The sequence below is a fragment of the Aquarana catesbeiana genome, linkage group LG04 (assembly GCF_042186555.1).
Source record: "Aquarana catesbeiana isolate 2022-GZ linkage group LG04, ASM4218655v1, whole genome shotgun sequence".
In the NCBI taxonomy this organism is placed as follows: Eukaryota; Metazoa; Chordata; class Amphibia; order Anura; family Ranidae; genus Aquarana; species Aquarana catesbeiana.
This window is the reverse complement of record NC_133327.1, coordinates 329,753,945-330,042,302: the sequence shown is the minus strand read 5'-3', so window position 1 is coordinate 330,042,302 and position 288,358 is coordinate 329,753,945. Positions and strand designations below refer to the sequence as shown.

Genomic DNA, 288,358 nt, shown 5'->3' with positions numbered 1-288,358 from the left:
AACATATGTATAATATGATAAAAGATTCTTTATAATATGACACAAAATGAAATATGAACTACATACCAACGAAATAATAAACATGGCAAAACAACCCCGATATAACTGTTTACTTATCAGAAATAAAACAGTTGAGGTCGAATTCAACATTTAACCCTCTTGGAACAGCTACTCGAGTCTCATGTATCCATAGGGATTCTCTCTGGCTGAGCTGCCTAATAAAATTGCCACCCCTCCAGTGTTTTGTCACTTTCTCTATCCCCCAAAATTGTAGTTTTTTTGGATCTCTATTGTGACATATCCTGAAATGTTTAGACACATGATGTGTCTTAAGGCCTCTTTTAATATTATTTACATGCTCACCTATGCGGACTCCCATAGGTCTGGAGGTTCTACCGACATACTGGAGTCCGCATTCACACTGTAGCATGTACACTACCCCCACAGTGTCACAGGTGATTAAATTCCTAATTTGATATGTTTTATCAGTGGCAGTAGCTAAAAATTCTTTCCTCCTTTTGACATTAAATTTGCATTGCTTGCAAGCTGGACACTTTCCACAAGCATAAAAACCAGACATGAAATTAAAAATTCTATTTTCCCTAATCACAGGAGGATCCACCACCCCAGGGGCTATGATATCCTTTAAGGTGGGGGGTCTCCTGTAAACAAATCTAGGGCGAGCTGGGAGAGTTGGACCTAGTATATTATCCTTTTTTAAAATGTCCCAGTGTTTAAGAATGATTTTTTCTACCTTTTTGTATTGGATATTGTAATCCAAGATGATCCTATATTGAGGAACATTCTGGTCAGTACTTTTATTTTTATTAGAATCTGCTACCAGAATCGATCGGTCCATTATACCCACTTTCGCCAGTTCATCTGATATATGTGCTTCATTGTAGCCTTTTTGTACAAACTTCTCCGCAATAGCATTGGCTTGTGAGAAAAAATCATTATCAAGAAAACAGTTGCGCCGGAGGCGAATAAATTGCCCTCTGGGTATGTTGAGCAACCATGAATTATGGTGACAACTGTCTAAGGGAATGTAACCATTCCGGTCTGTTGGCTTACAATAATTCCTGGTTCTATAAGCACCATCATATTAAAAAATTTCTAAATCGAGGAAGGCTATGCAGGAAGCATCAGCATTCCAAGAAAGACGAATATTTTTGGTATTGCCATTGAGCCTAGACATGAATAATTGGAGGCTAATAAGATCTCCCTCCCATATCATGAATAGGTTATCAATATATCTTTGGTAGCAGACCAGCTGTGCCGGTCTACTCCCAAAGACAAATTTCTCCTCCCAGTGTGCCATGAAAATGTTTGCGACACTAGGTGTGAACCGAGCACCCATGGCAACACCGAGTGTTTGTAAAAAGAATTTTCCTCCATACCAGAAATAATTTCTGGCAAGGCAGAACTCTAGTGATTTCAATATAAAAGATTTCAACTGGGAAGGGAGATCAGATTTTCCTAAAGCCCATTGTACAGATTGAACGGCATCATGATGTCCAATAATCGTATACAATGAGCCGACATCGGCTGTCTGCAAAAGGCTATTAAGAGGCAAATTCTCAACTATTTGGATAATGTGTTTTGTATCTTTTAAAAAAGCCGTGGTGGTGGATACTAAAGGTTTAAAAAAATAATCAATGTATTGCCCCAAACCCGCAGAGACCGAGTCAGTGCCGTAAGGATTGGTCTTCCTGGAAGACGATTGGTCTTCCTGGACGGCTGTCGTGTTGCACTAGTGTGAACCCAGCCTAAGGCTGGGTTCACACTGGTGTGACACGACAGCTGTCCTACTTTGGATCCGACTTTGCCCTGCGACATGAAGCCGGCATGCGTCCGACTTTCAATGAACGGGGATCCGACTTGGATCTCCACCAATGCCCAGTACTGTGTTTGGTATGAATCTTGAGGGGGAACTCCGCGCCAAATTTTAAATGAAAAACCGGCATGGGTTCCCCCCTCCAAGAGCATACCAGGCCCTTGGGTCTGGTATGGACCTTAAGGGGAACCCCCTATGCCAAAAAAATGGCGTGGGGGTCCTCTCAAATCCATACCAGACCCTTATCCGAGCACGCAGCCCGGCCGGTCAGGCATGCGGGTGGGGACGAGCGAGCGCCCCCCCCTGAACTGTACCAGGCGGCATGCCCTCAACATGGGGGATGGGTGCTTTTGGGCAGGCGGCGCCCCAAAGCACCTTGTCCCCATGTTGATGAGGACAAGGGCCTCTTCCCGACAACCCTGGCTGTTGGTTGTCGGGGTCTGCGGGCGGGGGGCTTATCGGAATCCGGGAGCCCCCAGATCCCGGCCCCCACCCTTTGTGAATGAGTATGGGGTACATCTTACCCCTACCCATTCACCTAGGGAAAAAAAGTGTCAATGAAAAAACACAGTACACAGGTTTTTAAAGTAATTTATTAGGCAGCTTCGGGGTCTTCTTCCGACTTCGGGGGTCTTCTTCCGACTCCGAGGGTCTTCTTCCGACTTCGGCGTCTCCTCCCGGTGTCCTGATCTTCTGCTGCCTCCTCCGCTATCTTCTGCAGCTCTTTTGCTAGCGGTGGCCCGGACTTCTGCCTTCTTGTCATCTTCTCTTCTTCCGATGTTGACACGACGCTCTCTCCAGCTGGAATGCTCTCTGAGCGCTCCGCAATGGACTTATATAGGCGGTGACCCCGCCCCCTTATGAGGTCACAGTCCCTGGGCATGCTAGGAACATGCCGTCATAAGGGGGCGTGGTCAACATCACCCGGTGTGTTTTTTCATTGACACTTTTTTCCCTAGGTGAATGGGTAGGGGTACGATGTACCCCACACTCATTCACAAAGGGTGGGGGGCCAGGATCTGGGGGCCCCCTTATTAAAGGGGGCTCCCGGATTCGGATAAGCCCCCCGCCCGCAGACCCCGACAACCAACGGCCAGGGTTGTCGGGAAGAGGCCCTTGTCCTCATCAACATGGGGACAAGGTGCTTTGGGGTGGGGGGGCCGCAGGGCACCCCCCTGCCCCAAAGCACCCACCCCCCCATGTTGAGGGCATGCGGCCTGGTACGGTACAGGAGGGGGGGGGGCGCTCGCCCGTCCCCACCCCCATTCCTGACCGACCGGGCTGCGTGCTCGGATAAGGGTCTGGTATGGATTTTGGGGGGACCTCCACGACGTTTTTACGGCGTAGGGGGTTCCCCTTAAGATCCATACCGGACCCAAGGGCCTGGTATGCTCTTGGAAGGGGAACCCATGCCGTTTTTTATTTAAAATTTGGCGCAGAGTTCCCCCTCAAGATCATCTGAGCACAAGTCGCATGCCGAAGTCGGATCATGCGAGCCGGCGAACTTAGGCTGGGTTCACACTGGTCCGACAAACGCTCCGACACTGGGAGCTCATGTCGCATGATGTGTGAAATTCAATGTTTCCTTATGGAAGCTGTCCTAACTGATCCGACACAAGTCGTTCCGACTTTAGAAATGCTCCCTGTACTACTTTGGTCCGACTTTGATCCTACTTCAGCCCGTTGACTATCATTGAAGTAGGATCAAAGTCGGATCCTTGTCCTAACCATCCGAAATTTGGCATGCGACATTGTGTTATTTCCTGCCCTCTGCTGTATACATTGTGTGTTAGTTTTGATTGGTCAAAGGACAAGTGTACTATCTGAAAAGTCGGATCAAGGTAGTATCCTGTTCATGAAAGTCGGATGGATGTAGGACCAATGTAGGATCAATGTAGAACCAATGTAGGACTGATGTCGCAGAGCAAAGTAGGATGAAAGTCGTACTACTGTCATGTAGTATAGTGTGAACCCAGCCTGAGATGTTTCTACACCTTCATTTGAGTCCAGCTGTGTTTGATTATACTGATTGGACTTGATTAGGAAAGCCACACACCTGTCTATATAAGACCTTACAGCTCACAGTGCATGTCAGAGCAAATGAGAATCATGAGGTCAAAGGAACTGCCTGAAGAGCTCAGAGACAGAATTGTGGCAAGGCACAGATCTGGCCAAGGTTACAAAAAAATTTCTGCTGCACTTAAGGTTCCTAAGAGCACAGTGGAATGACCAGAACCCTTCCTAGAGCTGGCCGTCTGGCCAAACTGAGCTATCGGGGGAGAAGAGCCTTGGTGAGAGAGGTAAAGAAGAACCCAAAGATCACTGTGGCTGAGCTCCAGAAATGCAGTCGGGAGATGGGAGAAAGTTGTAGAAAGTCAACCATCACTGCAGCCCTCCATCAGTCGGGGCCTTATGGCAGAGTGGCCCGACGGAAGCCTCTCCTCAGTGCAAGACACATGAAAGCCCGCATAGAGTTTGCTAAAAAAACACCTGAAGGACTCCAAGATGGTGAGAAATAAGATTCTCTGGTCTGATGAGACCAAGATAGAACTTTTTGGCCTTAATTCTAAGCAGTATGCATGGAGAAAACCAGGCACTGCTCATCACCTGTCCAATGCAGTCCCAACAGTGAAGCATGGTGGTGGCAGCATCATGCTGTGGGGGTGTTTTTCAGCTGCAGGGACAGGACGACTGGTTGCAATCGAGGGAAAGATGAATGCGGCCAAGTACAGGGATATCCTGGATGAAAACCTTCTCTAGAGTGCTCAGGACCTCAGACTGGGCTGAAGGTTTGCCTTCCAACAAGACAATGACCCTAAGCACACAGCTAAAATAATGAAGGAGTGGGTTCACAACAACTCCGTGGCTGTTCTTGAATGGCCCAGCCAGAGCCCTGACTTAAACCCAATTGAGCATCTCTGGAGAGACCTAAAAATGGCTGTCCACCAACGTTTACCATCCAACCTGACAGAACTAGAGAGGATCTGCAAGGAGGAATGGCAGAGGATCCCCAAATCCAGGTGTGAGAAACTTGTTGCATCTTTCCCAAAAAGACTCATGGCTGTATTAGATCAAAAGGGTGCTTCTACTAAATACTGAGCAAAGGGTCTGAATACTTAGGACCATGTGATATTTCAGTTTTCTTTTTTAATATGCAAAAATGTCAACAATTCTGTGTTTTTCTGTCAATATGAGGTGCTGTGTGTACATTAATGAGGAAAAAAAATGAACTTAAATGATTTTAGCAAAAGGCTGCAATATAACAAAGAGTGAAAAATTTAAGGGGGTCTGAATACTTTCCGTCCCCACTGTATATGCTTCCACGTGGAGGCTCTGATAGGACTGAACTATACAGAGGGGCCGTTACGAGATTTGCAAATGTTGTTAAAAAAAATACACACTGGGAGCCTGCCTAAAAACTAGTTAATGGCCCCACCATGGTATCTCCACTGTCATCTGAATTAAACTTTTGCTGAATACTGTAATGAGGATTGTGGTGCTCACCCCATAAGAGTTAGATACCCTCCCGAGTCCCATGTAAAAGTGTAAAACTATAGGCCCACAAAGACATTGGGGTTTATTTACTAAAGGAAATCCACTGTGCACTATAAGTGCACTGCAAGTGCACTAGGAAGCTCACTCACTGTAGATCTGAGGGGGACATGCAAGGAAAATAAAAAACAGCATTTTTGATTGCACATGATTGGATGATAAAATCATCAGAGCTTCCCCTCATTTCAGATCTTCCCCTCAGATCTAGCACTTGTAGTGCAGAGTGGATTTGCCTTTAATCAATCAACCCCATAGTTTGATAAGTTTGGTGTGAAGAAACTAAGTGGCCTGCATAGAGCCATTACCTCAAATCTACTCAATAGCTTTTGGCATTAATTGGAATGCTAATTGCGAGCCAGGACTTTTTGTCTAACATCGGTAATTCTTGCCTAACATCAGTACCTCACAAATTTTCTATTGGCTACATGCGTTTAAAGTTGCCCATTTTACAGAGACACTACATGCAGACAATGTTGCCTGTGGTTACCTGCATTAAAGAACACTGTGCTGCATTCATCAGGTGCCAGGCAGTAAAAGTGTTCTTTCTGCTCCAGGAGTTGCACAGTAGACTTCGCATCACTCCTACCAAACAGGATTTCTAAGTGCACCAAATAAAGTGGCTAGCCGAGGATTCAAGGCTTTCTTCTTCCAAGGAAATGAAGTTATTGGTGCCATACCCGGGGATCAGTATATGTAGTGCATGAGCGGGGTAGTCTGGCTTGGGAGTTACGCTATTGATCACTTACAGTAACTAAGTACAGTGTTTATGGTTTTGTGGGCCTGTGGTGTCAGGAGACAAAAGCGAGAGGTCTGACGTAACAGAGGATCATTCCTCTGTTCTCCTTCTGCCTGGACTCATAGAGCCCAATTCAAATAGAGGAGTGGTCAAATCCATTACAGTGTCTGCTTTTTTGTGATCTGTCGATTGTTAAGAGTGTTTGCCTCTGCTCTCGGGGTTACTCGTCTTGAGGAGTCCTCTGAAAGCAGCCAGATAGTACCATAAGGTTCTATTGCTTTTGATCCCCAGTCATTATTATAACGTTGACCTATTTGAGATATATTTATCTACTGTTATACAGCTATATTGCTATTGTTTGTTACCATCTCAAAAAAATCTAACAGTAAATATATATTTATTTATTGAAGCAACATGTTAAAATCAATATGAAGGCTCATCCACAAGTACCACACAAGTGCCCCCTGCCTATTTGTGTCCCCCTCTCCCTGTACATTTGTGTCCTCATCAGAGCACCACCCCCCCTGCACATTATGGCCCTCTCAAAGTCCCCCCTTCATTTCTGCCCCCATCAGAATCCTCCCTGAACATTTGTGTTCCGCCCACGCTAATTTATGTCCCATTCAGAGCCCCCCCCCCACCGTATCCCCCCCTACACCACCTCCCCCGCACATTTGTATCAACATCAGCCTCCCCCACATTTGTGTCCACTTCATATTTCCCCTTTACATCAGAGTCTTTTACCACTGTACAGTGTGCCTTTAATGTTGGCCATGTTTTTATGCCATGTTGATCATTGGTCCTCAATAAACATACATATGTTTGCACCTCTGTGAGTGTGATTGGGCTGCATCATGCGCACCTCAGCTAAAGTCCCAACCTCCCCCCCTCTTTTTCATGATATTAAGGATGGGGGCGCAAACTTTCCCTTGCGTCCCATTTAAAGTCCTAAGTTCGCTTTTCCCCCCATTGCTTGCATTGATTAGGGATGGAGGTGTTCATGATTATAGCCCATCGCTCTCTTATGGCGGATTCCTACCGGGTCTGGCCGTAATTCAGCATGCTTTATATGGAACGTTCATTGCACTGACAGTTCACATACTTTTATCTTTCACCACTTCATACATCTTTCACTCCCTGTGGCCAGACTGGGTCTGTGTGACTCATTGTCGGTGGGTGAGCAGCAGTAGTGTATTTAGGTTTTGTGCTGCCCTAGTCCTGACTAAATTCGTGCAACCCTCAATTTAAATATGAGCCACCCCTTCCTGTCAAGGCCACACCCCTTGCTGTTTAAGACACGCCCTGAAATTTTCGAGTGGGGACACTAGTTCGGGAGCAATGGATTCCCTTAATTTGCATAGATTCCTCTCACTTCCTGTTTGGCTTTGGGGCAGGAAGTGAAGGGAAATCTCTGCAATGGGACAGGGATGGTAAAAAATAAACTGACAGGGGCTATAACCCTCCCTTACTCTATCTAAAATGAAAAAATAAAAGTGTTGCCTATAGTTCTAATTTAAGCACAAATTTCTGATAATTTGATAGAGAGGACTAAGAAGACATAACCATGCCAATGGTGCAGCAGAAAACATATAGCACAGTAGGGAAGGTTTGTGGTCCAGGATGATAGGACAGTCAAAATTAGAAGCGACCCCCCCCCCCCCCCCGAGTTACGGAATGCTGGCCGCCCGCATACCGGATGCAATACAGGCCCTTTATTTAGCGCTAGACTAATTTGCCTCTCAGCCCAGTCCGCCCCATAAGACTGGCGGGGACTCTTTCCGTGCTGCCCCCCTGCAAAGTGCTGCCCTAGGCCTGGGCCTTGTCGGCCTAGACCAGGATACAGCGTTGGTGGGCAGATGTCCTGTTTCCCGGGAGCTGCGATGCATGCTGGTGTCCGCCCTCCTACCTCCCCTCCACAGGGTTGGGGGTGGGTGGCTGGGCGGATCTTTCCACCTTGCATCGGCGCCATGCCCCCGGCACTGTGCATGTGACTTCCTTGGTTGGGCGTCGCACACACAGACATCCGGTATATCAGCTGGGCTGACATGCGGTGAGCTTCTCTGGCGTTTGCCGAGGTTTTGCTTCACTGTGTCATGCCTGCGTGACGCTGAGGGGGAGCTGGGTTCCATACTGGGGCTGCATCTCACTCCCTGCTTCATGATATTCAGAGACGGTGCTGATACAACCTATGCACACCCTGGTAATGCACACTCCAAGGTAATCTTCCGGGTGCTTTTTTCAATCACCTTGGTGATATCTGCAGCTTATATGATTTCATTTTTTGTATCATCATAGATACATTTTATATATCTCCTACATTATAGAAGTCCCCTCCACTGCGGGGTGTTGGTGTGTGCGGTCCGGTGTTCCTCGTTGAGGTCCCCCTCTCAGCTCCCGGGCCAGGCTCCATGGCTTACCCCTGGCTTTGTTTTGCCGCTCTGTCCCAGTTTTGGCTATCATGTGATTAACCTTTTTTGGCATGGCCCATTATGCCTAAATTTCCCCCTTTTTCTGCTGATTTTGTTAGATCCATGAAACTATATTGCTTTTTATACATCTTTTATAGAATGTAGATGCATCTGGCTTCTGAAGAGTGGATTGAAGTCCATGAAACGCAGCGTTGGCCTACCTTTGATGCATCAAACACACATTGACCAATTTTCAGATGTTTCTTACTTCACATGACTTTTATCTTGTTTGGGGGATTAAGATGCATAATTGTACTTACCTATGTCCCATGGTTGTATATACATAGATTTATTGTCTATATGCGATTTTATGTCTAATGCATGCAATGCCTTTTTATGCCATGTTGATCATTGGTACTCAATAAACATACATATGTTTGCACCTCTGTGAGTGTGATTGGGCTGCATCATGTGCACCTCATTTAAAGTCCCAACCCCCCCCCCCCCCCCTTTTTCATGATATTAAGGATGGGGGGCGCAAACTTTCCCTTGCAATTAAAGTCCTAAGTTCGCTTTTCCCCCCATTGCTTGCTAGTAACCAACAACAGAATGCGGCACTGGGAGGTGTGGGCTTTGTCGGGTTGCAGGACCTGCGCTGTATACTGCTGGGGGGTGAGAATGCAGCACAGGGACCGCAAACCGGCAGAGCTTGAGCAGAGAATGTCCCTAGTGAGTCTGAAGACCTAAGCTGCAGGCTTGTAAAAATGTTTTAGACCCCTTTCACATTGGGGCGCTTTGCAGGTACTACAGCGCTCAAAATAGCGCCTGCAAAGCAGCTTGAAACAGCTGCTGCAGTCTCTCCAAGGTGAAAGCCCCAGGGCTTTCACACTGGAGCGGTGCGCTGGCAGGACGCTGAAAAAAGTCCTGCTAGCAGCATCTTTGGAGCGGTGAAGGAGTGGTGTATACACCGCTCCTTCACCACTCCTGCCCATTGAAATCAGTGGGGCAACGTGGCTATACTGCCGGCATAGCGCTGCTGCAGCGGCATTTTGCAGGTGGTTTTAACCCTTTTTCGGCTGTTGGGGGGTTAAAACCGCCCCGCTAGTGGGCAAATAGCGCTGCTAAAATGACGGTAAAGCGGCGCTAATTATAACACCGCTTTACCGCCGACGCCCCCACTGCCCCATTGTGAAAGGGGCCTTAGTAGGCCAGATGTGGTTCGCAGGCTGTACTTTGAAGACCCCTGTTCTCTACCAAGAAAACATCATAAAAAACAGTAATGTTGCTCTGTACAGCCTGTTTATATGAACAACTGACAAAAAGATCTGATTAAACTTTTTCAAAAAGCTGCAAATGTAGAGACACCTAGAAAACCTGATAATTATTGTGTAATAGTGTTAGAATGTTTCTTTTCCTGCATATGATTCACATTATTATTAAATGTTTTACCATATGTTGCCTGCCTGAGGTGTTTCCATTTTAGGTTGACAGCACCTTTTTGTTAATTAAAGAATCTTTACAGTATCAAGTCATGCATGGCTTCATAAATATTTTATAAGGTTAATTATGTTAGTTGGCTCCTTAGGTACTTTCTGTTCTCATTCATGATGTGCTAAACTGACAAGGAAACCTCAATAGTATATTGAAAACAATACTTGCATAGTAAAGGGTGATTGTGAAATACATACATGAAGTATCGTTTGTTCAACAGCAGGAAGCGGTTAAGTAATATTTTTCTGGCAGATTTAGGATGATCAAAACCTCACCCATTTTGGGTGTGCATGGTTGATAAAGTATTCAACAGAGTTAAAACTCATCTTGAATATCTTGGGTATACCAGTTATACCATGTATATCCATAACTGTAAAGTGATTGTAAACAATCACCGTGTAAAAACACAACCCACACAGTTTAAAATAGAAATGAAAGGTGTATATATATACATATATATGTATAGCGCATAAAATGTAACTGCGCTGATCCTAAAGTGCTTATGCAATTTTACCACTAAAACGGTGTCTATAAAATGTGCATAAATAGATGCAGTCATCAAAACTATGTGACTATATAGTGCAAAGTATCAATATATCAATATATAGTGCAATTTATCAAGTGCAAAATATCAAACACCAAGGCATAAGTTTTTGACAATAATCCCCAAAGTCCTTTTCACAATGTTATCATTTAAATCTCATATGCATAATGTGCGCCAGTTTACATCCGTGCTTTTAAGAACCTTTTCACCACTTTGTGAATCACCACCACCTTCTGAAATGGGCACTCACCAGAACCTAGAAAAAACTTCGCCTTTGGTTCAAATTGGGATAACCACTCCCGCATTCCTGGGTTTATCTGGCGTTTCTCCAATTAGGTTGCTACTAGTTACTCCTCATATCTCCATATTAGTCTTGGTATCTCATGGGAAGTAAACATCCATCCTTGCGCAACATGTTTTTATAACATTTATTTTAAACCAATAAGGTAAACGTACAAAATGTTTAAAATGTGCATTCACAATTCAGGTGCCTTTAGACTGGCACTGAGCCTTTCCAGCAGTATTTTTTGGATTAGCTCCGCCGCTTCGTCTCCTGGGATTGGAGTGCATTCCAAGCCTCGATCTGGTGCGGGTTAGGACAGGAAGTGACGTCGGCGATTACCCAGAAGCCACACCAGGGCAAGCGCAAACAGGTACTTGCGTTTGGCAGACAGGCAACGTGGTTCTATGACAGTCCAGGTAAAAGACAGGCTAAGTTCAAGGAATAGTTAAAAATTTGGTCCAAGGTCATACACAGGGAAATCCAATCTAGCAGAGTAGGGCAGACAGACAGGGGGCTTGATCAGGAATTACACACGTATTACACATGCATGCAAGTGAGTGTTTCGCTGGCTTATAACAGGTTTGGTTTCCACCCAGAGACTGACCACATTAATCACCTTGCAGGTGGACAGACAGACCAGGAGAGTGCAATAGCCAAAACCCGGATGGTGGATTCAGGAGCAGGAGCACTAGATGCTCCTGACATCTTGCCATTCTTGTGACATCATCTCTGACTCTTCTCCTTCTTGTGGCAGTGGCAGGGGGCAAGCGTTCTTCCAGAACTGAACAGCAGTCAGGTAATGAATTGGATGTGTGTGATTCCGCGCAAAAGAAAAGAGTACCAGCAGGAAAAGAAATATATAGTATAAATGGAAATGCAGGAGAAAAAAGAAAGAATCAGGAGAACTGCTGCCTCTACTAATTACTTCTACCTAGGTGGGGTAAATGATTTAGAGAAAGTGAAGTAGATGTGGTGCTGCTCATATGATGCATAAAGTGCTACCTGACTGAAAATTGTATTAAATACTAGTGATGTGTTGCGGTGACTCAATTAGGTGAGATGATATAATCTACTCTAATAGGTGTATTCTCATACGACTATAATTAAATGTAAACTGATACAAATGTAAAAATAATCCAAGCAGACTTAATATATGATCATGTGCAAAAAAATATATATAACACACAAAAATAGTGAACATAAATCCCAAATAAAGATAAAAATAGAGTAAAAATAAAAATGAAGATAAAAAATAAAATAATAATACAAATAAAAAATAAAAATAAAAAATATAAAATGCAAAGGCCAATAAAAAAGTTAGTCCCATAAAATGGAATAATTGGTGTTCAATATAGTGCTTAGTGCTGGTGAAAAAATATATGTAATATTGCTGATCTAATTTCTGGTCTTTGCCTTTGTGGTATTCCACTCATGTACCATGTAAAGGAGAGAAGGACCTCAATAGTGTAATACTATTAAAACGTTTTATTCCCATAAAAAAAAAGTGTGGAAATGTACTCACATTTAAGCATAAACAATAAAGCATATCTCTTTATATCTCTTCATATTCATAAACCTTCAAATGATCATATTCCAATTTTTAATTACTATTTTTATACATACTTTTAAGTCACACCACTCCATATTAACCTGCTTCATTTATTATTACCACATAGGGCATCTACAAATCCAGGCCTTTATGGCCACATGGAGTGGGTTCATTTCATTTTATTATTACTATTAAAATTATGAAATTGTATTTTTATTTTATTTTTACTTTTATTTTTATTTTAATTTCATTTTTAATTTTATTTGTATTTTATTGCATATGAAATTAATTTTTGGGTCTGGTATCGTTTTTGTCATTTAATCAAGGGTCAGAATGAATATGACACACAGAATACAATGAACTTTGGTCTGAATAATCTTACCGAAAATGACCGCCGTAGCTGTATATAGAAAAGCCATTTTGGACTTTGGTCTGCAATATCTTATCAAAATGGCCACCATAATTACGTAGGTCATGGTGCACTATAAAATGGAGGTGATGTACGCTCCAGATGACATCAGAGTGACGAAACGCGTAGGGCAGCGTCAACATACATTCTTGCATCACTTTCGGTCGTTGGCATTAGTGTCAGAAATAAATGCTTTATTGTTTATGCTTAAATGTGAGTACATTTCCACATCTTTTTTTACGGGAATAAAAAGTTTTATTAGTATTACACTATTGGGGTCCTTCTCACATTTACATGGTACATGAGTGGAATACCACAAAGACATCTCGGGCTGGCCAGCCTTTAAGGTACTACACAGTGGCAAATACTGTGAATGCCTCATACCCCAGGTGGGGAAGGAATTTCTGGTGAGTGCAGCCACAATAGGAGCACGGATAAGTCATGCATGCTGTGGTCACCTTCCGAAGAGGAAATTAGATCAGCATTATTACATATATTTTTTCACCAGCACTAAGCACTTTATTGAACACCAATTATTCCATTTTATCGGACTAACTTTTTTATTGGACTTTGCATTTTATATTTTTTATTCTCATTTTTATTATTTTTTATTTTTTTATTTTTTTATTTCTTATCTTCATTTTTATTTTTACGCTATTTTTATCTTTATTTGGGATTTATGTTTACTATTTTTGTGTGTTATATTTTTTTTTTTTTTGCACATGATCATATATTAAGTCTGCTTGGATTATTTTTACATTTGTATCAGTTTACATTTAATTATAGTCGTATGAGAATACACCTATTAGAGTAGATTATATCCTCTCACCTAATTGAGTCACCACAACACTAGTATTTAATACAATTTTCAGTCAGGTAGCACTTTATGCATCATATGAGCAGCGCCACATCTACAACACTCAGGTAATGATATATGATCACCGCTTAGTTTTGGTGTACTCTAAGTCCAGTCTGCAATGGTGACACTCCTCCCTAGGAGGCATACAAACAATAGGCTGGACTCATAGGAAATGACCAGAATGACAGTGTCTTTCTGCTCTGAAATGGACTGCCAGCGCTGGACCGAGTAGGATGTTTGGGAAAGCGTTGGAATATGGCGAGTGTAAGAGAAGATTCGCCCTATTTGGGGTACTATTGCCACAATTAGGAAGACTTAATGAAAACAAAAAAACATTTCCTGGAGTTCTACTTCAAAGTTAAAGCTTACGGTTAATTCATTTTGATTTAATTGCCCCCCTAATTAACTTTTTACTAAAACAGCAGGGATAAGCATATTTGACTAGTTTGTAAAAAATTAAGACTTTAAAGAAATTTGCCCATTTTGGCAAAATTCTTTGGCGTCAATGAGGAAGGTGAACGTACAGTGGATTCTAGTAGTTTTAAAGCCTAAGTGCAGCCAACAGCAAAAACAGAAATCAGCGCAGACTATGCCCCACTTTCCACCCCCCTCCCTCCTACATCTATAGAAGCTGTGCTATAGCTTCAAGCAATGTAAAGCACTCCATGAATGGAGGAGGGGCAGCTGGCTAAAAAGGTCCAACTCCCAATAAGGGTGCTTTTCATTGTAGGAAGCTATAGCACATCTTTTATGAATGGAGGAAGGGGTGAAAAGACCTGCATAGATGTCACTCTTGACAAGTGCCTATGACAGGTCCAGCAGGTCATTTTACCCCTGCAAGACTGGAAGATTACAACTGCAGGGGTATGTGGGATGGAAGGGGGCAGAGGACTGAAGATTTAAATGAAGTGAGCAGCCACCAGCACAAGGGACAATTCTAATTCTTTTCCAATTCTATTTATTGAAAATTTGAAAAGGATTACATATTTTCAACATTGTCAAACATAGAGAAGGAAATATGCCAACATATAATAACAATACATCCAAGCTCAAAAAAATAGTATAGATGTAGCCTATGAATATATTTCGATGACAACACCTCTTATACAACTTTGCTCAATGAGCTATCACGAATATTCAATAGGGTAAAAAGGCAAAGAAGTATACCTGTACCCACATTCCCTATTGCTCCTGTAAATGAAAATTGGAGAGTGAGAGGGAAAATGGGATGAGAAGACCAGCAATTCTTCACATAGGTCCCCATGAGTACTGAACCCAATGGGGGTGAGTGGGCGTAACCAAAGACCATAACGACCATCACAACTGGATCACATCCGCTCCCACACATCACTTATTATAGCATAGGTTCTTTTATTGTGTAGCTCACTGGCAGATGAAAAGGAACATATAAGGGGAAGAATATGCAGTAAGAAAAACCAAGAAAGGAGGAAAAAGGGGGAGACCCAGAAAGAAGAAACATGAGAAGAGAAAGGGAAGAATAAAATGAGAAAGTATGGCTAACTGAGAATACTTCATAAGACATCCGATAATCAATCCAGGGCTTCCATACTTTATCAAAATAAACCTGTTTGTCAAGTAATATGGCCGAAAAGCGTTCATTGACCATTATCCAGGATAACTAGTTTTTTACCAGGTCAAGGGAGATCGTAGGTTACTTCCATCAGTATAATTGATTTAAGTTTCCTAAAATGTCCCGGTGCCTCCCAGCAATGCATGCTGGGGAGATTTAGCAAGATTCACTTGGGTCAGGGAATATATAAAGTTATAAATGCAAATCCAAAAATGTTTGACTTTCGGGCATGTCCACCATGTGTGAAACGCTATGCTGTCCAAACCATGTCCAGGGAAACACAGGCGAGAAGCCAGGGCAATTCTAATTCAATGTAAGTACCATCCCTTGTGCTGATCCCTCACTCATCTCCCACCCCAGGGATCTGCGTAGAGGAGGCTTTGGTAATTTCCTGCTAACTCTCCCTCTTCTCTCCTCCATCCCTGGCAGTCGGATTGAATCCTATCAGAGGACAGGAGAAAGAGGGCCATTGAGAGTATCAGAGAAGACTCATTGTGTAGGCACTATGGACTATGGGAATTGTAGTTCTTAAAGGTACACTGCACTATACTTGTTAATGGAGGCTAACAGGTTGTGAACTTCAATTCCTACAAATCTTTGCACCTGGAGGAGTAACTTCACTGTTTTCCCAGGCAATCTGAGCTTGATCGCTGCAGTCCAGGAAAGACAATGTTGGGTACAGACTTGCGGGACTGGAGCCATTGCACCTGAGCCAGCCAACATTGAATATCAGGCTCCAGGTGCTTTCAACCATGTTCAGGGATTCCCCATTCACTAGAGACGCAAACATTCACACGCCATAGGGGTAACAGGCATAGTGTGTGCACAAGTACCCCTTTACCTTTTGTTAGTTGATGCCATTACAGAGTCTCTAGTTGCAACTGTCATAGTTAAACTTTAGCCTTTAAGTGCATATCTCATGTATCTAGAACATCTCTGTGAAAATCATTTGTTTTGCTGGCAACAAAGTACTCACCTGACAAACTAGTAAAACACTACTATTGACTTGTGACTGCAAACTGTTGTTTGTGTGTCACCAGGGATATATCAATGTTCACACTTTAACTTAGTACAGCCAAAGAACTATTTATAAAGCTGCTATAAAATAATATAATTATGATCAAAGGTGGCAAAAAAAACCTCTAGAAGTTCAGCAATGGTAGTTTTTATTATCAAATGGACCCTTAGGAAATTGGATATAACTACAAAATTAATTTAGCTACAAAATGCTTGTGCACAAAACAAGTAGATTAAAAAATAGTAGCTCATTGGAGTAGTAAAGTAATTTTTGTATAAATTCTTCACTAAAAACAACCCAACATTTTCTTGAAATAGAAAGACATTTCTAAAAACCTGGGGAATTTCCTTCATTTCACTAACTGTAAAACAATAAAGGGAATGAACAGTGGCTATACATTAACATTCTTTTCTCATAAATTCCATGCATTTCAGAATACAGTGTAATACTGTCTATTGTCTGACCTGGACAGATTTCAGAAAACAGTGAGTGTCCATACCTTTAAAATAAAAAGTTAAAGTGGTAATAAAGCCTCCAGAGCAAAATAAAATAAACAGTCCCCACTGCATGCTAAAACATTAAAACAGACTTACCTACTAACAGAGCCTTTCAGCGCTTCCATCTTCACTCTGTCTTCCTTCCAGGTTTTGTGTTTTTTCGGTTGCTCGATTGGCCAGACCGAGGTGACGTCACTCCCATAAATGTGGTCTGAGCTGCATGTGCAGCTTAGATCACATTACCCGCTGACAGGCAGGGGGGACATTTATGACAGAAGAGACCTCTAGGGTCTCTTTTATTATAGAAAGTCTGCCTGTCAGCGGATTTTTAACCACTTTAAAATTTAAATAAGCTCATATGAAAGCTAGTACGCATAAGCTAGGGGAGCAGCTGTTCCCATTCAAATCTCAGGGTGTCAGATATACATTCAGATGTAAGTCCCCTGCTCTGCCCAGCCTGCACTTCTATGAACAGCAACTTGAAACAGCATAACGGTTGGAGGCAGAGGGTAGCCACCCCCTAACTAAACAGGTGGAATCCCTTTAAGAGGAAGACACTGCTGTTCTACAGCTCAGAATATTTATGTGCTTCTCAGCCACCTTCTGGGCACACCTCACCAGGGATTGGCCACAGCACCATAAATGTTCATGCTGCTCATTTGTCTTGCTCTACTTCTATGTTCCAGAACTTTCTAGAAAGCAGGGGAGAGCAATTAAACCTGCAGACTGTGCTATCCAGCAACAGCCTAAAGAAATCAACAACTGCTCCAATGATTACAGAGGAGCCAAAAAGGACTAAATTTACCTAACATCCTAGCAACCTAACTAGGAGTGTGTTACATATAAAAGCTAAGGTAAATTGAGTTCATGATAGGTTTGTTTTAAGCTCTTTACAAAATGTAGCACCCTCAGTGTTACTAAGCGTAGGTACATTTAGTTTGGCTACTCTATATGCAGAGGAGCAGGGGTTAATTTGTGGTTTTGACTGTGCAAGGCTTCAAGGGCTGTTGTCCTGTTACCTCCCCTGTTTTCTATAACTCTTTGGAAAGTTCTAGAATCTAGTGGGTGAAGGAGCAGAGACCGCAGCCTGAACATTTGTGGAGTTCCCACCAATCCCTGAAGAGGCAAGCCTCAGTAGGTGGGGGGAACAACCCATAAATACTGAGAAGCCTGGCAGTCAGGAAAGCAGAGTCCAGGGTCCAGTTGTCTGGAGGGGGCCCCTGTGCTGGGGGGCTCTGTCCTTGGACAGAAGGAATGCCAGGGGAGAGAGAGGGAGCAGGAGGAAGAGAAAAAAAGCAACTGGAAGCCTCACACCTTTTACCAGCTTAGGCTTAGCTGGAGTCAACCTGAAATCAAGACCCCACCTATATAGCAGTGTGCTGCAATGCACTCCCTAATAGCATACCACAAGGCACATATACTGCATATCTGCTCTGGGTATTGTGCTGCACTTAAATAATGGTCGACCTACTTTTGTCTTGTGTTGAGGTGCATTTTGAATGGGTTGCTGTACACAGCGTGTCCCAGCAATCACACTGTGTTGCGTCCTAAGCATTTCTGAGTTTAAAGCACAACTAAAGTCAAAACTTTTTTTAGGTTTGAAGAGAGTGGTGAGGGGTTAGAACCACTGTAAGGATTTTGTTGTTGTATGTGTCCCGGTCAGGGAGATTAGCTCTTTCTAATTGTTCTGATCACCAATGTCACCAGGACTGAAAGTGTGGGTAAGTCCACATTTTTTTAGTTGCCACCAGAACAGGAATAAAGGGTAATCTTTCAATAGGGATGCATTGGTCGAATTCCGAACAAATTTTCTTTCGAAAATGGGACGCACTGGAACTGCAAGCACTGGTGTGAACTATTCCATTAAAAAAAACATATAACCTACTTTCCATGCATTTTTGATGCAGAAAAGAAAAACGCACTGGACTGCATGTGGTGTGAACTGGCCCTAAGAGATAAACATTGTGCAGGGGACATTGCAAGACAAAACTTGGTCCTTCACATGCAACCTTGGACGCTCCAGGCAAAAAAAATCACACTATAGACCAGTGATGGCGAACCTTGGCACCCCAGATGTTTTGGAACTACATTTCCCGTGATTCTCAACTACACTGCAGAGTGCATGAGCATCATGGGAAATATAGTTCCAAAACATCTGGGGTGCCAAGGTTCGCCATCACTGCTATAGACTATTCAGGAAAGTGCAAAGTTAGAATACTATACATTTTCCTATATTACCTTCAAACATGAACATTGTTCCTTTATAAAATGACCTTCAGTGAACAAACTTACATGTTACCGGTATAAAACTCTGGAAAGCTATGAGGAACTAAAACACTTTTAAAGAAAATATTGTTTATGGTATGGCGCTACAGTGCACCTTTCCCAAATGCTCTTACAAAATCTTAAAGCAAAATCTATATATGTACTATATTGTACCACCCTCTTACACTAACATATCATTAACTTCAATATACCTTATTTCAATTGTGAAATGAAAATATAAAAAACAAGGTTTTATATATATTTTCATGAACCAGTGTGATGTGCTATAATACACCTCCCCCTCACCATAAATATCGTTACTGATTTAACCCAGATGTCAACTTCAAGTTGTTTCTAATAATGAAAAAATGTGACCAAACATCACAATACACCTTCCTCGTTTTTCAATTAGGACAAAAACAAAAAAAGTCCAATATTTATGTAGCACTACCCCTGCAAGGGCCACTGGAAGTTGCTTGTCCTCCATTGATTGCACTGACTTTGCAAGCCCCCCGACACCTCTGACACTCTAGGTTCTGACATTCTTCAAGCAAATATAAAATGCAAAAGACACCAATAATTAGTAAAAATTGCAAGTCAACACTTTACTGGGAGGTTAGGTCAACAGGACTATATAAGTTACAGGCATAACCCAATTTGAGTGATATTTCAGTAAAATGAGATCACCAGAACTCACAATGAAATAGCAATAAGTCAAATGGCTATAATAAACAGGCTGTAACAGATTTATGACCCCAGAAACAAGAGGGGGAAGAGACAACCCTTTGGGTCCTGATGTAACAGGAAATATGAAGTATACAATATTTAAGGTTTGTGTAGGAGTTCCCCTTTAATAAATGGTCATATATCTATAAGGTGGTTGTAATCTGCCAAAGCATCATGAGCAGAGGCTCTTTGATGAAATGAGGTTCTTGAAGTATGGGTATCCTTGATCTTCAGCTAGCTATGGTGGGGCCCAGAGATGTTACTGTGTAGTAGCAAGCCAATGAGGCTGAAGGTAATAGATGTTGTAATTTCCCCAGGAAAGACCCTCCAACTGGTCCGGTGTAAAGGTGTCTGCCTGCAGTGTCTTTAGGTAAAGTGTCAGAGATTAGATGGGCTTCTGCCTGTTCACCAATCTGGCCAAAACATGGGTCCTGTGAGGCAGGATGTCCTTACACAGGTTCCCTTGAATTTCTGCTGTGAGCTGTATGGTGCCTGACGGCAACTTGTTGTCCCAGGAATCCATCAATGATTGCGTGGGTGTGCAGACAATATAAACCCGATCAGCAATGCATCGGACACGTTGACTTCTCCTCTTCACTGTCACATATGCACGAAAATTGGGAAGGCGCCAGAAGGTAGTGTAATACCATTTATTGAGTTCTTTAACAAGCTTAAAAGTTCCACTATATACAATATATAGGCTTGTAAAATAAAAGCAGTCAGGCATATACACTCCCTGGAACGCTTCTGCATTCCACTGACCTGATATTACTAAACTGGAAGCTCGGCCCAACACGCTTCGTTGATATGATGTCATCAGGATCTCCAGGTAAAAAAATTTGCAGCAGATTAAAAATATATTTTCTTAAAAAACTGTATACAGTGAGGCCTGGATTTTGGGTTTACATACACTTTATTAGGGTTGTATTGAGAATTACATTTTGGAGTTCAACAAGGTGTTGGAAACATTTCTCAGAGATTTTGGTCCATATTGACATGATAGCATCACACAATTACTGCAGATTTGTCGGCTGCACATCCATGCTGCTAACCACCCATTCCACCACATCCCAAAGGTGCTCTATTCGATTGAGATCTGGTGACTGTGGAGGCCATTGGAGTACAGTGAACCCATTGCCATGTTCAAGAAACTAGTGGTGAGATGATTTGAGCTTCTGTTGGCTGGAAGTAGCCATCAGAAGATGGATACACTGTAGTCATAAAGGGATGGACATGGTCAGCAACAATACTCAGGTAGGCCGCGGCGTATAAACAATGCTCAATTGGTACTAAGAGGCCCAAAGTGTGCCATGAAAATATCCCCCACACCATTACACCACCACCACCAACCTGAACTGTTGATACAAGGCGGGCTGGATCTAATCTTTCATGTTGTTTACGCCAAATTCTGACCCTACCATCTGAATGTTGCAGCTGAAATGGAGACTCGTCAGACCAGGCAACGTTTTTTCAATCTTCTCTTGTCCAGCTTTGGTGAGCCTGTGTGAAGTGTAGCCTCAGTTTCCTGTTCTTAGCTGACAGGAGTGGCACCTGGTGTGATTTTCTGCTGCTGTAGCCCATCTGCTTCGAGGTTTGATGTGTTGTGTATTCAGAGATGGTATTCTGCATACCTTGGTTGTAACAAGTGGTTATTTGAGTTACTGTTGCCTTTCTATCATCTCGAACTGACACTTACTGGATATTTTCTCTTTTTCAGATCATTCTCTGTACACCCTAGCCCAGTGATGCCGAACCTTGGCTCCCCAGATGTTTTGTAACTACATTTCCCATTATGCTCAACTACACTGCAGAGTGCACGAGCATCATGGGAAATGTAGTTCCAAAACATCTGGGGTGCCAAGGTTCACCATCACTGCCCCAGCCACTTCAATACTGGGCACTTTTACCCCCTTCCTGTCCAGGCCATTTTTTAGCTTTCAGTGCTGTCGCACTTTGAATGACAACTGCGCGGTCATGCAACACTGTACCCAATTGAAATTTTTTATCTTTTACTTCACACAAATTGAGCTTTATTTTGGTGGTATTTTATCACTGCTGGGATTTTTATTTTTTACACACAAAAAAAGAAAAAAGACCAAAGATTTAGAAAAAAAAGTTTTTCTTATTTTCTGTCAGTAAATTTTGTAAATAAGTAATTTTTCTCCTTCACTGATGTGCGCTGATGAGGCTGCACTGATGGGCACTGATAGGCTGCACTGGTGGGCACTGATTAGGTGGCACTGATATGCGGCACTGGTGGGCACTGATAGGCGGCAGTGGTGGGCACTGATGGGCAGCACTGGTGGGCACGGATAGGCAGCACTGATGGGCATTGATGGGCAGGCACTGATGGGAGGCACTGACTGGCATCACTTATGGGCACTGATTGGTTGCACTGATGGGCACTGCTGGGGCTTTCCTGTAATCAGGGCACTGATGATCAGTGCCCTGACTACCTGCCTAGGTCTCCTCTACGAGGAGATGCTGCTGATTGGCACTCCTCACCACACTCTGTCAGTGTGAGGCGAGGAGAGCCGATTCACGACATTTCCGTATTTACATGTGACTGGCTGTGATAGCTGATCAAATGGTTAAAGAGCCGTGGCTCTTTACAGAGATCGGGGTCACGCTGTGTCCTAGCAACACGGCATAGCCACGATCACCACGCTGCGTGCCCCCCACGGTCGCGCAATATCGGCTGTTCTGGGGTGCCTTCATATGACGTCCTCCCAGAACGAGAGCCGCACCGTCCCTCCGTCAATTGATGGTGGGCGGACAGCAAGTGGCTAGAGATGGATGTGCATGAAACTCCCAGTAGATCAGCAGTTTTTGAAATACTAAGACCAGCCCGTTTGGCACCAACAACCATGCCATGTTCAAAGTCACTTAAATCCCCTTTCTTCCTCATTCTGATGCTCGGTTTGAACGTCAGCAAGTCGTCTTCACCACGTTTAGATGCCTAAATGCACTGAGTTGCTGCCATGTGATTGGCTGATTAGCAATTTGTGTTACCAAGAAATTGAACAGGTGTACCTAATAAAGTGGCCGGTGAGTGGATGTGTGTATTGCTGTACACATGAACTAAGTTTATATTATGCAGAGCTCTTATTTATACAATACACATGCAAGCTAGGATATTGTTGATGATGATCCAGCCTCCTTTCTTCTATGCTTTCATACTAAACAGAGGTGTTTCTCTCTCTGACTAATACACAAAACAAATGATCAGGTTACACTTGTTCGACTCGCCTTAGATACTGGTTGCTCTGTTACACACAAGGAAACTGCGCAGAGGAACAGGCATCAGAATGAATATTTAATGCAGCATCTAGATGCTCTAGGCTTTACGTCTTATTTTATTATTATTTATTTAAGGTACTTATATAGTGCTGTCAGTTTAGGCAGCACTTTACATCCGTCTTCAGTCGCACTACAGGTAGGTGCAATTACTGAGCCTTAGTTGGCTTTTTGTAGACATTTTTTATGTAGCTGAATATGATAGGATACAGAATGTACATAAATATGTAGGTCTCCATGCAGTGAGCTGTACCCACTGGCATGTTCATTTCTTCTGTAAGTGATACCGTTGTATATTAGTTGCATTACTCAGCTTTTACTGTATAGGGAATGAGAAATAAGGTGCAATTTTTTTTTTTTTTTTAACGGATGAGTCATTATAAAGCGGCATCATCAGGCTTATTCACTTAGATGAATGAGTAGCGCTGCATTTTTTTTATCTATACCCTATAGATAGATACTTATATATCAAAGTTGAAAACTGGATAACAATTTCCAGATCATCAGATCAGTTTTTGTATTGTGAGTATTTTTATTTGCAATATGTCCTTAAATGGCACTATGTTTTTTTCAGTCGTTTTTGCATCAAGTACACATTTTTACTGCCTCTGGGTTCCTCAGTATACATCCAAATGAAGCCCGACAGTGTTGAAGTATTACTGGGGTTATACAGAAGTAGTGGAAGGAGCAAAGATGATGGGTGAACTGCCGCAAGTCATGGATACTAAATTTTAGATTACTATAGTCAGATCAGTAAAACATGAAATCTGATCCGGTTACTTATTTGCTCATTTTACATTGTCCCCTGCCTTATGTCCCCTGCCCACATGATCCGAAAATCCAACGGGAGATCGTCCATTTTTTTTTTGCATGCTCGTCGCATATCCAAAATGGAGAGGTTACTAAAGTGACAAAAATTCTCGTACGACAGAATAAAAAAATCGGAAGTGATGTCATGTGTTGTATTGTATTTTTATTGTATTTTCGGACGACGACTGTACTGATTAAAAGAAAATTGTACCAGCTGGTATCGTACGAGAACATTTTTCATGTTTGTTTGATCTAATAATATTGGGTGAACTGTTGTGATCGGCTCTCGAAAGCTGTGTACTAAGGATCAGATTATTGTACGATCGATTCGAAAGCGGTATTTTTTGGCCGATTTTTGGATCGTGTGTACAGACCATTATTAGGTATATCCTTGTTTATGTATGCACTGGTTACTTATGGGGTTATTTCAAAAGGCAAATGCAGAGACTGATAGTAGTTAAAATATACAATATACAACATGTATACAAGTGTGTGTATCTATCTATCTATCTATCTATCTATCTATCTATCTATCTATCTATCTATCTATCTATCTATCTATCTATCTATCTATCTATCTATCTATCTATCTCTATATATAGATATATATATATATATATATAAAAGAATAAAGCTTCAGAGGTTGCTGCACTTAAAAATTGTTGCTTTATTCCATCAAATCTTTGGAAAAAGATTACAAAGTAAGTAGAATCATTCCAGACAAAATTGTTACAATCATCTGTTCAGACAAAGATTACGTTTCAGGCTGATTTGTTCGCACCCTTTCTTAGATCAGTCAGAACAAATATGTATACACATATATATACATACACACACACACATATATATATATATACATATATTTTGTTATTCTGTAATATGAAATCTGACTGACTGTTCTTGGTTCTCGTACCATGCAATCATTGCTCTTTATATTGCTATTTTGAATAAACTCTACACTCAAATAAACCACAAGCCAAAGAAAAGCACATTTACGGGAATAGCAGAAAGCAAAACAGCTGTGTTTTTTTTGTAAAGTAACATTTTTTAAATTCTTTCTTTCTATAGTGTCCATTTCAAGGAAGTGTACAAGAATATTCAGACATATTACACTATAAGGTTGCATACAATATAGCTTCTAAATAAATGTATGTAGTATGGTATTATGCTACAGTCCAAAAACTCGTACTACACTTTGTATAATATACACACAGAAAACCAAGAAACAGCTTTCTTCTAAGAATATATACAGTATGTGAGAAATGTATCAATACAAATACTGATAGGCTAGGTTTACATTTTCGAGGGTCAGGAACACACATGCTTTCCTGATCCGCAGGCAAATGTGCTACTCTTGCATCAACAAGTGCAGCACATTTTCGCTCGCATCAAATCGCATGGTGTCGCAAGCACCATGCGGATTGCTGTGGCACTTTTTAAAAAAAAGTCAGGTATTTCTTTTCTTGCCTTTCTACAGGTAGGGAAACACATTCAAATTAATAGGCTGCCTACATGCACAACACAAGTTGCAATAATGTGAACCTAACCTTTACATACATGACAGTGTAAAAAAATATAGTTATTCTACACTCCACGCAGATTGGGTAGGGGCAACCATGGAACAGTAAAGATGTCAGCCATGTGAATCCCAAATGTAAAATACCAGCAGTAGGTCAGTAAACGCTATAATAACCTGCAGATCAATTTCCTGTTATATTTACTGTATATGCTAAGGAATGCATTAATGCCAAAGAAATATTGCAAAAGAAAATTCTGAGTCATTTAATTAATTCTTTCCAGCTATTTTCAGTTTCTCTTTAACAGCTCATATTTTTAAATGCAATTTCTGAAATAGTACAAAATAGCTGATTTTCCTGACCTGATAACAGAAAGAGAAATATTTAAAAATTGCAGAAGAGGAAGAACTACAAAATATTTGAGCCTTATTCTTTTGTATTTTACTGTTATCAGCTGTTAGCAGAGTGATATGGGAGAAATTGATTTTGGCAACATTTTAAAGAAGCTCTGAGATTTGCTTGAAAAAAAAATCTACTTTTTAAAAATTTTATTTATATTTATTCAGCAGGCGTGGAAAGTTTTTTTTTTAATATGCGTTTTTTTATTTAATTTTAAAACCCACTGCAATTTCACCTTCCTTATTGACTCCACAGCATTTCTCCAAACTGGCAAAATTAAAAATCAAAATTTTTATGCTGTTTTAGCAAAATGTTAATGACGGAAACAAAGTTCTGAAATAGATAATATAGAGTATATACCCTATACTTGTGATCTTCAGCACCGCAGCGTCTAATAATATGTTCTTTTACCTGGGAATGTCCAGATCCCCATCCCTTTAACAGCAGCTTTAATCTGAAGATATCACCCATTCTTAGCTCAGCAGTAGTTTCCCTAGTAAACCTATTCCAACTCAGTTGTGCCCCTACATTCACCACTGCACTCCCATACATAACTTAACAGCAGAAGGTGCCTTAAAGTGATTGTAAACAATCACCTTGTAAAAAAACCCATTCAGTTAAAAATAGAAATGAAAGGCAAAACATCTTTGTATAGATATAAAAAAAAGATTATAAATACCTTTTTTTCCCTTTTTTATAAGTGATCATCTTCCCTCTGTTCTCAGCTGCATAAGAGCTGGGAGAGGAGAAGCAGCAGCACACTGAGCTTGCCAGTTAATGTCTGTGCAGCGGAGGCGTGTCGGGATAAGTCTGGTCATTGGAGGAGAGCAGGCTGAGTTCCCAGCATACCTAGATAATTGACCACGCTGTGCTATCCTGCTTGGTGTGGTCAGTATTTATTAGGAAAGCAAGAGGACTGACAGGAACACCAGGGATTTCACATAAAGGAAGCAATACAAAAAGAACAGGATCCTTTCTCATACAAGTACATGGTAGAGCAGGCACATATCAGAAATATGAAGTGTTGGGGTAACAAACGCTTTAAATAAGAAAATATCAGGCTCACAATCCCAGTTAGCTCTCTTTGAGCTGCTTTGTGATATAAGCCTTCCAGACTTCTGCCTCCAGTAAAGATAAGAACCAACTGGGTGTTTTTTAATACAGCAGAGCAAAGCAGTGATGTACATAGTGTAGTAACTCATAGAAACCCGAAATCAAAGACATTTTAGCTGATCATACTCCAGCAAACTGACATTTAATTGGCTGCTATAGGTTACCTACACTTGGTAAAATAAGTATTGAAAACTTTGCCATTTTTCTAGGTAAATATATTTCTGAAGGTGCTATTGACATGAAATTTTCACCACGTCAGTAACAACCATACAATCCATACATACAAAGAAAACAAATACATTCAGAAATTAAGTTGTGTGCAATAAAATGGAATGACACAGAAAAAAAAAGTATTGAATACGCTAACTTTTGTGGGTAATGACAGCTTCAAGATGCCACCTGTATGGAGAAACTAATCACATGCATTGCTTAGGTGCGACTTTGGCCCATTCTTCCACACAAATCTTGAAGGTTCCATGGGCCTCTTCTATGAACTCTGATCTTCAGTTCTTTCCATAGATTTTCTATTGGCTTAAAGTCAGGTGTTTGCTGCCATCTAGCAGCTTTATTTTCTTTGAAACCAATTGACAGTTTCCTTGGCTTTGGGTTTGGGATCATTGTCTTGCTGAAATTTCCACCCTCATTTCATCTTTATCATCCTGGTAGACGGCAGCAGATTTTTATCAAGAATGTCTTGGTAAATTTTTCCGCTCAGCCTTCCTTCAATGGCATGAAGTTTGCCAGTGCCGTATGCTGAAAACAGCCCCACACCATTGTTCCCACCTCCAAACTTCACCATTGGTATGGTGTTTTTAGGGTAATGTACAGTGTCATTTGACCTCCAAACATGGTGTGTTTTATGGCATTCAAAGAGTTCAATTTTGGTCTCATCTGACCAGAATATATTCTCCCACTATTTCACAGGCTTGTCTAAATGTTCAGGAAACTTTAAACGAGCTTCAACGCACTTTTTCTTCAGCAATGGAGTCTTGCGTGGTGAGCGTGCATGCAGGCCATGGCGATTGAGGGCATTACTTATTGTTTTCTTTGAAACAATTGTACCTGCTAATTCCAGGTCTTTCTGAAGCTCTCCACAAGTGGTCCTTGAATCTTGGACAACTCTTCTGATGATTCTTTTCACTCCTCTGCCAGAAATCTTTTGAGGAGCACCTGGTCGTGGCCGGTTTATGGTGAAATTATGTTCTTTCCACTTCCAGATTATGACCCCAACAGTGCTCAGTACTGCTGGAACATTCAGAAGTTTAGAAATCCTTCTGTAACCTATGCCATCAGTATGTTTTTCAACAATAAGGTTGCAACGGTTTTGAGAAATCTCTTTGCTTTTACCCATCATGAGATGTTTCTTGTGTGACAACTTGATAATAAGACACCGTTTTATAGGCCATCAGTTGGGACTGAACCAGCTGATATTAATTTGCACTGACAAGGGGCAGGATTGCTTTCTAATTACTGATAGATTTCAGCTGGTGTTTTGGCTTTCCATGCCTTATTGCACCTCCCTTTCTTCATGTGTTCAATACTTTTTCCCTGTGTCATTCCATTTTATTACACATAACTTAATTTCTGAACTTATTTGTTTCTTTGTATGTATGGATTGTATGTGTTGTTACCAACATGTGGTGAAAATTGTATGTCAATGGCACCTTTAGAAATATATTTACCTAGAAAAAGGGTGATGTGTTCAATACTTATTTTACACGCTGTAGCCACACTACTCCAAAATCTTCACAGTGAGGCTCATTGGGATCCTACTGCATAAATCTGTTTTTTTTTTTGTGCATATGCAGGAGAATCTCTATTCATTCACATGGAGAGGATATCTTTCATTCATTCCAATGGTGGATGGCCTGTTTATAGGTATAAATGGAGATTCTTCTCCAAGTTGAGGACTTCTTGGAGTGGAAGACTGTAGAGAAACAAGTGCAGTGGTGACTGGACTGCACCCACTGGACCACCAATGATCTTGAAGGTAAGTACAGGCAGTCCCCTAGTTACAAACATCCGACTTACAAACGACTCCTACTTACAAACGGAGGAAGACAACAGGAAGTGAGAGGAAATCTACCCCTAGGAAGGGAAATTCACTCCTGTATTAACTACCCTCTATTATGTGAAAAAGGTACCCCCGCTGATGCTCTATCACCAAGGCTTGTTTCCACAACAACCCAAAATTTTCAAAATCCAGTTGTCATTGGGACAGAAAGTGAGGTGAAATCTTCTGAACAGGGGCACAGACAGCAAAACAAATGTTACAGGGGTGTTAACCCTCCCCCATGCTATCTAAAAAGCTTAAAAATAGCTTTTTTGGCTGGAGCTACACTTAAAAAAATGTACCTGTTCCGACTTACAAACAGATTCCACTTCAGAACAAACCTACAGACCCTACCTTGTTTGTAACCTGGGGACCACCTGTATTACATTCTGAGGGTTGATGGGAAGAAAGGTAATTTAAATGATAACTATGCTAAAAATACAACTATACTTAAAAAAAAAAAAAAAAAACTCAGAATAAAGAAAGCTCAATGTTGAGGATTTCTGTTAAACATATTTCTCTTTAATTTCACAGACATCGTCCGTGCAAAGACATGAGCTGGTCTTTTTTAAGAGACATTTTAAGCGGTGTCAACAAATACTCAACTAGTATTGGAAGGGTCTGGCTGTCAGTTGTCTTCATATTTCGACTTCTGGTGTATGTGGTTGCTGCAGAAAATGTTTGGAAAGATGAGCAAAAGGAGTTTGAATGCAACATCCGACAGCCAGGGTGTGAAAATGTCTGCTTCGATTACTTCTACCCTATCTCACAAGTCAGACTGTGGGCTCTTCAGCTAATAATGGTGTCTACACCCTCACTTCTTGTTGTTCTCCATGTGGCATATCGGGAAAGCAGAGAGAAGAGACACAACAAAAAGCTCTACGATAACCCAGGAAGCATGGATGGTGGCTTATGGTGTACATATGTCATCAGTCTTCTATTTAAAACAGTGTTTGAGTTTGGTTTCCTGATACTTTTCTACAAGTTATATGGTGGATTTAGTGTTCCACGGATGGTGAAGTGTGATATGGAACCTTGCCCCAATCTCGTTGACTGTTATATCTCCAAACCTACAGAGAAAAAGATTTTCCTCTATTTTGTAGTACTTACTTCAGGACTCTGTATTATACTCAATATCAGCGAGCTGATGTACCTCATCTTTAAATATTTTTCAAAATGCTGTTTGAAAAAATATGCGCAAAGACTGACTACATCACAGTGTGACTGTAAGATCCATCACCATATCAATGATCAGGAAAGTACATCTCACTTACAGCCAACATCTAATGATTCTGAGCAATAGCCTACAATCACATGAAATGTATGTAAGCCGATATAGACTATAACAAGGTCACTCAGAATTTCTACAAGCTTTTTCAAACCGAACTAATTTTTTTAGGAACAAGCTTAAAACTGAAGTGTAGGCAAAAACCTTAAGTTCTGGCACTGAAACTGACAGTCAGCGCTTGAGCACAGCGATCAAACGATTTGCTCACTGTGCAGCTCCTCCATTCAGATAAGATCTTGTATTCTTTGCAAAGGATCCAAGGCTTTCTATGATCGGACAAGGGGAGCAGGAACAATCTCACATTGACCTATCACAGAATGCTTTGTATTCTTTTAAAAGATTACAAGGCAGGTGACCTGCTTTGATCAATGTGCTCCAGCTGTCAATTTCACCACCAGAACTTCAGCGGTTACATCACCACCAAAAGTAAACATTTTCAGGAAATAAGCAGCAGCCACCACTGGAGCACACATCATTACAGATACCTACTACATAGCTGTAGATAATGCCCTAATTCATTTTTTGCCACACTTCAGTTTTATTAAAATGTATGCATTTTTTTTTTTTGCAGCACGTATACATTAAGAGCAGAGTTGAAAATATTTCCAGTATACTGTATGTACATTTCAATAGAATGGAAAATAGATTGGCAGATCTTGGGGGGGAGTTGCAATAAAGCTCAAAGGGCTGGAAGAAGACTCCGCAATGAAGGCATTTAATGTAGATCACCTAACTTTATGTGCACCTGCACTTACAGTTTTCTCTAAAGCTGGGTACACACTTTCGGTCAGTGTGTATAGCAGTCTATCTGACCAGTCTAAGGACCAGCTTTTGTCAAACGGACATCCTGGAAAACTAGCATCCGATCAGTGCTTGTAGCTAATGGCTGCGAGAGCTGATTAGTGTATTCTGGTGGGGGATACATTAGTACACAGAGGGGAGAGTGCTGCACCAACATTGCTTGTGTTGGTACAGTGATCTGTCAGGTTTTATTTTAGTCTAACCCACTGGGTTGAACGAAAAAAATCTTGCAGTGTGTACCCAGCTTTAGGCTGGGTTCACACATATCCGAATTGGATGCAGCTTACACCCCATCTTATTCACAGAACATTTGCAAATATGTTCTTTTCAATGGGTCTGGTTCACATATGTGCGTTGCATTCGCACTCCGCATTGCACAAAAAACGTGTGCGAATTGCAGGCACATAATCTTTCATGGGCACGCATCTGATTCGCAGATGTGTTGCATTGTGAACAGGAATTCTCTCCCCCTCCTCCTACACCTCCCCCCTGATCAGCTGAGCCACAGCTACAACAGAGAGGAACTGCTGAATACATCATTTTTATCTTCGCAGGGAAACCGGAGCTGCAATTCGCACCGGACTAGTGTGAACCCAGCCTGAGTCATTCTCACAAATACCTGTTGAGCCTTCCAGTGAAGTCCACCTATTGCAGCTTCCTGTGATGACGTGAAAACAATGCTGCACTGCTCCTGCGTTCAGGGCAGAGCTGCCACTCTCATGTAGGCAGTTGTGGCTTGCACTACAGTGGGATGGATACATGTTGCAGGGGGTGTGGCTATCAGGCATTGTCACTGCTTATTGACAAGCTAGCAGTTTGTTAACCTGACCAGTCCTAGTCCTGCCTGCTGTTTTCTGGATTGACAGCACTGCCTCTGTTGCTAACATTCTCACACTGTGAGCAGCAGTGTCTGTGAAGGGGTGTGTCTAAGACATTAAAGTGGTAGTAAACATTTTTTTAATCCTGTAAGACAATGGCATAATGTGCTAGTATGCATTGCAGTGGTGCTCTATCACTGCTGAAGGTGCTTCCATCTTCACCCAGTCTTCTCTCCGGGTTTGCTTCCTCCAGCCATCTGGTTGGCCTTGCCGCAAAGATGTCACTCCCATGCATGCACACGGGAGTCACGGACCTTGGCACGGAGCTCTAAAGGAATGGCGTGGGTATGCTGTCCCTTCAGAGCACATGTGCCAGTGATGTCACCGGCTGCATGCAGTGTGAATATCTCCTAAACTATGCAGGTTTAGGAGATAGTCACTGTACCTACAGGTAAGCCTTATTATAGACTTACCTGTAGGTACAAGATCAAAAAAAGGGTTTACTTCCACTTTAACGAAGGAGGATTTGGCTCACTAAGGGATGTTAAAGGAAGGTTTTTGTATTTCATAGTAATTAGATTTAGTACTTGTCTATGGATGCAGATGCTGGACTCGGGAGCGCACTCGCAAGGTAACCCCCCGGGAGAGCGCTTCTCCTAGGGCAGTGATGGCGAACCTTGCAACTACACTGCAGTGCACAAGCATCATGGGAAATGTAGTTCCAAAACATCTGGGGTGCCAAGGTTCGCCATCACTGTCCTAGGGAGTTATACGATGCAGGGAGGAGCTGATAGCGCCGCCGGGGGACCCCAGAAGAAGACGATCGGGGCCACTCTGTGCAAAACAAACTGCAGAGTGGAGGTAAGTATAACATGTTTGTTATTTAAAAAAAAAAAGAGCTTTTACAATCACTTTAAGAAGTATACAGAGAGTTGTAGTAGGTATCACAAGGGCACTTTGCCCATACAGCTACTATTTGCAGACATTATTTTGTCCTTCACATCAAGTGACTCATACAGGACATGATCACATCACTGTGGGAGAGGGCCATTAAAAACTGCCCTAGGACTCACATGGGATTTATTTTACTTGTAAATATATAAATATACTATTAAAATTAGATATTTATTTAGTAAATGTTGTTATCATATTAAACTGGAACTCCAGCCAAGACTTTTTTTTTATGTTTTGGCTAGAGTAGGGAATGATTAGAACCTCTCTATGGTTTTGAATGGTGTCTGTTCCCCACGAATCAGCAAGCGAGGAGAAATCTCTCCATCATTGACACAGTGACGGAAATAAAAAAACATGTCAGAAACCATGGCGCATTTGGGAAATTGTATTCACTTCCTGCCACAGTGACTGCAGGAGGAAGTGAAATAAAATTTTTCTGTGGCAACACAGCCAACAACAAAAACATGACAGAAATTCTAACCCTGCCATAGTCTGTTTAAAAGGTTTTGGCTGGAGTTTCACCTTAAAGAAGATCCAATCAGAACTGACTGTGTTATTTTAAAGACATAGAGAATATGCAAGTAAATAGCAAATATATATTTTTCTGACTGTTGTATTTATACATACATGTTCCGTTTGATGTTGTCTAATATCCAAAGCCTATTATTTATACTTGGTTAAAAAAAAGTTAGCCCTTTTCACATCTGCGTTTCATCTACCAGATGGTTATGTTGCTTTCATCCCTCCTTCTATTCTGGCCAAAACTCCTTCAATAGCTGGGAGAAAGTACAAGGAAAGCCATGAAGCCATGAAGAATGGAAAGCAATGAAAGCCTACCTGTACTTCTATTTGCTACATTTAATGCATCACTATAGAATAAGATACTGCTTGCCAATTGGAACGTATTAATGCCACTGTTCCTAATTTGCAGAAGCAGTCCCAAGATTTGGAGATTTGCCCTTGGAAAAATTCATGTGTTTAAATGTAATGATAAAATCTGTTTTTTGAATGTTCTTTTTTTGTGTTGTTTTTGTACTATTTTGTCAATTCAAGTTTACATTGTTTCAAAGGTGTATCTTTAAATGTTAACTGCATTTTTTAAATGCTTTAGCTCTTTTATTAAAGCAGAATTCCACCAATTTATGGACTTTATGGAATCCCCCTTGCACATCCTTTTACCAATGCAAATGCTTGTTTTTTTTAGAATATTTTCTCTCTTTCACTTCCTGCATTCCTCGTCTAGGCGATTACGTCAATAGGCAATTCGCAAGGGATCTTGGGACAGCGGCATCATGTATCCGAGGAGCTCTTGCAAATTTCCTACTGCCGAAGTCTTGCGTTGGCAACCTGTCAGGAAGGAGGAGAGCCGCGCAGAGGCATTACTGCGCATGCGCAAGATCAGGAGGTGCATGCTGGGTAGCCAACTGCTAAAATGGAACCTGCCTGCTCCTGAGATCTGTAAGTAAAAAACTATTTTTAAAGAAAGTAAAAGTGCAACAAGGTGTGCAGGCCAAATCCGGCACTGCAGCCCATTTCATGTGGCCCTTACACCTCTCCTACAGCTGCGGGACCCCTCTTGTCTCTGCCCCCACCTTGTCTCAGCAGTTGGCAGCAGACAGGAGGACAGAACTCCTCTTACAGATCCTGCACCTCTCTGTGCAGCCGCATCCCCTCGTCTCCACCTCCTGCATTCAACAGACTCCAGCCCTCCACTGGTCCTCCTTCAGACTCTGCACTTTCTACTTCCCAGCTCTGCCCTCAGCTTCTTCCTGGCAGCAACACAAGGTAAAGGGGTGCATTGTGATGTAAGGCAGAGTGGGGGACTCTTGACAACTGATGTAAGGGGAGGGTGGGGTGCTCTGGCTCTGGCTGTAATTCCAGTTTGTGCCTCGTGATTCAGGCGCCCGGCACCGAAAAGGGGCCGCGCGCATGAATAGGGGGTGGCAGCGGCAGCCATGAATAGATTCATGCAATGCATGAATCTATCCAATGGTCATATGGGGGTGGCTGGGGAGAGGGGGCAGCACCCGTGCGCCCTTATGGGCGCACCGCCACTGCTCTTGTGCACCGTTGCTTTTTGAACAAATCACTGGAGCACTGCTGTACAGCTGCAATGCTTGCTTGCAAGTATCTAAGTTTTCTCACATGGGCGTTATATCTGTTCAAATGTGCTTTGGCTTCATGTCTAGCATGCTAAATGAACCTTTGCTTTAACCACTTGCCCGCTCCAACACTGTACCCATATGACATTTTTGTCATTTTATTCACACAAAATAGCTTTCTTTTGGTGGTATTTAATCACCACTGGGTTTTTAATTTTTTGCATTCTGCTACTCCTCCTGAGTAAGGCGATAAGACATGTGTGAGACTTTTGCACAGCCTGGCCACATACAGAGGCCCAACATGCAGGGAGCACCGTCAGGTGTTCTAGGGACATAAATTACATATATAATTTCTTGACTACCTATTATACTTTTGAAGGCCCTGGAGCACCAGGACAATGGAAACACTGACAAAATGACCCCATTTTAGAAAGCAAACACCGTATATTCTATGAGGCATAATGAGTCCTTGGAACATGTCATTCTTTTTCCACAAGTTTTTGGAAAATGTGGAAAGAAAATGACAACGCATTTTTTTTTCTACACAAAGTGGCCAATTTATAAGGTATTTCTAACACATAGCATGTACATAGCAAAACTTACTCCCCAAAACACATTCTGCTACTCCTCCTGGGTATGGTGAAACCACATGTGTGAGACTTTTACACAGCCTGGCCACATACAGAGGCCAAACATGCAGGGAGCACCATCAGGATGAGCACTGATGTGGAACGGATGAGGCATGGATGATGCACAGATGGGAGTGTATGAGGCACGGATGAGGCATGGATGGGCATGTATGAGGCACGGATGAGGCATGTATTGGCACGGATGAAGCATGTATGGGCACGGATGAGCATGTGTGAGTCTGGGAGGACGTGCCTCTACGCCTTCCCACAACTAGCCTAACAGACTGGCATGTATGAAGCAGGGATGAAGCACAGATGGGCATGTATGAGGCACGGATGATGCACAGATGGGCGTGTATGAGGCACGGATGATGCACAGATGGGCGTGTATGAGGCAGGGATGGGCATGTATGAGGCACGGATGAGGCATGTATTGGCACAGATGAAGCATGTATGGGCACGGATGAGCATGTGTGAGTCTGGGAGGACGTGCCTCTACGCCTTCCCACAACTAGCCTAACATGCTGTAACCGTCATTCGGCTATGGCCCGGTCGGCAAGTGGTTAAATTTAGCTGGCCATAGATGGTGCAATTTTCTTTCCTGCAACCACAATCAGTGTTGATGGCAGAATCCCTCCCATGGAGCTAATGTGTTCTCCCGGTGGGCAAGAGGGGGGAAGCCGTCCCGGCCAGGAGAACACACAGTGATTATTGCTAGCGGCTATGGCCGGCTATAGATTCCACAGGTTGTTTCCAGTACCCCATAGGGGAAGGTCTTACATTTAAAATGTATTGTGAAGGTCGCTCTAGAAACAGCTATAAAAGACCTATGCCTGGAACAGCCTGATCCTCCAATTGCAGTGTAGCACAAACAACATAAGGTGTGGAAGACCCTGAATCTGAATCAAAGATAGTAAATAGGAACCTCAGGCATATTTAGAGGTGGAGGCCACTTAGGATCAGAATTGGACTGGATTCTATTGTGGATGGAGCTGACGCATGTTTAGAATAGCTGCAGGCAGAATGCACAATCCAATAATAAATTCAAAGTGGATATTAAAGGTGTTTTGGGTGTATGGGAGGTCTCACTGAGGAGCTGCATAACACTTGGATGAGTAAGATCTTATAGCAGTAGGTGTCCCACAGTCTAAGTTGTAGGTAAAAATAAGGAATAAAATCAGCGCTACCCTTAAGAACTAAACATATTGGAATAATGCAAGCTGTACACCAAAGGTAAATTTAAAAAATCCACAAAAATAAAATCTTAAGTAAAACAGTACAGCGCAAAAAAGCATGTAAACAGTCTGTATATAAATTCCAAAACAGGAGACAGATCCAGTGAAGAGAGAATCCTGATAGAGATCCAACCGTGCAGGAATCAATATATCAATATGTGAGTAATATCTACCACCAAAGCGTGGGTTGCTTTGCTCACTTCAAAGGAATGACCCCTGCGCCACAGAAGGTCATACTTCGCCTTTTTCCCCACTAGACTGGGGAATTGGGTATGTATACAGTAGATGGCAACTCGTCTTTGCTGGTGGGTGATTTACCGACATCCAAATGGCATTAATAAAACAAAGAAAGGATCTAAGTGCTCACTGTATAGTAAAATAGTTCACGCTTCATTTAAATAAGACTTACAAGATTAATAGATTCCTTGTCCTGTTGGCAGCAAATAAAAACACAGCTGGGACAGCTAAAGGAACACATGGGAGGAGGAACCACGCCTTTGATGTCACTCGCTGCTATCCGAGTGGAACATGTGTTCCTTTAGCTGGCCAGGCTGTGTTTTTAATTGCTGCAAATAAGACGAGGAATCTTGTAAGTCTTATTTAAATAAAGCGTGAACTATCTTACTATACAGTGAGCACTTAGATCCTTTCTTTATGTTTCATTAATGCCATTTGGATGTCGGTAAATCACCCACCAGCAGAGACGAGTTGCCATCTATACATACTCAATTTCTCGGTCTAGTGGGAAAAAGGCGCAGTATGACCTTCTGTGGCACAGGGGTTATTCCTTTGTGGTGAGCGAAGCAACCCTCATTTTGGTGGTGGCTATTACTCACATATTGATATATTGATTCCTGCATGGTTGGATTTCTATCAGGATTCTCTCTTCTGTGGATCTGTCTCCTGTTTTGGACTTAATATACAGACTGTTTACACGCTTTTTTGCGCTGCACTGTTTTATTTAAGACTATGTTGTAGGTGTTGGTTCTTTTTGGGAAATACTGAGAAGTCATCCAAAAATGGCAGAGTATATGCCGAGGTTACCTCACGCAGTAGGGGTCTTTGAAAAGGCATGTTGCACCTTGTAGTGGAAAACAACTAAACTCAAAGTGAGTTGAGCCATGGGTACTCACAAACCCAGGTAGCTGGTGCTGACAAGAGTTTCAGGATACCAGAAATAACAAGGTTACAGTAGGCAGGGAGGGCAGAGATGGGGAAGAGGCATCCAACCTCCTAGCAAAAACTGGGGCATAATGTTTGGGGCTGGTGTAACATTCCCTTGTCCCACAATACTCAATAAAGAATAGTTAGCGTTTTTCTCAGCAGAGCTGAGGAAGAGACATCCAACCTCCTTGGACATTATCAAAAAGACTGAGACATGACAATAGGTCAGGGGATTATACAGAGGCTGTCTTAACATTTCTTTTAGCATATTGTATAATTCAATTCCTAAGAATTTTTATATTTCTGTGTCTCACAATGGACGATAAAGAAAAATAAACTTGTTTACATCTTGTACAAGGACCTGAATCTGAAGTAAAAGCTTCCTCTATAACAGCACTCACGCTGGAAAAATGAAGGGTAGCAGTAGGGTTCATGTTGATAGATGTTTTTGTGCATTTGGAATGCATACTAAACACTGGTTGGCAAAATCTCCTCGTCTTTAAAGCTGAATTCCAAGTATGATTATTTTAGCATAGGTACATCGATCCAGCCTGGACCAGTGTAACTATGCATATGTCATAACTGGGTGATCCCAGTAGAAGGTGGAATTTAGCATAGTAAAAAGGTCCTATAGAGAACAGTGTGGGAATGATTATGTCCTCCCACTAAATCTGAAGAACAAACTAGGCAGGATAGCACATGGTTAATATGAAATGTGGATAATGCAAAAGTTAACTCATTTTGGAAGTATGCATCCATAATGTACAGTTTGTAAAATTAAAAAAAGCGCAGTGCAAGAATGTCTTGTCATCAGATTTTGGGTATTCAACATGCATCTGAATCCTGTTTGAAGTATTAGTATGTTACCTTTTAAAGCTGCTATTAATTATAGGGATCGGGCCTGAACTATTAAAGGGCAGGCTCAAACTTTTGCAGTGCATTAACATGTGTCGCATTAGGACAGCACATTTTTTTTCCAAGGGCTGCACACCACCATGGCCAAAACTGTACAATTTTTAAGAATGCAACACATAGAAGTGCATTGCAATACTATACAGTTGTGTTGCCTTCGTTTGTTGGGATGCCATTTAAAGGGAATGGCATCCTGCATGCGTAGTTTGGTACTGCAGTGCAATAATGTGCGTAAGCAAACGTTGCTTTTTTTTTTTTTTTATACTGCATGTTTGCTTTAAAGACTGCATCCAGAGTTGAGAGTAATGATGCACTGTTGTTAAAGGTGTATAACATAAAGACTAACATTTTTAAATATTTAACTATATATAGTTATATATATAATCTATATATCCAAAAATCTGCAGCTGCTTTTTTCTGTAACATATTCACATTAGTAAACATTACTGGTCTGCGAGTGTACGGTGTTTGATTGTATTATACTGCCACCATGTGTTCACCAAGAATAACACTAAGAATATTAAAATGGTGGACATAAAGCCTTGTTATTAAACAAATCACAAAATGGTGGATATCCAAATTAGTATCCACACAGTAAACATAAGCCATTAAAGGGCCAGTATTAGGTACAATAACATACATATTAGAATAGTACTGCAATTGTGGTTAAAAATGGCTGCGGATTTACATATTTATAAAAAAAAAAAAAATAGGAACAAATATGACAGTGGGCTATCACTTTATAGGTCGTTACTTTTGTTAGACATCCTTTAGTCCAGTACAATTAAATAAACTCAAGTTGTGAGAAAATAATCATTTAAAAGGACAATTATATGCATTACAAAGATTTAAAATAGTTAAAGTATAACTGAAGACAAAAGTTTTTTTGTGTTGTGTAGAGTGGAGAAGGCTTTGAACACCAGTCAGGCTTTTTTTGTGCAGTCTGTGTCCCCCTTAACCATATCAGCCCCAGAAGATTTGGCTGCTCAATAACCAGGCCATTTTTTGCAATACGGCCCTGCGTCGCTTTAAGTGCTAGTTCACACCAGATGCAGTTCCGTTCAGTTCCGTGTGCTTTTTTCTGCATAAAATGCATGCACAGTGTTTTCAATGTATTCCAATGGCTCTAGTTCACACCTTGCAGTCAGTTTCCGGTCTGTTTCTGCATTGGAAACTGACCGGAAACTGACTGCATGGTGTAAACTAGAGCAATTGGAATACATTGAAAACACTGTGCATGCATTTTTAGTGCAGAAAAAAAGTGCACGGAACTGAACGGAAGTGCACCTGGTGTGAACTGGCCCTAACTAACATTTGCGCAGTCGTGCGGCTCTGTACCCAAACAAAATTGACGTAATTTCTTTCCCACAAACAGAGCTTTCTTTTGGTGGTACTTGATCGCTTTTGCGGTTTTTATTTTTTGCGCTATAAACAAAAGAAGAGCAACAATTTTGAAAAAAGCACAATATCTTTTATTTTTTGCTATAATAAATATATCCCAAATTTAAAAAAAACACAATTTTTTTCGTCAGTTTAGGCCGATATATATTCTTCTACATATTTTTGGTAAAAAAATTGCAATAAGCGTATATTGATTGGTTTGTGCAAAAGTTATAGTGTCCACAAAATAGGGACTAGATTTATGGCATTTTTATTATTAATTTTTTTAATGGTAATGGTGGTGGGCTACAATTTTTATCGGGACTGCGATATTGCAGCGGACAAATTGGACACTTTTGACACATTTTTGTCACCATTGACAGTTATACAGCGATCAGCGCTATAAAAATGCACTGATTACTGTATAAATGTCACTGGTAGGGAAGGGGTTAACACGAGGGGGCGATCAAGGGGTTAACTGTGTTCCCTAGTGTGTGTTCTAACTGTAGGGGGATGGGACTGACTAGGGGAAGAGAGGGATGGGTGTTTATACTTGGTATGAACACAAGATATGTCTCCTCTTCCCTGAGAGCCTGCCAGGCTTTTGCATCGGCTCTGGCGTGCTCCGGCGCGTGCCCCCTAGTGGTCAAAAGGCGAACCTATGTACATTTCGCCCAGGGGAGCTAATCTGCCGCAGTACAACTGTGGCAGCTGATCAGGAAGGGGTTAAGGAGATTAACTCTATCTGTTCTGGTGACCATTATCACTGAAAGTGAAAGAAGACCCCAAATTTTGAGAGGTCACAAAACAGGATAAGAGGGGGAATTTTCCAAGGGAGACAATAGATCTGAAAACTCTGCTGACTAACAGGAATTTCCATCACCTTGGAGGGATTTCCTCTCACTTCCTGTTGGGGCTGTATGGGGCAGTGGATTGTGTCAGTAGAGCAGTAGATGCTATCAATAGTTTATTTATATGTATTTATTTTTTACAATCCAATTTTTTTTTTCACCATGCTTTTTTTTTGGGGAGGGGGGAGGGTTCGGGTAGTGGACAGTGCTGGTAGGGTGGGAGGGTGTCAGTAGTTTTTTACAATTCATTTTTTTTCATCATTTTTTTACAATTTAATTTTGTAATATTTATTGATTTTTTTTTTGTTTTTTTTATCAGCCCTGTTGGTGGTTTTGGTGAGATATCAGGGGCCTAAACAGACCCCTGACATCTCCCCTTTGAGACAGAGAAAGGGACTAAGGACACAGATTCCCCAGTCCCTTTCTCTGCAGCTTCAGCATTGAAGATGAATGAACAGGAGACAGCGGCTCCCGTCCATTTATAAACTGAAACCCATTAAACACATGTTGCTCTACTCAGTTATCAGAGGGCAAAGGAGCGATCACTCACTGTGTCCAATTCAGAAAAGGAAGGGGCTGGTAAATGACTGATTTACCGGCCCCTTCCTTCTCCCCCCAGCATCCAGCAGGAGAGGAGGGAAGCTGGCTGCGGGGCGGTGAGGGGGCAGAGGCAGACATGGGGGACAGTCAGGGAAGATAAATGCGGGGGGCGACAGCTGCAAGCACTGATCTTCCTGTATCAGAGGCGTAACTCGTACCTTCAGGGCCTCGCTGCAAGAAACCATGGAGGGCCCCCCTGACCCCTCCACCAATCGGTCCCAGGGCCCTTTTCATCGGTCTCAGGGCCCTTCCCTCCGTGCCTGGGGCCCTTCCCACTGATACCTAGACCCTTTATTATGGTCCCGCAGTGGGACTCTTTCACATGTTCTGCAGAGGGCCCCCTTCCTGCCATCTTGGCCCCCCATAGTGGTGGAAAGCAAGAGATATATCACCAGCACACCAGGGAACTGCATATAAGGGTCCAATGTAATGGCTCCAATTGTAAAGTGCAAAGGTTGTACTTGTGACCAGGCCCTGGTGTTTCACCACTGTGGGAGTTCCCATCTTCCTCCTGCTGTCCTGCCCCTGCTATTGACAGTGCTGGTCCAGTGTCTCTGTCTTCATGGGAGTGCATTAGGATCCATCCCCGGATACATTATGGGGCTAATGGGCGCATGTGGGAGGGCTGGCACTACTGTTTGTAGACAGCTGACCTCTCTGCCAGTCGCCTAGCAGCAGTGACGCTGCATAGCCTTCTCTGTTGACATGCCAATTGTGATGCTATCTGGGCGATGCGCCCAATCGGATCTAATATGTGGACATAAACAAAGTATTTATTAGAATTAAAAGTACAATTATATATATATATATATATATATATATATATATATATATATATATACTTTATTAGAATTAAAAGTACAATTTATATATATATATGTGTGTAGCGCTGGTAGATTTTTCAATCTACCGCTTATAGGTAAATTTAGTGGGTCATCTGTTCTGTACATAGTTCAGATTCAATCTAGTGTTAGATTAGCCTCTGTTCCAGCTTGGCTGTGTTGCGTGCAGTTCCACATTAGGCCTGTGGGTGTCGTTGTTATCATGGGCCGGTGTTGGAAAAGCAACAAGCTGAAGTGTATGAGTGTTCTTCCGTCCCAGAGATAACTTGGCGGAGGTGGTCCTCCGAGTTGCATTCTGGGAGAGGGTATTTATGGAGCAGATGCCATATTTCGAGGTCTTCTTGCCTCGTGGCCTTCCTGGCCTAGAGGTATGTGTCAGTAGTTATACCTCGTAGCCCTCCGGCTTGGAGGGTTGCGTTGCTGCAGCCGTGCATGTAGGCCCAGAAGTCTGTCTGGGGCCTGCTATAGCTGGGATGGTCCTGTGCTGTATGTCCTGCGGGAAGAAGCCGGACAATCGGGAAGATCCAGGGGAGGACCCATCTTGGAAGAGACCATGCAAGGCTGGTCTTAAGTAGGGCCTGGTGACTTGGTTGGAGGACATATCCTAAGCTACACTACTGCACAAGTACTGCCGGGTCGGCTTAAAGGTTCTGGTACTGTGTTTGCTGTTCATCAAAACAAACTACTACATCCTGTGGCAGAGGATCGTACAGTTTTGTTTCACCCAAGTCTGTGGCAGAGACTTTTGTTCGTGCTGCGTACCGGCTGCTAGGTTAGTGAGAGAGATCTACCCGGGCGGGCAAAGATTTAATCCTAAACTGAGGATACCTTCATCCTAAAGATTTAAATTCCTTGATGCTACACCAAGAAAAGGTATTTGAACTTCCCTGCAACTCTTCTTCTACCTCTTTACTGCTACTTCTTTCCGTTACTCCCCATTAAAGCATTGGAAAAGTACTCAAGTGACTGTTGCCTCCATTGTCTGACAGTAAGCTCAACGGGACCCCCTGACCCGGTACTGGTGGAATTACAGGGAAAAAGTAGACGGTAACAGCCCGCTAAAAATCAGCAGCTCCACCGTGAGTTAGTGCTATATATATATATATATATATATATATATATATATATATATATATATATATATATATATATATATATATAAACAATATGTTCAGCAGCCATGTGGGCTCCATGCCAGTAAGGCAGGGGCTCTGATCAATAAAACCGCTATCATATTTAATATTCAATCTTATTGCCCAGATCGCATCTCAATCACCATGTCAACAGAGAAGGCTTTGCAGTGTCAATGCTGCCAGGCGACTGGTGGAAAGCTCAGCAGTTTACAACCAGTAGTGACGCCAGCCCCCCCCCCCCCCCCTGTATGCACCCATCAGCCCTATAATGTACTACTACTGGGTCCTAATGTGTTGTAGTAGCTGAGAATTGGTGTCAATAGCAGAGACAGAGAATTGGTGTTAATAGCAGGGGCAGGACAGCAAGAGGAGGCTCGAACCCCCTGTTGTGGCAGAAAGCCAGGACCTGGTCGCGGGTGCGACCCTGGTAGTTCCGTCACTGTGTCAGGATTCCCCCATCCACCTTGAATGTGTAGATGGGGATATTGGATGTTTTTTTCGTCAACACAATGGTTGAGGCCCGGTTCACACTGATGTGGTGCAGGGACCTCAGTGAGGACAATCCTCCATGTGTGGAGGGTGGGTCACCAGAAAGGCAACACTCTTTCCTCATTTGCTCTCTGGCTGTGACTGACAGCAGTGGGAGCCAATGGGCCCCTAGATGCAGCCAGCCCATTTTTGCAACAGTTCACTCTTTTTACTTTTCATTTACAGCTTACAGATTTTGTAAAAGACTTCCCAAACCATATATTTTCTGAAAGGACAGGACCGGTAGACTAAAAGGATGGTGCTACTAATTTTGTAGCCTCCATGAGAGTTGTGCATATGTTTAACAAACTAATATATAAAATATAAATACACTAAAATAGTTGCCAATGCACACAAAGCAGGGAAACATAACTAAAATGAAAAAAATATAACTATTAATAATAATGTAAATTTTTAACAGTGGCTTTTTGCAAAATGTTGAAAATGGAAAGTATACAAAACTGTAAATAAGCAACTTCTGCTAAAATCTGGAGGTCATCATTTTACACGTTACAGTGAAAAATTATTACATTTTCATTTTACAGCTTTTAGAGCTTGCAAAAGAACACCCATACATTTTCTGAAAGCATAAGACAAGTAGAATAAAAATATAGTACTACTGATTTTGTAGGTCTCCTGCTGATAGTTGAACAATTGTTTATAAAAATTACCGTATTTATCGGCGTATAACACGCACTTTTTTCCCCTTAAAATCAGGGGAAAGTCGTGGGTGCGTGTTATACGCTGATCCCTGCTATCGCTATGTGAATGTCGGCGATCGCCGCCGACATTTACATAGCGAGTAGTTTCAAATATGGCGCCGCGGACTTCGAAATCACAGAGCCGAGATACACATAGTCGGGTGTATTCGGCTCTTTCCGGCGCCGCTCACTGTCACGCCCAGTCCCGCCATTGGACCTGTGTTATGTCCATCATAGGGCGGGACTGGGCGGGACTGTGAGCGGCGCCGGAAAGAGCCGAGAACCCTCGGCTATGTGTATCTCGGCGGCGTTCGTTCACTTCCGCCGGCGCCGAGTCTCTCCGAACTCCGCAGCGCCATATTTAAAACTACTTCTATGTGTATGGCGGCGGCGGCAGCGGCAGGAGGCATGGACACTAGGCTGCACTGGGGACAAGGCTGCAGGGACAAGGCTGCACTGGGGACAAGGCTGCATTGATAAGGCTGCACTGGGGACAAGGCTGCATTGATAAGGCTGCACTGGGGACAAGGCTGCATTGATAAGGTTGCACTGGGGACAAGGCTGCATTAATAAGGCTGCACTGGGGACAAGGCTGCATTGACAAGGCTGCACTGACAAGGCTGCACTGGGGACAAGGCTGCACTGACAAGGCTGCACTGGGGACAAGGCTGCACTGACAAGGCTGCACTGACAAGGCTGCACTGGGGACAAGGCTGCACTGGGGACAAGGCTGCACTGGGGCAAAGCTGCACTGACAAGGCTGCACTGGGGCAAAGCTGCACTGACAAGGCTGCACTGACACTGATGAGGCTGCATTGATGGGCATTTTAATGTAAGTTTCTTTTCCTTAAACTTCCCTCCTAAAAGTTTTTTTCCTTAAAATTCTCTCCTAAACTTGGGGTGCGTGTTATACGCCGGCGCGTGTTATACGCCGATAAATACGGTATATTTGATATTGAGTTAATAAATAACAAATATTTGTACATTTCAAACGGTGCTGTTTTGCATAGCATTAATGTAATTCGAAAGAGTAAAAAAAAAAGCAAAGAAAAAAAAAAGCACTGCAATGTGTTGTAACAATGCACAGCAGCACATGTGCACAATGCACACCGGCGCATTTAATATGCATGAACATGTATTGCATTAGGGAAGCCCACTTGAATGGGCTGCCCAATGCACATAAATTTCACCTAAAAGGTTCATAGACTTTTAAAATGCAGTGCACCACAACACATAGTAAAAGTTACCATGTGGCGTGGTGCACTGCACCGTGTGTTAGCAAGGTGCGTTGAGGATGTGCAATGGCGCAAGTTCCCTCATCACACCAATGTGAAAAGGGAATTGCTTTTTTTATTTTTACTGGGGAAAGGGGGATGGGGGTTGGCACTTTAGTGAAATATCAGTGGTCTGTACAGATCCTTGACATTTCACCTTTGAAATAAATCTTTTTCTATAAGACCAAAGTCCTAAATCTCTTTCTCTATTGCTTCTGCATTCACACATTCAACAGGAAGTGTTCTGTACAGAAATTCATGTGTAGCACCCTCTTAGGTAGGTGCTAGAGAGCATAGTTTTGGAACTCCCTGCATACCAGGGAGGCTATTAGGTAAATTTAGGTGTTCTCTGCCTTCCAGTGAGTAGTGATCTATTGATAGGGTCTGCTCATTGTGCTCAGGTGCTGCTCAAGTTGTCTGCCTGTTTTGCACTGGTCCAATAGGACGAGGCATATAGGACAGTGGGAGGAAACCTTACATTTAGGAGCATAGGTGTAGTTACAGCCCTGGCTATTGGCAGGAGCAGGTGCCTCAGGGCATGCTGGGTGACTGTATATATGCATGGGGCACATGTGCTCGGAGTCTTCGGCTGTAGAGCGGGGTCCCAGAGGGAGGGGGCTGCTGCCCCTTCCCTGTACAGGCTGCCTCACGGCCTCAGGTGGTCGACCTGACGGCCAGAATTGAGAAAGCTACAACCCAGATATCCTGCAAAGCTGACTAGACGCATCTAGAAGGATCTGTTCCTGGTTACTGTGAGCACAGATCTGCATCTAGGGGCCTATTCCGTGAGGGCCATCTCTTCAGGCTAGAGGAATCAGTGGATGGGTGTCAGCTAAAGGGGATACTAGTGAGGGTTCTGAAGAAGAGTGGTGCAAGGATTCTGCTGCCAGAGCAAGCAAAGGACTTATCTTCCCACTTGACCATAGTGTGGTCTAGCAGCGAATCTGCTATCCAAATCCATTTAATGGGGTCAAGTGAGAGTTGTCCTCATCTGTGTATAGTTCAAGTTGAAGTATCCCACTAATCCAGGGGTCTCAAAGTACCGGCCCGCGGGCCATTTGCGGTCCGCTGACTGGTTACAAATGGCCCGCAGGCTGGGGGGGGGGGCGCAGCGGAAGGGGGGGTGCCATGCTGAAGAGCTTTATCTCCCCGTCTCCTGTGTCCCTGTGGCAGCATGCTGCTGCAGCCCAGCTGGATACAGACACCGCACAGGAGAGGAGAGAGGTAACAGAGCGGAGGGAGGATCCGCCCATTGTCATGCCCACCTAGGCACTGATGATAGACCAGAACCAACCCCAGATCCAGGGTCCTGATGTCACCTCAGGGCGGGAGATCGCGGCGTTCTCGGGGTGCTCTGTGTTGAGCCAGGACCTGACAGGAGGAGAGGACTCGGGAGGCAGAAGATTAGGCCACCAGCTGACTGCCAGGAGCAGAGATAAGTGAACCATCACACTGAGGCTGAGTGAGATTTGTGGACTGTAGGGGGGGTATTTGTAGGGTGTAATGCTGGGGATTAATAGTGCATCCGCTGACACCAGTGCTGGGGGTTAATAGTGCATCCGCTGACACCAGTGCTGGGGGTTAATAGTGGGTCCGCTGACACCAGTGCTGGGGGTTAATAATGCGTCTGCTGACACTGGTGCTGGGGGTTAATTGTGCATCTGCTGCCACCAGTGCTGGGGGTTAATAGTGCATCCGCTGACACCAGTGCTGGGGGTTAATAAGGCGTCTACTGACACCAGTGCCGGGGGGGGGGGTAAATAATGCGTCCGCTGACACCAGTGCTTGGGTTAATAGTGCGTCCACTGACAGCAGTACTGTTGTTTTTGAAGTTTGAAAGTTTGCATGCGGCCCCCATGGGATATGAAAACTTGTCTTGTGGCCCTCAGGTAATTTGAGTTTGAGACCCCTGCACTAATCCCTTCTCCTATCCAAGTTTTACCAATTAATAAAAAAAAAAAAACAACTACCCTAGACCTATTGTTCGATAACAAGCAGAAGAGTGTGCAGGTGTAATGTGAAAATCCTGAAGTGTCTGGCTGCAGGTAAATCAAAGGGAGGCCGAGGGAAAACTATACTCAGCGACCTTCTACAGGGGCAGTGCTACATTTGGGGAGCGTCAGTCTGGGATTATCCCCTGACTTAACGCAGGGGTTGCTATCAGCAACGGCCGGATAAAGTACCAGGAAATGCCGTGTCTTGCAGTGCAGATGGCAGGAGTGTGGTTGAAGAAAGGTTGTGCTATACTATGGAGTAAAATGTCTGCTTTACAGTGACCAGTGCAAGCATACTTTCATGTTATGGTCGAGGAAGAGTTAACTCGGGGCGTGGGAATCGTCACGTCAGGGGTTGTGATAGTATACATGCTATAGAAGAAAATATGTGGTATACAGCTGGTAGTAGCAGAATGTTTCTCAGCAATAGCAGTGAAGGTGTTTGGTTAGCACACGGGCAAAGGATGGTGCCCGAGACTCAAGTGGAGACAGATGAAGCGGATGTTTGTGTATCTGTGGCAGGGGACACCATCTGCTTTACAGTGCAGTTAGTTTATGCTGAGCAGCGTTTGTGCAGCAGTAGCGAAATAGTCACTGTACTGCGTGGGAAAGAGCATGCCAGAGAGATCTACCCAGCAGGAGGAGCCACCGCCAGAGAGTCAGCTAGCCTGGGGACACAGGCAGAGTCACCGCTTGCGGGACGCCAATCTGGTGAGTGGGAGGGAGCTGTGACGTCACTTCCACCGCCGGCTGTAGCTGAGAAGACAGGTGAGAGGAGCAGCAAGATGGCAGATGCCGCAGTGAGCCGGAACGCAGGGGCTACTCCACGTGCTGGCGGAGAGCCTGCAGAGTGGACTAATATGCAGAACCCAACGTTGACGGACACTGGAGTCCAGTTGATTCCCCGGGGAAGTTTAGCACTAAGTAGCAAAGATACGGAGCACCTCGGACTGGTAATTGGCAGATGCCAGTATGTGACAGTAAGGCTGCGTGCTTGGGGTCAGTGTGGGCACTGTGGAGAGCTGTTAAGACTGGAGCCGAGTGACTGTCAGCCCAGAAGATTATACGTGAACTGGGAGACAGAGACTACCTCTTAGGTGCCAACACCTATGATGGCTATTATGTTTGGAAGAGGCAAAGGAGTACCGAGGGCACCACCGGGGCCGGTGATGCACACTCGTACCACTATGCATCAGAACGGGGAAACTTGTGTTTCAGAGGTATAGTGCACCCAAATAGTGGAGGCCGGGCTGCAGCCACAGGGTGCATCTGTTGTGATCGCAGCAGCTGAAGGTCCGGCCCTAAAAAGGGCGGAGGGGGCTCAATGGATCCAGAGACTGGGGTCCTCCGGCTCTTCAGGAGAGGAGGAGGAGCCAGGGATAATCAATGTGGGGTCACCCAGATTTGAATGCTGGTTTTGATCCCTGGAAGAGGGAATCATGAGTAGGGATCAGAAAAGGAGACAGAGCGAAGCTGGGGAACTGAAGAGAGGAAGAGTCCTCCATGTCCAAGTTCATATAGCAAAGAAACGGAGACAGCGGTTGTTCGTATGAGGTGTGCCAGATACCTCGGGTTCTGTGAGGCCTATGCCACTGGAGTCCCAGATTTGTCCCCACCTCGCACTTATGCTTGGGCTCGAGCTCAGAACGAAGCTTACTCCAATCTCATCACTAAGGTGGAGACCCTGTATGCCCCGCCTGGGAGAGGCAGCAGGAAAAAGCTCCTCAGGTTTTCTTGCTTTCAGAGGTATGTGCAGCAAAAGGTAGCCATGGAATAAGGGTATGATTACCCATATACCCCCAGAGAAACAATGGAGGAAAAGAGAGCAAGAGACAGGCTTGGTGTGAAAAAGTTGTCTGGGACTTCCTATATGTTCCTAAGCCAGACTGAAATTCATCCAAGCCACAGCTCTGGGAGACATTTCTGTCCATTGATAACTGGAGTCTGGGGAGATCCATCCACATTGATCGTGTGGTACTCAATCGCCCAGACAATAATTCCCTGAAGAGTTTCAACAATTGCCCACAAGTAGGCGAGCCATTGCTATAGGCTCCAGCAATAATGACTGGCCGTCAAGGTGTCAGTACTATTGGGGTTAAAATAATTAATTCCTAAGGCCTTTATATTGTATATTTTTCATATATGTTTTATGAACAACTCAGAAGCCATATTGCTTCTATTTTATTTTTTTAAAGAGGTTAACTTAAGTTCATTGTCTTTGAAACTAAGAAACCCTCACAAGAGGGTTTGTAAGAGATTCTAAGGCTCTTGCATTATCCCAGGTTGTAAATTAAGAGCCTTTGACACCTAAAGATGTTTAAGAATAAGCCATTATACTTCTTGTTAGAAACATGTGGTTAAATTCCACATTACCAAGTTTAAGGAATTTAAAGATAAGGTAATTAGTGTGGGTATATTTTCTTAAAGTAATAGATCTTAGGAATTGCAGTTTAAGCTTGAAGGTCTATTTGTTTTGAGAAGAATCACAAGAGTTAAAGTCAACACCTAGCTTGTTTACATAAGTCTGTAGAGCCATGGAAAGGTAATTACTAAGTGTTACCAAGTCTAAACTGTATCAAGTCATCACTGAAGTATTGAAATATGGTATTTGGTAATAAGAGCTTGTGGTAAGATGTATTATCATCCGTATTCCAATATATATTTGATATTTGAAGTTATATAATTTTTTGTATTATCACTAAATATATCTGATATTATTTGACACTGAATTTTTAGCTAATAAATATATATTTTTGGCACATTGTTGTACTCACTTGTCTTCAAAATAGCACGGATAAAACGAACATGAATTAATTGGTTGTATTTGTGGAAAAATCTCCCTAAACCACAGAATACTCTAACAAAGGAAGATGTGTTGCCTCAATGCTACAGGAGGGGGTCGCTGCAGGCATCAGTCAGATGGACTCCACACTTCTTCATCCTAACTTGTGGGTTCTGCTAATAGGAAAGAGTCAGTAGCCTGGTATTAAAAAGGGACTTTACCTATTATTAGCCATACGGTTCCTGCTTGGAACACTTTAGAATGCGTTTTGCCAGGTAGAATTGTAGGTTGTTCTGTTTGTCTATTGCAGGAACATGACGGGACAACATGTCAAGAGTTGGCCTTAGGGGGCTGGATGCACAAGCTATCTCTACGTTAAAGTTAGTGATAGGAGCCTGTTTGGGTGAGAAGGTCACCTCTGAGGAGACGACAGTCTCACTGTAAGTATGTTAGGTCATACAAATTGCCTCGGCTAAGGTAGTCCATGGAAATTTATTGAATAAATGTAATACTATTTGTAGTATAGTTAGGGCGTTTAGCCATTTTTACCCTACCAGTTATGTTTTTCGGTGGGTGCACTAATATAGTGCACTTGGTAGATGTTTCTTTACAATTGTAAATACCTAATGTACAGCAGATGTCTTTTATTTTTTCACTCTAATTTATTGTATATACTGGCCACATATGGGGTATGCCCCTATGGCGTTGTTCATTGTTATTTCCCTTTCTCCCCTTTTCCAAGTTTGTGGGATACTCCGTGTACATTTTTGTAGGGGCAGCTGCTCAAAGCCAATGAGGATATGGCTTATTTATGGCAGGGGGGTGGATGTAGCACCCTTTTAGGTAGGTGCTAGAGAGTATAGTTTTGGGTCTCCCTGCATACCAGGGAGACCATTAGGTAAATTTAGGTGTTATCTGCCTATCACGGAGCAATGATCTATTGTGCTCATGTTGTCTGCCTGTTTTGCACTGGTCCAATAGGACAAGGCATATTGAACAGTGGTAGGAAACCTGACAAATGGGAGCATAGGCATAGTTACAGCCCTGGCTATTGGCAGAAGCAGGTGTCTCAGGGCATGCTGGGTGACTGTATATATGCATGGGGCACATGTGCTTGGAGTCTTCGGCTGGAGAGCGGGGTCCTGGAGAGAAGGTGCTGCTGCCCCTCCCCTGTACAGGCTGCCATGCGGCTTCAGGTGGTCGACCTGAGGGCCAGAATTGAGGAAGGCACAACCCAGACATCCTGCAGTGCTGACTAGGAGGGAGACGCATCTAGAAGGCTCTGTACCTGGTTACTGTGAGTACAGTTCTGCATCTAGGGACCTATTCCAAGAGGGCCATCCCTTCAGACTAGAGGAGTCAGTGGATGGGTGTCAGCTAAAGGGGATACTAGTGAGTGTCCTGAAGAAGAGTGTTTGAATTTAATGGGAGAATCAATTTATTGGGGTCAAGTGTTGTCCTCATCTGTGTATAGTTCAAGTTGGAGTATCCCACTACTCCCTTCTCCTATCCAAGTTCTACCAATAAATAAAATAAAAAAAACTACCTTAGACTGATTGTTCGATAACGAGCAGAAGAGTGTGCAGGTGTAATGTGAAAATCCCCAAGTGTCTGGCTGCAGGAAAATCTGAGGGAGGCCCAGGGAAAACTATACTCAGCGACCCCTACGAGGGCAGTGCTACACATGTTTAGTATTTATGAATGTTAACAACATTGAATACCTTGGTGTTCATTCGGACAGGCAAAGGATCGGTAAATATAACAGTCCTATTTACTAGTTCTCTGCCCTGCAATACTGAAGATCGATTCTCCCCTCTGGGTGCCAGCACTATACTCCCCTGTACAGCCCAAACAATGGTGCTTATTATGGAGTAAAATGGCAGAATCTACTACTAAGAAGCCCTTTTTTTATTAAATTTCTTTTCAATATGATACATTTCAGCAAAAAGATTGTGAGGAGCAACTATCCTTTCTAGATTAGGCCAGTTCTCATATAGGGCACATTCAATTGATTTTTTATTTTGCCAGACTCCTATTGCCCATAGGGGCCTGTTTTGGCTGTGGAGAATAAGGTGCTGCTAGCCAAAGACTAGTTTGCATCATGTGTGTCAAAGGACTGCATTTGGTGAAAAGTCATAACTTGTGACTCAGAGTATGCAAGATCCTCTGCAACTTCCGCTACAATATCGCTTTCTTCATTTCGTCCTCAGATTTGGAGGTTCCATCTCTGAACAGATTCATGAACAGAGTCATGGTGATGAGAAGTATAGCATTTTTTTGGCTCTTGGAAATCAAAGGTTCTAGGAGTTACAGAAGGCTTTCAAAGAATTCAGAAACTGTTGCAGAAAAATCTGCTTTTGTCAGATAGGCTGCATGGTATGTACCTGGAAGGGAGCTAGAGTCAAAGGAGGGGAGCTATGTCATAAGACATTGCTTTGGAACATGGCAACAGCTATCACCCTGAGTATTGTTCTGAGTTACCTGTAGGCCAGCAGTAGAATATATGCTAGTCTGTCCTTTTGTCCCAGTTAACTTGCTAAAATGCCAAAGGGGTGGACTTCCGGCTCTTTTCAATCCCCACATAGAACCTACAACCAAGGGAGAGGTGGACCACCACTAAATCAACATCTGGGACCCCCTCAGCGGCCGTCCAAATCTAATCAGGGGAACCGGGGTGGGCGGAATACCAATACCCCCTATTATGGCAACAATCATAATCAGGGACGTTTTCCCTGCCCGCAGGATAACTTCTATTATGGCTCAGGGCATAATCAAGGTGGTGGTCCCGCAACTCGAGGACAGAATTACCACAAAAGTGTAGGTCCTAGGGGTCCACCTCCTGCTCGAGATGGTCCATGTTATTCCGAGCAATATTACCCCCAGTTTCCAGTAGATGAATATCAAAATTCATCTGATCCTATTAGTGACCAAAATCGATTTGGTTATGGTGGCCTGACTCAGAATAGGTTTTTCCCCCTTTGTGACCTTGATGGCCCAACACCAGGCTATCACGATCGAAATGGTACCCCATATCCTCTCACTAGTAGGGACTTTCCTGGTCCATCTCACCAACAGGGTAATAATAGAGGGATGAGTTATGCTAACCCTGGACCTTCTTGTCAAGATTCCAAACAGTGGGGATTTCACAGGCCCACACAGGGAATCAAGAGGGCCGTAGACCAAGGAGAGGAACCGGGGGGGGAGACAATTACGAGTAAAAAAGAATAAAACTATAGCTGGAGCAGGAATTTTTAATTTAAGTTCCGTTACCCTTAGTGATAATGAGAAACAGATATTGGATAAGGGCCTTAAGTTTGCCCCTCCCCGCAAGCTTAATAAATTTGAGACATATATGGATGTCCATAAATTTATTAGAAAGGTTAATATTAAAAGGTATCTGCTTTCTAACCCTACCACAGATCGCAGACAGGTGTTCAATGATTACCAACATACTGAGCTTGCTAACGCCTCCCTATTCAATCCTCCGGGGGCATTGGCTCCATCCATTAGAGTTTTTCGCGATGTATTGTTAAGAGATCTTGAGGAAATGCCTATTAAGAAGGCAAGACAGAGTCGTGAACTCCAGTTGGGACTAGACTCACTTTGTAGCAAAAAGGAAATAGTTATTAGACCTGCTGACAAGGGAGGGGGGATCGTCATTCTTAATTGAGGCGATTATTTAGCAGAAATGTATAGAATCCTTGGTGACAGGGATACCTATACCCCGTTAAAACGAGACCCTAAAATCCCCTATTTGGGTGAATTAACCAAAATTGTTGATAATGGTTATACACGAGGTATTATCAATAAAAAAGAGAAGCTGTACCTTATCCCTAAAGCACCTCGCACGCCAGTGATATACTATCTGTCGAAAGTTCATAAGCACTCTACTTGCCCCCCGGGACGTCCTATTGTGAGTGGGATTGATTCCCTCACGTCCTGGGTGGGCAAGTACATTGACTTCTTCCTGCAACCTTTGGTTGCCAAAATGCCCTCTCTAATCAAAGACTCCAGGCATGTAATAAATATTTTGTCTAATCACACCCCTACTGCATCTACATGGTTGGTTACCGCAGACGTAACATCCTTGTATACAATAATTCCTCATGATTTAGGCCTTTTTGCGGTTGAGTATTACCTCAGAAGAGATTCTGATTTGTTTGATGAGCAAATCAATTTTATTATGGACCTTCTGAGGTATGCTGCTTCACATAACTATTTTTGGTTCGACAAGCAGTTCTACCGCCAAGATCGCGGAGTGGCTATGGGGGCTAAATATGCCCCCAGCCTTGCGAACCTTTTCATGGCCTTGTGGGAGGAGGACGTCAAATATGTTTGCCAAAGGCCCCAACTCAAGTTGTGGGCCAGGTACATCGATGACGTCCTCCTCCTTTGGGAAGGTTCTCGGAGTGACCTTGATCAGTTTATGGAAGATCTTAATAAGAACGATAGAGGCATTGTTTTAAATTTTGAAGCTAGTCAGTCTGCAGTTAGTTTTTTGGATCTTAATATAGGCATCCGCCATAATCAGTTTAGTACCTCTACATTTTTTAAAAGCACGGATTGAAACTCCTATATTTCTATGGATAGCTGTCACCATCAGGCTTGGCTTCGTTCTGTTCCTAAGAACCAGTATATACGGTTGAGGCGTAATTGTTCTGACGTTGCTGAATTTTTGGAACAGGCGGATGTTCTCACTAAAAGATTTTTAGAGAAGGGTTATCCGCAAGATACTCTTAATTCCACTCTTCACTCAGTGGTGAATCTGGATAGGAGTGATTTGTTAAGGGACAGATCACCTCGTGAGCGGAATTCTGCTTTGGTCCCTTTCATCACTACCTATTCAGTACAGCATAACCAAATTAGGAATTTAGTGCAGAGACACTGGCACATTCTGAATAATGATCCTATACTTAGGTCTATTCTACCTGCTAGACCTCAAATGGTGTTTAGGGGAGCATCGTGCCTCAAAGACCGTTTGGCCCCTAATGTTATTGACCCACCCATTACCAAATTAAGTTTTTTTGGGAACTTTACAGGATATTATAAGTGTGGCAGATGTAGGGTGTGCTCCATTAAAAGGGGCATACAGAGACGTACCCATAAGTTTATTTCCCACACCACACAGAGGGAACATGTGATTGAGCCGTTCATAACATGTTCGACGGAGGGGGTCGTCTACCTGCTACAGTGCCCTTGTGGGTTGCAGTATGTGGGCAGGACTAGGCGACCCCTCTCCGTCAGATTGAACGAACATATCACTAATATCAAGAATGGATTCCCTAAACACTCGGTCTAAGACAAAAAAAAAAAAAAAAAGGTTAGATCTGTCGTGTATTGACTAGAGTCATCCCTTTTAAACAAAATATCTGATCTGGGAACGATCCTGGGTGAGGAGTTTGGCGATCTCCTATTGACCTCCTAGACGGGTTCTCCCCCAGATTTTTGCATCCTGGCCCTGGAGAAAGGCCCTGGTCGGGTTTAGACCGCAAGCTCATATTGCTTGCCATCTGGTAAGCGAGCATTCTTCTTATCACTGAAGGTGTGGTGGAGGTTGGATTCACTGACCATGGACTAATATTACTACTTTTTTGCTAATTCTGCATGCACAGGTACATTGCTTTTAGCATCAGTTGATGCTTGGCACGCTCTTTTTCACTGTGGATTTGAGAAGATGGACTTTAGTTTTGTAATTGATTTAATCAACGCTTAATTTAATTTGTTTTTTATTTGATCTTCACTGTATTAATTTTGTAAATTTTTGGGGGGTAGCGCTGCTCTGTATTGAAATTTAGTATTGGTGTGTGTATCTCACTTTAGCAGCTGCTTTGTGTTTTGGGTATTATCCTTCTTGATTGGTTTAGTTACTTTATTATAGCGCAGTATTTTTCTTGTTTATTTATGGATTGCTCAGGCGCCTGACCAAACTCCTGCAGTGGACACCGAGGCAATTACCAGGCTGATCTTGGAGGCAATCAGTGCTAGCAAAGCAGAGCTCATGGGACGCATAGACCACCTCTTATCTGAGAGCAACCTAATAAGGCACGACTTGGATAAGATCCGGGGCCGCCTGACTACGATGGAGACGCGGGTCTCTGACATAGAAGACACGTCTCATGATCATGGTGCCCAGCTAGCTGACCTGAGAGATCAAGTTAGGGCTCTGCAACACAAAGCCATAGATGCAGAAGACCGTCAGAGGAGGAACAACATTCGGGTGGTAGGGCTCCCAGAGGGGGCTGAAGGAGACAAGCCTGCTTAATTTGCTGAGAACTTCTTCAAACAGTTGCTATCCATACAAGATATGCCTCCTACCTACGTTGTGGAACAAGCTCACAGGGTCCCTACTGGCAGCAGACCTCCAGGTGCCTTTCCTGGTTCGATTCCTGAATTTCCGCGATCGTGACATGATCCTGACCCAAGCCAGAAAACAGCAGGAGCTACGACACGAAAACACGCGGGTAATGTTATTCCAGACTTCTCGGCAGCTACGCAACAGAAACAATGATCGTTTAATGAAGTCCGAAGACAACTAAGGGAGAAGGAAGTCAAATATAGCATGCTATACCCTAGCAAGCTTCGGGTTCAGCATAAAGAGGTGGTAAAATTTTTTTGAGCACCCAGAAGAAGCCTGTGACTGGATGGATAAAGAATTCTGGGGCCCTGCACCCTACATACAGACCTGCACTTGAAGTTGGTATGGTATACCTAGGGATATATGCACTAAATTTGTTTTCTCAGTAGATATAATATGCATTGTATCTGGGGTTAACTCCCCATTACAGATGGTACTCTGGTTTATGTTTGACAGTACAAATTGCAATGGCGGATGATATTAGGATTGTGTCTTGGAATGTTCGAGGCCTTAACCACAAACTTAAGAGGGCCTCGATATTTCAATATCTTAATCAAACCCGCCCACATATCATACGCCTGCAAGAGACACACTTATGCCTCGTTTCCACTGAGCGGATCGGTTCGGGTCGGTACAGTTTGAATGGCCTAGAATGGTCCGGTCTATTCTGGTGAGCGTTTCCACTGCAAGTGGGACCACAAGGGGCCATACAGGATTTAGAAAAAATGCCTCAGCATAGCACAGCAGAGGGTCAGCCAATCAGTGGAATGTATCGTAGCTCCACCCTAACCGAACCGTTCCATTTTCTATGGCCCCACATCTGAAGCAGGACCCTGAATGGAGTGGTACGGTTCGGTTGTATGGGCCACTTTCATAATGGAAACACCCAAAATAGCGTACCGTACCGAACCGAACTGAACCGATCCGCTCAGTGGAAACGAGGCATTAGATGGCAGTAGAATACTTTCTCTGCGTAAACCGTGGATCCAAAAGGCCATTCATTCAACTTATTCCACCTTTGCTAGAGGTGTCTCTATCCTAATTAGTAGAACTATATCCTGTACAATTCAGCAGGTGTTCTCTGATCCAGGAGGCAGATATGTGGCAGTTGTTATGGATATACTGTATGTCATAAAACCATTATGGTGGTAAATATTTATGTGCCCCCTCCCTTTCAGGCCAAGATATTATATGATCTCTTAGCTAAAATAGCACCATATGCTCACCTTCCTGTGATTCTGTTTGGGGATTTCAATGCTGTTCTTGATGCAGTGTTGGACACCTCCAACCCAGCTAGGGGAAGCTCCAATGATCTGAATGGCTGGAAGTCGGTGGTGGATCTTACGGAGCTGTGGCACTGGAAGCATCCAACTGATAGTGGCTTCTCGCATGTGTCGACGGCCCACAGGTCCTCGGCCAGGATTGATTTAGCTTTTGGAAATAATCTATTGTTCCCCTTTGTAAAAGATGTAACATATTTGGCTGGAGGCCTGACTGACCACAACCCCCTTGCGGTTACTCTGACTTTTGTGTTGGGAGCAGGGGGGGGGAAGTTGGTGACTCTTACCCGGATAGTTGCAAAATGAGCAGGTTTCTGTCCACTGGCAGAGGCCATGCAGGTATATTGGGTCTTCCAATGCAGATTCAGCGGACCCTCCAATGATATGGGATACCTTTAAGGCAGTGACCCGGGGGGAATGCATCTCAGCAATCAAAATGGCATGGAAACAGGACAGGGAAGAGACTGAGCTTCTACAGCACATGGAACGGGAGAGTGCGAGGGCTCATGCGGAGACCTTGTATGACGCCTTGTTGGAGGCGCGACGTTCTTTATCCATACGTTTTACAGGTCAAGCTCGCGCAGACATGGTAAAAAACGCTCAGAAAGTTTTTGCAGAGGGAGACAAGAACAGGAAACTCCTGGCTATGCTAGTTGCTGATTATCATCCGCTTACTAGCATTCCAATTATTAGAGATCAGAGGGGAAAATTGCTTAGTGAACCCAGGCGTATTATGCAAGAGTTTGTCAGGTTTTATTCATCTCTCTACTCCCCAATCCCGTCTTATGACCCTGCAGATTTAGACTCCCTTTTAGTTGACATACCCATACCAAGACTTTCAGAGGACGACATGAATAATCTAGAAGCTAAAATTACGACCAAAGAAATTGAAAAGGCGACATGTTCATTCCCCCAGAATAAAACCCCTGGACCGGACGGCTTCCCTGCCGATTTCTTTAAGGCTAATGTTGAAGTATTGGCCTCTAGAATTAATTTACTCTTGGAATATTGCCATGAACATGACACCTTACCCGACTCTATGCTGGAGGCCTATATGGTTCTTCTGTTAAAACCAGGGAAGGACCCGAAGGAATGTGCGTCTTACCGACCTATAGCTTTGCTAAACACGGACTTAAAAATTTTGACCAAGATTTTGGCCCTCAGACTGGCTACGGTACTCCCCTCTATTGTCAACATAGACCAAACAGGTTTTATGCCGGGGAAGTCGACTGACACAAATTTAAGAAGACTATTCACCCACCTGCAAATTCAGTCAAGGGATGTTAGCACTAGAGTAGTGGTTTCTATAGATTTTGAAAAGGCCTTTGATTCTGTAGACTGGCTGTTTATGTTTAAGGTCTTGGAGATTATGGGGTTTGGCCCAAGATTCAGAAAATGGGTAGCCATGTTATACAGATGTCCGAAAGTGGCTGTCCGACTGGGATCATCCATTTCGGACTTCTTCGAAGTGGGAAGGGGAACTCGACAGGGTTGTCCGCTATCCCCCTTTTGGTTTGCCCTTGCCCTGGAGCCTCTGGCGGTCGCAATTAGGTCCTCAAAAAATATATAATATCTATACGGGTGGGAACAATAGATGAGTCTCTGGCGTTATACGCAGACGATATGTTATTGTTCCTTGAGGACCCTGAGGATTCCCTGAGAGCGGCATTAGGAATCATTGATCATTTTACCACCTTCTCAGAGTTAAAGTAAATTAGGGCAAATCCTCCATTTTACCAATAGATACAGAGGCCAGGACAAGGGCGGATCCTAGTCTGCCGTTGCAGTGGGTCACGTCTATCAAGTACCTTGGCGTACAAATCACAGCAAATGTTCAGGATTACATGCCCTTTAATTTGCTGCCATTAATAACGTTAAAACAAAAGGTCCAAACATGGATAAAACTCCCGCTGTCCCTCATAGGTCGCATTAGTTTGTTAAAAATGAAATTTCTCCCTGTCATTTTATACTTTGAGACATGCACCTGTCTGGATTCCGAGATCATACTTTCGGAAGCTTCACAGCATCATCTCATCTTCTATCTGGGCTCCCAAACCTCCAAGAATAGGCCTTAAGGTACTACAGGAACCTGGAGATCAAGGGGGCTTGGCACTGCCTGATTGGCAAAAATATTATACAGCGGGGCAAATGGTATTCGCTCATAGGTGGTTGATGGCTGAGGATGGAGATGCGGCCACAGTGTTGGAGGCGGCCCACCTCGGATCATATGAAAGTCTTCGATTTGCCTTGTTTAGGGGTTTCAGGTCTGATCTGCCATTGACGTTGACAATGAAAGCCACCATCAAGGCATGGGAGACAGCGGTGAAATAAGCATGCCCTAGCTATGGAGGGGTATCACCTTCAACCCCTATTTGGATGAACCCGACGTTGCCACAGTTCTACAACCTACCAGATCCTATGATTTGGGCGGCTAAAGGAATCAAGACGTTAAGAGATATAACATCTTTTGGGGAGCTACTGACCTTTTCTCAATTACAATCGAGACATGATCTTCCAAATTCGTATCTGTTTAGATTTCTACAGGTTAGACATGCCTTCCAGGTGCAGTTTAGATAGTTGAGGGTGGAGTCCCTGCCCTCGTCTCTTGAAACGTTATTGGCAGATGGAGACCTGGCCAAGCCTCTCTCGGTACAAAGAATTTTTTAAGATAACCCCACTGGCAATCGCCAGATGAAGGGAGAGATGGGAGGTGGAGGTCCCGGATGTGCAAGGGGAGGACTGGGACGAATTATGGTCCCAACCATTTAAGCACTTGGTGTCCGCAAGGGATAGGTTGATCCTGTTCAAATTTTTACATAGAAGCTATTATACTCCAGCTAGGCTGAGTAGGATCTTCCCTACGGCTTCGGCAGAATGTTGGAGATGTTCTCATTCACCTGCGGATGCTGACCACATTTTTTGGCACTGCCCCCATATCCAAAGATTTTGGGATGACATTACGTCTTGTATTGCAGAATTAATATCAGTACTGATTCCGATGACTGTCAGGGTTTGTCTGTTGGGTCTAGTGGATGATGTAGTACCAACGCGTGCCATGCGAACACTGCTAAATGTACTCCTCTTTTATGGAAGAAAGGTTATCTTGTTGGCCTGGAAAAAAACAGAGGCAGAGTATTTCATCCTCGAAGGGCCTAGTGAACTCCATGCTACCTTACTACAAGGCTACGTATGAGGCTAGAGGCTAGAGGCTGTATGAAAAAATTTGATAGAGTGTGGCAAATGTGGTTTAAGTCTAGCACCACGGTGGGATAGTGGAGGAAGTTTTCTGACTGAAGGTGCTATATTTGGATGAATATGTCTTCTGGAGGTCTCATGTATTTCAATGCTTGCCTTTAGAGACGTCTAAGACCGTAATATATGAATACTTACATAAGCTTCTCTTTTAGTTTATTGATGGGAAACTAAAGATCCTGATATCTAGTCGAGCTGTGGTTCGTGGGTGGTGGGAGGGGGGAGAGTGCAGTGTTTTAGATAGTAGGTCTTTGTTAGACAGGTATGAGGTTATGTTGACCTAGTATGGACGTTGTTCCTAGGTGGCATGTCCAAATGTTGTATAATATGCTTATAAAACCAATAAAAATAATTTTTCAAAAAAAATGCTAAAGTGGTGGAAGGGATGTGGAAAGAATGTGGAAGGAATGAGGTTTTGTGTGTCCAGAATGCAGAAGCTGTAATAACCCAGATGCTGGCTATGTTTCTGTGTCTCTGTAGAAGAAGAGAGCAGGAAGTACAGAAAACTTGTGTGCATTTTTGGTGGATATGGTGGGTGGAAGTGCGTCAGCCAGTCCCAACATGAGACTAAGGTTTACCTTTCAAATATTAATGTTATTGTTCTGTGCTGATGGCCAACTTGTTATATGAAGAGCTGCTGCCTCCACAGTGACAACTACTGAAGTAGAGTCTGGATAATTGGAAGTGAGAGGTTAAAAGGTGGGTGTGGCGCTGCTCTGGAATCCTATTTTAGTATTAAACTGTGCATAAACCAATGTAACCAATAAAGTGCAAAATGTGTCAACAATTCAGTAAATTGCAAGTGTGTAAACAGTGATCAATGTGTAAACAATAATCAATAAAGTGCAAATATATATCCAGTAGTTGATACTTTAGGAAAGGCATGTGTAACGTATAAACTATTGCTACTTGAAAATAGTGCAACAAAAACAATAGTGAGTGATAGATGCAGCTTGATAATCAATGCTGATAGTCAATAGTAAATAAATCCTGTGAAATAAAGATAATTCAAGTCCAAAAACAGTGCTATTTGATCCACAATCCAGTCTATCAAAAAATATTTGTGACCAAAAAAACCAGCAAAACAGATGGATAAATGACTTGTGCTTTTTTGTGCTCTCCTATATATATTGCACTCACCACAGGGTTGTCCGCTCTAGGGGCTGTCACGCTTTTATAGCTTTACTGCTGTATGGATGTGTGGATCTCCGCTGTGTTAATCCTCGTCAGCCCCGTTACCACGTTCACATGCAGTATATGCAAGAGAAATGGATACTCCATAGTGCAGTACCGTTTAAAACACTAATTTTATTTTAATGCTAAAGACATGCATTTACATTCTGTACAAAGAAGATATGCAAAGAAAAAAATACAGGAAGTCTGTAGTTCTCCTGTAATCCACAGACCAGAATGGAAGTGACGCAATGACGCGTTGGCTCCGACCTACGTGTTTGGTCATCAAGGCGTCATCTGGAGCTGCGCCATTTTGCTACTCTTTTGAGAATATATACCATGTGGTAACCCAGCAACCCAATGTGTTGTGATTAGCAGCCATTTTGCCAAAGACCATCTATGTGATATAATATGCAGCAGCAGCCATGTTTCGTAAGGCCGTTCTTACTTAAGCATTTAGCTGATCAGTATATGCATCATAAAGGTCCAATTTAACACAAAGAGAACTCGTGTGTGCACATACTACTGTGATGTAACTAAAAAGTGATACCAGATGGCATGACTTTTGGGGGAATGCTAACAAAAGTATATGTAAATATAGCTGATATCTGTAGCCGTGTCATGGCACACAGGATTTTAGAGAGAACGCCACATCAGGGACACCACATCTTATATATGCTCAACAATGTACAATCACAAAGAAAATCCATAAACTCACAATAAATTTACAGCAAAATGAATTTAAAATAACCAGAGTGTCTCAGGGGAATATGTTACTAGTATTTTGATGGAAATGGAAATGAAAAATTAGATTTAAATTTAAAACATACACACAATGGAAAATATATATGTTATGAGGACTATTATGATGGTAAATAAAAACGTAGGTGTCTGATTAGTATAAAAACTAAAGATTGTTGTTAAAAATTGGTGATAAAACAACTGAGATTGATATCTATATTCATACCTGCTGGTTGGAGGGTATCTAACAAGAACATCCATTTAGTTTCATTTTGTGAATTTTTTTTCCTCTTTTTTGTCACCTCTCCAATGTCCTGTAATTTTGTCTATGCCATAAAAGGTCATGACTGAGGGGTCCCTTTGATGGTATTCCCTGAAGTGTCTAGACACACTGGGATTTAAAAATCTGTTTTTAATGTTGCAAAAATGTTCCCGTATTCTAACATGTAGTGGCCTTGTTGTTCTCCCAACATACTGTAGCCGACACAAGCATTCCAACACATATATCACGTGTGTGCTACTGCATGTGATAAGTTCTCTGATTTTATATTCTTTTCCTGAAGACATAGACTTAAAAGATAGTCTTATTTGTCCGTTGGCTAACCCTACATGGTAAACATCTGTTGCATTTAAAATAAACCTTCAGGTTAGGGAGTACCTTAATTGTACTGGGTGGATCTATTGCATTATGAACCAGTTTGTTTCTTAAAGTGGGCGCTTTCCTGTGAATAAAAGTAGGTTGGGATGGCAGAACGTGTCTTATCTTAAAGTGTTTTATCTGATTTTAGGATTGGCCAGAGCTTACTTACAACTTAATCTCTACTGTTCTGGTTCCAATTGCATGAGAAAGTGATCCCATATACAGTGCCTTGCAAAAGTATTCACCCCCCTTGGCTTTTTACCTATTTTGTTACATTACAGCCTTTAGTTCAATGTTTTTTTAAATCTGAATTATATGTGATGGATCAGAACACAATAGTCTAAGTTGGTGAAGTAAAATTAGAAAAATATATACATAAAACTATTTTTCAGAAATAAAAAAATGATAATTGGCATGTGCGTATGTATTCACCCCCTTTGTTATGAAGCCCATAAAAGCTCTCTTGCAACCAATGACCTTCAGAAGTCACATAATTAGTGAAATGATGTCCACCTGTGTGCAATCTAAGTGTCACATGATCTGTCATTACATATACACACCTTTTTGAAAGGCCCCAGAGGCTGCAACACCTAAGCAAGAGGCACCACTAACCAAACACTGTCATGAAGACCAAGGAACTCTCCAAACAAGTAAGGGACAATGTTGTTGAGAAGTACAAGTCGGGGTTAGATTATAAAAAAATATCGAAATCTTTGATGATCCCTAGGAGCACCATCAAATCTATCATAACCAAATGGAAAGAATATGGCACAACAGCAAATCTGCCACCAAGCTGCACACCAAAACTCACTGACCGGGCAAGGAGGGCATTAATCAGAGAGGCAGCACAGAGACCTAAGGTAACCCTGGAGGAGCTGCAGAGTTCCACAGCAGAGACTGAAGTATCTGTACAAAGGACGACAATAAGCCGTACGCTCCATAGAGTTGGGCTTTATGGCAGAGCGGTACGAAGAAAGCCATTACTTTCAGCAAAAAACAAAATGGCATGTTTTGAGTTTGCGAAAAGGCATGTGGGAGACTCCCAAAATGTATGGAAGAAGGTGCTCTGGTCTGATGAGACTAAAATTGAACTTTTTGGCCATCAAAGAAAATGCTATGTCTGGCTGAAACCCAACATATCACATCACCCAAACAACAGTCGGGATTGGGAAACTGGTCAGAGTTGAAGGAAAGTTGGATGGTGCTAAAAACAGGGATATTCTTGAGCAAAACCTGAACACCTCAGTGTGTGATTTGAGGCTAGGACAGAGGTTCACCTTCCAGCAGGACAATGACCCCAAACACACTGCTAAAGCAACATTTGAGTGGTTTAAGGGGAAACATATAAATGTGTTGGAATAGCCTAGTCAAAGCCCAGACCTCAATCCAATTAAAAATCTGTGATCAGACTTAAAGATTGCTGTTCACAAGTGCACACCATCCAACTTGAAGGAGCTGGAGAAGCTTTGCAAGGAGGAATGGGCAAAAATCCCAGTGGTAAGATGTGGCAAGCTCATAGAGACTTATCCAAAGTGACTTGGAGCTATGATAGCCGCAAAAGGTGGTTCTACAAAGTATTGACTTTAGGGGGGTGAATAGTTATGCACATTGAATTTTTCTGTTATTTTGTCCTATTTGTTGTTTGCTTCGCAATTAAAAAAACAAAATCTTCAAAGTTGTCCTGTAAATTAAATGATACAAATTCTCAAACAATCCATGTTAATTCCAGGTTGTGAGGCAACAAAACACAAAAAATGCCAAGGGGGTGAATACTTTTGCAAGGCACTGTATATTCCGATTAATCTCATCAAAAAATGATTGTAGGGATTCTACTGTACCTTTCCATATTATTATATCTACAATATAGTTTAAGATTTGATCTTTCCACACTGTAGACTTGTTCCTCTTTCCACCTATTCATAAACATATTTGCCACACTTGGTGCGTATTTGGCTCCCATGGCCACTTCTTTCGTTTGTACATAGTGACTGCCTTTATACCAAAAATAATTACTGTTCATTGCTATCTCGAGACCTTCCAAGATGTAATTTATTTGTTCCTGCTTCATGTCCATGTACTTTTGCAGTTCCCATTCTGCTCTGCTTAGAGTTAGATCATCCTTCTGTACCATTTGTTTACAGTGAATTGACATCAGTGGTTACTAACATTTCTCCTTCCATTTTAAGGTGTTATATCTCAGTAATCAACTGTCTAATATCGTTTAGGTATGATCTCCCCTTTGATACCAGTGGTTGTAAAAACTGGTCCAAACATTCTATTAACCATGCAAACAGGGAGTCTATTCCACCAATGATGGGTCTCCCCAGGGGTTTTTCTTCATCCTTATGTATTTTTTGAACATAATAAACTACGGGTGTTTTAGCTGCCTCAGGTGCCAGATATCTTGCTTCTTTTTTGTTTAAAATACCTCTGTCTTTTCCCTTTCTTAGGTAAGTTTTTAGTTCTTTCTCATACCCCTCTTTCGGGGTTTTCTTCAATTTTTTGTATGTGCCTTCCACCCTTAAGACCCCTTTCACACTGGGGCGGTTTGCAGGCGTTATTGCACTAAAAATAGCGCCTGCAAACCACCCCTAAACAGCCTCCGCTGTTTGTTCAGTGTGGCCCGAGGGCTTTCACACTGAAGCGGTGCGCTGGCAGGAGAAGAAAAAATCTCCTGTCAGCCGCTTCTTTGGAGCGGTGTATTCACCGCTCCTAAACCGCTCCTGCCCATTGAAATCAATGGGACAGCGCGGCTATACCGCGGCTATAACTGCGCTATACGAGGGGTTTTAACCCTTTTTCAGCCGCCAGCGGGGGGTTAAAACCGCACCGCTAGCGGCCGAATACCGCGGTAAAACAGCGCTAAATATAGCGCTGTTTCACCGCCGACGCCCCCTACCGCCCCAGTGTGAAAGGGGCCTAATAGATTTTCCATCTCCATTTCATAATCTTTCTTATTGAGAATTACGAGTCCTCCTCCTTTGTCTGCTGGACATGTGATTATTCCTTTTTTTCTTCTCTATCTTCCCAATCGTCGTCCAGAAACCTTCTTTGGATTTTCCTACCTTGAGCTTCTTAATGTCCTCCTCCACCATCTTCCTAAAAACTACTAAGCTGTCATTATGTGGAGTTTTTGGATTAAATAATATTGATTTATTCCTTAGCGTAGGTGTTCATTGTCTCAACAGTTGCTGGTTTTAAAGTGGGAGTAAACTCCCATGCATGATCTTTATCTATAGGTATGCCTAGAATAAGGCTTACCTAGAGGTACTGTAAATATCTCCTAAATGAGCACTGTTTAGGAGATAGTTACTATAAATGCAGCCGTTAACATCATGGCGCAAGCGCTCTGAAAAAACGGCATACCTGGGCCATTCCTTCAGAGTCCTGTGCAATAAACGGCAGCTCCCGTGCGCATGTGCGGGAGTGACATTATCGCAGCTCCAGCCATTAACACAGCCAAACTCCACAAATCCGGAAGGAAGACTGGGTGAAGATGGAAGCGCCCACTGGAGGGCTTAGTTTTCAAGTAAGTTTCACATAATGTGCTAGCATGCGATGCATACTAGCACATTATGACATTGCATTGCAGGTTAAAAAAAAAATAAAATAAAAACCACCAGTAGTTCACCATCACTTAGATGAAGTTCTTCTTCAAGGCAGGTTCAGTCAGACAAAATTATATCCTGTGTGTGCACAAAAGTAAATGTAATGGAAATGTTATTTTTTTTTTAAAAAAATGACCTTTTGTCCTGAGGTTTATGTGTGTCTGTAAAGCTGTCAGTTGTGGTACAGTAATTAGGAGGCTATATTTATTGTGTGTGCACTGTAGTAACTAGACACAGATTCTGTTTGATGATCCCTTCTAAAGCCCCTCTACTGTTCGGCAAAATATGCCCATGCAGATTATTCACAGCAAAACTTATTTTTTCCGTTTTGTCCAAGGGTTTAACAAAGGGGCAGGATCTGGTTCCACCACCTTTGGCTCAGACCCTTTGGTGCCTGCTCACCACAATCACTTGTAAACACAGAAGTCTGGTTTCTGTGTTTACAAGTGACAGCTCTGCACTCTGTGTGTAACCCCCCTGAACTCTGCACTCTGTATGTAATGCAATCTTGGTATTTAATGCCCCTTTAAAACCCTTCTAATGTTCGTGAAATTTGAAGGACCATACCCACTATTTGATGTGATTTGGAGGGTGTGTGTGGGTGGAGGGGTTTTGGGGGGTTGTGGTTGAGTTCCAGCACCTATTGTTTGAGGGAAAAAAAGCCCTGAGTATACAAATAGAAAAAAAAAGTAGCAGCAAGAGCTGTGTCAGTGGGATTGCTAATTCAAGGCATATAGGCACAAAAAAAACAGTCTCAAAAGGACTTAATGCTATAGATGCTGTCACCGAGAGAGGGGTTTCTCTCACATTCCAAGGCGGGGGGATGGCCAAAAGGATATACTGGTTAAACCTGCTGGATGTCAGGATGTGCGGCTGGCGTGTAACAATTCTGTGTCTAAGCTGCTGTTACTTTTGCCAATCTCTTGTGGCTCTTCAGCCCTGACTGTGTGCATTGACCATACTCAGGGCCTTCCATCTTGGGCCCCAGTATATCCTTTTGGCCACCCCCCTGCCTTGGAATGCAAGAGAAACCCCTCTCAGGGACAGCATCTATAGCACCAAGTCCTTTTGAGACTGTTTTTTCTTGATGCCTATATGCCTTAAATTAGCAATCTCACCGACACAGCTCTTGCTGCTACTTTTTTCCTGTTTTTTTAAACGTAAAATAATGGAATGTTGAAATCTGCCTTGTTATCAAACACTATATACTTGTGTTGCCCCAACAGGGCATAGAATTTATATATATATTGTTTTCCTAACCATTTTCTATGGACTTTTATGTTTAGTTTACATGCTGCCATCTAGTGACCCTTTGTGGTAATGCACTTGTCTCTCAAATTTATTTTTCCCTTATGTTATGACACACTTCCTTTGAATGTAATGCTCCACCCTTCTTCCTGTGTTTTATACTTTGTGTCATGAATGCAGCAGCAAGCCACATGTAGCAGGGCACATGTATTCTGCATTGTAAGCTACAGACAGTATCATCTTTTGACCGCATAAATACTACAACCTGTTCATCTGTTTGTATCCTGTCATCTGCTGTAACCTGATGCTCAGAATAAAAGCACCTTGTGGATGGAATCGGTATTTGGGGAGTTCAATCTATCTGATGAGGTTTTACTGCCCCCCCCCCCCCTAAAAAAAAAAAAAATAATATGCAGCCAGTCAGTGTCTCTATTCACCACCACACCCAGTTTAGCCAGCAACAGTTTTCCTGATCACACCAGTGTTACCAGACCAGTGTAAGTCAGCAAGTGTTCCTGCTCACCACTACACAAGTCCCAGTGACACCAGACAAGTATAGCCAGCAACAGTGATCCTGATCACTGCCACACCAGTGCAGTGTTGACTCTACCTGCACTGACCCTGGCTTGTTTATGGACCACGTTTTTGCCTGCTGCCTGGTCCAAACTAGGGCTGCAACTAACGATTATTTTCATAAATCGATTAATCGACCGATTATTTTTTTGATTAATCGGATAAAATCATAAAAAAAATCGTAATGTGCCATTTTTTCTATTCCTCCCGGGGACACCAATGACGGGGCGCTATTCCTCCCGGGGACACCAATGACGGGGCGCTATTCCTCCCGGGGACACCAATGACGGGGCGCTATTCCTCCCGGGGACACCAATGACGGGGCACTATCCCCCGCCCCTCCCAGGAACACCAATTTGGCACTATTCCCCCCTCCCAGGAACACCAATGGGGCACTATTCCCCCTCTCCCAGGAACACCAATGGAGCACTATTCCCCTCTCCCAGGAACACCAATGGAGCACTATTCCCCCCTCCCAGGAACACCAATGGAGCACTATGTCTATTCCCCTCCCTCCCAGGAAAACCAATGATGGGGCACTACTATTCCAGGCAGCCACCCCCCGGAACACCAATGATGGGGCACTCCCCCCCTCCCCAGGAATACTGTTAGGATGGGGCACTGGTCATAAAAATATACTGTTTTTAATGTGTTATTATTAGCCGCTACCTTTCACAATGGATGTGCAGCTTGGCTCTCCTCGCGGCTTCTCGTCCTCGCCTCTCTGTTCCCTCGAGGCAGCGGGCAGGGCTGAGAAGATCAGTGGGGATGACATCAGCGAGGAGGAGAGGCGCACCGCGGACGTGCGGCGGTGCAGACGTGCCTGGTCACAAACGGCGGCGCCGAGGATACAGGAGGGAGGATTTAAACGGACGAACAGAAGGAAGGTGCGGACCAACTAATCGATAATGAAAATCATTGACAACGATTTTCATTATTATTATCGATAATATCGATTAATCGTTTCAGCCCTAGTCCAAACCTATGACTATTTGCTGACCAGGTCTCTGCCTGCCACCTGAACTTCTGACTGACTACATTCCTAGGAGATACCAGTCACAGCCATCCCCTACAGATAACTGCACTCTTGGAACCACTGGAACTCTTGTTCTTCCTTTCTTCAGCCTACTGTACTTCCTGGCCAGTAAACATGGCATTCCTGGGGGGAGCCATGTAGCAGTAGGCTAGCTTAGCCTAAATGACTGCTGTAGGTCAATGTTTCTCAACTCCAATCCTCAATTACCCCCAACAGGTTAGGTTTTCAGGATTTCCCTAAGATGAAACGGCTGTGATAATTACTAAGGCAGTGAAACTGATCAAATCATCTGTGCAAAATAATGGACAGCCTGAAAACATGACCTGTTGGGGTACTTGAGGACTGGGGTTGAGAAACATTGCTGTAGGTGGCGCTACACAAAGCTATATGCCCTGACCACTCGCATAGAGGCAAACATTACAGTACATTTGTTTTGCTACAATTGCTTGATTTGTGACATACAATGTCCAGACCCATACATGATAAAGTCTCACATATGGTATCCTTATACGCCGGCGTACCAGAATGCGTTTTGGGTTGTCATTCTAAGTGCCCATTCAGTGTGTGAAATATATCTTAAATTGACAAAAATTGTTTAAGAAAACTAATTGAATGCCCCTAGAAAGCCTGAATGTGCTCCCTGTATTTTGGGCCTGTGGCCAGGCTGTGAAAAAGTCTCACATGTGGTATCGTCACACTCAGCAGTAGCAGAATGTGTTTTGGGGTGCAATTCTAAATATGCCTATGCTGTGTTAGAAATATCCTATTAAACAGTGTAAAAACAATACATTATTCATTTTCTTTCCTGCATTTTCCAAAAACTTGTGGAAAAAAAAAAATTACATTTTCAGAAGACTCACCATGTCTTTCAAAAAATAGCTTGGGGTATTTTGGGCACCTCTATTCATCTAGGCTGAGAAAAAAATTCTCATACTCCTGAGGCATAGCAGAATGCATTTGGAGTGTAATTATAAGCATGCCTATACTGTGTGTGGGAAATACCTGTTGGAAGACAAATTTTACATTTCATTTTCCAAACAATTACAACTTCAAAAAAACTCACCATGCCTTGTAGACTTCATTTAGACGTGTGGTTGTGGAACAGTAAATATACACTGTTGAGCCACATTTTTGCTACCAACTGGGCCCCTACCCCCCTTAAGCCGCAATAGGCAGTGGAAGGGGGTGTTTCAGATTAAAGCGAGTTAAGACGTACATCTAAATCTACCCTTCCTAAATACCTTGGAGTGTACTTTCCAAAAAGGGGTCATTTGGAGGGTATTTGTACGGCTCTGGCATTTTTGGGCCTAAAAAAATGAGACAGATAGTACCTCAGGACTGATCAGTTGCCATTGATTAAGGTTGAACAGGTTGAACAAAAAGTAAAGTGCAAATTCCCACATCCAAGGTAAATGGGGGAAATCATTCCCTCTGTGCTATTGTGTTCCGATTATGGGCCTTCCCCACCATCAGAACACAATGATCAGTGTTCTAGGCTATAACTAGAACCACTGACAGGGTAGTTGTACAGAAGTCTATCCACAGATTGCATGTATGAATGACTTAACATTCACATACACTAACCACTTGACCTCGAAGATTTACCACCCTTCATGACCAGGCCATTTTCTGCAATGTGGCATTGTGTTAATTTTACTGACGATTGCACGGCCGTGCGACGATGTACCCAAATAATATTGATGTTCTTTTTTCCCCACAAAAATAGATTTTCTTTTGGTGGAATTTGATCACCTCTGAGGCTTTTATATATATTTTGTGCTATAAACATGAAAACCCGACAATTTTTTTTTCTTACGTTCTTATATAAAATACATCCAATTGAAAACAAAAAATAACAAAACAAAAAAAAGGTAAAGAAAAATCTAATTTCTCCATCGCCTAAGTGGTAATGAAGTGGTGGTCCTTTGACAAAAAAAAGTGTGTGTGTGTGGGGGGGTGCTCTTTACCATTCCAAACCCCTCCAAAAATAACCAATGACGCCAAGTCAGGGATAGGAGGAAGATTATCCCTTTTTTGTTATCCCCTGCAGTTGTTAGGAGGAGATAACAGAGCCCCTTTGTCTTCCAGATTGTAGAATTGATTATAGTTCAAAAGACATCCACCCAGAAGATTCTTTGAAACCAATCTGCAGATAAACCAAAGGAAGAGGCTCCCAAGGGTAGAACTGATTACTCACTGGATTGCAGATTGTTGCTTAACTCCCTACAAGTCAAAGATTTCAGAGTTTTTAACAAACAACAAAACTGCTAGATATTTCAATTTCAAATAGATTCACATGGAGAGCATATACTCCATAAGAAATCTGATCTTTCAGGATGCCTTAAGGCCCATTTCACACTACCGTGACTCCAAAGTCGTTGCGATTTTGCCACTATTTCGCAGATGCGATTTTTGACGCGATTTCAGGGAATGCCTGTGTAACTTGCATCAAAGTCAGACCAAAGTAGTGCAGGGACTACTTTGAAGTCGTACTAATGTGAATGGTTGTCATCAGTCCTGCAGTCCCAAGTTGCAGGACAAGTCGTACAGGTGTGAAAGGGGCCATAAGGCGACAATTGAGCTGCAAAACACTTATCTGCATGTACCAACCAGGCAGGAGCACTAAAAATTCGTCAGCCTCAGTTCAGACAGAGCATTGCCTTCAACACTGGCAATTCAGAGCATGTCACTTTGGTCTCTTGACAGCATCCAGGATATTTACAAAGAATCTGGCTGAAGCTATGGCATATTTTTATCTCCAGGAAATCTTGATTCCCTACATAGACAACTTGATTTTGCCGAGACAAAGGGAAACTGTTGGAAAGTCAATCGAGAAAAATGAAGTTTGGTGCTATTCCAGTCTATTGGTTTATTTTTTATGGGATACACAATGGAATTTTTTTTTCTGGATCGTGCCAGAGGAAAAGATTGAGATTGAGCGATTTGGGCTCAGATGTACTCCAGAGATCTTCATAAATGTCTTACATTGTGGGATTCCAGACACCAGGCCTTCAATGGGTTAATGTCTATCCCGATTTACTTCTCTAGGTCCTCCTTGGTGGGAGTAGCCTGCATATCTGAACTTAGGGAGGGCCTTGTCTCAGGTTTCTGCCATTAAGATTACCACAGATGCCAGCCTCTGGGGGTGGGGAGCTTATTCAAAGTATTTGCAAGGGCAAGACTTTGGTTACCAGAAGCAGAGCAGTCAAGAAAGTTCTTTGGGCCCTCAAGGACCAGATTCAGGCAAGAGACATACTGATCTTTTCAGACAATGCCACAGTAGTAGCTTATCTCTCTGCGGTTCACAAATGAACCTTGAATATTCTAGCAGACTATCTGAGCAGGGTACAGACCAGCAGCAATTGGGAGTTCAACTCAGAAGTTTCCAGAGATCATGATGAGATGGGGGGTGCCAGAAGTGGATCTCTCTGCTTACAGGCAGAACAGGAAAGTGCAAACTTACTTCTCCCTGGGAAGAAAATCTTCAGTCCTGGGCATGGATTGATACAGCACTTGAACTTCAAGTTGGGTTACGCCTTTCCACCAATAGTCCTGTTACCCTTAGTGGCCAGGAAGATTGTTCAAGATCAAGTAGAGTGGACTTTAGTAGCTCCTTGGGGGCCTCGGTGAAGCTGGTTCTCAGCTCTGTTAGTTTTCCCTCCTTGGATTCTACTGAATCAATGGATTTGTAATCCCAGGGATCGGTTGTTCATCCAAACTTGTCAGATCATCTGATTGACGGCCTGGGGGTGGATCCTTAAAAACAATTTCAGATAAGAGACCCTTTTAATAGAGACCCGCAAGATGACTCCAAGAGGTATCAATGCCAAAATCTGGAACACTTAGATCCTGGCAAGGATCCAATTTGAATAATTCTGGATTCTCACTAAGAATTGAAAGAGGTCCGTCATCCAGCACTCTCAAAGTGAAAGCGGCAACCCTGTTACATAGTTAGTCAGGTTGAAAAAAGACACAAGTCCATCCAGTTCAACCTGTTGGTGCATTTGGAAATTAGGTGGCAAATAATGTTCATCAAAAAGATCCTAGAGGCCAGATTGACATGTAGACCCAGGAAAGTCAAGACCCTACCACCATTGGATCTGTCCTTCGTAATAAAAACACTCACTAGGGAACCTTTTGAACCTCTGAGATTCAGGTCTGAAAGATGCCACTCTCAAAATTGTATTTTTGTTAGCAATTACTTCAGCTAGGATTGCATAATATGCAGTCTGTCGTGCAAAGATCTGTTTTTGATCATTCTGAAAGACAGTAATTCTTAGGCTGCATCCCTCGGTACATTTACCTTCCATAGGGCACAGGTGAGGGTTTTGCAGCCCCTCAAGTAACAGGAAGAATGCTTTAGTGTTTTAGACAAGATCTCTTAAATAACTTTAAGGTCACTGGGTTTTAGGATGTCTTTCCAGCTTCTTGTTCTTTACAGTGGTCCTAATAAAGTGCTTGGAGCATCAAAAGGTACCATTGTTAGATGGATTTAAGATGCAATTATTTTGTATTACAGCATTCAAGTAAAATTTGCCACCTGCTAGAATTAGGGTGCATTCTAATCCATCTTTAGCATATTCACGGGCAGAGAGCGAGAGAGAGAGGGGTTCTTCATGAGAGGAGATCTCTAAAGTAGCAGTATGGTCTTCATCCCATGCTTTTGTCAAGCACTACAAAATGCAGATGTTATGCAGCCAGAATCTATTCTTCGGAGGCAAGGTGTTAGAGGCTGCTGTCCACCCCCAAGGTATTTCTTGGCTATAGTCTCAAATAAGGATGGCCTGAAAGATTTTTTTTGTTTGGTGGGGGGGGGATGGGTTAGTCTTACCAGTAACCGTGTTTCCTGAGAATCTTCCAGGGCAGCATTTGTATTTCCCATCCAGTGTTTTCTTTATTTGGGTTTATCCTCATTTCCCCCCTTCATGCATGTTGGTGGAGGCTTTATACCTCTACCAAGGGGGTTTTTACTGTCCAGGTTTGTGTTTCCTGTTGAAGGCGGAGCCAATTATCTCAAGTAAAGGTGTTAAGGAAGATTCTCAGAAACTTCCTCGGGACAAGTATAAATTTGTTTCAACCTCACTCGCTGCATACTTGTACCTTGATGCCAGACAGCCCAACAACTAGAATGTTTCAGGAAACTGACCTACATATTTCTCTGCCATTCTTGTCAATGCTGAAGATGTTAGCCAACTGGCTGTTGGGTACATTTGTCAAATATTCTCGATTTATCCCTCAAATTCAATATTCTTCCTAATAAGTTCCACAGCCAAACCTATTAAACAGCTGTACCAGAATAAATCCCTCCCCTTCGACCCAAGTAGGAATTCACCACAATTAGCGAGGAGGGTGTAACAGGTTTGACACATGCTTGTCTTAAAATGAACAATGTAATCAGTGCATCAAGCAATATTAATGTGTTGAAAAATAGAATGACCAAATACCAATATAAAAAAGAAATGTGATTTTATTTAAGGCAATACTGGGCTACTTCACAAATTACCACCTTAAATATATACATTGCTTCACATAACTGTACATGTTTCATGAAATTTACAGAAATGTTAACATAGCATACAAGGTTGTACTGTGTTTGAGTTAAAATTGGGCATGGGTAAACAAGGATATATTGGCAACAAAGTGATTCAACCTGGATAAATAGGCAAAGAAAGTGCCTTAAGTCATTACCTTTAAACTGACCCACTGCACCACAAGGATTCTGAATGCCCACTGCATGGTGCTTATGTTAACCAATTGGATGCAAATAAAGTCAGTTGATTAGCCACTAATCCTTTAATCCCTACATGTTCTAGTCATATGAGAGTCACAGACAGGCCACAGCCTGTAGCAATTTTCCATTCTGTATACTTTTGCATCTGCTAGTTGCAACTTGTCCTACCATTGTACCATGGGCCTTGTGCATCAAATGAACAAATCACATCAACAAGCTTGTGTGACAGGACAGCAAAGATGAGCGTACTCCCACAAATTCTCACAAGACTAAAGACATCATATTTCCAGAAACCCAACCTTTACAAGTGCAACTTCAGACTAAACAGACTGATGAAAAAGTACGTGAGCTGTTTTACCTTTGTTAAAATATTTTTTCTGCTCGGCCATTTTTGGGATTGATCCCTGTCGCTGCAACCATAAGGATCACTGCTACTTCATGGTTTAGCTTTTCTGCTTCACCCCTCCGCTTACTGGACAGGGTTGATGATGCTGATTAAATTATCCAATGAGCATGCTGTGGGCGGTGACAAGGGTGCAAACTTAATTAGGAAATTGATGTTACCAGCTGCAGTGTGGTAGATGTGTGTAAATCACAAGACTGGCTGAACAGAATTACAGTATAAACAGCAAACATTTCAGCAGTATTTAGCAGTTTTACCAAAGTTAAGCTTAATTGGAACTTACTCCATAACATTAACCCTAAACCCCAGTTATAACTAAATATAGTGTCATAGCAATGCTAGTGGCCATACTTACATGTCATCGGGTAATTGAATTTGACACATTTAAATTAATTACTGGTGCCCAATCTAAAAGTTGACATGTTTAAGTTAAATTCAAAATAAATTTGAAGTGCTGCAAAAAAGCCATCCACCCTAAGATTTGTGGAGTCAGCTTATAAATGTATTAAAGGAAATTCAGGTACCATGTGGCACAGCAAGGCTTGTAACATTTAATGCATCAAAATCACTAGCCTTTGTTGGGATATCACTAGCCTTTCTTTGGTCTTTGTCTAAAGATTGAAATGAAACTCATTAACCACTGTTTGAATTTACTAAATGAAATGCATAACTTACCACTATATTGAAGAAGCAGGGTTAGAAAAAAAATGTAAAGAATCCCTGTGACCTGTTATATCCATCTAATGTATGGTCCTTTTAGGGCTGGGTGACATTTACTAATATTCATTAAATATTCTGCTTTTAGCCCGAATACTTCTTTCCATTGCTGTTCTGCTATACAAATATACAAAGAGCCAACTGAGATACAATTGCTATTATAAGTCCTGAAAGCTGGATATGATAAAATGTTATCTAACAAACTTTATTTATAATATATCCTCTTTTGGGAAGTTCCGCAAATAGTTACATGATTAACATATAGACGGTATATTTTTATTTGGCAATGCTCTTTGTAGGATTTTTCTGTAGAACGTAAAAAGCCAATCTCTATCACTGCATGGCTGTTTCAGTTGTGTAAACTCCTCAGCATAAACAAAATCTTAAAATGGTTTTAAAACATGTGAATATTGTAGCAAATTGAAGGAGCACATTTTATCACTTTTAATGGCAATCATGTAACATTTATTTAAACCCAAAGATAAATACTTCCCACACTAAACATTAGTGCTTCCTGGGGATTGCCGACAACTCTAGTTTTATTCATTAAGAGACTCAGGCAGAGACCATTCTGGCTTACGCAAAACAAGAGACTCCTAATTACTTCTTAGCGGCAATAGCTATACACAGGCTGAAAGACTAAATGGAAAATAATCAATAGATGGCTCTATTCATGCTAAAACAGTGTTGAAAGAATCTCTGCTGCCAATTAATGTATACAGTCAGCTGCAGCAACAGCCTGCATACCTAAACAGTGTCTGCAACTTCTAGGATGCAGACACTGTTTGGCTGAGCTTTTCCACCTGCCTGAGTCAATTTTAAAATTACCTCTTCAAGGCATGTGGTGTCGACGGGGCAGTCCAGGGCTCAAATTTTAGCCAATTCAGCAGGATGTGTGTATGTATATGTATATATATATATATATATATATATATATATATATATATATATATATATATACATACACACACATACACACACACATATATATCTCTCTATCTCACACATACATACACACAAAAAAAAAAATATTATATAGCAAGACATAGATATATATATATATATATCTACATACATACACACACACACACGTATATTATATATACATACACACATACATAAAAATACACACATATATACACACACCCTACCATACAAATGAATTCACTCACTGTGTGTGGGGTTGGTAGAGTATAATTTAGTACATACAATGTGTGAGGTAAGTTGCTGAAGAATTACTATTCAATCCAGAACTAGCAAGAAAATACATTTTATTAGGGCATAAAGAAAAGGAGAAAAAAATAAAAAAAAAAAAAAAAAAAAAAAAAAAAAAAAAGGTCATACAGCTTGCTTTCATCTTTCATCTAACTATTGACAATTGACACCTTACTGAAATGGAAGGTGGATGTAAAAAGAAAAAAAATAATTGCACTACATGTCTCAAAAGGATCTAAGGTAATGGTGGAAAGAAGGGGGGGGAGATCAACGAAAATCTCATGAATATATATTTTAGTTGTAGTGTTGCTGTATGGGAAAATCCACAATGGCTGCCAAGGAGAATCATCATTTTAGACTGGACAAACAACTTGCAAAAAAAAAAAATAATCTAAATAGGAGTGTCCACTTATTTTTGAAGTGGTACAAAATAGGTTTAAAGTAAGTCTGAAACAGAGATCCACCTCCAGCTTCAAGCCGAGAACCCCCTTTTATCCCACACAAACTGATTTCTGGTCATAAGCATTAAATACGTAAGCTGTAAAAGTAACAAGGTTTCAAGCATTTACACAATAAAAACTTTCAATATATGTTCTGTATAAGTATTTACATAAAATGTGCAACCCAAGGTAATTCCAATACAAATTTACTTTTAAAAAAGTGATCACTTGATTACAAATTAAAATCATCCAGAATATAAATGTGAATTTAATAGTTTACACTTAGGCAGCAAATGTGTTAATGTGATATTTACAAAGGAAAACACACAGAGGGCAAACAAAGAAACCCCAAAAAAATATATACAAGTACATTGTTATACAGGAGCTGTGAGCTTGGTAAATATACCAAATATCACACACAGTACACAAATTGTTAATTTGTGGAAAGGACAATTTATCAGTAGAAATATTGAACTTTTCTTATATATACACAGAACTGAATAAACAATTTAAGTCATCTAGTCCCATAGGGATAATGGAATAAAAACTATGCATGACTTGTGTCATGACTTTTCTTTTTTTTTTTTTTTTTTTGGCCATGTTAGGTCACTCGTAAATAAAAAAAAAAACAAAAAAAACAAAAAAAACCAAACTCATAAAAATACATTTGCATGCTTGATGGTTTCTAGTTCACAATAAAAATTAATTCTGAATATCCTAGGATCTCCCTACAATGTAGTTTTGCTATCAAGGTCTGCATTTTGTTCCTTCACAATGCTAACAGGTTCGTCTTTCAGAATGGGGTGCTTTTTAAGAATCACAGCAGGTTTTAGTTCATTGAGCTGCTTCACAACAAGTTCTATGTAGTCATTGAATGCCTCAACTAAAACAATCTTTACATTTTCTAGGTTAGGTAGCTGCAAAGGGTTAGCAAAAAGTAAATATATATCCGAGTCAGAGTCTTCATCCTCAGAGACATGTGCCCTTTCCTCAATTTCCTGCTGTTCTGTCTGTGTGTCCAAGCTTGAATTACTTTTCTCTACTGTTTTCTTTTCCTTGACAACAGATTCTTCAATAAACTTAAGGAATGAAACTTCAAATCCCATAGGTTTGAAAGAGCTCAAGTCAAATGCTGGTGGGTCCTCAGGAGCAATATCAGTAACTAAATTCTCGTCGCAGCTAACTGGGCTGCTAGATTCAGCAGACAATATATCTGGTGTTGCAACTTTTCTCTTCTTATTTGGTGTGGCTTGCTTTTGTTTATTGGTTCTTTTTACAGCAACAACACTTGTTTGTGGCTCCGACTGACATGAACTTGTTTCCTGGATATCACTACTGACACAGGACACCCTTGCTTGGCTTTCTGAGCTGGTGCTGTCCTCATTGCTTAGTTTTGAAATGAACAGTTCAGTGAGTTCATCCATCTCATCTTTGTCATTTTCACTCTGTTGAGAGGTTGAAAGGGTGGATTCATCTCCACTTTCGAGTACAGTTTGGTGGGATTGTTTTTGCTGAGTATCAGTGGATAAAACTATGGTTTCCTGGATATCTGGTTTTGTAGGGCTAGCTGGTTCTATGCTGGGAGATGGAGTAATTTTAGCTATGGTTCGACCACGTCTTCTGCAGACAACTAATGATTTTTTGTATCTTGCAATGAATGCCCTAGATAATTTGTGACATTTATAATGCCTAATAACATTGTGTTCATTAGCAACAACAGATGTACAACCCTGTATCATACATGGGTATTGTTTCATATTACTCTCAGGGCACTCTGCTATGGCAGCATCTTTATCCTTCAATGTATAGGTTTGTTTTCCGTATTTTAGAGTCAATGGTCCAGTTTTAATTTGCTCAGATTTCCCTTTGACATCTCGAAAAATTTTGCTGACTTTACATCGCTTAGTTTTAGGAACTTCGTTGCCTAAAATGCCACATTTTTGTTTTGGCACTCTGGGTCTTTCCTTCTGAACTTTCTCTTCTGTGTTTTCTTGATCACCAACACTCATTTTTCTTGGTCTGATTAGATGCTCTTTATGCTTGTCTTTGTGCTTGTGAAAAATATGCCTAAGCAGATTTGACCGTGTTGCATAAACACGGTCACAGGCTTCAATATCACACTTGTACATTTCGTCACCATCAAATTTTGGCTGCTTCATTTTTAAGCCATGGACTTCCTCAAGATGTTCAATGTAACTAGTACAGGTTGTAAAAGCAGCTGTACACAGACTCTGATCACAGTCAAAGTGTCCTACACTTGAAGAAACTACATGTTCAATTTCATCCGCAATCATCTCATGAAGTTTCACATAATGCTGAATTAAATTAGCAAAGCTAGCAAATATTCGAGAGCAATCTGTCTCGGTACAACGGAACTCTTTGATGCCACTCTCTCCCTCCTCAGACTCCTTTTTCAAATCTTCTCCTGAGAATTTAGGAGTCTCTAGCTTGTGAATAGCTTGATAATGAAGCATTAGGCTTTGCTGTATACTAAAAGCCGCCGTGCAGCCTTGGTGAACACACTTATAAGGTTTATAAGAAGTGGGCCCCTGATTTGACTTTGCTTCTTTCTGCATTGCTCTTTTGCGTTTAAGTTCTTTCTCCTTTCGTTTTCTTTTGATTTTTGGGCCTCTCTTGTTTTTCTGGTCTAGTAGTGCAAGTTGTGACTCCATAACTGGCAATTCAGGAGGTGGCCTCATGTCTTCAAGTTTAGGGGATTCCTCAGCTTTTACAGGTGGCAATTCTTGAAATACGTCAGGTTCTATTTTCGTGATCCCTTGAGTATCATCATATGACTCTGCACACCTTTTCACTTCCGGGCTTCCGTTTGGCATTTCAGGGGAAGAGAAGTCGTTACTTTCACTAGCAGATTTTTTACCATGGTGTCTTTTAATTTTTAATTTGATCATATCCTCAGAGGTAAAATTATGCATTGCTTGACAGTGTGCCCGAAGATTTGAATTTCTGGTAAATGTTTTTGTACATGAAGCAACAACACACTTGAAAGGGGCAAACTTTAGTTGATGCTTTTTAATCTCTTCAAGTTTTTCAGTTGTGTAATAATGAACTTTCGTATAATGCTTAAATAAAGCATCCTTAGTCATTGCACAGTAGTTACAAGTCTCCTCTCGGCAAATAAAGGGTTTTGCAATGTTTGTGTCAGATAATGAGGATACTTCAGAGGTTTGTTCAGCAACAAGACTGTGACTTGGATTTGGGACAATTACACTGGACATTATGGGCAAAGCTTCACTAGAGGTGCAATTCTCTTCTGATGGAACGTTTTCAAACACCACACCATCCACAAGCTGAAGATTCTGTACCAGGCTCATGATCTCTAGAACTTGGTCATCATAAATGGTGGTGGTTTCTTGGGTTGGGGAAACTGAGCAGACAGGTATGTTCATTTTGTTAAGTGGGCTAGCAGCAGTGCTATCTGACATTACGTTGTGCGCAACCTCTGGTAATTCATCATCTACACTACCATTCGCTGCAATTTGACTTTGGGTCAAAGAAGAGCAAGGTTCTTGAGAGTTACTATTAATAGTATATACTTCGGTGGCAGCCGGACTCAAATTATCGAATGTCTTCTCTCTGAAGTCTTGGTGGATATCAAGCTTGTCAGTGTCTTTGCACTCGGATATGTTGGGTGGGAGGATTGGTAAATTGCTTTTTTCTTCTTTTACAGCAAGGTGACATAATGCCGGTGTTTCTGAGCTAGCCTTGATGCTTTCATTTAGACAAGACATAAGCAGTTCTTTGTCTGCATTACTCAAATTCTTTGCTATATTTTCTAGCAACTCTGAACCATAGGTCATAAGATTTGGCTGCATCTCCATTGACATTTGCAGATTTCCTCCCACAGCTGCCAAAATATTTCTTGCTAGTTCATGTGTAGCCTCAGCTGCAACGGGTGTGTCAGTTTTCTTCTTTTTCTTAGAAGTGCTGCTCCTTTTCTTGACAGCAGTTATGCAAGAACTACGTGGACCACTAATTACTGACACTCTAGTGCTGCTCACTTGTTTGGGTACATCATGGTTTTCCACAGCTGAATTAAGCGAAGGATTTGGGCATAAATCACCACCAGTATTTAAAGGCTCTCCGCCAGGAACATGTATTTTAACAGAACTGTTGGAATGAAGGGTCCCTAAGCTCGGAATAGCCTGTGAACTGGAAGTGGTTGTTTGGGCATGCCTTTCGACAATATTTGTTGGGTCGGTTGAATTCATTTGTGGGGTGCAGGGTACACAGCCATTCAAAATACTATTAGAAGACAGCTGTCTGTTAGGATCATTTTCTGGGTCTACAAAACTTTGTTTGATAGTATTTGCTTTATTCTCTTTGGGGCTAAAACTGGATATACTGGGATGTGAAAACTCTGTAGTAATATATGGAGCACTTTCACTTCCAGGCTGGCCAGATGAAAGAAAATGTTCAGGTTTAACCGTCACTTCGGGACTAAAAGTCTGCTGTGGTGGTATTTGTGCTTTTTGGTTTGGACTAGATGAAAGAATCATGCTTGCCAAAACAGAAGGCTGTCCATCTCCCTGTGAAAGTAGTGGGGAAATGCCATAATCATTATGTGGCTTACAAACCGCTCGTTTTGACAAATGACCACCTAATGACCGTGGGTTAGTAAAGGCTCTAAAGCATCTGCTACAAATAAATTTGCCATCTTTGATAATTGCAGGAAATTTTGCACGAGGGCTATGCTTGACTCTTTTCTCTTTATTTCTTGCTGGCCCGCTAGTTGCGGCATTTTTGTCTGGAGAGTTTGAAAGCATGCTAGATGATTTCTCTAAGTTGAAGCTTGCATCCATGTCTGTGCTGTCAACTTGTTTGGAAAAGGATGCGTCTGTGTCAACATCTTCTTTCATGAACACTGAATTTGGAGCTTCACTTCCAGCGAGAACATGGTCTGCATTTCCGCCCAGTTGAGAAAACATTGTGCTTCCACTAAGGGAGGACATAACTGGCAAAGGATCATTCTCTGTTGGCATTGGCAAAAATGGATCAGATCCATTTTCAAATTTCATGGGTAAGACTTTTGCCAAATCTTCTATTTGCGAAGTCATGCCAGTATTATTCAGATTTCCAACCTCAGTGCTCAACAGTGTTTCTGCAACATTTTTGGATATATCTTGGGTCATAACAGTTTCTACAGGATTGAGTAATGGATTCACCAAGTTTTCAAGATGTGTTGGGAAGACTGAATTAGGAAGGTGTTGCAACTGATTACAGAAGTTGTGGTTTGCAGTACCTTGTAAGTGAGGCTGGATGGAGTTATTTGGGAGATCTGGTCCCAGGAGTAAGGAATAAGTAGCATGATCAGGAGGTGGTAATGGTGTTCCAGGTTTGTGTTTCTTTCTATTCTTGCGCTCTGTCTTAAATGAATCGTAATGTTCTGGGTGAGTACTCTTCATGTGTTTACCAATGCTCTGAACAGAATTATATATTCTTGTACATCCCTCAACATTGCATTTAAACCTTTCAGTTGGTGCAGGTGCAACAGGGGTGACTGAGGCATCACAGACAGGTGGCAAAACATTTGAGAGTGCATTGCTTGTTTCAAGGGACAATGATAAAATATTTTCAGATTTAGAATTTTCTTCATAACCAGACAGAATGAGATTATTTTCACACAGTTGGCTAGCTTGGTTGTGTACATTAAATGGCATTATACTATTTATTTGTTCCTGACTTTCCAGTTTACTTTTAGCTGTACTCAAAACACCACTTTGAGCTTTCTTTGAGTTTTCCTGACAGCTGTTTTTCCCATCCTGAAACAAAGTCAAATTTTGGACTTTAAATCCAGGGAGTGCCATCTTTTGTGTTTCACTGGCATTGTCTATATTTCCACTTGGAAGCAGTTTGTTTTGATTTGATAGATCATGGAAGCCTACGGGCACAGGTAGCAGTTTAAAACTTCCTGAATCCCCTGGAAAAGCAGTGGAAGCCAACAAGTCAGCCTTAGGTAGTATATTGCGAGCATGGGATGGTGACGCTAAAACCTGAGTTAGCAAATTCTTAGCGGGTAGAACATGAGTTGGTGGCGTGATAAGTTGGTCTATTAAATGTTTGGAATTTTTTACTTTACAGCTTCCGACAGCTGTCCTTTTCTGTGACTGCAGTGGCTTTTCAGGTACACCAGCATCTTTACATATGACAGAACCTGAAATTATTGCAGAGTGTACTGGCTCTACTTTAATGTTAATGTTCACATTACCACATGGCAGCAGTTTTTCTTCAAACTTAACACCTACAATGTTTACACCAGTCTTTGTCACCTGAGTCAACGCTCCACTTTTACTGGACTCAGGCAGTGTGGTTTCAGTAGCATGCTCACTCAGGTGCTGTTCTAACTGAAGCTGAGAACGAAAGATCTTCCCACAGCCAGCATGCTTGCATGTGAAGGTATTATAGTGTTGTGCTTCATGGTCAAAAAGCATGTAGGCGGCAGAAAATATTCTCCCACAGTTGGGAAACATGCATTTTGCTTTAAAATGTCGATGCTCCTTTCGATGTGCCAATAAGTCCGTGTAAGTCTCAAAGCTTGCCTTGCATTTCATTTGTATGCAAATGTATGGTTGGCTTCCACAATGCATTTGTAAATGATCATTTAAGTGAGTCAGGCTAACAAACTGCCGTCTGCAATATTGGCAAACTACTTTCTTACTTTGTATCTCAAGGAAACGTGTAGCCTCCTCACTGTCCTTGTGCCCCCTCACATGTGCAATTAAATTTTTGAAATACTTAAATCCCTTGTTGCAAAACTGTACAGGACAGGGGAACTCATTGACTGTTTTTTCAGGGTGAAAATTCCCAGACTTATCTTTGTCATCATTTTCATCAGAATTGTCATTATCGTTGAAAACTATAAAGTCATCCGAGTAAAAAGTGTTCTTTTTCACTTGCCGCTCTTGTTTTGTAACGGTTTCTGGTTTCTTACAAGCAGGCTCCTTTTTAGGTAACTTTGGCAATCGCTTGAGAGGTTTCATGGTTTCCAGTCTCTCTTTGCAGGATTGCTTAACATGCAATGTTACATGAGGAATAAAGGTTTCTTTAGTGGTATATTGTTTTGCACATATTGGGCAGCTGAAGATGCCATCTATACAATGTTTTTGTGCATGACGGATGATCCGGTGACCAAGAAACTCCTTGTCGCATAACACACAGTACTGCATATAAGCTTGCCAATTTCTAAATCGTGCCGAAACATATCCATGTTCTCTCATTTTTTTAATTGGTCTCTTTTTTTTCTTTTCTTTGTAAACCTCCTGAATAGGTGGAGCATCAAAACTTTCAAGTCCATTTTCTGTAGCATCCTTTGTAAATTCCTGGTAACTATCCATTTGATCATATGCTTCATTATCGTTCAACTCATCAATAGAAGACACGATAGATGCCTGTTCTCCCATTAAAGCAAGGCATTGACGCTTTAAAGTTTTCCAATCCCAAAACTCTGGATCAAAAGGCCATCTAGTTTTCAAGACCAACAGCAGTTCGCACCGCAGTGAGTTTGGTACAGGAAGACTTTCCTCATCATATTTTTGGTCTGGCTGATTGTATAGCATTTCAACAGCATAGTATGCATCCACAGTGGGCTCCAAAAGAAACTCAGTGAGTTGACAGGCTCTCTTAACCTCCAGATCATCGGGTAATAAACAGGAGATTGTCTTGCAGATAGAGATTTTAACCTTGGCATTTTCACTTGACTCTAAACGCAGGGCTCGGACACACAATTCAATACAGGTTGGAAGTCCTGCAGCTTCAGTCTGGAACATGACAAAAAAAAAAATATTACTAAATTAGCACACATTTTTAAAGGAAACAAAAATGGCATTTGTGTGGAGGAGAATATCTGAAACACAAAGTGCTCCCCATTCATATAGCAAAAAAAAAAAAAAAAAAAGACTTCTGGACAAACAGCAGCAGAAGGAAGATATTCCATAAATCATAAATTGATCGCTACATAATCAGCTTCTTAAAATTGTGATAAATTTCAGATTACCTCCCTGAACATTCATCCATGATTCTATAGGAGGTTTATTTGTACCTAAAACCCATTAAGCAAATTTTAGGTTTTAAGTGTCTGTAAAGGCTTTTTTTTTTTTTTTTTTTTTTTTTTTTTACACTTTAATGCATTTTATGCATTAGGGTAAAAAGGCTTCCAGTTGCTGCCCCCCTTTTACTACAAATTTCCTGTATCTATTCAGAGCTGTGCAATGCTACCGGTCTTCTCTCCCCTCTCTCACAAGCTTGACTGAGAGCAGCAGGAACCATTGGTTTCTGCTGCTGTCAATCAAATAATGTGAAGTGAGAGTGCAGGGCGAGGTCAAGTCAAGTTGCGTCCATCTATGGGGGCAGCACATAGCCCGGCATGTGCCACCATAGGATGCAGCTTCCTATGTTGTCACATGAAGAGGGGAAGCTGAGAGTGGTGGCAGAGGACCCCAGAATAGGTTCAGGACTACTTACAAAAAAAAAGAAACCCTTTAAGGTTACTTTAAATCAACAGTGGAGCATTAAACTTGTGCTTAAATTTTTTTTAATAGTTTTCTAGTATCACTTTACACACAGTATGTTAATACTCTCCAGCATGCTTGCCTGACAAAGCACAATAAAATCTGTCAGTGTACTGTTTGTTCTTGCCCTTTTAGTGAGATTACCCCGCATTTCCTGTCCTTAAGACACAACAGAAAGCAAGAGGAAACCCCCTCTTGGATAACTATTACCTAAGGGAACAAGTGTCCTCAGAGGATTTACCTCAAACTCTTGCTGCGATGTAGGGTTGCAACTAAAGATTTTTATAAAATCGATTAGTTGGCTGATTATTGTTTTGATTAATCAAAAACCTCAAAAAAGTGTGGTGTATAATTTAATTACTTTTTAAAAAGACAATTTATTCTTGAATATCTACTCTATACACAGTGGAAAATATAAATACCCAGCTATATGGTTGGAAAACAAAATATCTAATCCACTCAGAATAACAGGAGAGAATATATATATATATATATATATATATATATATATATATATATATATATATATATATATATATATATATATATATATATATATATATATATATATATATATATACGCACACACACACACACATATATATATTATTATAGGTTGAATCTGGTACATACCATCACTTTTTTATGATAATTAGTCAGAAAACTAAATCCTGCTAGATCACTTCAGGCCGGCCCCTTTTGCAGGTATAGCTATGTAAAACATTAAAAATAAGTGCCTATACTGTTTAAAATCCAGTGATGCACTGTCTCTCCCTGCTCTGCATATGTTCAGTTGCTCTCTATTTTTAGAGCACTGCTGAAATTGTAGAGGTCAATCTACTGACAGCCTTAGGCTACTTTCACACTGAGGCGCTTTTCAGGTGTCTTAACACCTGTAAAGCGCCTCTGAAGCCACTGCAGTGTGTGTGAGTACCCGGGGGGTTAAAAGCGCACTGCTAGAGGCTGAAAAGTGCCGCTAAAACTGGCAGCACTTTACCACTAACGCCCAGTGTGAAAGCAGCCTTAAAGCGTAATTAAACCCTCCTAAACTTCACAGCCAAGTAAACTGCTTCTGTTTGATCTGCAACTGCCATGGTGGTGCACCTGACTGGTTATGACACCAGTCATTTGATGGTTTGATAGTTTGGTTGAGGACAAAAGCAAATGTGACAGTTCGCAATCCCCACATTCCAGGAATGGAACATTTTTTTTAAACTGTTAAATTGATGGGTTTAGTTTCACTTTATTATTTACTGCTGTTCAGGGGCTCTGGGCTTCAGCAAAATGGTAGCCTACAGCAAGAGGAAACAGGAGCAATGCTGGAGGCAATTTACAACACACTCATTTTGTTGGCATAATTATTAATGTATATATTTCTTGCTAAAGAACATTGTTTTTCATCACAAGTTATGGGTAAAGTTAAAAAAAAAAAAAAGACCCAACACCGTTTTGCAGATTTTCAGACAGGACTATATTAGAATAATATGCATGACAGACTTGCCTGCCTTGTCATAGGCAGGTAAGCTTGATACAAGCTACCTGTGCCTGCTGTCACAAATGTGCGTGATTGTAAACAGATTTTTTTTATTTTAAAAACAAACATGTCATACTTACCTGCTCTGTGCAATGGTTTTGCAGAGAGCAGCCATGATCCTCCTCTTCTGGTGTCCCCCACCAGCACCTCTGGCTTCTCCAACCTTCAGAGCGCCCCTATAGCAAGCCCCTTGCTACGGGGGTACTTGAGTGGGCTCGATCCCTAGCTGCACTGTGTGCATCTGTTAACACACACAGTGTGCCTCGGCTCTGTCCCCTGCTCCCTCTTCACAGGCTGTGATTGACAGCAGCAGGAGCCAATGGCTTCCATTGCTGCATGAGTTCTGTATGGTGGGAAAGAGCAGTGCTGCTCTTTCCCACGGGGTGGGGGGGGGGGGGGGGGGGGTGCGGGGTAACAAAAGGCTTTTTACCTTGATGCATAAAATGCATTCAGGTTAAAAAAAAAAAAACTTCTGCCTTTAGAATCACTTTAACTCACTCTTCTCCTGCCCAGGACTACATGTCCCATGAGGCGTTGCTCCTTACACATTAAGCTCTCAGGCACTTACTGACATGTATGGACGGTGTATTGAGCTGTATGTGTGCTGCACTGTATTTCCTGATATGTAAATAATGCATTCTGTATGCAGGCCAACTAACTGGCTGACCAACTAATTGATTATAAAAATAGTGATTATGTTGATTAGTTGTTTCAGTCCTACTGTGATGACAACTGTAAAATGCTATATTTTCTCTTATACTCAATGGAGATATGAAATGCTACTGTTTTTTTAAACTGCATACACTAAAAGCAGAACCAACAGCCTGCTTCTGCATTTAACACATGGTCATGGAGGCTCTGCTTATGTTATACAATATAATTTCTCACTAGTAACTACTGCGCAAATGTACACGTGTATGCTGTTCAGACTGTCAAATGTACTATAGGATTCATCAATAAAATTGATAAAAGTAATGTATGAGCTATAGATTTCATTTTTAAAAACTGTACATTTTCCTTTTAATACATGCACAACCAACAAAAGGATGTACAGGCAACATGGTTCACAACTAAAACCAGCTTTGGGTCCCTTTTCTAGGTATTCTATTCTGAACCTTTTTGAAGCTAGGTTTCATGCTTCAATTAAAAATGTAAAAGCCATTTGACCAATGCTATACAATAAACATATCTAGAATTCTGCATGCCACTGCAGGTGCACATGGACCTATTAAACTGCTTACTTTGTATATTTAAGTAATAATTGTGAAATTTTGGACAATTTGTCTAGAATTTCTCCTGAACAAAATCAGTGCACTTCCTGACATTTGACTGCGACCGTGTCTGCTGTAGCACTTCTGTTCTGTACCTTCAATATGAGCTCTAAGACACTTCCTGCCCCTGACTGCCAGTATCAAGAATTATAGATTTGGTTAGGTCACTATTGTGCCACGCCGAGTTCCTTTGCCAAGATGGCTGGTTCTATAGACCGTACAGAACAAGTCATTGTAAATTTGTAATAGGGGAAAAGAGCAGCTGCAGGCGACCTACTCGCAAAACTGATGACTAGCCTTCGTGGACACATCTCAGTACAGGTCCTCTCTGAATCTACTCTGAAGACCTGTTTATACAAATCACAACCATGTAAAAACCTCTGGGTTTGGGATCTATTTTCCTTGTAGCCCAGGAAAGATTTGCATCTGCCTGCAACAAATATCTACAAATAAAACACAATCTAAAAACACATTTTTAAGTTAGATTTGGTTTTGTGTGTATTAAAATCCATCAATAATTTAAAGTGTTATTTCACCTTTAGAAGAAAAAAATGAAACCATAAACACCATTCCCCTTAGTTCCCCCACTATGCTTACCTCCGGGGATGCTGAATTGTCAGGGACCATGAAGCCCATCCAGTGGTCTGGGGATTCGAAATCCCTGCTCTTCTTTGTGCGCGATCCTTGGATGGACCAGAGTGATTCACTGTGGGGGCACTGATAAATCAGAATCACTCTGGTCTCTTGGGAAGCGCTGCACAGAAAAGAGGGAGAAGAGCAGGGATTTCAAATCCTCGGACTACTGGGCAAACTACGTTGGCAACCAGAGCCAAGCATCGCAGGAAGTACAGCCAGGACAGGGGTGAAATACATGAAATTCTATTCTAGCTATGTGTAATATAATACTTACCTCTGACTGAATAACTTTGATTAGAAAGAAGATATGATACACGGTTTTTGTCAGCTGAGAAAGTTGGCGACATATTTCCAGATACACTTGGATAGATGGCTCAACCCTTCTTTGTAGTTTGCTCCAGAACAGTGTTAATTCCCTGTAAAAAAAACAAAAAAGAATTGTGGAGATTAAAAAAAAAAAAAAAAAAAAACCCTTAAGGTTAGATACTAGCATTGCCAGAGCTTCAATCAATGGAAGCAGGCTGGGGAAGGGATTTAAAAAAAAAAACTGGAGCAGACAAAATTTGGAGCAGCTGTCATGCACAACCAATCAGCCTCGATCGTCAGTTTCTTTTAGTTATGCTTTGAAAACAAAACAGAAGCCGATTGATTGCCATGCACAGCTGCTCCAGATTCTGATAAACCCCCCCCCCCCATTTTTTTTACTACAATTAACTATTACTTTAATAAAAACACACTCTAGATTTACATGAGCTTTTTAAAATTGCGTTTAAATAATGGAGTTGAACAAATTGCAATTTTTTTGCTTAGGTTCACAGACTTACCATCTGTTTAGGTTTTCAGGCACTTGTTTACCCAATGGCTAAGGCAGTGATAGTAGTAGTAACCCTTAGGAAAACTGACAAAGACCTATAAAACAAAATAGCCTCATCACGTTTGGGCCTCTAGGCCCTGTTAACACCATTGTGTGCTGAGGTAACGCATGTATTATTATTATTATGTGCAGACGTTTATGGCTTAAGAACTGATCAGCCGAGCTTCCTTGTAAAAAAATTTTTGTCAGGTTTCCCATTTCAGGGGGAACATTTATTCGGTGATCACTTGGACAAATATATCCAAAAGATTTCTGGAGGGAAGAGTTCTGTACTTCCTGTGAAGAAAAGCACCAAACGTCCCTCATTTAAAAACCCAGGGACTGCTTCCTCAAATGTCTCAGTGTCAGGGCGGTTCCGCCACCAACAGGGCGCCAAGGGCAAGACGCAAAGGCCAGGACCAGAAAAACCCCTGGGTCAAAAATTCTTCTAAACCCATCACCAAGCCCTCCTTTTGAGGGGACGCCCCCACTCCATTGAGTGGAGGGGAGGCTGCTGCACTTTGCGGACATTTGGAAAACAACAATTCAGGACCAGTGGGCCACCTCAATTATATCTCGTGGTTACAAGCTGGAGTTACGGGGGGGTGCCCCCTCAGAGGTTTCTAAGATCCAGCGTTCCCTCGGATCCTCCAAAAATAAACGTATTGCTTCAGGCACTAAATCATCTAGCGCATCAAGAAGTGATTGTAGAGGTTCCGGTGCCTGAAAAGGGCACAGGGTTCTACTCAAACCTGTTTACGGTTCAGAAACCAAACTGGGACACAAGGCCCATTCTGGACTTAAGATCACTGAACAAGTATCTATTGATACAATCCTTTCGGATGGAGTCTGTCCGCTCCCTTTTAGCCTCCATCGATATAAAGGACGCGTACTTACACATAACCATCGTTCAGCCTCATCAGATGTTCCTACGTTTTGCAGTAGAGGAACTTCATTTTCAGTTTGTGGCTCTACCCTTCGGGCTTATTACAGCTCCATGGGTGTTCACAAAGGTCCTAGCACCAGTACTGGTCTTTTAAGGGCCCAAGGGATTATGGTGCTCGGGTACCTGGATGACCTCCTGCTCAGAGATTACTCAGAACCGGTTCTAGAACAGAGCATAATATACACAGTGAGGTATTTGAAAAGCTTAGGCTGGATCATAAATACCAAAAGGTCAGCCTTGAGACCAGCTCAAAGTCTAAAACATTTAGGTCTAAATTCTAAACACTGTCCAAGCAAGCATATTATTGCCACCCGTAAGGATCTGTGCCCTGAAAGATCAGGTGTGTCCGATAAAGGGCACCAGACAACCCTCTATTCGGCTCTGTATGAGTCTTCTAGGGAAGATGGTATCCTCCTTCGCAGCAGTACCCTATGCCCAGTTCCATTCCAGGCCTTTACAACAAGACATCTTGTTGGCTTGGAACAGAGGAAGAAAAGCCCTGCATTATCCAATGTGCTTATCTCCTCAGGCATGCTTAAGCCTAAACTGGTGGCTGCAAGATCAGAACCTGCAAAAGGGAAAATCCTTTCCCCCGGTAACTTGAAGAGTACTGACTACAGATGCCAGTCTCTCAGGCTGGGGAGCAACCCTAGACGGGCTCATAGCCCAGGGGAAATGATCAGGGACAGAGCAGAGCAGACCCTGCCCATCCATGTCCTAGAATTACGGGCAGTAGGTCTGGCCCTTCGATCCTGGAAGGTGGAGCTTCAGTACTGTCCCATCAGGGTTCAGTCCGACAATGCCACGGCAATGGCCTATATAAACCACCAAGGTGGTACTAGGAGTTGATCAGCTCTGAAAGAGGTGAACTACATACTAGCCTGGGCAGAGGGACATGTGCCAATAATATCAGCAGTCCATATCCCGAGAGTAGAGAACTGGAAGGCAAATTATCTCAGCCGCCAGCAAATCTGCCCGGGGGAATGGTCCCTACACCTAGAGGTGTTCCAGGAAATTTGCCAACGTTGGGGATGGCCAGAGGTCGACCTACTGGCATCAAGGTTCAACAACAAGCTACAGCAGTTTGTGTCTCGAATTTGCGATTCTCTGGCAATTGGAGCAGATGCTCTGATAGTTCCATGGAGCCAGTACTCCCTGGTTTATGCTTTCCCTCTGAAACCTCTCCCTCCACATTTGTTGTGCAGGATTCAGAGAGAGGGGATTCTAGTCATTCTGGTGGCACCCGCCTGGCCCAGAAGGCCCTAGTTCCTGGAGATTGTGAGACTGACAATAGATGGGCCATGGATGCTTCCACGTTGCCCCGATCTACTGTCTCAAGGTCCTATATTCCACTCCAATTTATAGTCTCTAAATTTGACGGCATGGCTATTGAAGCCAGGGTGTTACAGGACCGTGGCATCTCGGGACCAGTGGTGTCTACTCTAGTGAATGCTAGAAAAGCCATCACTAGGAAGGTTTATCATAAGGTCTGGAAGACTTATATTGCTTGGTGTGAAGCCAGAAAATGGCATCCTCTGAAATATGTGATTGGGAGAATTCTCTCTATTCTACAATCAGCTGTGAAAATCAAATTGGCTTTGAGTACAATCAGAGGTCAAGTTTGGGCCCCATTAGGTCACCTGCGTGTCCTTGGGACTTGAACTTGGTGCTGTCTGTGCTACAGTAACAACCATTTGAACCTATTAAGGAAATTCCATTAGACTTGCTGTCACACAAGCTAGCCTTTCTGAAGGCCATCACCTCGGCTAGAAGGGTGTCGGAGTTGGCGGCCCTTTCATGCAGGGAGCCGTACTCGATCCTTCACCATGACAGAGTTGTGTTACGACCTGTTCCATCCTTTTTGCCAAAAGTGGTGTTGGCCTTTCATTTAAATCAGGACATTATTTTGCTTTCTTTTTTCTCAGCCTCGTCCGCCGGAAGAGAGAAGACTGCATTCTTTGGACGTTGTCCGAGCAGTCAAGGTTTATTTCTCTAGATCTGCGGAGATCAGAGAATCAGACTTTTTTGCTTTACCAAAAAGGACCCAAGAAGGGGTAGGCAGCTTCCAAAGCTTTCATTGCCAATCGGGTCCGTCAATTGATCACTCAGGCCTATGGTCTAAGGAAACATAAAGCTCCTCCCTTTGGGGTGAGAGCTCATTCTACCAGGGGTGCAAGAACCTCCTGGGCTTTTCGCCACCAGGTATCTGTGGCTCAGATTTGTAAGGCCGCTACCTGGTCTTCAGTGCATACGTTCACAGAATGTTATCACGTGGATGTTTGAGCAGCCGAGGATTTGGCTTTCGGCCGCAGTGTACTGCGGGCTGCCGTATAAGTTCTGATGGCTAACCCCTTTCAACCCTCATGGGGATCAGATTTCTCTCAATCCCAATGACAGTAATGGCGTTACATCCCACCTCCCCAAGCTAATAGAGTACAAGGCTCACTTCCCAAACAGCACGGGCGCCCCAGTGTGCACCACAGTTCAGTTCACATGAAATGATTGTGCATCACGCAATGTTACATTAACCCATAGAAGGGGAATCCTTACTCCAATATGGTCTATAGACAGTGGCTCAGTTTATATGCACCCTGCATAAGAGTTAATTGGGCTATGTTGCCCACAGAAACGGCAGGGCTCTCTGGTACATGAAGGGGAGGGGGGAGAACATATCCCGCTGATGAGGTTTTTTGGTTTTTTCTATGGATAAGAGACGAAGCTCACCCCTATAGATCAGATTGCTGACCACAGCAACAGTCACTAGCCTCCACCCTCGGGAGTACAAAAATCCCTGGATAATCCTGCACACAAACACTAGCAGGCACAAGGATATGGGGCACGGTACACCCTAATACTAACTGGAGAGGCCCCCCCACACGCCTAAACATTTGGTGGATAGTGAACTTATTCTACTTTGCAACACCTAAGGCACCTTTTAGGGGCAGCGGCAGGGGATGTGAATACCACGCCCACCTTAGGGGTAGCATCGCAACACACCTTAGGAGGGCATAATACCACCCAAGCCCCCTTAACTTACTGCAGGTTATGGGACCAAAAAAAAAAGCCCTACGACAGCATCCCATGCGAGTCTTAGAGGTACTTACGTATATTTAGTTTGTTATACCTACTATGTTTTTCTTTTTTTCTTGTTGTTTACTTTTTTGTTTATGTTTACTGGTTCATATATACACCATTCTGTGGAGATAGTTGCCAATGGAATGACCCCCAGATTATACTAATACACTATAAGTTGTCCAGTTGATTTCTTGTATGCAAAAGATTTTCTAATTGCTGACACTGACTTAGGTAAGACCCCCCTCTCGGCTAATACTGCTAAACACGATAAGCCTTAACACCAGTCTGATCTAAATATGATAGAGAATGCCTTCCCACTTACCACCACCACTTTCTCGCTACACCACCCGATGGCAGCGGGCGGATCCGGGTGAATCTACCTCGCTAGGACTTTACCAACCCCCACACAGTGGTATAGCAAAGTGTTTGCCACCCTCGGACCAGCACTCACTGGCTATACATTGTATCTAACCGTTATTTTTCTCTTGAAGAGTGAGCAGGCCCCCACTTTCTTCGGTGTATTACTAGGGAGAGCTTCTCTCCTAAAATTGCCTTCCTCAGCCTTACCCATCCCACTTCCAAGCCTTTGAGAACCCTCCCCTCTCACAAGCCCTTCCGCACTCTGCTACCCCCTGCGCGATCATGACTGCGGTAACGCAAGCCCCCACCCCCAGGTCAAGCTATACTCACTAAAATGTACGAGGACTAAACATCCCCGAAATCAAGTCTCAACTATTTCTAACCCTACAAAAAACTAACAGACGTGGTGTTTCTACAAGAGACACTTCCGCTCTGATAACATCCCCAAACTTAGCAATCACTTATACCCCGCAGCCTACCATGCATCCAACGCTACGCCCCCAATAAGCAACAAGTTACCTTCAAGCCCTCACCCTATTTAAAACAGGGATGCTTATTGTACGGGGAGATTTCAACCTGGCCCTTACCCGCTCCCAAGATACCTCAAGGGGCTCTTCAACATCATACAGAGCTCTCAAGATACAACTGAGGACCCTGACCTTACACGATGCCTGGCGCACACTGCACCCCAATGCCAAAGATTTCACTTATTTCTCCCCACCACACAATAAGTATTCTAGAATAGACTATTTCTTCATCACGCAAGCGGATTTAACATACCTCTTAAGCGCAAATATAGAACCTATGCTTCTCTCAGACCACAATCCCGTCACAATGACTTTAGCCTTCCTGACAGGGCCCAAATGTTCAGCAATCTGGAGACTCGACAATTCCCTGAGTGACCCTGACACTGTACAACGGCTAAACTCGCGCTGCCTATCACAATATTTTTCGAGAATGAATTTGAGGAGATAGCCCCAATGTCGCTCTGGGCAGCACACTAATGTGTCATCAGAGGGGACCTTATCTAAACGGAAAAAACTCAGACAAGCGCACACAGCGGAATAATTTGGGAAAATCCAGACCTCTTAACATATCCTTACCTATGGCTGCGGCGACACAATGCTAAGCCAATTTCCCTTTTGGCCGAGATACCCACGCCATCACATATCTAGGAATCCAGCTTCCGGCAAAATTAACAGACCTACACTGGGGATGGAAAGTATTCAGACCCCCCTTAAATTTTTCACTGTTATATTGCAGCCATTTGCTAAAACCATTTAAGTAAATTTTTTTCCTCATTAACCGGTTCCCGTAGATAAACGTCGGCAGAATGGCATGGCTGCTCAAAGTAACGTACCTGTACGTTACTTTGAATTTGCCGCCGTGTGCGCGCATGTGCGCCGCCTGCCACGATCTCCGTGAGTCGGGTCGTGGGTCCCGTGGACTCGATCGCCGCGGGCATACTTGCGATCGCCTCACGGAGAGGACGAATGGGGAGATGCTGTTGTAAACAGCAACTCCCCGTTCTGCCTAGTGACAGTGTCACTGGATCTCTGCTCCCTGTCATTGTAGCAGAGATCAGTGACGTCACATACACAGCCCATCCCCCCTACAGTTAGAATCACTCCCCTAGGACATACTTAACCCCTCCCCGACCCCTAGTGGTTAACCCCTTCACTACAGGAATCAGTGCATTTTTATAGCCATGATTGCTGTATAAATGACAATGGTCCCAAAAATGTCTGACATGTCCGCCATAACGTCGCAGTCACAATAAAAACCGCTGATCGCCGCCATTACTAGTAAAAAAAAAAAAAAAAATAATAAAAATGCCATAAAACTATCCCCTATTTTGTAAACGCTATAACTTTTGCGCAAACCAATCAACGCTTATTGCGATTTTTTTTTTTTTTTACCAAAAATATGTAGAATACGTATCGGCCTAAAGTGAGGAAAAAAAATGTTTTTTTTATATATTTTTTGGGGATATTTATTATAGCAAAAAGTAAAAAATAATGCGTTTTTTTCAAAATTGCCGCTCTTATTTTGTTTATAGCGCAAAATATAAAAATCGCAGAGGTGATCAAATACCACCAAAAGAAAGCTCTATTTGTGGGGAAAAAAAAGGACGTCAATTTTGTTTCGGAGCCACGTCGCACGACCGCGCAATTGTCAGTTAAAGCGACAGTGCCGAATCGCAAAAAGTGCTCTGGTCAGGAAGGGGGTAAATTCTGCCGGGGCTGAAGTGGTTAATGTATACACAGCACCCCATATTGACAGAAAAACACAGAACTGACATTTTTGCAGATTTATTAAAAAAGAAAAACTGAAATATCACATGGTCCTAAGTATTCAGACCCTTTGCTGTGACACTCATATTTAACTCAGGTGCTGTCCATTTCTTCTGATCATCCTTGAGATGGTTCTACACCTTCGAGTCCAGCTGTGTTTAATTATACTGATTGGACTTGATAAGGAAAGCCACACACCTGTCTATACAAGACCTTACAGCTCACAGTGCATGTCAGAGCAAATGAGAATCATGAGGTCAAAGGAACTGCCTGAAAAGCTCAGAGACAGAATTGTGGCAAGGCACAGATCTGGCCAAGGTTACAAAAAAAATTCTGCTGCACTTAAGGTTCCTAAGAGCACAGCGGCCTCCATAATCCTTAAATGGAAGACGTTTGGGATGACCAGAACCCTTCCTAGAGCTGGCCGCCCGGCCAAACTGAGCTATCGGGGGAGAAGAGCCTTGGTGAGAGAGGTAAAGAAGAACCCAAAGATCACTGTGGCTGAGCTCCAGAGATGCAGTCGGGAGATAGGAGAAATATGTAGAAAGTCAACCATCACTGCAGCCCTCCACCAGTCGGGGCTTTATGGCAGAGTGGCCCGAATGAAGCCTCTCCTCAGTGCAACACGCATGAAAGCCTGCATGGAGTTTGCTTGCTAAAAAAAAACAAAAAAAAAAAAAAAACACCTGAAGGACTCCAAGATGGTGAGAAATAAGATTTTCTGGTCTGATGAGACCAAGATAGAACTTTTTGGCCTTAATTCTAAGTGGTATGTGTGGAGAAAACCAGGCACTGCTCAACACCTGTCCAATACAGTCCCAACAGTGAAGCATGGTGGTGGCAGCATCATGCTGTGGGGCGTTTTTAAGCTGCAGGGACAGGATGACTGGTTGCAATCAAGGGAAAGATGAATGCGGCCAAGTACAGGATTATCCTGGATGAAAACCTTCTCCAGAGTGCTCAGGACCTCAGACTGGGTTTACCCTCCAACAAGACAATGACCCTAAGTACACAGCTAAAATAACGAAGGAGTGGCTTCACAACAACTCCGTGACTGTTCTTGAATGGCCCAGCCAGAGCCCTGACTTAAACCAAATTGAGCATCTTTGGAGAGACCTAAAAATGGCTGTCCACCAACGTTTACCATCCAACCTGACAGAACTGGAGAGGATCTGCAAGGAGGAATGGCAGAGGATTCCCAAATCCAGGTGTGAAAAACTTGTTGTATCTTTCCCAAAAAGACTCATGCCTGTATTAGATCAAAAGGGTGCTTCTACTAAATACTGAGCAAAGGGTCTGAATACTTAGGACCATGTGATATTTCAGTATTTCTTTAATAAATCTGCAAAAATGTCAACAATTCTGTGTTTTTCTGTCAATTGGGGTGCTGTGTGTACATTAACCACTTCAGCCCCGGAAGGATTTACCCCCTTCCTGACCAGAGCACTTTTTACAAATTGGCACTGCGTCGCTTTAACTGCTAATTGCGCGGTCATGCAATGCTGTAACCAAACGAAATTTGCGTCCTTTTCTTCCCACAAACAGAGCTTTCTTTTGATGGTATTTGATCACCTCTGCCGTTTTTATTTTTTGCGCTATACACGGAAAAAGACCGAAAATTTTGAAAAAAAATGATATTTTCTACTTTTTGTTCTAAAAAAAATCCAATAAACTCAATTTTAGTCATACATTTAGGCCAAAATGTATTTGGCCACATGTCTTTGGTAAAAAAAATGTCAATAAGTGTATATTTATTGGTTTGCGCAAAAGTTATAGCGCCTACAATCTAGGGTACATTTTCTGGAATTTACACAGCCTTTAATTTATGACTGCCTATGTCGTTTCTTGAGGTGCTAAAATGGCAGGGCAGTACAAAACCCCCACAAATGACCCCATTTTGGAAAGTAGACACCCCAAGGAAATTGCTGAGAGGCATGTTGAGCCCATTGAATATTCATTTTTTTTGTCCCAAGTGATTGAATAATGACAAAAAAAAAAAAAAAAAAAATTACAAAAAGTTGTCACTAAATGATATATTGCTCACACAGGCCATGGGCATATGTGGAATTGCACCCCAAAATACATTTAGCTGCTTCTCCTGAGTATGGGGATACCACATGTGTGGGACTTTTTGGGAGCCTAGCCGCATACGGGGCCCCGAAAACCAATCACTGCCTTCAGGATTTCTAAGGGCGTACATTTTTGATTTTACTCCTCACTACCTATCACAGTTTTGAAGGCCATAAAATGCCCAGATGGCACAAACCCCCCCCAAATGACCCCATTTTGGAAAGTAGACACCCCAAGCTATTTGCTGAGAGGCATGGTGAGTATTTTGCAGCTCTCATTTGTTTTTGAAAATGAAGAAAGACAAAAAAAAAATTTTTTTTTTCTTTTTTTAATTTTCAAAACTTTGTGACAAAAAGTGAGGTCTGCAAAATACTCACTATACCGCTCAGCAAATAGCTTTGGGTGTCTACTTTCCAAAATGGGGTCATTTGGGGGGGGTTTGTGCCACCTGGGCATTCCATGGCCTCCGAGACTGTGATAGGCAGTGAAGAGTGAAATCAAAAATTTACGCCCTTAGAAAGCCTGAAGGCGGTGCTTGGTTTTCGGGGTCCCATACGCGGCTAGGCTCCCAAAAAGTCTCACACATGTGGTATCCCCGTACTCAGGAGAAGCAACAGAATGTATTTTGGGGTGTAATGTCACATATTCCCATGGCATGTTTGAGCAATATATCATTTAGTGACAACTTTGTGCAAAAAAAAAAAAAAAAAAAAAAAAAAAAAATTTGTCTTTTTCCCGCAACTTGTGTCACAATATAAAATATTCCATGGACTCGACATGCCTCTCAGCAAATAGCTTGGGGTGTCTACTTTCCAAAATGGGGTCATTTGGGGGGGTTTTGAACTGTCCTGGCATTTTATGCACAACATTTAGAAGCTTATGTCACACATCACCCACTCTTCTAACCACTTGAAGACAAAGCCCTTTCTGACACTTTTTGATTACATGAAAAAATTATTTTTTTTTGCAAGAAAATTACTTTGAACCCCCACACATTATATATTTTTTTAAAGCAAATGCCCTACAGATTAAAATGGTGGGTGTTTAATTTTTTTTTTCACACAGTATTTGCGCAGCGATTTTTCAAACGCATTTTTTGGGGAAAAAACACACTTTTTTACATTTTAATGCACTAAAACACACTATATTGCCCAAATGTTTGATGAAATAAAAAAGATGATCTTAGGCCGAGTACATGGATACCAAACATGACATGCTTTACAATTGCGCACAAACGTGCAGTGGCAACAAAATAAATACATTTTTAAAAGCCTTTAAAAGCCTTTACAGGTTACCACTTTAGATTTACAGAGGAGGTCTACTGCTAAAATTACTGCCCTCGATCTGACCGTCGCGGTGATACCTCACATGCATGGTGCAATTGCTGTTTACATTTGACGCCAGACCGACGCTTGCGTTCGCCTTAGCGCGAGAGCAGGGGGGACAGGGGTGCTTTTTTTTTTTTTTTTTTTTTTTTCTTTATTATTTTTTTGCTTTTTTATCTTATTTTAAAACTGTTCCTTTCATTTTTTTTTTTTTTTTTAATCATTTTTACTGTTATCTCAGGGAATGTAAATATCCCCTATGATAGCAATAGGTAGTGACAGGTACTCTTTTTTGAAAAAATTGGGGTCTATTAGACCCTAGATTTCTCCTCTGCCCTCAAAGCATCTGACCACACCAAGATCGGTGTGATAAAATGCTTCCCCAATTTCCCAATGGCGCTATTTACATCCGGCGAAATCTAAGTCATAAAATGCTCGTAGCTTCCGGTTTCTTAGGCCATAGAGATGTTTGGAGCCACTCTCGTCTCTGATCAGCTCTATGGTCAGCTGGCTGAATCACCGGCTGCATTCTCAGGTTCCCTGTTGAGACAGGAGAGCCAGAGAAAAACACGGAAGACGATGGGGGGGGGGGCATTCTCTCTGCTTGTAAAAGCAGTCTAGAGGCTAATTAGCCGCTAGGATTGCTTTTACATGAAAGCCGACCGCTGGCTGAAAAGAATGATACCAAGATGATACCTAAACCTGCAAGCATCATTCTGGTATAACCACTCAAAGTCGTGAATGCTGTACCTGAAGACAAAAATATGGCTAACAATAAAGCACAGTAAACGGTAAAGTATAAAAAACTGCATACCTGAAAAGCAAACATGATAAAACATAACAATAAAACATTGCAGAATAGAATACAGTAAAAAAGAGCAGAACAATAGAGAGAATAGAGAGAGAGAGAATAGAGAGAGAACAATAAAACGACAACTATTATTTTTTATTTTATATTTTTGTTTGTGTTTTTTTTTTTTTTTTACACTTTTTTTGTAACTGTACCTTTTGTAACTGTAACCGGTTCCAGGTTCGGGTCTCTCAAAATGCGATGGCATCTTGGGAGACCCTGTGAAAGTGTGTCCTAGTCTGTGCAATGCTGTACCCTACGCTAATACTCAGCTAGTGAATGGTAGCGTTCAAAACATTCACCAATGCAAAGACCAGGATTGTCAGGACAGGAGGGACAATAATAGCGGGTGTCACGCCTATATCCGCGCTTGCTGCAGACACAACATCTTTTTTGGGGGGGTTCGTTGGGTAGGGGTACTCGGGAGGACATAAAAATGCCTCTCATGCAGCCGACTGCATTTGGTTGGGGATGTGAATGGGGGAAGTACGGGCGCTGCAGAAGTGGTGGGTTCCCAATTAGGATTGGCGAATGCAGCAGGAAGGGCACTATGGGCACGACGGGCTTGTGTTTGTCTTCTTGGTGGCAGCGGGACACTATTTGTGCTTGCCACCTCACCAGCTTGAACTGCACTTATGGGACTCGCCACGTCACCAAGTGTTACTGCAGTGCTGGTTTGACTACGACCGGGGTGTACTAGGCCGCTGGCGCTTGCCAGTTCACCAAAACGCTACCAAAAAAACTGTTAACGATCGCAGGGATCAGGCCTGACTCTGCGAACGCTGCAGTTATGCGTTTAGTGTTTTGTAAGTGACAGTGATCGATCGATACTGCACTTGGGTGGGCTGGGCTGGGCCGGGCGGAGGGGCAAAACGCAGGTGCTAGCAGGTATCTGGGCTGATCCCGCTAACACTGCGTTTTTGGGAATCCTAAACTGCTGGGGACGCTAGTATAGATCTGATCGGATCAGATATTGATGCGTTCAGATACTATACCACTAAGGGAGGTGTACGGTGCGTGGGTGTTAGCGCTACTGGCACTAACCTGACGCTGCATGGGGCTGGTGCTTGCCATTTCACCAAAACGCTACCAAAAAAACTGTTAGCGATCGCAGGGATCAGGCCTGACTCTGCGAACGCTGCAGTTATGCGTTTAGTGTTTTGTAAGTGACCGTGATCGATCGATACTGCACTTGGGTGGGCCGAGCCGGGCGGAGGGGCAAAACGCAGGTGCTAGCAGGTATCTGGGCTGATCCCGCTAACACTGTGTTTTTGGGAACCCTAAACTGCCGGGGATGCTAGTATAGATCTGATCGGATCAGATATTGATCCGTACAGATACTATACCACTAAGGGAGGCGTATGCTGCGTGCGTGGGTGTTAGCAGTACTGGCGCTAATCTGACGCTGCCTGGGGCGACGCATATCACCGCCGGGCGATCAGGGGGCTAAATCTTTATTCGGTAATAAACGGCGGGTGCCCTGACACTATAAAAAATAAACAAACTAACCAGTGTCACCCGTAACGGTTATACAGTGATCAGTGGTGAAAGGGTTAACTAGGGGGCAATCAAGGAGTTAAAACATTTATTAGGTAGTATATGGGGGTCCCTGTCGCTATAAAACGCTGATGGCGAACCTAAATATTTACCTCACTAACTAGCATCACCAGCGACACTAATACAGCGATCAGAAAAATGATCGCTTAGCGACACTGGTGACGGGGGGTGATCAAGGGGTTAAAACTTTATTAGGGGGGGTTAGGGGGGTACCCTAGACCTACAGGGGGCCTAACACTCACTGCCCTGACACTGTAACTGTCACAAACTGACACCAATACAGTAATCAGAAAAAAAAAAAAAAAAAAAAAAAAAAAACCTGCTGGTGTCAGTTTGTGACAGGGGGGGGGGGTGATTGGGGGGGGATCGGGGGGCGATCGGGGGGGGGGATCGGGGTGTAATATGTGCCTGGCATGTTCTACTGTGTGTGTGTGTGTTGTGCACTCACATTGCAGTCTTCTCTCCTCGGCCCGGAACGGAAAATACCGAGCCGAGGAGAGATGACATCATTTCCTCTGCCTCTGTGTACAATACAGAGGCAGGGAAATGATCCCATTGGCTGGGAGCGATCGCGAGGGGGGGGGCCACGAATGGATGGCCTCCCCCTCACCACCGATCGCCGGGGGACATTTGCCGACCGCCGCAGGCACCGGGGGGGGGGTCCGATCGGACCCCCCACCCGCGGGCAGGCAAGGACGTACATGTAAGTCCTTTTGCCTGCCCGTGCCATTCTGCCGACGTATATAGTCGTGCGGCGGTCGGCAAGTGGTTAATGAGGAAAAAAATGAACTTAAATGATTTTAGCAAATGGCTGCAATATAACAAAGAGTGAAAAATATAAGGGGGTCTGAATACTTTCCGTCCCCACTGTATACTCCAGAAATTTTCTCCCTATCCTTAAAACCATCAAGCAAGATCTTCACAAATGGGAGCAGGGCACTTTCTCCTAGTTCGTAAGAACAGCGATTGTGAAAATGAACATCCTACCCAGATTACTGTACCTTTTACAGATGGTACCGATCAAACTTCCGACCATCCTTTTTCTCAACTTACAAACACATATGCTTAAATTTCATATGGGCTTCCAAAACGCCCTTGAATAGGCTGGGATAGATTATTACTCCCCAAACTGTAGGGAGGAATTGGACTGCCGGATATATCGGATAGTATTGCTGGTCTTGTCAGTTGACCAGAGTAGTCGACTGGCACCTCCATACTATGATCAAAGATTGGATTAAACTCGAGGAATCGTTTTCACAATTGCCAATCCACCACCTTCCATGGATCAGACCAATCTCATTCCCTAAAGAGAATAGCAAACCACCCTCTAATTGGCCCTACGCTGCAGAATTTTCTGACAGTATGCAGAAAACTAAACATTGCATCTACACACGGACCGATAAACAGAAATCCTGATTTCCCACCGGGGCTCACAGAGCCCACTACGCATGACCAACAGCTCAATCATTAAGGGCCGATACATTTTTTGATGGGAAGCTCCTGAATCTCCAAGCCTTCACAGCCCGCCATCCTGAACAAAATTATCCCTTTTACAAGTACCTACAGATCAGACGTTTCCGAAGTAGCTCCACACCACTCTCACATTGGTATAGAGAATGCACCCCATTTGAAGTTACCTGCACCCAATCAGAACCCCAAAGGCGCTTAATCTCAGCTATGTACTCATCACTATGCATGGGTAACAACCCCAAAGACAACATAGCCAGTAGACAATGGGAAAGGGGAATTAGCTATAGATCTCAAAAGAAGAATGGGAGCAGGCGCTCTCCCATATACACAAAGGGTCCACAAATGTCTCAACACAGGAGAACGGGGTTCAAAATCTATTCAAAATGGTATAGGACCCCAGATAAACTCCATAGATTCCATCCTACTCTTTCCCCATTATGTTGGAGATGCAACGCGACCCGCGGAACACTGCTTCACATATGGTGGGAGTGCCCATTGATACACCCTTACTGGACAGATGTACACTGTTTGATCTTGCTGATAACGACTTACACCCCTGACTTCACACCAACCCAATACCTACTTCATCATACATCCTTAACCCAATTGGCCTACAAAAGATCCCTCACCCTACACCTCATCAACGCAGCCAAACTGTATTCCTTACACTGGAAAAACAGCTCCCCTCCTACTATCACAGAGGCCAATCCAGAGCGACCAGAATGACTGGAGACCCTGCATCATCTATTCTGCGCAGCAGACAAGGAGCGAGCTTGCGAGCAGCAAAACGCATGAATGACCCCACGGCGCCCCCAATATGACCATGCATCCGCCACGGGGTCCCCTTCTCTAACTGCAAACCTTGGCACCTCGCTGTTGAGATGGGATGCCAGAAGATCCACGTCTGGGGTGCAAAGTTTCTGGGGCTTGTCCTTCAGGATGATGGTTTTGCCCATCAGAGCAAGGGCGCCAGGCTACTGCATAACTGCCTTCAGATGAGGGAGCAAGCACTGGCAGAAGTGACAGTGAAGAAAGGGCAAATGCCCACAGTCAAAATGAAGGAAGCAACCGCCTGAAAAACCCCAACCTCAATTACTGGCAGCCTGGCCATGTAGTGCAGGAACCTGAGGGGAGTAAAGCATAAGCACTGGTTGGGTAGAGGAGTGTCCGGAGCACTCCCCCACATGCAGTGGCAGCTACAACTGGGGGAAGGGAGGCCCCCATTAACAGAGCCACCAAGGCACTCACGGACCTCTGCTGGCTGAGACCAGATGACCACCCACCAGTCTGGGAATGTTGGTAGTGCTATCTGACACATGGAGCACTGTGTCCCCAGAGGAGTAAGGTACCCAAATCTGATCCTAACCACCCCTACCAATATTCCATCACTTTCAGACGCTAGCACAATCTGTGGACTCGCAGAGTGGTAGGGTTATAGGGGAGGCACCCAGAAGGCATGTCCTCTAAAGCTTTTCCAGTGTCCAATCACCTGAACGTACACGCTTAAAAAAAACATGAAGTATACATATACTGCCTTTGTCCTATACTATACAATTAAGATAAAGTCTTGCCTTTAGTTTAACTTTAAAGCCACTCGAATCTAAGAAGCAAAGAAATAAAACTGAGGTAATGTAGACAAAGTTATTCAGATGATTTTCAATGCCAATAACCTGGCACTGAAAATCAACTTACTGACTTTATGGTAATTGCCAACAGTAGCTGTGTTTCTTTGCTTAGTAGGCCCTGATTACAGGGCCACTCAAGTATAGCCGTGGCCAATAGTTTTGAGAATGACACAAATATTAGTTTTCACAAAGTCTGCTGCCTCAGATTTTATGATGGCAATTTGCAAATACTCCAGAATGTTATGAAGAGTGATCAGATGAATTGGAATTAATTGCAAAGTCCCTCTTTGCCATAAAAATGAACTTAACCCCCCCCCCCAAAAAATAAACTCATCCCGTCCCCTCAGAGCAGGGATATGCAATTAGCCGACCTCCAGCTGTTGCAAAACTACAAGTCTCATCATGCCTCTGGGTGTCATGCTTGTGGCTGTCAGAGTCTTGCTATGCCTCATGGAACTTGTAGTTCTGCAACAGCTGGAGGTCCGCTAATTGCATATTCCTGCCTTAGAGCATTCTATCACCTAAAAAAAACCTGGCTGATCCTACCTGCCTATACCCTCCCCCTTGTAAACTGACCACGGTTTATCATGGCTGCTAAGACCTGACACCGTAGTCAGTTTACGTGCCTCTGTCATCCGCAGCCCTGCTCTGTCCTTCTCCCCCACCCTCCCTGTCTGTCTGCTCTGTGTCAGTGCCCACCCCTCCCCTCCTGCTATTATAACTAAAAATAAAAACCTCCCAACCCCTCTGTAACATAACGTTGTGTGTCCCTGTGCTATATAAAAAAGATGCCGATCCGTACATTTTTCAGAGCATCTCCCAGCGCTCTTGTGACTCCTCGGTTCTCTCCCCCACAGACGACATCAGCGGGAGTGCTCAGACCCACCTGCCATAGACGTCAGCCGGGCAGAGGAGTCACACGAGTGCCAGGAGACGCTCTGATATAGGTACAGATTGGCATCCTTTTTATTTAACATATGTACAGGGGCACATAACATTATGTTACAGAGGAAATGGGAGGTTTTTTATTGTTGGCTTAACAACCACATGAAAGGTTGGTAGAGGAGGGAGGAGCCTGGTAATGGTGTTGGTCAGACGTGCGCCTTAGGAGCTCTCTGTCTCCACCCTCCCCTAATGGAGCGTCATTAAGCCTCTCCTCTCCCTGATCCCCTAACCTCGACCGCAAGAGAGTGGCACCACAGAAACATATCCCGGTCCGGCGCTCTGTGGTGGACCCACGCAACGGTGGACGAGGGAGGTAGCGGTCCTCACCTACTGTGCCTGGACGTCCATTCCTGTAGCGGGATCGTCATTTCGATTCTCTGTCTTCCCCCTCTCTGCTGAGACAGGCAGGAAGGTGCTGTGGGTGAGACTGAGCGCCGCGTGAACAAGGAGTGCGGGTTTGGCTCATCTCCCCCCTCCTGGCTGACCTGGAGCCTGTGGATCCCGTGAGGGATCCGAAGATAAAAGGTAAGGAGGAGGAGATACCTCGGCAGAAGTCGGAAGTGCTCGACGCAGTGAGTGACAGCCCGAGGGTAGCCAAGCGGAGGGAAGCAGAGTCGCGAGGAGTTTCGGCTGGAGAGCCTGCCTAGAGATAGGGTCTCCCCCCCTCATATAAGTAAAAATTCAAAACTTGTGTCTATAGTTGTGCCTATAATGTAAAACAAGGAAGGAGGAAGTTAGCTGTCACTGGCTAACGAAACATGTCAGCACATTCGTGACAGACGGAGGGGTCGTAGCACTAATACAGTGTATTGAGGCAGTGGCGATGGAACAGCTGAGAGCTTGCTGCAGGCGGGGATGACACTGGATCCAACACCTATATCAACTTCCCAAGGGGATAATCCAGTGACTTCAGGAGTGGAGCTCGGCTCAGAAAGGATGGGTGGAGTTATGAGGGGACACAGATGTGGGTGAGAGTATTTTACATTGCTATCATTCAGTGAACTTGCTGATTAGCTGTGGACTGACAACACCAACTCCCCCTGCTGTGTTCCTCCCTCCCCAGACCTACTTGTGATGGATCAGTGAACTTTGAAATAAGTATTACACTTAAGTCTTACCCCCGCAGCCTTGCTCACTGGACACTGTGCCTCTAACAGATAAATGAGAGCCCCTAATCCTAGGTGTCAGTTGAATTTGTGTACTAATGATTCAGGACGGCCCGTGATATACCTACCTATTTGTTTATGCGCATCCACATTTCAATCGGTTTACAGTTACATATGCTGTTTGGGATGACCACAATCTACTGCTCAATTAGGAAGGAGGATGATAGTATATGCAATATATTGATTAACAATGCTTCAATCAACTCCCATCCTTTGAGCTGTGTGTATGTCTGATTGTGTGGATGTAGGTGCAGCTGCGATCCCTCTTTTTAAATGAGAACGTTGTATTTTTAATGTTTTGGATGGTTATACTCAGACTGCTATTTTTGGTGTTTTGTCGTATTATGGTGTGTTTTTTCTAAATAAAATTTTAATCAAATTCAACATTAGCGTTCAGTTACTGCGACCCCTTTGGAAGGCCTTGCCCTTTCTTTTTTTTTTCTTATATGCAGTTTTTGTGGTCGCATGGACTGCGCCATGTTATTGATAACATATGGTGAAAGGTTGAAGCAATTACATTAATAATCGAAAGAGTTGTATACTAATAGTGCGGTAGATCCGGGCGCCACAATATTTTTTCAATTACCAACTAAAACAGACATGGAAACAATGTTTGCTGCCTCGAAAATTCCCTAAAAACTGAAATGGCAATAATTCACAAAGACCTGGGCCACATGCTCTCAAGACTAGAGGAAGTAGAAAAAAAAAAAAGGACTCCCACACATAACAAATCCCACGCATAATAAAAGAGCTTAAAGGAGAAATACAAATCTTAAAAAAAAGATCAACAGGAACAGGCATATAGACTAGAAGACCAAGAATATAGGGACAGAACCGAGAATTTAACAGAAAAAATAAGGAAGGTCTTTAACCCAATACTTGGAAGAAGGCAACCCAATAAAAACCCAATAAAAATTGAAAGCACACAGACTGAGAAGATCACAAGGTCTCCCGATGGAAAACCCAAGAGACATAATAGGTTTGAAAAATGGGAGGAAACCAGAGATGAAAGCCACCAATTGAATATGAGGGAATGACATTACAAGTTTTCCAGGACCTCTCACAAGAAAACCCTGAGAAGGACATCAAAACCTTTAGAGACCTTTCACAGCTGGGGCGGTTTGCAGGCGCTATTGCGCTAATAATAGCGCCTGCAAACCGACCTGAAAGTGCCGCTGCCTTAATTCCAGTGTGAAAGCCCCGAGGGCTTTCACACCGGAGCGGTGCGCTAGCAGGACGGGGAAAAAAGTCCTGCTAACAGCATCTTCAGAGCGGTGAAGGAGCGGAGTGTATACAGCTCCTTCACTGCTCCTACCCATTGAAATCAATGGGACGGCGCGGCAATACCGCCGGAAAAGTGCCTCTGCAGAGGCGCGTTGCGGTGGTATTTAACCCTTTCTCGGCCGCTAGCGGGGGGTAAAACCGCCCCGCTAGCGCCCGAATACCGACGGTAAAACGCCGCTAATAATATCGGCCCCCGCCTCAGTGTGAAAGGGCCCTTATTGAAAATCCTACAGGAACAAGAAATTCAATATAATTGGGGTTTCTCTGCATGCCTGATTGCTAGGAGGAATGGACGCATGGCTAAACTTAGGTTTCTAGAGGAAACTACCGAATTTTGCAAAAAATTGGAAATTCCAATACCAGAAACTAGTAAGGAGTTAACCCCAAGACAGGAAGGAATGATACAAGAAGAAGAATGGCATTTGATCCCTAGGAAATAGATAATTAGAGCAACTATAACAAAAGGATTTAGCAACTAAAAAACTTTCTTATTTGGGGGAATGGGGGGGGGGGGGGGGGGGGGGGGACAGAAGAAAAAGGGAAGGATAAAACGAGGAGGAGATGGAGAACCAGATACGTGGTGTGCCTCGAGGTCACCCCTTCAATCGCAGGAGAGGTTGACCTCTGGTGCCTTACAGAACTCTGTCTTGGGCCATAAAGAAACCTGCTCAAAGACCATGAGGTCAAAACCCCAAGGGAGTAGGGGTTGGGGAGGATGGGGTGGGGGGGGTCGAGGGGAGGCTGTAGGAGTGAGGGAGGGAAACTGTTATTTTGGGAAGTACAGCTGCAGAATTAATCGTTAAAAAATCGTGATCTCGATTCAACCCCCCTGAGATCTCTATTGCAGAGTTTGCCGATTCTTTCAAATAACAAGTGGAGAGACTTATCTGCTCACTCAGCTGAAAAAAGAAAACACCTGGGCAGTCTGCCAAGTTTTTAAAATGAAACATTGTAACTAACTCTTCCTTCTTAGATCACAGGGATAAACTTCTGTGTGAAAAAAAAAATCCAGGCAGTCTGCCAAGTTTTTAAACAATGTGTAAATGCAGGAAGTTTAACCACTTAAAGTCTAAATCTTTTTCTGACACTTAAGTTAAAATCAATATTTTTTGCTAGAAAATTACTTGGAACCCCCAAACATTATATATATTTTAGCAGAGACCCTAAGGAATAAAATGTCAATTGCTGCAAAATTTTATGTCACACTGTACTTACTCAGCGGTCTTTCAAATGCAATTTTTTGGGAAAAAACACAGTAAAGTTAGCCCAATTTTTTTTTGTTTTAATGCGAAAGATGATGTTACGTTGCGAGAATCGTGATCTATCTTCTAAGCAAAAAAATTGTGATTCTCATTTTAGCCAGAATCGTGCAGCTCTATCGGGAAGGCCTGCGGCCCTCTGGGCCCTAATAGACATGAAATGCTCCCCGTGTCTCCCTGCACTTGGGGGTCCCCTCACCCCTCTTTTGGGAGCTGGTGGGTGGGGGGACACCGCGGGAGAGTTGGAGAGAAATAGAGAAACATGAATAGCACATTTTTGACAATGTCCGAGGGCTAAATTCCAAAGAAAAGATGCATGGTACTACGAGAACTAGAAAGATATGCTGCAAGAATTATATTTCTACAAGACTCAAATGTTAAGTTATACTCAAGGAATATCCCAATATGGTATTACGGAGACTCTCCAATTAGAAGGGCAAAAGGAGTAGCAATTGGCTTTGGGAAAAATGTTCATTTTGCAGTAGAAAAGAGAAAAAAGTTGACCCAGAGGGTCGTTTCCTCTTCTTGTTAGGGACCTTACAGGGTATGAAGTATACGCTTGCAAATGTATACTGCCCCAATGAAAATCCCCCCCAAAAAAATGAATACTGGATGGAGACTTCAATTTCTCCATGGACCATAAATTAGATAGTAGGTCAGTTGTACTGGATAGAGAAACAAAACAACTTAAAAAAAAAAAAAAAATACATGAACATCAATTAGTGGAGAATCCAGCACCTAAGCACAAAAGATTACACATTTCACGTGGCTGTCCACTAGGGCTGGGAGATTTTCTTAAAAAAAAAAATTAAAAAATCTGCGATTTTCCTAAAAAAACAAACAAAAAAAACCCCTCGATTCCTGCCCGCAGCTCCTCGGGACCGGCGCCGTGGAAAAAAAAAAAAATCGGTTTGCTTAAATTTTGAATCGATTTGACCTCTCAACTCGATTCAAGATTTAAATCGATTTTTTCCCCAGCCCTACTGTCCACGGAACGTACTCTAGGTTAGACTATATCCTGATGGAGCATAGAGTTTTGGAGGTAGTAATGGAAACAATAGGCATAACAATAGTGTCAGATCATGCTCCAGTGATGAAGATGAAACTCTATGGGGAATCCCCCGAGAAAGGCCCATGGAGACTAAACGAAGATCTAATAGAAGATAGGGATACAGAAAAAACTATAATAGAAGAGATTGACCAATATTTCCTGAAGAACGAGAGGCCAGAAATTAACAAAAGCAACTATATGGTAAACACATAAGACAGTAATAAGGGGAAAATTGATATCCATTGGGGCAGGAAAAAAGAAGAAGGAGAGGGGAAAAATCATGGTAAAATTGTAAAAGAAATATATGAACTGGAATGGAACAAAGGCATAAAAAGCAAGTGGAAGCCGAAACCCATCGAACACTAATTATAAAAAGATCAATTAAAAGACCTGATAGAACAGGAAACCAGGAGTTAGTTCAATAGCGTATCACAGGAGAGATACAACCAGGGCAAAGCTTGCTCAAGAATAGCAGCAGGCAGGTGCGAGTGCATCTGCACGCACAGTGAGAAGACTTTTGGAGGATGGCCTGATGTCAAGGGCAGCAAAGAAGCTGCTTCTCTCCAGTAAAACCATCAGGGACAGACTGATATTCTGCAAAAGGTACAGGGATTGGACTGTTGAGGACTGGGGTAAAGTCATTTTCTCTGATAAATACCCTTTGTTTGGGGCATCTGAAAAAAAATGTGTCCGGAAAAGAAAAGGTGAACGCTACGATCAGTCCTGTGTCATGGCAACAGAAAAGCATTCTGAGACCATTCATGTGTGGGGTTGCTTCTCAGCCAAAAGAGTAGGCTCACTCACAATTTTGCCTTATGCCCTATATACACACGATCGGAATTTCCGTCAGAAAAACCTTGGATGGTTTTTCCGACGGAATTCCACTTAAGATTGCCTTGCATACACACGGTCACACAAAAGTTCTCTGAACTTTCAACCGTCAAGAACGCGGTGACGTACAACACTACAACAAGCCGAGAAAATGAAGTTCAATGCTTCCGAGCATGCGTCAAATTGTTTCCAAGCATGTGTAGGAATTTTGCGCGTCGGAATTGCTACAGACGATCAGAATTTCCGATAGGAACTTTTTCCGTCAGAAAAATAGAGATCCTCCTCTCAATCTTTTGCTGGCGGAAATTCCGCCAGCAAAAGTCCGATGGAGAATACACATGGTCAGAATTTCCGACCACAGCAAGAGATTTGTCCATCCGTGCGGTATACCGCGGATGGAGGTAATCGGTTACATTTCTTTTCTTTCAGCCCACTTTAGTTTTGCACTTCCCCACTCATTTTAGATATTCAAAAACTTTACTTTAGCATGTCACATTAAAAGTCCTGTAAATGCCCTCTGCTCATTTAGTTCACAACTTACCATGCACAGTACATTTCCCCAAACTGTAGCTGTCGGGACAGAAATGCTGCACACAGTATAAGTGAGGTTTTCTCATCCCCCTCTGACTCCAGATTACAGATCATTTCCAATGCATCCTTACAATCTACTTTGGCAATCTAAAGAAAAAAAATACAAACGAAAATATGAGTAACTTTAAAAAGTGTATCTACATCCACATCAGCCATATGACAGGGCACAGAAAGCATGTAAAATATAGGGCCAATTTCCAATAGCAGCACATGTTGTGTTGCCAAGTCTATGAATAGGCTCAGAAGTTGTGTACGTAGGTAACAAATCATTTGAATTCATAATAAATTACAATGTTTATTTTCTTGTATTCATAATTTAAAGTGGATGTAAACCTGAACATTTTTTTTTTTTATGTCATAATGTACAGTATAAGATTTCCTATCATTTGAGCCCAGTCTTTCCACAAAGAGTTAACCCAGCTCTGAGCAATCCCCTTTTATTATTCAGTGAGATAAATCTTGACAAACTGAGAAAAACTTTGTCAAATACTCCCCCTTGCTGTGAGTGACAGGCGATTTACATATCTCGTGCACTAGCCTAAGAGCCATGCATTATTTTTTTTAATTCCCTCCCACTCCTTTCTTCTTCATAAACTGAAGCAGAGTAACAAACAGTTTACTCTGCTCAGTTATCACAGGATACAGGAGCGATCGTTAATGAACGCTCTCTGTGTGTCCCATTCAAAAAAGAAAGTGGCTGGTAAATGACATACCGGCCCCTTTCTCCGCTCTCCATTCTGACAGATTCCCCCCCTTATAGCCCATGGGAGAGAAGGAAGCTGGCTGCGGGGGACGAGGGGGGGGCAAAGGAGGAAGACACAGCAGGGCGGATGTGGAATCGATAAGAAGGGGGTGGAGAACACGGGCGCTGGATGAGGAAGACACGGGGGACAGTCAGGGATTATCGGTGCAACGGAGACAGCTGTGAGCAGCGATCTCCCTGCATGGCTTTTCAGGTGAAAGCCGCAGGAGGGAGAAGAGAAGCAGATGATGAAAAGCCATGCAGGGAGATCGGTGCTCACAGCTGTCTCCATCGCACCGATCATCCCCGACTGTCACTGGACATTCATGTGTGCAGATTGCAGGACTGACAGGGCCCGTGAGCGCGCTCTGCTTTTACCCAGAACGCACTCTACCTCTACTGTGCACGCTCTGGCCAAGGGAGTGTAGAGGTGGGTGGGAGTCTGCTGACATGACTCCGCCCACTGATAAAAGACACGCCCACTGAATCTGGTGTTTTCGGGGGCTCCAAACAGCTAAAGGGGAGACATTTGACAGGTAAGGATACATGCAGGAGGCATGTATATCCTTATAGTTCAGCACTATGGCAGTATTATTGATAAGAGTGGGTTTACATGATTATAATTGATAAGAGTGGGTTTACATCCACTTTAAGTAGTTCAATTAACTTCAATTTTAATTCAGAATTCTTTCACAAAAAAATATGAAAAACAAATTGTTCCTATTCAACCACTTTAGAGTAAGAATTACTGCAGATATCCTTTATTTGGGCAAGTCCAAAGCTTTGATTATGCTACGATTTTGTTCAGGATAGAGCCAAATAGAAACTTAAAAGGATTGGCAGGTGAAAGAGCTGGGATTTTTTCAAAGCATATTGTAGACAAAAAAAAAAAAAAAAAAAAAACACAACAAACACACACAAACCTCTTCTATAAGCTTTATGTTTGGTGAGGCCGCACAAAGACATTTTAGGTAGAGCTGTTTGAAGTGCCCTTTCCTGCTCATCTCTGGGTGATCAGAGCATAATTTTGCCAGGGATGTTGCCTCAGCCACTTTGCCGAGTTTAAGAAGTCGCTTAATTCGCATCTCCAGTAGCAATGGGCCTTCCAAACACAGAAAACCATCGGCTGTGGAAAAACATAGGCCAGTTTTAGATATAGAAATATAACTGTTTAAAATAATAAATTAACCTCTGAAGTATACTACACAGCAGCCACAAATCAAAAACATGACACATGCATATATGTAAAAACAATACTGTGATAAGGGTATTGCTAATCACTAATAAACCAAATTATTGCAAATAATATGACATGTTTCTACTGTAACCTAAGGCCCCTTTCACACTGCTGCGACTTGAAAGTTGCGCGATTTTACCACGATTTTGCGGCCGGGATATTGACGTGATTTCAGGGAATGCCTGGTAAACTTGGTCTATGGACCTCAACTCGCATCAAAGTCAGACCAAAGTAGTACAGGGACTACTCTGAAGTCGGGGGGACTTAAAGTCGCACAGATATGAATGGTACTCATTGGAAATCATGGGGTACGACTTGTCATGCGACTTTGCTGTCCCAAGTCGCAAGACAAGTTGCACAAGTGTGAAAGGGGCTTAAAACAAACCTTTCCATCCAAAGCTGCAGGCAAATGAAACAAAAAGAGCAATGAGGCTATTGATTTTATCACTTGCTGTCTGGATCAAATTGTGACATTTCTCTCATACATGTAAAATTCTGCACGTTCTTTCTAGAAAATTGCTTAACACCCCCAAATAATAATAATATATTGTGAAAGCAAAAGTCCTGGAGAATAAAATGGTGGGCATTGCATTTTTTTATGTCGTACAATATTTGCACCGTTATTCAAGCGCAAATTTTCAGAAAAAAAAAAAAAAAATTGAGTTTTAGTGCACATAAACAAAATACACAATTTTGGCACAATATAAAGACCATTACGCTGAGTAAATAGATACCTAAAATGTCACGCTTCAAAAATTATGCATACCAGTGGCATAGCAAAAAACTACAGAACCTAAAAAAAATCTAAAAGGAGACATTTTAAAAGCCTTAACAGGCTGCCAGTTTAGAGTTCAAAATGGGAGGTCTAGCGTTAGAATTATTACTCTCTCTGATGTTTGTGGAGATACCTCATGTGTGGTGTGCGATCACAGTTCACACATGCATGCAGGACCTACATGCACGTTCATATTTGCACATAAGCACGAGGAGGCGGAGGGCTTTACATTTTATGTAATTTTTTTACACTTTATTGCTTCATAAAGCAGTGACAGGTACTCTTTACTGCGAGATCTGGGGTTTATTTGACACCAGATCCCTCCTCTGCCCTCAAACCATCTGATCAAACTCAGATTGGTTTGATCAGATTGCTACAAGCTGGTTAACAGGTGAGGAAATTTTCATCTTCCGGTTTAATTAGTCACAGAGGGGCAGGTACGGATTTGCCTCTATCCTCTCTGATCCCTCCCTGATCGCACAGCAGAGCCCAGGGAAAGGGTATGGCGAGGGGGCCCCCTTCCATGCCCTGTAGAAGTGATCAGGCAGTTCTCTTTGATAATGGAAGTCTATGTAGATCACAGACTTAGCAACAGCAATGCCGATCTACAGCTAACAAAGTCAGCGCACTACTGTTACATTTAAAAAAAAAAAAAAAAAAGGATACATTTCAGTACTAAAATTCATAATCCAGTACCTAACTGCTAACTGGTTTGGCTACATTGTTAATATGCAGTTCAGTTTTGGTCACTAATCCACAGAATGGATAGAAAAAAATTCAAAGGAAAAGCAACAAAATTAGTATGTGTATTAGGAAGGTTGGAAGACCTCTGTTGCAATGAGTGATTATAAAGATTACATTTACCCTAGAGAAAAGGTAATTAAGAACAGGGGGAGGGGGGGTTAAATATAGGAGAAGTGACATATAAACTGTATTTGCCCATTTACTTTAAGAACCCCAATGATATGTGGGTGCAATTTAGATCTGGATGAAAAAGGGTAGTTTACTGTTATGGCAGTGAAAATGTGGAACCCTTTTGAAGTGGAACTAGCTGAGAATGTTGATAAACTCCAAGAACTTAAAGATCTTCCTTTGTCAGAAAAATATTCAGGGCCATGGGAGTTCTCAAATTCAATAGGAGGCTGACCCATAGATTAATCCAATGGTATAGGGTCAACTTTTTAAATTTTTTTTAGCCTTACAGCGTTTTAGCTACTTTAGACATTACACTGCAACGCACACAGGAAAAAAAATTGTTAGAGCAAATTGTTACAGCATTAAGGTGCATGTAAACCCTAACAATTTCTCTTTTATGCTCCCTGATGTGATAACCATACAATTAGAAGCATTTTGTTATATCTGTTCAGCAAGCGCAAAAATAAATATCCGCTCATTCAACAGTAAATCTTGTGAGCCGATAACAGTTTGTAGAGGAAAGGGCACAGGAAGTTATCAGATAGCAATGCCTCTAGTTATCTCCGTTGACTTCAAAGCACATTCCATTATGTTAGAGAGGGAGAGGTGGTATGTAGTCCAAATCTACCCCCATTTCTAGGGCAAGAAACACTGCTCCTCTGAGATACAGTAGGGTTGTCACCTGAGCACAGGAAGCGAGTCCCTGGCAGGATCACTTGACATTTTGTAAGCTTCGCGGTAGCTGAAATCTTGAATGACATTGTGTTTGTTAACGTGAGCATCTGACGCTCAGGCAGTAAAAGCACACTGACAGAAAGTGTTGTGATACCACTTCCTATGTAAACAATGTAGAAACATTGTGTTTATAGTCACTGGAACAGAAAGCTACTACAGAGGAGCTTCGTGCTGGACCTGGTTTGCTAGCTGGGACAAACAGGAGAAGCTGAGTCCTGGTGCTGTTTCTACATGACACTTTGGACTTAGGTGGTTAAGCACATTTCTTAAAAATGTTGTAAAAAAAAAAAAAAAAAGCTCCATTTGCTTGTCATTAGTACATTTCAGGTTATGCTCAAACTAAAGCATCCCTAGTTACTGTCCAAAGGAAAGTGGTGTAAAACAGAATAAAAAAAAAAAATAAAACACACACGCCTAAAAAGTGTTGCGCTGCTTGTTAACGCAATTCAGAGGTCACTTTTCTAGACACAAGCAATATCAAACTACATTGCTTATCTTTTATCATGAATACATAACAGAACAATTTATCACTTCCAGTAACCTTACAGGTTCTGTGAATATGCAATGCTGTATTTCAGCCTTAAGCCTGCACATGAAACACAATACCACACGATTACAGGAAAGGAAACCTTGGCATTCTGTCCGTCAGTGCAATTATCTTAATTAAAATTAAGCTTGGTTGTATGACCTTGGTATCACACAATGTCAGATTTAGATCTATGATCTGGCTCACACAAGCTAAGAAAATGGGAATTAGTTGTCCATTCTAGGGAAAAAAAAAAAGTGATAACTGAAGAGTTATAGATGCTGTAATTTAGGTTAACAGTGCATATTGTTACACATTGACACCTAGAGCACAGAAATAATCACAAAATGAAAGGTGTTACCCTGGAGGGGGTCCTGTATTTGACTGTTAAGTATGTTGCCCAGAACTGGATCCTTCCACACACCAGCTTCTTGAGACATGTTGTACAAGAGTAAAAGCTCATGGCTGTCATTTTCAGCTAACCGTTCATGAGCAGCCTAGAAAAATTATGTAAAATTAGGCTTTATTACACTGATGACTAGTTTTACCTTTTTATTATTTATATGCACACATTAAAACACAACTAAATAGCATACAAACTTAAAAGTGACATTCCAGTTCTAATTAAACAAATTTCCACTATACATACTGCAAGGATTATCTTCTCTACTACAGGCATTTGGTAACAAGATACAACAATTTAGTGCTCATGAATTTGATTTGTTTCTACAAATTTGTAGATGAGTGCATGGCTAGCAAATCTAGAAGTTGGCAGTGAACACCCATTTGATTCCACCTATTCACACTTCAAATATCAGTTATATAAATATTACAGAAGTCTTAAATATACGGTGTAAATCAAAATTAAGTTAGGTCGTCATAAAAAGGTATGAGCAAATCATAAAGATAGATCGTGTACTGATATATGTATAGCTTCACTATGGCTTGAATTATTACCTCAAAAATAGATCCACGTCGCATCTATGGTTGAGACCCGTATGGGATCCTAATGCATAAAAGTAAAAATCCACCAGACTTGTTTAAGTAGCTTCCAATACATGTCACCACCTCTGGGGGATTTAGAGGAGAAGTAGGGCCAAAGCTCTTTTGGCCTACTTCTCTTATGGGTGAAAGGACTGTGCTTAAATCTGTACTCCTGTATTCAGCTGACAGCGGGCTAAAGTTCGCTGTTGGTTGACATCACTCAGCCAGTCCGGGCTCTGGAGCGATCCAAACAGATGCCTGGGCTGGCAGCTGGCTCAGCCTCCAAGTGAGCTGTTGAGCGCTGAGTCAGCTACTCCTGCCCGTCCAACAGCCCAGTGTGCGCTGAATTGCCAGAGAAAAGTCGGTGACTGACTGTCACTGGCTCTCTGCTTACTAAAAATAAAGAACGAGTGATCAACGGTGTTTAATTGCTCGGTTCTCGGTTTTAGAGGCAACAGGAAACCAATGCTGCATCCACCTAGGTGAGTACAGATGTTGATTTCCCCCCACCCCCCATACTTCTTTTAAAGACACGTCTGACCCAGCAGAATAAGAAGGAACTCATCTTGCCAGCATGTTGTTCTCCAAAGTGTTTTGACACATTTGAAATATTCTTGCCATTTAAATTGATGACATCTTTATAATGCTCACCTATTCTTGTTCAGAGAAGTCTATCTGTGCACCTGACATATTGTGAAATGCAGTTTGTGTGCCCCACAACAAACTACATGTGTAAATCCACAATTAATGTTCTGCTTAATGGGATATATTGCACCTGTGACACAAGACCGAATGTTTTTACTCCTGGCATGCAGATCTACACCAAAGATTCAGGAGGCATCATCTAAAACATCCTGTAGAAGCAATTTTTACAAGTTAAAGTTATGATGTGGAAAGAACACTATGGTGGGATTGTATGGGACTCCAAAAATACATAGGGGCCATGATCCAGAGGGGTTGCAGAATCAAGAAGATTCTGTCTACAATTTACTCAGACACGTTTACTGCAGAATGGAACAATTTATCAAAATGCTCCTTGCATATCACGAGGTTAACTGTCATATATCAAGAGAAAATGTTGCAGATAACTCACCATTTGACACCCTTAAAACTTGGCTTACACAATATCAATCTAAGTATTTAGCAGACATTGAATGACCTGATATCTTCAATTAAAGACCCGGAGCAGTAGATTATGGACACAAAACGTTGCAAAAACAAAGACCTTCAGGAATATAAACAAGGCACTGTGTATGACAGAAATAAAACAAAATGGTTTGGGAATCTGTTGGATTTCCTTTGTTTCTTCACAATTGAATGCAAGTCAAGAAATAGTCTGCGGGTTCATTTCAGCTCACCGGCCATTTTAGGATACACTATCTGAACTGCCAGATACCATGATGAGCTAGACAGGCTCAGGCCCCATTCGCACAAAGGTAATTTGGGACCGCAGGCAGAATTGCCAGGTTTCTGCCCGCAATTCCAAATCGGAGTACAATGGTGGCAAAACACACAGCACGCTCATTCGGGTGCCATTCATTTTCAATAGCACCTGAATGTGATGATTTTTCGTGCAATAAATCATGCTGCAATTGCATTACACTGCATTGTGCAAAGCTTGTTGCCTAAAGAAGCTCCTGCTCCTTTTTGGGTGACAAGCTTGCCGCAATTACAGCGCAACAATCGCAGCAAAACCGCACTGCTTTTTAGGTGCCATTGAAAATAAATAGCACCTTAACACGCGTGCTGCAGCAGCATTGCAGCTATTCCGCCCACAATCCCTGAATACTAGATGTGAACGGGGCCTCAGTGTTTACAAGGAACGAATCCCTGAGATGACAACAAAAAACTTGTTAACCCTGTCCCATCAAAGAAATACAAAAAAGAAAAGGAGGGGCAAAGTTACAGCAAGAGAAGCAAAAACCGTTATCCATGATGGGTGAGGGACAAAATTTAACAGTTAATAATGTTGTGACTGAATTTCAAGTACCACTGTATCCGGATGAGATCTCTATTATCTAGGGGCTTTTCTTTTGCCCCCATTTCCTATTTTAATGTTTTTTCAACTATATTAGATGTTAACAAGTTTGGTCGCAATTATTTTAAAAAAAGCATTTTTCATATGATTGCGTTCTGGCCGAACCACATCATGTTCCCCTCAGAACACAGATCAGGAGGTAAATCCCTCTAATTATGATGAATTAGTTGCTAAATCCGATTCCGACGGAGGAACATATGACTTGATGGGAGATACACTCCAAAAGGGCGACGAATATTTTTATCCCCTTCATGCCAGAAATCCAGTAGTAGAGACATTTTAAAGGATTGTGGAGATGGAGCTCATCAGAGATGAGACTGCTGTGCCTAGACCAGGGGTAGACCAACCTTCGCGAGATGGATATCTACTTGAACAACACTGATAAGTCAAAGATCAGGGCACAGTGTACTGTTAGCTCTGGTTCACACCAGAACGTGGTGCCAGAAAGGCATGTTCCATATGCGTTTCCTGCACAGTTTTCACTGCCTTTGTGACCTACTGCGGGTGATAATACATTATTAACCCCTAACGTAGATTGCACACGCAGTGTGTTAGTGGACACAAGATGGCATGGTACTGCAGTATCATGCAATTTGGAACAGTTCCTTTTTGAAAGTAGTGCATGCACTACTTTTTGTGCAGTCTGATGTGATTTACAGCCAGGGCCTGGTTTACATCTCTCGTGCCTATAGGCAGTGAATTTGTGGGCGGTGGGCGAGGAAGAGAGATCGGGACATTGAAGGTGCGGCTGTGGAGGCTGGGTGGAGAGAGAAGGACCAGCAGCTAGGTGGGGGTCGGAGCAGGAACATTTAAACCAAAAAATAATACTGCGCCATCCCTAAGTAAAAACAATGAAGATGAATGTGTATAATGTGAGAAAAAGTTGATTACAGCTGCTGCAACCATAAATGTGAGACAACCTCCACTTATTAACACTGTGTACAAAAAAGGCTGCGCTGCTACAAAAGAGTGCAAAAATAAATCATTTGAATAATCCCAACTGGTGCACCCATATATGATGACTAAACAGTGAAGAATTAAACCTTAAAACAGTTTTACGAAAATGCAAACAAAACTCCCATACATAAAACAAAAAAATAAAAAAATATTTTTTTTGAGCATGAGAAATCAGACATAAAGCTGGATGGAGTAAACAGAGTCCATGTAAATAATTCCTTGCTGGAAAAGTTCTTCAGAAGGAAAAGAAATACATCAATCATCCAAAACGATGTGGGGCATGCAGTATTGTCACCCTGAGGAGCGTGTTGACAGAAAAAAGTTCCTCCACCTCAAAACCAACTGCCTCTTACCGAATAGATAGATCTCTTGTTAAGGAGATCTTGCGGGCATGTGGCTGTGTCCCCCAGCCACAGGGTCTCTGCTGAGAATAAATCTCAAAAGGGTCACTCCGGGGGTCCTCTAAGAGGTGTATGAGCGCTCGATCCCCATGGGTGTAAATAAGAGAAAAGATTCCATAGCGTAATACAGTTAACCAGTTTAATAAAAAAAGTCAAGAAATACACTTACAATTTAGTCGTTTTCAGATCACATGTTAAAAACACAAGCCGGCCGGCTCAAAGCTGCTGCCCGTTGCTTCCGGGATCAGCGATGGATGGTGATGACGTCAGCACATCGCTCCTCCCTACGCCGTTTCGACAAATCTGTCGTCTTCCAGGGGGACCGGGCGGCGTGCTGACTCACCACCTATAAGTATCCTGTTGCCTCATCAAAACGCCCCTTTCTGAAATCAAGGAGTCCGATGCTACCGTGGCCATCTTACAAGTGGGCAAAATTGCCCTTTTCCTATTAAAATAGATAACACCATTGCTGACGTAACTCTATATAAGAAAAAAGTGTGTAACCCTATCATGCCTAATGCCAACAAAACTTTTATTCGATATGTATAGAGCAAAAGGTTCCTTTACTAAAAGAATTTAATAATTTCTTTGCGTTGAAATGACGGTATTTGCATTCTACGCATATCAATCCCACTCACGATTGGACGTTCCGGGGGGCAAGTCAGGCTCTTGTGAATCTTCGGTAAACAGTACAGTATGGGAACTCTCGGTGCTTTCGGGATAAGAAAAAGCTTTTCTTTTTCATTAAGGATACCCATTCGAAAGCCTTTCTCAACTATAGGTAGTAATGTCTTCTTATACTCCCGAATTGGATTGCCTGGTAGTCGGACATAAGTATCTTGATCCCCTACTATGTTCTGCAACTCTAGTAGGTATGCTTCCCTGTCCAAGACCACAATTCCCCCCCCTTATCTGCTGGGCGGATCACTATGTTTTCTCCCCTCGTCTTTCAGGACAGCACCTGGAGAGAGCGCAGCTCCACCCACTTTTCCCAGGAAACACTGCAGTCAGTTTTTTCTTTAAAGACCGGACACTTCCACCATGGCTTCAGTTGTAGTGTTTCCTCCGCCATGGTGGAAGCGCTGCAGGGAACCAGGGGTGTGCTGCGCTGTCTCCAGGTGGAGAGAGTTGGGGCATACCGGTATGTTGGGATGTTTGCTTCACAGGCCAGCCCAGCTTCCTCCCTTGACGTGCGGGGGTTGCTCCGGCGTCCTTCCCTCCTCGTGTCCGGCGAGGATTAGGCTGCTGGGGGTCCTCGCTTCCTTAGACCGGCGGCTAGCTTGGGAGGAGCGGCGTCTCCTTTTTCACCCCCATAGCTTAGCCTTCCGGGTTCCTGTGGCGAGCGCGTCACTACGGCCGGGGGTGGGACCTCTAGCGGCGTGACGCGGCTTCCGGCCGCTGGAACGCAAGAGGGGAGGGCAGGCCTCTGACGGCTGACGTCATTTCCGGCCCTCGCAGCGGCGAGCGGACCGGGAAACTTTAAAAAAGCACCAAACGCCATTGCAAATCCTGCAGCATGGAGGAGGAACAATCGGTGGTGGTCGGAGCAGGAGCCACACAGGTCAGCCAGGCCCAGGTAAGCGGGGACAGTGTGTCTCTGTAACTTACTCTATGGGCATGTTTTAGTTCCCTCTTTGGTAAAGTTTTTTAAAGAGCCTGCAACATTCTTCCTGTGTATTGAAGCAGGAAGTAAATGTGTTTTAAAGATTGTGAAGTAAATCTGTGGGGGGATTTACTGGCTGAGTGAAGGAGGGGGGTTAAAGTTTTAGCTCTTCCATTCCTTTTCAGCATGCTGTTTGTTTATAGGTTTATTTGTTTGTGTATTTCAGAAGGCTAAAGAAAAGACCAAACATTCGTCTTTTTCTGTTAAAAGAAAATGCCCATCTTATAAAAATGTGCTTAAAGAGTCCTGGGCAAAAGTGTTATGCAAAGGATGTATTGCAGACTTGGTGAAGGAGGAAACCACTCCTAGTGCACCTGTGGTTCAGCAGGATTTACTGAGCTCGTTTAGGAAGGATTTGACGGAGACTTTTGAGCCATTTAAATCTTACCTTGACAAACGTCCAGCCGCAGGCAGCTCAGTACCCCGTTCCCAGTCTTCTGTTTCCGCATATAGGGGTGATAGTGACTCGGAAGAGGAAAATCGTAGCGTGGCTACGGAATTGGAGGAAGAAGCAGACGAAGAGAAAGAATCTTCTTCTTCCTCTTCTCGATATAAATTGTCTCTAGAGGAGGTGGATGATCTGCTGAAGACTATCCACACTACTCTTAATATTACAGAGGATAAAGCCCTGCTGTCGTTACACGACAAAATGTTTCAAGGCATGGGTGAAGTGAAACACAGGATGTTTCCGGTGCACAAGTTTCTGTCAGAAACAATTAAAAGAGAATGGAAGGACCCAGAGAGGGCCCCCTTCTTTTCTAGATCCCTCAAACGCAGGTTTCCCTTTGAGGAAGATAGCACACAGGTCTGGAACAAAAAGCCTAGACTGGATGCGGCCTTCTCTCAAGTGTCGAGAAACACTGACCTTGCGTTTGAGGACATGGGTATCCTCAAGGATCCCATGGACAAGAGGGCTGACTCCCTGCTAAAGAAAGCTTGGGATTCCACCCTAGCAAATCTAAAGCCAGCTATGGCATCAACAGTGGTAGCCAGAAACCTGGAGCACTGGTTAGAACAACTGAAAGCTCATATCGAGGCAGGTACACCTCGTAAGGATCTCTTCGAGACCTTACCAGTGCTTATGAAAGCAGTTGGATATATAGCAGATGCTTCGGCGGAATCAGTTAGGATGTCGGCCAGATCATCTGCTCTAATCAATTCAACGCGCAGAGCTCTATGGGTCAAGACTTGGACCGGGGATACAGCCTCTAAGACCAAGTTATGTGGTTTACCCCCTTGAGGGGGATTTGGTTTTTGGCCCAGGTCTTGAAGCCATTCTTGAGAGAACGGCCGACAAGAAGAAGGCCTTCCCCATTAAGAAAAAGGTGGTTCCTCAGGGCAACAAAAATTTTCGTCCTTTTCGGAAAACCTCAGACTCAAAGGAGACAGGATATAAGAGACCCTGGAGGTCTCAGAGAGGCAGGGGCAAGTCAGGGGTACTCTTTCGCCCCCCTACCCCAAATACAAAGAGCCAGTGACTGTCCCCCGTCTGTGGGAGCAAGGTTACAGACCTTCTTCCCGCAGTGGCAGAGGATAACAGACAGTCCGTTTATCCTAAAAACTATAAGGGAGGGGTACGGACTGGGGTTTGCCCAACCCCCTCCGGTTCGGTTTTATATAACTCAGGCTCCCAGAGACCCAGAAAAGCTTACAGCAATGTCGGCAATTCTTCAGGAGTTAATTCAGCAGAAGGTGGTAGTAAATGTTCCCCCCAAGGAGGTGGAACAGGGGTGCTATTCGCACATCTTTCTGGTAAAGAAGCCTTCAGGCAAGTTCAGATTAATCCTGAACCTGAAGATTCTCAACAGAGCGGTCAGGTACAAGAAATTCAAGATGGATACGATCTTTTCGGTAAAGGGTCTCCTGACCCTAAACTGCTTTACGGTATCCATAGACCTGAGAGATGCATATCTCCATGTGCCTATAGCCCCAGCATCACAAAAACACCTCAGATTTGCGACCAGGATAGAGGGGTCTGTCATACATCTGCAATTCAGAGCTCTCCCTTTCGGGCTGTCATCCTCTCCAAGGATATTCACAAAGATTCTGGCAGAGGCCTTAGCCCCTCTCAGAGTAGAAGGAATCTCGATTGTCCCATATTTAGACGATCTGCTAATATTTGCCAAAGCAAGGCACATATTAGAGAGGGATCTACAAAGGACAAGGAGTCATCTGGAGAGCCTGGGGTGGTTAATAAACGAGGAAAAATCGAACATGATCCCATCACAGGCAATAACCTTTCTAGGTTACACTATCGATTCCATACAGGAGAAAATCTACCTCCCAGAGGAGAAGATAGTAAAGCTTCAGAACGCTCTAAAAAAGGCCCAGACAAACCTGCCAATTTCTATCAGGGCAGTGATGTCTGTTTTGGGGCTCCTTACTGCAGCAATACCTGCAGTACAGTGGGCACGTTTGCACGCAAGGGAACTTCAACAGACAATTTTGAAAAATTGGTCCATGGAGAGTCCCTAGAAAAAATAACAATATCCCCCCAAGTTCAGAGGAAGCTCTGGTGGTGGAGGAGTCACTCCAATCTGGACAAGGGCCTGCTCTGGTGTTTTCCCCAGGAGAGGAGATTAACAACAGATGCGAGTTCCTGGGGTTGGGTCACCCACCTGGAAGGACAGATGGCTCAGGGGAATTGGACAAACAGGGAGGCCAGGAGATCCTCCAATTGGAGGGAGCTAAGGGCTATTCTCCTAGGACTATGGGCTTTCGAGAAAATAGTCCGGGGTCACCATGTTCAGGTGCTATCAGACAATGCCACAGCATTGCCAAAAGTCGCAACCTTTTTTCATAGGGCACAAGAGATCGTTTTACCTACTTTTTGTCCTACACCATGCAACTCTAAAGAGGAGGCTTTTCATACCCTGGATGTGAAAAGATGTTTACTCCATTATTTAGAGATTACAAGAGAGTTTAGGAAGACAAATTCTCTTTTTATTCTTTTTTCTGGATCACGCAAGGGTCATTGTGCTTCTAAAAGCACTATAGGCAGAAGGCTAAGAATGGCGATCAGTGAAGCCTACAAAGCTTCAGGGGCTGATCCTCCAGCAGGGGTAATGGCCCATTCAACAAGGGCAATAGCAACGTCCTGGGCGGAAAGAGCAGGGGCCTCTCCAGGTCGGATCTGTAAAACGGCCACATGGACAAGCTTCTCTACCTTCACCCGCCACTACAGGTTGGACTTGCTATCAGCAGCGGAACAATCGTTTGGCAGGAAGGTCCTGCAGGCGGTGGTCCCACCCTAGAGTAAGTACTCTTTTATCATCTCCAGGTGCTGTCCTGAAAGACAAGGGGAGAAAAACCCTAGTTAGACTTACCGGTAACGGTATTTCTACGAGTCTTTCAGGACAGCACCGATGACCCGCCCTAATGGGTTTATAAAAATGTGGTGTTATTGCTATGTTCTGCTTATCTAATTTCAGCATGGCTGGAGGTACTCTATGAACAACTGAAGCCATGGTGGAAGTGTCCGGTCTTTAAAGAAAAAACTGACTGCAGTGTTTCCTGGGAAAAGTGGGTGGAGCTGCGCTCTCTCCAGGTGCTGTCCTGAAAGACTCGTAGAAATACCGTTACCGGTAAGTCTAACTAGGGTTTTTTCTTATTACAGTGTGAATCCAACCCTTCTTCTAGAGTCTTGTCCATATGAGGATTGAGGTTTCTTATAAGCTCCAAATCCCATATAAGAACATCCCTGAATACCTTCAATGAAGGAGCCAGGGTTCCAGGGGGGTTAAAAGTTGAGGCATTCGATAGCCCAGAGTGTTGGATATGTTGCTGCACATTTACAGTATGCGTAAAAAAGACAAATTGACCAGATTAGATCTGGAAATTAAGACCCTCAAGGACAATTTACTCCCATATAAGGACAGCGAGGAATATAAAGAAAGGACCTGTTCTCCGATTAAAACTTTAGATAAAGAGGAGAGGGAACAAAAAATCAAAAAACGTAAGAAATACAATAGAGATTATGAAGACTATTAGGCTAGTCAGGTTTTCGAGTGGCAGAAAAAACTGGCAGCTGAACAAACGGTCCACTCTGACTCTCGTATGGAGGCTATTACTCAGGGAGATGAAGTCCCGGGAGCAACTCCTTCAACGGTACAACATTTACCAGCAACCTATCACACACACAACAAACTTTAAAAAAACTTCCTAATAACACCAAAAGGGATAAGAGAGGCAGAAGAGTCTCGTATCAATCACCACAAAGAGGGATGGGTCCTCCGAGAGGGGGATATCCCAAAAGGCCCATGGGAGGGAATCCACCACCGTCTCAGAGAAAGAATGGCAATTACGACCATGGCCCCCCCACAATATTCAGGATCTTATTATGATCAGGGGAGGGATCAATACTATAGGAGAGATGCTGAAAGAACATCATATTACAACCAGGGCCCCACCAGACATTATGATCAGGATTACCATGATAGGAATCGCTCATACTCCGAAAGGGAGGGTGATTGGGATTATGATTATGGGGTTGATACCCGGAACCGGTTTTTCCCCCTAAGTGATAGAGAAGGCCCTGTCGAACATGGACCCTCTGTCTCTGCGAGCAATAATCAAGACTTTGACCATGTGATACCAGGCCCTTCGGGGGAATACTCCAGTAAACCAATTGGGGGTAACCATCAACAACCAAATTATGGTTTTCCCAGACCCAATCAAGGGGTCAAAAGTCCAGTGGAAAACAAAGAGGAACCAGAGGGGGGAGGAGAGCACAGTCAAAAAAAATCAAGGAAGTAAAGAATGATGGGATTTTTAATTTGAGCTCACAAACCCTCACTAAAGCAGAGACCGCCCTGCTTAATAAGGGTTTGAAATTTGCACCTCCAAAGAAATTAAATAAATTTCAAACCTATATGGACATACATAGGTTTGTCCGTAAGGTTAACATCAAACGACACTTTGCGATCAAACGACGCATACTGTAAATGTGCAGCAACATATCCAACACTCTGGGCTATCGAATGCCTCAACTTTTAACCCCCCCTGGAACCCTGGCTCCTTCATTGAAGGTATTCAGGGATGTTCTTATACGGGATTTGGAGCTTATAAGAAACCCCAATTCTCGTATGGACAAGACCCTAGAAGAAGGGTTGGATTCACTCTGTAATAAGAAAAACAGTGATCCGCCCAGCAGATATGGGGGGGGAAATTGTGGTCTTGGACAGGGAAGCATACCTACTAGAGTTGCAGAACATAGTAGGGGGTCAAGATACTTATGTCCGACTACCAGGCAATCCGATTCGGGAGTATAGGAAGACATTACTACCTATAGTTGAGAAAGGCTTTCGAATGGGTATCCTCAATGAAAAAGAAAAGCTTTTTCTTATCCCGAAAGCACCGAGAGTTCCCATACTGTACTGTTTACCGAAGATTCACAAGAGCCTGACTTGCCCCCCGGGACGTCCAATCGTGAGTGGGATTGATTCCATCACGTCCCGGGTGGGCAAGTACTTTGACCACTTCCTCCAACCATTGGTACATAAAATGCCCTCATATGTGAAAGATACTAGACATGTGATAAACCTGCTATCTGAATTAAGTTCTAATGATCAAGACTCTACTGGTGACGGCAGATGTCACATCCTTGTATACCATCATCCCTCATCATCTGGGGATTTCTGCAGTCGAATACTATATGAATAAATTTTCATTTTTACACAAACAACAATAGGCATATATTATTGAACTGCTGGAATATGCAGCTGGCCATAACTACTTTTGGTTTAGTCATCAATATTACCGCCAACAGCGCGGCGTAGCCATGGGGGCAAAATACGCCCCTAGTTTAGCCAACCTATTTATGGCCAAATAGGAGGAGGACGTCATCTATAAAGACCGAAGCCCTTACCTTAAGTTTTAGGCTAGGTATATTGATGACGTCCTCCTCCTGTGAGAGGGATCCTTCTCCCAACTGGACGATTTCTTTTCCTCTATCAATACCAACAATAGAGGGATAAGGTTTGTCCATGAAAGTAGCTATGAGAAGATCAACTTCCTGGATCTCACCATATCCAAGGAGGTAAACACATTTAAAACCATTTCCTTTTTTAAGAAAACTGACCGTAATGCTTTTATTCCCATTGGGAGTTGCCATCATGATCCCTGGCTTAAGTCAATCCCAAAAAGCCAATTCATAAGAATTAGGCGCAACTGCACAGACGTTAGGGATTATAGGATAAAGGCAGGTATTATTGCAAGCAGATTGGAGGAAAAGGGGTACGATAGGGATTCCTTGGTGGAAACAATGAAACAAGTGGAAACTATTGACAGAACCACCTTGTTGAGTGAGGCCCCCAGAGGGGATTCTAGTAGACCTACCTTACCGTTTATCACTAATTTTTCCACACAACACCATCAAATCACAAGGATCCTACAGAAGCATTGGCATCTTCTGGAAAATGATAGGGTCATCAAAACAATTCTACCCAACAAACCACAGATTGTTTTTAGGGGGGTTCCCTCATTGCGGGACAAAATTGCTCCTAACGTAGTAGACCCACCTACCCAAAAGGTGTCATTTTTCCAAAACTTATCTGGTTACCATCAGTGCCGTAGGTGTCAGATATGCTCACTCAATAAGAGCAAGCAGAGGAAAACTGAATCCTTTACATCTTCCAGTACATCCAGGGTACATAAAATAGAGCCTTTTATTACGTGTAGTATACTTGTTGCAATGCCCATGCGGGCTGCAATATATAGGCAGGACGAAACGACCCATGCAAGTCCGCCTAGGAGAACACATCACGAATATTAAGAACGGCTTCCGATTTCATTCGGTATCTAAGCACTATGCGCTGCATCACAATCGCAACCCTGCAAATACCCTATTCTTGGGGATAGATATAGTGCTCATTGGAGGGGTGGGTCCTTAGTCAGGGAATTGTCCAGACTAGAAATGGCTTGGATCCATCGGGTCCGGTGCTATACACCTCATGGCCTGAATATTGAGACTGATGTAAACTTCTTCATTGACAATGGCCTCAGTCTGAACTCAAGGTTGACCAGCTTGGGGAGGGGAACATTGTATGGGGCACCCCAGTTTTGAATTATTATTTTCCATTTTGTTTTTTAATTTCTAATTTTAATATCTTAGTGGGGAGACTCTCGTATAAACAGTGCTGTATATTTTTGTACATGGTATATTGGCTAAGTCTATAGACCAATGAGGTTTCCACATTAAGATAGATAACATCTTCTAATCGATTTGCCACTCTCTATGCACCTTGTGGATACACTAATACAATCTCTTAACCCCAATAACACCTCCTTATAGCAGAATAGGGGGGCTCCTTGATTGTAGACATTGCCGATTCATCAAGTATATGTCTACATGAGAGCCAAAAAGATGGGAGAAATAATAATGGACATTTTCCCCCGTCTAGTGATAGTCCAGGAACTTCTTGTTTTTGGTTCACCCTGATTCATTCTTATGATTCGGGGGAATTAGTTTATGGGTTTTCATGTCTGTTCTACAATTGAGTAGATATCTTTATCCATTAGGGTATCTGGGCGATAGCGGGTATGCAATTATTACCGTCCGTGAGCATGTGTGGTGGGATCCCCATGCACAATGGGTAGTATTTTTTTCTTCTTTCTTTCAATCACTTACCATTGAGTAAATAATTTTATTCATTAAGGTACTTGGGTTATATTAGAGATGCAGGTATTACTGTTTGTGAGCAGGTGTGGTGGGACCCCCATGTACATTGGGTAGTATATTTATTCTACTTTTTTCTTCCTTTTTATAATCATTTCTGTGCAGCCATGGCGAGTCTAGAGTTTTTCAATATGCTCAGGATTGCAGTTGGTATGTTCTGGACAGTAGGCCAATTTTTTACTTTTAATTTTAAAATTTCACTGTGATGATATGCGTAGAATGCAAATACCGTCATTTCAACGCAAAGAAATTATTAAATTCTTTTAGTAAAGGAACCTTTTGCTCTATACATATCGAATAAAAGTTTGTTGGCATTAGGCATGATAGGGTTACACACTTTTTTCTTATATAGAGTTACGTCAGCAATGATGTTATCTATTTTAATAGGAAAAGGGCAATTTTGCCCACTTGTAAGATGGCCACGGTAGCATCGGACTCCTTGATTTCAGAAAGGGGCGTTTTGATGAGGCAACAGGATACTTATAGGTGGTGAGTCAGCACGCCGCCCGTGCCCCAGGAAGACAACAGATTTGTCGAAACGGCGTAGGGAGGAGCGACGTGCTGACGTCTTCACCATCCATCGCTGATCCCGGAAGCAACGGGCAGCAGCTTTGAGCCGGCCGGCTTGTGTTTTTAACATGCGATCTGAAAACGACTAAATTGTAAGTGTATTTCTTGACTTTTTTTATTAAACTGGTTAACTGTATTACGCTATGGAATCTTTTCTCTTATTTACACCTATGGGGATCGAGGATATCTATATATCTATATACCGTATTTATCGGCGTATAACACGCACTTTTTTCCCCTTAAAATCAGGGGAAAGTCGCAGGTGCGTGTTATACGCCGATACCCTGCGATCCGGAGCTGTCAAAATGTCGTTTACTTTCGGCTCCACTCGTAGTCCCGAGCGGAGCTATCCGAACATACTCGGATAGCTCCGCTCTGGCTAAGAGGGGAGCCGAAAGTGAACGAGAGCCGCCGGAAAGAGCCGAGGACCGGCTCTGTGTATTTCGGCGCCGGCGGCACCATTTTCAAATCGCGGTCGTCGATTTTGAAGCCCGGGAAGCAGGGACAGGGGATCGAAGGCTGCACTGGGGGAAGGCTGCACTGGGGGAAGGCTGCACTGGGGGAAGGCTGCACTGACAAGGCTGCACTGGGGGAAGGCTGCACTGACAAGGCTGCACTGGGGGAAGGCTGCACTGACAAGGCTGCACTGGGGGAAGGCTGCACTGACAAGGCTGCACTGGGGGAAGGCTGCACTGACAAGGCTGCACTGACAAGGCTGCACTGACAAGGCTGCACTGACAAGGCTGCACTGACAAGGCTGCACTGACAAGGCTGCACTGACAAGGCTGCACTGACAAGGCTGCACTGACAAGGCTGCACTGACAAGGCTGCACTGACAAGGCTGCACTGACAAGGCTGCACTGACAAGGCTGCACTGACAAGGCTGCACTGACAAGGCTGCACTGACAAGGCTGCACTGACAAGGCTGCACTGACAAGGCTGCACTGACAAGGCTGCACTGGGGCAAGGCTGCACTGAGAAGGCTGCAATGATGGGCATTTAAATGTAAGTTTTTTTCCCCTTCAACTTCCCTCCTAAAAGTTTTTTTTTCCTTAAAATTCCCTCCTATTGGGGTGCGTGTTATACGCCGATAAATACGGTGTGTATATATATATATATATATATATATATATATATATATACATATATACATATATATACACACACACACACACACACACACATTATATACATACATATATACACACACACACATACATACTGCAACTCTCCATTTTTATTCTTATAAGATACCAAACACAGAATGTGTGCGTCAGAATGGAGCTCACAGGGGGAGGAGAAAGGAGTGAAATGCTAGTTCACGTGCCAGCCCCTCCTTATGCATGCACACAGAAAATGCAATGATTCAAGGGAATCGTAGTTTCCTTTCCTATTGGCTTAGTGAACTACCATCCCATATGGCATTGCTAGAAGGAAGTAGAAAGCAGGAAGAGAAGCTCTGAATACATTTTTTGAAATGCCTCTGAAAATGAGTTATCCAGAACACAGAAATAAGCATTTTTTACATAAAAATGATTATGCACATTAGGATTATAATCAATGTTAGGCATAAGTTCAAGAAATTTACAGAAATTCGATTTTTGGCGCTGAAGGTGAACTTACACTTTAACTCCAAATAGAGACATGTGTAATTAAATGGACACAAAAGAGAGAGAAAAAAAAAAATATATCAGGCAGTTTTAAAGAGGAAGTTAACCCTGATGGGTTTTACTTCCTCTTTTGCTCCCCGCAAGGCCTGCAAATGAAAAGCATAATGGGCTAGTATGCATCTCATATTAGCCCGTTTTACGACACTTACCTGAAAACAAAGCCCGCGCTGTCCCCTGAGCAGGCTGTGTCCATCTTCGCCCCTCTTCCTTCCAGGGCCACGGACTCCGGCTCTGTGGCGGCCTGGAGTCGCAGGAGCCGTCAGTCACGGCACACGCTTTCCACTACCTATAGGTAAGCCTTATTCTAGGCTTACCTATAGGTAAAAGTCAACAAAAAGGGTTTACAACCACTTCAAATATAGTCAGTAGGTTGGAAAATAAAATCACAGACTGATCTATAATCAGAAATTACACATATGTCAGAAGGCATTAGCCATACAGTCCCAGGTAGCCATGAAAGGATAACCACATATACAAGCAGGTGCAAAGGTGTTAAATGCCATTCATACTAGAAGTAACAGCCCGTAAATATTAAGCTGTAAAGAGTTAACAATTTAGGTAAGCAGCACTTAAATGAAGTAGAGTAGATAAGCACAATCCTCACCTAGCATCCAAGGAAACAGAGTTAATTGCCAGAGAGTCCTTATTGCAGATAACTGCAGGGTAGGAAAAACAAAGTCAAAAGCTATAGCACAGATAAATGGCAAGAAGAGAGAGATTGTGAGGATCAGTATCTTACTTTCACCTCTCCAGGATATATGTAGCTAGATCCGCTGTCTCTGCTGAAGCCAGAATTCGACTGGCCCTAATGTGGCCCAATGTGCACCTGAGGTCACAACACAGGAGTAGAGAGTGGGAGAAGGAGAAGCTGACCAGCTCTCTCTCCTCTCCAGTCTGTGCGGAGAGGGGGGCGCAAGTTCTGGGCTGCATGAAAAAGTCAGAGCCGTGCAACCTGCGACCCGGGCAGTGATTGGGCTGAAAAGCCCAGGCACCAGGACGCAATTTCTAGTCGCCATGACGATCTGATCCCTGGGGTTCCACAAACAAGATGTACCTGTTAAAGGTAACCTTACAATGGCAGGAACAGATTCCCTGTTTGAAAGGCTGGCAGAATGGGTAGATCAAAAGATGCAACCTTTGGTTTCCAAGCTCCTGGTTATAGCAGAGCTACTTCTACTGTCTTAACCGATATACCAGATATCCCTTGGCAACAGAATTTTTTTTGCCACCTTGGATGTGAAGTGCTTATATTCTTGCATCCTCCACGCATTGGCTATAGACACTCTGAAACAGCATTTATAATCATACCTTCTATACTCCAGAGCCGCATAAGTTTATATTACTATCTGGAGATTTTCTTTTAACCACTTGCAACCTACAGCAGGCGAGTGGCTGCTGTAGGGAAAGAGACATACCGGTAGGTCGCTGCCTTCCTGCCTAGGGTCTGAGCATGCGTGCCCCTGCTCGGCACCCGCAGGGATTGTACACAGCAGGTGCCTGTCAACAAGTCCCGGACAATGATTTACAGCCAGGACCTGCTGATTGGCTGTGTCCAATCACAGCCCAGAGCTCTGTGTTAGTAAAAACAGAGCTCTGCACAGAGGGAGCAACCTGCCAGTTTCACTTTCCTGCAAAGCAGAGATGAGAGATTGAGAGATCTCTTAGTAAAAGCAGCACATTTTACACACATTGAACATAGTTGGGCACACATTTAACCCCTTGATCGTCCTAGATGTTAAACCCTTCCCAGCCCTTGTCTTTTTTTTTTTTTTTTTAATCAAAAAGGTTTTTATTGCAAAAGAGAAACAGATCAAATCAAACTATACATCACATTGCACTTCAATTTGTCAGTGATAGAACACTGAGATAACTAGGGCTGAAACAACTAATCGATTAATCGACAACTAATCGATTATGAAATTAATCGATTACTATTTTCATAATCGATTAATCGGCCAGTAACATAATGGGGTTAAACAAAACCCTAAAATGAGCCCTTTACAGAAGAACAAATAATCGCTACTGCAAATATTACTTTCACAGTTCTACACTAAAAAAAATTAACCCCTTACAGTAGTGATTATCTGCTTTTTTTGTACTATAAAGGGCTAATTTTAGTTTTTTTAACCCCATTAAGTTACTAAACGTCTTAGACCTGGTTCACATCTATGTGTTTTTTGGTGCTTTTTGCAGAAACGCACTACAGTTCATTTACATGTTTTCCTATGAGACACGTTCACACAAAACGGTGCTTTTTTGGTTCAATATACTTCAATGTAAAAGCTGCAGAAAAGCATGTAATGCGTTTTTGCAGCAATTTGTGTTTTTTATTCTGCCCAACAAAAAATTGGCCAAAAAAATGCAAAAATGCAAATCGCAGCAAAATCACGTGAGCAGAAATCAAAACGCACAGCAAAAAGCACTGCAGAAACAGATCAAAAGCCAACAGCATAGGTGTGTACTGAGCCTTATGCTGGCCACATGAATCAATTTTCAGACGAGAATATTCAGACAAAAATCTTTGTACATTCGCTGAATGAAAGAACAAACATTCTTAAAATGACATTATTTTTGAAGGAAGACATTGTTTTTGTTTTTAATAAAAAAATGTGATCACTGAGTCTGATGATATTTACCAGATTCGCCCTTTAATAGTATATACAGTATATATCCTCTAATAGTATATACAGTGTATATCCCCTCTAATAGTTTATACAGTGTATCTCTTCTAATAGTATATACAGTATATCTCCTCTAATAGTATGTACAGTATATCTCTTCTGTCTGTTATTCTCAGAGTGGATTCGATATTTTGCTCCCTAACCATATAGTTGGTTATTTATTTTTACCACTGCATAGAGATATGTAAGAATAAATTACCTTTTTAAAAAAACTTTACACATTAAGTAAATTATACACCACACTTTTTTTTTAAGGTTATTAACCGAATAATCGATTAATCGAAACAATAATCGGCCAACTAATCGATTATGAAAATAATCGTTAGTTGCAGCCCTAGAGATAACCATCGGTCATTCCCTTCAAGAACAGTAGAGTAGTAGTGAGTATTCAGAGTGTGGCACACATAATGTTTATTTTTGTATGGCGTTACTCTGCGATCGCATGTCATGGTACGGGCAGCTTCGACATCCCCGCTTTTTTCCATGCAGTGTGACTTTACGTTTAAAAAAAAGACTAGCATTTCCTCAGATATCCATTATGTTTATGGGCATCTAAGCAGCCTCATCTGCACCAGTTCCCTGGGGTTAATCCCAGGTGTATCAAGCCATGCGGTCCTTAGTCTCAAATTTCTCAGGGTTCCCCCTATGCCGATATATGTATTTTTCTATGGTAAGGGTATTACCCAGGTGCTGAATCCAGGATTTAACAGTCGGCGGAGTGGTGGATTTCCAGGTCATAAGTATTGTTTTCCTATCTTGGAATATGGCTCTGGCAAAGGCCATCCTGGTCATTCCCTCTGGGATTGCCCCCTCCAGTACTCCCAGAAGGCAACATACTGGATCAGGGGGGACATTTGTTTGGAAAACCTGGTTAAGTGTGGCCAGGACCCCCTTCCAATATCTATGGAGTTTGGGGCAACACCAGAGGTGTATCAGTTCACCTGGCACTATCTTACACTTGCCACACATTGAATCGGGTAGTTTGCCCACTTTATGAAGTTTTACTGGGGTATAATGTGACTGCAACAGGATGTACAATTGGGAATTTTTTTGCGATACACTCAGCGAACAAGTGTTGACGGCTTGAAGGGCCTCTTCCCACAGCTCTTCTGTAAAAGGCCCCAAGTCTGCCTCCCACTGGGTCGCTGCTTTCATGGGGAATCCCTCTAAGAGGGTGGATAGAAGCATAAGGTAGCATTGGGATATTATACCCTTTGTGTCCGTTGCATTTTGTATTATGTGGAAGACAGGAGTGGGTGATTGTACCCCTTTATTCCACTGCTGTACCTTGTGCTTTAACAGCATGCTTTAGTTGTAGGTAGTAAAATAACATGCTGGCGGGCAGTGCAAATTTAGATTGCAGGTCAGCAAAAGATATACACTTACATATTTTTATTTAAAAAAAAATCCCAGTAACAAGATATTTTGGCCAAAATGTATTACAGGAGAAAGTAAAAAAAAATTTTTTTCCAAAATGTTCAGTCTTTTTTAGTTTATATGGCAAAAAATAAAAAACCCAGTGGTGATCAAATACCACCAAAAGAAAGCTCTATTTCCGTGAAAAAATAACAGTATAAATTTCGTGTGGGTACAGCGTTGCATGACCACGCAATTACCAGGTATATTAGTACAGTGCCGAATAGGAAAAAAATGGCCTTGTCTCGACATAATTTTGTGGTTGATAACATGTTTTACTTGTGGTCCCACAGAGCGTCCATGGCAGTGAAATTTTCCCCTTCATTGACCAACTTAATATGGGATGGTGGGAGGAGTTATACTTGTTAGACCTACTATAACCCACAGACAAGATATTATCCAAGTACATGGATGACTTCATCCTGGTGTGGAACAACATGTATGTGTGCTGGTTATATATTTTGTGCAATATTTGAATGAAGACAATTTAAATATGCAGTTCTCATGCATCAGTGGTACTGATACCACCGATTTCCTGGATATCACTTTGTCTGGTGATAATATTACTGGGCTAATATATTCACACATTTTCCTTCTGTTGCCAACAAGCTATCACCCTACACATACAATCAGTTTAGTGACAACAGGTGAAGTTTGTCAGAGCAAAAAGGAACTGTTCTACTAATGACAGCTATACTTGTGTGTGATCTAATTTCTGATGCATTAAAACAGGCATATCCAAGGTCCGGCCCGCGTCCCGGTTTGATGTGGCCCCCACTTGGAATTTACATATATATCCAACTTCTGAACACTGGGATTTGTTCAGCTAAAGAAGATAGAAATATTCACAGCAAAAAAAACATAACACGCTCGAGCTTGGGGGCCACAGATGGATATATATGTAAATTCCAAGTGGGGGCCACATCAAACCGGAACGCGGTTCCTTTCAGTCAGTGAGAGGCACTGGTGGATTAGGCCGGCTGAAGGAAAGATTATCATTTAAAAAAATAACAGAAAACACCTGAACTCATCCTTACAGTGAAAGGTGCTGGTGGATTTGGTTGGCTAAAGAAAAGATTATTTAAAAAAATAACAAATGCTCAAGCTCATCCTTACCCCGAGAGGTGCTTGGGGATTGGTCAGAGACTAAAGGATATATATAGATATATATAAAAATTATATATATATATTTTTTTTTAAACATGACACGCCTGAGCTCATCGTTACCCTGAGAAGAGAAGATATATTATATATCATCATATATTGTCATCAATGTTACTTAATGAATAGTATTCCGTTTGCAATAAACTTTGCATAAAATATTTAATTTGCATTTAATTTTAATGGTTCAGAAAAAGTCAGGCAAAATGGTCGGCCCTCACGCATGTTCACTTCATGAAATCTGGCCCTCTTTGAAAAAAGTTTGGACACCCCTGCATTAAAAGAACAGGGTTACAAAGATTGTTCTATCAGGAGACGTAAACTGATTGCATGAGCTAGAAAATAGACATGACATGGTAGGTAAGAAGTCTAAAGCCTGGCACATACCATTAGTTTTTTTTTTTTGTTCAACTCGCCAGGTTGAAAAAAAAAAAGAAGCAGACAGCTCCTGTCAGAGCCGCTGTACTAAGGATCCAGCGCTAGTGCAGCGATCTCCCCTGCTGTGCTATTGCATTCTGACCGGCGCCAAACAGCCAGCTTCTGTCGGACCGGCAACCATACACACAGGCTGAACGTCGATCGTTTTTTAGTGACGCGCCCGTTGTCGCCAGACATTCGGCCCATGTGTACTAGACTTAAGTCCAGGTCTCGTGACACTAGAAGACAAGGTAATCAAGTTACTTTTGTTACTTTGTTTTTCATGGAGGATCATCTGGTGATTGCTATTGCGAGAAAATACTTTTAATATACCTTGATTACATGCCAATAATGATTTAGTTTCCATTTAAAAAAAAGGCAGTGCAGGTTTTTAAGGAGATGGGCACCAACACTGGGTAGTTTGTTGTCCCCTAGTTCCTACCGATGTGGTTTAAATACATGCCGGTATTGTAACAAACATACAAGTAGTAAAAACACATTCAGTCTTGTGCCACAGGTGCGATATATCTCATTAAGCAGAACATTAATTGTGGATCTACAAATGTAGTTTGTGTTGTGGACAGTGTTAATTTTGGCAGCAAATTTCTTTTTAGTGTTAGTCTTAGGACTAAAATGGCATTTTAGTTTCAGTCCCATTTTAGTCTTCTGCAATTGTCTTAGTTTTAGTCATATTTAGTCGACTAAATCTCCAGTATATTTTAGTCGACTAAAACTAATTTTAGTCGTCTAAAATCTAATGGGTGTAATTAAATTGTAATGCATTAGTTAACATTTCTCTACAATTTCCAAAATCATTATATACTGCTGGAGTGAAAAATCTAATATTTTATTTATTATGGTATTGAGGTATTAACATGCACTACAGACCAGTGTTAATTTTGAAGTCAAATTTCAATTTAGTCATAGTCTTTTGACTAAAATGGCATTTTTGTTTTAGTCCCATTTTAGTCTTTTGACTAAAATGCTATTTTAGTTTTAGTCGTATTTTAGTCATCTCAGTTGTTTTTAAGTCATATTTTAGTCGACTAAAATAATATTCATTTCGTCGACTAAAATGTTTTAGTCGACAAAATTAACACTGGTTGTGGAATGCAGTTTGTGTGCCCTACAATATGTGGGGTGCATAACTAGACCTCAGAACAAGAATAAAGGAGCATTATAAAGATGCCATCAATTTAAAATGGCAAGAATATTTCAAATGTGTCAAAACACTTTAGACCCCTTTTACACTGAGGCCACTCTTTCAAAAGCACCTGAAAAGCTCACGAAAACCTATTTTCATTAAAATCAATGAATGCTTTCACACTGGGGCAGTGTGCTGGCAGGGTGGTGAAAAAAACGCCCCTCTCCATTGAAATTAATGAAAAGCACTTCAAAAGCGCTCAGTGTTTTACTGGCAGTGTACAAGCACCTCTGTGTGAAAGGGGCCTTAGAGAACATGCTTGCAATAAGTCCACTTTCACAAGCTTTTCAGACGCTTTTTTTTTTTTAGTGTGAAAGCGCTTCAGTGTGAAAGGGGTCTAAGAGTTCCTTCTTGTCATATGGGGTCAAACGTGTCTTTAAATCTCCAGGGGTGGCGACATATCGGAAGCTAATCAAACAAATCTGGTTGATTTTAACTTTATGCACTAGGATCCCACACGGGTCTCAACCATAGAAGGATTGTGGATCTATTTTTGAGGTAATGATTCAAGCCATCATGCACCTATACATATATTAGTACACAATCTAGCTTTATGATTTGCTCACACCTTTCTAGAAATAAGTTATTGATTGTGATTTCACCATCTACTTAAGACTTCTGCAATATTATTATTTATATTACTGATATTTGAAGTGTGAATAAGATATAATTGGATTTTCACAGGGTTTACATTTTTCTGGTGTGTTGATGTTTATACACTACTAGGTCTAAATTCTTTTTTTTAAATGAAGCTGTAGCGTTTTGTCTTTATCCAATGCAGCTGCTCCTCCTCTTAATTGGTTTTCAATTAGGACTCACCCGTTTGCTCATGCATTCAGGGAAATGGTGGTTTGTTTAGTTGTGATGTGCTATGACAAAATCCCGATGGCTGAAACTCGTTAGCATATTTTACCCTGTACTGACGATGTAGCCAATAAAAGTTACCTTAATTTGGTGGATACCGAGTTGCCAGCTATCCTATTATTCATGTTGCAGATGTGTGTGAAGGCACTTAAGCCTGGACCCCAGCTTTCCCAGCTCTCTTACAGGTCACAGTTGAGTGATGTGCACTGTATAGGTGTGCTAAAATAGGCAAATGAAACTACCTCGAAAAGGCAACCATCAGGCCTGCGTCGCTCTGACAACCCAGAGAGTTGGAAAGCTCCTGGAATGGAGAATTGGAAGCTGAGACCAAAGAGTCTAAAGATTCTACTCTGAAAGGAGGAACAGGACTAGACAGTTTCTGTAGGTTCAGGATCCATCCAAATCAATAACAGTTGGACGGTTAATTTCATATTCATAAGAGCCTGTGCCGCATGTTCCCTCAACAGAAGGTTGTCTCCACAAGAATGCAGCAGGGGCAATACAGGAGCCAAGACCTTGGTGGGCAACACAGAAGTTGCTGTTGAGAAGCCAACGATCAATGAAGTGTAGGAAATCGCCAATGAGCTAGAATGACGGGACATTATTAAGCATCCTGGATGTCAACTGATCCCTGGTGAAGGGAAGCAATAACAGAATTTGAGTGGAGAAACAAAAAGGGACATATTTTTTTTAACAGATGAGGGGAAGACTTACAGTGTTGTTCCTTAGGCTCCTTCCGCTGAGAAAGATGGATGCTCTTGCCACCGGCAGCATCCTTGACAAGCTTGTTCAAAGAGATGCGGTCTCTGGTAGGGTTCCTCACTCCAGGACTTTGTCAAAGTGCTCTACACATATGAACCGAGATAATACACATGCAAGAAATGAGATGGGAGGCTTTTAGCAAACCGTCACAACTGAAATTTAATGACACAGCAATCTGCTTCAAGTGTTCTCTAAGTGAGGTATCAACTTTGACAGCAGTTAAAATTCTTAAGGGATTATGACCAGTCAGACATGGTGTGACAATGTAGGGTCACAACCAAAATTGGGTGAAGAAAAGGCTCGCCAGCAAGAATAGAGCTCTGGAAAACACTGGAGTGGGAAATCATTGCGGGCATATTCAACAAGCACAATAAAAAGGAACTCAATTGCCTAAAGGAGACAGTAGCTAAGAGGTAAAGATCATGTGCCACTTAGACAATAGAGAACATTTTCCCTAGGATATTTTAGAATAGGACATAAAAGTAGGACAATATCCTGGAATCGGGCGAAAGGGAGAGACCACCTTCTAGAGGAAAGACACCTTAGACCTCAAGAAAACTTTGTTCTTGTACAACACCTGAGCAACAAAAAGGGGAATTGATGTGAGCCATACTGAACAAAGGCCTCCACGAGGGAATGAAAGGGCTAAGATCTCTGAATTAGAACATGCAAGACTGAGATTTGACTCTTAATTGTATTCAAAGACTGATGTTAGTCCAGACCAGGCTTGAGGAAAGACACACCAGGATGAAAGTTCCTTAACTCATACAACGCAAAATGGGCTTTAAAGGTGTGATTGTAGACTTTATGAGAAGTTGATTTCTCAGCCTTTAAGAGGGCAAGGATGACAGAATCCAAAAGGCCCCTGACCCTTAGGACTGTGGCTTCAACAGCTATGCTGTTAAAGCCAATGACCAAGAAGCAGAATGGTACACTGGACCCTGGGACAAGAGCATCGGACAATCCGGAAGGGCCCACAGAGCGTCTGCTATGACTATATATGACTACTAGGTTATCCTGGGCCAATTGGGTGCGATGAGGATCACCAGAATACCCTCTATTTCAATTCAGAGACTTAGAAAGGCTTAGAAGATCAAGCTGAAATAATTCTACTGCATCACCAGAGCATCCACTGTGAAGGCCTAGAGGTCTCTGGACCCAAAGATAAAACTTCCCAGTCTCCTGTTGAATTTGGACACCATCAGGTACACATCTGACATCCCTCACCTGTGGCAGAGAGCTTGAAACAAACCCCAGTTGAATAGCCCATTCCCGCAAATTCAGGCGCTGGTGACCGAAAAAGACCACCTTCCAATATTCTATCTTCGGTTTGTGGACAGCAGACCAGGCCGGAGAATGAAATTCTGCCTAAGAGGGGATTACGTTTGATTCCCTGTGATAGATGAGACCTCTGGTGACTCCTTGACTGATGTAGGCCATGGCATTGTCTAACTATATTTTCGTCTTCTTCCTATGAAATAACCTCACGCTGAGTGTCTTCCAAGACTGCTCCCCAGCTACACGCTGAGATCATTTGTGAGAACCTTTGATAACTGGAGAAAAGAGCTTATCTAACCCCAGGATTGGGTTGGAAATCCACCACACTAGGGAAAGAGTGGCCCTGGAGGCTAGATGTATAGGACGGTTCAAGGACTGGTATGACATTGCCAGAATGCTGAGTTGCAATGACTTGGGGGAGAAACTGGGTGTATGGCATAGCCTCAAAGAATGCAATTATGAGGCCCAAGACCCTCAATGCAAACATGATTTAAGAATTCCCTCTGAGCCCAAGCATGAGAACAAAAGAGGCAATTTTTTTTTTCTGGAAGGAGGAAGATCACGGACAGAGCCGCCCAAAGTAATCCAATCTGTGAAATTCCAGTGATGACTTCCACAGATTGAGGATCAACCCTAAGCTCTGCAGAGTCTGTGCTGTCTGCTGGATGTGGGCTAACAGGGAGGATTGGTCTTTACATCATACTGTCCACATACCCCACAATAGGAATCCCCTGACTGGAGAAAAGCCAAAACTGGGGCAATCACCTTGGTGAATACCTGGGGAGCTGTTGACAGACCAAAGGGATAAGACAAATTGGTAATGCTGATCGCCCACTGCAAAACGCAAATCGCATTGATGAGGCAGAAAAACACAAAATGTGCAGGTAAGTATCCCAGGCGGCTATTGAAGCCAGAAAATCCCCCTGAAGGAGGGAGTCAATGACCGATCTGGCAATTACCACGCAATATTTTACTACTAGTAGAAACAAGTTGGGGCTTCAGATTTAGACTAGGCTTGACCCCTCTGTTTAGTTTGGGACTCATAAAAAAAAAAATTGGAGTGTTGATTAGAAACCTTGAAAGCATTCTTTTGTTTGTACAGGGATAATGACCCCTTGAGACAATAGCTGCTGACAGTAGCAAGCAGATCCACCCACTTGGACAGGGAAGGAGACAGGCTTTAAAGCATGAAGCAGGGAAGTGGTGGGGTTGAAAACACCAGTTTTTTAGCACCTGCAAATGTCAATCTGGAACAAGATTGATGTGAGAATGCCCCAAAACTGTGAAGAGGCCTTGGAAGACTAGGTCTTCTTAGGAAACTACATTCCTTTCTTAGATTTGGCATTGGAAGGCAGAGGGATGAAAGGATCCTTCCTAACCTCAAACCTACTGGTAGATGCACAAGGATTCCTGAGGGAGGAGAATGCTCTTAACCCCAGTGATCTCTCTGATATACTTATCCAAGAAGGGGACAAACAAGCAATCGTCTTCAAAGAGAAAGGTGTTTAGCTGTTTCTTGCATGGGAGCTCAGCTGACTAGCATTTAAGCCAGAGAATCTTGCCCATGTGGATAGGGAGAAGACTCATTCTGAAGATTTGGAAAAGTGTCTGTAAATCCATTCATGAAGTAGCACAGGGCTAAAGGTCTGACTGTTGAGATAAGGTAGGAGCTAGGATTTCAGACCATGTCTCAGACTGCCATGTACACTACCAAGGAAAAAAGAGCTTTAAAAGACCGCTTCTAACCTCTTATTGCAGCTTCTTTTCTTATCCAGTATCCAGCCATGTGAATGCAGCTGAATATATATTAAACTGGCTTTGTCCTGTACAACTAGGAAAGCTTGCATGATCATAGTAAAACACATCAAGATGAGATTTACGCCAAGAAGGAAGAGAGAGTAGAGGGCCCAGCCACTTCCATATGAACCAAATAACCCAATTAACTGTAGGGGAGCAACATGAACGGATCAAAGAATAAAGTTCCATGTGGCTCTTATCAAGCAGGAAAATTCTGGATGCTGCATGGTGGTAAAAACATCATGTGTGTCTGACACTACTCTGTGGAGAATGCCGTTAACCCCAGGACAAACCTTTTGCTGCATTCCCTCACAGATAAGTTTGTATGATGGAGCCCTCTTGCATACTTTTAAGCATGACAAAGCATATAACCCTTCCCTCCTAAAAGGCAATTGTTTGCCTTGAACAGCCTACCACCAGGCCCAAACACAGTCACATAGGAGGCAAGAGGAAAGTCATTGACCCTGTGTAAGCTCTGACAATAAATGACAGGTTACACAATAAGTAGATCCAGGTCTCTGAAAGACAGAAAGTGCAGTGGAGGAGTACAGTGCAGGTATCAATAGGTGAGGTGGTGGTACTTCAAGACAACATATCGCTGCCCTGAATGCCAGCATCCATTTAAAAAGTAATAAATTGTAATCTACTGTCCTATAAAAAGGTTTCTGAACTCCACATTATGTACACAAATACTTTCCTAGTGCATAACATACCTTGATGGAACCTTGGAATTTCTGCCAATGATCGTCCGGTAACTCTTGTGGCAAACATAAAAGAAGTTCAACACAGCTTCTGTGGAGGTGAAAAAAAAAGGCTACATTTATTCACTACATACAGTAATTTCACATGTCACAATTAGAGAAATCAAGCATGCTGTAGTTAAAAACCAACTTCTACGAAATGAGCCCTGAATGTGATCCACCAGGCACGATCTAAAGCGGGGTAGGCAACCTCGGCCCTCCAGCTGTGGTGAAACAACCATGAGACATTGCAAGACCCTGACAATCACAGGCATGACAGGATTTGTAGTTTCACCACAGCTGGAGGGCCGAGGTTGCCTACCCCTGATGTAAAGCTATCCCAACGCTTCTTTTAGCCACAAATGCCTTCGACTGGATGGATTGGTCCTTTATGAACGCAATGTTGCAGTACACAGGCTTTGGACAAAGATTCCTAACATGGAATGATATATATTCCAACCTTTGGCAAATATCAAAATCAGAGACATGTTATAGCAGGACTGTCAAGCTGCACGCCCCCCCCCCCAAATATATTTTATTGGCTCTTGAGCCACTACTACGCCGAAATAGAAAGAATGCCAACATTAGCTGCAACTAATCTTCAAGAGTATAAATTGGTGGTATATGTGGATGACCTGCTATTTTTCATAACCGAGTCCCTAATGTCCCAACCTGGAATTCTTACAGAATTTCATAGTCTTTAAAATTTCCAAAACAAACCTCAAGAAGACAGAGGCCTTGAGCAGCAATATAAATCAGACGACTATGCAAAACCTTAAAGACCACTTTCCATTTAAATGGGCTCATGTGTGCATAAAATACTTAACTCAAGCTATGTGAAGAATGTATTTTCAGCTATATTTCACCCATTCCTATCCAGGATTTGACAAGACCTAAAGCAGTAGTCTGCTTTGGGATTTTTACCTACAGGTAAGCCTATAAGGTATTATAGGCTTATAATTATTTCATAATGTGCTCCCGAGTCCTGCTGCTGCCTCCACTGACACAGACAGCAGGACTCTGCCCCGCCGCCCTTATCACTGGATTTGACTAACAGCAGCGGGAGCCAATGGCTCCTGCTGCTATCAATCTATCCAATGAAGACCCAAGACAGCGGCTGGAGTTGCTCTGCTCATCCTTGACCCTGTAATGATCGGGCTCAGGTAAGAAAAAAAGGGGGGCTCTGGGGGGCAGCTGCACCACAGAAGCTTTTTCACCTTAATGAATAGAATGCATTAAGGTGAAAAACCCTGAGGGTTTACAACTCCTTTAAAATGAATGTACTTTCACAACTATCTCCATTCCAGACTTTACCAGTCTAGTTTCCAAAGTCTTTCCTTCATCAGAATAAAACTGAAATTGGAAAGCTCCACTGGACCAATAAATCTCAGAGTTAGTCAGTCTCTCTCTCAACTCAACCTAAAGATACAGGAGGCCTAGGTCTCCCAGACTTGGTTAAAGATCATAGGGCTACACATATGAATATTGGATTGGTACAACATTGCTTCTGGAAAAAACATTGGTGCAAATGGAACAGACTTTTTAGAGACACCACTAGGGGGCCTTGCCTGGTTACCTGCAGATACCATCAAAACACTCCACCAGCATCCGATCTTAAAATGGTTTACGAGGGACAGAAGGAACATTTTATCGGCACAGATCCCTTTTCACATGACACCTGTGATGGGCCACCTGGTATTCCAACATAGTCTACCTAATTTTCTTACAGATGGTAAGTTGAAAACATTGGAGGTACAAGGTATGTTTGACACTCTCCTTGTGTAAAGCAATGCAATTACGTCACTTTCTCTCTAAACTATGGAACAAATCTTGACCTCTCCCCCCACCCACAGTTTGAGGCGTTGCATTTAGAGACCGAACCACCCAGTCATGGCCTATCCTCATCTTATCAAATGCTTTCCCATCCACCTGATGTGGTCTATCCAAAATAATATATAGAATAGGAAAAAGACTTGGATTTCACATTTACAGTTCAGCAAAAGGACAGGATTATGCAGATGACTCAAAGCATCTATTGCCTGTGCTATTCAGGAAATGGATTAGAAGATACTGGAATAGTGGTATAGCATTCCCAAGAGATTACACAAAATTTTTCCTCAATGCTCCCCAATGTGTAGGAGATGTCAAAAAGAGGTAGGCACCATGCTTCATGTCTTTTGGTCCTGCCCAGGAATCAGAGGCTTTTGGAAACAGGTTTCACAAGTCATCCTCAAGCTGATAGATATCCAGATGCCGGATGATCTAGCAGCATTTCCCTCCCATCTGACTCCAATTTCAGTGAAATGCTACCAACGATCCTCACTAATACACCTACTGAAAGCGGATAAATCTTGTACTCCAATCTACTGGAAAGGAATCCCCTTCCAACTACCTATTAACGTGAAAATAGAGAGGAATTGACGGTGGCAGCTAATTCCACAGAGGAACAAACTTGGTTCTTTTGGACCAGCTTTACTCTTTCACAGAATACTGCGTCGTAATGCAAGAGACCTAATATTGGCTATTCAAAGCAGGATCTTCGGGCTAAACCACCACAGCTCTCTCATGGGTCTTATAGGTCTTCATGTGCAACCTCTTCCCACCCCTCTTTTTTTTTTTTTTTTTTTTTTTTTTTTAAACACCTTTTCAAATTTTTGTCCCATGTCTTACATTTATACCGGTCTCATATGCAGAAAGCTAGGTCATCTCTTCACTGCTTGTTTTACCCTGAAAAGCCCACAGTACTGTGCTGCAGCCACTTGCATGCCCCATTCATTTGAAAGGGTAGCTTTCAGCAGTAGTACTATCACCGAAAGCGACATGGGGTATAATTTTTTCTGCAGCATGTGTATAAATGCAGCTCAAAAAGCCTATTTTTACTGCCACTTGTGTGTACAAGCCCTAATGGTGTGATTTCTCTGCTATACTATTTGTCTCTACCCTAAAGATCATAACACAGTAAAACACCTTTTGAGCAGCTGAGAATAAAAATGTTAAAACTTATTCCTACCAACTGGGTTATATTAAATAAGGATTCCAGAGATATGCTAAATTAAACAGGGTTTGAAATAAGTAGTATGTGATCCAACCTCCTTGTAACTAGGGTTGCACCGATGCCAGTACCGTTATCGGTGGCAATACTAGGTATTTGCACAGGTATCGGTACTCGTGCAAATGTACCGATACCCTCTGGCTTCCTTTTTTTGATAACCTCTGGCTTCCTTTTTTTCAGCTGTCAGCGGGATTTCCCTGCTAACAGCTGAAATATAAAGAAAAGAATGCCGGTAAATATTGGTTAAGGAGTGGAGCCACCGCATCCTTATCCACCAATGACATTTTAGCCATCCGCCACAAGGGTGACACCATTAGGTAGCACTGTCGTAGGTTTGGAGGGAAAAGGGGGTGGGGGGAGGGCACTATGCAGTGCGTGCCTCATGCTGTGAACGAGCATCCTAGTTATTGAGCAAGCGAGCGGCGCCTCCTTGGAGCTCTGTCATTGCTGGCTATGACTGCTGTAGTGGGGCTATAAAAGTGAGCCTGGGGTGTGGTCCCACAGTGAGGGCAGTGCTGGCAATGAGGAGGCAGGACAGGACAGCAATGTTTTCCCAGACTCTGGAGCTCCTCCAGCATCAAGAGCGCTGGTCTTCAACTTTTCTGCTCATCCTCACCATCTGGCTCTTCAGGCATCTGCACGAGAATGGAGGGGCCATGGTGTATGGCGAGTGCATGGGATGGAACTGTAAGGGTTAAACGGGGGGGGGTTGTGCAGATTACAGGAAAGAGAAGTACTCTGCTGCATACTCATCACCCCTGTGCTGCTTCATCGTCATTACCCCTCTGCTTCTTCATCCTCACTTATCCCCCCACTCCCCCTCACCCCACTCCCTACTCTTCCTAGGCGATAGGTATCTGTATCGGCGAGTAATTAAAGTATCAGTACTCGTACTCTGTTAAAAAAATGGTATTGGTGCATCCCTACTTGTAACCAATCCAAACTCTAATCTCCAACAGTGACAAATAACAGTTGTATCTCTTTCTCCTTGGGCTTAACCAGATGGGAAGCTAGGAGGGATAGTAGGTAGTGAAAAAAAAAAAAAAAGGGGGGGGGGTTGAGCGTTGAGCCACCGTTTTACTGCCCCTTAACCACCCACGTAAAGGGCAAGTAACAGCACTGGGCTATACAGATTCCATGACCACAATTGTTAGAAGCCATGTAAAAAAAATAAACGAATGAATGGGCTTGGGCCACAACTGCCGTGGTTGTGTCGTAGGTGTTCAGTCTTCTCGGGGTTGGAACAGCAGGTAGCCAGCCACGAGACATCTACAGCAAAATGGTAAGAGACTCAATGCAAACTGCGTATTGGAGGTGTAGAGTGGCGTTGACATGAATGTTAAGAGACTTAGTTTTACTTCATTCATATGTTTGAAACAAACTGGTAGGTGTACTTCTAAATCCAGCAATTTCATATACACAGCGGTATAGTTTTTAGCACTGTAAAAATACTCACAAAGCTAGTCGTTCAAGTACCAATCCAACATTTTCACACTGTGAGGTAAGGTATGGCCGAGCATTTGAGTAACTATGAATGGCTACCATGTACACTTCCAATAATGGCAAAGAATCTTCTGAGGCTTTCCATTTTTCTGCAAATTCAAGAAGAGTCTGTTGAGAAAAGAAAAAATTAGCATTTTTGTATAAAGATGCAGAATTTAAACAGACGCATTGAGAAAGCAATTTTATTACATGGTTTAAAGGGGTTGTAAAGGTTCGTGTTTTTTCACCTTAAGGTGAAAAAACACCTGTCAGTGAAACCGACCCCCAGCCCCCCCCCCCGTTTTACTTACCTGAACTCTCAAACTTGTCCAACAGGGACGCACCGTCTCTCTGCTAAGGGGTTCTCGGCTGTTGATCAGATAGATTGATAGCAGCGCAGCCATGGGCTCCCGCTGCTGTCAATCAAAACCAATGACGCAGCTGCCGGGGCAGAGTCCTGCTGAATGCTGGACCCGGGAGCATGCCCGCAAGGTAACCCCCCGGGAGAGCGCTTCTCCCAGGGGGTTATCTGATGTGGGGAGGAGGCGAGAGAGCTGCTGAGGGACCCCAGAAGAGCAGGTTCGGGGCCACTCTGTGCAAAATGAGCTGCACAGTGGAGGTAAGTTTTTTTTTTTTTTTTTTTTTTTTTTTTTAAAATAAGAAACACATGAACCTTTAATGTCACTTTAAAATGCAAAAGATGCCATATGCATAGATTTGCTGTCATGAGGCAGAACTTTTTCTGATAATTCTAAGTCTTATTCACCAGGATCACTTACTCAATTTGGTCACTACCTAATCAAGAAAGGCATTACAATCTAAAGTCCTGACCCACTGTCATAGGGGAATTTACACTGGGACCAGTTTTGTTAGACATATTGGTGAATCAGTCAGTTGCTGATATTGGAGAGCCCCAAGTAAATATAGGCAGAGCATACTTCCTTTACCACAGCGGGAATTAAAGTGGTTATAAAGGCAATTTTTTCTCTAAAATAATAAACATGTTTACTCGTGTTCATTGAAGAAAAACAGCTTGTCACTAGTTTTAACTGTAGGATTGTAGCCCCCACCTTCAGGAACAGGACACTAGGCAGAAAAACAAAGCACACAGTCCTAACTGGTAGACAGTTTCCACTGATATAAGCAGCTCAGTTTCTTCTGCCCAGTGTAGGGATTAACTGCTTCAGTTGACTATAGGCTAGGCGGGACTTTTGTCGATCTGGGAGGACGTCATATGACGTCTTTTCCGGATCACAGGGCTGCGCTGCAGCGTGATCCGTCACTGGCTGCGTCCGCCGGACACAGCCTGTGACTGATCATTGTACCAGGTTCGCTGCCGGTACCATGTGACTGCTGTAACCAATCACAGCAGGTAAAATGACAGTTGTAAACAATGGATGGCTTCCTTTCAAACCATCCATTGTGTATAATTGTGTTGCTAGCTGTGACTGGTCACAGTGATCACATGGTACAGACTGGGCCAACCACAGCCCATCTGTGCTATGTGATCAGCTGTGGCCAATCACAGCTAATCACAACAAAACAAACCAAATGAATCAATTTCATTCAGTAAAATGTTTGCTTAGGCCTCATGTACACAGGGCAGTTGAAAACCTCCTGAACACTGGAAACTGACAGCTGATGGACAGTGGAAAACCTCAGTTTAACAGCTTTTACATGCCGAGTTTAGCAGCAGTTGAGGTTAGAAGCTTTTTTTAAAGATAATCTCAGGAGGAGGCGAAGCCGGATGGTGGTCTGAGCGGACTTGCAAGTGAAGAGCTCCTGCCATCCCGGTACCTATCCTTGGCTTTTCTTCCTCAGCATACCCACCTCGCTTTCTCAACATACCTCAAAGTTCCCTAGACTGTCAGCGCGCCGCCAGGGGGCAGTTATCGCGGCACCCCTCAGTACTGCAGCCGCCTCGGGGACAGATCGTGGCTCCGGCCTCAGCTTGGGGAGTAGCAGCCATCTTACTCCACCCGTATACTGTACCAGCACTGCCTCCTGACTCCTCACACAGCACCGGAGACAACAAACTTGCCCACCACTGCCTACAGCCCTCACAGTGTCACTGCTGTGTACCAGCCTGCCAGTGATTCCCGGACCCAACACGTGAGTAGCGGCCATCTTCCTACACCCAAACGGACACCCCCTGCCTAGCAGTTTCTTCTGTGCCCGATCTGGGCCCCATCTAGCCACCGGAGCACCCTGACCTGTCCCTGGCTGGGTTAGCAGCAGGTATCCAGCCCCATCTGTTACGGGTTGCGGCCAAAGCCCTGAACCCGTGCCACGATTGGCGGCCATCTTGCTCCACCCTGCTGCAGTGTCCACACTCACTCCCGGTCTCCCTGATCCTCCGATGCCCGGCTCACTCCCTGTACTGCCACTAGCACGGTTCAGCCTGTTAAACTGCCACCTCTCCATAGCAGGACTCCTCTGCATCCACAAGCTGCCTGAAGAGTAATCCCCAGCATCAGTTCTGTGAGTGGCGGCTATCTTACTACATTCAAACAATTCTTTTAGCCTCTCTGAATCCTCTGTCTGGTCCTTGATCTGGCCACCAAAACTCCCTCCCCTGACAGACTGCTGCTCCACCATAATATTGCAGCAAGTTTCCAGCTCAATTTTTGGTGGGGGGGGGTCACAGGCTGCGGCCACAGTCCTGACTCCAGCGTCACGTGTTCCGGCTATCCACGCCCCCCCCCCCCACTAAAAACAACCCTTTCCTTGATCCTCCTAACAAGCATCATCCTCCATAGAGAGCCAAGTTTCCTCGCCTAACAGCTCTGATGTCCCCAAAGAGGCGATCCGAAGCTAAACAGCAGCCCAGGGCACAGACTGCAATGCCAACCACAAGTGTGGATCCCAGCCTACTCAAAAGGCTACAAACCCTGTTGGCAGATATGGAAGAAAATGCTCCTGCTGAAACCTCTGTGCCTCCTATACCCCCGTATCCTACAGGCGACACACGCATGATCTTAGCTGCGATCGAAAGCAGTAGAACATCTCTATTGATACGGATCAATCACCGCATCATTGCATCGATTATTTTGGTAAAACTATATTGCTCTGGTCAAAGTGTGTGTAATATAATATATATATATATATATATATATAAATAAATGAAAAAGTTGTTTTTTTTCCCCCCGCACTGTCACCAGTTAGTATTTCTGCTTACCGCCACACCAGCTATATGACAACGATGTACTGCACTGATTACAGTAGGTAAAATTAAAAAAATCTAATTTAATTTTCCAAAAAATTGCAGCTTCAAAAAAACTTGCAAGGCCTCTTACTAATACCTTGGACTGTCTACATTCCAAAAAAAGGGGTCATTTGGGAAATATTTGTACTGTTATGACATTTTTGGGCCTCAAGAAATGAGATTGGGTGTCAGTACATCAGGACTGATCAATTTTCAGATAGATATATACCATAGTTTGTAGACTAACTTTCCTACAGACTAAATATACACTGATTTGGGTTGTTTTCATTCATGTGGCAGAACACAATTTGGCCTAAATTTATGAAGAACATCTATTTACAAAATGTTATTACTAGAAAAAGTAAAAGAAAAAAAGTTTGATGCCCCAGTTGAAGTCCAATTGGACGAAACGCATCGGACAAGCTACACTCTTCCCTACACTATTTTAATCCACGTGATCATGCTTTTAATTATTGGTGTGACCCAATATATATACCTTTTTGATCCGCACTATTGGCGCATTTCATTTCTTGCCTCCCCATATCCCTGGGATTCCCTACGAGATTTGGATACTTCCATCTTTCCCTCATGGTCCCTCTGGATTGGCGGTCCTCATCCTGATTGGTGGAGAGGAAAGGGGATGTCCCTTGAGATCCGGGGCTCCCTTGATGACAACCCCCTCTTTGGATCTCTCAGCCTGTTTGATTCGGTGTCCCTGACATCCGAATCCACCTTCTCTGGTAAGAGTATTCCATCTATTTCCTACTCGAGATTTTCATGCCGATGAATCACAGACCTGAAGATTTTCCATTCACTTTTGATTCACAATTCACCCTCCATTATGGGACTTTTTTCACTTATCCACATTATTGTTTAGTTTAAAATACACTGGAGTCACTGAACTTTATACATTTATTTTTACTTTTTATGTTTCAATGGGTTGCATCCACTGACCACCACATTATTTGTTTGCATTTTGATTATATTAGCGCTACATTTTATTACAAAAAATATATATATCTTTTTTAAAAACTGTCTATTTCGGGTTTTCGGCCAAGTGCATCGTGCATTTTCGGTACCAAAATTTCCATTCGATGCACCTTCGAAATTTTTTGTCTTTTTATTTTGCTAAACACCCAGTGTTGATTAAATGCCACCAAAAGAAAGCACTAGCTGTGTTTACAAAAAATTATAAAAATTTAGTTTGGGTACAGTGTTGCATGACGACGCAAATGTCATTTAAAGTGTGAATGCGCCCCCCCCTCCTGGAAAGAGCTGATAGATGCAGCCTTGCCCATGTACAAAATCACATATGAATAGAGGGTGTAAGTGGAAATATAAGGTATAGGCTCCTTGGACCCCCACCCGAGACTGATTGCACACTATATTGCACTATGTATAAAGTCTAGGATGCCAAGTTAAATTTTTAGGCGCTTTATCCCCCCCCCCCCCACCTTTTTCTTCCCTTCTTTCCTCTGCCCATCCCCTATGCTCCCCCCCCCCCCCCCCCGTTTCTCTCTCCCTCTTTTTGATTTACTGGTTGCACTATCCATCTCTTGAGCACCAATATAAGCTCTTTCTCTGTACGTGTGTTTACTTTGTCTGTTTTAATTGCTGTAAGATACATTAAGCATTGTATTATGTCATTTTGTATACTTGATTTTACCCTGTGTGATACCAATAAAGCACCTTTGTTTTGGAAAGTGTGAAAGCTGAAAATTGGGGCTTAAGTGTTAGGGGTGTAGAATGCTTGAAGGTGAAAAATCTTTTGCCTTTACAACCACTTTAAGGCAAAAACCTATGTCCAGCTCCCCTCTCCCCCAGCCCTTCCTCATACATACCTGAGCTCAATTTCGATCCAGCAAGGTGCACAAGAGCAGAGGACCTCTCCCCTTGCACTTAATTCAGATACAGTAGTGGAAGCCATTGGCTTCCCGCTGCTGTCAATCACAACCAGTGAGAATGGAGTGAGGTGTCCAGGGCCGAGCCACACCGTCGTATGGACACAAAAAGACGGCTCGGGAGTGAGGTCACATAGCAAGCTTTGAGACACTGTTCCTCAGACCATGAAGAACAAATGTTTCTGATACATAAACTCCACAGTCCTGCACCATATTGAGGGTGCGCGTTACAGCAATTTGTCCACAAGTACTATAAGCAAGGGAAGAGATCAACTGCAGAAGAGGAAAGAGGTCCGTAAAGGGAAGTTAACAAGCTACCCATGGTTTTACATGGTACAATTACATGCAGGAGCAGTAGATTTCACTATTCAAGGGCAGAGCTGACCACCAATAGGGTCAAAATTAATTCTCAGATTTGGGCATAGTAGTCAGTCAAATTCTGTCTGAAGTATTATTTTCTCAGGGAGGGCATACAGCCCACATGTTTAAGCGGAGCTCCAGTCCCCCCACCAAATAATTAAAAGTCAGCAGCTACAAATACTGTAGCTGCTGATTTTTACTATTAGGGCACTTATCTGTCCATTGGTCCTGCGGTATCCTCACCCAAGCCAATTCTTGAATCAGCTCTCGGGTGCTGGCGCTGCCATCTTGGGCAAGGGAAACTGGCAGCGAAGCCTTGTAGCTTCAAAGCCGGTTTCCTACTGTGCATGCATGAATCACACTGCGCTTTCTCAATGAGCCGGCTGAGGCGAGGGCCAAACTTCTGGCTGAGTTCACCACAGAGACCTCAGCAGAAAGTGGGAGCGTGTACCTGACAAAACCAGGTACCTGCTGCTCCCCCCTCCCCCCCACAAATGCCAAATGTGGCACCGGAGGACGGGGGGGGAGGCAGACAAGCGGAGCTTCCCTTTTTGGGTTATTGGAGATTAAAGAGAAGCATCAGTCATGTTTTGAAAAATTAAGTCTGTAGCGACAAAAACTGTAGGCTTCTGAGTGCGAGCTACCGGGGACAGGGGCGTTTAAAATTTTTAAAAAAAATTTTTATTTTTTTTTTTTTATTTTTTATTTTTTTATTTTTTACACTTAACATTTTTTTTTTGATTACTTTTATTCCTATTACAAGGAATGTAAACATCCCTTGTAATAGGAATCTATGTGACAGGTCCTCTTTATGGAGAGATGTGGGGTCAATAAGACCCCACATCTCTCCTCCAGGCTGGAAAGCATGAGATCGGGAAAAAAAAATTCACCGATCTCATGCTGACAGCCGTGATAGCAGCTTAGTTTATTTCTGGGTACCCGGGCGTGATGTCATAACGTCGCGGCCGGGCCTCCGACAGTCATAGAGATGACTGGTGACCATCTATCGTCAACATCCGGCGCCGGCCGATTCTTTCTCCGGGCACCCGAAGACACGGGAGAGCCCGGAGAAGCACAGGATGGCGGCGGGAGGGGGGACGTCCCCTCCCGTCACCTATAAGAACGATCAAGCGGTGGAAGTGCCGCTATGATCGTTCTTATCGTGCACAGAATCGCAGGCTGCAAAGAATGATATCTGAATGATGCATCTAGCTGCAGGCATCATTCAGATATTACCCAACAAAGTAGAGGACGTCATTTGACTATAGCCAGGTATTGAAGTGGTTTTGTAACCCCCCCAAAAAAAAAAGCTCCTGTTCCCTTACACCCCTTTCACACTGATACGTTTTTCAGGCGCTTTGGGCTAAAAATAGCACCTGTAAAGCGGCTCCCCTGCAGTCTCAGTGTGAAAGCCCGAGTGCTTTCACACTGAGGCGATTCGCTGGAAGGACGATAAAGCAGTGTTCCTGAAAACTGTCGCAAAAATAGCGGCGCTTTACCACCGACGCCCCAGTGTGAAAGCAGCCTTATAGCAGGTTGAACAGCACAGTGTTTGCGCTGTCTAAGGCTTAATGTACATGGGACGTTTTTACAACCTCTCCTGAACGATTTAACTTGACAGATAGTAACCCACATTTAAAACGTCCATTTTGCCGCGTCTAGCCACGTTTGCGTTTAGAGAAAAACGCCTGTAAACGAAACACGGCTAAGAACGCAAGTTACCGCGATTAGCGCTTTAAATGCCTCTAAACTCAGTGTTTGAACTCTTTTTTTTTGCTTTCCAAAAAAGGCCTCTAAACTCAACTGCCTAGAAATGACCCTGTGTACATGTACTGATAAGATAACAGAGGAGAATTCAGGAGCAGTTGAAAAAAAATGCCAATCTGCTCCTACACGTCCCTTCAGCAGCAGTGTACACATAAGGCCTTAACTTCCCATCTCTAAGCTGTAAAAAACCTGGCTGATCCTGCCAGTTCCTGTGTCCCCCGCTGTGTGCTGACCACGATAATCAGGGCTGCTGAGCCCTGATTACCATGGTCAGTTTACATGCCTCCATCATCCACAGCTCTGCCCTCCTCCACCCCCCGTCTCCCTGTCAGCTCCTTCCTGTGCATCTGTCTCTGCCCCCCTCCTGCTCTTAGTAGAAAAGGAAAGTTTGCAAATTGTCACTGCCAGCCCCTCTATTTTATCAGGCATAACACACTCTGTTTTTTAAAACAAAGCTTGTAAATGCCTGCCAAGTACTTGTATGCCATTGAAGTATACAGTGGTCACATAATTTATTATCCAATACTGAGCCAAGTGCTGAAAGAGATCCATTCCCCTCCAAAGTACATCAGAAGAGGAAGCATGAACTGCTAACCTTGTGTCCAGACAGTGCTAATTGGTGCTGTCCCGGTCACGACAGCTCCAGAAAAAAAAATAAGTCTTTAATGATATACTGTAGTAGAAAAATATAGATTCAACATTATATTCCTTGTACAAAACGATCATACAAGTACATATTTGAAATCCAAGCTTTGTTATTATTCAGCAACATTGTATACCTGGAGCTACAGATCCATGATAATCTATCACTATTCCACCCATTGTGTATTTGGCAAGTTAGTGGGCATGAGGGAGGATGCGGGTTGTCATTCATTACCTGCATATATGCCCACGTGTATGATGTTACTCATTTGACCTGCACAGGTCCGATCAGAGGAAATGTCCTATATTGAAACACAAACCAAGAATGCTCATTGCTTACCAAAGCTGCCCTGTAGAATCAGCAGCTGAATTGGGGACAGTGAAAGAACGGAGGATCAGAGGCTGGAAGGATCAACCAGATTATTTTTTTATTTTACTTTTTTGTTTATTTATTTATTTTTTTTTTTACACAATGCTGAGCATGAACCCCTTAGGTGCCAGAGTGAGCATGACAAGGATCCATTACTGCATATACAGACAGATTTTATTCTTGTGGATTTGGTGACACTAAGTAAAAAGCACTTAAAAAAGGTAACCAGACATTTTTATTTTATTTATGCTGTTAATAGGAACATGTAACAAATATAACATTGGCGTTATCCCAATTTGGCTGAAAAAGTGAAAATGCACTTAAAACCGGCCATACACTTGCAGATTTTGGAATGAAAATTCATAAAAATGTGTGTGAACATTCTAGGTTTCTTAGATCAGTGTTTCTCAACTCCAGTCCTCAAGGCGCCCCAACAGGTCATGTTTTCAGGCTTTCCATTATTTTGCACAGGGGATTTAATCAGTTTCACTGCCTTAGTAATTACCACAGCTGTTTCATCCTGAGGGAAATCCTGAAAACATGACCTGTTGGTGCGCCTTGAGGACTGGAGTTGAGAAACACTGTCTTAGATAACCGTTTACATATGCATTAGGTCCCATTCACACCTGAGCAATTTTCTGCTTGAAGCTCTTAAAACGCTCAACAAGGCAAACCCTATTTATTTCAATAGCCCCTGCCCACATCTAAGCATTCTATTATGCGTAGCAAAACGCCTGTCGCGCAAAAAAGTACGAGTTTGTAGGCAGATCGGGCCCCATACACTTCAATGGAAAAAAAAATGCCTGAAAATTGCTCCGCTTGCCTTAAAGTGGATGTAAAGCCAAATTTTTTTTTTTTTTTATGTCATAATGTAGAGTATAAGATTTCCTGTCATTTGAGCCCAGTCTTGCCACAAAGAGTTAATCCAGCTCTGAGCAATCCTCTTATTGTTCAGCGAGATAAAATTGACAAACAGAAAAACTTTGTCAAATCCTCCCCCTTGCTGTGAGTGACAGGTGATTTACATCTCGTGCACTAGCCTAAGACATGCATTATTTTTTAATTCCCTCCCACTCCTTTCTTCAGCAGCTCTGCAAGGATTGGCTGTTCCACACCTCAGCATGAATTGGCATGCTGAAGTCATGTGGTGGCTTTCCTGTCTTTTCACTGGATGTTAGAGATCATAGGAGAAGTTCAGTGTAAGAAATACACAGGAGAAAATGCAGATTGACAAGGGGAGTGTAGAGGTGGGCGGGGACTCTACTGACATCACGACTCCACCCACCGAGCTTCAGACAACAGACCCACCCACAGAATATGCAGTTTTTTGGCTCTCATAACAGAGGGGAGACATTTGACAGGTAAAGATACATGCAGGAGGCATGTATATATTTCTAGATAACCCCTATGGCAGTAGTTTAGAAAGGATGACATTGGGTTTACATCCACTTTAAGGATGGATTTGTAACCTGGCTTTTGGAAATTCAGGGGTCCAGTGTGTTTGCGCGATTGTAAACATGTACGAGACTGACATTGTAAAGCCCCATACACACCATTAGATTTTCTGCAGATTTTTGTCTTCAGATTTACCAAAACCATATAATATGAGGTCAAACCTTAAGAGTTTCAATTTGTGTGTAATCAGGCAGGCCCTTGCACTACATGGTTTTGGTAAATCTGAAGACAAAAATCTGTTGAAAATCTAATAGTGTGTATGGGGATTAAAGGGGTTGTAAAGTTATTTTTTTTTTTTTTTTTTAAAAATAACAAACATGTTATACTTACCTTCACTGTGCAGCTCGTTCTGCACAGAGTGGCCCCGAACCTGGTCTTCTGGGGTCCCTCGGCGGCTGTTTCAGCTCCTCCCCGCAAGCATTTACCACCTTCATGCGAGCTCCCTCGCACGGTGGTGAGTGCTTGCGGGCGCGCTCCCGTGATACAGCCGGCGGCTATAGCCGCTAGCTGTATCACTCGGCCCCGCCCCCCGGCGCGTCATCGGATGTGATTGACAGCAGCGCGAGCCAATGGCTGCGCTGCTTTCAATCCATCCACTGCAGCCAATCAGCGACCAGGCTGAGCTGCAATGAAGCTGACGAGGACGAGGAGCGAAGATTCGAGGCGTCAGGTAAGTAAAACGGGGGGCCTGGGGGCGGCGGTACTTTCAAAAGTTTTTTCACCTTAATGCATAGAATGCATTAAGGTGAAAAAATTTTTACCTTTACAACCCCTTTAAGGCTACATTCATACTGATGATTAAGGTTGGTGCAAATTGTAGCAACAGTTCCTGCTGCAGTTCTCAGCGGCTGTGGGCTCTGTTCACTATGCCAAAGTGCATCCAGCAGCAATTACCACAGGCAATACCTGGCTGTGCAGACAGCTGTGAATAGATTCAGCCACTGGCGACTTGTCATAGCAAATGGAACCAAAGGCCAAACCTAGCCACTAAGAACCGCAGCAGGAATCAGAAGATTAGAAGACAATCTGCAGCGACCTTAAACGTCAGTGTGAATGTAGCCTAAAGGTTGATAACATTGCTAAAAATCTTACTTGATTTGATTGTAGCGTATCACGGACAGTACTCAATTTTCTCTAAAAATCTTAGAAATTTAGAGAACCTTTTAGTGGACCTTTTTGTTAGTAGAACCAGCCGAGAAAGTGAACAGTCGTTCCTGACGTGTGCTATTGGCCCGGCAATTCACACACTTGACAAAACACATAGGCCGATCCGCTTAATACCCTTAATACCCTTGAACGGACTTAGCCGCTTACACCACTCCATGTCATCTAAAGGTTTTAAATCTTTTTCAACTCTGCAAGCTCAATATAAAATTCCCAACTCTGAGATCTTTAGGTACCTTCAAATAAAAAATTTTTATACCGCCAAGCTCTCGTCCACTACAGACCTCAAAGGGTTCGATCAAAGATTGTATGGCTCAGAACAGTGGAAAACAAAGTCTTACTTTGGCAGTTTACAGTCAGGGTGTCCAAGCCAAGGTGTCCAAGCCAAGGTGTCCTCCCACACACCAATAGACAAACGGTAATCAAGAAGCAGCCGGCAACTCTATAACATCAAGCGTATTTATTCCTTCACAGTGAGTACAGTCAGCAGCAGACTGGTTTCGGCGATAAGCCTTTGTGCTGTGAACAAGGCTCATCGCCAAAACTAGTCTGCTGCTGACTGTACTCACTGTGAAGGCTTTAAATAAATACACTTGATGTTATGGAGTTGCTGGCTGCCTATTTTTCTTGATGACCAACACGCAAAGGTTGTTCTATTTAAACTCTATACAACATTACTATCTACCCCGTAACCATGCTCACCAGCCCATATAGCTAAATAGACCACAGATCTAGCCCTGGACCTTTACCCTAAGGATTGGTCAGACATTGGCAAACAACCCACAAGGTCTCCCAAAACATTGCGGCCCTGGGGATGCCTTATGTTTTATGGAGGTGGTATCTGGTGCCACACAGGATAGCCAAGTGTGTCCCAGGCTACTCATCTACCTGTTTTCAGGGGTGTAGAGAGCTGGGTACATACATACACACCTGGTGGACCTGCCCTACAGTACAGTCCTATTGGGAGGAATGTATTTCTATTCTGTCTTTGCAGTTTGGCAAGCCTATTCTACCTGATCCACAAAACGCTCTTTTAAATTATACACCCTCAGAGCTGACCAGGAACCAATTTCACCTCCTCTTTATCAAGAATGCCACAAAACAGATGATAGCTAAAGCCTAGATGACGTCAGCACTTTGCAGGGTCGCCACAAAAAAACAAATCCCCCAGGCGATGATTCATGCTAAGACTGAGGCATCACTCCAGGATAAGGCGAGATGGTACACTAAAATCTGGCAACCCTGGGTTGGTAAATTTTTACCTCCTGATTCTGACGCCTCACTTATGGAGTCTTAGTCAATTCTACACTCAGGTTATCTGATTGAGCTCTTGGGACCGTTGCCAGTTCAAATCCCGGGAATACCCTATTCACATCCCACCATCACCCCTTCTCTCCAACACATAGTTACATAGTAGGAGAGGTTGAAAAAAGACACAAGTCCAACCTATGTGTGTGTAATACATTGTATATCGTTCAGGTGCTTATCTAATAGTTTTTTGAAACTATCAATGCTCCCTGCTGAGACCACCGCCTGTAGAAGGGGATTTCACATCCTTGCCGCTCTTACAGTAAAGAACCCTCTACATAGTTTAAGGTTAAACCTCTTTTCTTCTAATTTTAATGAGTTTTTTTGGCTATAGCAACATTACCAGATTTTGGTAAATACTCTAAGGGTACATTATTATAATTTTTTTCCCTATCACCTGGTTATGTATACAGTAGGACCTGGTTTTATCCTCTCTCCTTTTGTTCGTATATGCTTGGTTGGACTTTTTAAGGTCCTTTCTTAAACCAGCTCCTACTGCAAACACTTTTAAGCTTCACACTAATAATATTGGTTTATGTATATGCATGTTTAGTTAACATACGCTCACCCATTATGGCGTTCGTTTTGGGAGACGAAATAGATCAGGAGATCAGAGTTGCTTTCCAGAAGGATTCATCACAATCCACTAGTTTGGAGGAGGACATCAAAAACAAATTCAGAGAACATAAGACCTTACTTGTAAAACATCTAAATAGAAAGTGGGACATATCCTTTCTAGAGACCTACATAGATCATAAAATCATTCCACGAGGGCTAAGAGATCATACAGTTCCAGCTGAACACCTCCACAATGAGAGGTTCCTTCCTAAATGGAAGGAATTATGCATAAACCACGGGTTGGCAGTAATGGCTCTCATTGTGGAGGAAGAGAAAATACAGCTGGAAGAATTAAAAAAGAAAATAGACTTAAGTGCCCAGGATCTAGACCCCTTAAAAAGCCTGGAAGAATTTAGCAGACAGAATGACATCCTTAAGAAGGAAATAGAAAGGATACAGCTTAACCTCAAAACTACCAATCTAAATTTAGGAGGGACTTAGCTGACTTCGAAAAGGATGAGGTTTTTGACCTCACAATAAGAAGAGGAAGAAGTGGGTCAAGAAGGAGGGGATATAGGTCCCATTCAAGGGGAAGACAGGAAAAGCAAGGAGAGGAAGGAAATGAGGAGGGGACCATCAAAAGCGTGACTTTTTTGGAACAGGAGGGGGAGGTTGTCTCAGAAAACCTCCCCCTCCCCCAAAGAACACCACAAAACACTGACCCAGGCCCTGTAAGACTAATCACCCCATATGGTGCGCAGTGGGAGTCCGTACGAAGTGTTCTCAAAAAACATTGGGGAATACTGTTGAACGGTCCGGGAATTAAGGAGATCGTAGGCTTGTCACCTACCCTAGTGGCAAAAAGGGCCAGGAATTTAGGCGACATGCTGATACGGTCGGAATATGTAAAGGAACCAAACCCGAACTGGCTTTCAAACTACCCTAGAAGCAAAGGCATGTATCCATGTAATGGATGCCAGGTATGTCCTTATGTGGATAGGACTGCGGTATTTTATGATGTATCGGGACAGCAGTCTTTTGAGATACGGGACCTAATCAACTGCTTGACTAGCAAGGCGATTTATATGCTCACCTGTCCCTGTCCGAAGATCTATATTGGTAAAACCAAGAGATCTATCAGGACTCGGATAGGCGAGCATTTACGAGAAATTAAGGGTGAAAAGGAAAGAGACCCTACAAAAACTCAAGAGAAACCACTGGCAAAGCATTTTGCCTTATACCATGGGGGCAAACCAGACGGTCTAAAGGTAAAAGGCATTTATGCACTTAAACTGTCCCCGAGGAGGGGGGACTTCAACCGCATCCTCCTACAGAAGGAGAAGAGGTGGATTTATCGGTTGGGGTCCCTCGCTCCTTGGGGACTCAACACTGAATTAAACTTACAGGCCTTTCTGGAGCCCTAATAACATGGGAATATGTAGGCTATATCTGTTCCGTTTGGGTTAGACAGTCAAGGTTCCTATGAGAGATATATCTTATCTAGGAGATTAAGACACATACACCAGGAATAGGGTTTTGTTTTTTGGCCATAATGCTTTGGATGATTTATCCAGCAGATGATAACTATAAGATCTTTTAACAAAGTCGGCCTTATGTGCAATATTCCTGGATATTGAGTAAATCCTTTTCTACCAGGCAAGTTTGAATTAATTAATTATGTTTTATGTATACCCTCTATCATAAGTGACTATATAGTCCAGGAATTTAATTAATTCTTAGAGTATACATATATCATATAGAGCATACTGGCCTCCTATTCTTGCAGATTGGTCTGACTGACCCCTCTGTTTCCCCTAGTATAAGGTTAACAATAATTACAGGTTAATAATTACAGTTCAATTTACTTGACTCCATCCACTTGCATTAACTCACTGCACTGCAGTGTAACTGTATTTGTATCTGTATCTGTATCTTATTCTATATCTTTGTTGGTACTTTCCATGTGAGTCCTGTCTCGTGGTTCTGTGAGCATGTCCCCTTTAAACAAATGAGTGGGTATAATCGGAATATCTGTAGCAATAACCCAGTGTGCTTGTTAATAAATAAGCACAAACGGTGTTAAATAGATTGTCAAAATAATGACACTTGCTAACACTAATCACCATTGATTGTACTAACTAGGAATAGGTGATGTTAAAGAAGGGGACAAAGAATTCTGAACTATCAAGATCCTTATATGAATGATACTCCCAAAATGGCATGAGAAATATAGACGGAGGTGAAGTGTTTATGTTTACATGCATGTGAATCATCCCAATCAGAGGGCGGAGGCATGGCCTGAACTTACGATGCTTATGACAACTGGGTCGGAGCTGCCGCAATGAAGATACACATAAAAGAATGACAGCTTCTAACCATGCCTAGTCCAGATGAAGCTACGCTGATTGGTTAAGCGAAACGCATTGACGTCACAGCGGTCATGTGACGCCGGCCGGACGACACGCCCACTGCCCCATCGTTTACCGTCACGGTGAAGGAGACGGAAGCCAGGGAAAAGCGGAGAAAGACAAGCACCCCTACCGGTCCTATAGCCCTACTGCTCCACAAAGGCCACGGTGAACAATAACCTAACAAGTTCCGCGTGCCCCCAAGGACCATACGGTGACGAGCGGAGAGAGCACCAGCACACGCAAGTGCATAGGACAACACTAAATGTGCGGTGGTGTGCAATAAGGCTTGAATATGGAGATCCATCCACGCTGACCGGCTAGGTGGTAACGTTAAATTTGCTTCTATACCCTCTTCATCCTTCACCTGTTACTTCTACCTGCAGATACCTACCCACTAACACCTGCTGTTACTACTCAGGCCAGCATTAAGGGCTTCTCATGCCCTTGAAACATGTGTATCATATGGCTATAAAGCAATTGATGTTTTAACAGACACCCTTGTTGTGGGATTGGACTGCCCTATATGACTGTACAAATGGTTTGGTGGATCAAGAGGCCACTGCATTTATTAGTTGCTATGTGCTGTACGTTTAGTGGGATTCTGATGACAGCCTTTTGAACTTCCAGGCCGGAGATAATGCTTTAAACCCAGCCACACACAGGCGACAGCATCAACTATTTTGCTATACATGTTCACTTGGCCCCAATTAATCATTGCCATCCAGGGTTATATGCCATCCAAGAGGGAGCACTCACAGTGACTCTGAGTACACCCCTGCTTGGGTACACTTATGGGGATTGACCCCCATACTTATTGCCTATCCTTTGGATGGTAATGGAGTCCACCTCGTGGTGAGTGTATTCAGTTTCACTGGAGTGGATAGCCGGCGTCCGGACTGTCTGTATCTGTGGTTGTGTTATGTGTGTGTCCCTTGTCTTTTTGTTTGTTTAGATTCATGTGACCTTGCCTTTCTGTTTGATAAGTATTCACTAACCACAGTGCCCACCAAGGCAGTGCTCTATTGTAGCACCTGGTGGTGCACATTACATGCATGAGCTCACGCCTTGCATGTGGATGCATTTAATGTGTTGAAGCAGCGTTTTAATCAATAAATACATTCATATTTTTATATACATACTCTGGTGTTGACTCATTGTTGCCTAAAGTAGCCACTTTTTTTGATCCCTGTAGCGATACAGAGATCGACTTTTTTCTATTGTAATTTTAATGAGTGCCCACATGTCTTGTTAAACTCCCTTCCGTGAAAAAAAATTATCCCAGTTGTGGGGTCACCAGTACCGTAGTTATAAATTGAAATCATATTCCCTCTCAAGCATCTCTTCTCCAGAGAGAATAAGTTCAGTGCTCACAACCTTTCCTCATAACTAATATCCTCCAGACCCTTTATTAGCTTAGTTGCTGCCCTTCTTTGTACAGATGACTGGTGCCCAGAACTGGACAGCATACTCTAGGTGTGGCTGAACCAGAGTCTTGTAGAGCGGGAGAATTAACGTTTTATCTCTGGAGTTGATCCCCTTTTTAAGGCATGCCAATATTCTGTTTGATTCTTACACTGGCCTTTGTGTTACTTAAAATATCTAAATACGAAAAATCTGGATTATAGCAATAAACTGGTACATGCTGCCCTCCAGTTGTATATGCTTTTTTCCCTTTACATTCAGCAATATATAGTTCTCATATTACAAAAACTTTTACCGCTCTCACCAAAATAGGTGTAAAGGGTAAACCACCCAATGAGGACTTTGATTCGGCTTGAGTTCTACATTTGAAGTGTTAGTGAACCCAAAAATCTAAATTTTATCATTAGAACCCAAATTATATGCTGGAGTTTTCTATGAAGTGTAAGTCCACTTTTGTTGAGGAAAGAAAAAAAAAAAACATTCCCCACTGGGTGATCTATGTACATCGCAAGGATTATAACAACCTTTGTTGCAGTTTCCTACCTTTTGCTATTCTGAATAAATCCATGTGTTTTTATCTGTGTCTCTATACTGAGTCTAATGGGAGTGGTTTCATAATTAACTGTCAGCTGCAGAGCACTAATGAGGAAATCTGCTGGGTCTGCATCCCTTTAGACATGTTCCTATTGAAAGCATCTATCCAAAAATGAGATTTTTGTTGCAAGGGATGCCTGAAATCTGACTTGTATCTTAGACAGACTTCTGGGGAAATTGGTGAGTCAATCACACAAGCAGGAAATTATGTTTCTGGGCAGTGGTCAGTACACACTGTGTACAGAACAACTCAATGTAGCCACATTGCAATGCTTTCTTAGAAAATTACAGTGGCTGCAAATTGAAAAAGAAAGGTAGGTTTTAATAACATCCAATTACAATATGACTAGTGTCACAATGATATGTGCTATATTTTTTAATTATTTTTTCCCCCACAAAAGTGGGGTTACCCTTTAAAATACAAAGCATTGGGTAGCAAATTGTCAAAAATTGAAAACTCGAACCAACGCGCCCTTCTTGAGTTCTCACCACTGCGCTCGATGCCAGATGAAGGGGTGTGACCCCCTATGAAAGGTGTAAACTGACACTGTGTATGAAACACCTGTGTGAAATGAACTCATAAATGAAATAAAATAAGATAAAACCAAAGCTGCCACTTATTAAATAATCAGTGCAAAAAACTTCCTATTGATTCCAAGAGCCCAAGGCGACCCCTGTGAAGCAATATAAGCGGCGCTAAATGACAGTGATCACCATCCAAAACAGGATTCTAGTGCATCTATCTATACCCAAAATAATAAAAAAATAAAATAAAATAAAAATATGAAAATTATTGCATGTGGTAATCTGTATAAACAATTTTCAGTGTACAGTAAACCAGTGAATACCAAAAGAACCTAACAGTGTATATTAAAGTGTATCATACACCCAGTAATATCAATTGGCAAATAAATCAAAAGTGAAATCAGGCAGTATAGTCCATATGAAGTCCATAGACAGGACACCGTGCAGGAAAGGTGATAAGCTGGAAAACGTCCACCACTTCACTTAGTGTCAGTGCCTCCACTCCCCTTGAATACAAAACTCACCGACTCAAAATGCCTCACACTCTCGTGTTTTGGCAAAAAAGCATGGATGTGTAGCAGGTCAGCTGGGGATATGAACTTCCGAACTCCTTATAATTCCAGTGTCACCTCAATGTATAGAAAGACTCAACATAGTGTGATACCGTAAAGCATATAAAATTTATTAAACTTAAAATCTTCAAACATTAAACTCACAAAGAAAATCTTGAATCAAGCCAAATGACACTGCACAGCAACTTCCAAATCAATCCTCCTCTGTGAACCGCCCAGCACCACTGTGAAAAGAGGGTCACGGCGGACCCCAAAGAAACGGGTTGGATAGGTTCTCACCCCTCTCAATGGCGTTCTATAGATGTGGGTCTCCTGCTATTCCGCGAGTCCGAGCCGCAGCTCCTCTATCGTCCTCAAAGGATCCCGCCGGTGTACGGAGATGTACCGCCCCGTCCCGTCCCTTACTGTCTGTTAGTGATGGATGCCGTACAGCCACGCCCCGACATGTTTCGTCACACTTGACTTCCTCATGGGATTGGCTGTACGGTACGGCACCTCCCATTCTTATACCCCTCACGTCTATCGACGTTGTAATATGCAAATCACCCTACACGTTCCCAGGTGTCCCCGCAATCCTCAACGCAGCAGCGCTGGGCTGATCGCATTCTTCAGAGGGCATTTTTATTGCAAAATCTCCCAAAGACTGTCAGAATAAATGTAGCTATCTAAGACAAATGTACTGAATTGCAAGTAAAGATCACACAGGACGCTCACAGCATTATTCCCAAGATCATGGTAAATACTAAATGTGCATCATAATATTAGAACATCCCCCACTAGCTATTATGAAAAATCATCCAGAGGCATTAAATTTAGACGTGCATCCTGATATACTATATTAAATAATCAATCAGTGCAACCCATACAGTGCCCAATCAAAATCCTAAGTGGGTTTTCACCCTAAATTACCCCCCATCACTTCTAAAGTTATCTAACAATATAACTAAAGTGTATGTGTATTGGTGAGTTCCTCTACAAATCAAAAAAACGTGCAACTTATGCAATATCTGAAAAATATTAGAAAAATATTGTGCACTTAGTGGATCTCTGTGAAATTGTTTAGAGTGTCTCTATATTGGTTCAATAATGTTAGAGCCCTCTAGTGGTGAAATAAAAAAACTCCTTGGTTCTCTCTCCCAAAACCAAAGATTGAACCGCACAATTACCACCCACTATCTATGTGTAGTCCACTAATCCTCCTGCTGTGTTGAATCAACCTGAGCATAATGTGCATGTAAGAGATCATGTATCAAAAATTTAAGATTCCATGCCTCAATAGGTGTAAGAATTAAAATTAAAATTAAAAGTGAAGCTTATGTGTATGTATATATATATATAAATATATAGTATACAAGGTTGTCTCTATGAGTTCATAGTTTAGAAATCATTAATGAAGCAGTTCAAATCTACTTCAATATTCAAGCCCCTGGGGGCCAGGCTTTTCAAACGATATATCCATAGGGTTTCCCTTTGTGAGAGGTCCCTAACCCTATTGGACCCTCTCCATGATGGATATACACAGTCTAATCCACAGAATTGTACTAAGGAAGGATCTCGATGGTGTTTCTCTCTAAAGTGTAAAGAAACACTGTGGTTTTTGAAGTCATTTTTGATGTTCGTGAGGTGTTCAGAAATTCGAACTCGAAGTAATCGTTTTGTTCGTCCTACATAGAGTAGCCCACATGGGCACCATAAAAGGTAGACGACATGTGAGGAATTGCATGAAATATATTCCTTAATTTCAAAAGTTTCCTGGTCTGTGCTCATGACAGAAGTCCTCCCCCTATTGGAAACCCTTACAGTTTTGCAACACACACATTTCCTACATGGGAAAAAACCTTGTAGATTGATCCTTAGAGTTTGTTGTCCTGGTGGGTCCAAAATCTTTCTTACCACTTTATCCCCAAAATTTGGGGCTCGTCTATAGACGAATTTGGGTGTTGAGGGTAAGATTTGGCCCAGATGTCTGTCACGGGATAAAATGTGCCAATGTTTCCTAAATATAGTCTCAATGTCCCTATACTGAAAATGGAACCCTGTGATGAACCTGATCTGATGTTGGCTACTCCCATCTGGTGGGTGTCCTCTCCCAAAGCACTGTTCTCTGGGTGTAAGTGCTACTTCCTGTATTATGTTATCCAATATCTGTTCACGGTAACCCTTCTGTAAGAATTTATCCTTTAATGTTTTAGCTTGGGTATGATAATCCTCCAGCTCAGTACAGTTTCTTCGTACCCTGAGTATTTGACCCTTCGGTATATTACGGATCCAGGTGGGATGGTGTCCACTGGTGATGGTTAAATAACTATTGCGATCCGTAGGCTTGAAATAGACTTTAGTCTTTAAACCATTAGTATTCCTAATTATGGTTACATCTGGAAAGTTGACCGAAGTGTCGCTAATTTGGTAATCTAATTTGATGCCATTGGAGTTGTCGTTCAGATGCTCCAAAAAATTCATCGCTGAATCTTTAGATCCTTCCCAAATGAACATCAAATCATCTATAAAGCGACGATAAAACTTTAACTGGGGTCTATGGGTGCTAAATACCCGCTTGTCTTCCCACTCGGCCATGAACAGGTTGGCGAGGCTGGGAGCATATTTAGCTCCCATAGCCACGCCAACCTGTTGTGAAAAGAAAAAACCGTGGTACCAAAAATAATTGTGGGACATGCAAAAGTCCAGAGCGTGTCCCAAAAAACGCTTTTGCATATGGGGGATTTCATCCCTCTTGCTAAGTGCCCAATTAAGTGCCAGCAGTGCATCCTCATGTTGTATGATGGTATATAATGAGGACACATCAGCCGTTACCAAATATGTTTCTCCTTCAGGATTGATGGCCACTTCCCTCAGGAGTTGCAACAGGTCTGATGTGTCCTTCAAGTAGGCTTTAGTGGTAAGGACACTAGGCTGCAAGAATGTATCTAAATATTCTCCTAAGAGTGCCGTGACAGACCCTATCCCGTTAACAATTGGGCGGGCGGGGGGAGTGTGCACGTTCTTGTGGATTTTTGGTAGTGTGTAGATGATTGGTATCCTACACACTGAGGGTACCAAATAGCGCTTCTCCTTAGCGCTCAAAACACCACCTCGGTGCCCCCATTCTACCAACACACTCAATTGTGTTCTATAAGTTTCTGTTGGATCCACACTCAGTTTTCTGTATGTGATTCTATCCCCCAAGAGTTCCATGAGCTGATGGTGATAGAAATCTTTATTCATTAGGACCACCCCACCCCCCTTATCCGCCGGGCGGATGATGATATTTTTCTTTTCTTCCAAAGATTTCAAACCATTTTTAATATAGCTCGGATTTACTGTTTTTTTAACAGGGAGCTCCTCGATGTCTTTCAACACCAAGTGCTTGAATACCTCTATAAAGTGATTGTTCGGTAATTGCGGATTAAAAGTTGACCTATTCTTCAGGCCACTGTCAATTCTCTGTTCTCGAATGTTCGCCTTGATCCCTGACTCCACGGGATGACTGAGAAAATATTTTTTTAAATTGAGCGTTCTAATGAATTTGTGTGTGTCGATATAGGTTTCAAACTTATTCATCACTCTCCTGGGGGCACATTTAAGACCAGTTTGTAATATATTTAATTCTTTCTCATTTAGCTTAGCCTCACTCAGATTATATATACCTGTATCTACATGTCCCTTGGCCTTTTCCTTGGGTTGTCTACGTCTGCCTGCCCGACATCCCCTTCTCCTCTTTGATAAGGGGTGAACTCTCGAATTGGATGATGTGGGGGCCCAGTGACGTTGCCTCCCCTGTGTTCTCCTGGGTGTGTGTTCCTCCTTGGTGTTACACCCCCCCTCCCCCCCCTCCCCCGTTGTCCTAAAAAAGGCTCCTGTTGATATTGGGTTCTATATTCTTCATCCATTAATGGTTGGTACCTATTGTACAATGGTGCATGGTAATTGGGTTCAGGAGGAGGATAATGCTGCCATTGTTGGGGGTGATCCATGGTTCGCCCCCCCCCTCCCCTTCTTTGTTGATATGAGTAGGGTGAGGAATAACCATGCTGTTGTGGATACCCTCCATTATTAGTTCTGGTTGGACCTCCTGGTTGGTAGTAATCGTTATGACGATAATCCCTGTTGCCTGGGGTATTGCCATTCCGATTAGGGTTGGGGCCTGATGTGCCTCTATTGTTGGTGCCCCTAGGGGGTGCATCTTTGGTTTGATGAGTCTGTGCAGTGGTTCTGACCGGTTCTCCCTCTTTAATGAAACCGTCAGCCTCTGTGTTTTCAATATTAAGGTTCTGCCAGGCATAGACCTTATTGGTTTTAAAATCATTTGAGTCCCTATTGTATTTTTTTACTTTTTTCTTTTGGGTTTCTCGATCTATTTTCTCTAACTTCTTTTGCATGTTGGTGTTGAACTCTCTCATCTGACTGGTCTCCTTAATTGGTTCCAACTTACTCTGCAAAGTATTAATTTTCTCTTTAATTTTACTGAGCTTGATCTGTTTTCTCTTTAAAACAAGGGTTTGTAGTTCCCTTCCAACTCTATTAAAAAATTCAAACCACTCATCCATGAACACCTGTTCGTTAAGCCCATCCTGGGGTGCTACTTCCCATCTTAGGCTTCACAGGGGTCGCCTTGGGCTCTTGGAATCAATTGGGTAGCAAATACCTGGCAATCTTGACAGTCTAAAGCACTTCTTTAGTCAGAATGGCAACGCTTTACAGCCCAAGCCACAGCCTTGTGCATTGCTGTGCATGCTTCCCTTTTCAGTTTAAAGAAAAGCCTGGCACTTCCTATTTGCTCCCAAGCTATCTGGCCCACATGACACTCATGCAAGTCATGCGAGGCTGCTCCTGCCTTAAAGCAGAACTAAACCTAACTTAAAGAAAACTGAGCTGGGAGCAGAAGAGACATGCTATGTTACTGCAACAATATATATTTAACCACCTGCTTGCAGTTTTCTATTGAATTTTACAATGAGCTGCGCAACATGCATTCTCAGCACACTCAGGCTGTACTGGAATGACCAACTCCTGTTTACATAATGGTATGACATCATCCCCCACCAGCCAATTAAAAGGATGAGAACCCAGCACCTGGGGAGAACATGACAGCAGTCAGAGGGATGTGACCATTGCATCACTGGAAGGTTGAGGAGAGTATATTCACAAAATGAGTTCTGCTTTAATTTTGACAGCGGGTCATTTTTCTCCCCTGTGATTCAGCCCACCCAACACATATTATTCTATAATTTTTACATATTTCTTTACCAATGGTTACGCAACTACCAGAGCACACAACAGAGTTTAGACACAGAAGTACATGCTCATGTGTGTCATGTGGGCCAAATCACAAAAGACAAAATAAGAAGTGATACCTTGTCGATCTTGGGGCTGATGTGTCCTGCATGACATGCAGGAGCAACATGTGGAACAGCAAAGAACACTATAGGAAATGTTTTTAGGGCTTGTTCAAACGGGCGCTGTGTCCCATACTCCATGCATGCACTGCTTCAATGGGAAAATTGAAAAACAAACAAATCTTTTGGGGGGGGAGATTAAGCAATGTTAAATAGGACTAAGTACATACCTGCCATCATTTAAAGTGCCTCTAATTAACTCCAAATAAAGTTCAGCTGTTCCAGTAGCTCTCTCCTGACTTTTTCTTAGTCGCATCCTACAGCAAAAGCCATGGTCCGCAGAGAGCTTCCAAACCATCTCAACAATGAGGGATCTCATTGTTAAAAGGTATCCATCAGGAGAAGGGAACAAAAGAATTTCCAAGGCATTAGATATACCATGGAACACAGTCATCAAGTGGAGAAAATATGGCACAACAGTGACATTACCAAGAACTGGATGTCCCTCCAAAATTGATGAAGACGAGAAGAAAACTGGTCAGGGAGGCTACCAAGAGACCTACAGCAACATTAAAGGAGCTGCAGGAAAAGCTGGCAAGTTCTGGCTGTGTGGTACATGTGACAACAATTTCCCGTATTCTTCATTTGTCTGGGCTATAGGGTAGAGTGGCAAGACGGAAGCCTTTTCTTACGAAGAAAAACATTAGCCTGGCTAAATTTTGCAAAAACACATCTGAAGTCTCCCAAAGCATGTGGGGGAAAATGTGTTATGGTCTGATGAAACAAGGCTGAACTTTTTGGCCATAATTGCAAAAGATACATTTAGTGCAAAAACAACACTGCACATCACCAAAAGAACACCATACCCACAGTGAAGTATGGTGGTGGCAGTATTATGCTTTGGGGGAGTTTTCTTAAACTGAAAGAGGGGCCCAGTCAAGGAAGAGGGAATTATGAACAGATCCAAATAGCAGTCAATATTTGCACAAAACCTTCAGGCTTCTGCTAGAAAGCTGAACATGAAGAGGAACTTCAACTTTCAGCATGACAACGATCCAAAGCATAAAACTAAATCAAAGGAATGGCTTCACCAGAAAAAGATTAAAGTTTTGGAATGGCCCAGCCAGGGCCCAGACTTAAACCTGATTGAAAATCTGTGGGGTGATCTGAAAAGGGCTGTGCACAGGAGATTTCCTCGCAATCTGACAGATTTGGAGTGTTTTTACAAAGAGTGGGAAAATATTGCCAAGTCAAGATGTGCCATGCTGATAAGACTCATACCCGAAAAGACTGAGTGCTGTAATAAAAATCAAAAGGTGCTTCAACAAAGCATTAACCGCTTCAGCCCTGGAAGATTTTACCCCTTCCCGACCAGAGCACTTTCTGCAATTCGGCACTGTGTCACTTTAACTGACAATTGCACGGTCATGCGACGTTGCACCCAAACAAAACATCCTTTTTTTCCCCACAAATAGAGCTTTCTTTTGGTGGTATTTGATCACCTCTGCGGTTTCTATTTTTTGCGCTATAAATAAAAAAAAAAAAAACGCAATGTTTTTTACTTTTTGCTATAATAAAATATCCCCCAAAAATATATAAAAAAAACAATTTTTTTTCTTCAGTTTAGGCCGATATGTATTCTACATTTTTTTTAACCAAAAATATCGCAATAAGCATACATTGATTGGTATGCGCAAAAATTATAGTGTCTACAAAATAGGGGATAGTTTTATGGCATTTTTCTTTTTTAAATTTTTATTAGTAAAGGCAGCGATCTGCTATTTTATCAGGGCTGCGACATTATGGCGGACACTTTTGACACTATTTTGGGACCATTGTCATTTATACAGCGATCAGTGCTATAAAAATGCACTGATTACTGTGTAAATGACACTGGCAGTGAAGGAGTTAACCACTAGGGGACGATGAAGGGGTTCAGTGTGTCCTAGGGAGTGATTCTAACTGTGGGGGGGATGGGCTACTAGTCACATGACAGGGAGCGGTGATCTGTCATGACACAAGCCAGAACGGGGAAATGCCTTGTTTACATAGGCACTTCCCCGTTCTGAGGCTCCATGACACAATCGCCGGGAGACCGGCGGACATAGAGTCCGCCAGTCCCGCAGGCACGGTCACGCTGCGCGCGCCTGGCATTGTGCAGACGTATATCAGCGTTCAGCAAGTGGTTAAGGGTTTACACACTTATGCAACCACATTCTTTAAGTTTTTTTATTTTTCTTCCCTCCATTTCAGTTTGTTGTTCAACTGAGTTGTACAGCTTATAGGTCACATTAAAAGGCGGAAAAAGTTCTGAAATGATTTCTCTGTCTCATTCTTAAAACACAGAAACCTGACATTTTATATCCACCGTGTTTGTGTGTGTATGTATATGTGTATATATTTATTAGAGCTGCACGATTAATCGCGGAGAATCGTTATCGCGATTCTCCAACCCCACGATCTCAATCCCGGATTTAACAAATTGTCAGCTTACATTTGAAAGCATGCGCCGCGATCAATGGTGTCCCCGGGATGCTGGCATCAGTATTGTGCCTGTATCGGAGCAGAGGGAAGGCCGTCAGAGCCAGCGTGAAACGCAAACGACGTAGATACTGGAACTGACGTCAGCAAAGAACGGGATTCTGTGGATGGGATTGGTCAGTATCATGTTTCTTCTTCTCAGAGGTCCCGGGGACAGCGCACCCCCGCAAGCGTGACTTCACTCACTCTCTATCAATCTCTCTGTCCTAAAAAAAAAAATTTGTTAAATTAAAAAAAAACAAAAAAACAAATTAAAGTGCCCCCCATCCCCGCGAGCTCGCATACGTAAGTCTCGCTGTGTAAACGACGTCTAAACCACACATGTGAGGTATCACCGCAAAACGATAGAGCGAGAACAATAATTCTAGCACTAGACATCTTCTAACTCTAAACAGGTAACTTGTAAAAGAAATTTAACCTGTCACAGCGTCGCCTATGGAGATTTTTAAGTACCGAAGTTTGGCACCATACCATGAGTGTTGCAATATTAAAGCGTGACATGTGAGGTATCTATTTAATCGGCGACGGCGCAACATCTGTTACATTATACAAAAAAATGGGCTAACTTTACTGTTTTGTTTATTTATTCATGAAAATGTTATTGCCATCTTGTTTGTTCAGAGGTTGTAAATCTTTAAAATAAAAAATTTTTGAGAATTTTGAGAGAATCGTGATCTTTATTCTCCAAGCAAAAAAATTGTGATTCTCATTTTTCCAGAATCTTTCAGCTCTAAATAGATAGATCAAAAGGACACAAACGCAAGGTGTGCGCGCCACCCACAAGTTTTACAATGTCTTGACGTGGAAGTGTACAACAATTATTTTAATTTTTTGTATGTTGGTCAAGTAAAGGTATTTACAATCATTTTAACGCTGTAATATATTCTCCATGACTTTACAGCTTGCAACACACATAAGTTAAAACATGTGGTAATAGGTTTACACACACTTTAACCACTCGACCTCCAAAAGATTTACCCCTGGCATTCATGAGGCCATTTTTTTGCTTTTTGGCACTGTTACTTTAACTGACAATTACCTGGTCATGCAACACTGGACCCAAATGAAAATTATATTGTTTTTTCACACAAATGGAGCTTTCTTTTGGTGGTATTTGATCACCACCGGGTTTATTTTTTTGCGTTATAAACGGAAAAAAGACCAAAAATTTTGAAAAAACACATTTTTTACTTTCTGCTATAAAATGCATCCAGTAAAATAAATGAAAACATTATAATTTCTTCATAAATTTAGGCCAATATGTATTCCCCTACATATTTTTGGTTAAAAAAATCTCAATAATCTTCTATTGATTGGTTTACATGAAAGTTAGTGTCTATAAACTATGCTATATATAGTGGAATTTAAATTTTTTTATACTAGTAATGGTGGTGATCAGCGACTTATAGTGTAACTGCGATAGTATGGTGGGCAATCTGACACTTTGTGGGAACCAGTGACACTAATACAGTGATCAGTGCTAAAAATATAAATGGTCACTGTATCCAATGTTACTGACTGGGAAGGGGTTAACATTTAGGGCAACCAAGGGGTTAAATGCGATGTGTGCCTTACAGTGCTTGGTGCATTCACTGTGTGCGGTTTTTACTAAAGTATATGCCGGTTTTTAGCAGGGAAACAAAAACCAGCACATCCCCGCTGACAGGACAGTGCTCTGTCCTGTCATCCTCTTTGGCAATCAGCAGGTGCCGGCCAGCAATCATTATACGGGACACGCTGATCGGCTTGTGCTGTAACTAACCACAGCACAGCCAGTGCGCACCCCCTGCCCAAAAGAGCTGGATCATGTATTAGATATGTGATCCAGCTCAGGAGAGCTGCTCTGTTGCTGTACTCCTATGTGAGGCGGTTGGCAAGCAGTTAATGTGGAAAAAAAGGTGGAAAGTACAATACATTTGGTGCAGCACCGTGGGCACAAAAGCAGACAAAAATCTGAAAACCCAAAAGCCACAAAATTTGTTAGACTAAAGCTGGTTATAAACAGATTTTTCATTCAGCCATAAAAAGAAGTCAGGTTCCTCCATTGATACTTAACGAGGATGGACCCATCTCCCCTGCTGGCTATTGTTTTCTGACAGCCAGCACTTGTGACTGTCAGAATACCCCAACAATGACAGCAGATGACTGGTAAAAGTCACTGTTAGGCTGACAATTTTCCACTCCAGGTGTTGCTGGCAAAGCAACCGAGCTATTGAATTTCAAGCAATTCAGCAGGAAATGCCAACAATCTGAGTATGGCCAGCTTTACAAGGACAGGTGTATGTTTGAGGAAGAGAAAAATATATATATTTATTGTGGTTTAACCACTCCAGGCCATTTTTTGTGATACGGCACCGCGACGATTTAACTGACAATTGCGCGGTCGTGTGAATTGTACCCAAACAAAATTGATGTATTTTTTCCCACAAATAGAGCTTTCTTTTGGTGGTATTTGATCACCTCTGCGTTTTTTTATTTTTTGCGCTATAAACAAAAAAAAGACTGACAATTTTGAAAAAACAATATTTTTTACTATCTGCTAGAATACATATCCAAAAAAAATATATATAAAAAAAATATCAGTTTAGGCCAATATGTATTCTACTACCATATTTTTGGTAAAAACAAAAGAAGAAAAAAATAAACAAATCACAATAAGCGTATATTGATTGGTTTGCGCAAAAGTTTATTTAGGGACTTTATTGTTTCTACTAGTAATGGCAGGGGATCAGCAATTTTTAGCGGGACTGTGACATTGCGGTGGACAAATCTGATCCTAAGTAACACTTTTTGGTGACCAGTGACACAAATACTATAAAAATGCACTGATCACTGTATAAATGGCACTGGCAGGGAAGGGGCTAACACTAGGGGTGATCAAGGGGTTAAGTGTTCCCTGGGGAGATTTTTGTCAAGAGGACGGCCTGACTGGGAGATCGCTGTTCCTGATCACTAGGAACAGCTGATTTCCCTCCTCCCCTGTCAGAACAGGGATCTGCCTTGTTTGCGTAGGCAGAGCCCCACCCTGCCTCTCTTCACGATTGCGGGTGGCCAGACATCGAGTCCGCCGGACCCACTGGCGAGCTCCCACAGTACTACATGCACAGACCGACGTACAGGTACGTCGGTTTGCACAGCCGCTAATATACTGCACGCAAGGCGGTCAGCTAGTGGTATTCAACCAAGAATTTTCAGAAAGAAGCATACTTTGATGCTTTTTAGTGCACATAAAACACAATACCCAATTTTTTTTTGGTAAAACATAAAAAAAAGGGGTTACACCAAGTAAACTGATACCAAATCACGCTTTAAAATTGTGCACGCCCATGGAATGGCCACAAAACTACAGTGCATTAATCCACAGGCAATGCTTTAAAAGCCTTTACAGGCTACCAATTTAGAATGAAAGTGGTCTGGCACTAGAATTATTGCTCTCATTCTGATGTCTGCAGTGATACCTCACACATGTGGTACGATCACTGTTTAAACATACACGTACCCTATCCACATGTCCAATCGCACAGAGGGGGGACGAGGGTGCTTTAAATTTTATTTACATTACTTTTTAGACTATTTTTTTTTTTTTTTTTTTTTAGGGTGGGGGGAATCAACTTTGTTGCTATCACAAAGGATGAACAACATGCATTACATGCAGCATGGGCAGTTACAGGTACTCTTTATGGAGACATCTGGGGTCTATTATTAGACCCCCAGAACCCTCCCTCTACCCTCAAAAGCAGTCGATCAAACAAACCAAAAGTGACTAAATCCTTGTCGCTTTCGGTTTCATATACCATAAAGACTGGGGGGGGATATTCCTCCTCCTTTTTGGAAAGCTAGCCTGACTGCCCAAAGAGGTCATGAGCTTCCCAATGGAATGGGAGTGCAATGGGAGGTTCCTGAATCCCATCATGCACTGGTAAATAGAGAACTAGGACCATGCAAATCCAGTCACTTCCCGTTTGTACAGAGCTGCCTTGTGGTAATACCATTTACTTTTATGTGTAGGCAAAAGCATCAAGCCAGCCAGCAATATTGACAGCGTCAGGCAGGAGCAGAGGCATTGGCAAAGATTTTTGTGTTAGCAAAGTGTCAATGCCAGCAAGAGTCGGTACAAGGAAATGACTGTGCCAGCAAGTCTCATTAAAGTGTCTGTAAAGTCTCTTTCTTTTTTCCCCAATAAACATGTTTCACTTGCTCTGTTGCAGTGGATTTGCACAGAGCAACCCAGATCCTCCTCTTCTCGGGTGACTCTCCTGTGATCCTGGCCCCTCCCTCCCGTCAAGTGCCCTCACAGCAAGCAGCTTGCTATGGGGCACTCGAGCCAAGTCACAGCTCCCTGTGTCCATTCAGACATGGCCCCTCCCCCTCTCTCTCCTGATTGGCTGACTGACAGCAGCAGGAGCCAAAGCGCAGCTGTTGTCTCTCAGCCAATAAGGATGAGCTCAGGCGTGTTCGCAAACAGCACGTGCAGAGCCCGCCAGGAAGTCGGCACTGCCGAGCGCTAATCACATGCAGTGAGACATTGTCCCGATGTGCAGCTGCAGAGATCAGGAAATGTCTCACTGTCGGTGATTAGCGCTCCCCAGTGCCGAATTCCTGGCGGGCTCTGCACGTGCTGTTTGCGAACACGCCTGAGCTCATCCTTAATCAGGAGGGAGAGTCTCGGACGGCCGAGACACTCGTAGACATTGCTGCACAGGGATGGGGCTTAGATATTAGGAGGCGCTGTGGCGGCTGCCGCACACGGGGTTTTTTATCCTAGTACATAGAATGCATTAAGATAAAAAACCTTCTGACTTTACAACTACTTTAACCACTTGCTGTCTGCCATATAGCAGAATGACGGCGGCAAAGTGGTTGTGATATCCTGACTGGACGTCAAATGACGTGAACAGGATAACACAGCCGGGGGGAATGCAGCACAGCGATCGGAGGTGCTGTGTGTCAGTCTGACACACCACAACTCCGATCGTGGTATGAAGACTCTGACAGAGGCTTCTTACAAGGTGATCAGCTGTGACCAATCACAGCTTATCGCGTGAACTGCTTTCCTCGGTTCAAGCTGACAGGGAGAGCCAATCTGTGGTAATCAGCACATTATCAGCACAGCCCCCATCAAAAGGTCCCCATTAGCTGACAATCAGTGCCCAACACCTGCCAGCCTGTCCCCACAATAAACACCCGTCAGTGCTCCAGGTTGCCTATCAGTGCCCATCAGTTTTTTTTTTTTTAATTGTCGGTCTTTTTTTCGTTTATAGCGCAAAAATTAAAAACTGCAGAGGTGATCAAATACAACCAAAAGAAAGCTCTATTTGTGGGCAGAAAATTATAAACATTTAGTTTGGGTACAGTGTTGCATGACTGCGCAATTGTCAAAGTGCGACAGTGCTGAAAGCTAAAAATTGTCCTGGGCAGGAAGGGGGGAAAGTGCCTGGTATGGAAGTGGTTAAGGTTCATATTAAAGTGATAATAAAGTGTCTTTTTTTTTTTAGGTAAAAATAACAAACATGCTATACCTACCTGCCCTGTGTAGTAGCACAGAGCAGCCCAGAACCTCCTCTTTTCAGGTCCATGGGCTCTTGCTGTGGAGGCACTCAACAGGAGGGAGGGGCCAGGAGTACCAAAGAGACATGAGAAGAGGATGATCTGGGCTGCTCTGTGCAAAACCACTGCAAAGAGCAGGTAAGTATAACAGGTTATTACAAAAAAATAAAAAAGTATCACTTTTAACCACTTGCAGACCAGCCACCGTCGTTTGAGAGCGGAAGGTTGGCTCCCCTGCACGAAATGCCGTAGCTGCATGGTGGACGCTTTGAGGAAAGGGGGCCCGTGCACCCGCTGTGCGACGTAGGAGTTACTGCACGTGCCCGGCGGCCACTATGTCTGCCGGCCACCTGCGATCGCTCCTGAGAGACAGAACGGAGATCTGTCAATGTAAACAGATAGATCTCCATTCTGACAGGGGGAGAAGACAGATCTGTTGTGCCTAATTAGGAACATCGATCGGTCCCCTCCTCCTCCAGGCAGTCCCACCCACCCAGTTAGAAACACTCCCTAGGGAACACATTCAACCCCTTGATCGCCCCCTAGTGTTAACCCTTTCCCTGCCAGTGACATTTACATCAGTGCATTTTTATAGTTCTGATCGCAGTATAAATGTCACTGGTCCCAAAAAAAAAAAAAAAAAGTCAAAAGTGATCAAATACCACCAAAAGAAAGTTCTATTTGTGGGGGAAAAAAAAGGACATACATTTTGTTTGGGTACAGCATCGCATGACCGCGCAATTGTCAGTTAAATCGACGCAGTGCCATATCGCAAAAAAAATGGCCTGGTCAGGAAGTGGGTAAATCCTTCCGGGCTGAAGTGGTTAAAGGAGACTTTTTTTTGGTGACACAGGACACCTCATATCAGCTGTGGCTCGCATTAGTCAGGGTCGAACAATTTCAAGAAGGGCAACAAACGTAGACACCTTTGTTCGGGTATAAGCAAAGCACATTTGGGGTATTTCAACAATTTGTATTAGTATGAAAATGCATGGTGCAACAAACTTCTTTTTCCGCTGGGCCATTCTTTCCAAGATCATTCTGAGCTGGACCAAGCCAAGTGTCAGAGGTCAAAGTATATGAGTTTATCTTGCAGATAATTGACAAATATGCCTGCTATCACACCACATCCTAAACACGCCTCAATGCTGATCATTTCCTCTACATCAATTCCCCTTCAAGCACTTCATCCAAGAAAAACAACACTTTCATGAGCATTTAACAAGCTTTCCTTACTCTTTTTTTAACACTTAAAAACACTTCATAAAACACTATAGGCACGTTGCTTCCTTCTTTATAATCAACACACTGTGAAAGAGCCCTTACACAGTTCTGTAATTTATAAAGGTTGAAAATGACACAGGTCCATCCAGTTTAACCTATGTATATATGATTCTACCTATTCCAATAGCCCATTGTATTCTGCTGCTAAAGAAGATATCTGAAAAGTTTTTTTGAAGCAGACACCCTAGTGTCCACATTTTTACTGTTCTAACCTACTTTCTTCTAACCTCAAATGGTGGTCACGTGTACTCTTCAGGGACCTCCGAGTAAACAGTTTTTCACAGTCACTGGAGTACCATTGATAAATTTGTACATTTTAATCATCATCACTCTAAGGGCCCTTTCACACGTGCGGACCGAACAGATCCGCCTGTCAGTTTTTTCAGCGGATCTGAAGGGTCACTGGATACATCTCTATAGAGCTACGGATGTCAGTGGTGACATGTCCGCCGACATCCGATCCACAAAACTCAGATGGCTGGAATCCCTATGTTCCATCTGTCTGGCGGATCAGATGAAAACGGACAGGTGGTCCATAATCATCCGATCACCCCCCATAGAGGAGAGCGAAGATCTGACAGGTCCGTCCCTGCACAGTGTGCAGAGAAGGACTTGTCATCCGCGGCTCAGAGGGGATCAACGGATTGCTCCCTGCTGAGCAAGTGGATGGCTGAATACAGAGCCCCATGTCTGAAAGGGCCCTTAATTGCTTGCTGCCCGCCCACCATCAAATGATGGCGGGGCGGTGCAGCTCTCATTCTGGGATGCCGTCATATGACAGCTACCCAGAACGGCCGTTCTGCGCACAGCGTGACGATCGCGCCGCAACCCCAATCTCTGTAAAGAGCCACGTCCGCGGCTTTTTAACCATGTGATCTGCTGTGTCCAATCACAGCTGGTAATCTGCTCTCCTCACAGGGGGGCATCTAGGGATGTAAACAGAGCACTGATCATCAGTGCCCTGATTACAATAAATAAAGAGTCACAAAACAGTGCCCACTAATGCCAGCAATCAGTGCCCACCACTGCCACCAATCAGTGCCCATTAGCGATGCCAGTTAGTGCTGGCAATCAGTACCACCTATCAATACCCATTACTGCTGTTGATCAATGCCCAGTGTCGCCCATCAGTGCCCATCTGTACCACCTATCCGTGCCCACCAGTGCCATTTATCCGTGCCACCTATCAGTGCCCATAAGTGTGGCATATTAGTGCCTCCTTATCCGTGCCACCTCATCAATGCCCACAAGTTCAGCCCATCAGTGCCGCCTTATCAGCACACATCAGTGAAGGCGAAAAATTACTTTAGTTACAAAATATACTGACAGAAAAAAAAAGTAAAACATTTTTTTCAAAATTTTTGGTCTTTATTTTGTAAAAAATAAAAAACCCAGCAGTGATTAAATACCACCAAAACAAAGCTCTATTGGTGTGAAGAAAATAAAAAATTGTTTGGGTACAGCGTTGCATGACCGCGCAACTGTCATTAAAATTGCGACAGCGCTGAAAGCTGAAAAATGGCTTGGGCAGGAAGGGGGTGCAAGTGCCTGGTAGGCAAGTGGTTAAAGTTGTAAACCCACGAAAAAAAAAAAAATGCAACACAAAGGCATAATGAGCTAGTAGCATACTAGCTCATTATGAAATACTTACCTTAGATCGAAGATCCCGCCCCAGCACATCGCTGTGGCTGGTGACATGTCTCCCAGAGTTATTTCCGGGTATCGTTGGCTCCGGAGCTGTGATTCGCCGAATCCGCGATAACATCACGAATGCGCTCAGGAGCCGCCGGTAACGGCACAGCAGCTGAAGAAACAGCACAAGTGAGCCATTTCTTCAGTGCGCATGTGCTGATGATGTCGGCACATGCTGATGCATTCCATATCTCCTAAACAGTGCAAGTTTAGGAGATATTAAACCCTATTATAGGCTTACCTGTAGGTATAAGTGGTGTGTAAGGGTTTACAACCACTTTAAGTGCATAACTAATCTTTGTAATTGATCCTCATAGCTGAGGTCCCCCACCCCCCTTATTATTGTTCCCCTTTGCTGAACACTTTCTAATTCAACAACCTCTTTTCCTGAGGATTGATGACAGAGGCGGCTGTAGACTATGTGAGGCCTTAGGCAAAACTTAGACATGAGGCCCCACTCACTCCCATAATGGGAAAAATAATTCAAGGGATGAAAATGAACTATATTAGGAGGGTACAGTATAGGGGAGTGGACAGTACAGAGGGTAGGTAAGTGGGCATAATAAAGATATATTTTCCTCAAGCAGAGCTGCACAGGGAAGCTGCTCTCACAGATCCTACCTATTCTGGTAGGCTGTCACAAAGAGAGAAATAAAGGGGGATGGGGAAGGGAGGAAGGAAAGAAGGAAAGAAGGAAAGAAGGAAAGAAGGAAAGAAGGAAAGAAGGAAAGAAGGAAAGAAGGAAAGAAGGAAAGAAGGAAAGAAGGAAAGAAAAGGATGGAAAGAAGCAAAGAAAGAAAGAAAGAAAGAGAAAGAAAGAAAGACAAAAAGAATGGAAAGAAAGGAGGAAAAAAAAAGAGAGATGGAAGGAAAGAAAGAGAAAGAAAGCAAGCAAGCGAGGGGGATGGAGGAAGAAGGGAAGGAAGAGCATCCGCTACATCAGTGTACTCACTGGGAGGCAGGAGGGACTGGATGGATGGATGGATCAGACTCCCCTTTTGCTGGGCTTCAGCATGAATCTTCCCGCCCGCACATCCCCTTCTCTGAGGCAGAACAGAGAACACTGCCGAGGAGAGTGGGCGGGGCAGACACAGGAGGAGAGGGCGGGAGGAGGAGGAGCAGAAGCTCTCTCTCCTCTTCTGTCTGGCTGTGCGGGCAGCAGGGGGAGGGGGGAAATCTGTCAGAGCTCTACTGAGCGGCTCTCCCTGTCTGTGATCCGGAGATGTACGTGAGCTCCAATCACACGTCTCACTAGCCGCCTGTATCTCTCCCTGTAGCAGAGCAAGGGGACTCTGGACTGTGTGATGGCGGAGATCTCTGCTGCTGGAAGAGGAGGCTCTCTAATTAGGTAAACTAGCCAGCTGTGCGAGGCCCCTGTGACTGCGAGGCCTGACGCCACCGCCTATTTCGCCTAATTAGAGAGCCACCTCTGATTGATGATCAAAACTGAACTGCATATTCAAGATGACGTTGAACCAGTGTTTTGTATAAGAGGTAGAATTTTGATTCATCTCATGAAAGTATGCCCTTATTAATGCATGACAGTATTTTGCTAGCTGTGGTTTGGCATTATTGCCAAGTCTGATCTACAAGCACCCGAGATCCATTTCTATTACCGATTCTCCCAGGGGAGATCCTCCCAATGCGTAATCCACACATGTATTTTTGGCACCCAAGTGCCTATCTTTTCATTTATCACTACCCGATGGACACATTCATGTATCCAGTTTCCCATCGATCTACACATAATTTGATAAACTTTAACAAATTTTAATTTTTCTAAATTAAACATTTATGAGGTACAGTATCAAATGTCTTAGTAAATCTAGATGAACCCATTGAAATTCCACCATCTAATTTCTTACTTATTTCTCATAGAACGATAACACGGTCTGACAAGAACGGCCTTTTATAAATCTACGTTGGTTGCCACTTATGGGCTCATTCAGATGGGCACTGAGACCCGTCCTGCATCTGCATCCATCTTGGAGATGCATGCAGGAAGCCCATAGAAGTGGATGCAGATAAGTTGCATGTCAAAATTTGTAGAGATGCACCGAAATTTTGGCCGCGTAAACATTTCGGCAATTTCACCCAAAAATGGTGTTATCGGCATTCGGACATCGTGCCAATAATGGCAACTAAAACGCACAACGATTTTGGGACAATTTTACCATGCTGTGCTTATGGGGTATTTCATAGGTCATGGGACTAAAAAAAAACACATTAATAACATAACACATATAAATAACACATAAATGATGCATTCTTGCTGCGATTTTTATGCATTTGAACTGGGAGATGTGTTTGTGCGTTTTTTTAACTGACCAAAAATGCAGCAAGCAGGATTTTTAACATCACAATGGAATCACAAGGCACCAGTGTGAAGACATACATAGAATTCAAAGGGATAATTTTTCTTGTGCTAAAGGTGCCGATAATGGCAGACAATCAATTCATATTCATTTAAATTGATATTAATTAAAAAGTCAAATATAAAAAACAACTCTATATAAAAATAAATATTTTTAAAAACTATCATTTTTGGTTTTTGGCCAAGTGTATCCTGCATTTTCGGTACCAAAATTTCCATTTGGTGCACCTCTAAAAATTTGACATGTGGGCAGCAGTGGGTGCACAGGGATGAATGCAGACACTGTGCATTCAGATGCCTGCACCTGCTCACATATCAAATTTTTACATGCAACTGTTCTCTGTACAGTCTCTGCATCCACTTCTATGGGCTACCTTACATACTATTCATGTTAGGCTGACTTGACTTGTCTGTAGTTTCCTAGTATATATCTCTAACCTTTCTGTAGATTGGTACCACATTTGCTCTATGCCAATCAGTTGGTACCATTCCAGTCCATAAGGTGTTTTTTTTGCATATATGACACTTTGCCCCAAAAAACTGATCAAAGACTAGGTTCGCCTAAAAAAAAAAAAAAAAGTGTAAATGTACATATTTTTGTCAAAAAAAAAAAATGTGATTATATGAATGGGCTGTCAACTGTAGAGCTGGAAGAGAAGTAATTGGACTATGAGTGTGCCATTTACCATACTCAAAAACCTTTGAGAACAAGTTTGTCTGCTGCAGTGACAGAATGGTACTGTAGTTCATACATTCACAGATCCCAATGAATGACGCAGCTGTACAAACAGATCGCTATGAATGAATGACATCGTTTGTGGGTTTGGTTTGAGGGTGGGAGGGGAGACATTTGCACAATGTTACAGCCAAAATACAGGTGTAACATGGTGCAAAGATGATCTTAACCTTTAATTATGACAGGGGACAGGTATTTGGATGTGACCTGTGAGTGGTAATCAGAAGCCACAAAGATTCATAGCATCAATGGTGTAAAAGATCAATTTTCAAAGAAACTGTATGCATGAATGTCATAAAAGACAATGCAGTGTTAAAATGTCAAAATTCAATACTCACTTGTTTTAAATCTGCAACTTTTATCCTGCCATAGAGCTCTTTACTTAAAGCAGTAAACCCAAAAACAAACATATTGCAGCTTAGATGTGATGGCTGCGTTAGTTTCCTTTTTCAGGCTTTCTTCTATTCTCATCTGGTGATCCAGCCAGCAAGTCTGTTTTCCAAGCACAAACTCCAGCAGAATGTATCAGTTTACATAGATGAGACAAACCACTTAACACTGGCAGCGGTGATTAACCACTTGAGGATTACCTACCGTAGATATACCCACTCCAGCTGTGCTGCCTATCACAAGCCAATCCGCATGTCCCAGACAATGATTTATGGCCAGCACCTGCTGATTGGCTGAGCGAATGACAGAAGAGAGCTCTGTGTTGGTAAACACAGGGCTCGCTTCTGTAAGCAGCGATGTGCCTTTTCTCCCTGCAATGCAGGGGGAAAAACTGGCACATGGTAAAACATTACACGACTGCCCCTAAACATTAAAGTCGAACTATAGGCAAAACTGTTCTTTTTTGTCATTTTGGATAAAGCAAGAGAGGGTTATAAACCTTCAGATTTTTTTTCACCATCCTAGATCGATGATTTCCCTTCAGTTCCTGTCCCATAGTCAAACAGGAAGTGAGAGGAAATCCCTGCAAATTAAGGGAATCCCTAGGGTACCCCCAGGTCACCAGAACTAGTGTCCCCATTGAAAGATTTCACCTCTACTACTTTTCCAGGGACAACCCAAAATTTTGGATTTTCTTTTACTTTCAATGATAATGAAAGCAAGACAAAACAGACTGAATATCCTTAAATGGGAGCACAGACACCAAGAAAAAACTGACAGTGTGACCAGCTCTCAATGAAGCCTGTTCACACAGGCATGGGGCAGGCGCCGTCCGGATTGCAGAAAAGGTCCTGTGTGTCTTTGGGTCGGGTTCAGGTGAGAATCCGGGCAAAAATTTGGACCCACTGGACCCCATGCTGTGAACCCCGGCTGCACATATGTGAACCCAGCATTATAAAGTGTGAGATGGGGTTTGGTTTAAATTTCTTAGTGGTTCTAAATCTGCAAATACACTTAACACCCCCCCAGACTGACAATGCTGCTGTGTCTCCTGTGCCAATTCCTCCAGAGTTGTTTCGCACAAATACAGGTGGTATGTAACTGGCCAGATCACCAGGTGAAAACAGAAGTAAGCCAAAGAAAATAAAACAGATGCAACCATCACAAATAATGACTGGTAAGTTGCAATAGATTACATTTTTGGTTTTGGGTTTAATACCGCTTTAAGAACTTTCTGCTATAAAGGTAACAACACAGTCCCTCTTTCCAAAACTCCACTGTCACATAAGCTTCCAACAGAAGACTCCATGTTGTGGTTTTAACACATTACATAGGCATGGTCCATGCTGTCACCATTAAAAAGGATCTTTGCAGTGTATTAAAAAAAAGTAAGGCAGCAGCTTCAAATACCGTAGCTGCCAACTTAATAGGACACTCACCTGTCCAGCACCATGCTCACCCGAACCGCTTCTTCATCAATCTTCAGGTCCCCAACATGGTTACTGTAGGCAGCTGGCTGCAACTCCTTGTGGCTTCACAGTCTGTTGTCCACTGTGCATGTGCGAGCCAGCTGCATTTTATGAATTGTCCTGCAGCCTTCTGGGGCCTGTGACATGCCCTAGATGGTTGCAAGGGGAGGACTTCCTGTGGATTGCCGCAGCAATTTGACTAAAGGTGGGAGCCGGTATCCGTTCCCCCCTCCTCTTCCATTTGGAACTCTTTAGGGGGGGTACCTGGTTTTGACAGGTACCCACTTTTGGTTAGATCGCTGTGGCAGTCCATTGGACGTTCCCCCCCGCAACCTTCTTGGACACGTTGCAGGTCCCAGAAGACTGTGGGACAATTCACAAAAAGCAGCACGGTGAGGGGAGGGCATAAAATTCTACTTTAAAGGAGAAGTTCACCTTTCATAACATGTTACACCCATATTCAGGGTGTAACATGTTACGAAATGGACCTTCTGCCCTCCACCCTGATCTGACAGCTAGCAGGGATTTTCTCCCTCCCCGCTAGCTGTCACAATTTTAAAAAAAAGCGTAACTGAGCAGGGTTTCACTAGTCCACCTACATCACTCAGTGTCCTGTGAATGGAAAACTACAAGGTCCCGCAGCTTGTAGTTTTCAATTAACTACCACAGTACTGCGAGTTCATTGAATTTTCCTGTCAGAATGTATCGGCTTCCTCGGGCGAGAAAGCCGATACACTGACAGATCTGCAGGAAACCTGCATGGCACCAGCGATCTGCTGAATGCTTTACAGGTTCCTGCAAAAAAAAAAAAAATTAAATAAAAAAGGTGCATTTTCTTTTTACTTGCAAAAAATGTGCAGTTTTTTTTTTTTTAAACATGAACTTATCCTTTAACACACCCACGCTGAGAAATGGCACACATCCATTGCTGGAATGCATGCAGGTACACACAATTTGGCAGTAAATAGGATACTAGCGTTGCACAGATTACTGGTGCAGTTTCTAAGCATTTGCACGAGTATGATACTAAAACTGATACCTTCAGTCTCAGTTCACATATGTGCGGGCCGGTTTTCAGTGCAATGTCAAAGCTTGGTCCGGTGAGATGTCGTTCAGCGGTTTAAGTGTGATTTCAATGGGAATGGTAGTGTCTGAGATAAGGAATCACACTTGAACTGGACTGAAATCGCACAGGACTCTTTCAAATTGCACTCCAGCCGGCCAGCAAATATGTGAACATGCTCTTAAAAAAAAAAAAAATCAGTTTTTGTGCATGTATGGTGTGAACGAGCCATAAAAAAACTGTCACGACGCTAAAAATAGGTATTGGCGAATACTTGAGAAAAAGTATCAGTACTGGTACTCGGTCTTAAAGTGGTTGTTACCCCAAACATGTAAATCACTGCCAGCCCCTCTATTATAGACAAACCACACTGTATAAGCGTTTAAATAAAAAGAGGCATGTAAATACCTTTATAGCATTTTCAGGCCATTCACGTGACTCGTGGCCGCTCTACACCTCCGATCCAGAGCTACTGCAGTAGGGACGAAGATCTCCCTCTGACGACAACCGGGGAGGTCACGTGGCCTGCAGTGGCCCTGGATCAGAGGTGTAGATTGGCCGTGAGTCATGTGACTGGCCTGAAGATAGCTCTAAAAGAGGTAATTACATGCGTTGCTTTAATAAAACACTTATACTGTGTGGTATGCCTAGAGGGGCTGGCAGTGACCAGTTTTAATATTTTATTTCTACTAACCAAGGGGGGTTAAAGACATGGAGCAGACTACAGTGGTCATGGCTCAGCAGCCATGATTATCATGGTCAGCTCACAGAGGGAGACAGAAGAAGTGGCAAGATCAGCCAGGTTTTTTACAGTTTAGAGAGGGGCAGATTCCACAGCACAAGCACTGTGCTGTTGAATCTGCTTTAGGGAAACAGGATCTCTTTTTTTTTTACGGGTTGCAAACACTTTAAAAAACTGGTGCATCCCTATAGGATACAGTTGATTGGTAGCACTGATATGCAACAAAGGATAAGGGCACATGCACACAGGTGCATCGGGCTGTATAATTTAAAATATGCCTGTATAGCCACCTGTACAAATTACAAGATACAGTTGGCCCACATATGAACAGCTCTTGGCATAAACATGCGTCCAGGGGTATACACCTATACAGGTTAGCGCCTGGAGGTGTGTTTGCTTGGGAAGATTCATATCCTACAGTTCTTTAGCACCGGCGATGATATGATCCTGGGTGCTCAGATACGGCCATATTTTATATTATACAGTCCATTACAGTAATGTGTATAAGCTGTTAAAAAGGTAAAAAGCATTTTGATCTGAGCTGTCATAAGCAGAAGCCACAAAAGGAAATCAGGACAACAATGAAGACACTAATGCCTCGTTTCCACTGGTCGGGTCGGTACAGTTTGATTGGCCTAGAATGGTCCGGTCTATTCTGGTGAGCGTTTCCACTGCAAGTGGGACCATACAGGATTTAGAAAAAATGCCTCAGCATAGCACAGCAGAGGGTTTTCTGTCAGCCAATCAGTGGAATGTATCGTAGCTCCGCCCTAACCGAACCGTTCCATTTTCTATGGCCCCACATCTGAAGCAGGACCCTGAATGGAGCTGTACGGTTTGGTTGTATGGGCCGCTTTCATAATGGAGACACTCAAAATAGCATAGCGTACCGAACTGAACCGATCCGCTCAGTGGAAACGAGGCATTAGTCTTAAATAAAAGCTCATTAACCACAGGAGAAAACATCACGTTCTCTGCATGCTAGAATGTCATAAAAAGAGAGGGTGGGGGTCTATAGATAATCCCATAAGACCCCATACACACTATTGGATTTTCTGCAGATTTTTGTCTTCGCATTTACCAGAGCCATATAATAGGAGGTCAAACCTTAATATTTGTATGCAATCAGGCAGGCCCTTGCATTACATGGTTTTGGTAAATCTGAAGACAAAAATCTGCAGAAAATCTAATAGTGTGTATGGGGCCATAGTGTCTGCATAGAAATGAAAGGAGAGTGTGTGAGCCATTCCCTCTCCCCAATACAAGCCCTGTGATCAGGAGCCATTGAATGGACTGGGGCAGTATTGACAGGCCTTCCCGTGATCAGATCCATCAGAAGGAGGGAGGAATGGATGAAATCGGCGTACAATAGCAGGCAGCACGGTTGCTGATCGTCCAGCATGCATGCCAGTGCCTAGCTCCAGACAGAAGGCGGGCGGCTGCAGATCAGAGCAGGGGGGGCGGGGAGATGGAGAATGTTGTCTGTCACACACATATAGAGGGGACACTGAGGCCAGGCAGGTCATAGAGTCGGTGCTGTACAATGGGCATACATGCCAGCCTGGAGAGAGGTTCCACATGAGGGGACAGGCCTCTACAGATGTATGGAACATGTAAACACACAAAGGAGCCTGTGATCCCGCCCAGCTCACCCTCCACCATTACAGCAACAGGGAACCCAGCCGTCCCCATTACAGGCAATGATGGCCGCTCTACATCCCCCCACCCTCCGCTCCCCTCACCGAGTCCTCTCACCTGACAGAAGCGCTGGCAGTATTCGCTGGCCGCCTGTACGGCCTCGTCCTCTCCTCCGCCGGCTCCCGCCACCCTCAGCTGCCCCTCCAGTTCCCGTAACCTCTCTTCCAAACGGGGCATTTCGGCGGCCAGGTCCGGGCAGGAGCCATTCTCCGCCTCGGCCTCCCCGTCCGCCATCTTCACACCCCGCTCGGTCTCGTACACACCAAACTCTCTCACACACCGCCGCTCGGCGTCACTATCCACAATGCCACGTTCCGACGTCGTAGCGTGCACGTCGTGATGGGGAGGGTCACGCTGAGCGGACCGGTGTAGTGTGCAGGCAGGCACAATACGTACAGAGCCCGGGCCATGTACACAGCCAGAGCTCTGCCTTCTCATAGGACAGGAAGAGAGAATACCGCTTCACTGGCAAAGCGACTACAAGGAACACATGACTTATGTCACACAGGGCTGCCCAATAACGAGCTATACACATTCTGCACTACATGGGCACACACAGCAGGGCATGTAGGGAAGGGTTACACCAGGGCATGTCTATTTATAAGGAGTAGGGGTCCCTGGCAGCACCAAAGGGCCACACATAATATTTAATATTCTGCAGCCTGCCAACCAAAGTGAAAGCAAACTCTCCTATTGTTTTCAGCCAAGGAAGATGCCATCTTGGCCTCTGTTTGACCAATCATCTGCCATGGTGCTGCACATGTGATCAGTTATGAGGCAGCTATTGGATGGTTTGACAGTTTGTTTGACAGCACAAGCAATGTGACAGTTAGGGCTCATTTACACTTGCTTCGGCTTCAACTGCATTAACGGCTAATTTATACTTGCTTCAAAACAAGGCTCTGGACACGCTTTGTTAAAGATTTCTGAATTCCAGTCAAAGCCCCTGTCACCAAATAAAATGGTTAGCTTACAGTCCTGTTTACACCTTGCTTTTTCTTTGCTTCGGCTTCGCTTCAAAAATTATACCCCATGTAGCTTCAGTGGTGCTTCATAGCATCCATAGAAGTCTATGGCAAAGCTCACTTGAAGCCTCTTCAAAGCCCCACCAAAGGCTCATCGAAGCCCCACCAAAGGCTCATCGAAGCTCCACCAAAGGCTCATCGGAGCACCACCAAAACCTTATCTAAGCCTCATCGAAGCCCCACCAAAGCCTCATCAAAGCTCCACCAAAGGCTCATCGAAGCCCCACCAAAGGCTCATCGAAGCACCAAGCAAAAGCAGGTGTAAACAGAACTGTAAGCTAATCATTTTATTTAGTGACAGGGGCTTTGACTGGGGTTCAGAGAGCTTTAACAAAGCCTTATTTTGAAGCAAGTGTAAACTAGCCTTTACATTCCTGGCATGTAACTGTTTTTTGAAACTTTTAGGGCTAGTTTACACTTGCTTCAAAACATGGCTTTGGACACACTTTGTTAAAGCTCTCTGAATGCCAGTAAAAAGCCCCTGCCACTAATTAAAATGGTATAGTTATAGACTTCTCAAGGATTAGTGTGAAAAGTTGCCATCATCCCTAAAAAGTGCAAATAGGAACCTCATATGATTGGGATTTTTAGGGCAACAAAAAACGGGAATATTTAAAAAATATATGAATTTTATTTATACAAAAAATTAAAAAGTAATTATACACATAACAATATACAATTAAAGAGAATAAAGGAGTGTGATACAATACAGAAGTGGCAAAAAATCATACAATCCAACGCGTTTCAAAATGATTAATTTCTTCTTCAGGGATAAGTTTTTGCCATTATCTGAAAGGCACAAATATAACATAAGTATACATACATATATATTTAGAATACAAATAGAAAATATATGCAAAAAGGCTTACAGAAATCATGATTGACCCAGCGGATTCTCAGCTAATCACTCCAAAAACTCCCATCTAGTCAGTAACGGTCTTTTAATCGTGCAAAAGAGCCCCCAGATATTGGGATCCAAGGAGAGACGCCAAATTACCCCGAGCGAAAAAAGACGCTAGGGGGAAGGGAGATGTGGAATCTGTGAAAAAAAAAATATATATATATATATATATATATATATATATATATATATATATATATATATATATATATATACACACACACATCATCTGTGAGGGAGATACAAAATCTGTGGCAAGAACAAAAAAAAAGAAAAAAAAAAAAAAATGATGTGTGTGTATATATATATTTTTTCACAGATTCCACATCTCCCTTCCCCCTAGCGTCTTTTTGGAGTTTTTGGAGTGATTAGCTGAGAATCCGCTGGGTCAATCATGATTTCTGTAAGCCTTTTTGCATATATTTTCTATTTGTATTCTAAATATATATGTATGTATACTTATGTTATATTTGTGCCTTTCAGATAATGGCAAAAACTTATCCCTGAAGAAGAAATTAATCATTTTGAAACGCGTTGGATTGTATGATTTTTTGCCACTTCTGTATTGTATCACACTCCTTTATTCTCTTTAATTGTATATTGTTATGTGTATAATTACTTTTTAATTTTTTGTATAAATAAAATTCATATATTTTTTAAATATTCCCGTTTTTTGTTGCCCTAAAAATCCCAATCATATGAGGTTCCTATTTGCACTAATTAAAATGGTTATCTTACAGTCCAAAAAAAAATGTAAAAGTCAGCAGCTACAAATACTGTAGCTGCTGACACGGCTCATCTACCAGGAACCTGGGAAGGGGACCTGTCATAAACAGGTCCTCGTTCCCCACCCCCCAAAAAGGTGTCAAATGTGACACCGGAGAAGGGGAGGAAGCATATAAGCAGAAGTTTCACTTTTGGGTGGTACTCCGCTTTAAATCGATGGGCTTTCTTCTGCTTTAACCCCTTAACACTGACCTATGCAAATATGCGTTCTTGGCATGAAGGGATTATACCGGGGTGATGCCTGCAGTTGCAGGCATCACCCCAGTATTGTTTTTTAGAACCAACAGTTGGCTTTTTAGTGATAAAAACCAATTTGGCTAAAAGCCGCTCGGTTATTATCCTAAGGAGCGGGAGGGGATATCCCACCACCTTCCGCAGCTCTCCCATCCCACCGGGAGGCCTGAGTGACCAGCCAACACGTCCGCCGGCTGGTCGAAGACCCGAATTAAGCTGAAATCGGCTCCAATCGGGTCTGCTATCTAGTAACCTGGAAGCAATCTTATGATATCACTTCCGGTTTACTCGACTGGCAATGGCGCCAATTTTTAAAAATCCCTACTATTCCAAAACGCAGATTTTGGCGTTTTGAATACTTTTAAGTGCAAAGGAGGGATTTGGGGTCTTATAGACCCCGATCCCTCTATAAAGAGTACCTGTCACTGACTATAACTGTTACAAGGGATATTTACATTCCTTGTGACAGCAATAAAAATGATCAGAATTTTTTATTTTTTTTTAAAACAGTGTAAAAAAAATTTAAAACACCCCGTCTCTCCCTGCGCAGAAGCGAACGCGTACTTAAGTCTCACCCGCAAATGTAAACGGTTTTCAATTCACACATGAGGTATTGCCGCAATCGTTAGAGCAGTAGCAATAAGGACCTCCTCTGTAACTCTAAACTGGTAACCAGTAGAATTGTTTAAAGCGTCGCCTATGGAGATTTTTAAGTACTGTAGTTTGTCACCATTTCACAAGTGTGTACAATTTCAAAGCGAGACATGTTTGGTATCTATTTACTCGGCGTAACATCATCTTTGACATTATACAAAAAAATGGGGCTAATTTTACTGTTTTTTTTTTTTAATTCATAAAAGTGTCTTTTTTCCCAAAAAATTGCATTTGAAAGACTGCTGCACAAATAGCGTGACATAAAAAATTTGTAATGATCGCCACTTTATTCTCTAGGGTCTCTGCTCAAATATATATATATATATATATATATATATATATATATATATATATATATATATATATATATATATATATAATGCTTGGGGGTTCTAAGTAATTTTCTAGCAAAAAATACGGATATTTTAACTTCCAAGCAACAAATGTCAGAAATAGGCTTAGGCATGAAAGGATTAAGCTGCAATAGGCAGTGGATTGGGATGTTTACATGCCACTGACACAAAGCAAAGTTCACCCAACATGTAGCACTACACATTCAAATAAATAAGGAAGCTCCGCAACTGCATCCAAGTCAAAAGTCAAGACAGTTTGTGACAAGTTCTTTATTAAAAAAAAAATAAAGTGTCCCCAATGTAAATCCATTGTCAACAAAGGTGTGCAGGTCAGGCTGGTAACTGGGGACAGCACTCCAAAGTCTAGGCTCAGTCTGCAGGGTAGCAGTGTCATAGACCTCTAGGGGGGAAGCAGCAGGCAAGGCACACACAAGAGCTTCCACTCTCTGCCTTGTATCCAGCCTGTCCTCTTTTCTCTCCTCGATCCTGGAGGGACAACCAATGGGAGCATGGGGGTGGGGACAGGACTGTTATTCACCCTGTACAAGGAGAGGAGGGGCGGAGCCAGACACTGTCATTCTGACTGTGTAGACAGAGGAGGGGTGGGAACAGGACCTATTACTCTGCTTGTATGGAGAGCAGTTGTTGGGGTGTCACTGCACAGGGCTGTCACTGAGCTGGTGAGCACTACAAGGGTCCATATATATATATATATATATATCACTATAGAGGGGCCCTATACATTCGTATTTACAGGGCTTTTTTTCTCAAACAATAGGTGCTGGAACTCAATCACGACCCCTCCCCCCACACACACCCTCCAAATCACATCAAATAGTGGGTATGGTCATATTTCACAAACAGTAGAACGGTCTTAAAGGGGCATTAAATATCTGGATTGCATTACATACAGAGTGCAGAGTTTACGGGGGGTGCAGAGCTTTCACTTGTAAACACAGAAACCAGACTTCTGTGTTTACAAGTGATTGTGGTGAGCAGGCACCAAAGGGTCTGAGCCAGAGGTGGTGGAACTGAGTTCCACCAAGTTCCACCAAGTTCCCCCTGAAAAAAAGCCTTGCGTATTTATCACTATAGAGGGGCCACATACATTTCTATACATGTGCATCATGATAATAGGCGTACAGGGATGGCTGGAGAAATTATGGGGGTTTACAAATATTACTGTAGGAGAGACACATATATATATATATATATATATATATATATATATATATATATATATATATATATATTGGTTCAGGGGGTGCATAAATTATAATGGGGGTTCTGCTACGCACACACATACGCATATGTGTTTGAGCTTTGGGGTGCACACCCTAAGGTAATAGGCTGCGCACACCTATGATCTTCAATCACAATGAACGCCGGCCACTGACCTGTACAATAAAAAAAAAAGCCACCCGCTTCTGTTGCTTGACTCTCACCGAATTACAGCACCACTCCCCCTCCCCCCGCACCCCTAAGTAAACAAAGTGGCCTGGTGACTTCTGCCCCTATGACATCATCGGGTGGGGTCTCCGATGGATGACATAGGGCAGGTCACCAGGTGACCACACCACTTTGAGTGTCAGACAATGAGAGCGGTCATGTTCAGTGGCCTGGCGCTCATGATTGATGATGGATTTACATCAAGGGGGATTTTTTTTAATAATGGACTTGTCAAAAACTGCCCTGTGTTTTTATGTACTTTAAAACATTTTTGGGTGAATGAGCATACTCCTTCACATGGGGACAGGGGGGTGGGATCTGGGAGCTGCATGCTCGGATAAGGGTCAGGTTTTTTCATTTTGGTATGGAATTCCCCTTAAAAGCGATACCAGACCAAAGGGCTTGGTATAGATTTTGGGGGGAACCCACACTTTTTTTGTTTGTTTTTTTGGCATGTGTCCCCTTTAAATTCGGGAGGGGAAACAGCACGCTGTTTTTGTTTTCTTTTTGTTTTATTCTCTTGTGTTTACTTTCTGCTGTCAATGGAGAATCCCTCACTGACAGCAGGGATGAGTCACTGGTTGTTAGGATGGTGGTGGGGGGGGGGCTGCTCCTAACTACCAGCACAAATGGCACACAAAACCCATTGAAAATGCATGTAAAAACGCTTGTAGGACGACCCAGAATTTGGGATTTTTTTTTTTACTTTCACTTTCAATTATAATGGTAAACAGGACAAATAGAAAGGGTTAATCTCCCTAACGGTGGCACAGACAGCAATACAAAGTGACAGGTGTTCTAATCCCTCTCCACTCTATCCAAAACAAAAAAAAGTTTTGCCTTTAGTTTACTTTAATTACCACCAGTTTCCAGCCGCTTGCCACTGGAATTTGAAGCACATGTAAACTCTCATGACAATGGAGCCTTGGTTGTCATCAGGACAATTGCAATATATATAGTATGTCAACTCTCTAAGATGGGAATTCTGTTCACTTTGGAGAGACTCCCTTTGATTTCCTGTTGAGTCTCCACGACGGGAAGTGACAGAAAATCTCTCCAGTGAAACACAGAAAATAATAACTAAAAACTGTAAAAGAGGCTTAAAAGAAAAATATGGTCAAAGCTTGTTTGGTCATACTTCTCATGTGGGTCACAGGAGCACACTTACTTTTACACTAATGTGACCCACTGCCAGCTGACATCACAGACCTGCTCCAGTTTCTGAGAGGATCCCGGCAATAATGTCAGGATCCACCCAGATTCCTGACCAGCAGCTGACTCGGGCTCTCAGCTGCTCTTGCCCCTTTCACTGCCTGGCTCCAGTGAGCACTGGAGGGGCAGAGCACAGAGTGGTGACTGATAGTTACCACTCTGTGCTCAGAGCAGACCCAAGAACTGAGCGATCAGTGGTCATGTGATTGCTCAAATCTCATGCTTAGAGTCAGCAGGGGACAGCTGCATCATCAGAACAATCCCGCAGTAGGTAGGTGAGTGGATTTTTATTTTTAGGATTTCCACACTTTTCCTTTAAAGTGGTTCTAAACAAATTCTCCTACATAAGTTGCACCTGTTTATCTGCAGTGCTCTCTCCTCTACAGCCCCCTAAAGCATACATTTTACACATCATTTCTCAACCCCAGAAGGCAGGGGGTTGGGACCTGATGTTCACACACACTGCAAAGCATAAAGCAGGGAGCTGAGTGTAATCTGAGACTTGAGTGTAGGGAATTGACACACCCCCTTCTACACAGTCTCGTAAGGACACATGCATAGCTGAGGCTGTCAATCACCTTCTGTGTGTTGGAGGAGAAGGGGTGAGCTGTCAACCGAGATTGCTTGTTGTTGGCATAGACTGTCAGAAGTGACTCATGCAGATAGCAGAGGAATAAAAGAGTGGACAGAAATCACACTTGGTGCTTTGGATCATTGCGGGTGCACAATATAGAAGGATATGCTTTGTTCAATTTTCATTTCAGAGGTTTACAACTACTTTAAGCCCTGATTCGCACCTGAGCATTTTGTGGCTTGAAGCTTCAAAGCTGCAAAATGTTCAACAACTAAAATGCTTTTAAATTGTGCCCTTTTACACACTTTTTCGAGCATCTCAAGCTCGATACCTGAAGCTCAGAAACATACAGAAAGGTACATGATCTAATTGTGAAGCAGAATGGGGCGTTTTTGGCCCCATGTAATTCAATGGGAGCACCTGAAAAATGCCTCAAAATGAGGGTTAAAATGGCCCACTGATACTTTCATCTGGAAATAAGTATTTAATAAGTCTTTCATTCCTTCCTCCATTGGACTGAGTGGGCTCTCTTTACATTTGTGATTGCTGTGATGACACAAGGTACAGAGCCTCTCGGATCGACTCTGCACACTGTCATCCAATGATAGCTCAAAACACTGCCAATAACGGGCACACTGGTCACCTGCTTGTGATTTCTGCAGGGCCATTTAAAAAATGGCGCTGCAGGTATATGTGGTCACCACTTTGTCATTTATAAACGAATATCAGTAGATAAGTGATTAGGGACCATTTATACCATATGGGCTGTGGTAGGAAGCCTTGCCCAATGCAGTCCCAACACATAGACAAGGCAATTTGCATTATGCCATATTGGATATCCGACGGATGTCAGCTTGTCATTGCAGTGGGCCTGCATTAAGAAACATGTTGTGTGAATAGGCCTTTACTGTATTATGACAGTGTCACTTTATTTATCAAAAATGCATCTTTGTCTGTCCCTTCTCTATTTATTTTTTTATTTATGGAGTGCAGAAAAGGAGCTAACCCTTCGTTGCTGTATCAAAAACAAAACAGAAAATGTTGGCTGGCATTGACTTTGAAACAACATTGAAGAGACCTTGCGGTGCCTGGAAGTACCTGTGTCAGACTTCAAACTGATCCCCGTGTGTCTGCAGAATCTTTCAGTCCTAGTCCCAGAAAGGTTGTAGACCTCCCTTTAGACTTTGTACCAATAGGTAAACCTAGAATAAGGCTTACCTATAGGTACTGTAAATATCTCCTAAACGTGCGCTGTTTAGGAGATATTTACAGTATACTACGCTGATGATGCCATCGGAGCATGCGCTCTGAAGAAACGGGCACCCGTACCGTTTCTTCAGTAGCGAGTGCCGTGACCGGTGGATCCTGTGTGCATGCGCGGGAGTGACGTCACGCAGCTCTGGCTAGTCACAGAGCCGGAGTGACGATCATGATCAGCCAATTTTTTGCTATTCAGTACTGCGCTACTTTAACTGGCAATTGCAGTCATACAACACTGTACACAAATGAAATCTGTATCACACAAATAGAGCTTTCTATTGTTGTTTTTTTTCACCACTGGGTTTTTATTTTAAAGACCAAAACTTTTGGAAAAAAACAATATTTTCTACTTTCTGTTATTAATGCTTTCTGCATACATAATTTCTTCATAGATTTAGGCCAAAATGCATTCTGCTACATGTCTTTGGTAAAAAAAAAAAATCCCAATAAGTGTATATTAATTGTTTTGTGCGAAAGTTATAATGTCTATAACACTATGGTATATATTCTGTAATTTACGCAGCTATAGATGCTATACTCTAATGGAGGTGATCGTTGACTTATAGTGGGACTGTGATTGAGTGGTGGGCAATTTGGCCCTAACACACACTATCTAGAAGGGTCACTAACTGACACTGGCATTGCTAGTGACACTAATACAGTGATCAATGATAATACTGTACATTGACACTGTACTAATTACACTAGCTGAGAAGGTTTTAACATCTAGGGGCAATTAAGGGGTTAACTGTGTACCTAAAAATGAGTAATGTGTGCTGCTTTTACTTTACTATCTGGCTGTTTTTTCTCCCTGCTTCGCAGGGAGAAGAAACAGCCAGATCGCTGTTCTCTGTACACACAGAACTTTGTGTGTGATTGGACACAGCTGATCAGCTGACTTCGGTCAAAATCATTGGCTGAAATCAGATACAAACTCATGCTGTGTCCAATCACAGCATGGGTTGGCAGGGGGCATGCGCGCAGCCGGACCTAGAAGAAAGAGCTGATGTACAGGTAGGTGATTGTGCTTGTACCTGCCTCCTGCTCGCAGTATATATATACATTGAGCAGCCAGCAGGTGGTTAAACTACCGAATATTTCATAGGGTTCCTGCACTCTATCTAGCTGGGTTGATCTGCATAGATTACCACAGGCTCAACACATGAGCACGTAGAAAACAATTGTTTTCTATGTGCTCTGTTCACACTACAACACTCTGTTGAGGTGGGTTCCAGTGCATTGCACAAAATGTGCAGACATCCTGCATTATTACGCAGTACAAATGACCCCTCTGCAGTGTGTTGCAATGTTCTTCAGTGCATAGAATTTTATGAAATGTAATTTTGTGACAAATCAATAAAGTTAAAAAAAAGGCAAACAGTGCATTGTGTTGTAACATTACAAAGCACCACCCCTAAACAACAGACACTAGCTTATACACATGAGGGCTTGTGTGAATAAGCTCTAAAGCCAGCCATAGACTGTTTAAAACTTGGGCTGTTCAGCAGAAACCATCTGAGATTCGGACCATGCATGGGCAGGCTGAATGCACCCAAGCTGAATGATCGATCAACTTGGGTACAACCTGCCTGCTGGATTTTACATGTGATTATTGCTAGCGGCTGCTTTAGCCGCTAACAATAATCACTGTCACTGGGTCCCCGCGCCTCACCCCCTCCAACGGTGAGAACACATTAGCTCCACAGGAAGGATTCCCCTGTTTTATGGGGGAATCAAGTGATTTTCTTTCCTGCAACCCATGTTGCAAGGGAGAAAGATGCATCATCTATGGCCGGCCTAAGGCTGCATATCTCTGGAAATTTATCAGTGAGATATTTCCACTTGTGTTTCTGGGTCTGCCCTGCTTTGACCATTCTCTCTGTTGAAATTGTATATGTTTATATTAAAGCAGAACTCCATGTTTCAGTGAACTTTATATAGTTCGTATGGACCAAGCTGGTCAAAACTATTCCCTTTCCTAACAGCAGCTGTGAGAGCTGTATATAAACTGTATGTTGCTCAGCTAGATACAGTATACAGTGCTGTACACAACCAGCTTCTGGAACAAAAACAAGTCGGGCTGAGAGCTGCTCAGCCATTCACAGGGAGCTTTGTAATAAATTAATGAATAAATACCTTCATCTGAGGCAAAGAGGCAGGTGGATGACATCATGAAGGTGATTTTTCAGAGCAATACAAATAGTAATAGCTCATTAGAAAACATAACATCTTGTTGTGACTAATTCAGATGATTCTGGTAAGCCAAAATAGGAAATGGATGAAGGCGCATGTATTCCTTTTTACCAAATTCTTCATGGTGTGCTTGAATGCCCACCCGGACCACCCACCTAAACATGGAAAGGTAGGCACTCAGGACTGTAAACAGCTGTGGCAAAAATGAAATAGCTGTACCACCAGCTAACACGACTCCTTTTAGGTGAATCAAGTGAAATATTCCCATCGCACAAGTCAGGGGTCCTACATGGCCCCAAAACTTCACAGTTTACTGCTGTGGTATGATCATTTTAATACATTTTTGGGTGTTATTCTGAAGATCCATGGTGTGCTGTGATATAGAGCACTTCAGTTTACTAAATACTAGAGCTGCAAGATTAATCGTTAAGAATCGAGATCGCGATTCTTTCCCCCTCGTGATCTTAACAAAGCATTTTCCCGATTCTATGCAGAGTTCTCTGCTCAAGCTGACAGCTGTCAAAGCAGTCTGCCAAGTTTTACAACATTCCTCAGCGAACTATAAACATTGTAACGTTTTGTTCTTTAGATCAAAGGAATGAACTTCAATCTGTAAATGAGGGAAGTTTAACCACTTCAGCCCCAGAAGAATTTCCCCCCCTTCCTGACCAGGCCATTTTTTGCAATACGGCACTGCGTCGCTTTAACTGACAATTGCGCGGTCATTGCTTTATATCTTAAAGGCCCGGGCTGGGAATTAAGCCAAAAGCGTGTGTGATCTCCCGTAAAAGGAGATCATTTGGTAAGTGTTGCCATTCGGTAAGTGGCAGTTTGTGTAGAGGTGGAAGTTGCATCTTTTTTCACCAGAATTATTGGGTGGATCGTGTGTCAATCTCACATTGGAAACTCATCTCCAATATAATGGACTATTTATAGTGTGATAACTAATCAATTTTTTATTGCACGGATTCACTTAATGGAAGTTTAGCACAATCAATTTTATCGCACAGATTCACTTTATACGGAGGTTTAGTGCAATTTAGTATTGAAAATATTTTATGTCACACTGTATTTGCGCTGCTGTCTTTCAAATGCAATTTTTTTGGAAAAGAATACACTTTAATGAATTAAAAAAAAAAAACTAAAAAGTAAAGTTAGCCCAATTTCTTTTTATAATGTGAAAGATGATGTTACGCCGCGAGAATCGTGATCTTTATTCGAAGCAAAAAAAAAACGTGATTCTCATTTTTCCAAGAATTGTGCAGCTCTACTAAATACTATTACATAATCGGTCAGACTGCAACATTTGTCAAAAGCAAGCTAACGTAAATAACTACTAAATAACTTTATCTGTCCATGCAAAGTTCACAGTTTTACCAATTTAGTCCTCAAGTCATAATACTGCAATCCTTTTCACAAGAAATGTAAATAGCAAACATTCTTAACAGTTCTGTCAGAACTGGTAAAATCAGGTAATTCAATCCATTAGTGAATATGCAAGAAACACAGTGGCAGTCACTGCGGACTGGTTTTTAAAAAGTGCTAGAACATGACACTGACAGCGCTTTCACTAACCAGAATGGAGTCAATATGGTAACATGGCTCATTCTGGTAGCTGAAGCAAGCAGCCACTTAAAAATGCACTTAAAATACTTTCACTTTCACTTTAGATTCCTTTATCTCGTGTCTCCCATGTACTGTAAATATTTTTTCTATCAGCAGCCTTCAATCAATAGAATAAAAATATTCTAACCAAAGTGGAAAAGAGAGAATTCCAGAGTTTTCAGAGCTGCTATCTGGACATTTCTAGGGAGCTTTGACATGAGAAAGGGAGCAATAAAGCCTTTACAACAGGTAATGTTTGATAGGATAGCAAGAGGAATAGAATAGTTTACAGAATTCTAAAGGAGAAGAAGGGCCAAAGCTCTTTTGGCTCTTCTTCTCCTATGGATTACAGGACTGCTAAAGCCCGCTGTTGGCTGATGTCACTGAGCCGCTCCAGGCTCTGGAGAGATTCTGACTTTAAATTTGGGATCCACCCAGATTCCTGAGCCGCAGCTCGCTCGGCCTCATGGTGAGCCACTCAGTGGCTGAGCAAGCCTCTCTCACCCCCTCCACAGAGCCAACGCTCCAGTAATCGTTAGAGAAGTAGAGCAGAGAGTCACTAGCTCTCTGCTTACTGAAGACCGAGAACCCAGTGATCAGTTGTCTTTGATGGCTCGGTCCTCAGTCTAAAGCCTTGTACACACGATCAGATTTTCGGACAACCGTTCGTCTGTTTTTTGTTGCATGCTAGTCTCATGTCAAAAGTAAAGAGGTTACTCACCGTACGAAAATTCTCGTAAGACAGAATACAACTTCAGAAGTGACGTAATGTGTTGACTAGTTTTGTATGTATTCTTTCATTTCTGAGTATGTGTAGTCTTGCTTCTACGATTTTTTGCGTACGATTAAAACCATACTGATTAAACGAAAATCAGATGTTGAGTTCACGTACGACAACAATTTTATAATCTGCACATCCAGCTTTTTTTTTATGAAAAACCGGAATCAGCTGTCAAAAGCACCATACTAACGATTCGAAAAACGGCAGATCGTTCGGACGAAAATTTTCTTTCAATTTTCGTATCGTGTATAGGTGAATATGTACTGTATAATTTTTTTTTTTTTTTAAATCCATCATATTCTTCAAGTACTAGAAAACTGTTCACCTTCTTGTTATGATACACACTCACTTGCAAATGACCTTGTTTCCATTGAAAGAAAATGACCTTTAGTATGACTTCACATTGATTTCATATCTGGTATCACATCTATTTAAAAATCTTTCCAAAATATGTTATATCCTGAGCATAGAGCATAGAGCTATTCCAAAAAACAATGAAACCAACCAATGTGCTACTAATCCTATTCAGCAAACACTAAACCCAGAATGTAAAAGCATATATGGTCAAAATGTAAAAATCACATAATACCCTTCCATGTTGATTTCAATTACTTATAGCCTACTCCTATTAGTATGAACAATCTTGAAGTTTGTAAACTTACTTTGTAAAGATCTCTACATAATTTACTTGTAATTTTAGTCACAGATTTGACAGAGCCTGTCTTCGGTACTACTGCGATGCTGAGAGGAGGAGTTTGAGGAGGACAGGAATCACTGCTTGCGGGCAGCCAGGTACCATGGGATATGTAGTCCTTAAAAATTGAAAGTAAACAGCAAAGGAGAAGCTGCAAAGCATGCAGGAAATCCAAGGAGTTGTGGAAAGTGATGGTCAGCAGACAGGCAGCATTTACAACATGAAAGGAGATATTTAAAGTAAGCTTATATTGGATTGTCAAATATAACTATTGGTTGTAATGTTATTACAATTGTTGATGTTATAAAATGATATGATATACGATATACGGTGATCAAAGAAATAATTTATTTCAATTCACCTGTGAGTTTCATATAATTCAGTCAAGTCTGAGTTTCATATAATTCAGTGCATCTAGACATCATGGAACAAGTTTATGCTTTCTGGATGCTAATAGTGCAGTGGAAGGTTTTCTCTCATATTCTCTTTAGTTCCTGTGTCAGTAATTCCATTTATAGCAGGTTTGAATATGAATGATGACTCTGAGAAATATTTCAATACTGGCGGTTTTTTTTTTACCTTAGGCGTTTTTTGCACATGAGAGACAGAGAATAGCTTTCAGTTCTCAGGTCACTAGGCTGTTGACAATATGAACTGGGAGGTACTGGTGAACTGTCAGGATCTGAAAAATGAAGTACTGAGCAGGTAGGCTGTGCACTCTGCTTTTTAAGATATCATTTTAAATTTTGACTGAATTGTACCTTTACAATAAGTTAAAGTTACTGTATATATATATATATATCTCACAAAAGTGAGTACACCCCTCACATGTTTGTAAATATTTTATTATATCTTTTCATGTGACAACACTGAAGAAATGACACTTTGCTACAATGTAAAGTAGTGAATGTACAGCTTGTATAAGAGTGTACATTTGCTGTCCCCTCAAAATAACTCAACACACAGCCATTAACGTCTAAACTGCTGGCAACAAAAGTGAGTACACCCCTAAGTGAAAATGTCCAAATTGGGCCCAAAGTGTCAATATTTTGTGTGGCCACCATTATTTTCCAGCACTGCCTTAACCCTTTTGGGCATGGAGTTCACCAGAGCTTCATAGGTTGCCACTGGAGTCCTCTTCCACTCCTCCATGACGACATCATGGAGCTGGTGGATGTTAGAGACCTTGTGCTCCTCCACCTTCTATTTGAGGATGCCCCACAGATGCTCAATAGGGTTTAGGTCTGGAGAAATGCTTGGCCAGTCCATCACCTTTATCTTCAGCTTCTTTAGCAAGGCAGTTGTCATCTTGGACTCCAAAGACATGCTGGTAGGTTCATTGGATCCTGTCTAAATTGTCCCTAGTATGTATGAATGTGAGTTAGGGACCTTAGATTGTAAGCTCCTTGAGGGTAGGGACTGATATGAATGTACAATGTATATGTAAAGCGCTGCGTAAATTGACAGCGCTATATAAGTACTTGAAATAAATAAATAAATAAATAAATCTTGGAGGTGTTTGGGGTCTTTATCATGTTGGAATACTGCCCTGCGGCCCAGTCTCTGAAGGGAGGGGATCATGCTCTGCTTCAGTATGTCACAGTACATGTTGGCATTCATGGTTCCCTCAATGAACTGTAGCTCCCAGTGCCAGCAGCACTCATGCAGCCCCAGACCATGACACTTCCACCACCATGCTTGACTGTAGGCAAGAAACACTTGTCTTTGTACTCCTTACCTGGTTGCCACCACACACGCTTGACACCATCTGAACCAAATAAGTTTATCTTGGTCTCATCAGACCACAGGACATGGTTCCAGTAATCCATGCCCTTAGTCTGCTTGTCTTCAGCAAACTGCAGGCTTTCTTGTGCATCATTTTTTGAAGAGGCTTTCTTCTGGGATGACAGCCATGCAGACCAATGTGCTGCAGTGTGCAGCGTATGGTCTGAGTACTGACAGGCTGACCCCCCACCCCTTCAACCTCTGCAGCAATGCTGGCAGTACTCCTGCATCTATTTCCCAAAGACAACCTCTGGATATGATGCTGAGCACCTGCACTTAACTTCTTTAGTTGACCATGGCGAGCCCTGTTCTGAGTGGAAAATGTCCTGTTAAACCGCTGTATGGTCTTGGCCACCATGCTGCAGGGTCTTGGCAATATTCTTATAGCCTAAGCCATCTTTATGTAGAGCAACAATTCTTTTTTTTCAGATCCTAAGAGTCCTTTACCATGAGGTGCCAAGTTGAACTTCCAGAGACCAGTACGAGAGAGTGAGAGCGATAACACCAAATTTAACACACTCGCTCCCTATTCACACCTGAGACCTTGTAACACTAAACAGTCACATGACACCAGGGAGGGAAAATGGCTAATTGGGCCCAATTTGGACATTTTCCCTTAGGGGTGAATTCACTTTTGTTGCCAGCGGTTTAGACATTAATGGCTGTGTGTTGAGTTATTTTGAGGGGACAGCAAATTTACACTGTTATATAAGCTGTGCACTCACTACTTTACATTGTAGCAAAGTGTCATTTCTTCAGTGTTGTCACATGAAAAGATATAATAAAATATTTACAAAAATGTGAGGGGTGTACTCACTTTTGTGAGATACTGTATATATTTGTAAATTCTCAGTTGCATCTGCATAAGCATTCAATGCCTGAAATGGAAAGTTCATTATTTAAAAACCATAAGGTTATTACATGCTAGTTACCTGCCTGGCTGTCTTCTCTGGTAAAGTTTTGTCTGAATACCGAACTAAAGATGCTGACTGTTTTAAAGGATACTGTAAGTTCACCTTTTGTAACATGTTAAAAGTTACACCCATATTCCTGGTGTAACATGTTACAATTGCACCGGCCTCCACCTCCCTCGAGTCCCTGTTTTGACAGCAAGCAGGGGATCTTCTCCCCCCGCTTGCTACCACAATCTGAAGCACGTCCCACTGCCCACCCAGCACGTCATCCATTCACAGTGTTCTGTGAATGTAAAAACTACAAGTTCTGCCAGCCTTTGCGATTGTCCGTTTGTATTTTTCAGTGAACTACCTACCATGATGCTGTTGAACGCTCTGGTAGTTCATTCTCTCTTCCTGTCAGTGTGTAACTGCCTGCCTTTATGAGGTACAAGCAGACAGATACACTGACAATGCTTCAAGTAAAAAAAATAATAAATGCACATTTTTTTTGCCTGCATTTATTTACTTTTCTTTAAAAGGGGAACTTATACTTTAACCATACCCGATACGTCTCAAAACGACCCTGTCAGGCTTAAAAAAAAAAAGAGGCAAAAAACCCCCACAAAAAAAAGTGTTAATATACTCGCCTCTCTGGCAGCTTGTGTCTCCCCATGGTTTTAGTGCTGCAGTCTTCCCAGTATATTCAGCATTTGACATTTCCAGGAGTGCCCCTAGCTGCCCCATAGTTTATTCTTTCAACCAGGTGAAATAGAGGTTGGAGAAAGGAACCAATAGCAACAGCAGGGGACACAGGCATCTAGAAGTGTGGAATATTGAAGAGACTAGTAGAGGCTGCAGCACAGGATTGGAGGGGAGGTACAAGACACGTGCCACGTGAGAGGAAAGGGTAGTACCTCTTCCTTTGCAGGGAACATCTCTTGCTGGTATACTTTAATAAGTCAATCCAGGGTCAGTATAGACAAAGTCAGAATGAAGTTTGAAAAGTGGGCACTTCATGAAACCTGGAAAAAGAAGTATGGAAAGGCATTTAAGAGCCTCATATTCTTTAAATACAGAGTTTGTGTTTCAGAACAATAATACTTACTGTAGCTTTTCAGCTGCACAATCACAAAGCTCACAGAATTAGAAACAGACTTGTTTCTAATTCTACGTCTAGAAACAGAATGTCCAGCAATACAAGAAACAGCTTACCACTAAGGACCATGCAGTTCTTCCTGTCCTAGCAGGTGCAAGCCATAGACTTCTCAATGCAATGGTAGGCATAGCCACCAATGGACCCCTGTACACAAAAAATGTTTTGGCCCCACATTCAACTACTATTCAAAGAACAAACTTTTATTCACTGGTTATAGATCAGATGATAAGATCCTGAAGAAAACCTTCACTTCCAGTCCAGTTGGTGTCAAGAGGAAATAAGAGAAGTATTTTAAATTATCTGCTTGCTGCCCAGCACTTCTAGGATACTAGATCCTGCCTTGCCCTATAAATAAGCAATTTATATTCCACATGATGCCGGATGGATTTCAGAATCTGCTCGATCCATATCTAGACTAAATGGTCCCCTTACTACTAGAGGGTCCCTGTGCAACTGCACATTATATAAAGACGATTTGTTCATCTCTGCCTGCAACTGAAGACCAAAACTGGAACAACAATAGGATAGCACTCTGGGAAGGTAGGTTATTTGAATAGGAAGGACTGAAAACCGCTTATGTGTCAAACCTAGGTGTCGTTACTCAGAGTAAGCGCTACTAGAACTTAGTAACACCTGTACAAACTAAAAACCCAGAGTTCTGAAGAACAAAGCTAGTTGTTTGTTCCTCTGATAGTTTGATGTTAAAATATAAATATGAAATTCTTTTTAAGCAGAGCCTTCCTCCCAATATACCGACCTGCCCCGCTTCTCTTTGATCTAGACTTGGAACTCCATGGCATCTACAACAGTGAACAGCACCTTAATCCAATTTGTCAACAATTTAGCATTACCCAAAATGAAAAAATTCAAACAAATTTAAAGCACTATAAACAAAGCTGTGAAAAATGTATTACTCACACGGATTTCGTTTGGCTTTTTTCCTTGTCTCTTTTTTTTCATAGATAGCTTGTAAATATCCATGAGAGGTTGCGATGTGACAGAGCTTCTATTGTTAAGCATGGAGGGTAGTTTCCTTATATGCAATGAAGCTGACTGGCTGTAACTTTCCCACACAGTTGTATAGACAGGTTGCTTCATCTCACTGGAGATGTAGGCCAGCACCATCCATGCCTATAAGACTTTATAATTGTAATAGATTTGCACTTTGATAATAGAGGCATTCCATGTATTACTCATATTATGTAGGTCTGTCAGTTGGTTTCTATTAGATTATGGAAGAAAACCAATTTTTAAAAAATATTCTCTGCTTAAAAAGTGGCAAAACCTCCATGTAGTTTGCGGCATTGCTATGCAAATAATTTTTTACCTTATACCTAAACTGAGTCACTACTTTCAGAACCAGCTCTGACAGGTGTTGTCTTGGGCTGCACATTCCTCATTTCCCCAAAAGTAGATGGGTTATGTAACCAGGAATCCATGAATTTCCAGCAGATTTCCATAGGCAGATCTCCAACAAAAGCATTTGTTAGGTGTTAGTGGTCACAAAGAAAACTTGTAGGTGATGTCTGTAAGACTGTGTATGCCTTTTTAGAAGCATTCCTACTGTGTTAACTGCGTCAAGGGTACCTCTAAACAGCAATGGGGTTCATTTACTAAAACTAGAGTGTGCAAAATCTGGTGCAACTGTGCATAGAAACCAGTTTCCAGGTTTCTTTGTCAAAGCTTAATTGAAGGAGCTGAAGTTAGAAGCTGATTGTTTACCATGCACAGCTGCACCAGATTTTGCACTCTCTGGTTTTAGTAAATCAGCCCTAATGCATTAGAAGCACAGTAATCTGCAATTTTGACCACTTCCGTTTGTAATAGCGTAGCTGTAATGGTAATAGCTGATTGGCAGATAGCTCCAGATTACTTGGTGTTTGTCTCCGTTTTTGCAGCTGGCACAATAATGCTCAGAAGCAGTTTGTAGCACTCTTCAATGAGAAATGCTAAGTTCCTGTTACATACAAACATACCCGAGAGGTATCAGAATGCTTGCATCCATAAACAGTTCTGTGACGTGTTCATGTCATTGGTTGGCTTCTTTTATGCGATATTAGTTGTAGAAATGAAACTGAGGTCTGGAGGGATCTAAGACGTCAAAGCCCGTACTTTGTCCAGCTTTCTGGCCTGCTGTGGAACATAGCATATGTATTTGTAAAATGTTTAATAAAAAATAAGCCCAATGTTCTTCATAACGTGCCCATTGTTCTTTGTTTTCTAAAAAGTGTTATTGAGCCCCAGACTACACTGCAAAGTGGATCATGTGCTTTGGAATGCAGGTGCCTCCCTTTAGGTTTCTCTTGCTTGAGTCAGGCCCAGAGATGCCATGTGCTGCAAATCCATGCACAGTATGGTTCAGCAGTCTCCTCGCAGGAAATTTCCTTTCACACAAACAGATGTAAAGAACCAGGCAGCATACTCTGCTTTATTTGAAGCACCACGAGCAGTGTGATACAGGCGGTGCAAAAATAATCTCCAAGTCTGTATTTGTTATGTGTCTTTTCATTGTATTCCATTGGTCCTTTCTCTGTTGCGAACACTTAGCCCACAGATGTTCTTGTACCAGTCCAATATTTTCCACTTATATGGCAAAGCATAAAATATCCGTTCATATTTGATTTCCAAGCCAAAGGACTCGAAGGATCCAGAGTTGTCACATGTTGATGTTATTGAAATGTTAATGGATGGCCATTTATTGCTGGATGCATGTAAGAAATGCATACTTTTCCCTCCTCTCCAATTACTTCCTAGGAGCAGGCTCGAAACGTATGAAGCACGCTGGTCTGTCCTCTTCTGTTTCCTGATCTCCTGATACTGTGTCAGAGGAAGGTGGGGCCACACAGTTCTGGTCTTCAGTTGTTTCCAATCCACAAAGAAAGGAAAGGGTGACCTGCACAGCAAAAGAAGGGGGTACATGGGGAAACTGCAGAGAAAGGAAGGACTGAGGAGTAAGCTGAAATATTGCAGTTAAGAGGAAATGAGGTTGCAATGGCTAAAAAAAAAGGTGAACAGCAGCATTTCCATTTTGCAGTGCTCTTTCTCCATAAGCTAGCATTGCAGCACCCAGAAAATGGCTGGAGGTGAAAACACTGTTTGTAAGTGAGTTATTTTTAGGCTGGAGAGCAGAGACGGTGGGACTGCAGAGTAGGCAGAGAAGGAGTAATGAAGTGAAAGAGCTGAGCTGGAAGGGGAGGAGTGGCTTTACTGTAGAGAAGGAGGAACACAAAGGAGGGGCTGCACTACAAAATGGACAAACACATGTTAAGGTCTGGTACAGAAGGAAAATACTGGCCCAAATAGATCAAATCATGGATTATGTTTACTTCCCTAACATTGAAACAGTGTTCTTTGCATAAAGGACAACAACAATAAGCTGTGGATCAAATGCTCATCCATCTGTGCCCATTCCCCAGCTACCAACAATTCAACAGGCCATGGTGGTGAATGAAAATTTGTTGTAAAAGATAGTTGTTCCCATGGCTTTGCACATTAACTCACAGACTCTGTAAGATGTATTGCATCATACTATTTCAATCCAATTTGTTTTGATTTCTTGCACTTTGAGGCCTTAACAACCAATCACACGCTTTCTTTCATCGTGTTAACTGGAAAAGGATCCATGATGAGACCAGATGATTCCTTGGTTTGGTTGTGATGCAAATTTGTGCTTTAATGCATTGTAGTGGCTTTATTATACATAGATTTTTTTTAAATCCGTTAATGTTGTATTGGATACTAGATGATTAGAAAGTGCACATGTGTCATTTACTGTTTATGCAACATATGTACCATAGCAGTTATGATCACATTCTGATGTAACACGTTGACAGTTGAAAGCACCTTGGCTATCGAAGGGTTGCTGCCATTTCACTTGTTTACCAATGGCCAGAAATGCTTGAGATTTGTAAGAGATATATCTGTTTACAGACATGGATTGCTCACAGTGCCGAACAGCAGCTTGTGTGATTCGTGTGGCAGAGACTATACTGCAGCATATACACACACACGCCGTGTTTTTCAACCTACAAGACAGCAGTATTCATGAGAGCTAAAACTCTCCTCTAGTGACATGCAGTAGCGAAGGGGAAAGGCTCCTCCCTGTCACTGGAGAGAGCTTCAGCTCTCACTGTAACTCTTCCAGTGAATTCAGTTCTTGCCTACAAACATTTCTTTTATCAGTCATAGAACAGCAGAGCAACAGTGCCGCTGAAGTCATCAACGGTTATGATTTTTCCATAGACAATAACATTAACAGGCAACAATAAAATATTATATGTGCAATGCCTTCAAAAAGTATTTATGCCCCCTGAAATTTTCCACATTTAGTCATGTTACAACCAAAAGCGTAAGAGTCGGTTCACACTGAGGCAGCACGACTTGCAGCGCGACTGCCTCAGACGACTTGAACACGACTGCAGCGGTGACTTGTAAAATGACTTCTATATAGAAGTCAATGCAAGTCGCCCCCAAAGTAGTACAGGAACCTTTTTCTAAGTTGGAGCTACTTGCGTCGCTCCGATTAGAACGGTTCCATTGTACAGAACGGGACGCTACTTGTCAGGCGGCTAAGTCGCCTGACAAGTCGTCCTAGTGTGAACCGGCTCTAAATGTATTTTATTGGGATTCCATGTGATAGACCAACACAAAGTGGCACATAATTGTGAAGTGGAAGGAAAGTGATAAAATGGTTTTCACATTTTTTTACAAATATATACCTGAAAAGTGTGGTGTGCATTTGTATTCAGCCCCATTTACTCTGTTACCCCTAACTAAAATCTAGTGGAACCAATTGCCTCCAGAAGTCACCTAAATAGTAAATAGAGTCCACCTGTGTTTAATTTAATCTCAGTAGAAATACAGCTGTTCTGTGAAGCCCTCAGAGGTTTGTTAGAGAACCTTAGTGAACAAACAGCATCATGAGGATCAAGGAACCCACCAGACAGGTCAGGGATAAGGTTGTGGAGAAGTTTAAATCAGGGTTAGAAAATAATATCCCAAGCTTTGAACATCTCATGGAGCACTGTTCAATCCATCATCTGAAAATGGAAAGAGTATGGCACAACTGCAAACCTACCAAGACATGGCCGTCCACCTAAACTGACACAGGCCAGGCAAGGAGAACATTAATCGGAGAAGCAGCCAAGAGGCCCATGGTAACTCTGGAGGAGCTGCAGAGATCCACAGCTCAGGTGGGAGAATGTCCACAAGAAAACTATTAGGCCTTGTACACACGATCGGACTTTTGTCTGAAGGTGTTTGCCTGGATTTTGTCTTGCATACAAATGGCAAGGAATTGTCGACCAACAAACACGAACGTAGTGAGGTACTGCGTGGTTTTTCAGCTCATTAGCGCCACCCTTTGGGCTCCTTCTGACAATTTCGTGTTAGAAGTTTGGTGAATGTTGATTCACGCTTTTCATTTTGCGCTTTTCATTTAGCGCTTTTCAGTTTGCGCTTTTCATTTCGTTTCTGAACGCCCATTCGTCAACCAGACATGTTGCGGACACAAAGGAGATAACAGAGGAGATAACATGTTATTTATTATTGGCCTTGGAATTATTGCTTTGATCCAAGTCCAGTCCAGGAACAGGAGGAGAAGGAGTTCTTGAACCAAAAATTGGTTGCTTTATTAATTGTGACCAATTATGTCATATGCCTTTGCTGCGGGAGCTCCAGGAGAATAATCCAGATGTTTTTCAGTATTATCTCTGGATGACGGACCCCTGCTTTCACCAACTCTTGGCATTGTTGACCCCCTATATTAAGAAGCAGGACACATGCATGAGGCTTTTATTTTAATTTTTGGTTGAAATAATAATTATTTGATTTGTTATATTTTCTATATTTTTGGATGCATAGAATGCACTTTTTGGTTAAGTTCTACTGGCAGATAGCATGTCTAATTTTATTTGTTTTTTTTTTTTAATGCACAATAAAAAAATTGTGTGGAATAATACCTGGCTATGTGTTTTACTTCAAATGACATTTTGGGAGTAGGCAGTTACATTTAAAAAAATACAATGTAAAACTGACAAGGGACACCAACATAGTTGTATCTTTGATCTTAAAAACTACGGGACAATGGTGTTGTGGTAACTTGCCCCAAAAAAAAAAAAAAAAAAAAAGCATAATAATATTATTCTTGATATCACTAGAAAAAAAAAGGCTTTGAAAATTTGTTTGCAATAACTCCATCAGTATCACCAGCAAAGCAGCTTCATTAGTTTTAGATTAAAGAAGAAGAGAATGTGCGCTGCATTTCGAGATTTCATAATTTGCCACGTCACGAATGTTAATTCTCCATTACGAGCGCTAGTTTACAAGACCGACAGCTTCTGGCTCATCCTTGCTTCCGAGCATGCGTGTTTGTACTTTGGACTTTTGTCCAATGGACTTGTGTACACACGCCGTGGAAAATCCAACAACAGTTGTCCCATGGATCGTACAAATGGTCGGATTTTCATCACACATTTACCGTCGGAAAATCAGATCGTGTGCATGCGGCTTTAGTCATGTTCTCCACAAATCTGGCCTTTCGAAGAGTGTCAAAGCCATTGTTGAAAGAAATCCATAAGAAGTCCCGTTTGCAGTTTGCGAGAAGCCATGTGGGGGACACAGCAAACATGTGAAAGAAGGTGCTCTAGTCAGATGAGACCAAAATTGAACTTTTTGTCCTAAAAGCAAAACGCTATGTGTGGGAGAAAACTAACACTGCACATCACCTTGTACACACCATACCCACCGTGAAACATGGTGGTGGCAGCATCATGTTCTGGGGATGCTTTTCTTCAACAGGGACGGGGAAGCTGGTCGGAGTTGATGGGAAAATGGATGGAGCCAAATGCAGAGCAATCTTAGAAGAAAACCTGTTAGAGTCTGCAAAAGACTTGAGACTGGGGCGGAGGTTCACCTTCCAGCAGGACAACGACCCAGAGCCAGAACCACAATGGAATGGTTTAAAGCAAAGCATATTTATGTGTTAGAATGGCCCAGTCAAAGTCCAGACCCTGAATACAAATGCATGCCACACTTTTCACATATTTATTTGTAAAAAATGTTGAAAACCATTTATCACTTTCCTTCCACTTCACAGTTATGTGCTACTTTGTGTTGGTTTATCACATAAAATCCCAATAAAACACATTTATGTCTTTTTTGTAACGTGACAAAACGTGGGAAATTTCAAGGGGTATGAATACTTTTTCAAGGCATTGTATACTAGTGAAAATAGCGTGTCAACCCCAAATTCATACTGTGTGCACCCTCATTTAAATAACCACGGCATCCTTGTTATAGAATAATTAATTTGTTAAGTTATTGCTATTGTTTTTTTTTTCATAGTGGATTTTTAGATAATTTAAAATATACCATGATGCATATTTGTAATAAAGGAAACCCGTAAAACATGTTAAAAGAAAGTATTTGTTGCCTGGCTGATCTAATCTCAATGGCTTTATTGCGTTTTAGTCACTGACCTGGAAAATGGAAAGTTAATGAATTCAGTCAGAGAAAATTCAGAATTACATTTGTGCATACTGGTCCTTGATCAGTGTCTGGAGCTGAAACCACTAGATCAGCATGACAACCAGGCAGCTAGCAATTTTAGGAGAGGTCAGCAATGGTGGTTTTCAGCACAAATTTCCTTTCCTTTCCTGAAAGTACAGGTATTTTATTTACCTATCGGCTGGTTCTAAAGTAACTTCCCCTGCCCCACCCAAGATGTACTGTTTCCTTTCCTGAACACCACATCCCTGGCCTGTGGGACACTTCAAACCTCCAGCCAACATTTTGCATGCCTCTAGCCTAGCCTTCTTGGTCAATTCCCATACACTTCTAGACTTTCTACTAAGCATCACCTGATTCTTGAAATAGTCCCAAAAAGTCCATTTGGTTTAACTGCGAAGGCGCAGCCAGGGAAAAGGATAATTCTGGCTGGGTGTTTCTAAATAATCCTTCAGACTACGGCCAATAACATTCAGGTACGCCTACATCTAGGGTGCATTCTATGCATTAAGTTGAAAAGCCTTCAGTGCTGCAGCTCCTCCCTAGACCCCCCTTTTTCTTACCTGAGCCCGATCCGATCCAGCGATGTGCACTCTCCTGATTGGACAGATTGGACTGATTGGACAGATTGACAGCAGCAGGAGACATTGGCTCCCGCTGCTGTCAATCAAAAGCTGTGACACTGGAGTGGGGGGGGGGGCGGGGCAGAATCCCACTGTCTGTGTCAATGGACGCAGCAGCAGCACCCGGGAGCAAGCACGCACGGGTGCCCCCAGGGAAATCGGCTTTCTGTGGGGGCACCCGATGCAGAGGAGGAGCCTGGAGCACCAGCGGGGGACCCCAGGAGAAGAGGATCGGGCTGCTCTGTGCAAATCCATTGCACAAAGCAGGTAAGCATAGGCATGTTCTTCTTCCAAGTCTTCTTCTTCTTCCACCGCCGCTCCTGCCACTGACCCGCTGAAGATCAAAAAACGACCCTCCTCTGACGCTGCGGCCCGCCGATCTGTTCGCTTCCATGATGCACATGTCATATATAACTATGGGGCATGGCCACTGGAAGGCATCATCCAGAGACCCCACCCCCTTGTGACATCACGGACCAGTCATGCCCGGGCGGGGAAGTCACAAGAGGCAGGGTCTCTGAATGACGTCATCTGCCCCATTGCATCATTGGAGGAGATTCATTTTTTCAAATCTTCAGCGGGAGCGGCGACGGAAGAAGAAGAAGACCGAAGGACTAAGCAGGGGAAGAAAAAGCCGGAGGAAGATTGAGAAGACCAGAGGAAGATGGAGAAGACCAGAGGGAGATGGAGAAGACCAGAGGGAAATTGGAGGAAGATTGAGAAGACCGGAGGAAGAATCGGGCAAGAATAAGACGTTTTTAATCAAGGAATTGTCAAAAACTGGCTATTGTCTTTTGTCACATTACACTACTTTTTTGGGTGATCGGGTAGGGGTGCTATGTACCCCATACTCATTCACATAGGGGGGGGGTCAGGATCTGGGGGCTCCCTTGTTAAAGGGGGCTTCCAGATTCCGATAAGCCCCCTGCCCACAGACCCTGACAGCCACAGCCTAGGGTTGTCGGGATCAACATGGGGACAAGGTGCTTTGGGGGGGACCTCAATGCACCCTCCCCATGTTGAGGGCATGTAGCCTGGTATGGTTCGGGGGTGGGGCGCTCGCTCGTCTCCCCCTCCCCTGCCTGTCCTCCAGGCTCCTTGCTCAGATAAGTGTCTGGTATGGATTTTGGGGGAGACCCTACATCAATTTTTTTAAACTTTGGCATGGGGTTCCCCTTAAAGTCCATCGACGTAGGGTCCCCCTACGTCGATTTTTCCCTTGATTTTTCATCTATATTGCTGGGACCCGGCAATACATTACAGCCGCGAGCAAGTTTAAATGACATTTTTTTCCTTTAGAAATGTAATTTTGCTGCAGCAATGTTCCACACAGCCGCCAGATGCGCTACTTTACAGGCAGACTAAGGGGACCCCCAGGCAGGATATTTAACCGATTCCTGATCACTGCGGCAGGTTGGCTCTCCTGGACAAGCCCTCATAGCTGTACGTTGGCTCTTTAAGACGTTTAGAAACACAGCTAGAAACACACATAGGGAACACAGTTAACCCCTTGATCGTCCCCTAGTGTTAACCCCTTCCCTGCCAGTGATATTTATACAGTAATCAGTGGCTATTTTTAGCTCTGATCACTGTATAAATGTCACTGGTCCCAAAAAAGTGTTAAAAGTGTCCGATGTGTCCGTCGCAATGTTGCAGTCCTGATAAAAATCGCAGATCACCTCTATTACTAGTAAAAAAAAAAAAAAAATGCCATAAATCTATCCCCTATTTTGTAGACGCTATAACTTTTGTGCAAACCAATCAATATACGCTTATTGTGATTTTTTTTTTTTTTTTACAAAAATATGTAGAAGAATACATATTGACCTAAACTGATGAAGAAATTTGTTTTTTGGATACTTATTATAGCAAAAAGTACAAGATATTGTGTTTTCTTTTTTCAAAATTGTCACTCTTTTTTTGTTTATAGCGCAAAAAATAAAAACCGCAGAGGTGATCAAATACCACCAAAAGACAGCTCTATTTGTGGGGAAAAAAGGACATAATTTTTGTTTGGGTACAACATTGCACGACCGTGCAATTGTCAGTTAAAGTGACGCAGTGCCGTATCGCAAAAAAGGGCCTGGTCAGGAAGGGGGTAAGTGGTTGAAGGAATTTTTCATTTTTATTTTTTCACTTTAAGCATTATTAAAGTGATTGTAAACCCACAAAAAAAATAAAATACATAAAAGACCTGCAAGACAAAGGCATAATGAGCTAGTATGCATACCATACTAGCTCATTATGTAATACTCACCTGAGATCGAAGCCCCTGCTGCGGTGCCCGTACACAGCACCGGCCAGCAACATTTCTCCCCGGAGCTACTTCCGGGTATCGCGTCTCTGGCGCGCGGGAGCCGCCCGTAATGGCACACTCACTGAAGCATACGGCACGTACCTGCCATTGCTTCAGTGCGCATGTGTCGATGACGTCAGCACATGCAGATACAGGGAATATCTCCTAAACCTTGCAGGTTTAGAAGACATCCTGGGGTAGCTACAGGTAAGCCTTATTATAGGCTTACTTGTAGCAAAAAGTGGATTGTAAGGGTTTACAACCATTTTAAAATCACTGCTCCTGAAAAAAACTTTTTTTCAGTATCCAGACCCCCATATCCCTTTTATGGCCAATTGTATGCATATAAGCCTTCAAAATGGGAACTTTTGATTTTTCCTGTTCGGTTCCCATAGACTTCAATGGGGTTCACAATTGGCACTTGCAGATCCCACATGGGGGCAAGGTGCTTTGGGGTGGGTTGCGCAGAGCCCCTCCTGCCCCAAAGCACCCATCCCCCCATGTTGAAGGCATGTGGCCTAGTATGGTTCAGGAGGGGGGGGGGGGGGCGCTCGCTTGTCCCCTCCCTTTCCTGACCTGCTGGGCTGCATGCTCGGATAAGGGTCTGGTATGGATTTTGGGGGGACCCCCACACCATTTTTTAAAAAGAATTTTGGCATGGGGGTCCTCTCCGAATCCATACTAGACCCAAGGGCCTGGTATGGACCTGGGGGGACCCCATGCTGTTTTTTTTTTACAATTTTTTTTTTAGCCTGCATTTTTTTTTTACATTGAGCGGGAAGCCAGCTGACAGCTGATGACTGATCGGTTGTTAAGGATGCAGCGGCCGGCTTCCCGGCCCCCTCCTTTGCAACCAGCTATATACAGTGTAAAAAAAATAAATTAAAAAAAAAACATAAAAAGGGCAGCAAAAACGCAGTACTTGCGTTCTGGATGCGGGTCCATTGAATTCTATTACATGCAAAATGCTGCATTTTGCGGGAAAAAAAAAGTCCCCGACTCTTTCCAAAAACGCAGAGGCACAAAAATGCATTGATGTGAACATGTTCCATAGGAACCCATGTTAAAGAATTTCCCTGCATTTCTGCAAAATGCATCAAAAAACGCATTAGTGTGAATCAAGCCTTAAGGTCTATAAGTGCATGTGTTACAACCTCCCAATCAGCAGTTCTCCAGGTAATTGCCTGTAGCAATAGCAATCACCCCATGCTGGTCATACATACATGAAGTGGGTATTGTAAGTGTTGATTTTTAAGCTGTTTTCTCTCTCACCTTTAAAGTATCTCTGTCCTACTATTAACAGGAGTGTAACTACAAGATTTTGACGAGATGGTATCTCTTCCCGGTCCTATTTAACAAAATCAATTCAGCCATATCAGATTTATGATTTATGTTGGAGATGCTGTAAATCGAGAGGCACATATTTACCCTTATGGTGGTCTTGCCCGAATATAAAATAATTTTGCCTGGATATATTTAAATTAAGTCATGTGATTATTGGCGAGAACTGGCAGCAGACCCTGGAATCAGCGCTTTTTTCTCTAATTCTGGGATCAATTAAATCAATTAAAAAGGGATTATTCAGATTTTTCCTGATGGCAGGAAGAGCTTTAATTCCAAGACATTGGAAATCCCCAATAACACCAGCAATACGGGAATGTGGGTACTAGAGATTAATCACATAATTAGGATGGAACAGCTAGTAGCTATAGCAAATAATAATGACCAAAAGTTTAGGGAAGTTTGGGCCCCATGGATAGAGTTTTCGAAATCTTCTCAGCTGTTATATTTCTTGTAGCTTTTGAACATAGTGTAGTACGTCTTGTTTTTTCACTAGGAATAAAACTTACTTCAGCAGACTTGATATGACTAATTCCCAGGCTACATAGCTATGACTGCAAAAGGGGCCAGCCTGAAAGCAGAACTCCGGGAAAAAACTTTTTTCCATGTCCCTGTTGCTGATCTCCTACCGACTATGCTATCCATCTTCTTCTGAGCTCTGTTGTTCCTCTTCAATATCCTGCTGATTTTACTGAAAAACTGTTACTGCCCTGTGATATCCTGTTTGTAAGACCGCTAGCTGCTATTCCTTCTTTACCCTCAGCTAGCAGTCTTGTCACTTGCCAGTTGTAGTTCTCTCAAGCAAGCAAGAACTTGTATTTCCATCCCTGCTTGCTGTAGTGAGCGGAAAGGTCTCACAGGCCCTGGTCTGTACTGCCCATGGAGGTGGTGTCCTCCTCCTTCCTCCTCTTCTCCCTGCCAACGTCCACTGCCAAATATGTGTAGGGGGGGGGGTTTCCACCATCCCTGTAAAGTTTGCAGTCATTTTTAATGTCTTATTTTCAGTGCAATGTATAATATATGTGACGTTACATATCACCGAGACCGATATTGTGGTAATATTGACACTTATTGACATTTCCATACATTACAGGGTTCCACCATTATTGTGTTATTAATTAGTAAGTTAGCGCTGAACTTTTTTGTTTTTATCTCATGCCGACATTTACTTGTCACATGGTGATGTAAGGCAACATGGCTCGGCTTTCTTTCTGTGATGCGGATAGGGATGTTCTCATACAAGCACTGATTGCTGTTAGAAAGATCTCATAGCTGCAGCAGGTGGAGGAATATTTCTAAGGCTGGGTTCACACTGGTCCGACAAACGCTCCGACATTGGGAGCTCATGTCGCATGACGTGTGAAATCCAATGTTTCCCTATGGGAGCCGTTCTAACTGGTCGGACACAAGTCGTTCCGACTTTAGAAATGCTCCCTGTACTACTTTGGTCCGACTTTGATCCTACCTCAGCCAATTGACTATCATTGAAGTCGGATCAAAGTCGGATCGCCGTCTCGCATGATCCGACTTCGGCATGCGACTTGTGTTCAGATGATCTTGAGGGGGAACTCCGCGCCAAATTTTAAATAGAAAAACAGCATGGGTTCCCCCTCCAATGAATGGGGGTGGGGACGAGCGAGCGCCCCCCCCCCCTCCTGAACCGTACCAGGCTGCATGCCCTCAACATGGGGGGTGGGTGCTTTGGGGCAGGGGGGTGCCCTGCGGGCCCCCCCACCCCAAAGCACCTTGTCCCCATGTTGATGAGGACAAGGGCCTCTTCCCGACAACCCTGGCCGTTGGTTGTCGGGGTCTGCGGGCGGGGGGCTTATCGAATCCAGGAGCCCCCTTTAATAAGAGGGCCCCCAGATCCCGGCCCCCCACCCTATGTGAATGAGTATGAGTACATGGTACCCCTACCCATTCACCTAGGGAAAAAGTGTCAATAAAAAAAACACTACACAGGTTTTTAAAGTAATTTATTAGACAGCTCCGGGGGTCTTCTTCCGGCTTCGGGGGTCTTCTTCCGACTTCGGGGTCTCTCTGGTTCTTCCCCGCACTCTCCGGGTCTTCTGCCAGGCTCCTCCACTATCTTCTGCTCTTTTGCCGCTCTTTTGCTATAGCGGTGGCCCGGACTTCTGCCTTCTGCTCTTCTTGTCTTCTGCTCTTCTTGTCTTCTTCTCTTCTTGTCTTCTTCTCTTGTTCTCTTCTTCCGATGTTGACACGACGCTCTCTCCAGCTGGAATGCTCTCTGAGCGCTCCGCAATGGACTTATATAGGCGGTGACCCCGCCCCCTTATGAGGTCACTGTCCCGGGTCATGCTGGGATTGTGCTGTCATAAGGTGTGTGGTCAACATCACCCAGTGACCACGCCCCCTAAAATGTCACAGTCCCAGCATGCCCAGGGACTGTGACGGCATAAGGGGTGGGGTCACCGCCTATATAAGTCACATCGGAGTGCTCAGAGAGCATTCCAGCCGGAGAGAGCGTCGTGTCAACATCGGAAGAAGAGGGAAGAAGGCAGAAGGCAGAAGTCCGGGCCACCGCTAGCAAAAGAGCGGCAGAAGATAGTGGAGGAGCCAGCAGAAGATCAGGACACCGGAGAGACCCCCGAAGTCGGAAGAAGACCCCCGGAGTCGGAAGAAGACCCTGGACCTGCCTAATAAATTACTTTAAAAACCTGTGTACTGTGTTTTTTCATTGACGCTTTTTTCCCTAGGTGGATGGGTAGGGGTACGATGTACCCCATACTCATTCACAAAGGGTGGGGGGCCGGGATCTGGGGGCCCCCTTATTAAAGGGGGCTCCCGGATTCCGATAAGCCCCCCGCCTGCAGACCCCGACAACCAACGGCCGGGGTTGTCGGGAAGAGGCCCTTGCCCTCATCAACATGGGGGCACCCACCCCCCATGTTGAGGCCATGCGGCCTGGTATGGCTCAGGAGGGGGGGGCACTCGCTCGTCCCCACCCCTATTCCTGACCGGCCGGGCTGCGTGCTCAGATAAGGGTGTGGTATGGATTGGGGGGGACCCCCACGCCGTATTTTTGGAGTAGGGGGTTCGCCTTAAGGTCCATACCAGACCCAAGGGCCTGGTATGCTCCTGGAGGGGAAACCCATGCTGGTTTTTTATTTAAAATTTGGCGCGGAGTTCCCCCCTCAAGATCGTCTGAGCACAAGTTGCATGCCGAAGTCGGATCATGCGAGACAGCGATCCGACTTTCATCCGACTGCAATGATAGTGAATGGGCTGAAGCAGGATCAAAGTCGGACCAAAGTAGTACAGGGAGCATTTATAAAGTCAGAACGACTTGTGTCGGACCAGTTAGGACGGCTCCCATAGGGAAACATTGAATTTCACACGTCATGCGACATGAGCTCCCAATGTCGGAGCGTTTGTCGGACCAGTGTGAACCCGGCCTTTTACTGAATTACAGCTGAGTACAGTGTGTATAATATATAATTATGGGCATGTGTCTACAGTTCAGTAATGATTAAATAAAGCAAGTAAGGGAAATATGTTTATCTCCTGTTGTGGCTGCTGGAGAGCACAAACATGCTTTGCATTTATAGGGCTGTAACCTGTCTGGCTGGCTGCAGAATGAAGGGCATGATTTATGTTGAAGTGGGCTTCACATTTACATGTACAAGCCTAGTGTACCCTCCCACATTAATTGCAATTTGCAAAGATTCATGGGAAATGTAGTTTGATTACATTGTAGAGAGTGAGAAGAGGATATAATGTAATCACTGTTCTAACAGCACCTCCTTGGCAGAATACATGCAACATTTTTTGAATTACAGACCTCATTTCCTGAAAATTAAATTACGGTAGACTTTTCTCTTCCATGGTAAAAAATTTCACAAATGTAATAACTGTTTAGTGTATTGTGGGGGGGGGGGGGGGAGTACTAATGGGGGACTCTGAAGGGATCTAGCAGGACTCAAAGCGGAGTTCTACCCTAAAATGGAACTTCTGCTTTTCGGATTCTCCTCCGGTGTCACATTTGGTACCTTTCAGGGGGGAGGCGGGAGCAGATACCTGTATAATCCAGGTATTTGCTCCCACTTCCGGGCATAGATCACAGCAGTATCCACAGCGATCTACGCCATGTCTGGCCCCTCCTTCGCCCCCCCCCCCCCCCGATGTCTTCTGGGAGACACACAGTTACCAGAAGACAGCAGGGACCAGTGAGATCGTACAGGGTGACTTGCGCATGTGCAGTGGGGAACCAGGCTGTGAAGCCGCAAGGCTTCACTTCCTGATTCCCTTACCGAAGATGCCGGCGCCTCCACCCGGGAGCCGAGGGACAGATGGGCTTCAGGTGATTACATTGCGGGTGCCCTGGGCAGGTAAGCGTCCATATATTAAAAGTCAGCAGCTGCAGTATTTGTAGCTTCTGATTTATTTATTTATTTTCGGCGGAACTCCGCTTTCATTTTCTGACTAAAGTACTTTCATTTAAAATATACATTTTCACATTGAATTTCAATAATTTCTAGCCTGCTCCTATTAATCTGAAAAGTCTTAAAAAATGTTTAATCAGAAAGCCTGGCAACTCGGATGCTCTTAAATAAAAGTCTTAAAATTTGAAAACATATTTTTTGAAGAATAACACATATTTGGTTCCTTGAATGCATGACGCAAATGCACTATACTATGCCCTGTAAGTAGGGACTGCTGTGTCATAGAATTCACAGAGCCTGCCTTCTGAATTATCATCACTGCTTGAAGGTAGGATGGATGTGATATGTCGTTTTTTTTTAACTTAACCGCTTGCGGACCGGGCCATAGCCGAAACACAGCTACAGCACGGTTGGATAACTCTGGGAGGACGTACTATAACGTCCTCCCAGAATCGCACTCTCGCGTGACCCCTGGGGCGCGCACCCGGGAATGTCTGTGACCGTCGGGTCTCCCAGACCCGGCGTGTCACAGATCAGGATAAAGGGCCAATAACAGTGGCCCTTTACCACATGATCACTCCGTCCAGTGACCAGTTCAGCTCCTCCCCTTGCCTCAGGCCGATCGGTACAGTTTGTGAGGAGAGGATGGAGCTGGATCTGAAGTGCCCGCATCGCTGATCTGTGCCCACCCCTGGCTCATCCATCCATCCCTGGCTCATCCATCCACATTCATGCTCAGCCATGCTCCATCCCTGGCTCATCTATCCTCATCCATCCATTCATTCCTGGCTCATCCATCCATCCCTGGCTCATCCATCCACATTCATGCTCCATCCCTGGCTCATCCATCCACATCCATGCTCCATCCCTGGCTCATCCATCCACATTCATGCTCATCCATGCTCCATCCGTGGCTCATCCATCCACATCCATGCTCCATCCCTAGCTCATCCATCCACATCCATGCTCCGTCCCTGGCTTATCCAACCACACTCATGCTCATCCATGTTCCATCCCTGGCTCATCCATCCTCATTCATGCTCCATCCCTGGCTCATCCATCCGCATTCATGCTCATCCATGCTACATACCTGGCTCATCCATCCTCATTCATGCTCCAGTCCTGGCTCATCCATCCACGTTCTTGCTCCATCCCTGCTCATCCATCCACATTCATGCTCATCCATGCTCCGCCCCTGGCTTATCCAACCACACTCATGCTCATCCATGTTCCATCCCTGGCTCATCCATCCTCATTCATGCTCCATCCCTGACTCATCTATCCACATTCATGCTCCATCCCTGCTCATCCATCCACATTCATGCTCATCCATGCTCCATCCCTGGCTCATCCATCCACATTCATGCTCCATCCCTGGCTCATCCATCCACATTAATGCTCATCCATGCTTCATCCCTGGCTCATCCATCCACATTCATGCTCCATCCCTGTCTCATCCATCCACATTCATGCTCATCCATGCTCCATCCCTGGCTCATCCATCCCCATCCATGGCTTATCCATGCCACATCAGTGATCATCCATGCCACATCAGTGATTATCTGTGCCACATCCATGCCACATCAGTTCTCATCCATGCTACATCCGTGCCACATCAGTGCTCATCCATGCCCCATCAGTGATCAATCGTGCCACATCCATGCCACATCAGTGATCATCCGTGCCACATCAGTGATCATCTGTGCCACATCCATGCCACATCCATGCCACATCAGTGCTCATCCATGCCACATCAGTGCTCATCCGTGCCACATCCATGCCACGTCAGTTCTCATCTGTGGCACATTCATGCCACATCAGTGCTCATCCATGCCACATCAGTTCTCATCCGTGCCACATCAGTGCTCATCTGTGCCACATCCATGCCATATCAGTTCTCATGCGTGCCACATCAATGCCACATCAGTGCTCATCCTTGCCACATCAGTGCTCATCCATGCCACATCAGTGCTCATCCATTCCACATCAGTTCTCTCAGGGCCACATCAGTTCTCATCAGTGCCATATCCGTGCCACATCAGTGCTCATCCATGCCACATCAGTGCTCATCCGTGTCACATCAGTGCTCATCTGTGCCACATCCATGTCACTACAGTGCCCATCACTTGTTATTATGATATCTATGTGAAAAAAAAAGAAGAAAAAAATCTTAATTTTGAAAAGAATTGTGAGAAAAAAGTACAACTTCAAAAAACTCACCATTCCTCTTACTAAATATCTTGGAATGTCTACTTTCTAAAAAGGTGTAAACTGGGGGGTATTTGTACTTTTCTGGCTTGTCAGCCGGGTTCACACTGGTGCAGCACGACAGCCGTCCTACTTTGGATCCGACTTTGCCCTGCGACTTGAAGCTGACATACGTCCAACTTTCAATGAACAGGGATCTGACTTGGATCCCCGCCAATACCAGTCACTGTGTTTGGTATGAATCTTGAGGGGGAACTCCACACCAAATTTTAAATAAAAAAACAGCATGGGTTCCCCCTCCAAGAGCATACCAGGTCCTTGGGTCTGGTATGGATTTTAGGGGGGACCCCCTATGTCGAAAAACGGTGTGGGGGTCCCCCCAAAATCCATACCAGACCCTTATCCGAGCACCTTAGCGCAACAATTATTGTGGGTTTTTTCCATTGGATAAGCGGAAGTTCCACTTTTGATTGGAACTCCTCTTTATTTATTTTTTATTAACAGTTTTTTTGTTATTCAAGAATGAAAACAAACAACAACAGGCAGTCTTCTCATGTTTTACATGTTATATATTTTCACACTCTCCACCTCCATGCTCCAGCACCTGTTCTTTCTGTATGGAGCCGCCAGGTACCGGCCAAGCACAGATGGAGCATTGTCTTAAAGGGCTAGCATGTGGGTTGCTCAGTGTTCCACACACTAGTAGCTGGACCCCTCCTGCATTCTCCTTGAGTGTTTTTCTGTGCCTCTTGTGATCCCCTGTGTTCCTATTTCCCCCAGCTTGTTTCCAGCCCTGCTCACAGTGTGTCCCAGTTTATTTCCAGCTTTGCTCCTGGTGTTTCTCAGATTGTTTCCTACCTTGCTCCCAGTGTGCTCCAGCTTATTTCCTACCTTGCTCACACCCATAGGGTCCCAGCTTGTTTTCTACCTTGCTCCCAGTGTGTCCCAGCTTATTTCCTACCTTGCTCACACCCATAGGGTCCCAGCTTGTTTTCTACCTTGCTCCCAGTGTGCCCCAGCTTATTTCCTACCTTGCTCACACCCATAGGGTCCCGGCTTGTTTTCTACCTTGCTCCCAGTGTGTCCCAGATTATTTCCTACCTTGCTCACATCTATAGGGTCCTAGCTTGTTTTCTACCTTGCTCCCTGTGTGTCCCAACTTATTTCCTACCTTGCTCACACCCATAGGGTCCCAGCTTGTTTTCTACCTTGCTCCCAGTTTGTCCCAGCTTATTTCCTACTATGCTCACACCCATAGGGTCCCAGCTTGTTTCCTACCTTGCTCGCAGTGTGCCCCAGCTTTTTTCCTACCTTGCACACACCCATAGGGTCCCAGCTTGTTTCCTACCTTGCTCATAGTGTGCTCCAGCTTATTTCCTACCTTGCACACACCCATAAGGTCCCAGCTTGTTTCCTACCTTGCTCAGAGTGTGCCCCAGCTTATTTCCTACCTTGCACACACCCATAGGGTCCCAGCTTGTTTCCTACCTTGCTCAGAGTGTGTCCCAGCTTATTTCCTACCTTGCTCACACCCATAGGGTCCCAGCTTTTTTCCCACCTTGCTCCCTGTGTGTCCCAGCTTATTTCCTACCTTGCTCACACCCATAGGGTCCCAGCTTGTTTCCTACCTTGCTCAGAGTGTGTCCCAGCTTATTTCCTACCTTGCTCACACCCATAGCGTCCCAGCTTTTTTCTACCTTGCTCGCAGTGTGCCCCAACTTATTTCCTACCTTGCACACACCCATAGCGTCCCAGGTTGTTTCCTACCTTGCTCACAGTGTGCCCCAGCTTATTTCCTATCTTGCTCACACCCATGGGGTCCCAGCTTTTTTCCCACCTTGCTCCCTGTGTGTCCCAGCTTATTTCCTACCTTGCTCACACCCATAGGATCCCAGCTTGTTTCCTACCTTGCTCCCAGTGTTTCCCAGCTTATTTCCTACCTTGCTCAGACCCATAGTGTCCCAGCTTGTTTCCTACCTGCTCCCAGTGTGCCCCAGCTTGGTTCAAGCCTTGTATCCCTCTGCCTGTATCCTGCTCTTGTCACACCGTGCACTTATATCTGCATTCTGTCTTCCTTCACCTCTGTGTCTCTCTTTGCACCTCACTGTGTTATTTGTTTCTCTGCACCAGTCTGTTTCTGCTGTGAATTAAAGCTACCTTTACGTGAATGCCCTCCCAGTGTCTTCCTATGCTCTCTGGTTGTTTTTCTCTGTACCCTGCTGTCTGATGAGTCCAGTGCCTTAGTGCTGCTTCAACTGCTCTTAGTTGCAGCTTGCTCAGACCGCAAGTCGGATATCATCTGCAGCACAACATCTCCACCTCTGGGAGCTCTGGTGAATACTAGGCATCATTTTAGACTCTGCACCTCGGCCCTTTTCAGGGCTCACATCACCACTGCTAAACGAGCAGCTGGGCATGTCTCTGTGTCCACTCTGTGGCTTTTGCCACCATCCGCCCAGCTGCTACACTTGGTTCTAGTTGGCCACTCTGCCCCTGGTGGGAGCAGATTCCTAAGTCGTGATGTATAAATCCTAGCCTAATCCTTAATTGCAGAATTAGTTCTTGTGAATTATTACAACATTTTTATATAAAGCTGCCAGATAAACAGAAATAAACAAACATAAATTAACATTTCTGGTCAACTACAGTGTACAGTTTGATATGCAAACAAACACCTTTCCGTTCACATACAGTGTATTCATGTACGTAAGCACACACATGATGTGGGAGGGTAAGTAACATTGTCACAGAAATCCAATTATATGGACTCGAATAACTTTTATTAATCTCTGCTGAGAGTGAGTTCACAATTTTCGTCTGACCAAGTTAGTGTAACAGTCTATCTGAAATTTATCTTAGAGGTGCTAACCCCAGTACCGCCACCCAAGGGTCCTATGTTTTGTTAAATTTGTGTGGACAGCTTCTGTGATGAAAGGTTAATTTTTGTATTAGTAATAAAGAGTTAAAGTGGTTCTAAAGGCTCAAGGTTTTATACCTTCATGCATTCTATGCATGAAGGTAAAAACCTTCTCTGTGCAGAAGCCCCCCTAATACTTACCTGAGCCCCATCGCGATCCAGCGATGTGCATGAGAGCCTCGGCTTTTAGAGAACTCTTCCTCCTCATTGGCTGAGACAGCAGTGAGAGCCATTGGCTCCCACTGCTGTTAATCACAGCCAGTGAGCCATTGGGGAGAGAGAGGAGGCGGGGCCGAGCGGCAGCTCTGTGTGTGAATGAACACGCAGAGGAGCAGCTTGGGAGCGAGCCTGCTTGGGTGCTCCCAATTCAAGCTGCTTTCCCTAGGGGCAGGAGGGAGGGGCCAGGAGCTCTGATGGGGGACCTAAGAAGAGGAAGATCGGGACTGCTCTGTGCAAAACCACTGCATAGAGCAGGTAAGTATGACATGTTTGGTATCTTTAAAAAAAAGAATTGCCTGTAATATCACTTTAACCTGATTTTTTATTCTATGATTGTGAGTGGATGGGCAGACAATAAATTTAGAGCAGTTCGTTTGCGAGCTATAAAGAATACCAGCATATACCTCCTGTAGGAAAGCCCCCTTGTCTAGAAGATGAAAGCCGGCCATAGATGGATCGAATCTCGACCGGTTCAGTAGGGGCTGGCCCAGATTCGATCCATCTATGTACAGGCTGATTGTACTTAAGTTGATCCATCGACTTGGGTACAACCAGCATGTTGGATTTCTAGCATGCGACTATTGCCAGCAGCTATAGCCGTTAGCAGCAATCACTGTATTCTTCCTGCAGGGGCAGCCCCCCCCGCCAGAAGAACACAATAGCTCCGCAGGAGGGATTCCCCATTAACACTGACTGTGTTAATGGGGGGATCAAGTGATTGCATAATATGGCCAGCTTAAGTATACAGACAAATGGGTCCAATAGTATTGCAACATGAAAGGTATTATTAATGGTGGTAATAACTGTTTCCCAATAGTGAAATAGCTTAGGGCATCTCCATAACATATTAATAAGATCTTTGTTATCATTATGGCACCTGATGCAGTTTGGGGTGTCTCTATGACCCTGCTTTTACAATTTCTGTGAGATGCAATAAACTGTATAAGATAAATAATTGAATCAGTCATTGGGTAGTTGAAAGGGATACTATAGATACCGCTGCCAACACAGTGTGCCACCTGTCCTCTGGAATACACCCAAATATTTTTCCCATGCTGTCTTGCATGGCAGGGGTGTTTTGTCAGATTATTCTTGACGAAGAGAAGCATATAGATATCATATTAGGGCCTTTTTTGTTATGTTGATGGCTAAAGAAGTAATTAGAGAGGTGGGGATTTGGTTAATGTATATAGCATATTGCAAGCATGTCTTAGCTGTGGGTATTGATATAATTTTTGTTTCAGGTGGGGTCATTCCATCTGTAGTGTTTGAAAGGATTTGAGAAAATTATTGGCGTGCAGTTGGTGGATACTGTATATTGGATTACCTGCTTATACCACAGATCAAAACTATGCAGCTAATGAAGTTATTCATAGTAGGTATTATTCCATAGTGGGTATACAAATGTTAGCCTTCATACCTCATAAGAAGTTTCATTTCTATACAATTTTGTAGCAATCTGAGAATGGGGAATTGTACACTTATTCCTATAGTAATAATCCTGGTACACACTAATGCCGCATACACACAATCGGAATAAAGTACAAAAATGGAGCATAGGCAGATAAATACAACCGATGGATGGCAATAAACAAATTATTCCTACTAGTTTCACCAAAACATTGACTTCCTCAGGGATATGATAGGTTGTGGTTCTACAGAAAGAGAATCTTAAATTAGTATAATATAATAAAAAAAAAAAAGAAAATAAACAACATTATGCATACTACTCAAGCGACTGTGAAGGAGATTAGTATGGTCTCCCCCAACCAAATAATCCCAATCAAGATGGAGGTAACATCAATCAAAGATTGTCACAACATACCCACAGAACCCCAGGGGGCCAGATGGACAACGTCCAATGTGAGGGTCATCCTTCACCACCTAGTAATGTGGCTGCAGGGGGCTTTATAAAAAGAACCTTGGAAATAGCTGTAAAAATACAGACGTATAAGGCTAAAAAAGCTCAGCTGTTTATAATAGAAAGGAGGACAAAACAGTCCTAGATACTTACCAAGTACAAGGTATACTAATAAGTGACCAGGATGCTGAAGGGATCAATGGTAATTGATCGATTTGAACAAATTTCTTGATATATAGGCTGGCTGTACTAGATAAAAATTAGAAAGATAGTAAATGTAGATTACCAGTGATAAAGGATGTTCATGTTGTGCAGCAAAAGTTCTTAAACGGGCTTAATTAAAGAATCCTACCTGCAGAGGAAAATTAAGAAGCCAAACCGCAATGAAAGGGTAATCAAAAACAGCGTGATAGCTTCAGGTTGAAACACAAACTGGAGTAAGTGCACAACATATCCGCATCAGATAAAGTGCATGAGCCTAATGGACACAAACAAACAGCCTCCAGTGAACAAACATAATAGTAAGTGATATTGGGATCAGTTATCCCCACATATGCCATTAATGTGGTCACGTGAAAAGCAAATTTACCTGTGCAGTAACTTCAGCTTACACAGCGTCCCGGTGAGTCTGCAACAACAGACAAATTGCTGGCATATTTAAAGCCCCCCACCTGATTTGCAAAAGGATTTCACCAATCAGGAGCGGACAAAAAGCGGCCCATGTGCCTGCGCACTTACCACCGCAGTATGCCTACAACTCCCATAACGCCTAGCGTCCTCTAGATCAGTGTTTCTCAACTCCAGTCCTCAAGGCGCCCCAACGGGTCATGTTTTCAGGATTTCCCTCAGATGAACAGCTGTGGTAATTACTAAGGCAGTGAAACTGATCAAATCACCTGTTCAGAATAATGGAAAAGATAAAAACATGACCTGTTGGGGCGCCTTGAGGACTGGAGTTGAGAAACACTGCTCTAGATGCATGGGAGAGCGGCGGTCATCCGACGCAATCAAACAGGGGCGTGGCTTGGCTGTGGGCCAACCCGTAAGGCGGGGGCAGCCCAAAGCCCAAGGGGAAGATGGGATAGTAGCCTGTTGGAAGAGGCGTAGGGTTGGGGGCGGAGACAGGCCGAAAGGCGGGCTGGCTATCATAGCTTTTACATTTAATATAATGTGCTGGTTTAGGAGAAATCATGGCCCCCGGATATTTCAACGACTCTACTATTCCAATCTGTGAGGACGTGGTAGCTCTTCTAGGATGAGGTCAAGGGGTAGTAAAACAGATCTATCCCAGCTTATAAATAATCCATAAATGGAACAAAAATGTGTGTTTAAGGACATTTAGGAAGTCAAGAAGGTGTTGGTATTCCCAAGAAAAAAAAGGGCATTATCTAACTATAACATGACCTTTTACTCTCTTTCTCCTCTTTTAAATCCCTTTATTAAGGGGGGGTTGTCTGATAGCTTCTGTAATTTCTTCCACTGTCAGTGCAAACAGGAACAGTGATAGTGGACGCCCCTGTCTTGTACCCCAATGAAGTGCAAAGGGTTCAGATATTGCATTATTAATTCGCACACATGCTTTGAAGGCTGAGTATAAAATCTGAATCTATCTAATAAAGTGTCGCCCCAGCCCAAAGGCAGTAAATACTTCCCATAAGTACTGCAATTTTATGCTGTCAAGGGTTTTGGCAGCGTCCAATGATAAAATAACTTTGTCGGATGAAATCTGAAGATTGAAAAAAATGTGTCTGATATTAGTTGCTGTGGATCTAGTATTTTAATACCAGATTGAATTAAGGACTCTTGCACACAATACTCCTGTTTGAGCATCTACTTTTTCAGACTTTTTTTGGTATGCATTTGCATTTTTTGTATGCATTTGTATTTTCGCACATTTTTGTGCGCACAAATGTGCGGAACTGCGCACTTATGCCGCATACACACGGTCAGGAAATATTCTATGTGAGCTTGTTGTCGGAAATTTCGACCGTGTGTAGGCTCCATCTGACATTTTTTGTTGGAATTTCCGACCAACAAAATTTGAGAGCTGGTTCTCAAATTTTCCGACAACAAAATTCATTGTCGGAAATTCCGATCGTGTTTACACAATTCCGACGCACAAAATTTCACGCAGGAGCACACAATACTGCTGTTTGAGCATCTACTTTTTCAGACTTTTTTTTTGTATGCATTTTCGCACATTTTTGTGTGCGTAAATCTGCGCAATTTTGCACGCATTTTCACGCAAATGCACGCAAACTTATTCTCGTGTTCTTGTTCTGCACAGTATGTAATGCCTCGTACACACGATCGCACATTCCAACAACAAAATCCATGTTTTTTTTCCGACAGATGTTGGCTCAAACTTGTCTTGCATACATACGGTCACACAAATCTTGTCGGAAATTCCGAACGTCAAGAACGCGGTGACGTACAACACGTACGACGAGCCGAGAAAAATTAAGTTCAATAGCCAGTGCGGCTCTTCTGCTTGATTCCGAGCATGCATGGAACTTTGTGCGTCGGAATTGTGTACACACGATCGGAATTTAGGACAACGGATTTTGTTGTAGGAAAATTTGAGATCCAGATCTCAAATTTTGTTTGTCGGAAATTCCGACTGAAAAAATCCGATGGAGCCTACAATTCCGACAATAAGTTCCCATCGAACATTTCCCGACCGTGTGTACGCGGCATAAGTGTGCAGTTCCGCACATTTGTGCGCATTAGGCATAAATTACTGACCAAAAATGCAGATTTTTCTATTTTCTTTTTTTACTGAAGAATGCACGGCACTTGTTTACACACCTGTGTGCGTAGGCACATTATAATTAATGAGCTGTATTTTAGCTCAGTAAAAAAAAAAAAAGCTGTACTGAGCTTTTTCAAGCTGCAGTGTGCAAGAGGCCTTGGCCAGTCTGTTTGCTGGGGCGTGTTCCAAGATGTTTACATTGGAGGCGAGGAGAGATTGGGCAATAGGGGTCTGGTTGTAACAAGTCTTTTCCTGGTTTGGAGATCACCACAATCACTGCTTCATTTATGGAAAATGGAAGTAAGCCTCCCTCAAAAGCAAAATTAGGTACATTAAAGCAAAACTTTTCCCATAACAACTTAATAAAAATAATTAAATCAAAAAGATGCAACACTCAGACCAGTGGAAATTCAAATGCAAACTGGAAGTTGCAATCTGGGTGCTGAAGCTGTGGTTTCCTCCCATCCACCAAAAGACAATACAGTCAAAGGAAAAAGACAGCTGGCAACTCCATAATCCTCAAGTATTATTAGGCAGAACGGGGAAAACGCTTGTTTACATCAGCATTTCCCCGTTCTTCCTCTCCGTGAGATGATCACGGGTATCTGTCCACGGGACCCACGATCACACTCACGGAGCTCATGGCAGGGTCACGCGTATCCCGCCGGCAGTGTGCACGCGACCACACAGCGTCAAATTTAAAGGGATGTACCTGTACGCCCATTTGCCTGTCCGTGCCATTCTCCCGACGTAAATGTTCATGCGGCGGTCGGCAAGCGGTTAAACAATCAATGATCATTCATAAAGTGTCAGCAGGTGTGATGCTGGCAGAAGGATGATAGGAAGTATTACCTATGTACAACACCTAGTAGAACAAATAGTCTTATCCCAATACATATGTAATAAAAGAGAAGGGTATAACAATATATATATATATACAGTATCTCACAAAAGTGAGTACACCCCTCACATTTTTGTAAATATTTTATTATATCTTTTCATGTGACGCCACTGAAGAAATTACACTTTTCTACAATGTAAAGTAGTGAGTGTACAGCTTGTATAACAGTGTAAATTTGCTGTCCCCTCAAAAAAACTCAGTATACAGCCATTAATGTCTAAACCACTGGCAACAAAAGTGAGTACACCCCTAAGTGAAAATGTCCAAATTGGGCCCAATTAGCCATTTTCTCACCCCGGTGTCATGTGACTCATTAGTGTTACAAGGTCTCAGGTGTGAATGGGGAGCGGGTGTGTTAAATTTGGTGTCATCGCTCTCACTCTTTCATACTGGTCACTGGAAGTTCAACATAGGACCTCTGAGGAAGTCTCTGAGGATCTGAAAACAAGAATTGTTGCACTACATAAAGATGGCCTAGGCTGTAAGAAGATTGCCAAGACCCTGAAACTGAGCTGCAGCACGGTGACCAAAACAATACAGCGGTTTAACAGGGCTGGTTCCACTCAGAAAAGGCCTCGCAATGTTTGACCAAAGAACTTGAGTGCACGTGCTCAGCATCATATCCAGAAGTTGTCTTTGAGAAATAGACATATGCGTGCTGCCAACATTGCTGCAGCAGTTGAAGGGGTGGGGGGTCAGCCTGTCAGTGCTCAGACCATACGTAACACACTCCATCAAATGAGTCTGCATGGCTGTCATCTCAGAAGGAAGCCTCTTTTAAAGATGATACACAAGAAAGTCTGCAAACAGTTTACTGAAGACAAGCAGACTAAGGACATGGATTACTGGAACCGTGTCCTGTGATCTGATGAGACCAAGATAAACTTATTTGGTTCAGATAGTGTCAAGCGTGTGTAGTGGCAACCAGGTGAGGAGTACAAAGACAAGTGTGTCTTGCCTACAGTCAAGCGTGGTGGTGGGAGTGTCATGGTCTGGGGTTGCATGAGTGCTGCCGGAACTAGGGAGCTACAGTTCATTGAGGGAACCATGAATGCCAACATGTACTGTGACATACTGAAGCAGAGCATGATCCCCTCCCTTCGGAGACTGGGCCGCAGGGCAATATTCCAACATGATAATGACTCCAAACACACCCCCAAGACGACCACTGCCTTGCTAAAGAAACTGAGAGTAAAGGTGATGGACTGGCCAAGCATGTCTCCAGACCTAAACCCTATTGAACATCTGTAGGGCGTACTCAAATGGAAGGTGGAGGGGTACAAGGTCTCTAACATCCACCAGCTCCACGATGTCGTCATAGAGGAGTGGAAGAGGACTCCAGTGGCAACCTATGAAGCTCTGGTGAACTCCATGCTCAAGAGGGTTAAGGCAATGCTGAAAAATAATGGTGGCCACAAAAAATATTGACACTTTGGGCCCAATTTGGACATTTTCACTTAGGGGTGTAGTCACATTTGTTGCCAGTGGTTTAGACATTAATGGCTGTGTGTTGAGTTATTTTGAGGGGACAGCAAATTTACACTGTTATATAAGCTGTACACTCACTGCTTTACATTGTAGCAAAGTGTAATTTCTTCAGTGTTGTCACATGAAAAGATATAATAAAATATTTACAAAAATGTGAGGGGTGTACTTACTTTTGTGAGATACTGTATATAAAAAGATTTACTAAAAATACATATATAATGTGATATATACAGATAACGATCGACTGGATAAGAACAACTTAAGAAACAGATCTACATCGTAGCGGTGATTCATTCCCTGGGGCACTCTCATTTGAAAATTAAATATCCACCAAACCTGATGTAACAGCAGTTTAAGGCAAATATACCCACTGCGAGAGAATGGTTTAACCCTTTCCAAACGTAAAAAGGAAAAAGATGCCATATTTCCACCGTGTTCATATTTAAAGTGTTTGGATACATTAGATAAATAATGTTCTTTAGCAAGGAACATACATTAGACATTAATAATTCTGCTACCAAAATTAGTGTGCATTGTAAAATGCCTCTAGCATTGTTCCTGTTTCTTCTTGCTGGAGGCTGCCATTTTGCTGAATCCAAGAGCCCCATAGCAGCAGTAAATCTTCAGGCTGTCAGCAGATGGACCTCATTTTTTGCACAGTGCCAAAAATAGAGAGCAACTGTGCATGTGAAGAGCAGGCTGAGGCAGTGTGATACTGGATTATAAACAGTATAGGCACTTATTTTTAATGTTTTCCATAGCTATACCTGCAAAAGAGGCCATTTGTTTATACCTGCAAAAAGGGCCAGTGTGAACGACTCATTTTCAAAATCAGTGTCAGAAATACTTGATTACTTGAGTTTGACAGGTATAACCTAAAATGGTTTGAAACTGACTTTATATGAGAACTATGGACATTAATTAATTATTACAGGCATTCACAAAGTGGCTTCTACATCTGCACACACTTCAGGGCTTCCTTCCAGTGTTTGATCTGGTTAACATGATAGATTTGGTAGGGCTTCTCTTTGTGGGATGATAGGCTTTATATTTAACATTTCCTACCCTTTATAATATCTCAAAGGGTCCCTGTTCTCAACAATTGGCAAAATAAGAGCTAAATCATCACTGAAATGCTCTGACTTTGGTATACCAAGTTGGGGTGCAGCTCTATCTAAGTCTCTTAAGTAGCCTGGAAATGCTCTCTGACTATGGGCATCACGTGTGCCCCCCGGTCCTGTATTTCCCAGTATACCCTGGGCAAACAAAACTGTTGCAAAACCCATGTGGACACTGCCCTGGAAAATATATACCAATCCAAAACGCCCAATTTCATTAAATGACATGCCGGGGGGGGGGGGGGGGGTGCCTGAGGTACAGAAAGTACTGCTGCAGCACTGGCATTTACAAAGGAAAAAGTGTTTTAAGTTGCCAGAAAATGACATCTCATCAACAGCTTCCTTTAAAGGAGAAGTATAGCCAAAGCTTGTTTGGCTGTACTTTTCCTATGAATCACAGGAGTGAAATTCGTTTTGCAAGTCCGCTCTTTGCTGACATCACAGAAATCAGTCCAGGCACCATGTCATCCAGAATTGGGAGTCTGGATCTGCCAGGTGCCTGGACTGACATCCCGCTCAGCCTCTCAGCGAGCCGCTGAGAGCCAGAGATGGCTGCTCCCCGCCCCTCCACAGCTCAGCACTCCAGTGAGTGAGAAGGAGGAAGAGCGGAGAGCTGCTGATTGACAGTCAGCAGCTCTCTGTTCAGAGAGCTGTCAGAACCAAGTGATCGGTGGTATTCGATCGTTCGGTTCTTAGTGTAGAGGTGCCAGGGGACAGATGCAGCATCGGACCAATGCTGCATCCACCTAGGTAGGTATTATTGGGTGGAAAAAAAAATTCTTTACTTCTCTTTCAAATAAAAACAGCACACAGACCCCTCCAAAGGTTTGTTATGTATTTTAAAGAAGTTGACAATAAATGTAATTTTGTAATTTTCTGGCAATTCAAATTGTATTATCTTTTTTCTTTGTAAATGTCACTTTTGCTGTAGCAAATCTTACAGCAAGAATGAAAAAAAACAAACATAAAAAAAGCATGAGGTTCCCCTGAAAATCATACCAAACTCTAATCCAAGCATGCAGGAAAAGGGGGCTCAGCATGTGACCCCCCCCTCTTATTCTGAACCATACCAGGCCACATGCCCTTAGCAAAGCACCTGTCAGGGCTGGCTCAGCCCTTCCTTCTCTGAGCTGGCCGCTCAGCTGTCAGTTAATTGCCAGCTCTTTTCTCTCTCCACAGTTAACCAGCTGTTGTGGATCTGCTTGTCAGTCCCGCCTACTTAAAGATGTCCAGTTCAGTTCTTTCCTGCCTTCGCTTTGATCACATCACAGGAAACCATCTCCTGCGTTCCTGTTTAAAGACTGGCTTGCTGACATCCCTTCTGGCTCCTTATCCTGCTTGCTGTTCCTCCACTTGGATCCCTGATTTCTGGCCTGGCTGATTACCCGATCTGGTTACTGAACCTTGGCTTGACTGACTACCCAATCCGGTTACTGGTCTCTGGCTATGCTTATTTATTAATAAACAAGTGTGATTTAACTGTACTTCTGTCTCGGTCTGGTTCATGGTTTCTGACAGCACCTTGGCCTGATGTTGATGAGGGCAAGGGCCTCTTTCCCACAACCCTGGCCAGTGGTTGTGGGGGTCTTCAAACAGGGGCCTATTGCAATCTGGAAGCCCAGTAGGTGGCAGATCCAGCACTGAATCTCATGCAGTTCTCTAGCAACACACCAATTCTCAGGAGGATTAGGTGGTGGGGTGCTTTTGTTGGGAGTATTACATCCCAGGGTGGACTTACTGTGGTCATCTCCTGACACCTTGGCACCAAAGAGCACCTCACTGCCATTCTTGAACCAGGTGTATCAGGCCATACAGCTGCCCACAGGCAGGTTTTGCCTTTTTGATTTCAATGTATTTATTATTTTTGGTATAAGCTTGTGGTACAGATCAAACAGTCCGCATTGTGGGTACAGAGAAATTAAGCCAAGTACATGGATCAACAATACAGCAAACTGGTATCCAATAGACACTGTAAAACGGTCAGTGAAGATGTGACGTTGTTGCTGCAGCGTATCTCGGATCAATGAGAAGAATAACAAATCAGTACATAGAGCGTTGATATCAAAAGTCACATCATACGTATGGGACAAGAAGACCAAAATGGAGGAAAAAAAAGGAGGAAAAGGGAGTGAGGGGAGTGTCGAAAGAGAAAAAAAAAGGGGGGGGGACTGAGGAGAGAGAACAGGAAGGAAAGGGTAAGGTCCATACTATAGGAGGAGAGAGGGAAAGGAAATAGAGAGTGACTGGCATGGGGGGACCTCCGTTACACCAGATTAGTGAGACAGGAGGCAAAGAGGGGTACGCATCACGGAAGAAGTTGAGGGTGATGTTAGGCAACCCAAGGATTCCAGATCTCGTTGAACCTCTTTTGGTTTTTGGCAATGTTGCTTGTCAAATGTTCATTAATATAAAAACACATCCAACCTGGTTTTATTTTCAGAGAAGTAAGTAAACTGCTTCCTCCAAGCTTTAATGATGGTCAGTTAAGAGGCCAAGAGTACATAATGTGCCAGTTTTAATTGATTTTTGGCAGCACTGGTGGACATTTATTGGCAGCACTGTGTTTTTTGGCGGTTACCACGATTGACAATAATTTACAACAAGGGACATTTTTGGGGGACTTTTTTTTATAAAGGACTGGTCAAACATTTGGGTGTCTTTATTTCTAGGTTATATCTTTTTTTTGTGAATCAGTACCCCCTACTCATTCACGTACAGGGTGTCTGTATCAAATGGCCCCTTATTATTAAAGAGGGCTTCCAGATTTCAATAAGCCTCACATCCACAGACCGGTGGTTGTGGGGAAGAAGCCCTTGTCCTCATCAACATGGGGACAAGGTGCTTTACCAGCCAACACCCCCCCCCCCCCCCCCCATGTTGAGGGCATGTAGCCTAGTATTGTTCAGGAAGGAGGGGAAGCTACACACTAATCCCTCCCTTTCCTGGCCAACCAGGCTACATGCTTGGATTAAGGGCCTGGTATAGATTTTAGGGGAAAGTCACACAATTTTTTTTTTGTTTTCATATATGTAGTCCCCCTTAAAATCCATACTAGCCCCTTTGATCTGGTATAGATTTTTTGTAGGACCTCACATTTTTTTTTTTTTTTTCTTAGAAATTTTCTTTATGAAGTACAACAATGTTACATAGGATGAAGTCAAAGTTATACATTGGCACTGGAGGAAACAAAGTAGAGAACAATGTTCACAAAAACAGGCAAATACAATTCTGTGGCAGGTTAACCGTTGGGGATGTGGGCCATCCTAAGCAGTATTACACTCTGAAAAGAGAGCAGGTAGTACCTTGAGAAGGGTTGATAGGTCATATCAGGGCCACTACTGCTGAAATACACCATAAGACTACATGGGCATAACATAACACTACTACAGGACTTTGCTAGGAGTGTGGCGCTGCATTTAGAGAGTATAGGTGTACTATTTAGTACTAAGCGTTAAAATTATATCTTGGGTCTCTCAGCCAGAAGGCCCACTGATTAAAGTACTTCCGTACCTTGCCTTGAGATGGGCTTTTGCATGCATATATTCCATATGCCTGTGTTGATTAAATAAGGATATGAATTGCTGGAAAGTGGCTGCATGAGTACTTTTGCAGTTGCAGACAATGGCCAGCCATGCGGCTATTACGATGTGAGTAATTACAGGATGGTACTTACGTGCCACTCCTTTAGCCCCACTCCTAGCAAACCAAGTTGTGGATTAAGTACAGTATTTGATTTAGTGAGTGATGTATATAGAGTGTATACATCTTTCCAGAATGAGGAGAGTGCCGGGCAGAACCACCATATATGAGCCATAGTTCCCGGGAGGCCACATTTCCTCATTTTTTTTGTGTGTGTGATGTATCCCATTAAAATCCATACCAGAATCAAAGGGTCTGGTGTGCACCTGTCCTGTTATGAAGGAGCTATTGCTGACCCAGGCCAGAAGCTGAGATTGTTAGGCGAGTGTTGCTATATTTAACAATCTACTATTATTGCCCCTAGCTCCTGGGTAAATATATGTATATAGTAAAAGTAATATTAATGGCAGATTTATTTATTTTTTTTTAAATGTCAAACATGTTATGTTATACTTATCTGCTCTGTGCAGTGATTTTGCACAGAGCAGCCCCAATCCTCCTCTTCTTGGGTCCCTCCCTTCTGCCGAGTGCCCCCAGAGCAAGAAGCTTGCACCCAAGCAGGCTCGTTCCTGAGCCATGGTTCTGTGTGTCCATTCACACAGAGTCACTGCTCGGCCATACCCCCATTCTCTCCTTATTGGTTCACTGGCTGTGATCGACAGCAGGGGGAGCCAATGGCTCCTGCTGTTCTCAGCCAATGAGGTGAGAGAGTGCCCAGAGAGTCGAGGGTCTCCTGCACATCGCTGGATCGAGATGGGGCTCAGGAAAGAATTGGGGGAGCTGTGGGGGGGGGGGGGGGATACTGCACAGAGAAGTTTTTTTTACCTTTGCCTGAAGGGAAAAAACCTTGAGCCTTTAACCACTTTAACTCTTTATTGCTAATACAAAAATTGACCTTTCATCACAGAGGCTGCCCACACAAATTTAACGAAACATAGGACTCTTGGTTGTCGGTACCAGAAGGTAAAAGGTAGGAAGGTAAAAAACCTTGAGCTTTTAGAACAACTTTAATATCAGTTACAATTCTGAATGCTACACTGTATGAAAGGCTTAGGATAGGATTGGCGATGGAGAGTCTCGTGTATTAGGAAATAAAACTTCGTTTTCTTTGGAGAAAAAGATACCTTAGTGGTTGTTTAATTAAATTGAATGAATACACCCAGAGATAACAAATGTATTTGTTATACAAACACAGTTAGTTGCCTAAGGAATTAAGAGAAATTTTACAAATTATGTTCTTAAAACTAATACAGTTATAATTATAAAAGGATAAGATAGTTTGATGCAAAGAAATGATCTGATTGCATTTGTGGGGTCATTAAGAAATGCTTTTTCCTTTGTAAGGAAAAACTGGTCACAATTTATTTGCCTGTTCTTTTCATTAAAACTCTTGGAGTTTGCAATATGCTAGATGTGTATTATTCAACCTAATTAATTATGTAACTATATAAGCTTCCGGAACTGGAACATTTTAACATTGAGACTATCTGTAAGCAGAAAATTTAGAAATGAATTTCGAGTTGTTCTTATTGATGTTAACTTGATACACTGGCAGCTTGGCAAGAGGTGCGTCTGAAATGAATTTTAAAAACATCAAACGATTAAGTAGATATGAAAGTAATTAGATAAAGAGCTGCTCTGCAGCCAGCAGACATAAAGTTGATCCCTGGCTTAGCTGCTAAATCCCACGCTATAGATGCAACTGGTATAAAAAGAGAAAGTGAAAAGTCAATAACTACCCCAGACGTTCAGACTAACATCAAGGGTTCATCAAACCACGCAGTCATTCCCTGTATTGCAGGATAAAGGTAATAGAGTCTTTCATACTCTTTTGTGTGAAAATGCTATTTTAACTATGCTGGTTTGGTTCATTAAAAAATGTTGGGTAAGATTAATTGCCCAAACTTATCGTTTAATCATTAAAAATGTAACTTAATCTGTGCTCGTGCCTTGCCTAAATATTTTTTTTTAAGTATAAAATGTGACATTTTGACCTGTTAGACACCTGTAATGATTTTAATGTAATGCGTCTAGGGTGAGCATATTCAATTTGTGATCCAACTATTATGAACTCCTCACTTGTACTCTGTACACATCATTCTAAGCTTTCTCTTGATCTGAGATTCTTTGAAATAGCTTTGTTTTTTTACTGGAGGAAATTGGTTTGAGTACTACAGAAGCAGCGGTCCTGCTCTGACCCTTACTATTCCTGGGTCAGGAAAGCTTCACATGTTCCCCTTCACTGTGATATAACTGCTCCAGACCTATTATGTGACCTGAGGATTAAATAACTGAAGCGGAGGGAGCTCTAAAGCATGTGTGTTTTTCCTGACTTCATCATTTACAACACAACATGTACCAGTCTATTCAACCTAATGGTCTGGGTCACTTGATCACACTAGTAGCCTGATTTGATTACCTATCTTACTTACAGTTTTATGAATATTTTTTCACAAATGTATGTATTCTAATAAAAGTATTTATTTTAATATCTGGTGCCTATAAAGTCCATGCTTTCTATCCAATTTTCTCTTATACCAGTCAGGACGTGGCACTTTCTAAAACTACTACAGTACCACCCTGTGATTGTGTAATCGTGTTTAATGTTATCTATTTAACCTAATGGACCGGGGTAGATAATGTTAAAGCTGCTCATTTTGTAATCCAAATTATGTGTGTTTAGTTTACTTTTTGAAGGATTTAACAAACTTATAAGAATTTTTGGCTTACAGTTAGCACAACAGCCAAGTATGCAAAAGTAGACTTCACAGCCACTAATTTTGATAGCATTGCGAAAAATGAATTATAAGTTCTTTGAAGTGTCATATGTCTAGGGACACATGTCTACTTTCACTAACCATTCTGGTCTGCCTGTCGGCTCTAACACTCTACTAAGCTAAAGTGTTAAAAAGTCAACGCTCACGATCATTCAACGATCAGTCTTTGCCATTCCACTTTTAAGCAAAATCTCTGTAATTAATTTGTTTGCAGGGACAATTCTGCCTTTAACAATATCTACTGAATAATTAAATACATAATGGTGTGCTGTTTTTTTTTACTGTTTTTTCCATGTGGTCACAGTTTGTAAAAAAAACTAAACTTTGCCAGTAGTTAAATTTTTGTATACCTGGAAGCATGGAATGCTTGAGTGCCCAATTACATTTGGCCGTACGAAAATCAAATCTTTCAATATCTATCACACTGCAAAAATACCAACAGAGCCTGCACTGTTTTCATGCACTAGGTGGCAGCCAACTCTTTTTCAAGGGACATAATATACTCCTAGGAGAAAATAGGCATGTTGCGATTTTAAATATAGTTAGTTGTTAAACATTTTTTTACCTGGCATTGCACTTATTGCTTTTCCAGATAAAATGCCCCTATTATCCCAAACATAAGCTCTGGAAGTAAATACATACAGTAACTAATGTTTTTTTTGTAATTATGGCACAAAGTGAGACTTGATATCGCCTTTCTTCGACAAATAATGTAAATTGTACCCAGTACTTGGTTGATATAGTATTTATATGAAAATATGCAAAGAAATCTTTTAAAGTCATTTTAGGTTTGTGCTTGAGTGTGACGAAGAATCAAGCACCACTTCTTTCACTTGACAATAATAACTATAAGACAAAAATAAGAATATTATTTTGCACAACATTTAAGTATATTTTTGAGCATTATTGGGATTTCCCAGGTGGATATATTTGTTTTAAATTTTAACTTTAGTGATTTCTGCAGAGAAAGATTAACAATATGGCAAGGTAAAAGAAAAAAAAATCAGATCTTTGGTGTTAATGGATTGGATTTGTGTGGGTTTAGATTTATATTGGTGGGAGCTGTAAAACAATGTAATAAAATGGACCATAGGTGTGCGCAGCCTATTGCATTAGGGTGTGCACACCAAATCTCAAACACACATGCCTTTCTCTGCAGCCTCAGCTGCACTGCAAAGTGAATGATTGGAAAGTGCTGTGTGCTGAGCGGCTTCCTGTTCATTCACAAACCGAAGCATAGTAAACACAGTTTACTATGCTTCCGTTGTGAATGACCACAGTGAGTGAGTGTGCTTAATGTGTTCATTTAGAAAAGGAAGGGGAACGTAAATTACATTATTACTAACCCTTTCCCCTGCTCTCCATTCTGAAACATCCCCCACAGCAGCCGGGGTGAAAAGAGAGAAGCCAGCAGCACTGCTGGGGTGAAAAGGTGCAACATAGGGGGAAGCCAGGGCAGTAGGGGGAATCTACACGTAGTGATTGTGCACGCAAGCAATTTTGCACATCCTGAGCACACCTATGGAATGGACAGAGATTGCCAATAATTGTTATGCAATCAAAGACGGAGTCTAGATAGATACACTAAGTTGTAATGGTCTAACCCAAGTATTTCTTTAAAGATAATAATTAAAATTTATAACCGATATGGTGTAGGGTCTTTATAATTTAAATGCAAAAGGATATCTCAATATTTATTAAATTCCCTTGTATCTGGATAGCGGAGACATCATTTGGACACTGATTGATCGCATATATTCTGATTTGCATAGTCGCAACAAACACTAATATACAATTACCAGGTAACTGCTGATTGAATCCAATTTTGGAAAAATAGATATGATATAATGTTGCAGGCATTTGTTAAAAAATGTTTTAAATGAACATTATGGCTACGGTCTGGAAACCAATGGTACGCTGTAAGTCAATTCCTTATTAGTTGTCAGATCTTGACATCCAATAAATTCTACATCGATAAAAACACATACCTCTTAGCAGTGTATGCCATAAAAACCAAAAGAATCAGCATCGGTAAGGCTGGATTCACACCCATGCATTTTTAGTGCTTTTTGCAGATTTACACTTCAGAACGTGTTTCATAGGAAACCATGTTAAATGGACTTTAGTGCAAATCTGCAAAATGGAAAAAGCACTAAAAATGGTAGAAAGAAAAATGGTAAAAATTGGCTTCTGTCCAAAATTGGCCCTAGTATATGAATGTGAGTTGGGGACCTTGGATTGTGGGCTCCTTGAGGGTAGGGACCGATGTGAGTGTGTGATGTATATGTGGAGTGCTTCGTAAATTGATGGCACTATATGGGTACCTTAAATAAATAGGGATAATTGTAGACACGCACCCACACTCACTCAGGTTGAACTGGATGGACTGGTGTCTTTATTCAACCTTACTAACTATGTAACTATGTAACTATGCATAGGTGTGAATCCAGCCTGAGGCATGGTTAACACTTATGCAGGTTGCAGTTTGCATATTGCAGGTGCATTTTGCATTTTTCAATGCATGCTTTTCATCCATTGAAGTCTATGGAACCAAAAAATCTCTGGCCCTTTCCATAAAATGCACAGATGAACTGCATCCATAGGAATGCAGTGTGTTTCTGCAAAACTGAAAACGCGCTAAAAAATGCATAGGTGTGAACTGGGCTTTAGTGTGCAGTCAGAAAAGAGAGCAATGCTTCCAATAAACAAACAATCCTTTAATGCAACTATGGGCTTCCCTACTAAACATTATGTATATGAAAAATAAACATTTATTGTAATTATCAAGGATGCATGTATAAAAAAAAAAAAACAGAACGGTCATCCCGATAAATATCTATAATTACCCACAAAACACAGACAAAGAGAATTAAAACACATAATCAACCCCCATAATAAAACCCCAACTGCCATTAAGTTTACTGGAACCAGTAACCAAGGGACTTACTAGAAGTTGCATACTGGTGTAGCCCAGGCCACAATATGCTAAATTCTGCTAAGTTCAGGACATCTAGTCGATCTGGAGAATATTAATAACAGGTGATTTTTTTTACAGCTTTTACATTTATTAAAACTCAGCTATGTTTGCATTACAATACTATATAATTTAGGCAAAGGATCGTTCATGCAGGCTAGTTAAGAGAAGTTGTGAGATGTGTACTGTTTGCATATACTGTATATAAAACCTACGCACATTTTCTGTCCCTATGCCCTGCATTTCCTAACAAACTATGCTGTATTATTTAACAGTGGTTCCCAAGGAACCAATAGTGAAAGGGTGAGATCAGCATATGTGTGACAACAAACAGCAGTATTTTCATTTGTGTGACAGTTAATATATGCTATAAAATATATTCCCATAAGTGTCATTCCTTTATATACAAAAGCAGAATACTGAGTACATTTTGACTGCTTTGCAATTCATTTATTTATATATTGGTATATCCCCAATGATTAGTCCTCAATAGGTTAAACAATTCTCTAAAAAAGAATAGGAAATTTAATACAGGCTTGTCACTTACACAGGCATGATGCCAAACATTTCTTAGTGGGAATTGTGTAGAAGACTATGCATTTGTAATAGATAATGTTAAAGCAGTATGACATATTTCAGGCACTGTGCTCCAAATTAGAATAAGACACCTCACCCATGTACAACAACATGTCATAACATTCTAAAATATTTTAACTAATAAAAATACTTGTTTTTTTTATTTCAGACACACTATGGATTGTTATGGAAAATGCATAGCACTTGCACTGATCTTTTTGTCAGTCTGTATGCATGTCCTCTATACCTTTCCCGATGATAATTTTTTGACTCCAGGTAAGGATGTTTACATCTAAAGTGTACTTTTTTTGTTAGCAATTTAAGTTTTAGAGTTGCAATACAGCTCAAACTGTGGGATTAACTTTGAAGTAAACCTGTCACGAGCCACAAATTGAAGTGGGCATATCATGAAAAAAATCCCTAAGCACAGTCACCTTTTGTTTAAAAAGTACATAAAAATGATCAGTTGAGCTGAAGTTCTATGCAGTGGATGATCAGTAAGTTTGTTAAAGCTGTACAGAGTGCCTAATATTTTTTGTTGTATGGGGAGGACATTGACATTTTTTGTGACGGCTGGGAAAAGCGTTGTGCTATATACAGACGTCACTGACTATTAATGAAATACAAACTGCAGAATTCTCAGGCTGGCCCTAATGGCGTAACATTATTCTAGAGATGATTGATTTATTGTCACTTGCCCTGGGACCAGCCTATTTGTTAACCACTTAAAGACCGAGCCTCTTTCTGAGATTTGTTGTTTACAAGTTAAAAACTGTTTTTTTTTGCTATAAAATTACATAGAACCTCCAAACATTATACATTTCTGTTTTAACACCCTAGAGAATAAAATGGCGGTCATTGCAATACTTTCTGTCACACTGTATTTGCGCAGCAGTCTTACAAGCACACTTTTTTTGGGGAAAAAATACACATTTTTGAATTGAAAAAATAAGACAACAGTAAAGTTAGGCCAATTTTTATTTATATTGTGAAAGATATTGTTATGCTGAGTAAATTGATACCCAGCATGTCACGCTTCAAAATTGCACCCGCTCGTGGAATGGCAACAAACCTTTACCCTTAAAAATCTCCATAGGCTACGTTTAAAAAAATTCTACAGGTTGCATATTTTAAGTTACAGAGGAGGTCTAGGACTAGAATTATTGCTCTCGCTATACCGATGGCGCCGATACCTCACATGTGTGGTTTGAAAACCGTTTTCATATGCGGGCGCTAGTCACGTATGCTTTCGCTTCTGCACGCTAGCTTGTCGGGACGCAAGCTATGGGCGGAAGAGACGTTTTGAGGTTGCTTCCGCCCTGCAGTGATATGGAGATGGGTGGGGGCCATCTTCCTCTCACTCGTCTCCATACCCAGCAAGGGGACAGACGCGATCGCCTCCACTGCTGCTGACGGCTATGGTAAGCGGCGGAGGGCACCGGATCGCAGCGGGGGGGCCCTTTCCAGCCGCCGATAAAAGTGATCTTGTGGCGAATCTGCCGCAGAGACCACTTGTATATTGTAGTGGACCACCCGCTGAAGACGAGGATACCGGGGTTATGGCAGCTAGCTGCTGCCATAACAACGATATCCTCCTTCAAAATCATCGCGTAAAACGACAGTGGGCAGTCCGGAAGTGGTTAAAGTATAGCTGGAAACTGGTTTTGCATGTAGCATACAGAGGCTTCAAAATAACATGCAGAGCGGATTTGCATTGAAATCCCTATTGCTTTGCTGAAATACACAGTTCACTAGTTGCAGTGCATGATAGTAAAATATGTAATGTATTTTGAGAAAGTATCAAAACCTCATTTTTATGTATCAATCAAGCATATCAGAGTTTGTTTGTTTTATTTATCAGGTTGCCCTGAATGCAGACTGAAGGAAAACCTGCGTTTTTCTAACATGGGAATAGGTCGAATTTATCAGTGCAGTGGATGCTGCTATTCTAGGGCATACCCTACCCCAATGAGATCAAAGAAGACAATGTTGGTGCCAAAGAACATTACCTCTGAAGCTAAGTGCTGTGTGGCAAAGACTCAATACAGAGTAAGAAATTCACATGTATTCAAAATATTTTACTTGAAGCTGCTGATCTTGTTTTAACTTGTACGGACTGAAAGTCCAACCCCATCTTTCTGTGTCCCTCCCAATGGAGATACAGAAAATCAATAAAAACATGGCAGTGTATCTACAAAAAAAAAAAAAAAAAACGCTATTTGTGACTACGTTAGGGAGATTTCTCTTAAACCCTTAATTGTTGCTGACAACCATCAACAGTTTTATAATCAATAATTTGACAAGTGATAAGAAATCTATTGGGAAACTTTACAGAGTTTTTTTTAACACTTCTCCACTGTAGCCAACAATAAAAATAAAGTTCTGGCTGGACTTGGGCTTTGATGGGATTCCTGGCATGCCTATGTAGTAAATGGCATTCTACTTTAAATTAGTTGCCTGTGTTACACTGTGCATCCACAAAAAATAGTTATACCTATAGGAATGCACATGAACAAATACATGCACATGCTGTAATAGTGCACATCCACACAGGTTATCATAGGTAGCCATGGTACAGAAGTGGGGCAGTAGTGGGGCTGGGTCATATCTATTGTTATTTACTCATTTTTGAAACATTCTGTAACGCTCATTGGGATGTTTGCCCAGATTTCTTGAAAAAATATTTTTTTAATATTGTTAAAGAGTTCTTGATTTTCTATGAAAAACACAACAATCAGAGACATAAGGGTATGCTGAAAACCTTCTTTGGTCAATTGCATTGCTTTCTATACATGGATGATTGTTGCTATGAATACCTTAATCAGGCACAATGCTAGTTCAAAGGGCTTATGTGTGACCAATTTGGGCTTAGACATTCACATGACGATGGAGAGATGGAAAAGGTATTGATAGATAGCCAAGTCATTGACAAGTCCAGCTTACTTAAAGCGGAGTTCCACCCAAACGTGGAACTTCCACTTTAAGCACTCCTCACCCCCTGACATGCCAAATTTGGCATGTCATTTTTTTGGGGGGGGGGAGTGGGTACTTAATTTAGAGTGGGACTTCCTGTCACACTTCTTTCTTCCTGCTCTTGGCTGCCTAGGCGACTCCTCCTCTCCCCCTAGGTGGCCGCTGCCTGCCAGCAATCTTCTGGGACATGTGACAGGTCCCAGAAGATTGCCTGGCCACTAGCAGAGCCTGGCGCGGCTTGCACTTGCGCACTGCACACGCTCAGCCGTGAAGCCCAAAGCTGTCACAGCTGGGTGCCCACAGTAGCTATGACGGCACCGGCGGAAAGGAGGGGGAGAGGAGCGAGGCTCCGGGCGGCCGCATCGCTGGACCGTAGGACAGGTGAGTGTCAGTTTATTAAAAGTCAGCAGCTACACTTTTTGTAGCTGCTGACTTACTAAAAAATGTGTGGAACTCCGCTTTAAATCAATAGTGAGCATCAAATGCCTATATTTTAGAAAAATCTGCTAGAGATGCAAGGATGATATAGACCAGGGATATGCAATTAGCTGGCCTCAGCTGTTCCAAAACTACAAGTCCCATCATGCCTCGCTAATTGCATATCCCTGATATGGACAAATGTCTATAGTTGTTCAGGCTGGCCATGTAGCATAAATATAATTGTCTACAGTTGTCCATGAGGGAGTACCACATTGCTAAGTTAATTATTGTGTCAGTAAAGCCTATATTTTACATGCTATCTAATATCTCGCTGTGCTCATGTAGGTCTCCTATGCAATAATTTGTGTATCATGCGAAAAAACAACTGATGACCTGCATAGCATTAATGGAAACAGAGAGATATTGACAGACACTGACTAATAGACAAAAATTTAATAGAGTCAGGGGAACATTGATGAACTGTTATAGATGGACACATGTTGTCATATGGTACCATTCTAAGAATAGAATATGCTTAGTTAGCTGAATAGCACTTCAGAAACCCTAACAACTTCCATATACATGGTTATCTGAAAATGTCTAGGGCAGTGATGCCAACCACCTCTCTAGACTGAGATTAATTTGACAGTTCAACAAGGAATACCGTGGATTACAGAAACAGTGTAACCATGCACCATAACTTACTGTTTATACAGATATAGTTATCAGGTTGTGCCTCAGAAGAGATGCATAATATTAATATTTTATAATTATTTTTATTACCATTTAAGTCGAACAATAATCAACAAAGGTAAACCGTTGACAATTCTAACTAGCTTGAAAAAAACTTTTTAGCTATAGTTTTCTAATATTTTGATGTTTTTCCAGTTATGAAATAGAGAACTCACTGATCCATCTGGTGAATTTGAAAATCTAGCTCCTGGCAAACTCACCAGCCAAATAACTTTATATAGAAACCTGCCCTAGGTTTGTTTGAGCTTCCTGAGAATATGCGCTCAAATCTCCAGCTTTAAATAAAAAAAGACCTACTTTTTGACTGTTTTACTTCTTATTCTTCATAGCAATGTGCAAATTAAAACCTTCACAGTTCTGTTTTGATTTTCCGCCTGTTATTACTAAATTTTCAACAAATGTAATGGAATACAACTCAATGTGGAAATTAATGCACATCTTAGAGACAGTTTTTAAATGAAGTCTGGCTAAAGTTGGTGGAAGGAAATAGAGGAAAGTGTTCAATTTTTAAAATAAGATATGATTTAGTTGAATAAATATACTACTTTAGGAGAAGGTGCTGGTTTGTAATAATTTAATTGGATCTGAATATTTTCCACGTGTTTCTTGTATTAAATAATTATAAGAGCTGTTCAATGAGCCTGTGGCCATGAAGGTTTTTTTTAGTTTTTCATGAAAATAGTCTCAATATAATACATTGGGGTTGATTTTACCAAAACTGAAGAGTGCAAAATCTGGTGCAGCTGTGCATGGTAGCCAATCAGCTTCTAACTTCAGTTTGTTCAATTCAACTTTGACAATAAAACCTGGAAGCTGATTGGTTTCTTTGCAGAGCTGCACCAGATTACGCACTCTCCAGTTTTAGTAAATCAACTCCAAAGTGTTTACTGGCCTAGAGAAGCCTACACTGAAATGCCCCTACTACAATTATTCACATGTTAGTGTCGATTTGATCAGGCACCAATATATGTATTAGTATGGTTGTAGTTTGGAAACCTATGGAAACATAGGAACAGATTATGCCTTTATGCATATAGTGTGCATGGTGGGATTTAAACTAAGCAAATGCAGTAAATGTCTTTTAAAGGGTGGCACACGATCCACAAAAAAGTTTGTGCAGCTGCTAAAACACTCTCAATAGCATTTGTCTCTAGAGGAGAATAAGCTATTGGCAACACCTGTCAAATTTAAAGAAAAGTATCTTTGGCAGTCAGATATCAGTCTTAACTAGAAAATGCATTTCCTGGGGAAAATGCGTGGGAATGCTGAATAGCTGAATTGCTAAAATGGCCCCCAGCAAAACTGCCCCTATCATACTGCCATCAAAAATGCCCCATCAGAATCGCCCCATCAAAATTGTCCCCATCAAAACTGCCCCATCATATTGCCACCATCAATACTGCCCCATCAGAATTGCCCCATCAAAACTGCCCCATCAAAACTGCCCCATCATATTGCCACCATCAGAATTGCCCCATCAAAACTGCCCCATCATATTGCCACCATCAGAATTGCCCCATCAAAACTGCCCCATCATATTGCCACCATCAAAACTGCCCCATCAAAACTGCCCCATAATATTGCCACCATCAAAACTGCCCCATCGTATTGCCACCATCAAAATTGCCCCCATTATATTGCCATCAAAACTACCTCATCAGAATTGCCCCATCAAAATTGCCACCATAAAAACTGCCCCATCAGAATTGCCCCATCAAAACTGCCCCATCATATTGCCACAATCAAAACTGCCCCATCAGAATTGCCCCATCAAAACTGCCCCATCATATTGCCCCCATCAAAACTGCCCCCATCAAAACTGCCCCATCAGAATTGCCCCATCAAAACTGCCCCATCAGAATTGCCCTATCAAAACTGCCCCATCATATTGCCACCATCAAAACTGCCCCCATCAAAACTGCCCCATCAGAATTGCCCCATCAAAACTGCCCCATCAGAATTGCCCTATCAAAACTGCCCCATCATATTGCCACCATCAAAACTGCCCCACCAGAATTGTCCCATCAAAACTGCCCCATCATATTGCCACCATCAAAACTGCCGCATCAGAATTGCCCCATCAAAACTGCCCCATCATATTCCTCTATTATAAATCAGTACATGCTGTGTCTGTCCCCTCCCCCGGGCTCTGTAATCAGAGCTGAGATGCTCCAGCCACCTCCCCCCTGTGTATAACAGATGCTTTGGTAACCATGGCAACAAAAGCAACGCAGTACACTCTATTTAATAGCTAAAATTTCCTGAAATGACCTCTAAACAAACAGCTTTTTCACAAAAACTGTAAAAGATATCAAACTGAAAAGATATAGCCAGATAGCTGAATATTTTGTGAACATTTTAAAGTTTGTTTGGCGTCTGTAGGTGAAAGTATGAAGGAGCTGAAATTTTTGGGAGCGGAAGAAGATTTTAAGGATCTGAAGCATGCTCCCATTGACTTCAATGTTAAAAAAAAGTGATAAAAAGCTTAATATTTTAAAAAGTATAAATAGTAGAAAAAGAGTTGAAAAAGTCCCATCATCAGCTGAAAGAGACGAACATTTTAATAGTTGAATGGTTTTAATAGCTAAAAGTATGCAGAAGTTACGCAGAGCCAAAAAAACATACGGAATAAAATTAAATAAATAAAAATAAATAAAATCGAATAACAATAGTGGGACTGCTAAAGCAGTCCCACTAATAATTTTATGTAAACAGCTTAACCACTTCAGCCCCGGAAGGATTTGCCCCCTTCCTGACCAGGCCATTTTTTGCGATTCGGCACTGTGTCGCTTTAACTGACAATTGCGTGGTCGTGCGATGTTCTACCCAAACAAAATGTATGTCCTTTTTTTCCCCACAAATAGAGCTTTCTTTTGGTGGTATTTGATCACCTCTGTGTTTTTTATTTTTGTGCTATAAACAAAAAAAGAGCGACAATTTTGAAAAAAACACTAAATTTTGTAGGTTTTGCTAATAAATATCCCAATTTAAAAAAAAAAATAAAATTTTTTTCCTTGGTTTAGGCCGATATGTATTCTTCTACATATTTTTGGTAAAAAAATCGCAGTAAGTGTATACTGATTGGTTTGCGCAAAAGTTATAGTGTCTACAAAATAGGGGATAGATTTATGTCATTATTATTATTATTTTTTTTTTTACTAGTGACGGCGATCTGCGATTTTTATCGGGACTGCGATATTTCGGCGGTCAGATCGGACACTTTTGACACTATTTTGGGACCATTGACATTTATACAGCGATCAAAGCTAAAAATAACCATTGATTACCTTATAAATCTCTTTGGCATGGACGGGGTTAACACTAGGGGCGATCAAGGGGTTAACTGTGTTCCCTGGGTGTGTTCTAACTGTAGGGGGATTGGACTGACTAGGGGAGGAGAGAGATCGGTGTTCATACTTAGTATGAACACACAATCTCTCTCCTCTCCCCTGAGAGAACCAGGATTTGTGTGTTTACACACACAGATCCCGGTTCTCGCTCTGTCACAAGCGTTCGCTGGTGCCCGACGGTCATTGCGCATTGGCTCCGGGGACACGCACTGGGCACGTGCGCGCGCCTACGGCGGTGCGCATGCCTGCTATCACATCTTAAAGGAGCGGCGTACAGCTACGGCGATTTGCATACAGTGAGGGAAAAAAAAGTATTTGATCCCCTGCTGATTTTGTACGTTTGCCCACTGACAAAGAAATGATCAGTCTATAATTTTAATGGTAGGTTTATTTTAACAGCGAGAGACAGAACAACAACAAAAACATCCAAAAAAACGCACTTAGAAAAAGTTATAAAATTGATTTGCATTTTAATGAGTGAAATAATTATTTGACCCCTTTGCAAACATGACTTGGTTGCAAAACCCTTGTTGGCAATCACAGAGGTCAGTTTCTTGTAGTTGGCCACCAGGTTTGCACACATCTCAGGAGGGATTTTGTCCCACTGCTCTTTGCATGCTCTCCAAGTCATTAAGTTTTCGAGGCTGACGTTTGGTAACTCAAACCTTCAGCTCCCTCCACATATTTTCTATGGGATTAAGGTGTGGAGACTGGCTAGGCCACTCCATCACCTTAATATGCTTCTTCTTGAGCCACTCCTTTGTTGCCTTGGCCATGTGTTTTGGGTCATTGTCATGCTGAAAGACCCATCCACGACCCATTTTCAATGCCCTGGCTGAGGGAAGGAGGTTCTCACCCAAGATTTGACAGTACATGGCCCCGTCTATCGTCCCTTTGATGCGGTGAAGTTGTCCTGTCCCCTTAGCAGAAAAAGACCCCCAAACCATAATGTTTCCACCTCCATGTTTGATGGTGGGGATGGTGTTCTTGGGGTCATAGGCAGCATTCCTCCTGCTCTAAACACAGCGAGTTGGGTTGATGCCAAAGAGCTAGATTTTGGTCCCATCTGACCACAACACTTTCACCCAGTTCTCCTCTGAATCATTTAGATGTTCATTAGCAAACTTCAGATGGGCCTGTACATGTGTTTTCTTGAGCAGGGGGACCTTGCGGGCACTGCAGGATTTCAGTCCTTCACGGCGTAGTGTGTTACCAATTGTTTTCTTGGTGACTATGGTCCCAGCTGCCTTGAGATCATTGAGAAGATTCTCCCATGTAGTTCTGGGCTGATTCCTCACCATTTCCATGATCATTGAAACTCCACAAGGTGAGATCTTGCATGGAGCCCCAGACTGAGCGAGATTGACAGTTATTTTGTATTTCTTTCAATTTGCGAATAATCACACCAACTGTTGTCACCCTCTAACCAAGCTGTTTGGCGATGGTCTTGTAGCTCATTCCAGCCTTGTGTAGGACTACAATCTTGTCTCTGACATCCTTGTACAGTTCTTTGGTCTTGGCCATGGTGGACAGATTGGAATCTGATTGATTGCTTCTGTGGACAGGTGTCTTTTATACAGGTAGCAAACTGAGATTAGGAGCACTCCCTTTAAGAGAGTGCTCCTAATCTCAGCTTTTTACCTGTATAGAAGACACATGGGAGACAGAATTCTTGCTGATTGATAGGGGATCAAATGCCGTATTTATTGGCGTATAACACACACTTTTTCCCCTTAAAACCAGGGGAAAATCATGGGTGCGTGTTATACACCGAACCGCTGCCTCGGAGGGTAAGGAGGGAATGAGCGTCACCAAAATAGACAGAGCCGAGTGTACTGTGTACTCGGCTAGGCGCGGCTCCGCTCGCAGTCACGCCCAGTCCCGCCTCCTAGCCTTTACGTCCCACCATTGGACCGGTGTTGTGTCCATCATAGGACCCGGGCCAAGGGACGGGACTGGGCAGGACTGCGAGACGAGCCGAGAGGAACCGAATACACATGACGTCCGGCTCTGTCTATCTTGGCGGTGAAATAATTTAAAAGATCATGCTGCAATTTTGGGCAAGGCTGCAGATGGACACTGGGCAAGGCTGCAGATGGACATTGGGCAAGGCTGCAGATGGACACTGGGCAAGGCTGCAGATGGACATTGGGCAAGGCTGCAGATGGACACTGGGCAAGGCTGCAGATGGACAGTGGGCAAAGCTGCAGATGGACACTGGGCAAGGCTGCAGATTGACACTGGGCAAGGCTGCAGGTGGACACTGATAAGGCTGCATTGATGGGCATTTAAAATGTAAGTTTTTTTCCTTAAACTTCCCTCCTAAAAGTTTTTTTCCTTAAACTTCTCTCCTAAACTTAGGGTGCGTGTTATACGCTGGCGTGTGTTATACGCCCGATAAATACGGTAGTTATTTCACTCATTAAAATGCAAATCAATTTATAACTTTTTTTAAATGCGTTTTTTTGGATATTTTTGTTGTTATTCTGTGTCTCACTGCTGATTTATTATTATGAAATCACTCCCATACAGACTTACATAGCACATGGTCACAAACACAGTGATTTCTTCAGAATAACAAAAGGTAGAAATTTGCAACAAAGTTTGTTAAAATCCTTGAAATGTACATAGATCACCTAGAGGGGAATGTTTTCTTCTCTACAAAAGTGAAGTTACACTTTAGGGCCCTTTCACACGGGGCTGTCCGTTTTTACTCCTCTGCTTGCTCAGCGGGGATCGCTCAGTTGATCCTCGCTGAGCCGGCGGATGACAAGTCCGTTTCTGCACACTGTGCAGGGACGGACCTGTCAGAGAGACCGCTCTCCTCCATGGGGGGATCAGATGATTATGGACTGCCTGTCCGTTTTCATCCCATCCGATCCGCCAGATGGATGGAAAATAGGACATCCATCCATCTGGATTTTGTGGAGCGGAGCGGATCGGATCGGGGCGGATCAGATGTCAGTAGACATGTCACCGCTGACCATCGCTCCATAGAGATGTATGGAGCGACCATTCAGATCCGCTGAAAAAACTGACAGGCAGATCTGAACGGTCCACACGTTTGAAGGGCCCTAACACTGTAATACACTTTAAAGAGTATCAAAAGCCTAATTTGTGGTTGTTTTACAGATAGAATAAGAAACAGTAAGATATTTATTGCTGTCCACCGTGGGGAGATTAACCCTCTCTATTTGTATTGGTGACCATTCTCACTGTAACAGAAAGTGATGGGAAATCCAGAAATTTACACTGTCTCTGGAACATGAGGTGAAGGAAAATCTCTAAATGGGGGCACCTCTGCTGATGTTAACTGTCTAAGAGGGGATTTCCCATTACTTGAGACAGATAAGCCTTCCCAACGGAACAAAGGGTCCAAATCCTAAGCAATACCTGCCCTTTTTGAAACTAAAAAAAAAAGGTTTTGTCTATAGACCCAAAATGTTCATATCTCAAAAGCAATAGCCCATTGATCGCTAAGTGTGAACCATATGTAAAATTGTATTAAAGTTCCACCCTGCAGTTTTTACTTGTTTTGTTATTTGCTTCAGAATTGTATATTTCTTTTCCAGGTTACGGTAATGGACAACGTGAAGATTGAAAACCATACAGCTTGTCACTGCAGTACCTGCCTGTACCACAAATCCTAAGCATCAAATGCTGTCTTTTGTTAACATGCAATTATAAAACAGCTTTCCTGCCTTTTATTAAGAACCTCTAACAATGTCCCTGACTTTACATGTCTGAATAGAAGCACACTTTTCCCTTCACCTAAATTACCGTAACTGGTCTCAAATAAAGCTGATTTTTTTTTTATTCTTGCTTGTATACACTCAATTAAACTTAGATTAGAATTAACATTTGATGTACATTTTCACAATTTTTCAAGTCACTGATTTAGTATTTGTACACATTTATAAAACTGGAAAAACTGTCTATTGACGAAGGCGACTGATTCACACCTATGCATTTTTAGTGCTTTTTGCATTTTGCTGATTTGCACTACAGAACATGTCCCATAGGAAATCATGTTAAATGGACTGTAGTACAAATCTGCAAAAGGCACTAAAAATGCATAGGCGTGAATCCTAAAACAAGAGAAACACCAAAACAAATATTTTAGGACTTGTAAGTTGCAAAATAATTAATTTTTGTTTTACGTTCTGTGTACTGGGCTGATATCTTTTGAGGGAGGGTGCCCTTTTTAATTTAAAAAACAAAAAAACACTGGCATTGGATACACTTTGAGGTTGATTTACCAAAACTGGAGAGTGCAAAATCTGGTGCAGCTGTGCGTGGTAACCAATCAGCTTCTAACTTCAGCTTGTTCAATTAAGCTTTGACAAAAAGAAAACCTGGAAGGTAATTGATTTCTATGCAGAGCTGCACCAGATTTTGAATGTTTCACTTTTAGTAAAGCCTGGTACACACGATCAGATTGCCGGACGAATTTTCGTGTGTTTTTTGTTGCACGCTAGTCTCATATCGAAAGTGAAGAGGTTACTTAACATACGAAAATTCTCGTACGACAGAATTCAACTTCAGAAGTGATGTAATGTGTTGAATTGTTTTATATGTATTCTTTCGTTTCCAAGCATGCGTAGCCTTGCTCTTACGATTTTTTTCAGACGAAAACTGTACTAATTAAGTGTGTTCACGTACGATAAAAATGTTATAGCCTGCACCTTCAGCTTTTGTCATCCGAAAATTTGGAATCGGCTGTCCAAAGCACCATACTAACGATCAGAAAATCAGCAGATCATTAGTCGGACCAAATGTTACTTCCAATTTTCTTATTGTGTGTACGGGCCTTCAATCAACCTCTTTGTTTATTAAAAACATGGTTCACCAAGCCCAAGGAGACCAAAGAAGCTCACATCAGTCCAAAGATAACTCTTATGCCTGGTACACACAATAAATAGAAAAGGCTGACATGCGAACGTTGACATGCAAACGTATATCAAATAGCAGCCAGCACAACACTAAGACAAGTATAAATCAAGGGATATGTGAAAGGTAAAATTTTGTGCAGCGCTCAAAAATTCATGATAATAAAAATTCATATATATACAAACTAATATACACTGTGCAATGACCACAAAAAAACTGAAAAAGTGATGTGAAATTCACACCCAAACTAGAGTCCATGTGCCATCATATAAAGATTTTTAAACCATAAATATAACAGTCCTTGGATAAATAGTGAAAACAGATTATGTAACCAGAAGTGGAATTCCACGTGACATTGGTATTGAAGTGAAGACACAGACAATAGAACCACCACCGGTTAGTGCGGAGGCTTACCGGAGTAAGAGGACTCAAATGGGCATATGCTCAGTGAGTCAACAAGGCATATGGTGTAAACGCCAAAGTATGGGACCTCCACGTCTCCAGATCAAGATGGAAGACAGTCCAATTGGTCAAGAGATGTCACAGCGAAGCAGTCCTCAGAAGCAGCCAACTTGTAAGACCAAATCCTCTCAAATGTTCAAAATAGCCTGACCGGAGTAAGAGGACTCAAATGAGCATATGCTCAGTGAGTCAACAAGTCATATGGTGTAAACACCAAAGCATGGGACCTTCACGTCTGGGCTCCAGATCAAGATGGAAGACAGTCCAATTGATCAAGAGATGTCACAGAGAAGTAGTCTTCAGAAGCAGCCAACTTGTTAGACCAAATCCTCTCAAATGTTCAAAATAGCGTGACCAAAAAAGAACATACTCCACATAGTGTGAATCCGTATAAACATAGAAATTTCTTTAAAAAAAATTGGAAACACTCACATTTAGAAAGTGGAGCAAGCGCCTAAAAATAAGGTTTGTGGGTAACGCAATGACATCGGCAGGGCTTGACCCGATGCGCTTCGTACAAAGAGACATCATCTGGGGTAGGAGCCTGCTGTAGTCACTGCGTTTATATATGTTATGAGGCCCAATAATGAGATTACCAACCTGTGATCTAAATTGGTGCTTCCTTCATGTGAACACTGCAATTCCTGGTTTGGACAAAATGGCGCCAGGACGTGCGTTTCAAGCCTCACTCTGAATAGAGTTGAAAAATCCATTGACATGTGAGGAGGTAGGTCTTTGCGAGTCAAGCCTCCCTGTGATCCGCATGTAAAGTAACCGTGTCGGCTGACACACAGAGTGTCCTATGAGGACCTTGACGTAGACCACGCCCCAATTATGGGCAGCACGCGGTTCAAGCCTCACTATGGGAAGACAAAGTCAGCAGACACACCCCACACGTCATCAACAGAAAATACAATGACCATTGGCATTGGGCTAGCCACCTACAGGCGTAATGTGGTACAGACCTCAATCTGAATAAACAGAGAGGTCAGTATATCAACCGCAATCTAAACAGGAAGTGTGAATGGCAGTGACACCATCATATAATTTGATGAAAAGGGGAAGCAATTAATTATATATTAATGGTAAGAATAAAATTAAATTTAGACAATTTGATCACAGGCTGGTCTATATCAAAAATAGATTAAATAATAGCTAATATCAGATGTAAATACATTACAATAAAATTATTTAAAAAAAGGTTAATATATAAAAAAAATTTGTTAAATGAATACTCAGAAAAATTCATATAAACTAAACCTTAGGCATATTATTAATTGATGCATTAATGTATTCAAGATTGGGGCCCATAGGGGAGTGGCATTCGAGCTCGTAAATCCAATAAGTTTCGAGGCGTGACACATCCCTGGTCATGGCCCCGCCCCTCCAAGGGGGAATGTACCTGTCAATAATTAAAAATTCCGTGCCCGTAGGATCTCTGTTATGAAACTGTCGATAATGTCTTGGGACATTATGTTTAGTGCCACCTTTCTTAATGAGAGTTATGTGTTCGTTAACTCTCACTGAAAAAGCCCAAATAGTTCTGCCCACATACTGCTTACCGCATTGGCAGGTGAGCAGATATACCACATTTTTTGTGGCACATACGAAAGTGTTTAATGTGGTATAAACGATTGGTGATAACTGATTTGAATTGTAAGGTCTTACACCGTCCCCGTGTGTTATAAATACACACATATGGCGTTAAACTGCTAGTAATGCACACAAACTATATGGCGTTAAAATGGCAGTAACGCACAGAGAAGTAAATGGGGTTAAGCTGGCAGTAACGCACACAAAACAATATGGCGTTAAACTGGCAGTAACGCACAGAGAAGTAAATTACGTTAAACTGGCAGTAACGCACACAGAAGTAAATGGAGTTAAACTGGCAGTAATGCACAAAACTATATGCCGTTAAACTGGCAGTAACGCACACAAAGCGATATGACGTTAAACTGGCAGTAATGCACACAAACTATATGGCGTTAAACTGGCAGTAACGCACACAGAACTATATGGCTTTAAACTGACAGTAACGCACACAGAACTATATGGCATTAAACTAGCAGTAACGCACGCAAAACTATATGGCGTTAAACTAGTAGTAACGCACTGAGAAGTAAATGGCATTAAACTGGCAGTAACGCACAAAGAAGTAAATTGCGTTAAACTGGCAGTAATGCACAAAACTATATGGCGTTAAACTGGCAGTAACGTACACAAAACGACATGGCGTTAAACTGGCAGTAATGCACAGAGAAGTAAAATGACGTTAAACTGGCAGTAACGCACACAGAAGTAAATGGCGTTAACCACTTGACAACTGGGTACTTAAACCCCCTTCCTAACCAGACTAATTTTCAGCTTTCGGTGCTCTCACACTTTGAATGACAATTACTCAGTCATGCAACACTGTACCCATATGAAATTTTTTGTCCTTTTTTTCACACAAATAGAGCTTTCTTTTGGTGGTATTTAATCACTGCTGGGTTTTTTATTTTTTGCTCTATAAATCAAAAAAACCTAAAAATTCGATAAAAAAAAAAAAAAAATTCTTTGTTTCTGTTAAAATTTATTGCAGAGTATTGCAAGTATTGGCAGAGTATTGGTGAGCATTGGTAGAGTATTGGCGAGTATCGGCAGAGTATTGGCGAGTATTGGCAGAGTTTTGCAGTGTTGCAGAGTATTGGCAGAGTATTGCAGTGTTGCAGAGTATTGGCAGAGCATTGCACAGTGATGCAAGTATTGCACAGTGTTGCAGAGTATTGCACAATGTTGCAGAGTATTGCACAGTGTTGCAGAGTATTGCACGGTGTTGCAGAGTAGTGCAGTGTTGCAGAGTTTTGCAGATTATTGCAGATTATTGACATTGAGGAGCGCTGTGGGCACTAAACATCCAGCCCACAGCGCTGCTGCCATCTCTCCCCCTCTTCCCCTCTCCCCTTGCACTGTACTGATCGGTAGACAGAGGGGAGGGAGGAACCGGCGTCATGACGTGACGCCGGTTTGTTTACAAGTGATCGCTCCGTCATTTGACGGAACGATCACATGGTAAACGGCCGCAATCAGCGGCTATTTACCGTGATCCGTGATGCGCCGGGTCACGGATGTTCCCGGGTGCACGCCCCAGGGAGCGCACGGGAGCAACATTCTGGAATGACATCCCATGGACGTCCACCCAGAATAAGCCGTCCGCGCTGTAGCCGTCTTTCGGCTATGGCCCGGTCGGCAAGTGGTTAAACTGGCAGTAGCGCAATCAAATAGACGGTGTTCAATCCTCACTACACGGTATCTGAACTGTCCCTACTCTAGCTATACACAAATGTAAAGATTACTGACATGGTCTCACTACACTACACTGAAACTATTTGAGCTGTCCCTACTCTACACTAATGCATGTATGAATGACACAGTCTCACTACACTACAGTGAAACTATCTGAGCTGTCCCTACTCTAGCTGCACACTATGCAAAGCTGAATGATGGTCCTCCTCACTACACTCACATCATCCCTAGACTGACACTAAACTAATATTCTACACTGACAATTGAAGCAAAATAACACAGTATAGCGCAGTAACTAATTTTCAGTGTGATTTCGGCATGGAGAGAGCTAGAACATGTAGTCATGATGGCAGTGTCCATTCATGACCCTGACAGTGCTCTGTACCCTGATTGGCTGAAGCTTTAATGCTTCAGCCAATCAGGGCTTGCAATGCACTGTTCAGCGTTGCAATGCATTGTGGTCGGTTCGGGGGGGCTGAACAAACGGTCGAATGACCCGTTTGTTCGGCTGTTTGCCGAATGACTGAACAGTGAAAGTCCAGCCCAAACTTATGCTCGGGCCAAACCGTTCGCCCATCCCTATCCACAATACGAGCTATTTAAAAAAAAAAATCCTGACTCTATTTGCGAGCGTTGTCTCATAAGACGAGCAGGATTCAAGCCGCTGGGGTGTGCAGTACTGCATTTGGCCAGAGGTGGTGGGGCACCGGTGATGCTCAGAGACACTTGGAGATGCTCGAAGACGCTCAGAGACACTTGGAGACATGCGGAGACACTCCATTCCCGAGTGTCTCCGAGCGTCTCTGAGTGTCTCCAGCACCCCGACACCTCTGGCCACATGCGGTACTGCATATGCCGGCGCCCCCACACCTTTGGCCACATACAGTACTGCATACACCAGCCGTCAATGTGGAACAAATTATCTGAGTTTCCATTGATTCCTATGGAGAAATTCGCTTTGATGAGTGCTTTGGATTACAGGCATGCTTCTAGAACAGATTATGCTCGTAATCCAAGGTACCACTGTATATTTAGAACTATTCCAATATTGATTAATTGCTTAACCTCCTTGACGGTATTCCCGAGTGTGGCTTGGGGTGGATTTCCAGCACCAAAAGCGGTAATCCCGAACCACACTCGGGATTGCATCGCAGGATCCATGTACAGCTTACTTACCTCCAGGATCCTGCGATGTCCTCCCCGCTGTGTGTGCGAGCCGTCCTCCACCGGATCTATCACAGAGCCAAACTCTGTTCCCTGTGAGCGTTGCGACACACAGGGACGGAGCACGGCGCCAAATTCAAAAAGTAAAAAACACAATACATATACAGTACACTGTAATCTTACAGATTACATTACTGTATCACATTATTTCACCTCCCTTTTGTTCCTAGTGGTTTATCCAGTGCCCTGCATGCAGTTTTATATTATAAATACTGTTCTTTCTGCCTGGAAACTGGAGATTGTCCATAGCAACCAAAACCGTCCCTTTACATCAAAAGTGGTTTTAGACCAGCTAGAAAACAGCGATAATAAATTAGAATCACTTGCAGAATTGAGCGATAGTGATTTGTGGGGAAATCTGTCATCAAACACTAAAAGTAATGATGGCAACAATTCTGCAACTGAGCAAATTTCAGTGTTTTTGATTTGATTACATTATTGAATCATTTTTATTATTATATTATTATTTTTGATAATTATTTATAGTTATTTATTATATTATAATTTATGATTATGATCCTGTTTCAAGCTTTATCATACCCGGGATGTCTACTAGACTCTTGTTTGGACAGATTTAAGTGTGTTATTCCTAAGAATTACAGGCCTACAATATAAAACGCCAAATTTCCATGCAAAATAATTGTACCGCTTTCAGCATCAAAAATCTGAAATAATCATACTGCCAGGGAGATTAACATTTGTATTACCTAAGTTCTTGATGTTCTCCTGCAAGCTTATATATATACAGTGGGGACAGAAAGTATTCAGATCCCCTTAAATTTTTCACTCTTTGTTATATTGCAGCCATTTGCTAAAATTATTTAAGTTATTTTTTTCCTCATTAATATACACACAGCACCCCTTATTGACAGAAAAACACAGAATTGTTGACATTTTTGCAGATTTATTAAAAAATAAAAACTGAAATATCTCATGGTCCTAAGTATTCAGACCCTTTGCTGTGACACTCATATATTTAACTCAGGTGCTGTCCATTTCTTCTGATCATCCTTGAGATGGTTCTACACCTTCATCTGAGTCCAGCTTGATTATACTGATTGGACTTTATTAGGAAAGACACACACCTGTCTATATCAGACCGTACAGCTCACAGTGCATGTCAAAGCAAATGAGAATAATGAGGTCAAAGGAACTGCCTGAAGAGCTCAGAGACAGAATTGTGGCAAGGCACAGATCTGGCCAAGGTTACAAAAAAATTTCTGCTGCACTTAAGGTTCCTAAGAGCACAGTGGCCTCCCTAATCCTTAAATGGAAGACGTTTGGGATGACCAGAACCCTTCCTAGAGCTGGCCGTCTGGCCAAACTGAGCTATCGGGGGAGAAGAGCCTTGGTGAGAGAGGTAAAGAAGAACCCAAAGATCACTGTGGCTGAGCTCCAGAGATGCAGTTGGGAGATGGGAGAAAGTTGTAGAAAGTCAACCATCACTACAGCCCTCCACCAGTCGGGGCTTTATGGCAGAGTGGCCAGACGGAAGCCTCTCCTCAGTGCAAGACACATAAAATCCCGCATGAAGTTTACTAAAAAACATCTGAAGGACTCCAAGATGGTGAGAAATAAGATTCTCTGGTCTGATGAGACCAAGATAGAACTTTTTGGCCTTAATTCTAAGCGGTATGTGTGGAGAAAACCAGACACTGCTCATCACCTGTCCAATACGGTCCCAACAGTGAAGCTTGGTGGTGGCAGCATCATGCTGTGGCGGTGTTTTTCAGCTGCAGGGACAGGACAACTGGTTGCAATCGAGGAAAAGATGAATGCGGCCAAGTACAGGGATATCCTGGACAAAAACCCTCTCCAGAGTGCTCAGGACCTCAGACTGGGCCGAAGGTTTACCTTCCAACAAGACAATGACCCTAAGCACACAGCTAAAATAATGAAGGAGGGGCTTCACAACAACTCCGTGAGTGTTCTTGAATGGCCCAGCCAGAGCCCTGGCTTAAATCCAATTGAGCATCTCTGGAGAGACCTAAAAATGTCTGTCCACTAAGGTTTACCATCCAACCTGACAGAACTGGAGAGGATCTGCAAGGAGGAATGGCAGAGGATCCCCAAATCCAGGTGTGAAAAACTTGTTGCATCTTTCCCAAAAAGACTCATGGCTGTATTACATCAAAAGGGTGCTTCTACTAAATACTGAGCAAAGGGTCTGAATATTTAGGACCATGTGATATTTCAGTGTTTCTTTTTTAATAAATCTGCAAAAATGTCAACAATTCTGTGTTTTTCTGTCAATATGGGGTGCTGTGTGTACAATTATGAGGAAAAAATGAACTGATTTTATCAAATGGCTGCAATATAACAAAGAGTGAAAAATTTAAGGGGGTCTGAATACTTTCCATCCCCACTGTAATCTTATTTTTATTAGTCTAGAGTTTCCCTTTAGGTTCTTTCCTACTGGGGTAGCGCCAGCCGAGACCAATATATTGTCATTACATAGTATCCAGTTCCTTCCTTTTCATTACCCATTCCCTCTCCTTTTTTCTTTTATATAAATGTCACATAGCTTTACTATTTCCCCTTAATGTGTGACAAAGGAGTGTTGCGGAGCTCCGGAACATGTTACTGCCCATATCCTACCGATGTCATCATGCTCTACCTCACTTCCGGTTCCGGCCTTGACGCTGGCTTGCGTTACAGCGTGGTTACGACTCTCGCTGGTGGACACTGTTCAAGCATTGCTTCCCTCCTCAGCTAAATGTCATCTGCACAACACAGCTGCTTCCTGGTTTCCATCTACCAGCATCTTTGCCATTCTCCATCGAGCCCTGTTAGTGACTTAAGACTGAGGATGAGCTTGTATTTCTTTTACTCTTGTGAGTGTATTTTAACCATTTTTTAAATTGTTTTTAATAAGTGTATACACTTAGATGGTGGCACCTTCTGCTTTTTAATTTGTTGTAGTGCAGAGACCATCTAATACTCTGGTGGAGGAGCTGCAGTCATCGTACAAGTGGTTCTCCCTAATCAGACTCTTTTACCTTGGAACTTTATTCTCTTTTTTGTGCCATTGAGTTTGCTTTTCTTTATTACAGAGTCTTACCTGTGTCCATTACGGATTTTTACCTGCAGTTTGGTAATAGGTTCAGGTTTGGTTTTACCATGAGTTCACAGTGAACCTAACGTTTATGGTTGCATAAAAGATACTGCAGGATTCCACCCCCCCCAAATTCTTTGTAAGTATAATGCACAACAAGGGTCTTTGAACTGTATTTACTCCTGTTATTTTGTGGCTAACTGTGCTCACCTCATTCAAAGTCCCAGGGAGACTTCTTGTACATATTTCATTTATGCCGCGTACACACGATCGGACTTTACGGCATACTTGGTCCAGCGTACCGGATTTCGTCTGTCAATTCGATCGTGTGTGGGCTCCAGCGGACTTTGTTTTCTCAAAAGTTTGACGGACTTAGATTTGAAACATGTTTCAAATCTATCCGACGGACTCGAGTCCGGTCGAAAAGTCCGCTCGTCTGTATACTAGTCCGACGGACAAAAACCGACGCTAGGGCAGCTATTGGCTACTGGCTATGAACTTCCTTGTTTTAGTCCGGTTGTACGTCATCACGTACGAATCCATCGGACTTTGGTTGATCGCGTGTAGGCAAGTCCGTTCATTCGGAAAGTCCGTCGCAAAGTTCGTAGAAAAGTCAGCCGGGCAAAGTATGCCGTAAAGTCCGGTCGTGTGTACGCGGCATAAGACTGCAAGCTGTTTAGGCAACCAACCCCCTTGCTGCCTTTTTTGTTCTTATTATTGTAGCCTTTTTTTGTCTTTCATTTTATCTCATAGATTGTAAGCTCTAACGAGCAGGGCCCTCTAATTCCTCCTGCATTGTGCTGTGATCAAGGCTTATAAGCCGCAACCTGTGAGCCCCTGTATGTTTTACTTACTTTTTTATGTACCAATAAAGAAGCAACAAGCACGTTTGGAGTTGTCGGCTCTATTCTTTGTATTTATGTCTATACCGGTGGGAGAGAGAGCATCAGAGCCAGAGCACCCACTGTGGATTTTATTACAAGCCTGCAAAGGACCTACACTGATTCTGAGCATTGCATTATCTGCTTTTACCAGTCCTCCTGCATTGTATTGTAACTGTACTGTCTGCCCTCATGTTGTAAAGCGCTGCACAAACTGTTGGCGCTATATAAATAATGTATAATATTAATAATAATAATGTGGTGGTTGATTTAGGTCAATGTTCACTTTTATCTGCTGAACTGTCCACAGCAAACCATTTTGGCTGCAAGACTTCCCTTGGGCTTTTGGTTCAAAGTGCAGTATTTTGGGGTTTCTATTAATTTTGGGCTGTATTTTTTATGCTGATAAAGCCTTTATTTTAGGTTTGGCTGCAAGGCTTCCCTTTAAAAAATTGACTTTTGTTTCAGGGGTGGTATTTTGGGATTTTTATTTTATTTTGGGGGGTTCTTGTTATTTATTTTATGTTAATAGGGCATACTTTTGGGGAGCTTAAAGCACAGCATTCACTTGTTTCTGGCCATCTGTTCTTGGAGCTGCCTTTTGTTAACAGTATTTTGCTGAATCAATTGAAAGAAAAATGAAACTGAGTGCAAGAACAGTGTACACCTAAATCACCTCACATTATATCACTCACATTCTTAGCACCATCTTCATCTCCTTAACCAGTTAAGGACCAAACACTTCAATTTTACTGCGCAGGTTGCCTCTCCTGGGCGAATTGCCGTAATTGTACATGGGCCACTTGAAGATCACTAGGGGACACTGAAGCCAATGCGTGTGGCTGGTGGTCGCAATATCTGCCGGCCACCTACGATCAATCCTGAGAGAGACAGAACAGGGATCTGTCAATGTAAACAGATAGATCCCCGTTCTGTGAGTGGAGGACAGACAGATCTGCTGTTCCTAGTGATTAGGAATAGCGATCTGTCTCCTCCTCCAGTCACTACACTGCCCCCATAGTTAGAAACACCTCCCTAGGGAACACTTAACCCCTTGAGTGCCGCCTAGTGTTAACCCCTTCCCTGCCAGTTACATTTATACAGTATTCAGTTTGCTGATTGCTGTATAAATGTCAGTGGTCCCGAAAAAAGTGTCAAAAGGGTCCGATCTGTCCACCACAATGTCGCAGTCCTGCTAAAAATTGCAGACCCCCGCCATTACTAGTAAAAAAAAAATAATAACAATAAAAATGCCATAAATCAATCCCCTATTTTGTAGACGCTATAACTTTTGCGCAAACCAATCAATATACGCTTATTGCGATTTTTTTACCAAAATATGTAGAAGAACACATATTGGCCTAAACTGATGAAGAAATTCAATTTTTTACATTTTTTTAGGGATATTTATTATAGCAAAAAGTAAAAAATATTGTTTTTTTTTTTCAAAGTTGTCGGCCTTTTTTGTTTATAGCGCAAAAAAGGTCTATTTGTGGGAAAAAAGGACGTCCATTTTGTTTGGGTTCAACGTCACATGACCACGCAATTGTCAGTTAAAGCGACGCAGTGCCGTATTGCAAAAAATGGCCTGGTCATTAAGGGGGCACATCTTCTGGCCCTTAAGTGGTTAAACACAATGGCAACTGTGCCAGTTATCACCAGAGGCATACCTTGAATGTAGCATACACTGCACATACACTAGTAGGCAAAATGTGAATTATAACACTGAAGAAAACAACTTTGGTATGTTTAAATAAAATTTCTGGCTTAACCCCAACTACACTATCCCCTTCCCACCCCCAACACCTATGCTTACTAGCCTGTGTAAATAAGAGCTGTATACTTACCTATTTGCAGGCTGCTCCAGTCCAGTCACATGATTCCCTTCCCCTGTGTCAGCCAATCTGGCTGCAGAGGTGAGGAGGGAGCGCCAACAACGTATGGGCCTTTGGGGCCTATGGGTGACGCCACCACTTCAGGCTTTACTAGCCATTGTCAGAGTTTCCTCTGCTTTTCCCTGCAGTGCCGCTAGCAGACATGGGAGATCACGCGCAGTGGCATAGCTAGCACATCTGGCACCCAGGGCTGGTAATTTTTTTGCACCCCCCCCCCCCAAGAAAAATGGTATGTGGCAACATAGCGGCGCTACGCCAAAACTGTGGGTGTGGTCAGACAACATCAACAGTGGGAGGGGCCTAAAGGGCCATATGCTTTAATGACTGTGCCACAAGTGAGTATGTAGCAGACAGTACAAACCTCAGTATACTCATTTTAATAAAATAAAACTGTTCTATTGCATATTTCATATTTACTACACACAGCTAACCTTAACGTGATATTAAAGTCTTGTTTTTTATTTTAAATAACAAACATGTTGTACTTACCTGATCTGTGTAGTGGTTTTGCACAGCTTGGATCCTCCTCTTCCCGGGTCCCTCGCCGGCACCCCTGGCCCTTCCCTCTTCCTGGGTGCCCCCACAGCAAGCAGCTTGCTATGGTGGCACCCAAGCAGGAGCACTCCCGAGCCGCAGTTCTGTGTGTCCATGCACACACAGAGCCATGGCTGGACCCCATCCACCTCCATCTTCTGATTGGCTCACTGGCTGTGATTGACAGCAGTGTGAGCCAATGGCTCCCGCCGCTGCCAAAAGCCAATCAGGAGTGCAAGTCCCCCGATACCCAAGACTCTCGTTGACATCGCTGGATCAAGAGGGGGCTCCGGTAAATATTAGGTGGGGCTGAGGGGGCTGTTGCACACAGAAGGTTTTTTATCTTGCATAGAATGCATTTACAACCACTTTAACAAAGAATGTGCTGTACTTAGAATGCAGTAGTCAGGAGTAAGAAATGTAAAACACAGTGAGGGGAATTGATCAAAACTGGTGCAATCAGAATCAGTTTCTATCTTCAGCTTGTTCAGCTTTAAAAATGAAAGCTAGGAGCTGATTGGTTACCATGCACAGCTGCTCCAAATTCTGTCTGCTCTAGTTTTGATAAATTCCCCTAAGCCCAGGTTCAAAGCAGGAATAAAGCCGTGCAAGTTCAGCTGAACGATTTCACTCCTGTATGTCATTCCCAATTTCAGCCGCGATTTCAGAGACATCTGTGCAGGTTTCTGCACAGATGTCAATGTAAATAGCAGCTTGAAATCACAAAAAGTAGTACAGAAACTACTTTTTGAAATTAGGATGGTGCCATTGCCAGCAATTGCCAGCCATCTGACATGTCAAATCGCATGTCAAATCAAACCAATGTGAACCAGGGCTAAGGGCTCATTCAGACAGGCATTGACACAGGTCTTGTATGCTGAACCACCTTTTGCTGCATCTGTATCCACCAGAGAGCCTCACCTATAGAAGTGGGTGCACAGATCCGAATGCAGACACTATGCATTTGGATACATGCATCCTTTCCTGTCTGCATGTCAGTTTTTGACATTCGACTATGACCATGCAGCTGCTGCGTCCAAATTGACTTTGACTGGACTGCCTGCCCAGAACACCATGCATACCAACGTGTTATACAGCCATCACACTGGGTATGGATGCATATGCTCCATGTGAATGAGGCCTAATTGTCATGTGGGCCAGATAGCAAGAAAGAGGAGATGTCAGGTAATTAAAAGAGAAGTATGGGAATATTATTTATGAATCATACTTACCTAGGTATATGCTGCATCTGTCCCCCGTCAGCTCTAAGGCTAAGAACCAAGTAATCAAACACAGCCGATCACTCAGTTCTCAGTGCTCCCTGAGCAGAGAGCTGGTGGTTATCAGTCTCTGGCTCTGCTGCTCTGCCCGCTCCGGTTCTCACTGAAACACTTGACTGTGGAGGGGATGGGAGTGGCTGGCTCAGGCTCTCAGCGGCTTGCTTAGAGGCTGAGCTGGGTGCTGGTCCAGGTATTTGGGCGGATCCCAACCATATGGTTGTGATCTTTCTCCAGCCTGGACCGTCTCTGTGACATCAGCCGAGAGCGGGCTTAAGCCCACTGTCAGCTAAAAATGTGTCACAGGAGTGCAAAACAATCTGCATTGCTGTGATCCACAGGAGAAGTACAACCAAACAAGCTTTGGCTGTACTTCTACTTTAATAAATCTATAACATGACCTGTCTCTCTGCACCTGTTTGCCATTACTTGCGACAGTTGATAAATGTCTCCATTTATATTGTGAACTCACCCTCCAGGGCAAAGGCAGGCTCTTTCTCAGCCGAGGGTTTAGATCCAGGCTCTTTCTCCCTGAAGCTGGAAGGTCCTTCAGGTACCCTCTTTCCTAGTCCAGAGAGCCTCCACGATCCCCCTCTCATAGTCCAGGGCCCCCAGACATCTGCTGCCCTACTCCAGGGCCTTCAGACACCCCCTCTCTTAATCTGGGACCTCCAGGCACCCCCTCACCTAGTCCAGTATCTCCCTTGTAACCCCTATATCCAGGGGCCTTTGCCACACCAACCATCATTTCCTAGTCAATGACCCCCTCTGCACCCCCCCCCCCCCAGTCCAGGGTCTCCTCTGCACTCCTCTCCTAGTCCAAGGCCTCCTCTACAGCCCACCCTAAGTTCAGAGCCTCCTCTGCGCCCTGCTCTACGAATCCAGGTTCTTTACCACATCAACCCCACTTTTCAAGTCCAGGGCCTCCTCTGCACCCACCCAGTCCAGGGCCTCCTGTGTACTCCCCTCCAAGTCCAGGGCCTTCTCTGCATCCCCTAGTCCAAGGCCTCCTTTGCAATCCCCTGCTAGTCCGGGACCATCTCTGCACCCCCTAGTCCAGGACCTCTTGTGTACTCCGCTCCTAGTCCAGGGCCTCCTCTGCACTCCCCCCTCTCCTAATCCAGATGATTTGCCACACCAACCCTTTTCCAGCTCAGGACCTCCTTTTGCGCGCCCCCAGGTCAAAGCACCCTCTGCACGCCCCAGCCCAGGGCCTTCTCCGCACTCCCCATCAGCCCAGGGCCTCCACTGCACCCACCAGTTCAGGGCCTCCACTACACCCCCCAGTCCAGGGCCCCTTCTGCACCCCCACCCCCAGTCCTGGGCCTCCTTTGCACCCCCTTCCTCCAGTCCAGGGCCTTCTTTGAAGCCTCCCCTTCTCTGGCATACCTCACTCAGAAAAGAGTGAGTGGCACTGGGCAGGACTAAAAGGGAGATCTCACAGCACTCCGCCGGGGGGCACCGCTCGCACCAGTGTATTGCCCTAAAAAGTGTTTGGGGACCTGTGTCCTGCCCCAGGGGACATGTATCAATGCAAAATAAAGTTTTAAAAACGTCCGTTTTTTCGAGGGCAGTGATTTTAATAATGCTTAAAATGAAACAATAAAAATGAAATATTCCTTTAAGTATCAAGCATCTTTCCCATGTTTATAACAGTGCCACAGTAAAATTACATTTCTAAAGGAAAAAATGTAATTTAAAACTGCTCGCGGCTGTAATGTATTGTTGGATCCCAGCAATATAAATAAAAATATCAAAGATACCAAAAAAAATGTTGTGGATGTTCCCCCCAAAATCCATACCAGGCCCTTCAGGTTAAGGGGAACCCCGCACCAAAATTTTTTTTAAAATTGCGTGAGGGTCCCCCAGGCCCCCAGGCACTATATACTCTGAACAGCAGTATATATACTATACGGCCTGCCCTATATACTCTGTAGAAAAACTGGGCCTTAGGTGTTGGTGGTACCAGAACACAGTAAGCCCTTACAGTCATGCCCCGTACACACGGTCGGACTTTGTTCGGACATTCCGACAACAAAATCCTAGGATTTTTTCTGACGGATGTTGGCTCAAACTTGTCTTGCATACACACGGTCACACAAAGTTGTCGGAAAATCCGATCGTTCTAAACGTGGTGACGTAAAACACGTACGTCGGAACTATAAACGGGGCAGTGGCCAATAGCTTATATCTCTTTATTTATTCTGAGCATGCGTGGCACTTTGTCCGTCGGATTTGTGTACACACGATCGTAATTTCCGACAATGGATTTTGTTGTCGGAAAATTTTATATCCCGCTCTCAAACTTTGTGTGTCGGAAAATCCGATGGAAAATGTACACACGGTCAGAATTTCCGACAACAAGGTCCTATCACACATTTTCCATCGGAAAATCCGACCGTGTGTACGGGGCATTACTCTTGTTGGGGGCAGGAACGGGCCCTGCTGTGAAATATTATATCAAAAATTGTAATTACATGGCCCTGTTAAACAGGGGCAGAAAAATTGAGCTTTGGGTAGTGGTGGTGGTGCCACAACACTGTAACCCCTCACAGTTACTCTTGTTGGGCACAGGAACGGGCCCTGCTGTGAAATATTATATCAAAAATTTTAATTACATGCCCCTGTTAAACAGGAGCAGAAAAGTTGGGCTTTTTGTTTTGGTGGTGCCAGAACACTGTAAGCCCTCGCAGTTACTCTTGGGTGCAGGAATGGGCCCTGTGTTGATATATTATATCAAAAATTGTAATTACATGCCCCTGTTAAACAGGGACAGAAACATTGGGCCTTGGGCGGTGGTGGTGGTGGTGCCACAACACTGTAACCCCTCACAGATACTCTTGTTGGGCACTGTAACGGGTCCTGCTATAAAATATTAGATCAAACATTGTAATTACATGCCCCTTTTAAACAGGGGCAGAAAAATTGGACCTTGGGTGGTGGTGGTGGTGGTGCCCTAAACCAAAAATATTTTTGGAAGCTAGCATCTTCAAGATTGAGGAGGAATAGGATAGCCAGCTTAGGCAGTCTTCAGGGGATCACAGATCCATAAGTTACATCAGCATCAGGTGTTAGATAGCTGCTGATTCAAGACTGATTCATTTTTATTAATGTGAGCATATCAATGGAGTCTGTGGACAGGAGCACTCTTTGATCCATTACAAACAGCACTGAATGTGCGTTCAGAAAGCATGCTGGATGCAGGACAGGCCAGTAGTTCAATTGCATATTGAGCAAGTTCTGGTCCATGGTCCATCCTCAAGACCCAGTAACCCAGTGGATGCTCTGTTGGAAAGGTCTCCAAGTCTGCTCTTGCCCCTAGATATTCCTGCACCATACAATGCAGATGCTGGCGATGGTTGCTTGAACCGATCAGACATTGGCGCTTAGGACTGAAAAATTGTTTAAAGGTATCGTTCAGCTGGCCACCTTCTCCATCGCTCTTCCTCTGAATGGAGCCGCAGCAACACGTTGTCCAGCACCAGGGAATGGTAACCTCCCAGGGTCTGGAAATGCGTTGCACAAACCTTTCTTCAAGGCCTCCTGAAGATGTTTCATCCTCTGCTCCCTCTGCGAAGGCAGGATGAGTTCTGCAACCTTACCCTTGTAACGTGGATCAAGAACGGTTGCCAGCCAGTAATGATCCCTCTCCTTGATACCACGAATCCTACTGTCCTTTTGCGCGCTTTGCAGAATCAGGGAGGCCATGCAGCGTAAGTTTGCAGAGGCATTCGATTCTGAGTCCTCTGGGTCACTAAGGATCACATTATCCTTAACTACCTCCTCCCAGCCACGTACAACTCCTTGGATTTCTGGGGACTGAAAACCATCCCTTGAAGAATGCTGCTGAGTGTTATCCTTTACATCCATGCTGACACAATCCTCCTTCTCTTCTTCCTGTGTGTTTGGTGGGCCCACAGGAATGCTATCTGGATAAAGGGGGCCTTAAGAAGAAAGGAAGACCTCCTCTTCCTCCCGCTGTTCTGCCTCAAGTGCCCTGTCCATGATTCCACAAAGCGTGTGCTCCAGCAGGAAGACTAAAGGGACAGTGTCACTGATGCATGCATTGTCACTGCTCACCATCCTTGTGACCTCCTCAAATGGTGAGAGGTCAGTGCATGCATCCTTGATCAGTAGCCACTGGCATGGTGAAAAGAAGCCAAGCTCCCCTGACCCTGTCCTGGTGCCATACTCTCACAGGTGCCCCTGCAGAGCTGACAGAATCTCTGCCCCAGTGTAGCTCCTGTCCCCTAGGCAGACCAACTCAAGCACCGCATGGCATCTTTTAGCCTGACTGCTTGCATAGCCCCTTGAACGCTTATGGAGCACCGCTGGTACAGATAACAAATCTGCAGAAGAGGACATAGAGGAAGAAGAAGAGGAGGGGGTGGAGGAGAGAACTGTGACAGAATCACCACTAGCATTTTGGAGGCGTGGTGGCAGAACAAGCTCCAACAACACTGAACCCTGTCCTTCATCCTTCCCAGCTGCCAGCAGAGTTACCCATTGCGCTGTGAAGGAAAGGTAATGTCCCTGCCCATGCCTGCTGGACCATGAGTCAGCGGTAATATGAACCTTAATGCTGACCGCCCTGTCCAACGAGGCCAAAATATTGCCTTCCACATGCCGGTAGAGAGCCAGAATGGCCTTCCGTGAAAAGAAATGGCATTTTCCGCCTTTTTCTTTGATGTGGGCCTTTCAAGTGCTGCATGGCAGGTCATCATATGTCTGGTCAAGCATGTGGTGCCCAAGCGGCTACTGTTCTGGCCACGCTTGATCTGCTTCAGACATAGGCTGCAAACAGCAATGGTGCGATCTGCTGCACACATGTCGAAAAAGTCCCACACCAAGGAACTTTTAAACATCAGCGGGGAGTCAGCAGCGTCCTGCACCTGCGGAGCTCTGCGGTGTGATGCAATAAGGTGGCTGCCCTTAAGCTGCCCCTTAGAGGACATCCTGCCTCGTTTGAGCTGTGCCATCTCCTCACTTTCCTCCTCTCTTCTCTCAGGCACCCAAGTACAGTCAGTGACCTCATCATCTCCTCCCTCCCCGTCACTGGAGCAAACTTGGCAGTATGCTGCAGCTGGGGGAACATGACTGACAGTTTTTGTCCTTCTGTGATGATGGGTAAAAGTGAGCGCTAAGCCTACCACAGTTGTAAATTTAAAAGACAATTAAAAAAATTAAAATAAAAACAATATCAATATTAATACTAATGGAAAAAAAATGGAGTAAATGAACATTAATTTTTCAGAAGAAAATTGATATTGTACTATAATGTCCATATAGGCTGTGTATGAGTCCATATGTTAGATAAAGTATTAACCGCATTAGAAGGCTGCATTGTATGAGAAAGAAGTGATCCTCTGGGTACTGTAAAAATGTAAAACACAAGGCGCCAATATGCTTTTTTCAACAGACCCTACTTTTCCACTCAATATTTTTATCACATCCCCAAAATATATAAGAGTACAATAAATCCCCCAGGCCGACCCATAGTCGCAGCCATAGACAGTATCACCAGTCCCTTTTCCCAGTACATAGATTTATTTTTACAACCACTTGCAGTCAGTCTTCCGTCTTATATCCGTGATGGCACCCATCTTTTGGAATTGTTAGAACATTACACGTGGGAGCCCACTTACATGTGAGCTTCCCTTGACGTGGGACAGTGTCACTGATGCATGCATTGTCACTGCTCACCATCCTTGTGACCTCCTCAAATGGTGAGAGGTCAGTGCATGCATCCTTGATCAGTAGCCACTGGCGTGGTGAAAAGAAGCTAAGCTCCCCTGACCCTGTCCTGGTGCCATACTCTCACAGGTGCCCCTGCAGAGCTGACAGAATCTCTGCCCCAGTGTGGCTCCTGTCCCCTAGGCAGACCAACTCAAGCACCGCATGGCATCTTTTAGCCTGACTGCTTGCATAGCCCCTTGAACGCTTATGGAGCACCGCTGGTACAGAGAACAAATCTGCAGAAGAGGACATAGAGGAAGAAGAAGAGGGGGTGGAGGAGAGAACTGTGACAGAATCACCACTAGCATTTTGGAGGCGTGGTGGCAGAACAAGCTCCAACAACACTGAACCCTGTCCTTCATCCTTCCCAGCTGCCAGCAGAGTTACCCAGTGCGCTGTGAAGGAAAGGTAATGTCCCTGCCCATGCCTGCTGGACCATGAGTCAGTGGTAATATGAACCTTAATGCTGACCGCCCTGTCCAACGAGGCCAAAATATTGCCTTCCACATGCCGGTAGAGAGCCAGAATGGCCTTCCGTGAAAAGAAATGGCGTTTTGGATCCTGCCACTGAGGTACAGCCCATTCCACAAATTCACAAAAGGGGAAGAGTCTACCAGCTGAAAAGGCAGCAGTTGCAGTACTAGCAATTTGGCCAAGCTAACATTTAGACACTGAGACCAAATTTCTTTTTACGGTTCAGCAACTGGGGTAGGGAAATTTGCCTGCTAAAATCAATTGGTGGTGTACTGCTAGCAGATTGGCTGCAAGTACTTGGGACACCTATTGCTATACCTTGATTCCTCTCAGTGCAGGTTTTTGAGAGGACTGGAGGTATAGTAAGGTTGGAGATCCCAAATGAGGAGCAAGGAGAAGTCCGCCTTTTTCTTTGATGTGGGCCTTTCAAGTGCTGCATGGCAGGTCGTCATATGTCTGGTCAAGCATGTGGTGCCCAAGCGGCTACTGTTCTGGCCACGCTTGATCTGCTTCAGACATAGGCTGCAAACAGCAATGGTGCGATCTGCTGCACACATGTCGAAAAAGGCCCACACCAAGGAACTTTTAAACGTCAGCGGGGAGTCAGCAGCGTCCTGCACCTGCAGAGCTCTGCGGTGTGATGCAATAAGGTGGCTGCCCTTAAGCTGCCCCTTAGAGGACATCCTGCCTCGTTTGAGCTGTGCCATCTCCTCACTTTCCTCCTCTCTTCTCTCAGGCACCCAAGTACAGTCAGTGACCTCATCATCTCCTCCCTCCCCATCACTGGAGCAAACTTGGCAGTATGCTGCAGTTGGGGGAACATGACTGACAGTTTTTGTCCTTCTGTGATGATGGGTAAAAGTGAGCGCTAAGCCTACCACAGTTGTAAATTTAAAAGACAATTAAAAAAATTAAAATAAAAACAATATCAATATTAATACTAATGGAAAAAAAATGGAGTAAATGAACATTAATTTTTCAGAAGAAAATTGATATTGTACTATAATGTCCATATAGGCTGTGTATGAGTCCATATGTTAGATAAAGTACTAACCGCATTAGAAGGCTGCATTGTATGAGAAAGAAGCGATCCTCTGGGTACTGTAAAAATGTAAAACACAAGGCGCCAATATGCTTTTTTCAACAGACCCTACTTTTCCACTCCATATTTTTATCACATCCCCAATATATATAAGAGTACAATAAATCCCCCAGGCCGACCCATAGTCGCAGCCATAGACAGTATCACCAGTCCCTTTTCCCAGTACATAGATTTATTTTTACAACCACTTGCAGTCAGTCTTCCGTCTTATATCCGTGATGGCACCCATCTTTTGGAATTGTTAGAACATTACACGTGGGAGCCCACTTACATGTGGGCTTCCCTTGACGTGGGACAGTGTCACTGATGCATGCATTGTCACTGCTCACCATCCTTGTGACCTCCTCAAATGGTGAGAGGTCAGTGCATACATCCTTGATCAGTAGCCACTGGCGTGGTGAAAAGAAGCCAAGCTCCCCTGACCCTGTCCTGGTGCCATACTCTCACAGGTGCCCCTGCAGAGCTGACAGAATCTCTGCCCCAGTGTGGCTCCTGTCCCCTAGGCAGACCAACTCAAGCACCGCATGGCATCTTTTAGCCTGACTGCTTGCATAGCCCCTTGAACGCTTATGGAGCACCGCTGGTACAGAGAACAAATCTGCAGAAGAGGAAATAGAGGAAGAAGAAAAGGAGGGGGTGGAGGAGAGAACTGTGACAGAATCACCACTAGCATTTTGGAGGCGTGGTGGCAGAACAAGCTCCAACAACACTGAACCCTGTCCTTCATCCTTCCCAGCTGCCAGCAGAGTTACCCAGTGCGCTGTGAAGGAAAGGTAATGTCCCTGTCCATGCCTGCTGGACCATGAGTCAGCGGTAATATGAACCTTAATGCTGACCGCCCTGTCCAACGAGGCCAAAATATTGCCTTCCACATGCCGGTAGAGAGCCAGAATGGCCTTCCGTGAAAAGAAATGGCGTTTTGGATCCTGCCACTGAGGTACAGCCCATTCCACAAATTCACAAAAGGGGAAGAGTCTACCAGCTGAAAAGGCAGCAGTTGCAGTACTAGCAATTTGGCCAAGCTAACATTTAGACACTGAGACCAAATTTCTTTTTACGGTTCAGCAACTGGGGTAGGGAAATTTGCCTGCTAAAATCAATTGGTGGTGTACTGCTAGCAGATTGGCTGCAAGTACTTGGGACACCTATTGCTATACCTTGATTCCTCTCAGTGCAGGTTTTTGAGAGGACTGGAGGTATAGTAAGGTTGGAGATCCCAAATGAGGAGCAAGGAGAAGTCCGCCTTTTTCTTTGATGTGGGCCTTTCAAGTGCTGCATGGCAGGTCGTCATATGTCTGGTCAAGCATGTGGTGCCCAAGCGGCTACTGTTCTGGCCACGCTTGATCTGCTTCAGACATAGGCTGCAAACAGCAATGGTGCGATCTGCTGCACACATGTTGAAAAAGGCCCACACCAAGGAACTTTTAAACGTCAGCGGGGAGTCAGCAGTGTCCTGCACCTGCGGAGCTCTGCGGTGTGATGCAATAAGGTGGCTGCCCTTAAGCTGCCCCTTAGAGGACATCCTGCCTCATTTGAGCTGTGCTATCTCCTCACTTTCCTCCTCTCTTCTCTCAGGCACCCAAGTACAGTCAGTGACCTCATCATCTCCTCCCTCCCCGTCACTGGAGCAAACTTGGCAGTATGCTGCAGCTGGGGGAACATGACTGACAGTTTTTGTCCTTCTGTGATGATGGGTAAAAGTGAGCGCTAAGCCTACCACAGTTGTAAATTTAAAAGACAATTAAAAAAATTAAAATAAAAACAATATCAATATTAATACTAATGGAAAAAAAATGGAGTAAATGAACATTAATTTTTCAGAAGAAAATTGATATTGTACTATAATGTCCATATAGGCTGTGTATGAGTCCATATGTTAGATAAAGTACTAACCGCATTAGAAGGCTGCCTTGTATGAGAAAGAAGCGATCCTCTGGGTACTGTAAAAATGTAAAACACAAGGCGCCAATATGGTTTTTTCAACAGACCCTACTTTTCCACTCCATATTTTTATCACATCCCCAAAATATATAAGAATACAATAAATCCCCCAGACCGACCCATAGTCGCAGCCATAGACAGTATCACCAGTCCCTTTTCCCAGTATATAGATTTATTTTTACAACCATTTGCAGTCAGTCTTCCGTCTTATATCCGTGATGGCACCCATCTTTTGGAATTGTTAGAACATTACACGTGGGAGCCCACTTACATGTGGGCTTCCCTTGACGTGAACTCTCTTTACACCTCGATCCCACATGATATAGGTCTCAGAGCCATTGCTCACTTTCTTTTTTCTGATCCTTTACTAAATCCGGGTCAGGCAGAGTTTATTTTGGAGGCCACAGAATTCTGCCTGACCCATAACTATTTTGAGTTTGATGGAGAATCTCCAATTAAAGGGCACAGCAATGGGGGCCAATTTTGCCCCCAGTTATGCCAATTTAACTATGGGGTTCTGGGAGGCCAATCACATCTGGCTTAACAATCCCTATACCTCCCATATAGTATTTTATGGGAGGTATATAGATGATATTATCATCATTTGGGATGGCCCAGAACCCCTATTCACAGACTTCTTGACACATTGCAATAATAATAAACATGGTCTCACATTCGCTTCAGAACATCATAACCTTCAATTGGCATTTCTAGATTTAACACTATTCCATCAGGATGGCAAAATTTTGGCTAAGAATTATACAAAACCTACGGCAGGCAATTCTTTTTTACATCACCAAAGTTGCCACCATCCTAGGTGGATCTCAAATATCCCCAAAAGCCAATTCTGCTGTCTACGCAGAAACTGCACCAGACAATCAGATTATATTACAGAAGGGTCTCTTCTAAAACAAAAATTAATCGACAAAGCCTTTCCACCAAAAGTGATTGATGAAGCTTTTGATCTCTACATGTCGGAGCCTCCTACATGTATTAAAAATTCGGACGAGTCCACGTCACAACCCGTTAGATTTGTGACACAGTTCTATACCCGATATAAAACTATGGAATGCATCCTAAACAGACATTGGCCCATCCTTCTTCAGGATCCGCAACTCAAATCCATCATTACTCCAAGACCCAAATTCACATATCGTAAAACCAGAAATATTAAAAATTCGATAGCACCCAGCAAACTTGAATCCAAAT

At 42.9% G+C, this 288,358-nt stretch overlaps 3 protein-coding genes across 5 annotated transcripts; 2 read left to right on the top strand and 1 right to left on the bottom strand.

Annotated features, from left to right (window-relative positions):
• The first annotated feature begins 22,949 nt into the window (after positions 1 to 22,949).
• GJB7 (gap junction protein beta 7) lies at positions 22,950 to 33,824 on the top strand. Of its 2 annotated transcripts, none has more exons than XM_073626900.1 (2): positions 22,950 to 23,201; positions 29,489 to 33,824. In XM_073626900.1, exon 2 carries the CDS (start codon positions 29,508 to 29,510, stop codon positions 30,255 to 30,257), a length of 750 nt encoding a protein of 249 aa, XP_073483001.1. In that variant the 5' UTR covers positions 22,950 to 23,201; positions 29,489 to 29,507; the 3' UTR covers positions 30,258 to 33,824. The 2 variants fall into 2 exon arrangements, with proteins under 2 accessions (XP_073483001.1, XP_073483002.1); XM_073626901.1 differs by lacking the exon at positions 22,950 to 23,201 and adding an exon at positions 28,740 to 28,891.
• A 42,473-nt stretch (positions 33,825 to 76,297) lies between these two features.
• Positions 76,298 to 196,206, bottom strand: ZNF292 (zinc finger protein 292). The gene is made up of 8 exons (XM_073626899.1): positions 195,795 to 196,206; positions 152,589 to 152,743; positions 148,054 to 148,132; positions 120,164 to 120,299; positions 116,538 to 116,740; positions 114,823 to 114,959; positions 91,595 to 91,736; positions 76,298 to 87,129 (listed from the first exon to the last, which is right to left on the bottom strand). The coding sequence occupies exons 1-8, from the start codon at positions 196,173 to 196,175 to the stop codon at positions 80,083 to 80,085; spliced, it is 8,280 nt and encodes a 2,759-aa protein (XP_073483000.1). The 5' UTR covers positions 196,176 to 196,206; the 3' UTR covers positions 76,298 to 80,082.
• Positions 196,207 to 210,127: 13,921 nt separating this feature from the next.
• CGA (glycoprotein hormones, alpha polypeptide) lies at positions 210,128 to 264,206 on the top strand. 2 transcript variants are annotated; one of them, XM_073629122.1, is made up of 4 exons: positions 210,128 to 210,163; positions 253,064 to 253,170; positions 254,756 to 254,943; positions 263,963 to 264,206. In XM_073629122.1, exons 2-4 carry the CDS (start codon positions 253,071 to 253,073, stop codon positions 264,038 to 264,040), a joined length of 366 nt encoding a protein of 121 aa, XP_073485223.1. In that variant the 5' UTR covers positions 210,128 to 210,163; positions 253,064 to 253,070; the 3' UTR covers positions 264,041 to 264,206. The 2 variants fall into 2 exon arrangements, with proteins under 2 accessions (XP_073485223.1, XP_073485222.1); XM_073629121.1 differs by lacking the exon at positions 210,128 to 210,163 and adding an exon at positions 248,279 to 248,375.
• Positions 264,207 to 288,358: the final 24,152 nt, after the last annotated feature.

Bases quoted from the DNA above. Each gene is read 5' to 3' on its own strand.
- GJB7 (XM_073626900.1), top strand. From the start codon at position 29,508: ATGAGCTGGTCTTTTTTAAGAGACATTTTAAGCGGTGTCAACAAATAC.
- ZNF292 (XM_073626899.1), bottom strand. From the start codon at position 196,175: ATGAGAAGGCAGAGCTCTGGCTGTGTACATGGCCCGGGCTCTGTACGT. The intron at 116,741-120,163 runs GTAACACCTTTC...GTTTTTCCACAG, and splicing joins AATACAGGACCCCCTCCAGG to CCGATGGTTTTCTGTGTTTG. The intron at 114,960-116,537 runs GTTTGTGTGTGT...TTTTTTCTTTAG, and splicing joins ACATAAAGCTTATAGAAGAG to ATTGCCAAAGTAGATTGTAA.
- CGA (XM_073629122.1), top strand. From the start codon at position 253,071: ATGGATTGTTATGGAAAATGCATAGCACTTGCACTGATCTTTTTGTCA. The intron at 253,171-254,755 runs GTAAGGATGTTT...TTTATTTATCAG, and splicing joins TGATAATTTTTTGACTCCAG to GTTGCCCTGAATGCAGACTG. The intron at 254,944-263,962 runs GTAAGAAATTCA...TTTCTTTTCCAG, and splicing joins TGGCAAAGACTCAATACAGA to GTTACGGTAATGGACAACGT.